Source organism: Homalodisca vitripennis, chromosome 5 (genome assembly GCF_021130785.1).
Source record: "Homalodisca vitripennis isolate AUS2020 chromosome 5, UT_GWSS_2.1, whole genome shotgun sequence".
Classification (NCBI taxonomy): domain Eukaryota; kingdom Metazoa; phylum Arthropoda; class Insecta; order Hemiptera; family Cicadellidae; genus Homalodisca; species Homalodisca vitripennis.
The window spans coordinates 59,650,121-59,938,478 of NC_060211.1; the positions used below are offsets into that span (position 1 = coordinate 59,650,121).

A 288,358-nucleotide genomic window follows, 5' to 3' on the forward strand; every position below is an offset into this window, starting at 1 on the left:
TGAACGTGTCTACGAACGAAAACTTGATGAATTTTCTTGGCTTATCACCTTCGAATTCATATCCATATCCTGAATTTACTGAATAATTTATATATTTTTCATCTGTGTTTTGCGATCAAATCAACATTTCCATATTGTTTAGCCATCTCTTTTATGTACAAATGAGTATCGTAATTTGACATATTATGACAGAAAACTGGGATGTTCTGGGGAAATTTCAAATTCAGATTACAACATGAATGAGCTGCGCCTCGAAACTTGCCGGTTAAATGACAATGATCTCTTACTTTATTATAACTCTTATCTTTCCAACTATCAGGAGTAAAACCATACTGAATTGACCCAACATCATAAGCAGACCATTCGCAAATATGACAAACGTTTGCATTTTGGTATGAAATTTCTTCTTCTTCAGTCAATTTCATAGGTTTTTTGTTCTTAGAATTATATTTTGTAGCTATGTATTTTGATATTTTATTGAGTTCTTCAAACAATTTTGCAGGAACATTTGGCAAATCTTCTTCATTTTTTGCTCGATAACATATCGGCTTGTACATACGATTGGTCACATTCGAAACTAAATATAGAGTAAAACCATAAGGAATATGCTTCTGAACCTTGGTTGTAGTCGATCTTTGTGGATTGTTCTTGCATGTCGGAATTTTTTCTAATATGCTTTCAAAATCCATATAAATAACGTACGGATGGCTAAACTTCTTTTGATAATTAGTAAATTTAGTTGTTTGACCTGGAAATGGCATAATAGGTTTGCATACTTCATGTTGCTTGCAAATTTCTAAATGATCTGCTAAATCTCCAGATTTGTAGAAATGGCTTAAACATCTTCTACATAGCAATTTTTTATGTTCGTGTTTAGATAACTGAGAACTCACTAATCTATTTAAATCTGTTATCAACACATAATGAGATTTGTCTTCTTGTTTAACATACAATAAATCGATTTCTAACTCGGCATTATAAACTTCGGAAATTTGTAATGGAACAATGTTGAGTTTTTCGTCATAAGTATAGATATTTATAGACATTTTTGGATATTTGTACTTGGAATTGGAGCTGCGTTTCTCAAATAATTGTATATCTTTTAAAGACATTGGATACTCAAAGCCCGAAAATATCTCGTCATTTACAAATTTCTCGTATTGCTTTGCTCTGTCAGCATTCTTTTCGGGTTTTTCCCATAGCACATCGGATAGAATAAACAAAACAGAAATCATCTTTATTTTTGATATTTACACAAGCTTTCTTTACTTTGATCTCTTGTGGTAAATCGATATATGATCCTGCGTTCATAAATTCGTGTTTATTAAGGCTCAAAACTAGTTGTTTGCAGCGTTTTAATGTCCATCCGGAACCTTTATTTGGATTATTCGTTTGTTCTCGATGTGTTAATTTATTAAATTGCTTAGTAATAAAGTCGTTCACATCGAAGATTTCATCCGCTTTTATAGTAAAATACATAGGACAAGTTTGTGGTTCACCGTTCACTAAAGTTCGTTCGTATTCGCATTCTAAAGATAAATAACCTTTCATATTTTTAACGGTTTCTTGAAATTTTTCTATTAAACTTTTAATCTCTGGCCTCATAATTGATAGATATTTGTAAATTGACATGAAAATTTTCGTTTAAATTCGTTTAAAATGTATTGTTTGAAAAGACCATGTATAGAGGATAAAACTTCTACATCTATGATATTTTCAGGTTTTTCGTTAAGAGTTTTATCAATTTCTTCGATCATTTCAGACTTAGTTTTATCGTTTGTTTCTATGGACAATTTTTCAGCGATTGATTGAATTTTTTCATCATTAAATAGATTGAGATCTTTTTTATCTTCCTTAAAGTTTTTCTTTAATTCACGCAATTTTTCTATATTGTACATCTTCTCGTGGACCATCGATCTGATTCTCCTTAGCCCATTGTCTTAAATAATTCAATTCTTTATTATAAATTTTCTTTGTTCTTCAAATGATTTTTCGAATTGTAATGTCGAGTATAGTGATGTTCAAAAATGTCTTTTTTGCAGTATGGGCACTCTATCTTTTTCCGCTCCATATTTAAAGAGCAAAAATTTGTAAACTAAAATTTTGAGAAGTGGTGATTTTTGTGACAACTTGACACAAATCAGCACAATTTCTGGTCAAATGTTTTCAGATTGTTCTATTTATTATAGAAAAATCTTTTAACTAAGTTCTCCTGTGTGCCGCGCAGTGCTACCAACATTTCTCGCTCAACGGTAATGCCAACATATTCTAAATTCAACATTCGAGTATTATAAATTCCACAATTTATGTTGTCATACTGACATGAAAAATTGCTTGAATACAGTTTACCATAGTTTATTTAAGTAAATTGTATTGTGAATTGTTTTTACATATTTATGGTGTATTGAACAGTATTTGTATTGATTTTTGGGCTGTCCCAAAAGTGGTCCAGAACCGCCATACTGTTTGATTTTACAGATTCGTTTATTGTCCTTTAAACAGTATTTTCCCTTGATTTTCTGTCTGTCCCAAAAGTGAGCCAGAACCGCCATACTGTTTAATTTTACAGATTCGTTTATTGTCCTTTAAACAGTAGTTTTCCCTTGATTTTCTGTCTGTCCCAAAAGTGAGCCAGAACTGCCATATTCATATCTACTTATATATATATATATATATATATATATATATATAATTTATATTATATCTAGTATTAAATGCAAGTTATTAGGGGCAATACCATGGTTATCAAGATAATGTTATTTACCTGGAAAATTGAATATCCAAATTTTCACTTACACAGTTGATTAATTTCAATCACACTTTACACAACATTTAACAAAGACATAACCGACACACAGTACTCCAGCATATGTTCAAATACGCGTATGCGAAGAAAACTTATTAAGTAAGAATGACTAAATTTGATGTACATAATTTCTAAAAAAAAAAAAAAAATAGAATAGCTGTAACAATTGTAATAACCACATTTATATCATATCAATACACCTCGATCCGTCTGTATGTAGGCTACACGACATGACTGTTGGCCCAATGCACGGAAATTAACCGTTTTTGAAAACTTGTTTGAACTGTACGTAATATTTGTCTACCTCTTCCGATAACCCAACATCGTTTATGGTTATTACACAAATGGATAGGAATGGGTAATAACTGATAACTGATAAGACTAATGAGTTAATTACTTGACCGAGTCTTTTGACTATTCGCCACGGTCAATACCATTGATCTATTCACCCAATTTATTTACTTTTCTTCAACTTTTCAGTTTATCTAAGAACTTAATCAACATAATTTTCGAAATATTTAATAGTGTTATGGGAATGATGTATTGTATTAACTTATAGTAATAATCAGACAATTTTTTTTAATCACTCCAATTTAATAATGTCACTGTTGTATGTATATTATATACCAATGTTCACCATAGAGTAAATTAAATTATAAATACTACGTTTAGGACCTGAAAGATAATTGAATGTAATTATGTATCTCAACTGTAGTAAAATATAGTTATATAGGTTCCCGCTGACAAGTATTGTACTTAGCAGGGCCTCAGAAATGTATAATTTCTTTAATAAATGCAATTCAAATAAAAAAAAATCAATATATATATATAATATATATATATATATATATATATATATATATTAGGTGTGTGAATGTTGTTAAAACATTCAAAAGATACAAACGTAAACTAAAGATTACGGTTACGTTTGGCTTGATGAAGTTTTATAATTATTATACATAGAAATATTATTGTTTGATTTTTTTGAGATTCAACCCTATTCCAGGAATACTCTACAAATTGAAAAAGTCTTTACTAATGTAAACACATTAGCTTATTTAATACATTTAAAATTTAATTGGTGGTTCCAGCTCCATATACTTAGTTCTCCTTAGATAAATAAAAGACGAATTTCCTGGGACACTGTATACTGTATATATTTACAATATAAAAAAGCGTGAAAAATTCTTATACTGTAATCTTGTTTAACATCTTAAAATGATGCACTGCACAAGTGTATATAAAACCATTGAATGTTTTACGTTATTAATTGGACAATGATTGGAAATAGCGTGGGATGGATTTCTTTTTAGTTGAATTATAACTAAAGTTGTTCATATAACAACAAATTACATAAAAAAACACTTATAATATACATTTATGATATTCAAAACGTATCAGTCCTTTTGGATAAGAGTAAAATCATATATAATCACAAGCATTATGTTAAAACACTTCATAGCAGAGAACCCATGACACAAAAGCAGTCTGATCTTGATTAAGCAGTGAAGGACGATATTATCACTATGCGGTTCGACATTGACCGCGCATATCTTTTACACTGTATTATAACGTAACTCTGAAAGTAATTATTTTTAGCTTGACTTTGTTCTCAAATTTTGATACAAATATAAACTACTAGTCTTTTGTAGTTTCTTTATATGTTTAAGAAAGTATTACACATCTGACTCGAGCTTGAATGCTGCTCATAATGCTGTAAATAAATGATTCACCATAGCTGTCACAAACTTCTTTGAAAGTGATTGGAACGAATTTTTATTGAAACATTAGCTTCCATTTAATTGGAAGTCCTAAAGCAGAAGGTACCTTAATTTCTTGCAATAACAAGGCAGAGGTACGCCACACTAAGATATTCAATGAGTGATGGGCTTCAATGGTGCTTGACGAAATTTTGTGGCTTGAAATGCACCATCATATAAACTATTATTGCCTATGTAGAAAATAGTTTCACACAAAAATTTCAAGTCTTTGTATAAGTTCGTTTTAGAAGTATCGTGTTGACAGTCATATAGACATGAAATCTTTCAAGCCTCATGAGAGACAGGCTTTGCCGTAGCTCGGCCAATGTCAAGTTATTATGATAAGTAAAATGATATTATGATATCTGATAAGTAAAACTATACCAATTTATGAGTAAACACCTAGTTTGTGTGTATTAATTATGGCAATTTTGAAGGTTTATTTACGTTTTCAAATAAGATAATGTACATTACTAAATATTTTAAACTTAAAATTAAAATAATAATTTAAATATGTAATAAACTTTATGTTATACTACCTTATGCTCCTGTGTATTATATTTAAATACGTTTTTAAACGTAAATTATGTATTAATTATGAGTATGATATTTTGCTTAATTTCTCTATTATAATTTTAATTTCAAACAATGCCTATATTTAATTTTTATGACAAAATATTGATATTTATCAAACAACCCATTAAAAAATGATAATTAAGCTATATTTAGCTAGATAACTTTACAAGTAATGAGTTTAATAGCAATGTTTTGTCAGTAAATATTAACGGGACCTAAGCTTGTTATAATCTGTACTATTATGACACGTTTAGTGCTGTGAATGTACACCTAATAGTTTATTTACTTTAACTTGGGAATGGGCACTTCTTCATCGACGACACAGACGTCTACAGGAGAAAGTTTGTAGACTGGCCAGGCCAGTAAAGTTTAGCCCCATATAATCAGTTCATGGAAGACTAGACCCTTTGAGAGGTAATAAATTAGTGTTAGACATTCTATACAATTAGTCTGAATCTCAGTTAGAATCTCAATTAGAACTGAATCTCACAGGAAACTGCACCCTTTTAGAAATATTCAGGTTTATTAAATCAATTCAAATGTCAATTATTAACCTTGTATTCCACCAAAACAATGTTTTGAACAATAGGTTAAAATTACTACTTCCTTAGGCAAGGCACTTTCGATTTAATATTGGCTCACTGTCCTCTAAATACGTGAGTATAAAATATAAAAAATAAAATAATAATCTTGAATAAATCTGAATGAAATTAAATTAAATAGGCTTCTTCTCAAAACTAATAAAAATAATAATAATAAACTTCTTTCAAATTAAAATTCTCAAACAAAAACTAAACAGTTTCTCAACAGGAATTTTTCACAAGTTCCTACAGGATATGGTGCAGCACCTGCAGCTCTTAATTTTTACTACAATCCTAAGAATTTCAATTAAATTTTACGTTCGACTTTAATAAATTACTCCTTTACAATTCATATATATATTATAGTCCTCACTCAACAGAATTTGATCGTTAATTTCAAATTTTCAATTCCAATTTTAAATTAATTCACTTCTTAATTTTGCAAATTTCAAATTTAGAAAAATTTTATAATTCAGTCAAAGTACTTAGCTCTTTGGTCGTGAAGGTCTTGGAGTTCGGTATTAATATAATTTATACCGACGGATCCTACGCCCGACACTAGTTTTAAACTCGCACTAAAATGACTTTACTCTCTCGCTTCTCAACTCGGAATGGTAGCAGAGCGTGGGTTTCTCGGCCTGCACCGACTACGCTCCTGTTCCTGCAGGCCTGTTTAAATCTCTCTCAACGCAGGTTCGCCCCCTAACAAAAGATTGAGTCCACTGTAAACTATTGTTTAGCATTCACTGCCATCAAGTCAGGTCTAGACCAGATTCCAAGCACGTTGTGCCTGCCGCTGGATTACAATATAAATTTACCTTTTTATTCCCTATCCATTTACAATTCTAAAATAAGATTTTTTGTCCCTTTTTTGCTAATATTTTTAATTTGAAATTTTATTTATTAAATTTTTATTTTTATTTAAAGTATACCATGTAATTGGTATAGTAGCTATACCAATAATTTGTAAACTGAGAATCATGGATGGCCTAATAATTCAGAATCGAATATAATTCGATTAAAAAATATTATCTTTAAACTTTAAAATGTGACATTTTTATATTTATAGAAGTATATCTGATGTATTTTGATAAACATTGTTATTAAGTATTTACGTTCATGTAACCATTTTATAAACGCTATGATGAGGATCATGTTTTGGGTGTGAACACTTTATTTGTTAAAACTGAAAAAGGCAATAGAAGTTGAAATAATGTTAAAAATTTCTATAGTATATGCTCTCTCTTTGTGTTTATAATACAAAATGTATATCCAGGTGTTGCTTCGGGCTATAAAGAAACTGTATGTTAAACGGACATGCAAAGGAGTAAAACAACTACTCTCGAATCAAATATTATACATACCCAAGCATGAAAATAGATCACAAACGAATCAGTAGTGATACAATAAAGACATTACATTAAAATAAGATTATTAGTTCGTGCACTTAGAAGTGTAAACCAAATAATTTACATTTACATTTTTATAACGATAATAACGATATAGCTACTTATTTTTATTAGATTTAGTGATTTCTAACCAAACTGCAACTAATGAAAATTTATTACCTGAGAAAATTGCAATCAGAGTATTGTTTTAGAACGTATAATTTTTGAAGATTAAACTATTTGTGGAGCTTTAGTGCAACCTAACTTGCTACACTGGAAATATATCTCTTCTCTGCGTCTATTTATGGACAAGACATCTAGAATGTGAAGTGTTCTATAGATTTGTTAATTTAGTAAATCCTGTTAATATACTTTATGAGGTACACTTTGTATGATTGAATTTGATATTAAATTAGCATCTAGACTTTCATTCTGGAGAGGGAGTTCAACAAATTTGGCATTATTCAATTTCTGGATTACAGCCCTTTCATGCGTGTGTAATTTACTGAAGCCTGCACCAGCATGTTTAAAGCGCACACATCGCTATAAGAACATGAAAACAACGCCGTTCTTTGTAGCTCTACTGGTAGGTTTTCTGGTTTACACTTAACTCAGGTTTTAATCATTTTGATCCTAGAGGTAAGATTTTCTTAAGGACCATACAATTGTAATATATTATATAGGAGTTTTATTTTATCAAACCTCTTGAAGAAACTTCACGAAATCGTGATTCAGCAAACATTTGTAATATTAAGTACAGGCAAATAGCATAAAATTATAAAATATTCGTCAAACACATGCTCAAGTTAGAAGATATAAAACTAACATTTGTACATGTCGCGTGTATTATGCTATACAAGGGTAACTCTGTTTTGGATATTTAACATATCACGCTAATTGATTGAGTGCAATACTATTTATACATATTAAAACAATGCTCTTATTAAAACAGCATAGACCTATTCAAAATCATATTATAAATTAATCTTAATACAGCTGGTGTTGTTTTTTCATTGTTTTACTATAACCTGTTTCTAAGAAGGACAATCAGTACCCTGCCTTGACCTGACCGCTGGAGTCGGGACGTGTCCCTTAAAGTCTACTAATCTTTACCGACAACATCATAAATACCTCGGCCGTCTTTTAGAGACGACGGCTTCTCATTATAACAATTCTTAGAATTGTTAACAATGCCGGCAACTAACTTGTCTGTAAAAATGTTTTGTATTGATTCCTTTTCTTGGAATAATATTTATCCTCTAAAAACCTTTGGTTTAACTTTAGAAAGCCCTTGTTTTCGTAAGCAGTAGTATTATATTGAGTGTGACTTAACAACGAAATAAGTACGAGCAACAAATCAAAATGTGTTTCTTTACCTTTAATTTAAAGTTATACAGATACAACGTTTTATAAAAATTTACGTTAAAAAAATTAACTAAGATATTTTATGTTGGTTGTTTACCAACATTTGTAATGTTCCTAATGACTACCAGAACCATCAGTAGAGTCCAATAATTTTCGGACGGATTTCAATAATTACGATAATATCATTGAGTGATTGATTACTGAGACACTTGTAGTAACCCTGAAACCTGGCGGATGAAATGTCAACTAATCGTATCTTTCTAAAATACGTTACACTTCTATCTTTAAGTTATTAAGAGGAAATATTATACAATATTCAAATGTTCAATGTTAGTTGCTCTCAAAGAGAAATTTAAAATAATAATAAACTAATTCTTCTTGATAGAGGAGTACCAATTTAATGTACAGGTTATTTACTTATATTAGCGGTTGAATTGTATTTTATGTAGACTCAGCAATGTTTAAGACCATAATTCTAAAAAAAAATTCAGTTGCATTGTTGCTGCTATTTATTGACTTCTGGTTAACAACATAACAAGAGTTCATATCCATAATTTTACAAAATAACACCACTTGTCAATCATAACATTCATATTTAGACTTCCACAGACGGTGTTTTGAAAAACATATATTTTTCTAGGACACTGCGTGTCAAAATACTACTGAAACAATTTATTAAATTTTGTGAAACATACTTAAGATATCAACGAATGTGATAAGGTTTGGTAAATATGGTAAAATAGATCACAATATGCGGTATTGGTCTGTAGAAAACCTCCTATAGATGCAGGAAGTAAATCACTAGTGATAATGAAGTTTTAAAACCATAATAACAAAATTCTATGACCAATTTTTTGATTAGACATTGAATCGGGAAACAGCTTGAAAATTACATTTCCCACAATCCTCCAAACTTACCAAAACATATTCTTCAAGAAGTAAAGCAAACATGTGTTTTGATGCAAAATAACGCAATCATGTAAGAAAACGCGTAATGAAAGGAAACGCGTGATGAAATATGTTTACTTAAAGATAGATAGGCGGATCAGAGCTGTCGTATTGGCTTGTTAAATTTTCAAATCTCACTGTGTCAGATAATTATTAATGGTTATGACTTAAAGATATTATGAATCCGGTGAGGCCTCCAACGAGAAAAGATATTATGGTAAAAATCATAAATATTATAGTTTTCATCTCTAAGGGCGAAACGATTCTTTATTTGAATTCGGACAAGGTATACGTAATATTCTCACGTTTAAAAAATTTTGGCATTTATTATACATTCTTTCGTACCTTTTTATTGCCAATAACAAAACTTAAAACTCAGAATTTTATTCATGCCATAAGAGAGTATCAAACCATAATTGAACTTTGCTTACTGTACTATGGAACATACTTTGATCATTAGAACATTTATACGTATTTGGAAATATTATAAACGTAAAAAAATGTACTTTATAACTACTGTAACTTTAGAACTAATGCTCATTTACACAATTTGTTATGAAGAATTATGTTTGTATAGGTGTGTCTGTTTGTAGGCTATGTTTAGCGCGCTCATGCCCAAATGATATTTTCTATAATATAAAGATATCCTTAACAAAATTTCTAAATTATATCAAAAGGAATATAAAAATAGTATTTTTTTCTATATTAATTAATGTTTTAATGTTAAAAAAAACGATAGTCTTGTGGCACGCTGGCACATTTGTGTCATGTTTTCCTAAGAGTAACAGGATATCATTTCTGATACAATTGCAAAGGTCAAAATTTGGAGTAGGATTTTAAACAAAAGGAAGAATATTGCTCCAAAAGTATTTCTATTTAGAGTAATAGTATAAGCCGAACCGAATGATATCAGCTTATCAATTTTAAGGAATGGTAAAATAGAAAATATCTTATTTTTCATGTTTTAGGTGCTATTAGGAGAGCAATATAAGATATAAACATAAACTAACGATTATGATTATATTTGGTATAATGAAACTTTAATATAATTATAATTAGACCTATGCTATTACTTGACTTTTTTAGGAATAAAATATTTTCTAGGAATACTCTGTAAATTGAAACAGACATAACTAGTTTTAACTCATAGTGGATAATTATACCATAATATTATCCTTAGATAAATAGTAGGTGGATTGTCTGAAGACACTGTACATTTTTTATATGGTAAAATAGCTTGAAATAATTCTCATAATCTAGAATAACATCTTAGGATGACGCACTGCACAAAGTATAAATAAGTTTAAGAAGCCATTAAAATTTTGTGTTAGTAATTGGTAAAATATTGGACTTAGCGCAGGATGGATTTCTTTTAATTTGAATCATAATTACAGTTCTCATTGTACTTTCAAATATGTCACCGTCAAGTAAAGGACACTACTAGCTAGGTTTCTCCCCATTGGCCCACCATCATCTCGCTCGCTCCCCTCTACACCCTCGCCCGGGTGGACCCCTCGTAATTTCCCCAAGCGTCTCTCATTCTCGTTCCTACAGTTGAACTGTTAAGTCGAAAGTGCGATTTTTACGATGAGCGAAATTCAAGTCGTGGGATACCTCTCTCAGAACGGTTTGAAGTGGAGACGGTAAGTAGATACAATAATTTATACTTTATTAGTTAGTTGGTCAGGATTTTAGTTTTGTGTAGTGCATCTAAAATGTAATGACTTACTATCCGAGAAGAAAAATGTAGGACCTCTTAGGCAACGCTTGGTAAGAGGTTCCATATTACATGAATCTCTTACAATATAAACAGCAATCAGATAATATTTAAAATTAAAATGCAACACAAGGGTCTTGCTATAAATCTACATAATTAAGGTGAGCCTTATTAAGAAGAACAAACTTCATAAATTTAGTCTAATTAATAGATCAACAGCAATTTTTATGTTAAGCCCAATTTACTTATATTTAACTTTCTTACAGATAAAATCTTTTATCTACTGCACTTTTTTTCTTAAAACTTTATTCAATTATTTAGTACTTTAGTTTTACTTCTATTTAACACAATTTTCAAAAACGTGAACAAATAATGGAAATGTTCGTTTGACAATTTTTTTCCTACTGTAGCCTAAACATACACTCAATTTCGTCCTCACTCCAGCAGCGTGTTTTAGCTTTTTATTGTTTTTTATTTTTATTTTGTAACACACATAATTTTATCATAATCATTGGCCCCCACCAAGTCAACATGACCTTATCCTGGTGAGGTCCATAAATGAATCCTAAAAAAAAAAGCAAGATAAAAAATTACAGTTTCATTAATTATTTGTTTTGATCAGTTTTTATATAGTTCCATGCTTTTTTTCCAAGAAAATGTTATATTAGCTTCTTTGTGTGGCTGTGGTGCTTTCTAACTAACTCCAGATTTTTAAATATTGGCATTTTATTAATAGCATTAAGGGGATGAATAACATACATTATTCAGGAGTATAAACTAAGATAATAAAATTATATCACTGGATATGATAAACAAAAATATATAAAATATTGCCGCATCAACAAATAACATTCTATAAATAGTTAAATATAAGCAAAGCAAATACTCTAAACATTCAACACACCAATAACAAAAATATCAATAAATAATCATGAATCATCAAACAAACATAGGAAGGGTATATCAATAACAATAAATATTTAACATTATATACAATCGCTAGTTTTTAACAAAATCCTGGTTGATCACAGAAGTAACGACAATTTACCACACTCATTTCCACTTCATTTGTCCTGTGCATGTGTTGTAGGTGTTTAGGAATGTTAGTGGAATAAAGCTAGATGTAGTTTTTTAGAATGTAGTTCATGCTAAGTAGGTCAGCTCCAATGGTGTGTCGTAGTAATTTATTTCCCATCTCATGCAACTGGCCTCTCTAAAAACCCAGAAGTTTCTCAAGCTTTTCAATTTTCATTCGTGGAAGTAAAGGTTTAAAATAATAATGGGAATATATAAACTCGGGTAACCTTCTCAACCAAACTTTAGTGGCCATATTCTCGTATAGAATATTTTTGTGGAGAGTCGTGTGTTTGAAAATTTCCTTGTTCTCTTTTATTTATTTTTTGTTCATTTTTTATTAAAATATATCCATAATATTTTTCCTTGTATATATATAAAGCTTGAGTTGGGGATTCATTAAAGTTTTAATCATTTCATTGTTTTCCAAATAGTCTTATCAAACCACCTAGATTTTTGCAAATTCTTTATAAATGTTTAAAATGGGAATGTAGCAGCTGCACCGCCAAATACCAATACCATAACTAATGTTTGGATTCCACCAGCGATTGATTATGCAACCATCATTTACCTTAATTATTGGTAACTTTATCACTCCAACGTAACATATAGCAGCAACACAAGTGATTTCAACCTTATTTATGAAGATCATAAATGTGTTTCATTAAATATCCATTTTCCCTGTACTAGAGTCAGGTCCCAAGTGATTTGAAATTTATCCACTAAGCCTTAATATTATGCACAGTCACAATTAAATGTTAATATTAGATTTATGTAGACAGCTCACAACCATGTAACTTTAACAATAATTTCTTCATTGGCTGACATGGTTCGTGGGTGGCAAAAATGCATCATGGCTGTCTTCTGTCCGTTTGATAATAAGTTTTTATTTTAATCTATGTGCCCCATTTATTAAAAATTTTAAAAATCTCTATTTAGTTTCTTTCTCAGTTTGCACTGCCCTAATTGTCTATGTCCCACTTATAATTACTATATCATCCAGCATAGGCTAAAATTGGGGTGTTGCAATCTGTTTATCAAGCTCCAAATAAACCATTTAAATAAATCAAAAACATTAATTGGTCCAAGTAAACTACCTTTGAGGCCACTCCTAATGTTTATAGGTTTTTTAAATCACTATATTCCATTTTCAAGCTTCTTCACAGTAAATTTTCTGTTTTCTTAAATATGATTCCAAGACCAACTTAAAAATATTCCTCTTTAATACGCTATTCCTTCAAGTGATTTTTAACAGTTTTTTTTATGTGGTGTTCAATTGGTAAATCAAATGTCTTACTTAAATTGCGATGAATAAGGCCGAGTGCCTGGCTTCCTACTATTCATAAAAACCATTTACTTTGGTTTTGCCAAATGATTTTTAAACAAGCGTGTTTTCAGTTTCTGATTTTATTTTTTTGGAACCCATACTGGTTTGGGGTTCAAATATGTTGTTTTCTTTTCAAATATTTATATTCAGATTAATATCGAGACATACCCTTTCGAAATATTTTTTCGATGGTTGGCAATATAGCTATAGGTCTATAATTACTAAATTGTTTCTTATCTTTACTCTTATATACTGGGCCTTATTACAGAAATTTTTAGGCTATCAGGGAATACTCCATTTTGTAATGAGGTGTTTATCATTCTAGCTATCACATGTGCAATTTTTCCAGAAACATATGCAACATCTTTAGCTCTAATTTTGTCACTACCTGGGGACTTGTCGATTTTTATAGTATCTATTATATCCCTTAATGGTTCTATAACTGGCAACGGGTATATAAAGATATCCATCTACATCATGATCTCTATGGCTTATCTCGCTATTTGGCCTATAGGGGCATGTATGTGTTAGGTTTACAACTCCATTTAAAAAGTAGTCAGCAAAACCATTCACTATATCATATTTGTTCCTTGTCTTGCTCATAGCATCCATTATGACTTCATCTACATTTTTCTTCTTTTTCCTTCCAAGCAGTTCATTCACATTGGACCATAATTTGTGGTATCCCATTTAACATTTTCAAATTGTCGGTTATAGTAACGATATTTTTGATTTTTAATAGCATTATTAACTTTATTTCTAAAATATCTATATATATATATCCTATTTCTCAGATTAGTAGGGTCACCTTTCCACAACTTAAATAGCCTATCTCTCTCTTGTGTCATTTTAATTAAATGATTATTCATCCAGGTTTTCATTCTTTTAGGTCTAGTGATTTTTAGGTTGACCTCCTTCTTAATTAAACAATCATTATAAACAGAATTAAATTTGTTTGTCAATACTTCAAAGCTATGATTTATGTTTCACAATTGTATCTGCTCCGATCATTGAGAAAAATGCTAGCGTTAATTGACAGTATTGTTTCGATTATTACTCCTAGCAACTAACAGCGATAACAGAAGCAGCTCGTAATAGAAAACATGTAAACCGTAATATAAGGAAAAAATATTCATTATAAAATAGTAAATGCCAAAACAACTGCGCTTGCGCGAGTTGAGACAGCCCTTCAGCCACACTCTCAATTTAAGTTTAACATTTCAATATAGCGATTTACAAACTACAATGTGGTTTTCATAGTCAATCCGTAAACACCATTCATATAACTTACTCTAATACATCTCCAAGCAGTTTCAAGGAAGAAATAACGAATAAAATGTTAATTAATGTGAACTTAATAGAAAAATTCATTCCAAGAAAGAAACTGATACTCATTTTTGGTGAAACATTGATAAACATTGAGGCAAGCAAAAAGAATAAATAGCTTGCGAAGATAAATATTCCTTTTTAATCTAACAATGAAACTGGAATGAATTGACCAATAACAAATATATCTTATTTTGGACTTTTATTTTAATAACACTTTATTATGTAAAATATATCCAACAGTGATATTCGGTTCTGAATTCCCTCTAGTAAGCCATTTAAACGTGATTAATCAATGTGAATTATTTATTGACGGAACTCATTAAAAAGTAAAATGATATTATATAGTATTTTGTAGGAGTAAGTACTCCTAGTTAATTATTAACTTGTTGTAAGCAGTCTATAAATCAATCCTAAAGTGTGTGCCACGGCATAATGAGGCACCTCGAAATCGTGAAAGACCGCCGCGGTTGATCTACAATGATTAAGAAAATATCATATCGTGTGAAAAATTTAAAACATATTTATTATTATTGCCGTCACTCAAACATACGTGTAAATATGACAAGGTCGGAAAACTCTCCGGCAGAGCTAACAGTAGATATCATACTTAGTTTTTGTTTATAGGATTTTTGGGACATTTTAACGGAAACCATTTGGTTCAGTAACCGCTCGTAAGATTCACAGAACGAGGCTTTCATACTTTGGGGCAACGGATAAGTAACTAAATCTTGTAGCCGGTGAGCCTAAATGATTTATTTCTGATTGAGAGAAGATTGTAGTTTAAAACCTATCTTTTTAAATTATCTCAATACAGTAAATATACTTGACAATCGGACATATATGAGCGCTCCTGCGCTACGCGTAAACTAGAGAGTATTGTCTATAATTTGTTAAACTGTTTATTAATTTTAAGGTAAACTAATGAAAAAACCATTACATTACTAATTGACAGTCGGACCTACCTAAGGGCTGGCGTGGCCTATACGAGAACCCTTGCGGATCTCATTAAACATCTTCGTAGTAAACAATTAGGCACATTTGCAAACCAAGCCCAAAAGTGAATTTAAAAAATAAATCCAATTATTTAGCTAGTGCTGGAAAGAAAAGTCTACTCCCTAGATTATTGTCTGCCGTTGTTTCCTTTACTGATTAGGCTAGTATAAAATTTCCGGGTACACTCAAAATAAGATAAAAAAACAGAATATTTACGTTTCTATAATACAATACAAACTACTAATTTTGTTAAAAAGTCCAATACTAAAATATTATAGAGATATAATTTAATGCATATTTTTAGGTGAGTTGGTCCAATTCCACTTAAATTCTATCGTCATTTATGTTTGTTCATATTTCATTTGTTTATTAGGGACCCCCCAAAAGGGCCCCTTTCACGACCCCCGCATTCCATTGATAGAACGGCCAACAGCTGCCTCAGGGGAAGAGGCCCCTCAAATTTCCTTCCCCCAATGGAAGAGAAAGACCACAATTGCTGCCCAGGAGGCCAAGCAGTTTACCGCCCGCGGTGGTTTTTTTTGGTGTTTGTCGGCGCTGAAGTGGGCGGCGCAAAGAAGATACACAAGGAGCTCTCAAAGCTGAAGGTATGTCCTTTAGGTCTGTAGTAGAAAAAACAAATATCTTAAAATATGAATTTTTACATTGGTGTTTTATTAGGTAATGTTTTTTAAATTTTTTTCAATTCACTTTTATATTTAGCAGTTTTCTTTTTTAAGTCAAGACCCATTAAAAAACTACATTAAAGCCGTTTACAATTCAAGAGCCCAGTAATTCAACATGGAAATTATGCAAAAAAAAACTACGGATTTGTGAAACTAATAATAAAGATAAATATTTGGTGTTAATAATGTAAAGTAGGAAGCATATATACCAACGAAAATGTTATCAAAACTATAATTCAAGAGCAGTACGAAAATAATATTGTTTAGTTATGTTGCAGTTTCTCATTAAAAGACAGGTACAAAAATAATAACAATTTAAGAAAAGCTTTCAAAATGGCCAATAAACTATTTTGGAGAACCGGATTCCTGAAATGGCATTAACACTATCACATTCCGGGAGATATTATAATTTAATGGAGAAATTCAATAATATTATTAATACTTATTTCAATAAAAGTGTTTACTTTTTTAAATGTTCTAATACGAAGACACAAGGTAATGGAAGATAAGATATAAAATTATTATTATAATTTACAAGTATTTTTTACTGAATACTAAGATACAAAGTACATACTTGGAAAAATTCTAATGTTAATTTAAATCAGTAGCCAATTTAACTCCTTCATTTTGCAATGATCCTGGCTTAAATAGCAAAGTATGTAAAGTATAATTTGATTTTATTTTACCACCAAAATTTCCTGCCATATGTATGGCAAAATACCGTATTTTAATGAGGGTTACAATAATATTGTACGTATATTAATATATTAAGTAGACTATCAATTGTAAAATTTACAATAGATGTATATAATAATTAATAATTCTATGTTATTATAATACGGCATTTTTTGTTTAAAATATGTTTTGCTTTAGTTAGTTAATGTTTATAATGTTTAATATATGATTACAATATAAAATGTCTGTAAGTTCTAGAAAAACGCCAGTCAGCAAGATTGTTAGGAACAGAGGACAAAGCATCAGACTCCCAGGAAAACAAATGGCTCCAAGGAACGGACCTCTCAGGGAAATTACAAGCTGTCAGGACGTTTCCTGCTACGCACAACGGTAAGAAAAGTGCAGATTTTTATAGCAACTTGAATAGTGCACTAAAGCGATATAATTTGTAAAAACTTTAAAAAAAAACCTCGTTACTTTCCTTCACTTGCAAGATATCCTTTTTAATTGTAACACTCATTAGTAACGTGCAACACTAATATCATCAAATTAGTATTCTTACAGTTACTAACAATGCAATTCGATGTAATTTTTGTTTAAATGATAAGCTTTTTAAATGAAGTGGCTTTACGCTGTAAGAACTTTTATGAAGATGAGTGACTTTCAGACCACTCCGCAATTGGAATTTGTTTCCCTGAACTACAAATATTACAATTATATGCTTGGGCTAATAAGCAATTAATGTTAATTTCGATACTTTTGAGGAATAGAAAATTTTTACAAGAATTATAGATTATTTTATAGATTATGAGTTTGTATTATTCACATCGGATTAAGGTGAGTCCCTTATGAAAATTCGGAACACATTCACTCTCCATTTCCTGGCACTACTCCCATCTTTATTAATACTTGCAATTGCAGTTTTAGCCAAGAGTATGAAGGTCTTTACCACTTAATTTATGGTTTCTTGTAGTTTAGTATGTAAATTAATTAAATGATTGTTCAATCTAGATATGGTAAAGATAAATTAAATCACAGGTTTACGCTTATATTTTAATTTTTAGTACTAAATTTTCTTTCTGTAAATCTCTTTATATATCTTACCGACGGTCTACAATTTATTCCAAAGTTGAATTAGTCCTGACTAGTATTTGTATGGGTAAAAGTTATTTTAAAATTACTGTATATAAATATATGGGCAATGATTGAATATGTTCGGTTTCAGTATGATTTAAATTTTTTAATCATTTTTCTCTGTTACAGAGTTCTCGTCATTGAACTTTATAAAGAGGACTCTTCCAAAAATATATTTATGTAATAAAAGAAAAAATAAATTGAAAACTGTATAAAAAATTCAATCATGAATTAAAAAAATGTAAAAACAAAAAAAATTAAAAAAAAAAAAACAAAAAAAAAAACACATTTTTTAAGGCTGCCATTTGAGGTCCAAAGCCCTCATGAGAAAAGCCTGATGGGAAATGTAAGAAGAAGAAAAATAAAGAAGAAATCAGCAGATTAGAAGAAGCAACGCGGCTAACTTTGGAAATACAACTGCCTCGTTACTGACTCCCTAGTGACATGGATGTAGTGAACCATGTTGGACAAGTGGTTCGTATAATATCAGAATGAACTACTGGGGAAAAAACTATTACAATAATTACAAAAAAAATTATTTTTATCTATAAAACTTTACAACCTCTTCAACCAAATTTAAATGTTCAAGATGTTCTAACGGATTGCATATATATGTTTATAAGTAATCTGATCTTTAACTTCTCCTTTAAGGTTAATTAGTCATTCTTTAATTTCCCAAAAACACTTTTGTGAATCAATAAAGTTAATATAACCTTAAATTTGTGTATAGTGTTTTCAAACGAAAATTCCCTGTCAATCGTTTTTATTTCATCGCCCTCCATTTTTAAAGATATATCCAAGGTACATTAAATTTACCCTATACAATTTTTCTTCCTACTAGTGTAGTAAGAAAGTATTTAAATGTAACAAATGATTGTTTTGAATGAACCTTATCTAAGAATATATCAAAAGCCTATTTATTTAAACATTGAAGAACATTATTTTTTGCTTGACACTTTTCCGGATTAATTTAGACTGTTAATTTATAAATTTAATTTTAAAAAATTAATCCAATACAACTCCCCATTTATTACAAATGGGCATGGTGTTTTAATACAAAAGTTTGCAAGACCTGGTTAGTTTACACCCTAAAAGCAGTCACGCTAAATATTTATTTTTAGAGCAACAGTGATAGAACCCACAGGCTGTCTTTAATACACTCACTACCATTGTAAAATCCGGTGGAAAAACTTTAAAGTATTCCCAGTTAAAAATCGCACGTTTGTTCCTTTATTCTGCTAATATTTTTGTAAAAGACTTATTTATAGCGTTTATTCTTTGCTTCCTTTAAAAATAACACCAGGCAGCAAATATATTATGCGTTAAAAGGCAGAGGTATAAGCCAATACAAAAGGGGTTTAGGAAATATGAAAGGTGTTTTTGGTTACTTAGAATAATAGTTTAACCCAAAGAGGTCCTGGTAATCTTCGAGGTAAGGCCCACAAGGGAGAGTTAATCCAGGTTGGTTTTTTTTGATGGTTTACCCACAGAAAATATTTTTCCAGAGGTGAGGGTAAGAAGTCAGGGGGTATTAAAGAACAGGGGCTTCTATCCTTCAGGGAGAATAGAGGGCAATTAATGTATAAGAATAAATAGAACCCACCGCATGGTGAATTGGTTTAATCAAAAGAGTGTGGGGCCTCCATAGGCAAGTAATCTTTGTCAGCCGAATAAGTGGATCAGTGGGAGGTGTAATTTAACACTGGGGTGATTATGCCAGCAAATCATTGTACAGGAGAGAGTTTATACGCGTTACTAGTCCTGTAAACCAAACGTCAATGGTTATTGCGTAATTCGGTTGAGTGACAATAATGTGTGAATCTATAATTTTTCATAATGGGAAGAAGTGTGGTTTACCATAAATGGCGTTGTCATCGGTAGATTATAACCGTGGCTTTTGAAATATTAGGGCTCTGTGCTTGTTTGATTGTGTCTATTTATAGTTTAGTTCCAAACGGTAGGCATGATTGATTTACATAATGAAAAAAAAAAAAGTTAGGCCTACCTAGGGATACCCCCTTTTCACAAAAGCTCACAAGTATTAAGGAGAATTTGTGTATACATATTTCTAATTTATAAAACAGTTTGGTCATATAATACGATAAAGAAGCTGGCAGGACAAGCATTACAACGGGTTGAAGCAAAAACTCTACAGCACGATATAGAACGGCAAACGAAGCAAGTATTTCGCTTCCTCGGGTAGGAGAAAGAACCGTACTGAATGTGTCAAACATAATAGTCCTTGACACTAATTTATTAGCCGTTTAGCGAGACGCTTAAGTTTCACTGAACTTATTGGCAACCTGTGCTTATTCTCCCAAACATTTCTCCTGGTAGAGGTCTGTGGTTGGAGATGGCGGGAATAACCACCTTCAAGGTTCGAATGGTGACGCTATCTCTTGTTGTTAGGTGTATTACACGAAAGGACAAGTGAGAATTATACAAGAAATAGCAGTAGTGGTTAGAAAGTACTCAACCGAATTATGATACTTGTTTATAGGTCTGAAAAAAATATGAGCAAAAATTGGTTCTTAAAAAGTGCTGTGGTGCGATAGTCGCGAGCAGTTTTAGGATGCTGGATAATGCTTTATCACTTTTCCTTGAGGATGTCCATGGCTAATTAGACAATAATGCAATAGCAGATTTTGTACACAACAGATACTAGGCCCTAGAAGTAAAAGTTGTTGCCAGTAATGATAACAGTAAGCATTTTAGTCTGTGTTTTTGTGCAATTACACGATTGTGTAAGGCTAGCCAAACGTTTGGTGCTTGTCCAGTGGCAACAATACTGGTTATATGCTGGGTGCACGACTACATATTACAAAAAATGCAGGCATAAGAATCACTACTAACTAGTACACAAAGTGTTTTTTTTATTATCTTTTCATTTTAAAGCCTCAGCTTACAGCTATGTAGGCTTCCGTGACCGTGCACATGGTTTATTTTCGAAAGAGCACAGACACTGGTTTCCGTGTCTATACATTGACTGGGCCGCTCCCCCGCGGTAAGAGCATAAAGTTAGGTCTATTAAAAAACGTAACTTAGTATAGTTTTTTAGAATAGTGTACATTTTTACTATTTCGGTTTGGCACAATAATTTTAATGTTAGTGGCTATATTGATTTAGAATAATTATTTTTACATTGGAATGAATGTAATATTTAATTTTATTTAAGGCCGGGTGTATTGTAAAATAATTTCATAGACTATATAAAAATATCTAGTAGCATCTATATATAACAAAAAGCAGAATGTTTAATAAACCCAATAATACTTTTTTTATTAAAAAAATAGATAGCTTAAGTTTTGCTTCATATTGCTTCGTTTGATTCTTGGGTGTTTCAGCATCAGCCCGACCGATGTGCGGTGCGGTGGCGAGGGCGATGGCAGGCGTTCGGCGCATGACCACCTAGAGTAGTAAAACATATCACAACAGAAACACCCCCCTCATCATTATGCGGTCTCTTTCAGTAGACCCACAGACGTAGTGAGCTCAGTGAAAGCCCCGGGAAAATACCGATACGGCGCCAGTATTTTTGATGAGGAGCATGTGAGCAGAGAACAAAAGAGGTGTTCAGTGGAACGTTTCTCGGGACGTGATCGGTCATCACGTCTAGGTCCATAAACAGCACTGTAGAGGCAGTCATTAGACCTGTTTGTACTGACCAATAGTTATAGTTTTCTCTTGAAGGAAGGGAGAGTGAAATTGAAGCCTAATCTCAGCACACGTCACAAAGGGCCCCAGCCTAGATGATTAGTTCAATTCATGTTGGCAATAAAAATGGCTTGTTTTTGGTTAACACTGTCCCTGAATACATATTTTATTTTTTACTCATTGCTACAAACATAAATGTTTAAAATGATAAACAAAACCATACTGTTTTATAAATTTATAACTATAATACATAATTACAATTTTAAAATATCATCATTGCCTGTGTTAACCATAATACCGTGTTATGTTTAGTTAGAAAAATAGAATGATTATCTTACTTTGTGGTGATTTCCCGGCAAAACAGACATCATACACATATATTTGGGGGAGAAGGAAAAATTTAAAATAATTAATTTCAGTTGCAAGTTTCCTTTGATTAGAAAAAAATTTCAGAACCCGTGATATAATAGCCTAGATGTTTTGATATAACCGTGTATTACATTCTGAAAATTAATGTAAGAGGCATTTATTAATAAAGTAAGCCTTTAAAAATCTCAATATCCTTCAAGACAGATTTTGCTGGTCTAGTTACATTTAAAATGTAAGGTACAAGCACAATTTAAATTTACTTTCCAATTATAAATTGTCTTATAGTAATTGTTTTAAATAGTTTTTTTACAATTTAGAATAATCTGGACACTGATGCTTATGCCCCCACCCCCCCCCCCCCCCACCCCCCCCCCCCCCCACCCCCCCCCCCCCCCACCCCCCCCCCCCCCCACCCCCCCCCCCCCCCACCCCCCCCCCCCCCATTATAACTTACTAGCAGGCTGCAGGTGGGAACTTTTCACATATAAGTAATTTGAAATACTGTACTTTAAGATTAATATTTCATTTTGTAAATTTTGCTTGGAAATATATAGGTAGTTTCATAACATTTTTAATCCGCCATTGTTGTTGGGAGACCCTTTATATTGAAAACAACGACATTTACACTCTAAATGTAATCAAAATAATACAAAAGAAATCATCTGAGATTATGAAGTTTCGTTGTTAATATTAGGCCTATCCACACAAGTTGCATATTTAAAATATCAACTGAACCTACCTTACTTATAACTGTGGTGATGATCTCTTCCCCTTTATCAAAATTATCATCCACATTCCAAATTTTAAATTGTTTTGTCATCTCCAATTGTCAACAGATGGGTTCCACTTTGATTGAAGGTGATTCCCTCGTACACAACCATCATGTGCTTGAATATTGTGAACACATGTTCTTTGTGATAAATCCCATAATCTTTACCTGAAAATATGAATCTTTAAATACAATTAATGTATTGTAAAAATGTATTAGGAAATAAACATGATCTAAATTCCTGGCAATGAAATTAACAATTCAATCTTCTAGTAATATTAAGAGTATTTCATTTTCAATTGAACATTCTTACTCCTCCAATTAATTGAAACACAATTTAGGTAAAGTATTAAATATACTTCTTTATTGTTAACTTTCTTTAGTTGTTCTGACTAACACATACATTATCCAAAATAATTAGTTACAAACTTTTAAGACTGAATTAAAAAAATAACGTGAAATTAACAGATACATCGATTAAATACTTTCACAAAACATACAAATCTTATATTGAAAACTTTAACATAAAGCATGACAAATCAAAACTAGATGAAAAATGTCAGCTATTTGTTGATTCCGGCTTGTGCAAGCATACCTTTTATTTAAGTTGTCATGCTTGATTATGCGTTGATGGATTTCATTAAAAAAAAATACCATTGTTTTTTGAATTTTTATAAAAATTTCAAAACATAAATAAATATAAAATGTTTTGTACATTTTTTAAATGATGCAAAACAGCTAATTGCCTTTCAACTGGCAAACTGTTTTGTTGCTCCCGGCTTGTGCAGCAAGCATACCTCTAAAGTGATCAAGGTTGGATCATGGTCACTTATGCGTTGACAGATTTCATTAAGAAAAGTACTGTTGAATTGTTAAAAAAATGCAAAATAGTTTAGTATCTTGTAAATTTATTGGAACTATACAAATATTTTTGTTATTTGACTGTAAAAGTTTTTCAACACGCACCATTTTGTTAATGGCTAACACTGAAACTAAATATAACATTCCTTTTTCATATTTGCTTATGCCTTTAAAACTAGTTTTCAGCCATTCTTTTGTAACGGACGGGGGACAGTTGTACTGTGTTTTTTACCCTAAAGAAAGCTGTATAAGTTAAATAATGGGTATTAAAGTGAAATTTTACAACATAATTGGTTGCTTAAAGAGTTGATGTAAATTAATATGCCAGTTGTTAAAAAATACAATTATTAATTTTAAGAGTTTAAAAGAGTTCATAAACGTGTAACGGATGGGACACAATTAGGAAGTGTAGCAAGTGATGATTCCCTTTATGGGAGTAATTCAGTTCTGTCCATATCTTTAACACAACAGGAAAAATACTACCTATTAATTAGATTGCATAGTTTTTAGTTTTATACTTATCTTTATCATTATAATAAACGTTAACTAGTAATAAATCATGTTCCAATGTAACGGATGGGACACTTGATTTGTAACGGATGGGACGAGTAACCAAACGTTGGTGATTTAGATCATTAACAATGAAATTTTCAATACCATAATGTGTTTTTAATGGTGAAAACTATTTATTAAGTTAATGGAGATTAAAAAAAACAAGGTTTTTTAATAAAAAAAGCAATTTTTTAATTTAAACGCTTTTTTACAACTAAGCTTTTGTTTTATCTACTGCTTAAAAACTATTTAAATTCTTGGAGTTCTTGGATCTGATTAACAGTATTTTCCAACATTCCAAAATGTCTATTGGAGACAGGGTGTGGAGGCACATCAATTTTGCATAAAATGTAATTTGGTTGTAGAGTCTGAATGTCAGCTTCTGTTGGCCAAAAGAACTAAGTGTACCAGTTTTATTGCATAAAATTGACGGAGAGGAAGTTCTCATCTCGTCTCTCGACCAACACGAATTTTTCAACAGTTGGTGTCCCCAGTTTAGGAGACTGTTTTTTTTTCTCTCTCTTTCGAAGTCGCTCCTTTTCTCTGTCTGCTTTCAATAAATTTGGGATTAGAGAGTCTTTCTTCTTCCTTCTTTACATTTCCTTCTGGCTTTGTTTCTTTCTCTGTCCTTTCGTAAATGTTCTTCCCAAGCTCCAGGATCAGACTTTTTCTTTCGCACGACATTTGGCCATCCGATTTTGGTTGATAGGCGCCGTAATCTAAAAGCACACAATTTAATATCAGCTCAAGCATGAATTGAAAAACATTCTTTATATGTGAGGAATATTTGTCCTGTTAATGGCTACTCTGTAATAATATTTGTGTAATCTACCTCAAATTTAGGCCTAAGAAGTGTAGTGTTTTTTAAATTTAAATTTACACATTCTATGTTTTGGCAGATTTAAAAAGTTTATAAAAAACTGATAATATCTTTAATTGGTTTAATATTTTTTGTTCATCTAGGCCACTCTTTACATTCACAGTTATTCATGCTATATACATAACCTCAAAACTATTTGTTATTGATATTTGAGGACCTAAAACAACTAATTTCTTATATTATCAGACATTGTCCCATCCGTTACATGTCCCATCCGTTACACCAAAAACTGCTAAAATGAATTGCTAAAATTGTAAAAAAATATAAATTAAAAAAGGGTTTCACTTGACCTTACTTTCCCAAAGTAGGAATTTTGTGACATTACTGTTACTGCAATAAACTTAACTTTATTAACTTTTTTGTAACGGATGGGACAACTAGAATAGTAATTTTGTATTTTGAATTAGTATAATAATACAACTCACTCACCTTCATAAGTCAACTAGTCCAAATAAATCTTCAAAAGTCAAACTATAACATAGACCATAAACTCCTGGTGTTAACTTGAACCATCTGCAATAACAAAACAAAAACCACAACTGTCAGCTGTTCTGGCCCAACAATCAGCCAGCTGTTTACAAATCCAATAAAAACATAAAATACCAATTTTTGGGCAATAATTTTTAATGGTTCCTTATTATTTGACTCTTTATGCACCTGAATATATAATGAATATTTTCAAATTCTTTGTTTATATTTTTTATACTTTTTTTCCCCCTTTAAAAAAAGAATGGCTGTTTTCCCAAAATTATTAAACAATACAAAAAAATAGCATTGTTTGTGTAATGTGTTCTGTATTTTTTTTAAAAGGTCTTATCTCACCTGAGACAATACATAATATTCAGTTGCCTTTAGGATAATTTTCCTCTTAAAAGTCACATAGAACACTCAATATTATAGTCATTCATAGTTTACTGAATAAAGTCACAGAGTATGCATCATTACATTGACGATATAGAGGTGGGTGGGCTTTTCAATTTAGTTAACCATACATGTAAAATAAGTAAAAGTTTGTTACATACCTCTCCATTGAAATCACCACTTGAAAGCAATGCCAATCTAGTTGGATTGCTTTCTTAAACAACGATATTCCATCTCTATGACCATCCAAGTTTGCCAATAAATGGTTTGGCAAATACTTCTTTCTAGTTTAACAGCATTTAATGCACGAACGTACTCACGAGGAGCTTCGAAGGGATGTAAACTAGGGTCATAATTGCGGGGAGCTAAAAGAAAAAGTAAAACAGTTTCAGTGCAATTGAATAACAAGCAATTTATATTATTTATTTATTTAATATTTTGCAATATAAACTAGGTCAACAAGTTATAAATAGCCACCTGATTTTTTTTTAAAGTCAACAACAATATTACTATTGTTACATCATATATTTTTTATGCAAGAAACATAAAATACACTAATAATAAGAAATACTAAATGGACCCAATAACAAACTTGTTTGCCTGAGACAAATAAAAATCGTAACTGAACGTAAAGATTTCAACTTTCACTTCCCACCAATAATCCATGTTAATTTAAACTTCAGATCTTATATCCATAACTATAACACCAGGAGTTGAAATAATTTAGTTATTGAATTTAATCATCTTAGTAAAACCATGAACAGTCACAAAGTAGTTTCATTAAACTTTTTAAATACATTAATGCCATTGGTTGATAAATATCCTGACTTAATTTTCAGAAAAAAGCTCTATAGATTAATCCTTACTGGTTAATCCTTTTTACACTTTCAATAGTATTTTGAAGTTGGACAATTGCTTCTTGAAAATTATTTTTGTCTTTACTGTTATTAATCTCAAATCTTTATTAGATGCTTTTTATTTCTTATTTCTAATTAGTAGTTTTTTTATATATTTTTATTGTTAGTTAATTTATAAATACTTTATTAATTGTTGGACTTTAGTTCGTTTATTTTCATTAATGACATTGTTTTTAAATGTAATTTATTTGTAATAATTAATTTTAACTAATCGATAGCATAGTTTTAACAACTCTTTTTACATCTCAACACACATCTAATTATACAAATAGTATGATTTTAAAATATAATAATTTATCTGTAATTTTTAGTTATAAGAATAAACTTGACATTGTGCTGAAACACTGACGTTATTAATACTTGTAGTAAAAGTCTTCTAAAAATAAATGTATTTTACTATTATTATAATCATAGTCTATGCTCTCTGTCTTGTTTACCAATACGCATCGTATTTGCACATCTCGTTACTAAATAATTGTGTTCCATTTTTCTGCATTGTACATTTCAAAACAAAGGGTCCTTGTGTTTTATTGTTGCCGTTAGCCACTTTGTATTCAAGTTTGTGTTGTGTTTGTGTGATAGTAAGCTTCTAAAACAACGGATTTACTTTTTAAAAGAGAAAAAAAATTATTGATCTACAGACAAACAATATGTAGTGGGTGCTCTATCAAGTGTTTTGATTGTATTTGAATGATGTTCTACTACATGTAGTTTTTTAGTTCAACATGAAATTTTACATTCATTTTCTTTGTGTGTAACAATTATAATGGCCATTGTCCTCTAGCTGAAGATACACTGTTGTTTCGTTATTTTAGACAAGCTTAATAAGGTAGGTGACTTTGTAATATTTGTGATTCAGTGTGATCCGACTTTTGGAATTTTATATTTTACTGATCGGTACTATCTTGCAAGATGTTTTTTCATTCTGATGGCGAGAGGCATTACTATTATTCCGTTTATCTATTAGTACTATGAGATTAAAAAACTTTTTGAAATGCAATTGTAATCTATTGTTTTTTTAATTTAATATTTAAGCATTTTTCTTTTGAAAAAAAAAAAAAACAACAAATTTTGCAAATTGGCTAAAGTAAATAATTACCTGGTAGTTATTCTAGCAAAAAAAAGAAAACCATTCTCGAGATAGTACCTAAATTCCAGCTCAGATCACTTGAGCGCTCAGTTAGTCCAATGTGATCCAACTAGAAAAGTGGTATACATGGAGGCCATCTGGCCTACACAAGAAACGGTTACATAATTCAAATAAAATGAGAGGAAAAATAACAAATATAACCGAAGAAAAGAAAGAAAAAAATATATAAACCAAAAGAAATTGAGGACGACAATGTAAACAAAGAAAAGAAAACATGCAGTTCCATGTCTAACTATAAATAGTACAAATCTTTTTAATCTAACACAATCAACAAACATTTTGTCAAAAAGTAAAAACTAATACACATATAGAAAATAACTCTAATGTTGTAACCAAAAATAATTACCAATCTATTGTAACCAACTCAAATACAAAATAGCTAATGGCGACGAAAAACACAAAGAAGAACGTCTTTATTATGAAATCTACTACGTAGCAAATCTAACTGATCACGAAACAGGTAAAAAATAATTTAATGACCAGATGTGCAAATACGATGCCTATAGGCAAACAAGTTTGAGAGCACAGAGGAAAAAACGACAATCAAACTGCACCATAGAGGTAGAACCTGTTCTTGGGCCTCTAAAACTTTCTTCTACTTTATTAGCCTGTTGGTGTTGATTATCCCCTCCTCCGCCTTCTGTAGTGCAAAATTGTAACCAGGATACTTTAAAACAAATTTATTTTTCTTTAATACATTCCCATATAAGCTACGGGATCAGTGTATATGAAGCTACTTCAAATAAAAACCTTGAAAAAATTCTTATACTACAAAAAAAATAAATACGGTTAATTCTAAATTTACCATGGCAAGCAACCGTTAAATATTTATTTGCACAATTAAGAATTTTAACTGTTTACAGTCAATACATATACGATACAATAACTTACACAAAATTTAAAAATATACCTAACTATACCACTCATAGATATAATACTAGGAGTGGTATAATTTTTGAAAATCATAAATTAGAGCTGTTTAAAAAGAAAACTGAATACGCCGGTACACGATTTATTCAATACATTCCTATTGACATAAAAAAAATTGAAGGAATCAATCCGTTTAGAAATAAATTAAAAAATTATCTCATATCACGATCATTTTATTCTTTTGAAGAATTTTTTGAGGGCTTGGGCCATTAAACAAAAATAAAAATTGAGTTGATTTTAGTTGTTTAAATTAACAATATTTATGTTAAGTTAACATAAGGTTTTTAGATAGGTTAACCTGTATCTGTGATGATATTAGTCTATCTGTATTTGTGACACTATTCTGACTGTATTTATAATATTACAGGTTTGAATAAAGATCTATGACTATGACTAATTTCTGTAACAGAATTTTCTACATCCAGAAGAGGACATATTGAGGATCGTCTAGGGGATGGGATGGTTGCAAATAGCTCTTTTGATCAAGTGACACCATCACTCACGCCAGCCTGCTAGTTTACCACATAGAAATTTTTGTCTCTAAAAACAAACATACGTGTCCAGCTCTTGAACACAATTTATAATACAAGACACAAAGAAAATCTTGTAGTGGATAGAATATTGTCTGTTGTTAACAAAGTACCTAATCAGTTTTCTTTTTTGGACCTAAATTGTTTTTCGCTACCACATAATTTAAAGGAACTTGACAACTTAAAATCAAAAATCTCTTAAAAAAACACTTAAAAAAGCTACTTGGTTCAAAGTGCTTTCCGGGCCGAGCCTTCGGGAGGACCTTGATGAGCTAAAGACCTAAGGTTGGTGGGTCTGAAGTCCCTTCAGTACAGACAGGCTTTCCTAAATATTTTATAAAGGCTAATATAAGATTAAATGCTGTTTTTTTTATCTATTTATATTTCCACTGCTAGAAAATATGATATTTATTGCTTATTGACCAACTGTATTTTGAGAATTACACAAAAAACTGTACAGAGTTCTATTGTGTCAATAAATAAGTTTGAAGTTTAGCTTGTTATCCCCCACCCAGAAACCCCAATTCCCCTTGGTCCCCTAGGTTACTGAACTATTTGAAATATAACCCAAAAATTTCACAACATATCATTAGTTATTGTGCAATTATGGATCGCGACTGCCTAAAAATTCTTTCTGGGAATCAAAATATACCATTTAAAAAAATTTGATAAAAGTTATTTGATATTGTCATAGCTGACATGGCTAAAGTAAAGTGCAACCAAACAATCGGTAAAAACAATCAAAATAATGGGTGCAGGCCACTTATTAAAGTCTACCAATGCCCAATCAGAAATAATAATTCTTCCTATCCCCTAAAATCAATGACTATTTGCGGTAGCCTATAATCTTAAAATTTCAAATGTGTTTTAATTTGTGTGATATAAAATAGTTTGTGGCCATATGAAAACTTTCTAGAAATAATAATACACTATTTTAGGCAACTATTCAGAGGTTTTAGATCAAATTAGGTAACATAGCTAAATCAAATATTATCCCAAGAAAGTGTTACTATTTGACACTAAGATTAACCAGTAAACACATGGACTTATCCTAGCAACAGAATACAACCATACATATTTTTGTTCTGGAGGATGAGCAAAATACGTTAGAAACATCAAATTCATGATTTGCCGGGTCGACGGTTAACCTCATAGATACCTAACAAAACCAACTAGGCTATGGCCTAGACCTAGATATCAAAGAAACCTTATAGAATTTCTCCCCATGGGTTTACCAAATCCACATGTTTGACGCTACTTAAACAAATCTCCTCACTTGAGAGAAACATCGGGTAGGGTACGATAAGTGGACCCGGTTTTTGTATATCGAAATTGGCAAACGATATTACTTAATCATAACCATAGATATAATCAATCGATACTGATTAATTATTTTTAACCATTAACTTAAATAATCTACATCAACAGCAGTAAACACTCTCAAATAATACTCGTAATGTAATATTTCAATTATTTATAAGTAACATTTTATTATTAAAAATGACAGTCAATTTTAGAAAAACTAAACGACATTGCTTTGAAATATGATAGCCTAAGACATGTTTTTTGTGACTTCAACACGTTGGACTCGTAACAAAAAACCCATTATGTGAAATTTGTGGGAAAGAAACAACTGTAACTGTGAGGAGGAAATATGGTCGTCTTCAGTTTTCCTAATTTTGGTTATAATAATTTGTTTGATCACAATTTAATTAAAGTTCATATTTTAATTTATTGAGGACTATAGATACTTTTATATCGATTGATAGTGTAGGATTTGAGATGCAAATATTAGGGTATCGATGATTACATTCTTCGATATAAAAAAACTTAAATCGTACCCTACCCGAAACATCTCACATATTTTCCTCATTATTCATCACCATTTCCAAAGTCTCAAAGTATTAGTTACTTCTTGCTGTTTTTGTTTACATTAAAATTTACTATAAGTGATAAATTGAAATCATATTCTGTTAAATAAATTGGGTAATTATCATATTAACCGCCGGGGCGGGAAAAATACGAGTTTTGCGTTCTTAACTTATTGGAATCGTCCTATATAAAAAAAAGTATAAGGTTTGATGGGGTGGAAATGAGAAATAACGAAGTTCTAGAAAATAAAAAAATTAAATAACTTTCCAGTAATATCTCCATGTTCTACATCCACGTCTAGCGTCACGTGACCTTTTGTGGCCAATGATTGAACCTCGTGATGACGTCATCGGTTGCGCCGCCATCTTTGCAAACGTAAATGAGAAATTACAGAAATGAGCAGAATTTTGATCAAAATTAATAATGTTTTTCTTAATTTCGAGAAAAAAATTAATTACGAGTGCCTCCGGCCATCAGCGCGGGCTTCGGCAGCACCTTCGGTGCTGCCCCGCGCTGATGTCAATAAAAGAAAAACATCCCTCGAGATAGTACCTATCAGTAAAATATAAAATTCTAGAGGGGCTGATCAAAAATATAAATTGAAATGTAATGCAAAGGCAATTATGTAAAGTTTAAAAACTAAATAAATCATTAAAAACTCAAATATATAGATGGATATTAACAGAGAACACTTACCATTAGTGTGTTGGCGGATATAGCTAAACAGCAGCAACAAAAAAGTGGTCTATCACAACGAAACGACACAGTCTCCCGGTTTAAAAAACACCACTCGACCGCACGACGAACAAATACACTCATTTTTAAAAATGCCCTGTTCTATTAAAAAAGAGATAATTTCGTTTCGGTTAAAACGTAAGCTCTTTACGTGCCCTACGAAACACTCCGACACACACAATTCACTAGGGTTGGTTGAACTAGTGGATGGTTGATTCATCATTGTAAACTCACTCACTCAATCCGACCTACTGAACACGATATCTTGTGTAGAACTGACCTATGCCCCGGACAACTCAGATAACAGGTATGCTATCAGGCTGCTATCAGTCCCGGCCGCAGATAATATTCAAGTAAACAGATTATCCAGACACAGCACACAAACTGAACATTAAAACATTAGAAACTTTACCACTTATCAATATACCCCCTAAAATCATGTTATTTGTCATTTGCACCCCATAGTACTATATATATTTTTTGTTCAGGAGGGTGAGCAGAATACGTTGGTAACGTCAAATTCGTGATTTGCCGCCCCGGCGTTTAATCTTACTGGTACCCATTAGTTTGTTGGACTATTAGTGACTTATAAGTTAAAAACTTTTCACCATAAATAAGTGTGTTACCTTTGAATATATCTGACTTTGTTTCTCTTAAGTAGTGGTCGGGATTTCTTGTCAGGATCTTTACCTTCATGTTGATCTTAAACTGATAAATGTAACCTAAACACTACTTTCACAACTAAAATAAACACTCAACATGGACAAAAACATAAAACAAACGAGATACTAAAAACACGTCAGCTGAAACTATCACTCTATTCTAATTCCAATACAAACAAGCATGGCATGGAACAATCACAGTGTTGCAAAAGTGAACACACGACAACATTTTTTTTTATTTTTTTTCACCAATTGGCAATTACTAGGCAGGCTAAAATATACAACACTAGTGTGCACTTTTTGAATTGTTATTATTAATAGAATTGAATTATTTAGTGTTACAACTATGCATGCAGCTATGCTGTACACTTTTGCTTTATACGTAACTATTCGCTGTTCATATAAGACATGTACACTGAATTAATTAATTTATAATATTTTAAATTAATCTATGGCGTGGTTTCTTATTCTATGTTGCCAGATTTACATATGTTATAACTATGGTTTTTAAGTTGTTAATTAACATTTATGTTTCGTGTTTACACCGTACTGTTCAAAAAGTACAACAAAATGAGTAGAAAGTAAATGTTAAAGTCGGTGACAAAAATTTGATTTCAGCACTTTCTTGCGTTTGCAACGTTCCCTAGCTAACAGGAAGCGGGATGTACTAATTTTAGGTTTCTATCTTTGACACCAATATTAAATGTCGGGTACAGAGAAAGAACTGTTCAAGTTTCATAACAAAGAAATTTTGTATTATTACATGCCCTGATTATATCCCCTTGATCGTCAAGGTTATATCCCACGACCCACTCACCGCCCCACCGAGACCGACCTCCATGCACCATGAGAGTTACGCTCAGGCCGTCACCAACGGCTCTCCATAATGGACTTCCTGCGTGAAATCCTCTTTTGATTCACAGATTAATCTACATACAAAGGCAGATGGTTCTCTTTTTTAGGAGACCACCTGACTTATTCAAAACTACAAGATTCAAAACAAATAAGTAGGCTTTATCAAAAGGCCCAATGAGCTACAAACAAACTTGACGAACTTCAACTGACTTGTGAAGAATTCAAGAGTGATGTTCGTGTCGTTACCGAAAACGGTTTAACAGCACTAACATCGGTCTGTGTAACATTCCAAATTTCAAACTGGTTTCTGCGTTCTGCCGACAAACTTCTAAAGAAGGAGGTGTGGTACTCTGTCTCAAACACAATTTCAACTTTTCCCAATTTTTAGTAAAAAAACCAATTGAAAAAGATGTCGAAGCAACGGAGTCAAAATTTAAACAGACAACTCAAAAATGATCATCATTGGCATCTACAGATCTCCCAGTAGACAACTAAAGACAACTCTTTCAAATTTCGAAATTTTACTGACATACCTGACCATCGTAAATTCGTCTTGATGGGTGAGTTCAACATCAATACCTTGAAGTACAACCACTTATCAACAAAACTTTACATATTTTTAATGTTGTCTGGTCTTCAATTGCTTGCCAAGCCACCAACCCGAGTGACAGACACAACGCAAAAGATCATTGACAATGTCATCTCCAACATTCAAAATATCGCTGTGTCTGTGGTTAACACAGCAATGTGGCCAAGAGGTTATAATAAGTGGAAGTCAGATTCAAAGGGAACCCAAAATTACCAAAATATTAAGAGACGCGAGGTCAGAAAACATCGCTCTCCTCAAGAATTTTTCTTTCAAAAGAAAAGTGGAATTTTCTAAAATAGTCTCGATCAAACTGAGCAGTTTCAAACACTTAACGATTGTTTAAATGATCACATTAACAAATACTGCCCTGAAAAAGCAATGGAAGTTTGTTCCAAGGAAGCATACAACAAATGGACCACCCAAGGAATTTTAATTTTGAGAGAAAAACTTCAAGTTTTACTTCGAAATTTATAAAAACATTAACCATTGAGCAATTTAAAAGATTCTTCTAAATTTACAAGAGAACTTAGAGAAATATGATGTAAGCCGCAAAGGTGTACGGTATGTCTCAAAATCAATTCAAAACTCAAAAGATGTTTCTAAAACTGTTTGGGGCATCATTAACAACAGAAAACACAAACCAATAAAAAATAAATATTGAGGATAGACTCGTGGATTATGCGATCGATGTTCATAATAACTTTAATAGATTCTTTACGTCGTTGCTGATAGGCGGGGCTGTTGGCCGCATCGTCCCCATTGTACTGCACCCATGACAGATTCCACTATCTTCAATGGTTTTGGCACATGACGATGAGAAAGAGCTTGTGCGAATTATTCAGCAGCTCGCAGTAAAAAATCAAAGATCTGAATTTGATGTTCTAGTGGCTAATTCTTGATCTCTAAGCGTATTCTGAAATACAGGACAGCCCTTCTCTTCATAAAGTTTACAAAGTAATCCCAATTTTAAAAAAATGATAATGTTTCTGTTAAAATTTATCAGCCTGTCTCAATCTTGCCAATTTAGCAAAATATTTGAAAAACTGTTTTTGACGAGAACGCTGCAATTTTTTAATAAACACAACCAACTCTCAAATAAACAGTTTGGCTTCAGGAAGGGTACATCTACCGTAGACGCAGTGTTGAGTCTTATATACATAGTTGTAGAGGAATTATAATGTCGAAATTCCACTAAAAGTGTGTTTCTCGTCTTATCAAAAACGTTTAACTGTGTTGACCACAACATACTTCTTGAAAAACTGGAATCACATGGCGTTCGAAGAGTTCCCCACAAATGGCTGAGCACTTTTCTCAGCTAAAGGACGCAAAAAGTTCAAATTTCAAACCAGTTTTTCCAACACTTCAATCAATCTGAGCTATGGAATTTTTCAGGGCTCAATTCTCTGCCCAGTCCTAGTTTTGTTTATTTAGATCAACGACATAGGGCCGTGACTACTGCACGGGCTACTCGTACAGTATCCTGATGATACGACTCTGTTTCAGCTCAAAAACACAATCAAATCTGAAACTCCAATCTTTTGTCAATCTCAACAATTGCGTCCAAAATTTCAACTCCATCAATCTCACAAAAAATGTCTTAATATGACCTGTTTTCAATTTTTACTTGCACCCTACAGACTTACAGTGTGGTCCTGCCGCAATGCTGGCAAACTCCTTCCTGGAAGACGTTAATTTAACAAAATTCGTTAGTATACACCTGGATCAAGGTTTGACATGGAATGATCATATCAATACTGTATGTGCCAAGCAACCTTTTAGGCACTTGTGTTTTGAGATCGTCAGCTAAATACTGCCCGGCTCAGGTGTTGATGCCGGCGTATTATGGCCTCATTTACCCACTCCTCTCTTGAGGAGTAGTGCTTTGGGAAGCGTTTGCTAACACAGGCTTCACGAGGGCATTCCGGCTTCAGAATAAAGCTATTCGAATTATTGCAAATTTAAAACACATAGAGTTGTGCAAAGAAGCTTTCAAAACGCTGCAAACTGTTGACACAACCCAGTCTATATATCTTGGAAACCACATATTGTTTTGTATATCTAAATGCGCCTTGGCAAGAGTTTAAGACCTTGATAGGTATGAGGCGAGGGACAGAGAAAACTGCGAAACTGGAAGACACAGGGCGGTAGTTTTTGAATACTTGCCCTAACATTTCGTTAACAGCTTGCCAGATTCTATTAATAATTTCCCAATGATTAAAGCATTAAAAACGCTGTTTAGCAACTCAGGCATTTTATAATATCGGCGAATTTCTGGCATATAACTGGGAGACCACCCATTTGGCTGACTGAGACCGGAGCAGGGACTGGGATTGGAAATTTGGCGTGTGGTTTTCTATCAAAAATTTGCCTGAAGTAACTTGACTTTATTTTGAAATCATTAGAAACTTTATTGATGAAAGTTTTTTACAACTTGTTGATACTTAGTTCTAAAGAAAATATTTACTCACATATTTGCCTCGATAATAGTGTGATTCAATACTTGTTAGTGACACGACAAAATCCTTTGAATGTCTTTCTTTCTTCGTAAAAGCGAGACTAACTATCACCTATCTTTTTTCAGTAGGCATTGTGCCTTTAGCAACATAGTCTACTCTTGCTCTGGTCACGTTTAATATTTTCAAAAAACGCTTGTTTGCAGATAGGTAAATAGATGCAATCATCAAAGTACCTAATATGAATTTTCAGTTGTAAGGTCCTCGGTGTCCTGCTTGAGTCCTTAGTCTGCCTCCTTTTGATGGGAAATGTAGATATGCAATTTACTAGAAAAGACTTGAAAACTTTAGTGTAGTGCTTACATTTATATAACTCTGACAAGGCTGCAGGAGAGTATTATTTGAATAGACTGTAGCTGTTCGTCCTCCAACACGTTTCGGTGGACCCTTTGACCATACATGCTCTTTAATAACGTTTTGAAATGTATTTCAATGACAAGTTTTTATTTTGTGAACTACGACGACGGCATGCTTAATCTAATCACCATTGTAAGCTTGGGCTACGAATAATGAGAAGTTTCAACATATTATGCCTAAACATACCTCATCTGTTTTGCAACTATATTCTTCCGTTTATCCGGTTGCCGAATTATTTTTCTAGCCTTACTCAACCGACTTTATTTTCCATGATCACTCACATTAAATAGAACAAATATTTCAGAATTTAATATACAACTTAGCTTCTCACTACATAGTGATGGTCAAATTCCAAAGAACTAAAAATTTAAGAACTACTTAATATTTGATTTTGTCTTGGCGAATTTATATTAAATTAAAATAATTCCTTATACGACAGAGTAAAAGTGATTTAATTATTTAAATCTATATTAAAATTATCTGAAGATGTGTATTCTTATGAAAGTTTCCATTTAAAGCTTGCTTAATGCATCGTTTCTGCTGCAGGTCTTCCATTTTTCTTGCCTGTAAAAGTTAAATGCTTTATAAAAACAGCATTATTTGTAGCTTAAGCAATTAAACATTATTGTTTGAAATATATTTTATAATATATGTAAATCATATCATATAGCAACACTGCCACTAATGTTCAATTGCTTAACTCTTTACTTCACAGTATATAATTCATAACAATGAGGTAATTACTATAATAATAAAATAGAATTGATCTATATTTGGCCTCTTCCGACATCCTTTGTGTTTTCCTTTTCAACCCCAGCTGATTTTTTTCCAGACTTGTAGAGGTGATCAGAGACTACCTTTTTCAAGTTTGTTTTCACTGGGACACAGTCTATAGTCAGGAAAATTAGCAGACTCACTCTCTTTACTGTAACATGGTCAGTTAAACTATAGATCATTGCAGTTATATTATGCAATTATTATTGTCTGTGGTACATTAAAATTATTATCTCAATGAATAATTATGACTTATTCAATTAGTTTATTTGGATAACGTCTAAGGCAAATTTACACGTGTTCTTGTAGCAGTGACATTCTTAGAGCCAACCGTATGACGTTGTCTGAAACCAAGACTTTCTTAGTACATGCTTCCTTAAGAAGGATATTTTACTCAAACATTTAATAAAATATCATAAACTTAAACATCTTAAACTTAAGTTACAGGGTATCTTCAAACGATCCCAAATAATGTTCTTTCCTACTTGTTAATTTACTTCATACCAGTTAGTTTGTTCTGTGTACAACGCGTAATATTGAGCAAAAAATAAAGGTTTGTATAAAAAGTACATTGTTATGAGATGTTAAATTGTAACATATTATCACGTGTAGCTTGGAACACAGGAACATTTTAACAGGTTCTACCTATACTAATCATACAGTGTTTAATAGTTTAGTTTATACTCTATGGTATACAGTCTACAATCACAGACTGTCACAAATCCAAATCTATCAGCTGTTTCTAGTATAAACAGACAAGATGAAGTTGATGTTGACAGTTCAAGATCCACTACCATTCCCGCTCTGGTTGTTGAAGTGCTCAGATCGTTGACTTGTAATTTTAGGTTAAACCTCTGTGCATACGTCCAGATCAATTACTCTGGTAGTGGTAACTACTTTGTGTATAACTGTTTGTCTAACATCACACTGACCTCTAACTCAAACTAGAAATATTTAATACTTTATATATTTTGTAAATATCTTAACATATAAGCTATTAACTTTGAGCCTGTTCAGGCTGGACCTGTCATGTCGACAGGTTCAGCCTCGCCCATGGAAGCTCATGTCGAGAGCGACATGGAAATACAAAAGGCAGTAAGTACTATTTTGCCCACAGATCATGACTATTCTAACCTAAATCTAAATAACAGGGGAAACAAAAGGGTACAAGAAAATAATGACACAGATTGTTCAGAACAAATTCAATCTACCAATGATTTTAATCCACCACTTAAAAAGCCTCACATACAACGTCTCTATAAACCTGAAAATTCAGGACCTTTTGAGGTAATCATACAGGATAAAAAAAAGAACAAAATAAACCCATTTACAGTAGGAAAAATACTTAAAAAACATCATATGGGACATTGACCACATTACACGAGCTGGTAAGAATATATCTGTTATTTGTAAAAACTATATAGCAGCCAATAATTTAGTAAATTCACCACATCTGTTAGAATTTAATGTATTTGTACCCTCAATTAGAGTACACACTCTCGGTGTAGTCTATGCAGAGCCCGAGGTAAGTGAATTAGAAATTTTATCTGAGGCATCGTCAATATACCCAATCATTCAGGCTGAAAGGATCAGACGTAGAGTGAATGGTAATGACCAACTCACTAACACTCATTTTGTTAAAATAACCTTCGAGGCTGAAAAATTACCAGATTTTGTGTACCTTAATTATGTTCGTATGAAGGTAGACCCCTACATGATCAGAGTGAAACAATGTTATCGTTGTTTTGCCTATGGACACGTAGCGAACTCACCTTGTAATAAACCTAGAATATGTAGGGACTGTGCTGGACCCTTCCACACAGATCCTTGTCAGGCTCCCCGCAAGTGTGTTCACTGCGGTGATTCACATAGCAGTAACTCTAAATATTGCCCAGAGTATATAAGGCAAAAAAATATTAAAGATCGGATGAGTCTCATGAAAGAAGGTTATCATGTGGCAGCACAGTATTTTCCTATTACTTATAAAAAACAAGGTAAACCATCTCGATTACTAGGCCTATCTTATTCACAGGTCGCCCAATTAGACTTCACTGATGATGAAATCTACCCAACACTACCAAGCTCACAGGCATCAACACCTATCAGTCAATTAAATGTAAGTAATAGGTATACACCACTGCTTGCAGTCTCAGAACCAAGTTCATCCAGCCAGCAACCGTTTTCTTCACAGTTTAAGGTTAGTAGAACTAGCTATCGTAGGCCCATCAGAAATAGTAGTTTATATAAACCTAAAGAAATAAGTAGGCCTATTGTAGATAAAACCAATCCGCCTACCAAACCAGTTCAGGATGATAGACTTAGTGTTCAGGATAAGTCCCACCTCACATCCACTCCTGAAAATAAAAATTGAGGAAATTAGAAATAAATTGAACTCTACAAACATCACCAATCTCAAACAAGTTGATGAAATCTTACTAAGCTATTTAAAGACTGGTACAACAGTTCAACAGAAAATAAATTCACCAAATATCAAAATAAAATCTACTCCTGGAACATCGCCAGGTAACAAACAGTTAGGCCTATCTCAACAAACGAAATTAGTAAATAAGAATGGTAACAAATAAACTTAACATAGTACAGTGGAATGCAAGGTCTCTTAAGCCTAAATGGCCTGAGGTCATGCATTTATTTACAAAAAAGGAGATCCACATAGGTATTATCCAAGAATCTTGGTTACAAAATAATGATAACCTATTAGATAATAATTACATTGTACATAACCTTAACAGACCTGATGGATATGGAGGAACCTCCTTCATTATACATAAGTCAATTTCATATACTGTTGTTACAGAATACAACGATAACTATACACAAATGCAAGCAATACAGGTAAATAATTACAAGAGACCTATTATCATTTATAATATTTACTGCACAAATAATAAGATTAGGAATAGTTTTTGGCACGAACTATTTAACCAAGATGAAGGTTATACTTTGTTATGTGGTGATTTTAATGCCCATCACCCTTATTGGAATTCGAGCAAAGCAAATCACAGAGGTAATATAATTTTCAATGAGTATAATGAATCAAAATTCATACTATTAAATAATAAAAAACCATACAACATTACCAACCCTTTACCACCAAGCATCTACAATAGATCTGACCTTCGCCACACCCAATCTTCATGCCTTAGTAGACGTATGGGAGGTAGGTAATGATTCGTTAGGCAGCAATCACCTGCCTATATTCATGCAATTTAATATTAATTCCCTATCTAATGACTTCAATGTACATACAAGTTATTTTAATACTAATAATAAATGGAACTTTAAAAAGGCAAATTGGTCTCTATATACAGAGACTGTTGAAAAATTGACTAATGAACTGCCAGACATCCCATTGGAAAAACAATGGGATGAAATGTTTAGTATAATTAAATTAGCAGCAGACAAAGCAATACCAAAGTACAATACAGCAATTAATAGGCCTAAATTTACACCAAAACAATGGTGGAATGAAGCTTGCTCTCAAGCTGTTGCCAGCAGAAGGCTTGCATTTAGTAAATTTAAAAACTGTATGACTGCTCTCAATTATCAAAACTATCAAGCTGCACAAATTAAAGCTAGGGAAGTAATTAGAATAGCTAAAAAACAAGGTTGGGAAAATTTATGTCAAAAAATTAATGACAAAAATAACTCCTCATTTGCATGGAAAATAATTAAAAAACTTAAAACTAATAATAAGGCAAATACAATTTCTTCAATCTTTGAAGACAACGATCTTTGTGACAAATTCATGTGCCATATAGTTCCGGATTCAGTTCCCATGGAAAGCGAGATAATTATTCCCAGGTACACCTTCTATGAAAATGCTTCTCCTATAGAAACTAATTTTAGTATTAAAGAACTAAATGTAGCCATAGATTTTAAGAGGAAAGATACAACACCTGGGTTAGAAGGAGTATCTTACAGCATGTTAAGACATCTACCACTCGTTGCTCGATTATATATCCTAAATATATTCAATAATATATGGAATGGAAGTATAGAATTACCAAGTAAGTGGAAACAAAGCAGAATTATAGCCATCTTGAAACCGGAAAAAAATAAACATTTGGAGACTTCATATAGGCCTATATCGTTAATACCCTGCATACTAAAATTATTTAATAGAATTATTAAAAGTAGACTGGAATGGTTTGTTGAAAACTCTAACATTCTACCAAATACCCAATATGGATTTAGGAAAAGAATAGGATGTAATGATTATTTAATTAATTTTGTTTCAGAAATTCAAACTGCACTGACTTACAATGAAACTACTATTGCTGCCTCTTTAGATCTTTCAAATGCTTATGATACAGTACACATACCAGAATTAATAGAAAAAGCTGAAGTGTTATAATATTCCATGTAAATTTATTTCCCATATTAATTCATGGCTAATCAATAGACAATTAATTTTTAATTAGCTCTAAGTCAACTATAACTAGGGTCACGAATAAGGGATTACCGCAAGGTAGTGTTCTAAGTCCCTTGTTGTTCGCACTGTACATAGCACACATTAATGATTATATTCCTAATTATGTAAAATCACTTCAATTTGCAGATGACATTGTGTTATACTCCTCTGGAAAACATATCGAGGCAGTCTACACAAACATGCAACACACCCTCAGTACAGTACAATCAAACTTCAGTCAACTCCATCTAGAATTCAATGCAACCAAAAGTAAGGTAATAATATTCACACGAAAAAAAAACATTAACACCGATAAACTAATTACAATTAATAATCAAATAATACCTGTAGTAAGTTCTATTAAACTATTAGGTATGATTATAGACAATAAGTTAGATTTCAAAATTCATATTAATAAATTGTTTGTAAAATGCCAAAAAGACATTGATATAATAAAGTCTGTAGTTTGTGGCATTAACGGTGCAACACCTGAGTTTGCACTAATTATATATAAAAGCTTAATAAGAGCAAAATTAGATTATGGAGCATTTCTTTATGGACATGCATGTAGAAAAGAATTAAAAAAACTAGATTCAATCCAAAACCAAGCCATAAGAATATCATTAGGCGCTTTTAAAACAACACCAATTATTGCTCTACAAGCAGAAGCCGGTATTCAATCCTTAAGCAACAGAAGAAAGTTTCTGTGTGATAAATTGATTTTATAAAATCATAACTCATGAAAATCATCCAGCATACAGAAGTTTAATGTTTCTTAAAATGTTGACAGACTGTATGCCATACTGGAAGAAAAAAAATCAGCCACTGTACATACAATCTATATCAAAAATTCATTCCTTAGATTTAAATATATTAAAAAAGGAAAGTTACAAAACCTTTTGGGATTTCAACTATCCAATATTAATGATGACCAACAATATTAAATTTAAGCACAACATAGACAATCCACATACTTCAAAAAAGGTAAGCAATAGCACAATTACCAAACAAACCTTTTTGGAACTAATCAATACCAACTATGAACAACATTTGCACTTCTACACTGATGGATCAAAATCCACATTGGGGACAGGTGCAGCTTACTATGTCCCAGAGCTGGACATCATAGGTAAGTTTTCATTAGAAAATCAGGTTTCCAGTTACTCAGCTGAACTACTTGCTATTTTAAAAGCAACACAAACCTTTAATTCAATAGAAACAACAAGATATAGTAATATTTACCGATTCACAAGCAGCTATACAAGCACTCGATAAAGTCTATAACAGCTATAAAGGAGAAGGCATACCAGTAAGTATTATCTATGAAGTTATTAAAAGTGGTAAAAATGTAACATTCCAATGGATCCCGGGACACTCAGGTATTTATTGTAATGAATACGTAGATAGCCTAGCCAAAGACTCTTTCTTTCTTTCTTTCTTTCTTTCTTAGCTACCAAAATGTAGCTGGTTCTGCTACCATATGGGCATGGAACCACAATAGTCTTTATTATTTATTTCACTTTCCACTGTTTTTATCGCACTTTGAATGTTTTGAATAACCCTTACTATTTATTTCACTTTTCACTGTATGTATTGCATTTAACTGATTTGTGGTGAGGGTGTTAATTTTTTTTTTTTTTTTTTTATTTCACTTTCACACTGTTTCTTTTCATGGGAAGGGGAAGTTAATTACAATTCCACATAAATGTTAGTATTTGCCTATAACCTGACTTTGTTATCAATCAATTGTTCCTGTAGTGTTCAGTTATTTACACACAGAGGGGGACAAGCTATAGGAAAGGCTTTTAGGTTACAGGATCAATGGAAATGGTTGGGGCCCACTGATCAGACTTTCTTCACGCCTGAGGTCCTCCAGGCGACTTTCTACTCCGAAAAGGATTCAGACCCTGGAGATAAATACAAATTGTTAGAACCTGGAGTAGGTAACAAATATGACTCCAAGATAGTGTGGAAGAGTTCTATACTTGAATGTTAGTAACACCCAATTGCCTTTATCAAATTGACCTATTTATACTATTTAGGTACCTTACTATTTCTAACAATACGCCTAAGTCAAAACTTACCAACAGCTCTTTGAGATAGAATGGTGGCCTTACTTTCTTTTTCCTTTAAATGTTGTATTAATGGTTCTCTGAAGCTATCATATGTTGGGCATTCAAAGATTAGGTGCTGAAGACTTTCTTTCACATTCAATGTACACTTGAGACATTTTTCAGTAAAGTAGCAGTTTATTCTGAATAAAGTTTCATTTACCTGTGCATGACCCAGTCTTAGCCTAATTATTGTGACTAGTTTACTTCTTCCTATCTTAGCATTCTTAAACCATGGGACCATAGGAAGGTCCCGCTGCACATCCCTATACCATCTTGCTTTATTGCTTTGTTCTACTTCAGCTTTGTATAAGGATGTCATTTCACATTTTAAATGGCTGACAAAGTCACCCATCGGAAGGACCAGATCTTTGATTACTTTTCCTGTCTGAATTGCCTCTTTCGCCAGCTTATCTACTATTTCATTTGGTGTAATACCCACATGACCAGGAACCCACTGAAGTGTTATTTTCTTTTCTGAAGAAAGGACCTCCTCCACGATTTGGGATGTAATGTTATCAATATAATCAAGTTTACAGGCTGTTTTGACTGCATGGATGGCTGCTTTTGAGTCAGAACAAATTAGTACTTTGTTACCTGGTTGAAGATTCGCTATCTCGATTGCTTTCTTTATGGCGTAAAGTTCGGCTGTGTAGCTGGAAGCTATTTTGGGTAAACAGAATTTATAACTAAGATGATTAGGCCTACCTTGTAATAATACAGCTGCTCCAGAACCCTCTGCGTTTCTCGATCCATCTGTGTAAATTTTTATGTAGTCTGAAAATTCCTCATTTATTTGTTCTATAAATAATTTTTTGAGTGTTTCAGGAGGAATTTCGGATTTTGGATTTTCCATCCGATTAATATCTACCCTGCAACATAAGTTTAAATCCAGCATAGTAATTGGCTTCTCCAGACTGTCAATTAGTCTAGTTTCTTTGACACAGGTTTGGATTACTATCCTTTCTACAGTACTTACTGATTTTATATACAGTGGTGTGGTCTTCTTGGCCCAGTATTCGTGATGATTTGCTGCCATACTTAAATACTTTAAATTTACATAAACTGGATGGTTAGGTTCAGACAGTACTTTGAAAACTAGTCTTTCAGTTAACATTTTCCTTCTGGTCTGCAAGTTGGGTACTGCTGCTTCCATTTGAAGAGCTAAAATTGGGGTTGACTTCATAGCACCCAATATGCACCTGAGAGCCTGATTTTGAATAATGTCTAGTTTATTCAAAACACTATTTGGTAAATGCCCAAACAAAAAGCCACCATAATCTAGTTTAGCTCTGATTATACTGCAGTATACCTTTAAAAGGAGCTGAGGGTGTACACCATTCCTTCCACAGGCCAGTGACTTAAGAATGTCTAGGTCCTTAAGAGTTTTACTCACCAAACAGCTTACATGTTGTTTAAAATTCAGTTTTTTGTCAAAAATGATACCCAAAATTTTGAGGCAATCTCCAACTGGGATACTTACATTATTTACAGTCCAATTTGGGTTTGTTGTCTGCCTCTTCCTGCTAAAGATTATTATTTTGCACTTATTTACATTGATTGCCAGGGACAGCAGTTGACAGTACTGGGTAAGACTAGACAGGGCTTCTCGCATCCGAGCATCAACACCGTCAAACCGTGTACCACTACAGACTAATGTGAGATCATCTGCATATAAAAAGGGTTGGATCTCTTTTGGTAACTGAATTCCCACATCAGATATATAAAGTGAGAACAAGATTGGGCTGAGCACACAACCTTGGGGTAGTCCTTTGACAGTAGACCTGGTGAGGGTATGCTGGCTTCCGACAAAAGTCAATTGTCTATAGCTTAACCATTTATGTACATGAGTTATAAATCTGTGGGGAATACCCAGGACAAACAACTTACTCACCAGAGCGGGCAGAGAAACCGTATCATAGGCACTGCTCAGGTCCAGCGAGACAGCAGCTGCAATCCTATTTTGCATTAAATTCACATGAATATCAGCCATGAATGCTAACAGGAAATCATTACAACCTCTCTTTTTTTGGTAGGCAAATTGGTAGTCTGGTATTAGTTTGTTTTTAATGATAAACCATTCCAATCTGTGTTTTACCATTAAATTGAAGATTTTTATCATGCATGACATTAGAGAGATGGGTCTATATGAGCTTTCCTTACCTTTTTCTTTGTTTGGTTTTAGAATGCCTATCACCTTGATGGTTTTCCATTGCATCGGAATCTCGGCTCCGGACCAGATGTTGTTAAAAACATTAAGCAGTAGAGTTTTAGCTGAAAAGGGTAACATTTTTAAGATTAAATAGCTTACCCCGTCCAAACCAGGAGCTGTTAGCTTAGTTCTAGATTTTATCGCCATATCTAATTCCTCTAGACTAAATTTTTCTTCCAATGGAAGTTGGTTTGTAGCCTTTGTAAAGATCGGTTGATTGATTTCAGATTTCATAGGAACATAGTCTGGAGTGGTAAGTTTTAAAAAGCTATAACTTAAGTTTTTATCATTGAGCAAAATCTTGTTATAAGTATCTCTGGTTCCACTTCTAATACCTCTAATTGTGCTCCAAATTTGTGTATTATTTTTATTTTCTATGTTCTCACAGAAACTTACCCAAGCTTGTCTTTTTGCTTTACGGATCACCTCCACGGCCTCATAGTGTGTAGTTCTGTATTGCCTGTATGCTAGGGGAGTCATCTTCATTGTGAAGAGTTTGAAGTTTCTTCTTCTTATAGCGACTGCCTTAGAGCAGTCCGGTGTCCACCAAGATTTTGCGTTAAAAAAACTTGCCATCTCCCTTATTTTGGTGACAGAAGTTGGGGACTGAGTCTTCTATTGCTACCTTTAATATCTTATTGAGATCCTTAATATTTATATCATCAGATTTCTTATTTGAGAGTATACTGGATGCAGTCTTATCAGCTATTTCTGAAAAACTTACCCCAATTGGCTTTTTTAAAGTTTTTATGAGTGAAACTTATTATACCCGACTTTTTTGAGCCCAAAAACAGTTTGTGAGCACAATTTGTTACCATTAATTTCTAAAATAATAGGGTAGTGATCACTACCCATTGAATCACTCATTACCTTCCAAGACGATATTTTATCTTTTAATTGCACAGTGGCAAAAGTAAGATCTAAAGTTGAAGGTCTTCTGCCAGGAGATCCAGTGGTGGTGAAGGACTTATCATTTAAAAGTATGAGTGGAGAGTCACTGTACGCATTGTATATATGACTGCCCCTTGTGTCTTGGCGTAAGTCAGCGGACCAATAGGGATGCTTACCATTAAAGTCGCCACACAGTAGAGAGTAATCTTGTTTATTGGAAAAAATGTTCTTCCATAACTCTGTCCTTACCTTTTTTGGAGAACAATAAATGCTATATATGTGAAGAGGCCTTGAAAGGCCCCGGATCGTGACTCCAGACACCTGAATTGGATCCTGAGCATCCAAACCCAAAACAGCTTCACAGTCAATACCTCTCCACGTGAGCGACTTGTGGATTAAAATTGCAGACCCACCATAACCATCAAACCTATCATTTCTCACAGCAGAGAAATTTTTAAACAATATTGTTTCATTTGGTTTTAGCCATGTTTCTTGTAAGACAATAACCTTAATATTGTACTTACACACAAAAAAGGATAATTCAGCCCATTTTGATTTGATTGACTGAACATTCCATTGCAGTATTTTAATTGGAGCTGCCGGTACTTCCATCAGGGGGCGAGGTGTCTACGGTAGTGCCAATACTTAAGTCTAAAAGTATACTCTTTATATTCCTTAGTACTATGTTGATCATCTCTAGAGGGTCAGGATTGGCTATTGATGCATCCAACATCAATTTTTCAAAATAAGCCTTTGCTTTAAAGTCTTCAAGTGACTGTTTTAGTTTAACACTGTCTACTTGTTTTTTCTGAAGTCATAGAGAGACCTAACCTCTCATTTTTATCAGATTTGTTACTTTTGTTCCTTGTCCAGCGATTTGGTGTGTTGTGTACAATTTTTTGCTTAGTTGTGTTGTTTCCATTAGGCCTATAATTATCTCTTGGCTTCCTGAATATAGAGGACTGCCCTACATTCTCTTCATTTACTTGAGCATAACTTAAGGGGTCAAAATAATTTTCCTACTGGAGTAGGGTGTGGTCTGGCCAACATATGAGGGAATTCTGTTAAACTAGTTACATCTGGTGAGACTTTTGAGGCATAGGTTTTATGGTACCGATTTTGGTGGAAAGGTTGTTTTGGATTTGGGAAGTATTGAGAAGCTGTGAAAAAATCTTCATTATATTCTGACATTCTATTTCTAATTGCTAATTGACGTTTAAACATTGGACAATCTTTCGAGAAACTTACATGGTCACCATCACAGTTTACACATTTAGGGTCTTTGTCACAGTGGTCACCGTGTGCCTTTTTACCACATGTTCCGCACAAGTTCTCGTTTTGACATGGAGAACTGGCTACATGATTGTACGAGTAGCACCTGTAGCACTGTCTGACTGGCAAAGTATATTTTTCAACAGGTACAATAACATGATTTAGTATAATTCTTTCTGGTAATGTATTGCCTTCAAAAATTATTTTAACAAAATGAGTCCTGTATGGACCCTCTTTTGAATTTTTGGTAATGCGATAGGCTTCCAGGATAGGTACTGTACTGCAGGCATGGTTAACAAATTCATTTTGGTCAATATCGGGTTCTGCATAGACAACGCCTGTTATCCGAACTCTGTAAGAGGGGATAAAGATATGGTAGTTTGGAAGTGAGTTATTGGTTATCAGCTTATTTGCGGACTCAGAATTCTTACAATATATATAGCTACATTTCTACCCTTACGATTAATACAATCAATAAGTGACTCATTTTTCTGAAGCAACTTACCCACCGTGAATGGATTAACCTTGGTCCTGTTAGTAGAGCTAACTATAACCTCAAAAGGTCCGGTGGCAGAAGCTTTATATAACCTCTGATCAAATGTCTTTTTGGACATTTTGGTGTGATTTGTTTGATCTTTGTTATTAGGGACTAAATTATCATCTTTACCAGATTCATCAGACTCACTGTCATGTTTACGTTTATTATTTTTCGGATTATTCTGATCATCCTTATTACTATCATTAACCTCCATAATGCTGTGTACAGCAATCTGTAATTCCTGATCAGATTTTCCTCCAACCATTATGGTTGGACCCGTTGAGACGGGCCCCAAACCAGCTATTACTAAAATTGAAAGTTGCTTATATACTAAGTATTGAAAACCACCACCAAAGTAGAGTGAGAAAATCACATAAATAACCACTCACCAAAAAACAGCAAAACATAAATTTACATTTAAAATAATTATTAACACTTAACACAGAAAACGTGCACAGTTCAAGGACAGACAGCATGCAGTCATAACCTCAACAACTAGGGACGAAATAATTCTCTTAACAAGTATAAGGTTAAGAACTTCAACACCAATAATGAGCCAAAGACTCAATAATAAACGGCAACAAGATAACAAATATTTACATTCCACCAGATGATTTCAAAACCTACCAACGGAGAAAGTCTGCAGCAGAAAATGAACAGGAGTACCAACTATCACAAAAAGCGCAATGGTATAAGCAAATTCAGACAACGACTATTCATAATCGATGGTATAGTATTGCAGACTTCAACAGAAGAGAAGTGGTAAATATAATAAGATTAAGGTTTGGACATGCTAAGGTAAACGCTAGACTATATAATATTAAAAAATATTTCACACCATTGTGTCTAAGCTGCACTCAAGCTCAACGAGAAACACTAGACCATGTAATTTTACAATGCCCAGCCTACGAATATGCAAGAGATCGGTGCTTTAAGGTAATTAAAAATGTAACATCAATATCTAATATTAACTTAACGTATTTAATGAAATTAGAAGACTCAAAAGTATATAAAGAAATAAATAACTTTCTCAGGACCATAAACAAATGCATTTAATAACAAAACACAATACATATATGTATCCTGGTTTTGGCCTTTATATCCGTGGTCCATATTTCGGATTAGGAATGCCTGAAGGACCCCTGGCGGGAAGACTCCCCAAATCCAGAATATCCATCTATAGAATCCCATAGTAATCCCGCTATGTATTAACAAACACAAACAGTATAGGTACACAAAACATATATGTCCAATACATTAAACCATAAACTTATAAAAATAACTAATTCTTCCCAATTAAATTACCACAGAGGTTTAACAACACAGTGAACCACGAGGCTGCATGGGAGTATACCCGAGCCTTTATTATAAACAGAATAAAAAAAAAAAAAAAAAAAAAAAAAAAAATCCACTACTTCTTTAGTGTTGTAGTTTGTGTGTTTATTCTTGATGATTGGTGTTTGAAAGAATTGTTGATAATTTGAGTCACGCTTATTGATAAGAAATGATTTTAATGGTTGTTCTAAAAAGCACAAGTTGCCATTTTCCTACGTAGTTTAATTTCCAGAATGTTTTCAAAGTTTATATTCTCTTCAGTTTTTGGAAATACCAGTGCTCCTTTAGACATATCATCAAGCAAGTTAATAAAAATGTGGTTTCTGGCCATAGTGTGTTAGTTAACAAAGAAGTCCTAGGGTTTTAAATTTGTGTACTTGATAACTCTCAAATCCATGGAAGGAAGGTCTGTTCTGTTGGCTACATTGCCATTTGAAATTAAATCCAACCCACGAAATATTTTACTTTCACCATCACTTAAACATTTATTGTTTTGCACAAATCAAACTGAGGTAGTTTTGTATAGTCTTTCAAAACAGTCTGATTATGGTCATGAAGGGGCTCATGCTATTTGGACAAATACATTTAAAGAGGTTGAAAGGTAAGTTTTTAACGCTTTTAAGAGAATTTTTAAAACAATTATTTTGTTTACTGTAAAATATTTTTTAACCCTAGAGCCCTAGAAGTGGCACATACCGCATATGCAGTGCATTAACACTCCAGTGCGTGCTCCTGGCATTTTTTGTTGATTAAACGTAAATGGTGAGGCAATTGGTTTTGAGCACTCATCTAACTTCCACCCTACACCCCCGGCATCAACCATTATAGAGACAACTACCTCTCTATTTTCTATAGATTTATTTCTCGAGTACTGTAGTATTTGGAACTTTCATAAATATGTGTGTTTATAATGTTGAAGTCATGTAAACTGTGCATGAGAAAAAAAAAGTTTATCAGCCTGCAATAAACAAGATTTTCTGCAGAAATTATAAGATTAAAGGTCGACCTGGCAAATCACGAATTTGACGTTATCAACGTATTCTGCTCATCCTCCTGAACAAAAAATATATATGGTTTTAGGGGGTGCAAATGACAAATAACATGATTTTAGAAGGTATATACATAAATAGTTAAGTTCTTAACGTTTTAATGTTCTGTTTGTGTGCTGTGTCTGGGTAAATATTACTGTAAATATTAGTAATTCTGAGTAATTACTTGGTCAACCTCAAACTTTTTCATATTTTACTACGGTCATAAGGATGTTCTCAGAAAGCAAGAAACATATAATTCAAGCCCCGCAAGGCCGTCCTACAGGCTGCCGAGCGATGAGAAGGTTCAAAGTCCATGTGATAACAGTGGCTTGCGGGAGACGCGCAGAAGGCCAGTTGTGACAGTACCGTTATGGCTAGTTGTTCCTCCGATAATCCTTTTTTATGTGACGGGTGTGAGAACACGTTACTTAGTTTCACGGTTTCAAGTGAAGATCAGGGAAAGTTAAAACGTTTTTTTGTACGAACACAGCGTTTTGCAACGCACCAAAGTTTGCCCTCTAGAATTTGATATTTTACTGATAGGTACTATGTCGAGGGATGTTTTTCTTTCATTAACATCAGCGCGGGGCAGCACCGAAGGCTGATGGCCGGAGGCACTCGTCTCAACTCGATAACAACTAATTAATTTGTAGCTCGAAATTTAAGAAAAACATTGTTCATTTGGATCAAAAATTCTGCTCATTCAGTATTATTTTTCATTAGGTTTGCAAAGATGGCACCGCATCCGATGACGTCATCACGAGGTTGAATCATGATCACAAAAAGGTCACGTGATGCCCGATGTGGTTGTAGAACATGGAAATACAACTCCACGCTTGAACAGTTGTTCCATTTTTTATGTTGTAGAACTTCGTTATTTCTCATTTCCACCCCATCAAACCTTGTATTGTTTTTGTTCTGTAGGACGATTCTAATAAGTTAATAACGTGAAACTCGTATTTTGCCGCTCCGGCCGTTAATATTACAATTACCTTTTCTGCTTCGACTTCGATTCGTCTCTTCAGCTAAGGAGTTCGTTCGTAGAAGCAACAGATATTCGCTGCAACACACACACCTTAGGACAGGATGTGGATGGTAAAAAGTAAACAGTAACATTATCTTGCCAAAGTATCGCATTTTGCAAATCAGACTGATGTTTATGACCCTTTTGGGATCCGAAAGCTCGTAGAGCCCGGTCACCCTTTTGGGATCTGACTTTTGTCTTTGATAAATTTCAGAAAGGCCAAAAATATTTAGAACAACTGCATTTATCTATCTATCTACCTTCAGCCATCTCTGGTGGTGTGCCACAATGATGGCGACAAATGAAAAACAAAACATCATTGATATAGTACTGATCAGTAAAATATAAAATAAACCAAAAAAACTGCAATCACTAATGCTTCAGAGCTACAATATATTACAACAGTTATCCACACACACACAAACAACAACAAAATTATCCAACCATATTATTCTACGTTATGGGCAATGGACATTACTATAGGAGTATACTATAAATTAAAATTCCTATTAATAAGAATAAGGAAACAACACTACATATTTTCTATCCGTTTTGACACAATAATAGAATAACACTTAAAAGAGCCCTCATGGCACTAACTTTTACATTGAATATATAGAAAAACATAACTCACAAGAACCACAAAAGGGAAATAACAATGTCTATTTATTTCAATGACTACGCAACCAAACGTAATTAATCAGAAAAAGCAACACCGAGATGCCCATAAAAAGTTGTGCAATGGTAAGCAGGTCCGAAATACAAAGGAAAAATTATTAATAAACTTCACCAAGGAGGAAGAAACTGTGGCAAAAATGATGAAAAACAGATGAAAAGTACTGAAAATCTCTTGAATTACTTTCAAATGCAGTTGGTAGACCTATTCTTCCCTCCCAAATTTTTTAAACTGGTTTAACATTTTTTTAGCTAATGTGGCTTAACTAAACGTTGTCCAATAAATTTTATTAACCAATAACTATGTTAGACTATAAAATAATAATTAAATACAAGTTGCAGTACAAATGTTCTGTAGTTAAAGGCTATTTTTTTGTAATTTTTAACCTTCCCATAAATGATTTTTTAATAGTATATATATATTTTAAAATGTGATGTATTAAAATTTTTTGTATGTAACATTTGATTGTATAAAAAATGGTAAATATGAAATTTAACAGCTGGATTGTCAAAAGATAAGTTTTATGTTTTTTAACCTATTTCAAATCCTGGGGAGGTCCAATCAGACAGGAATAACAGCCAAAGTGACCCAGACAAGCCAGCAATTGTTAATACAGTAATTCTTTACAATTACTGTATCAACAATTTTCAATTTTTGTAAATATTGGAATATATTACAAATTGACAGTTTTGAATTATATTTGAGACCAAACAGGTGTCACAAAAGACAAAATAACCGTAAAATGAAGTAAATAGTTTAATCATATCTCCCTATCTACTATTTTTGTTATAGGATATATTACTTCAAATTTTTTGTAATATTTAAATATGTTACAAGGTGAACATTTTAAATAATATTTCAGATAATTAAAGGCCTTTAAAAAGCAAAATAGGCTAACCTAAAAAACTATTTTAAAATTATCAAATGAACAAAGTAATTCTCTGTTCTTATCTATTACTTGTTATTATAACATACAGGTTGGTAGGTTCGTATGTATTTTGTAGATAGAAAAAAAGTCAAATTTAACCTTTACGAGTGCTTACATGATCTGATCTTGAATTTAGTTACTAATTCGGGGATGAATTTCTTTTTCCACTAGAAGTTTGGACAGGCCATCAAAGCCCGCCATGATGGTCAGGGCCATTCCTGATCGGTACTTTTCCATGCAAGATCGTCCTACATGTACATGATATGAGCTTGTGTAGAGCGATATTTCCTTATTACATGTATGTACATGTTATGTACATGTGCACTGTGTGTCACTTGATCTTGTGGAAATCTTTTTTGGCCATTTCAATCTTTGGGTTTGTAAAATAATAATTATGAATTCAGAGTGCTTGGCTCATAAAAACGGCAGTATTTTTTATTACCACAACCTTCTGAGAGTAGAAAATAACATGGGGCGAACACAAGTGTCTCCTTTGTCCATCTGCACCCTGCTTCTTGCACTGATGGTGACGAATGAAAAACGTCCCTCAAGATAATACGTAGATTAACAGAAGAGAATTCTAGTTGGTCTGATCATAAATGTGTTAGGCCATTACTGTGCGCTGATTAACATAACTTGAGAAACTAATATTGTAAATTAACTTAACCATATGTTTTGACTAGAAATATAGTTCTAATTTAAATATTATGTAAACTGAATTATTTTTCGTTTTCACCCCCTAAAACTTTCATGATATGTATTGTTTTATTTAGGACGACAATTAATTGGCGTTATAAGTTAATAACATAAATCTCAAAAAAACCAACTGGTATGTCTTAGAATTTAAATTTTGCATGAAACTTATAACCTAGATAGACAAGAATAAGTTAAATAATAGTTAAGTAATTCAAGAGATTTTCAGTACTTTTCATCAAATTTGCCACAGTTTCTTCCTCCTTGGTGGTTTATTAATAATTTTTCCTTTGTATTTCGGATCTGCTTACCATTGCACAACTTTTTATGGTCATCTCGCTGTTGCTTTTCCTGATTAATTACGTTTGGTTGCGTAGTCCATTGAAATAAATAGACATTGTTATTTTCCCTTTTGTGGTTCTTGTGAGTTATGTTTTTTCTATATATTCAATGTAAAAGTTAGTGCCATGAGTGCTCTTAAAAGTGTTATTCTATTATTGTGTCAAAACGGATAGAAAATATGTAGTGTTGTTTCCTTATTCTTATTAATAGGAATTTAAATTTATAGTATACTCCTATAGTAGTGTCCATTGCCCATAACGTAGAATAATATGGTTGGATAAGTTTGCTGTTGTTTGTGTGTGTGTGTGTGTGGATCACTGTTGTAATATTTGTAGCTCTGAAGTGATTGCAGTTTTTTGGTATTTTATATTTTACTGATCAGTACCATAGAATTTGGCCTGAGCGTCATTTCAGCTTCACACTCAGTAGTCTGACCAATTTCACTTTTGTCTGCATATGTAAAAATGTCTTTTCTGTTATTTGTCAATCTGTGTGCAAGACATCTCAAGAATAAAATGAGCCATAGATTTGAAATTTTTCAGCAATCTTAGCAAAGCTTGGTAGGTTGGTGTCACGTACTCCTACCTTGTCTTTAAGCCAGATTCAATACTTACACAATAAACATTGGTAAATGACATGATAATGATTGTTGCAACAAATTAATTACCTTGTTTTGACATTGATTAAAAATTATATTATCATTGTTGCATTTTAGCCATGCTTTGGAAAGAACCATGAAATAGGCTGAATGGTAGTCATGTAGTCTGAGTAATAGGATTAGCCAATTTGGTAAGACATTTTCTGGTAAATGGGTTTCTTAGGCTTAAGAATCACATCTTAAATCTACCACCAACATTTGACATTAACAGAATAGTCTAAACATGTTTAAATTGTACTGTATGAATTTAAATATTTCTATAGATTCTATTATGGTTTTAATTTTGAAATATTTATATTCAGTGTTTTGTATTTGCAGTGCATTATTCTCTGATGACGGAAAATGGCTTGCTCTTCTAACGAGATCACAATCTAAGATAATAATTGTCTATAAAATAACTGATCAAAATGTTTTTCAAGAAAAAGAGTTATTCATTGGAGATACAGTTCAATCTTTATACTCAGATGTAAAAATTGAAAATGTTTATGGTAAGTATAGCAATATAGAATAAAATGTAAAAAAGGAATACCCAGGGGTCTATTTTAGGTCCTATATTATTTATATGTTATATAAAGGATATGCCAAACTGCCTTAGTAATCTTGAAAGTTCAAAAAACCAGCTGTGCCTATTTGCAGATGACTCAAATCTCATTATATCTGCAAAAACAGAAGTCGAATTGGAGATATCTGCACATCTGCAACTTTCAAATGTACAAAAATTTTTCATTGACAACAAATTAGTTTTAAATACCGATAAAACTAATTTTATTTCTTTCAATACAAAACAAGACAGAAAACGTTTAAATCCTAACATATTGATAAACGATTCCAGTTTGGATCAAGTTTCCTACACAAAATTTCTCGGTCTAACAATAGACAAAAAATCTTAGCTGGAATCTTCATATTGAACAGATAATTAAGCGGATAAATTCTGGGTTATATGCTGTCAAAAGACTTTCTTATTTATGCAGTTTGTCAGTACTAAAAATGGTTTTTCATGCACATATTCAATCCCACATTGCATATGGGATAGGAGTGTATGGAGGAACCACAAACCAAAACCTAAATAAAATTCTAATTTTGCAAAAAAAAAGCACTACGAATAATGTTGAAAATGAAGAAGGATGAGTCAGTGAAAAATAATTTCACTGAACTAAATATTTTAACAGTGCATAGCCTTTATATTTTAGAATGTGTTATGTATGTTAGGACCTATCAATCTAAATTTAAAACTCATTGTGAAAACCCATACTTACAATACTAGGAACAAGAAGGAATTAGTAATACCACGACACAATTTAGAATTTTATACAAAAAAAACTTCTTATGCAGGAATAAAATTTTTTAAGTCAATTCCAAAAACAATAACAAGAGTTGAAGATATTAAGAAATTTAAATCAATGTTAAAAGATTATTTAATTAGAAAAGCATTTTATTCATTTGAAGAATTTTATTCAACAACATGATCTACTATAATCATCCAATTATGTAACTTAGTTGTAGTGACACTATTTATTGTACCCATGTACATAATTTAAATAAAGATATTTTGACTTTGACTTTGACTTTGATACTTTCTTAATGACTAACAAACATGTCAAAACAGCTGACGTCTATCAACTGAAAAGATGTTTTTGCTTCCGGTTCTGGCTTGTGCAAGCACACCTTTGAAGTGGTTGTGCTCACTTATGTGATGACGGATTTGGTTGAAAAAATACCATTGCAATTGTAATAAAAATTGCAAAAAAAATAGTTTTTATCTTGTAAATTTGTTATAACAATACCATATATTTTCTTATTTGACTTTTAAAACCTTCAACAGTTTTTGCCACTTTTAACCCTTTTAGTGCCAGACAAAAAATCAAAAGTTGGTCTGAGAAATGCCAGTGATTTTTCACATAATACTACTGAAGGATGCCAGGCCTATTCCAGCCGTTTTGCAGTGTTTTACTAAAAAAATTGTAAAAATTACAAATATTGAGATATTTTCCTAATTTTTTTCATTGTTTTGCAGTAAAATAAATTTCCTTATAAAAAACTATAAAGCAAATTATATTTCTAAATGTAATTAACTTAACAAAATTTAAAAAAAGTAGACATTTTACATACAGTTTTTATATTTTCCAGTTTCACATAAAAAATAGTACTTTAAAAAAATTATTTCACTATAACACATACTATCACTTAAAAGAGGAATTAAAAACTGAATACACACTTAAAAAGCTTTGATTAATATTTCAAAAACCAAAAAAATCATGTCAATTTTTATAGAAAGTTACATTTTCACTTTTTTGTGTTAATTTACACTATTTAGCTTCTTTATAAAGCTTATAATATTTTCCGGTACTTTGGGATTATACCGACCTCACCCAGTATGAAGAACACAAAAATGTAAATTTATAGAAACAAACATGATGGAACGAAAAAACAACTCTGTAATTACAAATTTACAAGCATTTCCAGGTATTGTGATCGGTATTGTTGTTGCTGTTATCTTATCTTTCTCGAGAATCCCGATTACGGCAGGCCGCGCGGCATCACATGATTTGCACGGTACATAATTAATTGCCTTTCCATTACAATTCAATTTATATTTCTGAACCAGCCCCTCTAGAATTTGATATTTTACTGATAGGTACTATCTCGAGGGATGTTTTTCTTCCTTTGACATCAGCGCGGGGCAGCCGCCCGAAGCCCGCGCTGATGGCCGGAGGCACTCGCATTTTTGGGTGGCGGAATGTGATCAAGAATAAAAACAAGTTTTGAGTGTTTTTTTTCAATAAAGAGTTTAGTTTTAGTTTGGTAATGATTGTTTTTGTTGAATTTTTTGTATTTGGAGAAATGTAGAGGTAAAACACGGAATTACAACAAAGCGACGCGACTCTGCAATCACGTTATCTACTAGACCCGCTCGACTTTGACCTGAGGATGGGGAGGGGTTTTGCGATAAGACAATTCCTGTTTTATATTGACGAAATATTGTTTTAACGCTAATCTAGTAATCAGTAGAAGCAAAATGTCAAATAACACCAATGTCTGGGTGTGGTCGGTATAATCCCAAAGTACATATTTTCCACTATGAAACCATTAAAAACTGTCTGAAACTACTTTCTACTTAAAAAATAATGTACACTTTGTAAAATAATCAACAACAAAATTTACACACACTTTTGTAAATAGATAGTATTATTAGTTAGGCGGTAACACAAATATGGTGAGGCAAACATAAGGATGCAATCCTTTTTTACAGCGTTTGCACACAAATGTGGTTTTCATTTTAATTGAAAGTTTACTTTTTATGTTAGTAAAACATTGTTAGTAAAACTATTTATCAACAAACAAACACTGTGGAAAGCAGCAACACAAACAACCAAACCAGAAGTTAGACGTGAACTATCAGCTGACACAACTTTGTCTGATGCAACAATTACGGCCATTTCTATCATGGCTAAACACCTGACTAACCTTACCATATTACTATTATTATTTTTTTTGATGTAGATTGGTTTCATTCTGATTGTTTGTATACCAACAAATTTAGAACAAGTTAAAAAATTATTGCGGTATGACTTTTACTCCGAACGTCCGTATATACGGACGTCGGCATTCTTCGGTAGTTATTCAAAACGTCCGTATATACGGACGTTGGCATTTCTCGGTAGTTTTTTAAACGTCCGTATATACGGACGTTGGCACTAAAAGGGTTAAAATTATTTAAGTAGATCACACAATTATTTTCAAAATTGTCCTCTTATTTATCATTATGTATGTGTAAAGTTTGGTATCTGTACCTGTACTAGTTTTAGAGTTGCTAATTTTTTTTATAAACAATACAGAATAGCGGCCAGCAGCTAAACGACACATTTTTGTACCTACATTTTTTGTTTGAAATGATAAGCACTATCAGGCACTGAAATTTGTAACACTCGTGAACTCTGTATACACACACACACACATACAAAGCTCAAGAACGAATAGATTATTTTGGCTGTAAATCTTGTCTTTTGTAAATATTTATTGAAATCCAAGGAAAGTTTTTTGACTACATTATTTTAGCGTAAAGTTACTATATTATTACTCAACTTCCCCATATGGGGCTGTGTCCCCACAAACATGTTGTTATATACATTTTTATTAGAGATTTATATAACTTTTAGTATCAGTTTTGCATGTTTTTCCTTGTATTTTATTTACTGTGCTTGATAAAAGAAAATTATTTTGCGTTAATATTTTTCAGATGCATCAGCGGTTACTTTGGAATCAAGGACTTTGGTTTATCTCAATAAAAACCAAGTAGTTGTATGCAGTTTAGTATTTTTGTGTAGTTATCAATTGACATCTCTCACTGAAGATCTACATAACTACTTTGTCAATCTTCCATCTGATATTAAATGTTTCAACTCAAGTTTACGTCACATCTACTGTCTTAATCATGTTGGCATTATATGTATCCTTTTACCACAGATTAATGTTGTATTAGCTATTGGTAATAAATTAATGGCGTAAATGTATTAATAATAGAGATGAGTTTTTCACACAAAAGAAATGAAAAGGCATAAGTTATATATTTATTAGCTGCATCTTATTTATTAGTTATTAATTTATTCATGCCATCATAGAGTTAATAGTAAATCCTAAACTTAGAATATTATGGTATCGAAGATATCGTTATTCCATTTGCTGTCCATCATTAATATCAATTGTGTTCACTTGTCAAGAGTAAATAATTTATGTTTTGTTCAAGTTAGTCTAGGTCCATGATATTCTGTCCATTTTATTACTTGTTTTAGGTACCCGTTAATAACATAAACAATTCACTTGGCTTACTCTGACCGTAAATCAGAAAGTCATTAGCGTATAAGTGAAACTAATAAAAGTAAAGTAAAGATGTCTTATTTTACCAGGCGAAGTTAGGGCTAAAAAAAAGCCTTCTCTAACACTTAAACACATTAGGCAGTGCAACTGAGAAACTAAATAGAGATTTTAAAATTTTAACTAAATGGGCACATGATAAAAAACTTATTATAAACGGACAGAAGACAGCCATGATGCATTTTTGCCCCCAGAACATGTCAGCCAATGAAGAAATTATTGTTAAGTTACATGGTTGTGACTGTCTACATAAATCTAATATTAACATTAATTGTGACTGTGATAATATAAGGCTAGTGGATAAATTCAAATCCTTGGGACTGACTCTAGACAGGAAAATGATATTTAATGAACACATTTATGATCTTCATAAAAGGTTGAATCCTTGTGTTGCTGCTATATGTATGTTGAGTGATAAAGTTACTAATAATAAGGTAACTTATAAATGGTTACCTTATAATGCAATTGATGGTTGCATATAAATCGCTGGTGGAATCCAACATTAGATATGGTATTGGTAGTATTTGGGGTGCAGCTGCTACATCCCATTTAAACATTATAAAGAATTTGCAAAATAGGTGTTTGATAAGACTATTTAGAAACAATGAAATGGTTATAAAACTTTAATGAATCCCAAACAGTTATATACATACAGAAATATTATGGATAATTTTAATAAAAATGAACACAAAATAAAAAGAACAAGGATTTTCAACACACGACTCTCCACAAATATTCTATACCGAGAATGGCCACAAAGTTTGGTGAGAGGTTACCCGAGTTTTATATTCCATATTATTTTAACTTACTTCCAGATGAAATTGAAAGCTTGAGAAACTTCTGGGTTTTTAGAGAGGCAGTGCAGAGATGGATTACTACAGCACACATTGAGCTGACTACTTAGCATGAACTACATCTAGCTAGACTAACATCTAAACACACACACATGCACAGACAAATGAAGTGAATGAGTGGGTAAATTTTCGTTACTTCTGTGATCAACCAGATTCTATTAAAAACTAGGATGTAAATAATGTTAAATATTTATTGTTATTGTTGTTGTTTGATGGTTCATGTTATTTATTGATATTTTTGTTATTGTTGTTGAATGTTTAGAGATTTGTTGCTTATATTTAACTATTTATAGAATGTTATTTGTTGATGGGCAATATTTTTATATATTTTGTTTATATATCCAGTTATATAATTTATTATCTATTTATACTCCGAATAATGTATGTATTATCCCCTTAATGCTATATAAAATGCCAATATTTAAAAATCTGGAGTTATAGAAGCACCACAGCCACACAAAGAACAATATAACATTTTCTTGAAAAAGCATGAACTATAAACTGATCAAAACAAATAATTAATGAAACTGTAATTTTTGTATCTCGCTTTTTTTTTAAGTTTCATTATGGACCTCACCGATAAGTCATGTTGACTTGGTGGGGCCATGATTATGTAAAATTATGTGTTACAAAATAAAATAAATAAATAAAAAAAACCTGGGGACCAACGGCTTAAAGGTGACTTCCGAACCACCATCAACGGCTGGGCAGGCAGGCTACTTGGAAAGACAGGTTTGCTCAGCGGTCATCCAGGCACGCAGCAGCCATGCTCGACGTTGCTTGAACTGGTTATCTTGCGATAACCATTGTACCCGTTATACTGCGCCATTAGCATTGGTAAAAGTCAATACAGTACTTAGCTTGTTGGCACATAAACAAATAGAAATGGTTCAAGTGTTGATTTTTGTGTTACACAACAAAGAAAAATTTTCCAATAAGATTTCAAACAAAAGTAACTGACTCAAAAATTTCTCAAGTTCTTTAATTTGGCTAATAACAGGGTGGGGTCAGCTGAAAATCAAACACAACCAAATTAGTGTACTGTCTTTCATTTATGGCTAAGTGAATATGATCTGTTATGATATCGCCAGTAGCCAGATTGATACATGTTGAGAATATTATGAGACTGTTGGAATTAACTTGACAGTGCACTATTCTCTCTAGTCTTTTAGGGAGGGCAGGAAGAATGCTTATTGATCTGTAGTCCTGTGGAAGTAAAGAGTGAAGGAAAGTGAAGTGAAGAGGTCTTGTTTAAAGATTGGACAAGGGCTAATTTCTATTTGTAAGGAAAATATCTGACCGACAGATTAAAGATGGTTGTAAGTGTAAGAAGAATACACCGTTTACAAGAATACAAGACCGTTCTGTGATATGGGACTACTAAATTTGCGTAGCGTTTCTTTCGTTTTGTTGATGCTGACTTAAAACATACTCATTCAAAACCATTTAAATGTTAATTGGGGACAAGGATGGCTGCTTACCCCAACTTTTTTCACATTACGCCACAGATAATTTGAAATGGTTTCCTATTAGTAAATAACAGATTAACTAGAGGCCATGTGAGTAGACATGGGTTTTATCAGTTGACTTTATTTTGTTTTAAAAAGTAGAATCATAGAATTGTTATATTTGTAAATAAGCACAAGAGTGAAATTATACCCTGATTTAAGCAATTATAAACCAAGCATGTTTTTTTTGATAAGAGTTTTTAAATTTTATTCTGTTAAATGTGATGAGTAACATTTTAGATAACTTTAATGTCTCAGTGAAATTACTATAATTGTTTTTCTACTAAACTTGAATGATAAGATATAAAAACAATCATTAAATAAACATAACCTTTAAACTTAATAACAAAATAATACTATTGTTTTCCCAAGCCTAAAAATAAAACTCTTCTCTCTAACGATAAAAGTTTTCAGCTCGTTTTGACAATTTTTGGAAGTAGTCTGGTAAATTTAAAACAGGGATTTTCCAATAGAAACGTGTGCAAATTATTTAAAAGACATAGTCTAGGAGCCGAGTGCCACTTGGTACCCTATAAAAAAAGTTTGTTTACCGCAGTTGTGTAATGGTTAGATATAGAAAAGAACTTTAGGTGTGAAAGTTGTTCAGTTTTGTATGACCTTCAATTTGAAATGGTGGACACCCTCCTTAACATTTGAAGTTTTTGGGTTATGGGCATTTGTGTATTTAAAAAATGAAATTTTACAGTGATAGAAAAATTTGAAAAATACGGTCTTGCTTAATATCATATGAAAGTGTCATAAAATATTGAAAAAAAATTTATTTGGTTTAGGTTCATACCACAGAAGTGGCAATAAAAAACAAAAAACAAACACTATTTTATATACTAGTTGGTATTAGTTATGATTCTTCATCAATAAATCTGTATTCATAATCACCCGTAACTAGGATAAGTCTATAGTTTGGTATGAAGTGTGAGAGTTTTGAAAATCTGTCACATGCCCAACTATTGGAGGTGTATAGAAAAATCGTAGAAGCAGAGCATTCTCACAAGATAAACCAATATCAAGAAACATGAATTACAGGCCTTGCAGAATATTCCTACGTTAATGCATACAACATTTTAAATTTTAGAATAGTTTTTTATACAAACAGAAACAACTCAACAATATTTTTTCAATCAAGCATTTCTGTAAATTGAGTAGTGCAAAAGCAAATACCTTGCTATCGGAAATACTCAGCTTTAACCATTGATCCATATACAGCAATAATACTAAAACTTTTGTAATCAAACAGTACTCATCTTGTGTATGAGCTTCATCAGTGAGTAATCCCACATTGATATAAGCAGCCTCAGGGATATGTGTGGTATCCGGCAGGCTAGAGGGAAACTGACTGCAGCACACACATGATAATATAATACTGCATTGTAAAAAAGTTCTGAATTCATTAATATTCAGTTTTCTAAGTATTATTTTAACTAGGAATCTAATCAAAATTTCAATATTTTAAAACTAAATATTGTAAAAAATAAACTCAATAATTTTGAAGCATAATGACTATAATGTTTGTAGTTGCATTCACGGAACAAATAACTAAAGGATTATAAATTATTTACAAAAACCATATTGTAATATATATACTTCTTATGAAAGACTCAGAAATTAGAATATGCACCAAAATAAACAGTAACGAAACTGAATCAGCTCTAGTTGTCTTCTCAATTATCTTTGTCAACTATTAATTGTTGCCGTGTTTTCGTGTTTATTATTTATTTCTTATTTGATGTTAGCTTTTGCTGACATGGTGCTAACTACTACAGCTTTTATTATAGAGCATCATTTTTGCTTGGGATTTGTGGGTGGGCCAAGTTGGTCACAAATTGCATGGTTATGAAGTATTATCAGTGTTTTGAGAAAAATGTTCACAAAAACCAGCCTAGTATGCTGTGATTATTAAGTTGGTCAAAAATTTCAAAGGTCAGGTATTGTTTTAACTCAGAGAAAGGGCTGTTCAGGTCGTCTAACTAATGTCTGTACAAATGAAAACTACAGAAGAAATGTTCAGTAAGTGTTACAGTCACAGAAAAGAAACTTAAACTGAACATCTTTGAATCTAAATATAAGTAATACGTTGTTGAGTAGAATGTTCAAAACATTGGTGGTTTTCCCTAGAAGATATGAACTAAACTGATCGAAACATTGAGAGGCCAGTCCTGTGCTTTAATGTTAGCAAAGTGCTATGGAGATACTGAGTTTCTGAGAAATGTATGGTTTTCATATGAATATCATATGCACCTTAATGGTTTCATAAACAAGCAGACAATACAAATTCTTGTGTTTGAACACCCTGACAATGTTGTATAGAGATTGTAGCACAGTAAATGGGTAACCATTTGGTGTGCTGTATTAGGGAGAGACATAATTATATACAATATATAGTGTTGTCATCTGAATGCTTGTCAATTTGTATTGCAAATGTGAATTAGGTTAAGAGAGACGTATTATCTTTTAAAAGGATAATGTAAACATAATTTGTAATGGAATGTTTAGATACGTTTTATGTTTACTGGATACATTTTTTAATAAACAAAATAATTTCAAAAGCTTATAAAATAAAATAAAATTGATAAGCTATTGATTGCTATTTACTTATATACAAAAACGAGTTATGGAATAGTAATACAATGAAAAGATGAAATTATATTGTGAATTTAGTAATTTCTCAGGGAGGTTTCAAATTTAAGAATTATTAAATAATTAATTAATTAATTATTAATCGTTATTTCATCGGTTTCAATTTCCAATAAAATTGTATTTTTTTCTGTTTGATGAATGAGTAAACAACAGAGTTTTAATTAATTTTAATATCAATATTTAAACATATCTTCTCAGTATAAATTGAGTTATTATAGTATAATTTTGTTACTATTCAACTACTACAATATAAATTAATAAAATAAATTGTTCACAAAAGTGAATAAGCATGATTTGACTTTTATTTTAATGTCAGAATAAGTTATTTTAGTTATACAGTTGACGTCCTCTTAATGACTTCAAATCAACCATTCATCAGCTTAACCACTGCTTTTCAGGAAGTTAGTTACATGTATTTTCAGCTGCATTTATTGCAATAATAATGAACAAGTCAATATTTCTACTGTATTGGCTCTGAGTTATCTCTTGTGTAGTACAATAATTGTTTACTGCATTATTTATAGTTTTTGTGAGTCTACTATATTGTATTTTGACAATTAATTGATACAGTGAGCGAATTGAAATGTAATGAGGTAAATATGATACATACTTTCATATGTTCGCTGCCAAAGTGTACAGTGGTGGTGACACTCGTATTATCAGACATTGAGTTTATGCATGGTATCGTAACTTATAACATTAGACTCATTTTGGGGATCGTATATAATTTATTTTCGTATTAACCATCTTTTTCCTTATCCGACCAAGCTTCAATGCCGTAAGTGGTCGGTTAAGAGGTTGTCAACTGTATTTAAATTGCCAATACTTTTTCCTATAGAAAATAGATATGTATAATATTGAAAATGGCATCCTGGAAGGTGTTTATGACATGTATATGGCAGTACCAAGAAGTGTGAACTTCAGTAAAATGAGTATCAATGTGACAGACAATCAAGTGTGCCTGTTGGGAGATAGCAATGATGTTTACATCATAGATATTTCTGCTGCCATAGCACTGTCTGAATGTGTGTATCAACCGCAGACAAGGTATGTAATTATTAATATCTTTGTATTGAAGTATATTTGCATGACAGGTGAAATTAGGCCCTCTCTGTATTTAACCTGTGTCAATAAATATAAGTACAAAGTTGTTTGTAACTAAATGATAATTTATCCCAAAAACATTTAGATAGATAAAAATTGTTTTTTAAAAACTACAAAATAAAACTAAAAGTATTATAACTTTTTAGAAACATGAAGTTTTGAATTGTTAAAACTCAAACTAACATTAATTAATTTGTAAATATAAAAATTATCGAAAATGTCTTGCATTTGCTTTGTAATGTCAATATCTACTTTCAATACTCCAAGAAAATAACGCAATGTTATAAGAGTTATATAATAAAAAGTTAAAAAATGTGTAAAAACAAAAAATGAAATGGAAAAATAAAGAAAAACCTTAATTATGTACTGTAATTATGTACAGTTAAAAACTATACAAAGAGAAAACTTTTAGTATAGTAAGGAACAAACAAGAATCACCTAATGTTGAATTACCTTGTGTTAACTTTCTACACTCCCACCTTAATCCTAGGAAGCTAGTATATCAGTATTTGTTTTAAATTATTTTGTATACCTTTTTCCGTTACTCCATTTAGTGAAGTTTTTCTGATTTCCTGTTGTTTTCTTAACTTTATTAATTAAAGTTAAAGTATTAATTAAAGTACTTTTTTAAGGCAAAGACTACTTTTATTGAACCGGAAAAGTCAAATGCATGAAAGATAATTAATGTTAAATGTAATAACAACAAATAGCATGTTTTAATTGTATTAACATAGTGTATAATAATTCAGAACAGTTCAACAGTAATTGTAATGTGGATAAGACAATAAGATACTTAAAATTTGGAATGCAGCAACTGACAATAGCTTTTTTAAAACTGTAAAACTCTTATTGTTTTTAAAAGCTGTTTATGAGATTTATAAAGTTTACATTAATACAAGAAATAAATGTGTTTTTTTGAACTAGATATTATCTGTTGAACATGATTTTATTCCTAATTTAAAATTCAACAATAAATCCACCAATGTAATGTTGTGAATAAATTGTATCTTTGATATTGTATATATGGTTACATTTTTGCATATACATTTAAATCATTTTCCCATTTATCAAATATTTTTAAATGTTTGTTCTGTGCAGTGCTCTTGGAAGCAGTGAAAGTGTCTCATCATTCAAGACTTCAGTCAGTAAAATGTCCACCTACTCCAGGTAAACACTCTCAGATAGAGTTGTCTAGAGATTCAAGAATGTTTGGATATAAGCAAATAATTAAATTAAAGTATGGAAAAATAAAACTATTCATAGTAACATTGAAACCAACTCTACTTTTCAAATAGTTGTTTTTATTTAAGCCAATCCACACTGCACATAGCTGGATGTATGATAGCTATGTTTCAAATTATGGAACCATTCACACTGCAGGACTACGGTCATGTGCCATACCTATACTGGCCACTTGTGGCTACCAGTCATTCATTAAGCAATCTTTTGAAAAAGTGACAGACACGTTTCAAGTTGCACATGCGCATAGCGAGTCAGGTGGCCATGTGAAACCCCAACTGCAAGAACCAGTACTTAAAATGCAAATTCAAAGTTAAAATTGTTTTACTGATGAAGACGTTATATGTAACTTATAACTATCATAAGGATTATTTGTTTTGACGCCAAAACGTCCATTTGAAATCTTCACTACCAAAGTTTAACAACAAAAGTCGGAACGCTATCAAAATTCTGTATAAATTAAAAAATTTATTAAACCAGCTTCAATTTTCATGTAACACTTCTGATAACACTAAATTAAAGAAACCATTAAAATTATTTTCAATGTCCTGTTGTGTTTCAATGTGTCCAATGTGTTTCAATGTCCAATTGAGTCCTGTAGGCCCAATTGTGGCAAATCAATAAAAAGATTATATTTTATTTATGGGAAAATTAAAGATTGCGTACATAAATAAATATTGGAATTTCAATATACAGAGAGAAATTTAAACAAATTGGAAATCAAGCAATATTGTCTAGGATATAGGGCAGAATACTACTTAAAACGCATCACCTTATTGAAGAATTTGATGGTCAAATATGATGAAGTCTACTTTAGGACATTGTTACCATCACGACGGTACATTATGATGAACATATTCGAGATGCCAACTAATTACAAAACTTTAGGACAATCCAAACTCGTAAACTTCTTTTGGACACGTGAGGAAAGGAACATGGAGGAAGCAAATTTTTCCTTCACCCACCCTAGAATACCTCAGTATTCATCATTGTTTTTCCATAAATACAATAAAAAGTTTCTGTAAAATCTTCCGCAATAATTGATGTTAAACTACGAAGGTAACTCAAAATAATTCCTTTATTTTCGCACATATTGTCTGAAACTGACATTAAACTATGAGGCTCGATCTAATTACCATCCATCCCCAAATTTACATCCCTGTTCCAATAAACCACCACCTATGAACATCTGTTACCACGGTCATATTACCTCCCAAACTACCAACACAACTACCAAAACCCGCCTAACTGAAGACATTTTTAGGAACGACTACCATATCAAATTTAGAAACTCCAAGTATATCAACACTAACAATACACAGAATTATCCCCATATTTGAATGGGAATTGAAATTAAAACAAATTTATACATAAAAGTACCTTAAATAGTCTGTAACAAAACACAGAATTATCTCCATATTTGAATGGAATTAAAATTAAAAAACAAATTTATACATAAAAGTACCTAAATAATCTGTATATTAGAGGTATAAAATTTAAACTCTATACCTATAGTATCATAACCCACATAATGATCAACACATATACTTACAAATTACACGTAGTTAACAGGCAAGGAAAAAGTGGCAAATCAAAGTTATTATCACAACTTTTTATAATATATTTTCAGCGTGCACATTATGCATTATAATTCAATAAACTACACATAAAATTAAACAGCAAAATATACTGACTAATTTCATATGCTGATATGATTTGTTTTAATTCAATGTCTGATAGCAAAAGTTTGAAGATGACTGTGAAAAAGACTAGTAACGGGTTGTTTGCCACTGGGAAAATGTTTTAAAACGACTAGTACTAGAATTTTACCACTTTTCAGGATTAACTCATTAATTGTGGAATAAATAATAAACAATACTCAATTCAGGTGGCAGTGCACTTTGTCAGCACCTTGAAAAATTAGTATAACTATTTTATTATTCAAGTATTTGATTTTTGAGGATGTGTACAAAAATTAATTTTTTATTGCAAAATACTGTTTTACAAGTAAGAAAGTTTTACTAGACAAATATTTAGATCAAAGTTGAAAATTTACAAACAATTTTTTTGTAAGTACAAGGTTTGTACTTCAAAATATGTCCTAACTCTTTATTCTAACCCTTTGGGAAAAATATGACGTATCCTTTTGCAAATTTTAAAAGGGTAATGAATGCAAGAGCAGAAATTACCATGAGCGGTACAAATTTTAAAACTTTAAAGTCTTGCAAGATATTTTTGTTTACATTGTATAACATATGTCATGGGGGTTATGTGTTTTACATTACTTAATTTCTGTATTTTTTCTTCATTTGATACTCCTTGAAACAAGGATAAATTCAAAGAGCAACAACAAAAAATGAGCACTTGTAAAAGGCATTCTTTGGCTTTTTTTTCGGTCTATCAACTGCTGGCATAACTTTTGATCAATATCATCGATCTTGTACTGTATCTATTCTTTCCCTTATTCTATTTGATAAGATCCTTGCCCAGGCCAGTGAGTCAAGAGACGGGTAGAATAAGGCTCAATTGGGGATCAGGTTCTCCTTTAAAATAAAAAAGTAAAATAAAGTAAATACAGATTGAGGACACCCTCAGACTTTACCCTGTTTGCCAAATCCATGTTAAGTTCCAAAATTCATCCTTGCCTTCCTACCACTCACCTTCCAAACTGCTTGTTATAACTTCAGAAACCTACCTGCAAGTTGGAGTGTGGTTTTAGCATATAAATTTAGATGGCAGCAGTCCAGTTACAGTCTGCCTCTGAACCCACCTGCCAAAGAACCTGTTCTATAGTAGCTGCTAATGACAATATATTGCAATACATTAAGGGCTGCACATGAAGATGCGAGTTTTCAGGAAGTCTGACATTTGATGTTTTCCTGATGTACAGCTACTGCAAGGGGCAGTCTTGTACAAATACATGCCGTGCCACTGATCTCAATGGCAGTTGATGACGAACTCACTGAGTTCCAGGAAGAGAGACCGACCAAGAGCCTGTAATTGATACATTCGATTGCGACTCAAGATGCCTAATCCTCTTGAAACAACAGAAAACCTAATACATGAGATAGTAATTATAATGCCGATATTGATGTCATGTATAAGATACAAAAACAATACTTTTTCGACGTAAATATTTTAAAAAGTTTTAGAATAGTTGTTATTTAAGCACATAGGTGTGCTTAGTATTTCATATTATTTTTATTCTTCTCTCAACCTTTTCACAGCATAAAAATACCCTGTTGAAGAATTGTTAACATTAAAAGAAAATTCTCCATTGGTGTAATTTTGTCAAAAGTTGATGTTGGCATATATTAAGAATTATTGACCCCAAAAACTCACTTTTTGGCCCCATTACACCTATTACATCTTTTATTTTTTTCCATTTTATTGCATTTTAATTATTTCCAATAATATTTTAAAACAGACAAATCCGTTGACGAAATTTTTTCTGTGCTCTAACTTTGAAGTGTTCTAAGGTGCTTTGATGGTTTTGGTATTATTCAATTCAAAAGTCAATGATCTTTAATTTATTACAGAACATTTGTGTTCTTGTTTTAAGAAGTTTAGGAGATATTACCAAAAAAACCTTAAAAAGCATTTCTTACCACATTTAGCCTCTCTCTCCTCCTTTAAGCACAACTGGGATGGTGGCGAAGTAATACTGGGCTATAACTGAAGCCATTACAACAAAAAACCTTGTTTAGAAGTAATTTTTCTCTCATGTCTAATAGTTACCAGCCTAATACTCTGTTTTTATCTTTTTTGTGGCAATAATAATGGGTAATGGATTAAATCAGTTGCTTGTTTGTTACAAGATAAGATTTAAATTTTCTTTAGCAAGTGTCAATAATTTGGTGCTTTAGAAAATTATAGCTTCATATGTATTGGCCAAATATAAAATTTCTCCCTTAGCTACTGAACTTCTGTTCCTAATACCAAGTCAATGTTTTGGAATTACTTTAATGCTTTTAATGGAATTGTTCATACAATTCTATAACACTTATAGAACGTATTAGTGTGCTAAAGATAATATGATTTATGTAATTGATTTATATTTAAAATAATGTAATTTTGTGGTAGGGTAAGGAAGAGAGGGAGAAAAAGAAAGTCAAATGGCCATTTGTGTACAATTGTGTGTTATATTTTTGCAGGGCAGATTCTTTAAGGAGAGAAGGTGTATCAACTAAAAAAATCACTTCCATCGCCAACGCTACTTCAGCCAGCACAAATTGGTTTTCATATTTAGAGAAATTGACTAAGAGAAGAAGAAATGATTCAGGTCTGTAACTTGCACAATCTGTGGTTCTTTTCAAGAAATACAAGTACAAAAGTTGTACTTGTAGTTAATTTTAAGCTTGTCAAAAAGTAATTTAACACACATAGTTTTATATGTCTAGGCACTTACTTATAATAAACCAACAACAATTTATAATCAAGTATATTTTAATGTTGAGCTCAAAATATTTATAGTCATCAACACAAAGTATCTAGTCTGATGGCAATCGCCTCAAACTCAATGTGGGCAAGTGCAATGTGCTTTATCTTGCTCCAAAAAACAAGAAACAAGAAAGGTTGTTTCCTTTCTTGAAGTTGCTGGTCCCTTGCCAATATATATCGTATGGGGGACAAAGGCAGCTATCCATAAATAAATAAATTAAAAATTACAATTATTAAAAAGTACGTAAGAACAAAGTTCTTGAGTCATAAATTAAAAATAATATTAATATTATTAATATTAAAAATAATATTAATAATATTAAGCTAAATCCAAATTACTGAGCCAGTATAGAGACCCATCCTCTAAACCACTCAGACCAGCCAGACCACCAGAAAACAATCGCAAAGGGCAGTCGTTTACAATGTGCTCCATTGTCTGAGAGTTTGCGCCGCAATCACCCGCTGCTTTCGTAGGATCGGATATCAAGAACTTGTTCCGTCCATCGAATGATTCCCAGGATGACGCCCAGTTAGCATTAGGCGTAAAGTTCTCCTCTATCAACTGGGATGCTGTTCGTAGTGATGGCTTGCGTGATTTGAGCCGGCTATCTTGCTGAGGAAGGTCGCGTGTAATGGGCAATTCGGGATTGGACACGATCTTATTGAACTCTCTCAGAAGAGCCTCTTTGCGTCTAATCTCAGGTGGTGCTATATTGCTCAGCACTGGGAGCCAAGGTGTTGGTGTTGCCATGAGAGGTCCAATAATTGTCCTCATGGCCCTATTAAGAACGACATCGACCTCTCGCACATGTGCACTATTAAGCCACACAGGAGCACAATATTCAGCAGCGGAGTACACAAGGGACAAAGAAGTGGTACGCAGTACTTTTGCGTTGGCTCCCCAAGTTGATCCAGCAAGATGCTGTACTATATTAGCCCTTGTTTTCAGCTTTGCTGCTGTCTTTTGAAGGTGACTTTTAAAAAGTGAGAGATCGGTCTAAGGTAACTCCCAGATACTGCGGATGTTCATTATGTTTCAATTTGACACCATCAAGAGTTACATTTAACTTGTAGTTCGCCAGTCTGTTATTTAGGTGGAAACATGATACTTCAGTTTTAGTAGGATTTGGATTTAGCTTCCAGGCTCTAAAATAATCTGTGAGGACTGAAAGATCATCAGTGAGTGCCTGTTCTGTTTCTTTATGTCATTATGTTGGTAGGCTAAGGCAATATCATCCGCATAAATAAACTTCTGGATAACGTTGTTGGGATGTCGGCAGAGTACACGGTTGAACAACAAAGGAGCAAGTACTGAGCCCTGTGGAAGGCCATTTTTAAGTTGCCTGAAAGAACTTTCCTCACGGCCAAGGCATTCTTTTATAAGCCTGTCGCTAATCATTGAATTAAGAAGCCGCAGAAGGAAAGGAGCTTGCCGACTGCTTTTAAATTCGTTACACTTATAATTAACCAGCTTGTCAGATGGGTGGCGAACTGACTTGGACAAAGCAACAATACGCTTTGCTATTGCACAGGGTTTCGGATGTGACAAAGAACTGTTCGTCGAAGGCTTGCCGGTGGAGAGCTTTCTCAAGAGGGACCAAAGCTTTACGGCTACTATGGGTGAAGTTAAGATTTTCCATTGTGTGTTACCCACTTTTCTCTTCTTGCTTTGTCAAAAGATTGTAGTAGCCGATCAGCTGTTTCTGTGTTTCCTGGTGTCATTGAAACTCACTGTAAAAGGTCTCCTCACACTCCTGGACAAAGGACTCCAACTCTGGCACATAGCTCTTTTCGAAAATCCTCGTGGAATGCACAGTTTAGCAGTAGCCAGGACTAGCTTTGTGAACCGGTCATAGTTTCTCTATCGTGGGAGGGATGAACCTGATGCCATCATCAAGCCTGGATGTAAAGGCTTTCCAATCAGCTTTGTTAAAATTCCAGCGAGGCCGAGATAAGGATCTTACAAGAGGAATCTTGATTCCGGCTGAAATAAGCACAGGCCTATGCTTGAGAATGAGGAAAGGCACCAAGAACTTTCCTCCCAACTGCTAAAGGCTTAAGAGAGCGGGCACAAGAGCAAAAACATAGGTCTGGAGTATAACCACGACACCAGCGGGCTGAATAAAAAGGGGTGGGCATCTTTGGCATCATGTATTAATATTAAGTTTGTTATTTTCAGCCCAACTAGTTAAACTCGTACCATTGTCGTCATCCAATGAGTATCCCCACGAGCTGTGATGACTGTTAAAGTTCCCCAATGTAAAGGACGGGGTGTCCAAATATGGGAAGTACTGTGTCAGACCATTGTCTATTAGGTGGTTTGTAGACATTTACTATAGTTGTTTCTGACACTTTCACCACCAGTACAAAAAATATCGTCATCACAGCTCTTGTAAATCGGGGACACATCATCGATGCCCTGCCTAACATAAGTTGCCACTCCGTTATTTTCTGTGGCCAATGGCTTCTACAAAGTGTATATCCAGGGATATTGCCTCTTGCACAGAGGTGTTAGAATTCTCAATGTGAGTCTCCTGGAGTGCTAGGACATCGACGTTGTTCTTTATCATAATTTTGCTTAGGCACTCACATTTAGATCTGCTAAGACCCTCGGCGTTAAATATAACATATATTTAAAAGAGAGCCAATATTTAAAAAATCAGTATTTGTCTGGCCCTGAGAAGGACCGTTTGTTTGGTCTTCTATAGCTGCCATAACTGGGAGATCACAAGAGTGACGGTCTCAGTACCAAAAATTGCTGTTCGTTTAGCGTTTAACTTCACCCCCCCCCTTTGCCAATGAAAACCTTATATAGAATGCAGACCTGCAGTGTGATCCAGAAGGTCCTATTACATGAGAAACCACAGTATCTGTACGAGATGTCTCTTAATATGGGACCAACCATGTCTTACACTTGCCCCACTTTTCAAAAGTGAAACTGGAGTTGGAGAGGAGGAGCTCACTTTTTCAGTCCTAAATTGTTTAAACAGTCTCCCCAACCACATTAAACAACTTCATCATAAGAGTTTTAAATTAGAATTAAGGATTTTATGCATTGTTAGATTTTAGTTGGTACAAAATTAAGTGAATATAAACAAGATTAGTTGGAACCATTATTTGTTGATTTAGTTCATAGTAATTTTTTACGTTATTTTGTGTGTAATTTTAAGTTATATTTTATATTTATTTATTCATATTTATTGACTTGTTGTTTTGAAAAGCAGTATGTAAACTGAACAGTACTTGAAAAGAAAAGCGTTTTAACTATTTATTTTATTTGTACATTTATTAAGAAAAATGTTCAAACTGTAATTTAAAAATAATATATTTTACGATAATAGACTCTCAAATATTTTATAGTATGAGTATTTATAGGACCACTGAACAGAAGAACTTGAAAACCATAGTAAATATAAAAAAGAGCTCTTTGAATTATGGAAGAAATTTAACAAATTTTCTGCCAAAAATAAATGTAAAGATTTAAAAATGTTAACTGTTTATACTCAGCATACCATACTGAGCAGCCATTTATACTCAGCAGCCAGTTTAACACAAATAGCCATAATTCAGTTTAACATTAAAACTTTATGTAACAATCAATAGAGGGGAAGTTTTAATTTTAGTAAACACTTTTAAACCTAAATTATCCAGAATTAGATAATGAGATCCCACAAAAAATTCTAAGTTATTGCTCTGAAGAACTAACTTGGCCACTGACCAGTGTAACAAATAAATCATAAGAATATTAAGTTCAGCTCCAGTTCACCTTCCACTTAGTGCAGCATCTGAAGTCTAACGCTGTGGCAGATTTGACTCCTGCAATCTAGAATCAACATCCATCTGAAGAGATCTAAAATAGTCTGCTACGAAGAAGCTCAAAACAAACTCTCTACATCTTTTTGACGTCAGACACCTGGACTACAAACAAATGTAATCAAGATGAAATGGTGTTCTCATTGTCTCAGGTACACAAGCAAGTGCACTAAGTGGAAGGTGAACTAGAGCTGAACTCAACATTCTTATTAAATCAACCCTTCCCACCATTACTCTACGTTATGTGTAAATAAATCATTCCAAGAAGGTTCGTTTCTGGAAGCATTATTGTATTATATTGTGTGAACAGAATTCCTGTTTCAAACATTTAGAAGTAGTAATGGTAAAGTGTCTACTCTTCTTAGGTAACGTGGAGGAATGTATCCCCTTCATCTGCATCCGAGATCTTCCCAGTGTGTACGACATTCGCAGTCTTCATTTATGCCAGAACAGTCTGGGAATTTGGGCCACCCATTCAGATAAAACGTCTGATGGGTTTTACAGGTCAGTAGCTTTTCCGTGTGTAGGGTTTTGTCAATTTAAAGGCTGATTTTCTTGCTATTGTTAAGGAAATCTGTGATTCGTACATTCTCATGCAATGTACTATAGTCTAGCCCAGGGGTCTCCAATATTTTTGCTCAAGGAACAGATATTTAACCATTTGGGGTGTACAAATACAAGAATAAAATTAGCGTTGTTGTTTTTAAAGTATATACTGAACTTGTTATATTTTATGTCTAACTTAACAATATATACACTACCTTGCCTATTATAATTAGGTTTCTTGTGTTCTGTTCTAACAGTTAAAATATACAGGATGTCCATCTTAACTTTGGCATAATTGATATCTTAAAAACAAATAAATATACAAGAAAGTTAAAATGGGAGTTTTCATCTAGTTTTCAGTGGTTATTAAGTATTAAATATGATATGAATGTAGCTAATGTTCAGACAAGTATAACTGAATTGTTATAATTTTTTTTACTGTCAAAAATAAATCATACAATATTTCTATCTTATTTTTTAATCCCTGTATATTTAAAAATAAAATGTTTATTTGAGAAAATGATTTATTGTTTTTTAAGAATGAAATCAGTTCCTAATTTATAATTTAATTTGGGTAATTATAGGTAGCATGAATGGTAGCTTTTGTGTAACCTTAAAAAAACATCAAGGGAAATATATAAATACAACTCAAGTACTTTTGCATTGATGATAAACCCAATCTGGAGTAACCATTGTCTTGATTATCCATTTGTGCATGAAGTTGACGTATAAGGTATTTGTAGTGACAAAGATCTTGTGAAAAAGGGTAAGGGTTTCCAGTATGTAGATTGAAAGGAAGTGACAGAATACATCTCTGTGAGAGTTTCTATCATGGCCAATGCGCAAGGATGACAGGCAAAAGCGTTCCACATTTTAAAAAGAATTGCTGCTTGCGAGAACATAAAATTTCTGGATCTTACTTTCAATACCTGTTTAACTTGGGTGCCAATCTTAAAAATCTAAGAAGAAATCTTTCAAGCATCTCAACATTCTTAGAGCCCTGTGTAGACAAAAGCTGCATGCTTTGATTCTATAATGCTACCTTTCGTTCCTGTTTAGACCATGGATACTAAACATATGGGCCAGCAAGACGCAGTTCTCTCAAAATGCTGGATACAATCCACAATTCTGCCTTAGGACAGGGCACTGGAGCTTTAGTGCAATTCCTGTGACCAGTTTTCTTGTGGAAACTGGAGACCATCATTCATATATAGATGACAACTATCCCTTAATTATTTTCACTCATTGTCAGCGAAACCAGAAACCCCTGTTTTCCATTTAGTTATAAGCAGTGAACTTCAAGATTCGTTTCTTGTGAGACTGAGACACCTATCACCCTTTGAAGTCAGGTTTGGAACATATGCTGAACATGTAGGCCTAGATAAGTATGATCTTAGGATTATACTATACACTAGTGTGATGTCTCATCTTGGAACGTTTCAGTGCCCTCCATCACTTTCCATCAAACTAGTTTTAAGAAGTTGTCTACTCCAGAAACGGTCTTCCATCAAGAGTTCGATTAAATAATACATAGCCTCGCTCCATGCAATGTAGTTTATAATAATAATACTTATTGTCATTTTACAGGAAGTCATATATACATCAAAGAGACGAAGTCAAATCAATGTTCAAATACCTATCTTTGTTCATATTTTTTAAAATATTAAAATGATAAAACATATTTCAATGTCAAAAGTATTGTTTTAGAAAATAGAAGATTAAAAACAAATATATAAAGTACAAAACCGAACAGTCTAGAAATTTATATATGGAATACTGAAAAATTATGAAAGAACATAAAATGTATTTTTATGCAACCAGTCATACATCATTTTACGTTTCTCTGTGTAGAGTGTATGACACATCCAGTGGACAGTTGGAGTGTGTGGATATATTGGCTCCTGACACACAAGTGGTATCCTTGGTCTCGCAGAGTGTAAGCTTGGATCTCTTCTTGCAAAACTCGAGCCTATTCCTGCCTCTTGGTTCTATCTCAAGAGAGACATTAATCCAGAAGGTAAATAATTTCATGTACTTAATAAAAAGCACTGGAAGATAGAAAATAAAAATGCAATAATTCATTACAAATGACTCATTCATTACATAGTTTATAGATTTAATAAATTCTATTTATTAAATTACTGTAATACTAAAACACAAAATACATTGAGCAAACACGTGAGTGTTGATCATCTCACTACACAACTGAGCCATTGCTATCAGTTTTAACATATCAGTGTCCCAAAATAATAATAATATATCCACTGCTAACATATCGTTGTCCCATAAATAATAATATATCCACTGCTAACTTATCGTTGCCCCATAAATTATATTAATATATTCACTGCTAACAAATCTTTGTTCATAAATAATATTAATATATCCATTGCTAATGTAACATTGTTCTATAAATAGTATTATTATATCCACTACTAATGTATCATTGTCCAAAAATAGTATTAATATATCCAATACTTACGTATTTTTGGTGCCAATTCCTCAACTATCCAAGATAAAGCCAAACATTAAATAGAACAAAATTTTTGTTTTTAAGAAAGCTATTCATAGGTGCAATGAAAGTCATTCTTAGGTATTTTAATTTTTTTAAGGTTTTACAAGTATGAAATAATATCCTAAATTTGAACTATTTAAAATTTATGCTGAAAAGTGACAACTGTAACATATTTCTAGAAAGAGTACTTATTTGGTAACCTTGTATAAAAAAATTGGATTTGCTAAAATTTGTAACGAGGTAACAGAAACAAATCTGTGAGAGCGTATAACTTTGAAATTTTGGACCAACCTTTCTACAAGGAGTGAAATATATTAAAACATTTTCAAAATGATCAGTGAAAAGAGATCTTTAAAATGTAGTACAGCTTACATATCTTTACATTTGAAAATCCATCTCTACCCTTCCAAAAGTGCCATTTTGGGGTATTTGTGGACGTAAAAATTATTTTCCTGAATTCAAGAGTCGAAATGTGGGGTTTTCCATTAAAATGAAGAAGGTACAGTGTGTTTCTTGGTTTAGCCGCTATACATCGCAGACAAGTACTTAGTTGCACCCTGTATAACCCCTGCTTACGTATCGTTGTCCCATTAATAATAATAATAATAATAATATATCCACTGCAAATGTATTGTTGTCCTGTAAATAATATTAATATTGTATACACTGCTAGCATATCGTTGGCCAATAAATAATATTAATGAATATTTATGTTCTGTACGTGCATTTCTTTAGTCTTCTACTCCAAATACAGTTCTTGTTTTTGTATGTTATGAATTTTCAAATGGTTTTAACAAATTGATCTTTTCTGTTAATAAATTTTTAGTTATTACTATAATACAATTTGATTCAAAATCTTTTAAATTGGTAGCAATGGCACAATATAGAGTAATGTTTTTCATGCTTTTTGCATTCCTAATTTTAAAACACATCTTGTCAAGTATTTCAATAAAACTCAAATGTCATTGTAATACTCAATTAAGAAAAAGAAAGAATCGGAAGTTGTTAATTCAATCTAAACAAAAAAGCGATATGACAAAAATTTGATCTCACCGTATGTATGGCCGTTGTGTGAAAGCAGATGTTAACTCCCACAACACTCACAACATAAGCTGTCTACTGAATACTTAGTGATAACCGCTAGCGATAACAGTTTAACCTAACTCTGTTTCAAGTGTTAACCATTGATTGTGTTAAAGCGGAAGACAACTCCTACAACTACAAGCTGTGCATTCAACTATTAATCATACCGGTTTATCTATAACTGTTATTGCAGCTACATCATTGCGTTAATAATTGTTATGTAAATCTGGCTGTTATATTTATCTCTACGCACATGCCACCTCCCACTCAATCAAAGCCAAGAGTTTGAAGGAACTCTTCAAAATCTCAGTTTTTCTCCGACTGATGTGACTCAATGGCCCTGACTAATTTTTAATAGTGTAACTTTTTTTCTTAATGAAAAGCAATAATCTTCAAATTCTCAGTTTTTCTCTGATTTATTTAATCGGTCCTGACTTATTTTTAATAGTGTAACTTTCTTTTATATTTTTGTTCTTAAAGAAAAGCAATAATATGTTTTTAACAAATGGTACAAATTTATTATTAACACATAGTATGATAACAATTCTATTTGATACATATTTTAAAATAAATTGATAAAGTTTAACCCTTTGAACCCCAGGCGACGAAATATCGTCGCCGAGAAGATATGCGAAGATCCCCGCGGCGACGATGTATCGTCGCCAATGAAGTTGCGAGAATCCCCGGGCGACGTAATATCGTCGCCATGGTATATGCGTTTAATACATATTTATTTGAAATCGTAAAATACTTATTTTATGAGTATTAATACATATTTATATGTATTTTATTAAAATACTAATTTTTTTATTTATTTATTTACTAATTTATTTATTTAGGTAATATCAGTGATTTTTGTGTTGTACGCCTAGAGGTTTTTACAAGTCGCATACTTTTATATAAAAATTCAAAAAAAGTTTATTTTTAGAGATATCAATATAATTTTTTTTTGTACATACACAAAACTAAATTTAGAAAAATAAAATGTGGGTGCTCATAATAAAAATATTTCTTATTTTTTTAATTAAAAAAATCTTAAAATCAATATTTTTGCCTAAAAATTTATATACATATATTTTAAAATTATTTTAATGCTGTTAAACATTTTTTTATACTTCAGACTAATCTTTTTCTGTGTATACAATTTCATTCTGGACATTTTGGTGTGTAATACAAGACAATAGCATAAAAAATAGCAAAAGTATTAATTTTTTACAAACAGTATGCAAAACAGCTGTTTCTGCTCTCGGGGATTCTCGGTAGTTCTTAGGTCAAATGATTTTGGTACGTTTTTTCCACCATCAATATTTTGGTCTGGGGTTCAAAGGGTTAATATAACTCTTAGAAACTAAATAAATTAACAACAAATTGAAATTATCTATAAATTCAATATAAGAATTGTGGATTCTGGACTTTTAAGCAGAAGAACCAATATTCAATTTTGAAATAGGAAAGAAATCTAATAATTATACAAATTTTGAATAATCATGAATAATAGTATTAGTAATGGAACAAGCTCACATATACTGATTATATGGGAGAGCTACTTATAGTCGGATGATGATGCATCAGATTCCTGAGACAGTGATATCCAATAGGGTAATATGTGTGACGTCCTTTTGATAGTGTGGAGATACGGTGGGATGATTGAAGGGTCAATTAGGATCCGCTACGATGATGTGAAAGTCTGGTCAATTATAATTTATAGTTCACTTAATATCAGTTTTTGAAAAGGGGACACAAATAAATAAATCTTTATTTGTCATATGGATTTGTACAATAATTGACAATGTCATAATACAGCCACTAGGCGAAGTCAAAAGAAAACAATTTAAACAAAATAATAACTGAATCAACTGTTTAGAATAAAATTTTATGCTGTAAACTAAACTATTAATTTCATGGCTTTCATGAAAATATAAGCAAATAAACTAACTTAGAGGTTAAACTTATGGCACAATCTAGTAACAAGATTAGTCTATAAGGTAAACATTAACTATTAAATTTAGGGTTAATTTAAAAGCTAACCATAAAGAAGCTTAGTGAAAATTTTGTCAGGATAACTTATTTACTAATGGTTCTAAAGAATTGTAGATTTTCAGGTATATCACTGTTTAGCTATTCAAAGTTTTACTGAGATTGTGAAAACAAATTGCAGCATTATTCTTAGTTAATGTATTGTGTAAATGAATTGTTAAATTGTAAAAATTTTGAATTTTTGTGAATATAGATCAGTAAATCATACGTATAATGGTTTAATAATGGTTTGAATTTGTAATAAAATAAAAAAGTGGTTTATAATGTTCCAGTTGATGAGAATTAGCCAGTACTCTAATAACTTTTTTCTGGAGGAATAAAATGTCTTGAATTCCCACACGGAAAAACTCTTTGTGTGTAGTTCTTTTTTAATTTTTTACAATTTTACAATTCCTTCCTCATATCACCCATTCTGGTGCTGGCTGCACTACATTGACAGCAATTTCTTTCCTTCTTGTTAGGAATTTAAAAAAAGAGGGTAATCTTCCAGCGTCGCCTCCACCTTGACTTTCATCATAACTGACATCGGTGATTAGAATGGGGTGTCTCTGTCCTTTTAAACCGAACCATTCAGCTTATAAGCTGTCAACTAAAGTCACTAAGAAGTTTAATCTAGTCATAGGATTGGTGTTATTTTGTTTTTACAAAATATATTAATTCAAATAAAAAATGAAAAGTAATCTTTTTCCAAAATTTTGCTGACCTGCGGTATGTATTGGTGTAATATTTGGTCATGGCCTTTCACACCGCTCATAAGTTATTGTATTTTTTTATTATTTTAGGTTTGGTAGTAATGTATACTTTATTTCATCTTTTCCTTCATTTCTTTTTATTCTCCAGTTTTACATGCAGTTGATAACAATAATACAGGATTTTTTAGAGTTTCTTTGTTTATAACCAAGTAACAATGTTGCATTTTCCTTTTGTATTGCCTTTGCCCAATTGTGTAGATTGTTTTTATTTCTTGAGGCACACCCTTTCTGTTTATTCTAACTGTTCCAGTCAGATGGGTACACCTTGTGTACAAAGCTTTGGCCAATCTAATAGAGGTAAAAAAATTATCCACAAATAAATGAAAACCTTTATACAAACATCCAGCTATATCAAGAAGTTTCATAATGACATTGTAGGCCAGGCCTGTTTCTTTTACTTGTTTTCTATCTGTATTAAAGACTCATTTATAGACAAAAAAGTGCACACAATAATGTGTTCTGCATCACACAGTACCCACAATTTTATACAAAATCTATGGTGTTTTTTAGAGAGATTCTGTATCAAGGGGTTTTGTCATTTAGTTGGTATAATACTCTCATCAATAGATAGACACCTATTGGGACTATAATGGTGTTTATATACCTTATTCAAATCTTCTATTAGGGGTTGCACATGGGTCATAATTTCGTTCCTTAAGTTTTAAAGATTCTGCATATCAACCCTATGAAAGTAAGCCAAAATATCTTGAAATCTGTTTCTGCTCATCATTCTCCCAAACCATTTACAATTCTGACTTTAGGTTTCCACCAGAAACTTGTGAAGGTAGGTTTGCGATTTAGGCTCATACTTATTAAAATATAAATGAAAGCCTGTATTTCTACAGCCTAGTCTGACTATACATGAGGTCTGCCATAGCTATTGTATATTGTATTAGTTAGCTATTTATTAGAGAAACCCATGTATTACTGAGTGGCCGGCCATCCCTACCCTCAGACTTGTGGCAGAATCTATAACATGATGGTACATAGTCTATACTATTGATTTCCTATTGTATTACAACTCAGAAGATACATATATGTCTTAAAAATATCCATAACATTTATAAAACATTAGATATTAACATAAGTTGGCAATATATTCTTCACTGTTATAATGAACTTTAACAAAAATTACTAGATTTGGCTATTTTGTATTATAAAAATAACAATATAAACATGTTTAAATATTGAAAATTTATAATTTTACATGACCTTTATGTACAATACAAATCTTGAATTCAAAGTACTTACATATACAACTGAAATGTAAAATGTCTTGAATGGTTTGTGGTAGTTGGTGGTAAGCGGTGAGGACCAGAGTGTGGTTGATGGCATGATAGGACATGCAGTACTGCCACTGCCCTTGCTACAAGATGGGCTAAAACACCATCAGATGGATATGATCAGATTAGCCCTCAACTTACACACTCAAGGTATGTGGCATGAGTACTCTTCATAGGTTTTTATTTGTTTGGATCAATTTTATGTAAAGGTTAAAATGTATTGTGTATTATTGCAGTGTCTTATATTTATAGTTACAGTTCTCCAACTGCTATTTATTTTCATATAAATTTTGTGAAGTTGAAAGATTTAAAAAATAATCTAAATAATTTAATCTTTAAAATGCCATATTTGCAGTTTGTTATATTTTGCTATAGAAATATACAAATGTGCAACTATACATAAAGATAAACTAGCTACAATTTGTCTATGAATGAATAACGTTATATACCTTTCTGTCTTCAATCCAACATTTTTATTTTTATTAATAGTTTTGAGAGTGCTGTCCCATTGTCAATCCCTTGGTCAAACCATCGAAACTGAACATGTAGTCAGAAATAAATAAATTTACACTTGATATCAATAAGTAAATAAACACTTGCAAAAAAAAAAAAAAAAAAAAACATTCAACACAACAAAGAAATACAAAGTATGATATAACTTAAATTAATAAGATTAATAATATAGACTGAACTATGTGAGACTGCCTTATTGAAGAGAGTGTAAGCTTCTTTTATATTCTTTTTTGTGTGTAAAGATAACCATGTAACTATATTTGTATTTGGTATAAGTTTTTTAAAATAAAATTAAGAATCTTTTTGTCAAATACACAAAATTAAGAGGAAAATACTTTTTATGCACATGTCCCCTGAAACAGTTGCTGTTGATTTCATTCATTATTTTGTGATACAAGATTTTTTGGAGTTATTGGTATTAGAATCAAGTGAAAAGAGCTGTGATATCAAGAATCATTGATATCTCCATACTGCTAAGTAGCAAGGTATTCAGGTGTCATGTATTGGAATCAATCCATTCATAACAAGTTTTTATACAAAGTCAACCCAAATAATCACTTACAATAAATTGTAGTTAAGTTTTTAAATAATATAACCAAGTGTTTTAAGGAACAACATGATAGAAGTTTAAAAAAAATAGGTTGCTTATATTTATTTGTATTTATATATATATATATATATATATATATATATATATATACATATGTATATATATATATATATATATATATATATATATATATATATATATATATTTTGCTGTTGAAAATTTAATTAAAACTATCAAAGCAGTTTTTTCTAGAAATTTATTTTTGAATTTGAAATGTCTTATCAAGTCATTGTACATTTTTTTCAAAGCCTTTAGTAAAATAAATAAAACAATTAAAATACTTGAAGTAACTTTTATTGGGTATTATAAAACAATAAAAATGTCAAATTTGTGCAAAATTAATTTTGTCTTTGTCTTCTTACACAAATACATATGTGTGTGAGTGGACATATGTGAACACCTGCTTCTCTCCACTCATGCACAAAACAAATACACAAACACCATAGCAAAATATCCTGTTAGGATATACAACTTGTGAAAATACATATATAGAGTAGGTATCAGGTACATCTCTACTATCATAACTAATGTATTCTCTTACTTTGCCAGTTTACACCATGTTGAGACACAGTTAAATTCTATAAATACTTTTGTCTCACTGTGGATAGCCATCTTCTGTTAACAAATATTAAACAGTTACATAAATTTTAGGTTTTAGTGATGACATTTAAGTCTAAGAGAAACCTTATAAGAATTAAGAAACTATCATAATTTTAACAGTCCATTAGTGGGTGAGTTCATAAGTCAAAGAATATGGCTATTTGTCACATAAGAACATTAGATTAGTTTACACACTTGTTTGGATAGATTATACTAATTATGGGACTTCAGGTATGGAATTAAAGAAAGAATTTTTCAATGGTTGTATTTGTAGGAATAAATTCATAAAGCTTTAATTTTTTATGTATATAGATTTTAAATCCAAACTGTGTGAGGAGGAGGAACTGGTACACTCTACGAACCAGCTGTTTGGCGTGATATCGGCCGCAGTAGAGAGAGAGGATGGAGACCGGTGGAGTCAGCAGTTGCGAAGACTGGCGTTGACTCATGTCAACACTCTCCTGTCTCTTCTGGTTGACCAGACCAGTCTGCAGACAGAGGTGGTAATATTTTATATTTTTAGTATAACCTACAATACACCCATACAAACAAACATTGTGTAACAGGGAGAACAAACAAATCAATTTCCATTAAGTGTGTATAGTTCTAAGTTTGTTAAAGACAGGCACTACAATTTGTAGAGAATGAAGTTTTATTTCACTATAAAAATGATTTCCAAAAAAGTGATATAGATTGTTTGTCAATTTATTTTATATAATTTAGTTGATATTAATTACATTTTCACAACATTATTTTATTCAGTGCAATTTTAATTAATAATTTATAGTATATATCTACATTGTTTGCATGTATCAAGGCTGAAAAATACACTTTGCAACATTGATTTGAACTGATTTAGTGAACTAAGTCTTACTTACAGCCATAAGTGTATTTAATTTATTCCAGACCTTTGGTGTCGTCCCAGTCTAGTTCTTCACAAATTCGATGTAATAAAATTTTCGCCTTAGAACTACTGCACATACGGTCTGTGCTCGGAACATTTAATTTTAATCAGTAATCTGAGTGAAAAATCCAAAATAAAGAAAAATGAATCTTCTTTTGCTACTTACCTTATTATGAAGACTATATTACAAGTTAATTACAATTTTCTATCTTTCTATGAAACCAACCTTTTTTACCTGTCACAAAACCTTGGTCACGTTTGTTTGTAACTTACTGAAAATTTCATAATGTCTTATGGCTACCCTGAGACAAATGTAAAAATAAAAATAAATCATTTTATATGTGATACATTGATTTCTTAAAAAAATAAAAATGAATTCAACTCAATATAAATAAAACACAGTTTGTATGATAAATAAGCAAAGAGGTTTGTCTAGTGTAGTTTTTTATCAGATGTTTGGGGTTGAGTTTATGCACACAAGAAAAGAGCATTTTTACATCAACTTTTAGCTGAGGTTATTTTATGCAATATAAAACAATGCATTTTAAAAACGGAAACATTTTGGTTTTTTCAGTTATTACAACATGCTGTTCTGCTAAGAAAAGATGATCCCTCTTCTTCTGTGGACCTACCCCTGATTCCCCAGTGGAAGTCTTGGCTACATGTGACTGACGAAGAAGTTATTTTAAACACCACCATCTCGTCTCTGCCTCTGGTTCACTGTTTTCTGGCTTTACATCGTGGATGGTCTGAAGAAGAACTTGATGGCGATAGATTCAGTGACACCATTCGGCGTGTTGTTGTTGGTTTGTTGCAGAAACAGGAATTAGATCAAACAATATTGCTACTAACAAAGTTGGTAAGTGTGTAAATTGTATGTATGCTCTATCTTATTATCCTCAAATTAAGTAAATTCTTTTGAATTACTCCTAATTAGCTTACATAGTGAAGCCATTAGGTAACATAACCCCGCCATCAGATAATAAATAATGGGTCTATTTATTTTTATGACCTACCTCCAAATCATACAGTACATTAATAAAACATTTTTATTCATAATATGTAATCTTTAAATCTGTATCAACACTCATTCTTAATTTTTAAAATTTTGTTTTTATATGAATTATTTAGCCACATGAAGTTTCAAAAAGAAATGATATATGTGTTAACTTATACAAAAATACTTGTGTAGACAAGTTTAGTCACAATAGTTGAAGGTGTAACTCTTCTAAATATTATAGAGGTATTTGTTAGTAACAAGCTACATTACTTTCCTCTAGTGAACCAATCAGAGACTGCTAAAGTTTTGAATCTGTCAAAAGTCCAAATCTGCCTTTTAACAAATTATGTGACAGGGTGAAGAAATAGGGAGTATAAGTGAAGATGTTTGTTAATGCCCCTGTTGAAGCTAGAGTGGATGGAGCTATATGGAAATGTTTGTGTATATTACAATAATTATTAATGCAATAAGTATCTCACCATCATTGAGGTTGTCGTTGATATATTAACCCATATATTTTACTGCTTGAAGTCAGTCACGTGTGGATGTGAATATTACAGAAGCTGGATCCAGACCAGGAGTTGCTGGCTTTATGTTTGGAATGTCATGATCCTGATTTAAGAGATTATTTGGTCGCGAACATGAAAAACAGTCTGAAACCTGAACACTACGAGGCTTGGCAGTTTATTACACTTGTTGAATCTGTCTTGAGAAAATACAAGTAAGTATTAGATTTTGGTATAGTCTTAATAGTTTCTTAACAACATTTCGTGGCATTTTACAGAAAATGTCTACGTTGTTTAGTTCTCAATTCCTGGCTTCGGCTTTCCTGCAGTTAAAAGGAAGGTGAACTGGAGCTAAACTCAAGATTCAAATCGAATCTACCCTTCCTACCATACCTACGTTACGTTTAGGAAACAGGTTTTATGTGCACATTTTCCATTGTTCAGTGATGCAAGAAATCAGTAACACTACATTTTGAGATCTGTTATCTGATCTCTTCCTCAGGTGAATAGGTAACCTGACACATAACTGCAATGTAGTTTAAAATAAACAAGTCATACCAGAGCGTTGTGACACATATAAATCAGGAGTCAGAATAAACTAGTTGTATTGTTAACTCCTTGCACATAATCTCTAAAACATGGACTCTAAAAAATCACACTAATTATTGAAACTGAACTAAAGAATACAGATCACAATAGCTCTGCACTAACCGACCACTCACTGAAAACTGAGTGTTAGGTTAGTTATCCATCTGAGGAAGAGATCAGACTGCAGATATCTAAATGCAGTGTTACTCATTTCTTGTATCACTGAAAAATGGCAAATGTCCAGGAAAATCCTGTTTCCTTCATAATTTTGTTAATTGTGTTAATTATTTTATTTCAAATGTTTTTTCTTAGTGATGCCAAGATATACAAGAACAAAATATGGCATTGATAATATTAATTTGATAACGTCCTATATTTTATAAAATTTAGGATTAAATCTTCACTTAATTAAGCATGGCTGGTATTTTTTTTTTTTATTTTTTTATTTTTATTTTGTAACACATAATTTTACATAATCATGGCCCCACCAAGTCAACATGACTTATCGGTGAAGGTCCATAATGAAACCTAAAAAAAAAGCAAGATACAAAATTACAGTTTCATTAATTATTTGTTTTGATCAGTTTTTAGTTCATGCTTTTTTCAAGAAAATGTTATATTGCTCTTTGTGTGGCTGTGGTGCTTCTATAACTCCAGATTTTTAAATATTGGCATTTTATATAGCATTAAGGGGATAATACATACATTATTCAGAGTATAAATAGATAATAAATTATATAACTGGATATATAAACAAAATATATAAAATATTGCCCATCAACAAATAACATTCTATAAATAGTTAAATATAAGCAACAAATCTCTAAACATTCAACAACAATAACAAAAATCTCAATAAATAACATGAACCATCAAACAACAACAATAACAATAAATATTTAACATTATATACATCCTAGTTTTTAACAAAAATCTGGTTGATCACAGAAGTAACGAAAATTTACCCACTCATTCACTTCATTTGTCTGTGGCATGTGTGTGTGTTTAGATGTTAGTGTAGCTAGATGTAGTTCATGCTAAGTAGTCAGCTCAATGTGTGTCGTAGTAATCCATCTCTGCACTGCCTCTCTAAAAACCCAGAAGTTTCTCAAGCTTTCAATTTCATCTGGAAGTAAGTTAAAATAATATGGAATATAAAACTCGGGTAACCTCTCACCAAACTTTGTGGCCATTCTCGGTATAGAATATTTTGTGGAGAGTCGTGTGTTGAAAATCCTTGTTCTTTTTATTTTGTGTTCATTTTTATTAAAATTATCCATAATATTTCTGTATATATATAACTGTTTGGGATTCATTAAAGTTTTAAAAACCATTTCATTGTTTCCAAATAGTCTTATCAAACACACTATTTTGCAAATTCTTTATAATGTTTTAAATGGGATGTAGCAGCTGCACCCCAAATACCAATACCATATCTAATGTTGGATTCCACCAGCGATTGATATGCAACCATCTTTACCTTATTATTGGTAACTTTATCACTCAACGTACATATAGCAGCAACACAAGGATTCAACCTTTTATGAAGATCATAAATGTGTTCACATTAAATATCATTTCCTGTCTAGAGTCAGTCCCAAGTATTTGAAATTTATCCACTAGCCTTATATTATCACAGTCACAATTAATGTTAATATTAGATTTATGGTAGACAGTCACAACCATGTAACTTAACAATAATTTCTTCATTGGCTGACATGTTCTGGGGGCAAAAAATGCATCATGGCTGTCTTCTGTCCGTTTATAATAAGTTTTTTATCATGTGCCCATTTAGTTAAAATTTTAAAATCTCTATTTATTTTCTCAGTTGCACTGCCTAATTGTCTATGTCCACTTATAATTACTATATCATCAGCATAGGCTAAAATTGTGCAATCTGTTATCAGCTCAAATAAACCATTTAAATAAAATCAAAAACATTATTGGGTCCAAGTAAACTACCTTGAGGCACTCCTAATGTTATGTTTTTAAATCACTATATTCATTTTCAACTTTCACAGTAAATTTTCTGTTTCTTAAATATGATTCAAACCAACTTAAATATATTCCTCTTATACCTATTCCTTCAAGTGATTTTAACAGTTCTTTGTGTTCAATTGTATCAAATGCCTTACTTAAATCGATGATAAGGCGAGTGCATGGCTTCTACTATTCATAAAACCATTTACTTTGTTTGCAAATGATTTTAAAGCGTGTTTCAGTTGATTTATTTTTTTGGAACCCATACTGGTTGGGGTTCAATATGTTGTTTTCTTTCAAATATTTATTCAGATAATTCGAGACATACCTTTCAAATATTTTTTCGATGGTTGGCAATATAGCTATAGGTCTATAATTACTAAATTGTCTTCTTATCTTTACTCTTATATACTGGCCTTATTACAGAAATTTTTAGGCTATCAGGGAATACTCCATTTTGTAATGAGGTGTTTATCATTCTAGCTATCACATGTGCAATTTTTCCAGAAACATATACAACATCTTTAGCTCTAATTTTGTCACTACCTGGGGGACTTGTCGATTTTTATAGTATCTATTATATCCCTTATGGTTCTATAACTGGCAACGGGTATATAAAGATATCCATTTACATCATGATCTCTATGGCTTATCTCGCTATTTGGCCTATAGGGGCATGTATGTGTTAGGTTTACAACTCCATTTAAAAAAGTAGTCAGCAAAACCATTCACTATATCATATTTGTTCCTTGTCTTGCTCATAGCATCCATTATGACTTCATCTACATTTTTCTTTTTTTTTCCTTCCAAGCAGTTCATTCACATTTGGACCATAATTTTGTGGTATCCCATTTAACATTTTCAAATTGTCGGTTATAGTAACGATTTTTTTTGATTTTTAATAGCATTATTAACTTTATTTCTAAAATATCTATATATATTCCTATTTCTCAGATTAGTCGGTCACCTTTCCACAACTTAAATAGCCTATCTCTCTCTTGTGTCATTTTAATTAAATGATTATTCATCCAGGTTTTCATTCTTTTAGGTCTAGTGATTTTTAGGTTGACCTCCTTCTTAATTAAACAATCAATTATAAACAGAATTAAATTTGTTTGTCAATACTTCAAAGCTATGATTTATGTTCACAATTGTATCTGCTCCGATCAGCTCATTCCAATTAATTTTGTTTAATTTAGATTTAACTAGGGCTTCATTGTACTTGTAAATATGCTTTTCAACTCTTTCTTCACATCTTTCCCATTCTAATTTCAATGTGATTGGATAATGGTCTGACATTTTTGACAAGATGATTCCAGTTTGAATTAGGTTTGCGTTGCTTCTTCTCATATATATATGATCCAGACATGTTGCTGTTAAAATTACCCGCTCTCACTTCTTCTCGAGTGTTACAGAATATGCCTCTCTGTAGTCCCAAGGTCGACAAAACAGGTCTCATACTGCAGTGTGCCATACATATTATCATTTATGTCTATGTTGGTATCACCTATAAATATTAAATTGCTATATGATTTTAATCTAGTTAATACTGTTTCAAGTTCATTCAGTGTTGTATTGATGGGTATACCTGTACTGGAAGTTGGTGGTCTGTAAATAGTGTGGATGCAAAATTTATCTGCGGATTGTGTACTTATAAATTCTAATTCCAGTGTTAAGGATTCATAAGAGTTTGTGTGAATATTTATTGGTGTGTATTGTAATTTTTTTGAATTGTAAAAAACCATCAACCCTCCACCCACTTTATTATGTCTTAATTTGTAAATCCAATTTATAATCCAGGTAATCTAAACTGAACAAATTTTATTTCTGATTCCATTACAAAAAATTTCAGATAATATTAAAACATCAAACATTTTTATACCCAAGTTAAATTTCAAATCAACTTGAAGACTATCCCCAATGCTTCCTTAAAGACCTAATATTTACATACATTACAGTGAGATTCTCCTTTCCAGAAGTGCCGTTATCAATTATGTTAAACCACTCACTAAAAACCATCATATCTACCTGTAACCACCCTATCATCCTTAAAGTTGTCTAAATTTGAGTTATTTATGATGCTTCAACAACAACAAAAAACCAAAAATATATACATGCAATAACTTACTTTGCCCCACATTTCTAATGAATAAAAATGTATACACTATAACCTATTGATAATAACATAATCTAGCCTATTTCTAAAAACATATATAAACTAACATGAAAGTAGGCCTAGGTCTGTTATATATATAGAACAAAAATAAACTACGAAGCAAGGCAACGGTAACAAATAAATAATAATACATAAAAATGTGTGCAAAATTGGAAAATACTCAACAACCATTAAACTAAATAAATAAACAACAATAATAACAACGCATAACAAAACAGTTCCAAAATAATCAACGAAAATATATAAGAGAATGAATAACAAATTATAGATAATAAATCTTAAATATAACTTATCGATGTATGCAACAAATACTAAGCTTAACCTATAAATAAAGATCTGTACTAACCTATAATTTTGAGGAGTTTTAGAAGTGCGTAAGCCCAGGTCTTCACGTTGATATAACATCAATTATTAAGTTATTCAAATCAGCCCCTAAGGGCTTAATTTTCTTAGATCTTCCCTGTTTTTAACAACAATGACATTTCTATCACCCTCCCTCTTTCTGACCAAGACTTTGCCACCCTGACACCACACAAAGGCAAACATATGCAACTTAGCTTTTTCCTTAGTGTCTCTAAGTAGGTTACGGTAGAATGGGCACAGGTTTTCATTAAAGTATACTCCTCTTATTTTCTTTATCTTTCCGGCCTTCAACCAAGTGTCTCTGTCTTCCTTTGAGAAAAAACTGTATGAGCAGTGTAGGCGGCTTTCCATCCCTCCTGTGCTGTAGGCGATGAGCACGGTGAATAATACTTTTGTCGTAAGGCACCTCAATTGACTCCGCTAGTTTTACCGGACCGTTTCTGCAACATCTTCATTCCTAGTCTCTCCGTTGCACTCAAGGCCGTGGATCTCCAAATTACACCGACGACCATATTGATCCAATTCGGCGATGTCACTCTCCAGTCTTAGTACATCTTGGTCACGGTCTTGTGCTTTCTTCTTGAGGCATTCAACCTCCTTTTTCAGAAGAGAGTTTTCTTCTCTAAGACCCTTAATTTCATCTAGCAACAAGTCATATTTTGATGACAGAAATGAAATTGACTTTTCTATAGTATCCAAGCTTGACTGAATGTTAGGCAACGTATTAACTTTTTCCAAAATAGCTCTTGATACTCCTAGGCTACCAACCTCAACAGAGTCTTTTGAGGTTATGTTCGACAAGTCTTCCGTAGTCCGGGTTAGAAGCAACAGAATCATTTCTCTTCTAGATTTTCTACACTGTTGACAATTCCAACTTTCTTGCATCACTTTGTTCATGGATTTCCATGTTTGAGACTTGACAGAACAGTCCTCCAAAGTGGAATCCTCTACTGCAGCTTTTGCAGACAGCATGGTCCCCTTCTTTTGGCAATTTTTTTATCACAGTTGCCACAAATATCTGCACCTTCACTTGACATTATATTAAACTGATATCACTTAAGGTTAAAGTACAATAGTTGTAAAAAGCACCTTCAAATAACGTGAAAATAAACTTTTAATTTGGAAAGTTTAGGTTAAACAAGCCTCTGCAGCCACAGCCACCAGAATGTTTTAATTACAGAAACTGAATATCACATAAAAATTCGACTAAAAAATAACTGTGTTTATTATAAATCAAATTACATATTTTAACCAGAAAAAATTAAAGTATAATGGAGTAGTGTACACATAAACTAGTTGTACATGTGGTGGACATGACATTCGTTTCACTGATTAAGCTCTTCATACTTTCTATAATTAAAGAGTGTTTTATGTATAGTAGGAAGAGTTTGCATTATTAACAAATTGATGCCCATTACTTATTTTATGAAGAGTTTGTGTATTACATTGAAATAGGTAGCATTTTAACATGTGCATTACATTGAAATAAATAGCATTTTAACAGTGTTCATAACTGTATTCTGTTAATGATTGACTACATTATTGTTAAATACTGAATTTACATAATGAAAACCAAGTAAAACTGTATTTATATTTCATTAATGTATGTATTATATTTTTTCAGCCAGCAATTCTCTACACTAGTTAAGTCACCCTTGAAGATTTCAGATGTTCTCTCTTTATCTCAAAAGGACAAATCATATTTCATCGCGGACATTTTCTTTTCTGTAGGAGGTGAGTGTTTCACACAGTGTTGTTGATGCTAGTTCATGAACAGTAATGTTCTATATCTGGACAAGTATTCTCCAGTATACTAAATACATTATTACAGAATTTACCTTTGGGTGCCACAAGTCACTTTTATTCTCTTCTGTATGGCAAATGCAGAGATCACACAGTGTTGTTGATGCTAGTTCATGAACAGTAATGTTCTATATCTGGACAAGTATTCTCCAGTATACTAAATACATTATTACAGAATTTACCTTTGGGTGCCACAAGTCACTTTTATTCTCTTCTGTATGGCAAATGCAGAGATCACACAGTGTTGTTGATGCTAGTTCATGAACAGTAATGTTCTATATCTGGACAAGTATTCTCCAGTATACTAAATACATTATTACAGAATTTACCTTTGGGTGCCACAAGTCACTTTTATTCTCTTCTGTATGGCAAATGCAGAGATCACACAGTGTTGTTGATGCTAGTTCATGAACAGTAATGTTCTATATCTGGACAAGTATTCTCCAGTATACTAAATACATTATTACAGAATTTACCTTTGGGTGCCACAAGTCACTTTTATTCTCTTCTGTATGGCAAATGCAGAGATCACACAGTGTTGTTGATGCTAGTTCATGAACATTAGTGTTCTATATCTGGACAAGTATTCTCCAGTATACTAAATACATTATTACAGAATTTACCTTTGGGTGCCACAAGTCACTTTTATTCTCTTCTGTATGGCAAATGCAGAGATCACACAGTGTTGTTGATGCTAGTTCATGAACAGTAGTGTTCTATATCTGGACAAGTATTCTCCAGTATACTAAATACATTATTACAGAATTTACCTTTGGGTGCCACAAGTCACTTTTATTCTCTTCTGTATGGCAAATGCAGAGATCACACAGTGTTGTTGATGCTAGTTCATGAACATTAGTGTTCTATATCTGGACAAGTATTCTCCAGTATACTAAATACATTATTACAGAATTTACCTTTGGGTGCCACAAGTCACTTTTATTCTCTTCTGTATGGCAAATGCAGAGAAAATCAAATTATGTTGTTTAATAAGAGTTGATCACTGAAGTTTCATGGGACTTCCATGGCAAATATTCACTTCATAATGTGCATTGATGTTCATACTGCACCTCAACAATGTAGCGTGGATACAAGTAGTAATTTCAGTGTAAATTATTTGGTATTGCATAATGTTTTACAAAGCTGAATGGAAATTTTTGTTTAATGTGTACATTTGTTTACATTTTCATTCTAAATCTATACAAATAAAACATTTCCCCTGAAAAAAACAAAAAATTAAGTATATAAGAATTATATGCTTACAAGATTTTTATTGTTGTATTTTTAACCTATATCAAAATTTAATCTTGCAGTACTGTACTGTCTCTTTCTCTATGTAATATAACACTGTGCAGTAGTCACTTCAATTGGTCAACTGTTTTATTGTCATGTCTCTAAATATACGTGAGATTGGGCTGTGATGTACAATAATAGTCGGTCACTTCCACCTGCCACTACTGTACAGAAGTCAGTAACTTCCACCTGCCATTACTGTACAGAAGTCAGTCAATTCCACCTGTCACTACTGTAAAAAAGTCAGTCATTTCTACCTGCCACTACTATACAGAAGTCATTCACTTTGAGCTGCCACCACTGTACAATAGTAGTCTCTTCGACCTGCCACCACTCTACAGTAGTCAGTCACTTTGACCTGCTACTACTGTACAGTTATAAGTCATTTCGATCTGCCACTACTTTACAGTAGTCACCACGTTTTTCTCAAATGTGTTTACATTTTTTCCCATTTCCTAGATGTTTTTTTTAGTAAGTTCAAAGAAGTGTAAATGAAATGTTTATCTAGAAATAAGGTTGTATTTCAACCCAAAGAAGTTAGAAAAAAATTGTCAAAGGAATGTAAATTAAAAATTCAAACATTATACATTAATAAAGCACTGAATATCATCCTTACTCTTTCAAGTACAGATGATTATGATGTGTGAATTCACATTTATATTTTTCAAGGAATGCAGAACTTTATTTGTTTTTAAGAAATCTTAATAATGTTTGTTGTAATTGTTTAAGTTTATATTATTTTCTTTGTTTTTGAATTAAAGTATGTAAATTTCGAATTACTCCTTTTTGAAATTATGTTTGTATGTTAAAAGATTTAACATAATAGATGGTGTTCTTGGAGTTAAACGATCTTGGAGAATTTACATTTATAGACCATTAGAAGTTAAACTAATTAGAAGAAAATAAGAAATATAAAATGTAGAATTTAGAGAAAATTTAAACCAAATTTGGTCTAACAACTACTGCAGAACTAGAAGATATTAAAGTGAGTTTACCTAATAGAAGAATACTTTTGTAGAACAGTTTTGTTACTAGTTTTCTTTCAAATCCATAGATCTTACATTAATTTATAACAGTATTTATTCTCAAAATAAGTTTTATTGACTTATTTTCATTATTATCAGCAAAATTTTTATTCATTCTCAAGAGAATTTCATTATTCAAAATATAATTTTTATTCATTTGAGACAAATGTTTTATTTATAATTGTCAAAAGTTTTTACATTGTTAAAAAAATTTACTATGTAGTTTTAACAGTATTTTCATCTTTTAAAATTTTTCATTGGTAATAAAGATTTTCACAATAAAACAGTTTAAGATTTTTCATTAACTTTTTGTAGATATAAGTGTGAAAGAATTTGGACAGTAAAAGAGTATATGATTTTTTGTTCATTTCCATAGATTAATTTATGGAGTTTTTATATTGGATTTCGTGTAACTCTATAAGTGGTCCAGGAGGGCAATATTACAATCTGCTTATACTGTATATACCTGTCAGTAGTTTTGAATGATTTATTATTTCAGATGAAACACTTCTAAGTCACCTGGAAAGAGATGCTACTTGGGATTACTTACTAAGACACAATTACATGGAAGGCATTCTGGCTTGGCTAGTCTCGGAAAGTCCAGATTCAAACCTTATCTTGCCTATGAGACTGTTCTTGCAATGGGGTGTAGACCAGGAAATGATCGACAGAATATCCTCAACCGATTGTACAGATTTTACTAGGCTCACTGTTCTCAACCAACTTGCCAGGTATCCGATGTTGTACAGGCATGATTTTGGGTCTGAGCTACTCAATACTTTTAACTAAAATAATTTCTTTTTTGTGAATTTAGATGATTATTGTATACCAGTGAAGATCAAATCCAGAATTAAAAAAATATTGATATATATATATTTTGATATTAATAAAAATCTTTAAAAAAAACAGCTTCCCAGTTCTTAAGTTTCAAATCATCAAAATTTCATAATTTAAGTTGTGTTTAGCCTAATATTTGAATAAAATCATATCCAAAGTGATTTCTGACATTTAAAAAATGTTCAGAGACTGCTTGATGACTTATTTTAAAGGATTTGACTTAAACCATTTAAGAAGTCAAATTATAAATATTTCTACACGATCCAACTCTGACGAAAACAAAGATATAGAAGTGGTGTCCTTAGCAAGGTTTTTTAGTGTCGTAGTAGACTGCCATATTGACTGGAATACATGTTACTTTCTTGGCAGGTGAACTAAGCTGTGATTGTTGTTGTGGGAGGGAGAGGGAGAGGGTGAGAGAATCATCTTTATTCCATAAAATATATAATACATTAAATGTATATGAATATCATCAATACTAATACTAAAATATGATTTTCTAAACCTAACCTAAAACTAATATTTACATTCTTTAATACTTTGATTGCATTAAAACCATTGCCTCAATTATTTTCTGGCCTCATCTACCAATTCATTAATAGAGTAAAGTGCTTTGTTCGTAAGATACTCCTTAATTTTTATTTCAAATTTGTTATAATTAGTTTCTTTTTTTATTTCCTCAGGTAAATAATTTAGAAATCTTTTCCGCATATAATCAGTTTTCATTTCATAAAATGTCAAATTGTGTTTGTCAGTGATAATTTTGTTACGTGTATTATAGTCATGCCGAGGTGTTGGAGATTGAGCAGAACTTCTTTTCACGAATGTTATTACTTCTGTCACATATAAACAATATATGGTAGGGATTTTAAGCTCACAGAATAAATGTTTTACTGAATCGTGTCTCTGTAGATTTAATATAACTCTAATTGCTTTCTTTTGCTTTTTTAATATTTTATCTAAATTTTGTTTTGATGTTGCACCATATATACTAATCCCATATGCTACATGTGAATGGATTAATGCATAATAAATTTTTTGCAAAGCATTTAAGTCACATAGCTTTGACATACGTTGCAAGGCATAAATTCCAGATGAGATTTTGTTTAAAACATTCTGAACATGATTATTCCAAGATAAGTGTTTATCTATAGTTAGACCTAGAAATTTTGTACTGTTTTCTTGTGTTATAATATCATTACCTGCTATAATTAATGGTTCAATCTTATGTCTATTTTGTTTTGTGGAAAATGTTATAAAGTTTGATTTACTTGAATTCAATAATAAATTATGATTATTTAAGAATTCTTTGATAGCTGCCAAGTCAATATAAGCAGAAATCTCAATGTCGTCTGGAGATTTTCCTGCCACTATCTTGTTAGTGTCATCTGCATATAAACAAATTTTGCTTAGAGTGGCATGTTTTGTAATTCCTTTCAGATAACAAATGAAAAGTAGGGGGCCCAATATTGAGCCTTGTGGGACCCCATACCTTTTTGTTTGAAGACTTGATGCAATTTTTCTTATATAATTACAGCTTAAGTTATTTTCTGTAAATTGTGTTTCCCCATATTGTTTCCTATTACTGAGATAAGAGGTAAACCAACTGAGTTCTTTTTTGTTTATACCTAATTCTTTCAGTTTATCTAATAACAATTTGTGAGACACACTATCAAAAGCTTGTGATAGGTCAAGAAATATCCCTACCACTTTTTTTCCTGCATCGACTGAATTGATTATGTTTTCAATAAACTCAATCCCAGCTGTAATAGTAGATTTGCCCGGCAAAAACCCATGTTGTTCTTTATCTGTTAATCTATTGAACTCTAAATATTTTAGAAGTTGGTTGTAGACAATACATTCAAAGATTTTTGAGAAAGAAGACAGAATCGACAATGAAGGCTGTCCAACAAGCCGTCATTAACAATGAAGGCTAGAAATGTATTCTGACAAATATGAATATAATGATGATTTTGTAAATATAGGTACTCTATAAAACAATTTTAGATATTTTTAGAGACATTTTAATTTAGCTTTCCCTAAGAGGCATAATTTCCTTAATTCAAAATAAACAAATAGTTCACACAAGAAATTATTGATCTTATTAGTAGAAAATAAATCTAAATTTACAATGGAAACAAGGACAAAAACAATGTAGGATTGGATACGAAGCCGTCATTTAACAATTTTGTAACACGCTTGAATAAATGAATAACATGTTGTTCTTTATCTGTTAATCTATTGAACTCTAAATATTTTAGAAGTTGGTTGTAGACAATACGTTCAAAGATTTTTGAGAAAGAAGACAGAATCGACAATGAAGCTGTCCAACAAGCCGCCATTAACAATGAAGGCTAGAAATGTATTCTGACAAATATGAATATAATGATGATTTTGTAAATATAGGGTACTCTATAAAACAATTTTAGATATTTTTAGAGACATTTTAATTTAGCTTTCCCTAAGAGGCATAATTTCCTTAATTCAAAACCGTAAACAAATAGTTGGGTCACACAAGAAATTATTGATCTTATTAGTAGAAAATAAATCTAAATTTACAATGGAAACAAGACAAAAAACAATGTAGGATTGGATACGAAGCTTCTGATTTAATATTTTGTAACACGCTTGAATAAAATTATTTGCCTCATTTATTTCATTTCTATTGTTTACAAATGTTGACAATTGAAATGAAATAAATGAGGCAAATAATGTTATTCAAGCGTGTTATAAAATATTAAATCAGAAGCTTCATAAAGTCTTATGATAAAAACATAAATATACAAGTAGAAAATTCAAGTGAGACTTTGGAGGGAAATTTGAAGGCAGCTTACTTATTAAACAATAATTTCCCCAAAATTTGTATATAAATCCAAACTTGCAAGATCCTTTAAATAGCTACAGATATATATTGAAACCATGTTGGACAGTTTCTCTTCCTGACTCCTGTAGATACAGAAGAAATGCTCTCTGTAATAAAAGAAACAAAAAATAAAATGTCCTCCATCTTGGGTGTGACTCTATGTTTCTAATTACAAGGCTTTCAAAATTAATATTCCCTTATTTAGCCTATATTTTCAATTTCATATTAACAATTGGTGGTTTTCTAAATTTATCGAAGAGTTGGATGTCCACAGGGTTCAGTATTAGGACCTATACTGTTTCTTGTTTATATGGAAGATTCTTCTATCACCTATTTTTTTGAAAATTAATCTTCTTGAATTATGACAAATAACTAATCAACAATATGAGTTATAGTTTGTATAAAAGTGTACATTTATTGTTTTTTTTTATCTAGATTTGGAATGTTTAAATCTGATGAAAAAATACACACGGAAAAGTTGATTTTGAGAATGGCATTAGCTCAGTCATTTCCTGATGTAAATGCTGTACTGGACCAAAAATCTTCAAATTTGACTTATTCTCAATTTTTGGATTTAATACTCAAACATGCAGTGCAACATGATCTGGTGGACCTTGCTGCAAGTTCCAACTTGAGAGATGTTGTTTATGACGAAGACAGGTAAGTACCAGCTTTCTCAGAGAAAGTGAGATAAGAATATTATTGCAATATAATATATGTTTAAGTAATATTGCCAACTTTTGCAGTCACATGGTTAGTTGATGCCAACTGTTGCACACTAAAAACTTAAAACATTGGAGTAGTATACTAAGAGGGCCAAAAGTCCTGCAACACTGGAATATTTCCTCAGAAAATTTAGAAATAATGTGTGAAGTATAAATGATACGGTTTAAAAAATATTAATTTGTGTTGTGGGGTTTTATGCAGTCACTTTTTTCAATTTTTTTTTAATTGTAACCATTATTTTTCATCACAAATTAATGTTTTAAATTAAAACAAAATTATACCTGAAAATATTTTTTAATCCTTGCTGTATATCTTAACAGCAAGGTGAAATATAGAGAATAATCTTTTTTGACGAGTATCAAATTTTCAGTGTGAAAACTCAAATTATAAAAAAAGATTTTTAATATGGAAATATCGTATTATATTCTGTATATTGAAGTACAGGAGGGTTTACACCAGTACATAAACATTAGCCTCTTGAGCTTAACAATTTGATGATATTGTCTGGGACGAATTACTGACGGAATTAATAATTATTCAGCCTTTAAAAACAAAACATAGTCCTTATAGCCCTTAACACTTTCTTTATATTAACCTAAATAAAGGTTAATATAAAGAAAAAAAGGTTAAAGGTTTTCATTTCATTTCAAATACATTACCAAATAAAATATTTCCCAACTTACTCCATTGCATGCTGATGAGCATGCAAGTTGGTAACCTCGCATTGTTGACCCTGAAGTGTTGCTATCACAAATTTTGCTAATGAAATCCTTGATTATGAATGTTGACCACGAAATCCATTACCAAAAACCCACTTAAAACAACTTTAAATTAATTAGCGTCAACACATTAATTAATAAAATTAAAACTGCTTTATCCAGCTTTTTTCGTGATTTTAATGGTGGCGGCTAAATGCAACTAGGTCTACACATAGACTGGTATGCCTATGTAGGTCTTCCATTAATATACTGGGTGTTTATAAATGAATATCGAAGTTTTAACGCTTTCTAGTATTTATTATATAAAACTTAAAATTATAATTAATACATGAAATTAAAGAGCAACTCCAATAGTATACCTACAAGCTTACAATTGTTCAATGTGAGCTCCATTCGTCACACGGTACACATAAAGTCGATAGCTGTGTTCTTCCCAAACTTTGATCAATGTGTCTGGAGAGATTGTTACAACAGCTGCTTCAATACTGTTCCTTAAGTTGGGTAGGTCAGCTGATAGCAGAGGCTCATACTCACAATCCTTTACGAATCCCCAAAGGTAGGAACCACATAGCATCAGGCCAGGTGAACATGGAGGCCATGCGAAACAAGCTCTGTCATTAGGCCCTTTGCAGCCAATCAAGTGGTCGGGTACAGTGATGTTCAACCAATCATGTACTGAGTTATGCCAGTGAGGTGGTGCAAGGTTTTGATACCAAATGAAGTTCTATGGTTCATCTTCTTCCAATTGAGGAAATAACCATTGTTCTAGAGCATCAAGATAAGAAATACCAGTTCCTTCTCTAAAAAAGAAAGGTCCTTAAACTTTCCGCCTAGATTCGGCAGGCAGACAAAACATTCAATTTAGGGGAGGTTCACTGCAATTGTATCATCTAATGAGGGTTTTCTGAGCCCCAGATACGCACATTGTAAGTGTTCACTTGTCCACTGAGGTGAAGTGTTGATTAATCACTGAAAACGACATCATTCAGAAAATCTTCATTGTTGTTCAACGACATTTTGTTTGCAAAATGGGCACGTAATTCATGGCTAGCCTTCGGAACTGATTTCTGTGGGCTACATGTGAAAGTCTCGCTCGCTCAATACTCTCTTCACTATTCGTTGGTCGTCCCCTACTGTTGCCTTTGCAAAGGCAGCCAGTATCTTCAAACTGATGTTACCATTTCTGGATGTTATAATGTCTTGGAGGGTCACAACTGAATTTTATACAGAACGCACGTTGCACAGTTACTACAGATTTGGTCTTTGTAAACTGAATCAGAATCAGAATCAGAAACATCTTTATTCATATTAATACACATGGTGTACATAAGAATGGTGTCAATCCAATATAATAATAACATTATTAACATTAACATCATTGTTAACAATAGTAACAGGTCACAATTCATTATATAATACAATTAGTTTCATACTAAAATTATTAAAATTACAAATGAAAATTTAAAAATTAAAGTTAAAGAAACAAAAATGTAATAAAAACTGTTTTTTATCCATGTTTTCCACTATGGATTTCAAAAAAATTCAGAAAACGAATACAGGGGAAGGTTAGTATTAAATATATTTTTAGTTTAACATTGAATAAATTATTATTTTCCAGTAATTTTATGTAGTTTGGCAACAAGTTGAAGAATTTAGCTCCCATGTATTTTGGTTTTTTTACAAAAAAATTCCAAATTATGTCGGATGACTGCCATATTATTTCTATTTCTTGTATTATATGAGTGGTTTTTACCACATTTTTCAATATCATTTATTCGATTTTTTACTGACAGTATAGTGTCATATATGTATGCACTATAGACAGTCATGATTTCTAATTGAGGAAAGTGGTTTTTTACGGATTCATTCCATTGTAAGCCGAGCATAATACGAATTGCCTTTTTTTGTACAGTTAGGATTGAATTTAAATTTCTAATTGAAGTTGATCCATATAGGGCAATACCAAAAACAATATGTGAATGAATATGAGAAAAGTATACTGACTTCAAAGTATTGTTTGTACATAATTTTGATATTCTTCAAAGAGCATAAAGACCAGAACCCATTTTTGAAAGTACACTGTCTATGTGTTTATTCCATGACAATGAGCTATCCAATGTTAATCCCAGAAATTTTACCTCCTCGACTTTTGCTATAGAAATTTGAATCCATTCGTATACTAGGATTAATTTTGTTTCTACACCGGTTAGTATTAAATTCAATATAGTTTGTTTTGGTTGATTTAGAATTAAATTATTTTTCTTGGAAAAATTGATTTAAATTGGATAGACTAAGAAACGCATCCATTTCAATGTCATACTTAGTTGGTGCGCTTATTCGCAGAGTGGCATCATCAGCATACAAACATAATTTTTCCAATTCAGGAAGACCTTTTAGGTAGCAGAGAAATAGCAGAGGTCCCAATATGGAACCTTGAGGAACCCCAAAAATGGTTTGTTTTAAATTTGATTTGTAGTTGATACTAAAATTATTTTTAGTGTTTTGGTGAGCTATTTCTACAAATTGTTGCCTATTTTGTAAGTATGATTTAAACCAATTGTATTCATTTTCTTTAATACCTAGTAATGCTAATTTAGACAGTAATGTGGTGTGACAAACACTATCAAAAAGCCTTATGTAAGTCCATGAACACTCCTATCACTTTATCTCCTCTATCAATAGAATCAATCACGCCTTCTAGAAACTCAGTGGCAGCTGTGACAACAGATTTCCTTTTTCTGAAGCCGTGTTGTATGTTATCAATTAAATCATTTTCTTCTAGATAAACTGATCAACTGATCAGCCATTGCCCGCTCAAATATTTTTGATATAACTGGTAGCAAAGCAAGTGGCCGATAATTTGCAGCATCCATCTGATCGCCTTTTTTGAAAAGAGGTTTAATTTTTGTTATTTTAAGTTTTTCTGGAAAAATTCCCAGATAATAAGGAAGAATTAACTATATGAAGCAAGGGATCAATTAGAAATTCCATTACACTTTTAATTACAGGTACTGGTATGTCATCATATCCAGTGCTATAACTGTTATTTAAACTGCTAATAATTTTTACCATATCTTTTCTATCAAGTAATCTACATTTGAACTGATTTGTATATTCTTGTATATTAAAGCTTGAAGTGGTTAAATTAATGTTTAAATTTACTTTGTCCCTAATTATGTTAATATAATACTCATTAAAAAACTTCACAAACTTTTTTAGGATGTGTTATTGTAATATTGTTGTGCCTTAGTTGTATGTTTTTTATGTTTAATTTAGGCTGACCAATTTCGGAATTAATAATTTTCCAGGTATCCCTTTGACAATTTTTGGATTTTTTTAATTTTTGTATCATAGTAACTTTGTTTTTCTTGTATAATTTTCTATTTTAAAAAAGGTTGTATTTATGTTTGATGAGCTCAATATTTCTTGTGATTTATTTGTTCTGGCCAGATTACTTTCATGGATTAAATTCCTTTTTTCTATTTTTAAATCTTCAGTAAACCAGGGTTTTTTATCTAAGTGTTTACGAACTTTTACTATTGGAAAAAAAGTATTAAAATATTGTAAAAATATACAAATAAATATGTCATATTTTAAAATTATCATTAGCTGTATATAGTTGTAAACCATTTCTCTAAGCTTAATGCTTGTTTAAAATTTGTCATATTTTCATCAGAGAAAATCCTGGAGTATTTGAATTCATAGTTTTGGTGGCTTTTTTATACTAAAGGTATGATCGTATACCCTAATGAGCTGACCATCGTGATCCGACAACAACGTATTCAAGCACTCGACTTGCATCTGTGATTGTTTAAAATTTGTTTAATACATTGTCAATAGCTGATTGTGTATTTCTGGTGATCCTGGTGGGAAAGTCAACCAAGTATTTCATATCATACTGTTTTAGAATTTGCTCCAATTTTTTCCGAGAATTATTTTTTTCTAAGGTATTGATATTAATGTCTCCAGATATTATTATGTATTTATACTTATTAATTAGGATGCTTAAGAGGTAGTTCAACTTTCCCATAAATATATCTATGTTTTCACTGATTGGAGACCTATAAATTCCCCCCAACAATATTTTTATTTTTCCAAACTGAATTTCAACCAGACACAATTCAAAGATTTGATCATTTAAAAGGGATTTAATAGCCGGAAACATAATTTTTTTTACCTTCATAATGTTTTTTTGCTAAAATAATTACACCTCCTCCCGTCATACTATCTCTAGAATAGTGAGCATAAATGTTATAGTTAAGGACATTAAGTCTGTTAATTTCATCTATTTTCATTTTGTGTTCTGTAATAACTAATATGTCTGGTTTTATTTCGTCAATTGTAATTTCTAATGAATCAATTTTGGGAATTAAAGAATTTATGTTTGGTGAAATATTGTTATACCAATAGGAGTGTTCTCAACATTATTCATTACCCTAGTAACATCCCTAGTATTGAAATTATCATTAAATGAAGCATTGTGCACAATGCTTTCACAGATTTCTACATATGGATCCTCCATACATATGGGTCCACCATTACTAGAACTAATTTTTTAAGCTAACAGTTTTGACATGGTCTTGAAAAGTTAACTTCATTGTTTACATGGCTTAATGGTGTTCCTCTAAAAAAAATTTTGGCTGGAGGGTGAAGGATGTGCTTGAGTCCGTTTGTTTGCATCCACAGCTGGACTTTTCTGATTTTTTGTGGGCTTCAGCATAGCTGTCCTCCCCTGGCATTGTTTTGGCTTGTGTTTGGCCGCAAAGATCACTAGCCGATTTTCTAATGTTCCTCTGATTCCAGAGATGGGTCCTTTTTACTAGATATTAACTCTTTTAGCTTGATGTTGAACTCATCATGACTTAAACCGTTCCTTAATACCCTATAAGATTTTTGAAAGTAGGATGAAATGATTATTTGAGCTCCAGTTTGCTTTCGGAACTCAAGAAGGTTCTTTGCAAAGTGTTCTAGCTGAATCCTGTCCCTCACACATCCTATTGGGGAGCAAATGAGTTTTTTCAAAATTGTTGGCCAAAAAGTATTTTGTCATAAGTCGAAAAGCCTTGTTATAGTTTGGTGACCGTAGGTTTATCGAAGAAGTGGTCCTTTGTAATCAAACTGAAGATTGTAGCTCCATCGTTTTGCTTTCTGCTGAGCGAGATGGTCTTCCACACAATGAACCGTTGCTGGTCTCCCCAAAGTGTCTTCTGAAAACCACCGCTACGCCAGCACTCATCTGTCTAGGGTCTTCAAAATCTGACGAAATGCTGTGCGCAAATCCAAACTCTCTGGTCCTTGTAGTGTTCTTCAATTAGACACTCCATATTTGTTTCCACAACTTCGATTGGAGGGCTCTCAACTGTTCGTTTTGGGCTAGAGTCCTGGTATACTTTAAGTTTACCATGCCAGATACAAATTTTTACGAATGATGAGATGTGCCAACTTCACTTTTCCTTGTTGGTTGAGGTGGAGACCTTGTCTTGTGAAATGGATTTCTCTTGAAGTCATCCAGACATAACAAATGTGCATTCTCTACTCTGTAAGCTAGTTCAGCAATGTAGTTGTTTACTTCTCTCAGTCGAATGTTTACTGGGTGCTTAAGAGGGTAGTCGTATCTGGTTGGGATTGTCGTTATAAAGGCAGGCCTAGATTTACTAAGTTGACTGAGTTTAGACTCCAAATCCTTGTATATCTCGGAACAGTTACCCTGAAGACTGTTATTACTTCCACCAATGATTACAACTGGATATTTTTCTTGAGTCATTGCCGAATCAACCACTTGACCAAGAGTTGTATTAGCTCTTACATAGCCGAAAAACATTAAACTTTACCTCCAGTTATACTTTCAATTTCATTAGCAAGGCCCTTCCCTTGGCTGTCTGAGCAAATAGTTAAATTTGTTTTGGGGTACATTACCACACATTTTCTTGAAAATACTTTTTTTTTTATGATTTTGAGTCTTTGTTATGCAATTTTTACCATTAAATACTTTTTTTGAAGTCCTGGGCTTTTGGAAATTTTTGAAGTTGGCTGTATCTGATTCTTTTTGTGCACTGAGGTTACTTTCAGATTTAGATGGTCTTAGTAAATCGTAACGATTGCTTGTGGGTAACTGAAATTTGGCTGGGCCTCGCTGCTTTTGTCCATAATGCCGTTGAGGATGCCACTTTGAACCATTGACTGTCGCCTCCCTGCCTTCTTTCTCCCCTCTCTAACACATTGGTTGTGTATTGTCCCTCTTCATGACGTTTTCCAGGCTTTTTGATCATTAAATCATATAGTTCTTCTTTTGTAATTTGTAAAAGAGCTGTATAATACATACGCAATTTAATGATCTTTTGGTTATTACTTCTTTTGCACTAATAGTGGCATTTTGCAAAAAGCCAAAGTTCAAAGCTGAATCCATGGTGATGTCTTGAACTAGGGATTCCACATTCCAACATACAAAGACCCCCGCAGTCAAAGCCATTCGACTGCTGAGGGCTCTTAAGTGACACAAACTCGGAGGTTTCCATGTCAAGACCCAAGTGACTTGCTAGTTTCTGTGCTACAAATTTTTGCTGCCGGTAGGTTAAGGTTGTTCACTGAATCCAGGTAGAAAAACTTGTTAGCTGCACGATCGTAAACTAATGTGCTCCAATGCGTCCCATGGCCAACTGTGTACAGATCCTCTGAATCATTTACTGGCATAATAATCACGTTCTTGGATTTCAAGTCGTGATGTTTCCGTTAAGAAGGAAGAATCTGTCAGATTTTTTAAGCCGTGTACAATCAATGGGTTTGAGAATAATACAGGATTTTTTTTTGAAGAAACCTGTTATTCAAAATTTCTAGGTACGGTTGTATTGTAAGATCAGTGAGGTATTTTTTACTTAATAGCTCTTTTGTTACGATCAAGGTTATTTTTCTCCGTTGTAACCACCCCTATCAGTCAGGAGTTCTGTTGTTAGATCACGCGCAGCCTCCTCTGCATCACTTTGGTTTGATTGGGATTCTTGTGGAGTTATGCAGGAATCTGTTACACTTTCAGTTCCATCTAAACTCTCAATTGGAAGTGGTGATTGACGTTTCACTGTTAGGAGGGCTTTGACTTGTAGAGCTTTCAGCAGATGACATGGTGCGACCCTTCTTTTTCGCACCAGCTGAAAAATTTAAAAGCGTTAACATCCAGTTTCAGACCCTTTTTCCTTATATACTTCTCTAGATCACCTTTTGCTGCGTACAGTTTTTTCCTCCTGGTGATATGTACGAGACGTCAATTCTCCCTGCTGTTAACCCAGATGGGCGCTTCTTTTCCACCCGTTCCCAGCCTGGTGGTACATTACATGACAAGCTGTTTGAGGGAGAAGCCATTTACAATTTTTTGTTTTCTTTTTTAATTTCATTAATAACTAAAATCAAAATAAAATATATTTAAAAATAATACAATGAAATTAAAAATACAACTTCACTCAAGACACAAGAAAAAATATTTTGTCAAAAGATGACTAAAAAATGGCTTATATTTAAGGGAAAAAAATATTCTAACTAAGGTTTCAGAGTAAAATTAGTTTACAGTTTTAAGTTTATTAATACTAAGTATCAAATTGTAATATTTTATCAACAGTTTTAAACTATGAAACTATTATTTACAAATTATATTTTTACAGTAATTTTTTATTACATAGTTAAAACAACTTTTTTATTCCAAAAACATTTGATCTAAATCAACCAAATCTTTTTATCTAAAATTTAATTACTATTTACAGTTTTATACGTTTATAATATATGTTTATATTATAAAGTTTTAGAAATAATTAAAAAGCAAATTGAAATATTCTTTAATATAAATATTCTACTTAGTTTATGCCAAGTCAAACATTTAAATTAGTGACAAATTGACTGTGATTTAAATAAATAGAGTACAACTACCAGCTAGTAATCTACAAAGAACAACAATGATTTGGAGAAAAGAGTCTGTCAAAGCTATTAGAGATAAGCTGCAAAACTGGTGAACAATGTTGTAGATAAGAAGCCTGCAGGTGTCTGGAACAGGTTGTCTGTATGATGTCACAAGGCTGATAGTCAGTTTTGAATCCGGCAGTGCCACTGGTTTATAATAAAATATGTTTTAATTTAAGTTTTGAGATTTAAAAAATAGTTTTTAAGTAGCTTTTGTGATCAAAAGACTTTTTTTAATGTAATGTTCTCTGTGTGACTATGTTTTAATGCCAATTAAAGTGAATTAAGCACTTCTCTTCCACATCTTTGTTTAATTTGTTATTCTTTTCTCAGTTGAATAATTGTATTAAAGTAGCTTTACTTATTATTATTTTTATTTATTTATTTATTTTACTAAACTTTGTTTTGCTCTGTTTTATTTAAATTTAAAGGATGAAAAGTAAACAAATAAAGCATTCATGTGGAGTTTGCTTAAAAAATGTTACAAAAAATGTGAAAGCTGTTTTATGCAAAGACAAATGTGCAAAATGGTTTCATCTTAAGTGTACCGAGCTTACAGCTGAGACTATGGGGAAATAAAGAGTTCAAAAGTAAAGTGGAGCTGTGGTGAGTGTAATGAAAGATGAAATTTTGGACATGAACATGAAAGATGTAAATGAATTACTGGAACAACAACTACAACATTCTGACCTCCTTATTAAATCTCTACACGAAGACCTCATTAAAGCCCAAAGAAGGAAATACAGAAATACAAAGATGAAAAAGTTCAGTTGGAACATCTCTTGTTGCTGAAAGTAGAGGAAATAGTTAAACTTGAAAATAAAATTGTGGAATTTGAGAAAAAATCTGAGGAAACATATGCTACAGTTGTAAAAAAAGAAACTTTCATCAAATAGACTTATCCTTCCATCAAACCACATTCTTTCTGCCAGACTAAGTAATTCCCATGAGAAAACTTCAACTAAGACCCTGAGTGAACAGGCATTTTCTAAATGTAAGAAAACAAACCCCCAAGAAAAAATATAAGAAAAAAACAAAGGTCGAAATTACAGAAAAAAATATTTTCTCAAATAATATTTATGATGTTTTACGTCAAGACAATGATGATAATGATGAAGTGGGCTATATAGAAGACCTAGAACCAAAAGGGAAAATATTAATTTGTTCTGATAGCCATGATAAGGATCTTGCATGGCACTTAAATAACAAACACTCTCTAAATTCTGTTGGCTTTGTAAGACCAGTGGCCGAGCTGAACAAATTTTAAACATGGACAATATCAATGGTGAAGTGGTTTTCAAAGAAGATTTTCTAGTTATTATGTGTGGAACAAATGATGTGGCACACGGAACGAAGCGGAGGTTTTAATTAACAACATAACAAATACATTAGAAAGTGTGAAGAAAAAAAGGTAGTTCTCGTTGATCTACCAAATAGGTACGATCTCGCTGAGTGGTCTTGTGTGAATAAAGAAACAAGAAAAACCAATTTAGTGCTAAAAGAACTGAGCAATGGTTTTGGCAATGTGTCTTTGGTGGAAGCAAGTGTTGCTACAAAGGACATGCACACGAAGCACGGTATGCATTTCAATGCCAAAGGTAAGGACTGGCTGGCTGGTAAAATTGATGAGGCCGTGAAAAGTTTACAGCACTCGACCTCCTTCGGCCATGGACCCGAGCAGCGCAGGAGAACCCAGTACGGAAGACATGTTACAACCTACTGTCGAAACCCTTGACGGGAAATGTGCAGCCTCCTCTTCACGGTCATCGAATAGAAGAACAAACAGACAGCACTCATCCAAACTCCCTAACTCTTTTTTCATCTTAACATTCAATCTATAAAAAATAAAGTAGATGTTTTTAGACTTATTTTTAGATAGCTATGGACTGTGATATCCTAACTCTTAATGAACACTGGTTATTTTATGAAGAATCTGATTTGTATATACCAAATGGTTATCAATTAGCAAGTATTTACTGTAGAGAGAACCACTCTGTAGGGGCGGCAGCTCAATCTTTGTAAAGTCCAAAATCCAATATAAAACTGTAGATATTAGTAATTTTTGTGTTGTCTTTGTTTTGGAAGCAACAGCTATATATTTAAAGGAGATTGATGTTGTTTATAGTTACCATCTACCGTACTCCAAAGAGTAATATTTTAGTTTCTTTGACTATTTGGAGTCTTTAATGATATTTTTAAATAAAAATTTTGCAACTGTGATACTAACAGGTGATTTTAATGTAGATATGTAAGAAAAGATTCTTCTGAAAAAATTTACTTTTTTGAATTTATTAAGATCATTTAATATGTATTGTCATAATTTTGATACAACTAGAGAAGATGCTTGTCTTGACAATGTTGTTAGTAATTTAAGCAAAAACAAAGTAAAATGTCCAAGTTATCGAACCAAAATGTATCTGATCATGCTGGTATATACACAGAGTTTTATGAGTTGCATTTTTCAAATACGGTACCAGACAAAAATATTCTTAAAAGAAAAGTGAGAGATCTGTCTTTTGGTGCCATTGAAGGTTTGAAACATAGACGAATCAGACTGACTGGTGGGCAGCTTACTTTTTTTTTTTCAAACTGTTGACGATGCTTTTTGATTTTTTTATACAAATATTAACAAGTTCACTTAAAGAATGCTGTCCTGTTAAAAGATGTCAAAATCAAAAGTAGAAATAGACCAAAGGTTGACTGGTTTACACCTGAACTATATAAACTTAGAAATATAGTAACAGTGTTTTTATGATAGATTCAAGATAAGTAAGGGCACAGAAAATGAAGCTGAACACAAAAAAAATGTATATAGAAATAAAAAAGATGTATAAAAATAAGAATTAAGGAAGAAAAACGATTAGCCACTGACAGATATATTATGAGAGCTCCAAATAAAATGTAAAGCTGCTTGGAGTTATAATAAAAAAGGAAATTCATTGTAAGAAAGAAAGCGTTGAAGAATTAATAAGCCTGATGACTTTAATGATTATTTTATAAATATAGTTAGTACTACACATTTTGAAGCAAAATAATTTTGACACTGCTATTGAGCTTTTGAGTAAATTATTTATCTAGATTTAATAATGCTAGTAAAACATTCCAATTAAATGTAATAACTGAATTTGAAATTATAAAATATGTATCTAAGTTGAGTGGATCAAAAAGCGAAGATTATTTTGGGTTTTCTAATAAAATCATCAAGGATATTATACCCTACATAGTAAAACCATTGACATTCTATTCAACTGGATGTTTATCTGAGGGGATTTTTCCTAAAGCACTGAAATGTTCCAAAGTAGTACCAGTATATAAGAAGGGCAGCAAGGCAGATCCTGCTAGTTACCGTCCCATTTCTTTGGTTTCCCATACTGAGTAAGATTTTTTGAGTGTTGTTTAAAAGACCAATTGTATGATTTCTTTTCTCAAAACAATTTGCTCTGTAAAGAACAATATGGATTTATAATAAAAATCAAACACTGTGAAAGCAATAGGAAAAATTGTGGAAAACATTTTAAATAATTTTGAGAAAAAGATTATATCATCTGCAACATTGATAGATTTAAGTAAAGCGTTTGACTGTATTAATCATGAGTTGTTGTTAAAAAAGTTGTTTTAGTTATGGCATAAAACATAAAGCATTACAATTATTGTCATCTTATTTATCTGACAGGAAACAGATGGTTGTCCAAGGGGAGAACAAGTCCAATTTCAGAACAGTGAAATTGGGAGTTCCGCAAGGCTCTGTTTTGGACCTTTTCTGTTTATTGTTGCAATCAATGATTTTTCATCTAGCCTACCTTGTAATTCTGTTTTGTACGCGGATGATACTACTCTTTTAAACTGTAATAAAGACTCACAAACCTTAAAATCTGATCAAGAACGTTCATTTAAAATTAGCTCTAGAATGGTTTAAAGCAAATGGGTTGGCAGTGAATCATAATAAAACTGAATATTTAACATTATCTCTACACAATAATACTAAATACAGTAATGATTCTGTTAAGTTATTGGGTGTTATCCTAGATAGTAAATTAAGCTGGCAACATCATGTTAATATATTTATGTACTAAACTATCTAGAGTTATATACCTATTATGTAAACTAAGGAATACTGTTACTCAGGAGATGTTGATAACTGCTTATTATGCATTTTTCCACTCACACTTGAGGTATGGTGTGACTCTTTGGGGAAACAGTTCCAGTGCCAAAAAAAATATTTTTAATGGCAAAAAAAAAAGCTATTAGGATTTAAAAAAATTGTTTCTAAACAAGAATCTTGTTCACCTTTTTTTCAAAAGAACTTCAAATTATGACCTTGCCAAGTTTATACATCTACTGCTCATTACTTTGATGTAAAAGAAAATTTGAATAGTTTCATAAATAGACAAGATGTTTCATACAACACTGCACAAGAAAAAATATATTTACTCGATCTACCCCCAGTCAGACTCGAAAAGACCAAAAACAGCCAGATATTTTTCAGTATAAAATTATTTAATAAATTACCAGAGAAAGCATGGAATGTTACACTTAATAATTTTAAAAGTTACCATTGCAAAGTGGCTGAAAAATAAAGCTTTTTACACTGTTGAAGATTACCTAGCCTGTGATATTAGCTCATTAAGTTTTTAATCCATTGTTAATTTAAGATTAGGATTGTTAGCACATATTGTATAGATTTTTAAATTATTTAATTGTAATTTTATTGTTTTTATTCACATTTATATTATTGTTATTTAGTTCTAGCTGGCAATACTGTATTTTGTCCTATAACTGTGCCTAGATTAAAGATTAGATTAAAGTAGGCTATATAATATGTTGACTTTGTCTATTGCATAATATGTATTGTGCTTAATGATAATAAAATATCTTGAATCTTGAATCTTGATTCATCATGTTTTAGAGGCCTTTCCTTTGAGTGAGTAAACTTTAAATAGATAATTCCTAATTAATAACTGTTCAGTCAATGAAATTTACTACTTACATATGTAGTTACATGTTTAGTTTCACTTATTTAAATAACACATCCACTTTGAATACCACTGATTTACAAAGTAAATTTAAGTTTAAAACAGCTTGAAATTGTATCACTGTTTCATGTTAATTCATCATCAGGTCAAAATTTTCTGCAGAACACAAAAAGCATTCTGTTTATGAGTCGCCATTTTTCCTACTAGTGCTTTCTAATGGATGGAGGAGGAAACATTGCATCTGCATGTGCACAGGTGACAACAAACAAAACTGTTTGAGTTGCTCTTTGACTTGATGTATGAATTATAATTTTAAGTTTTATGCAAAAATCCACAAAGTGTTAAAACCCGATATTAATTTATTAACACTATGTGACTAAATAATTCTCTTCAACTCTCACAATGTTATTTATGAGCTTATTTCAAAGATTAAATATATAAAAATTGCTGAAACAAATGCTATTCATCCATTTGAGGCTTTTATATACACTGTCTTGCCTCTGACAGGAGTAAAAATATTTGATATAATTGAGCTATTAATAGTAATAACATTAAATATCTTTGGTGTTTTAATTTGTTACAGCCCTAGTTGGCTTAAGCTGTTGGAGGCACATGCCAAGGCTGGGCAACACTCAGATGTTGCGCTGGCTGTGCAGGAGACTACTCGATACCTGGCTTCTCTCGTGTCAGTTGAACAGAGCTTGTATCTCAAACACCATCCCTTGGTGGCCATAGTGACTGATATTCTTGATAAAAACCAGGTATCCTCATAACACCTATTAGTATCTTATACAGTTTCTATTTGTCTACTTGAATTCGGTTACAGCTATAGATTTAGTTTTATATCCATTGCAAATGAAATTTTAGGTCTAGTAAAATAAATATTTTAGAACATATATTTATTTTTACAAAACAATGTATTATTATTAAAAGAAAAATAAGTGTTTACTGAATGTTTACACATTGTAACTATTGAGAGTATAACAAACACTATGAGTCAACTAAGAACTTATAAAAAACTGGTTTATATAGTAACCTCTCTGTACAACTCATAAATCAAATGTAAAATATAATTTTAAATTTATGTAGTTTTTTAAATTTTTTAATGTTTTTATATATATATATATTATTTGCTGTACTATATTTAAGAGTTATACACCCTAGAAGTTTTTATATGTTACAGCTATCTTTTGAATATTTATGAAATTAAAAAATGTTAAACCTTATAATTTATAAAGTCAAAAATTACCTAAAAACAATGAAATAACTAGATAGTAAAATAGATTTGAATTAATTGGGCTGAAAGCCAGGGATTGTTACTAGTTGATTGGGAGATCAGTAGACTTACCTTGAAAACTACTTCTAGGGTCCACTGATTGAAAGAGCACATAAAAGTAGACATTGAGTAAGACTGCAATCCTTCTCAACCATTAGAGAACATTCTAGTTGTCTATTCACTTTGAGTTGCACTGCAATCAAAAATTTCTAACTATGTGTAAAATATGTGTACTTTTATGTGTTTTTTCAATCAGTGGACCCTAGAAGATAGTTTTCAAGCTAAGTCTGCTGATCTCCTTAGATAGTAAAATACTTTAGAGAATGTAATACAACTTTCATTCAATCTATTACTTAAAGATTTAGAGAAGGGCCAATACCAAAAAGTTGTATTCCAGTTTTGATACTGATTCTTGTGTCATTTTGTAACTAAGAATATACTGTCAGCTCATTCAAAAAAATGGTATCACATTTTTACATGTATTTAAAATTAACCTTTAGTATGCAAAGTAATAAATTTAAAGAACCTACTTTTGTACATAATTTTAATTTTTTCGTACAAATATTGTTTGGTTTATTTTTAAATTGAATACATTGATAAAATAATGTATTAAAACACTTTTCCTGTTTAAAAAGAGCATTATCTTTTACAAGCGAGTTTACCTGCTTCTAGTGTAAAGACATGCATATGCAGGCAGTTAAAGCCAACAATACTAGAATAAAATATATTTTTAGAATAGAATAGAATAGATAATATCTTTAGAATAGAATAGAATATATCTTTACTACTACACATATTCTAGGAGAACAGAGCAAAGGTCATAATTGTTTATGTTACAATTTGTGTATTTGTCATTGTTTGGTAAAAGTTGTGTGTCCTCAATTGAACAAACTCTACAATAGTGTAGGTTAGACACTCCAGCACTTTTCAGTGATCCGTAGTTTGTATACTGCCAATCAGTTGTCATTTGTGAGTAGACACAGACGCATAGCGTTGCATGAACCTAAATATAAAATATATGAAATCCGTGTAAAATATTGTTTTAAGATCTAGTATACAATAACTTTTTAAATCCGGTTAATAACTATTAGTTTTTCATACATAATGTATGACAAATCATGTTTTAAGGATAGACATAACTGTCCCGTAGATGCTGAAGACTTGTGGTGATGCATGAATCTCGAAATATACAAATACAAACTGCAAGTACAGTATCATTTACTAAATTACAATAATTTGTTATTTGAGTTATCATTAAACAATTTCTAATGTGTAAAAACATGTTTTTGCAATTGGTCATCCGCGAATAGGAGTTCTTCATTTTAAGTTAAATAAATTTTTTGAAGGTTCTGTAGATTAGAGATTGAGCTTCAACACATCACTAAAAAGAAGTATTGAATCTACACATTTATCCGAGACAGGAGACAACTAGTCAAAACACCAAAAATATGGTCCTTGACTGAAGTATGAACTTCTTTTAATAATTTTTCTTATTTCTACAGAGTATTAGATGTTTTAAATACTTTATTTACTACAGCGTAAAGCCCCATAGTTAAAATATTGTGACTTTTCAAATATATACTATTTATGTTGATTTTGTTCAATTATGTTTGTAATATATTACTTTGAATTTTTTTTTGTCTGGAATTAAATGAAAATAGCCACAGTATCGAGAATTGTCAATATCTTGATACAGCTAAGTATCAAATTATTTAAGTATTGAATTTCAGAATTGACAATGACAATGGTACTTGTTCTTCGCCGTTCAGCTAGCAATATATCATAAAAGAAAGTTTGTTTTTTATAAAATAGTATTTTCTATTCAATATTGAAAGGTGAATATTTTTTGTAACAGTTTCCATAGTTCCATAGATATCCTTGAAATGTTACAGAATGTCTGTCAGATGTACTCGCACGTATCTCCCCTACTAGCTGCCTCAGTACCGACCAAGCCACCAGGCCAAGATGTGACTCTATACTCGTTGCTAGCCCATACTGTGTCCTTCCACACTGACAACATCTTCCAGCACCAGCTTAACAAGAGAAAGTGAGCACTACTTAGATTTATTTTGGTATTTATTTACTTATGAAACGTGTTTAAACAAATAAATAAGAATTGTATATTTAAACACACCGTCATTGTTAACATATACCAACCTTATAATATGAGATTAATTATAAACTGGTGAAAATATAAAAAATGGTCTTGTTTTGTGTTTAAATTATGTATACAAATACTTAACATTGCATTCATCTGTATAGTTTTATCAATCTTATTATTTTTCTCCATGTTCACAAAGTGTGCATTGTATTTGCAAGCTGACAGGTTAGAAAGAAAGAAATCAGGGGAAATTGCTACAAGAGTACCACTGATTAATCTCATGATCCTATTCAGCTGTACATTGATCATCGATCTCTTTTGTATGGGCACTTCAGCAGCTGGATAAAAAAGAAACAAAGCTGTTGTACACAGAACTTTTGTGTGCTCTCCATGTTCAAACCAGCAAAATGTTGTGTAATATTGGCCCTTGTTTTTTATTTTTACTAATTTTTGAAGGTGACTTTTAAAAATGAGAGATCGATCAAAATTAACTCCCAAATACTGAGGGGTCATTGTGATTTAGTTTAACACCATCAAAAAGATTTTGTGTTTATAATTAGCTATAATTAAGAGAGACCTCTGTCTTCACAGGGTTCAGACTCAACTTCCAGGTTCTGAAATAGTCTTTGAGGACATATAAATCATCTGTGAGTGGTGTAAATCTTTTATGTTGAAAAGCTAAATCAATATCTTCTGCGTAATTAAACTTTCTGGTTTACTGAGAGTATCTGGTTACATTCGTTTCAGGAATGTCTGCAGTATATATTTGAACAGTAGAGAAGGCCTTTAAAAACTTAATAAAGAAGACCATTCCTCCCTACTCTGTCATAAGCTGCAGTAAGATGTGAGATGTCTAAATGATGCTGACATTTTTATTTTATTTTCAAACCATCCTCAATAAAAGTAATGAGAGTCAGCACCTGGACATAAGAATTATGATCAGGCCAAACGCAACTCAATTTTTGGTGCAATGTTGGTATTGAGAACAGTTGAAATTCTGTTATAAGTAAATTTTGATCTTTATTTGGCTTTAACAGCTATAATCTTTGAGTTTTTAAAGGCAGATGGAAGCTCTGTGCAATACACCGAATATTTTCAGAGAGTGCCCAAGTGCCAGGAGTTGTATTTAGAGAGAGTTAAGTAGTTCTATAATGCAATTTTAAATAAAACTGACTGTGTGTATTTTATTATTTCCAGAACTAATCATCTGCCAGATTTTAGCAGTGAAAAGCTAAGCTTACATCATGGAATTCATCATTCTCTTGGGTTTAATGAATTTTTGAAGCAAGGGAGGCCTGCTTCTGCAGTGACGTTTCTCTTGCAAAAGGGGAGACATTCTGTCAGGTGTGTGTGTGTGTGTGTGTGTGTGTGTGTGTGTGTGTGTTTGTTTGTTGTTTGATGTGGCCAAGGATATAAACCAAACACTCCATTTCCAAAGTACTGTATGAACTTAATGAGAAATCACTTTAACCAAAAACATTGTGTTTATATCAAATGGCACACTACCATAACAGAATATTTGTTAATATCTACTGTTTTTACAATTATTTAACAATTTAAAATTGCATGCATTTACCAGTGTTTAATGAAATGTTTTAAACATTGAATAGTATTTTATATAAAAAATACAGACTTAATTAGTTAGAACCACTGAATTAGAACATCCTTATACAATCTGAATGTTGAATTTAGCTCCAGTTCACCTTCTGCTTAGTGCAGCATCTGAAATCTGATGTTGTTTCTTACTTGACTCCTGGAGTCTAGAGCCATGTCCATCTGAAGAGAGTATAAAGATGTGATAAAGAATATCAAAACAAACTCTTTAAATTGTTTCAACATTTGAGAAACCTAGACTACCAAATCAAATTTAATCTAGGTGAAGATGTGTTCTCATTGTCTTATTTGGTGTATAACTGAGTGCACTATACCCCACTGTAGACACAATCCCAAAGCACAGCAGAGCAATTAATGTAGCTATGGTGGGAAGAGTTAGTTCAATGTAAGTTTAGCTCGAGGTCACCTTCAACTTAGTACAATGTGTGGAATCCAACACTGCAACACTGTTTCAGTCTATTTTTGGATGCCAGGAGTAAAAAATCTTACTGGAGCTAAACTAAGTTCTAAAACTTTGCATGATTTGTAATTCTAACTAAATTTAAATTTGTACTTTCTGTTTCCTCAGCTGTTTTTAAGCTGTAATGCTTAGGTACAATGTTACATTTTTACATTGCCATAGTGAAATTTTGTACTTAAAAATAAAATGCATTACGTGATTGGTTGCTTATGAATAGCAATAGTTAAAGTTATCTCATTATACTAATCAATTCACTACTGAATAATGCAGCATGAGAGATGCTCTATTTTGTATATAAAAAAGATTGAGGAAGAAATTACGCATTTATATATTAAAGACGAGAAAGCTAAATTACTTATACTCAGTATTTCTTAACCAAAGCTGAAACATTCATAAAGAGTCCAGTAAAAGTATCTACAAAAGACAAAGCCAATTTGATTTTGCCACAGGAGAAAAGCTGTTGTAAATAGTGCTCATGGTTTGGCTCTGTACAACGCCCTGGACTCGACAGTAACGAATGCATGTGTTGTTTTCGCTGAGCTTCTTGGGCAAGACTCAACCTTGCTTCGAACTCATATAGCCACAGCTATGGCTCTCGGGAAAACCCACACTGAGGATAAACTGAGTGAGTTCAGTTCACTACTTGGTTGTGTTTATCTTTTTAACTAATTTTAGTTGCCATAACAGTTATGATTTACTGATAAAACACTTGATTATATTCCCAGAGAGTCAACTGCTTCAGCTGGTGCAGGGTAAGGAAGAAGGTGCAGCCAAGCTCTTGGCCGAGTTGGAAGATTCTCTGTTTAGTTCTTGGCTGTCTGACCAATCCAGTCAACTGTCCTGTCTCCAGCAGTGTCATCTGGCTGTCCGGCTGTCTACGTGTCACAGCTTGCCACCTCCCGAGGTCCTACTGCGGTACAGTCTAAACACTGATGACTGGACTCTCTTCATTTTGGCCGCTCAACTCTTCCAGTTCCCGCTTCAGATGGTTTGTAGTGTTAATGCCACCTGAGAATTAAACAATGAATGCGCCTTTTGCACCTGTTACCAGTATTATGTTAATGTTGTGTGTATTCCAGGTAAAGAAGATATGTAGATCCTGGTCTCAACACACTATCAGTAAACATTTATTCCAAGCCCTTAGCAGAAACCAAACTGAAGTAAGTTATTCTATTTAAGTATTAAGTTGTAAATTCATGTAAAAGATTAATTAAATTCAAGTTTCAATAAATAAATAGTTTTAACTCTTTTTATTCAAACTTAAGTAACTGTCCTCTCAGTTAGTAAAGCAATTGTGGGTCGCCATTGCTGTTTGTGACAGGTTGGAGGTTTATGACCACATACTGTCCCTCATCTCGCAGGGCCGTTCTTATTGACCTACACTGTTTTTCCGCTTAGGTCTTCAGGCCATGACATGTGGCCCACTGTATTGTACAATTATAAAATTCAGTCTTTATCCAGGCATAAAAGTGCTGCAATCCTTGTGGTAAAATAAGGAACTAAATTATTATTTACAGTACACACCGTAAAGAAAATTCCTTAGAATTTAAAATATGGAAATGAGTTTATATTCTGTTGATATAATACAACAGAGACCTATTTTAGACTAGTATTTTTATTTTGCAAATAAAAAATACTTTTAAATTAGGTAAAACTATAATTAAAATTTTTACTTAAAACAAGTTTTAAGCTGAAAGTTAATAAATTGTGTAAGTGGTAGAGAATTGCTCTGTTACTTAAAAGTACAAAGCTCAAATGCTGCCATTAAAATACGAGTTGAAGTGACTTACATAGTTGGTTATGCAAACACTGAATGGTGACGCAGAGCTCAGGTAGCTATTGGACCAGCCAGGAAATGGTGTTCCCAATACTTTGGGCTAGGCCTTTTGTTTGAGCCTTGTTCAAGCTCTCATCTGGTTTTTCCTTTTTATCCTAGATTAGTTGTTTCGTGATCTAGAGTCACCTTTTTCGCCTGTAGGATTTTCTCTACGTATTTGACCACCATATTCCAGCATTCCTGACCTCGGAGCATAACTCCAATGATAGTCTGCAGTTGAAAATTTTCTTCCTGCAACTGTATCATCAACTTCCTCCTTTCTTCTGTCCATCGTCTGCACCTAAAGAAGGTATGTTCCCATCATCCCGAGATGAATCTCCAAAAACGCAAGTGGGCAACTCCTATTTCCCCATCCTGTGCAGGTACTATCTAAAATAAGCTTGGCCCAACAAGAACTGAGTGAGGAAGAAGCCCAACTCACCGTGCTGTTTCTCCATCCACTCTGTGATGTTAGCGATCAACGTTTTTGTCTAACTTCCACAGGGTTCATCATCCCAGCAAACTTGCCATCTCTACATATTCACAACTTTTGCAACTCGTTCTGCTTCATCAACTCTGTGCTCTACCTTGATGTCAAAACTCATACTTATGTTCTTGCGCTTTTTAATCGATGGGCATTACACTAATTGTAATGTAAAATAAATTACAAGCTGTCTTTTATTAATATTTACATGTTATTCTAATATAATTTATTACCTAATTTTTCATAAGATTGATAATGTTAACTGCTAAACATTCTACTTTCCTAATAAAGTGGATATTATTTTGGCCTTTATCGGCTTGAAAACAGACATTTATTACAAAAATACTATGTTATATGTTCTAATATGTAATTTTCATGTAATACGAGGGTCGTCCAGAAAGTAAAGAACGATTGCGCATCACGGGCGGCGCAGTTCACCTACCACCGCGGTAGATAGCTTGTTCGTTAGCCACACCTTCTGCCTCAGTGTGAGCTGAGTAGCGGTACCGTGAGGTCACGTTTGCGTCTCCTGTGAAAGTTTAAAATGGCGGCGTTAATTGAAAATCCCGCCAAGTGTGAACTGCGTAGTGTGATACGGTTTCTGAATGCACAGAATGTTCGACCTATTGAAATTTATAGGCAAATTAAGGCAGTTTACGGTGACAAAGCTCCAGTCAATGGAATGGCATCACTCGAATTCACCAACAAAAAACAGGAAAGAAAAACCAAATTTGAACACCAGGAAATTGATGGCAACAGTTTTTTGGGACCGAAAAGGCCTAATCCATGTGGAGTTCATGCCGAGAGGCGAAACAATCAACTCAGAGGCCTACATCGAGACCTTGCATCGGCTTCGCCGCGCTATTCAAAACAAACGACGCGGAATGCTGTCGTCGAAAGTGGTGCTGATCCACGACAATGCTCGGCCTCATTGCAGTGCACAAACCAAAGCAGAACTCAATTCTTTCAAATGGCAAATCTTCGGACACCCTCCGTATAGTCCAGATCTGGCTCCGAGTGACTATCACTTGTTTCCAAAGTTGAAAGTGTTTTTAGGCGGAAAAAACTTTTTGGGTGACGAAGACCTCAAAGAAGGAGTAAAAACGTGGCTTCATTCCTTGGCGGCAGAACAGTATAACGTCGGTATAGAAAAACTGGTGCCACGCTACAACAAGTGCCTTGACAGTTCCGGCGATTTTGTAGAAAAATAGAGTAAGTTTATAAGTATTTATAAATAAATTTTCATGCTCTTATCTTTTGTTTTTATTGACTTATAACAAAACGTTCTTTACTTTCTGGACGACCCTCGTATAACTAATAAGCTGTCTTTTATTAATAGTAACATGTTGTTCTAATACACTGCATTAACTAATTTTCCATAAGATTGATAATGGTAACTGCTAATTATTCTACCTTCCTGATACGGTGGATATTTATTTCGTTCTTTATCGGTTTGGAATCAGGCATTTATACACAAAAAAATTATGTAATATTTTCAAATATGTAATAATTAGTAAATTTTAACGTAATAAAAATTACAAGCAATTTTTTAATAATAGTTACATGTTATTCTATAACACATTATGACATAATTTTTCATAGGTTAGATAATGTAGTCTGCTAAACATTCTGCCTCCCTGATACAGTAGCGACATTTTATGCCCTTAAACTGCTTAAAAATGCCCTTTATTACGATTATACTTTGTATTTTAGGCTAAATCGTAACATTTATAAAACATAATACACAATTGTGGGACAGAAAATATTCAAACATAGAGATATAATCAGTTATAGAACAAAATAATATTTAAAAAAATCATAAATTTGATCAAGCTAACTGCTATTCATCATACTTTCCTAATACAGTGGATATTAATTTCGCCCTTTATCGGCTTGAAATCAGACATTAATTACAAAAATACTATGAAATATGTTCACATATGTAAAAATATTTATATTTTAAGGTAATAAAAATTACTAGCTGTCTTTTAATAATAGTTACATGTTATTCTAATATACTGAATTAACTAATTTTTCATAAGATTGATAATAGTAACTGCTAAACATTCAACCTTCCTGATACAGTGGATATTTATTTCGCTCTTTATCGGCTTGAAATCAGACATTTATTACAAAAATACTATGGTATATGTTCAAATATGTAATAATTTGTAATTGTAATGTAATATAAATTACAAGTTGTCTTTTATTAATATTTACATGTTATTCTAATATAATGAATGTATTACCTAATTTTTCATAAGATTGATAATGTTAACTGCTAAACATTCTACCTTCCTGATACGGTGGATATTTAATTCACTCTTTATCGGCTTGAAATCAGACATATTCTATTACCAAAATACTATCAAATATGATTAAATAATATGTAATAATTTTTAAATTGTAATGTAATAAAATTTACAAGCTGTCTTTTATTAATAGTTACATGTTATTCTATAACACTTTATTACGTAATTTTACATAGGTTTGTTAATGTAGACTGCTAAACATTCCACTTTCCTAATACAGTGGATAATAATTTCGCCCTTTATTGGCTTGAAATCAGACATTTATTACAAAAATACTATGTTTTATGTTCATATATGTAATAATTTGTAATTTTAATCTAATATAACTAATAAGTTGTCTTTTATTAATATTTACAAGTATATTCTAATATACTGCTTTAACATTATTCATAAGATTGATAATGGTAACTGCTAATTATTCTACCTTCCTGATACGGTGGATATTTAATTCACTCTTTATCGGCTTGAAATCAGACATATTCTATTACCAAAATACTATCAAATATGATTAAATAATATGTAATAATTTTTAAATTGTAATGTAATAAAAATTACAAGCTATCTTTTATTAATAGTTACATCTTATTCTATAAAACGTTATTACGTAATTTTTCATACGTTTGTTAATGTAGACTTCTAAACATTCTGCCTCCCCGATACAGCAGAGACATTTTTTGCCCTTAAACTGCTTAAAAATCCCCTTTATTACGATTATACTTTGTAATTTAGGCTAAATTATAAAATGTAATAACTTAATACACAATATTTTAAAAGAAAATATTCAAACATAGAGATACATTCAGTTATAGAACAAAATATAGTTAACAAATACCATACAATTGATCAAGCTAACTGCTATACATCATACTTTCCTAATACAGAAGACATTACTTTCGCCCTTTATCGGCTTGAAATCAGACATTTATACACAAAAATATTATGTAATATTTTCAAATATGTAATAATTTGTAATTTAATGTAATATAACTTATAAGCTGTCTTTTATTAATAGTTACATGTTATTCTAATATACTGCATTAACTAATTTTTTTTCATAAGATTGATAATGGTATCTGCTAAACATTCTACCTTCCTGATACAGTGGATATTTATTTCGCGCTTTATCGGCTTTAATTTAGATATTTATTACAAAAGTACCTTGGTATATGTTCAAATATGTAATTATTTGTAATTCTTGTGATGATCTGAAGCACTGGCTCAGAGACTGTCTGATACGAGCTAGCAATCCTCAAAGTGGCTTTTCTCTAAACAGAAGCCATTCTCTTTCGATACTTTCCTTTCCTTAGTGTTGGCTGAAACCTCTCATCCATAGAGTAAGATGGAGTCGGTAATCGACATTAAGTGTCGCCTTTGCCCTGCGGTCGGGCCCTCGATATTTGTCATAAGTCTGCTCAACGCTGCTGTTACCTTCATAGCTTTTACTGTTATGTACTAGATATGCTTCCAAAATGAAAACTTAGTATCCAGGTACACTAAGGTACTTCACTGCAGGCTTTGTACGTATTTCAACTTTTCCAACTTGGAGTTGGATGGCTGAAGGAATACTTTTCTGTGTCAGCAGAACCAGCTCAGTCTTTTCAGTTGCTTGAGTTAACCCATGTTTTCGTTGCCATGAGATCATGCATCACGTTACTATGTTCAGCACCAACATTGTGCATCTTCTGTGCTTCGAGCAATGACTGCAGTGATATCATCTGCATATCCCTAGGAAAGCCTCTGGAGGCATCTGCAAACGCAAAATTCCATTGTAGGAAACGTTCCACAAGTCGGAGCCAAAGATGGAACACTGAGCAGCCTTGCTTGTGGCTTCCACCCTGTCATACATCTGATGTCATAAAGACCAGTTGTTGATTTGTCAGGTAGTTTTGCACCATTCTGAGCTGATACTGAAATGTTAATCTATCTTGCCGAATTAAAAGCGTTCTTGATGTCTAGAACGGCCAATATTACTATCTCCCTGGAGTAAGTGTTTCTTCCGCTTTGCCACCTGAAATGCATTTACCACTTCTTACTTGTGTACTTGGCACCAATGGTTGACTGGTGTTAAGTACACCCTCTGCATCTGCAGAGACACTATCCCAATCCTGTTTGTTAGAGACCATTTTGTGAACGATGGTGGCGTGTGAGCGTTCATGGTAATCTTGAATTGTACATATCCTTTTTCGTTTCCCCACTGTCTGCAAAAGAAAAATGTGTAATTTGCGTCTTCATGTTCTGTGTTCTCATATGGAGTCTTCAGGCTTTCAAACTTGCACATCTTGAACAAATACGTTCAAATGTTGCCATGGCAAGTGAGGAACTGGATCAGATAGATATTTACCTTCCTGTGTTTCCACTCCACCATTCTCTGATCATCCTGGCTGTCCAACGTACTCTCCTGCTGTGTAGCAGCCATTGTTCCTGCCAGTCCATCATAGTGCATACTCGAACCTCAGTGCATGTTATTGCTCTGTTTCCCTTGTATACATGCTTCCTTTCTAAACAAGCAGGTTGATTGAAATGGTCCCTGTCACATGAGGCTGGCCGGTTCAGAGACAGTTTTGTAAGCTAAGCTTTTGCAATCTAGATTCTCCTTTTTTGTGTACCACTGCTCAAAGAAGCAGTAACATATAACCTTAGTGAATGCAGACATTTTAACACTCCAAACCTTATATAACAAAAAAATTAAATTGATATTGAAGTGTGATTGGAATCTTACGCTTATATAAAATTTTGACAAAAAACTTTTGCTTAAAGACATTGCACAGTTCTTAGTAAAAAGACAAGTAGTTTGCTATGATAGTAAAAGTATTACTTGTTATATAATTGTTATGATTTTAGAATGTACCAAAACGAAGTAATGTATAGAAATTAGGCAGTAAATTATATATTGTTTTAAGAGTGGAGCTGTCACAATGTTTGAGCCAGAGACAGACCTGTTTGCTTGTCTGGCCTACCATGGAAATAACAGAGATGTTTTATACAACCTGAGTTCGCAGCTCAACAGCCCAAGTCTTGCTTTATTGGCATCATCCCTACAGGTTAGTCCAAGTTTGCTAATACAGGGTCATCGAAAAATAATAATTTCATAACTGTCATAAAAAAACTATTAAAGGTAATTTAAAGGTTGTAGTCTTAAAATGTGCGGAAAGAAATAAATTTTTTTTTTTCATACCTTAGTATGTTTCAATGTGAGCACCGTTCGTTGCCCTGCAGATATCGTCTGTAGTCAACTTCCTGCCACATGCGTCCAATCATATCTGGCGTAACAGTTAAGATTGCGGAAGAAATTCGCTCTCGAAGATGGTCCAAATCCCAAATCTTTTCTGCGTAAACTATATTTTTTATGTACCCCCAGAAAAAGAAATCCAAAGGGGTAAGATCAGGACTTCTAGGAGGCCATAAAATGGGGGCTGCTCTACCAATCCAACCGTTTGGGAAGCGTGCGTTTAGTGCAGCGCGTACCTCGCGATGGTAGTGAGGTGGAGCCCCATCTTGCATAAAAATGATTCGCTGTCCAGTCTGTTGTTCGATATCGTCTAATTGGGGGAACACAAACAGTTCAAGCATGTCCAGGTAAACTAGGCCTGTAATGGTTTTTTTCTACAAAAAAGAAAGGTCCAATAACTTTGTCATAAAATAACGCACACCACACATTGAGTTTGGGAGAATCACGCACATACTCGTGGATTTCGTTTGGCTGTTGCGATCCCCATACACGGCAATTGTGACGATTTACACATCCATTTATGTGAAACGTAGCTTCATCACTAAACAACACTCTCTGTAGAAAATTTGGATTATCATCAATTTCATTTAACATAAAACTTGCAAATTCAGTTCGTTTAGGGCGGTCGGTAGGTTTTATTTGCTGTTTTATCTGAATTTTATACGCATGAAGTCTTAGCCGTTTGTGCAGTACATTTTGTATTGTTGTTTTTGGAATGTTTAGTTGAAGACTTCGTCGAGCAATGGATTTTTTTGGGCTCCTAACACAAGATTGCCGGATACGCTCAACATTCTCTTCTGATGTTCTTGGTCGGCCTGGTCTAGATTTTTTGCCGACGGTCCCTGTTTCTCTAAACTGGTTAAACCATCGAACGATAGCTTTGTTATCAGGTGCTGTTTGACCCGGATATGTTCTCCGAAAGAGCCGCTGTACACTGACAATTGACTTTGACTCCACGTACCAAATCACGCACTGTGCTTTTTGTTGCACGGTCAATATCGTACTGAGCGGCGGCGCGTCTGTGGCTGGCTGACCTTGACGATTGCGCAGCTTGTCTGCGCATCACAAAGACAGGGAAACACAATCAGACGAACTAAAAACAAAACTTGCGTTCACCAGTTATCGTCCAGTGAAAGAATTACTCATTTAACATGAAAGGTTTTGATGTTATCATTTTATTAAATCTAGGCATTATTTTTCGATGACACTGTATTATATAGTGTCTAACTATAATAAATTATATTTTTCAGATAATTTAATATAAATTACAGTCTGAATTGCATGCCAAAGAAAAGTAAGAACATTTGTTAACATTTGAAATTTTAGGATAAATTTGGAATGTTTTCAAAATATCTGTATGTTTACAAACAGAAATTACATTTTTCAGTATTATTTCTTATTAAAAATACTTGTCAGATATGTTTTTATTTTACATCTCTGTAATGCATTGTCATTAACCCTTTTAAGGCCGGCGGCCGTAATAGACACCTGTGGTCAAAATCGCGTTCAAGGCCGGTGGCCGTAATAGCCCCCCGCGGCCAGAATTGCGCTCGTGGCCGACGGCCGTAATAGGCACCCGTCCCTTTTTCCCGTTTCTGGCTGGTTTCCTTTTCCAAATGCCACAAAACATGATATACTTGTGTAGAGGGATATATGGGCTTCATAAATAACGGCAAACACTGCCACTTTTGTCAATGTTTATATTTTATATTTATGCATTTAGATGGCATAACAGACAGCTGGTTTGACGCTGGCACTCTGTGTTGTCGTAATTGTTTGGACGTCTAGTTTATAGTTATGTTTGTTGTTGTAGATGGAGCTTATATTGGTTACTGTTGACTTAATTACATTAAAACATAAAACCAATATTTAATACTTTTGTGATGTGTCTGAAGAAGATAGCCTTGCTATCGAAAGGCCTCACAAAAAATAAAAGTATTAAATATTGGTTTTATGTTTTAATGTAATTAAGTTATGTTTGTTGTTTATGGCTAAAAACTAAATATATTTTAATCAGTATTATATTATATTGTGAGTTTTAAAGTTAAGATGAGTAAAAGGCGCTGGGAGAGATCACCGATAAGTGAAAATGCTCTGATAAACAGCATAGCCAGTAGTGGTGTTTCTTTACTTTAGACCAAAATTAACATAGGTGAATTTTATTTTATGTTCTACAACTTAATGTCACATCAAGGTAGGCACTTCAAAATTTGTAATTTTACTCATAATTAGCTGTAGTTTGAAAATATATATGTTTAAAAGGATTCTATAATAGTTGAATATTTTTAAAATCTCCTGAAACATAAAAAATAAAAAATCCAAACTACTTTTTTTGTAAGTTTTAATTTTTTTTTTATGTTTGGGGGTAAACGTATTTTTTTCTTAAAAAATGATTTAATTTTAAATAAATATATAAAAAAATATTGGTTTATGATAAAAAATAACGTTTCTATGAATACGTTTCTAAAACTATGCTCATCAGCTGTGAAACACCCTGGCCTTGAACAGACATGTCACTATTAAACAGTTGGCCTTTGACCATGGGTGCCTATTACTGCCACCGGCCTTAAAAGGGTTAATACAGTCAGATAACTTTGTTGTAAACTATTTGTTGTCAAATGGTTTGTAATGTGATTTTATAAACAAATGATATTACTTGGTTTTTCTATTGTCTGTGATTGATAGATGTCAGCATTGCCACTGGAAACAGGTTTGTGCTGATGGCTGATCGCATTGTTGTTGCCACACGATGCTGCTCTGTATCTGAACCCACCCTAGACCCTGGGTGGACTTGTTGGATATTGTTGTCAAACAAGGTTACTTCTAAACTCTAACTCATGGATTCTTTATATTGATTGGCAGATGCAAACATTGCCACTGGAGACAGGTTTGTGCTGATGGCTGATCACATTGTTGTTGCCACACGATGCTGCTCTGTATCTGAACCCACCCTAGACCCTGGGTGGACTTGTTGGATATTGTTGTCAAACAAGGTTACTTCTAAACTCTAACTCATGGATTCTTTATATTGATTGGCAGATGCAAACATTGCCGCTGGAGACAGGTTTGTGCTGGTGGCTGATTGCATCGTTGTCACCAGACGATGCTGCTCTGTGCCCAAACCCACCCTGGACCCCTGATACTGTCACTCACTTGTTGGAGATTGTTGTCAAACAAGGTTACTTCTACACTCTAGCTCACGGCTTCTTTATATTCCATGCGGTAATTTTTTATACACTATTTCTTCTTTTACTCATGCAACATACATTTTATTGGAATTATGTTATTCCCACACAGATTTCTACATTAAATATCCCTTCCAGCTCAGTCTGTAGAAAGGTAGATTTAAAATGAGGCTGTAGCTAAAAATGTCAAACTGAAGATGTTTATTAGTTTAGATGTTTGGTTAGCCAAAACCGAGAGAACAATAACCCTCAATGTTATCATTTAAATATAATCATAAGCCTTTCAAACATTTTGAAAGTCTGTAATCTTGAAAACTTGACAAAAACCTTCCAAACCATATTAATCTTTTTTTTAAATCGTGGCTTTATGGATTATTCATAAATTTTTTAAATTACTGGACTCAATGATACTGGCATGCAATTTTTCATGTCTTTCTCATTACCTTTTTTTGTGTATAGGTATTGTTTTAGAAAGTTTAAGTTTCTTAGGAAATATTCCTGACACTAGAGATGAATTAATCAAATGAACCAAAGCTGTAAGCACTGTCTCTATGAAACACATTTTAGAGACAGAACTTGATTGTTTGGGGGATTGGTTCTCTGTCAATGGGCCCTCTATGAATGTGTCTAAGACCCAAGTAATTGGATTTAAAACAGTGAGTACTAATTTTAACAGTATTTTAAAATGTATGCAGTCTAAAGGAATCGATATATCTCTCCAAGAATAAAAAACATTCCTTGGTATTGAAATTAGCCATTAATTCAACTAACATTTCAAATTTAACAAATCATTTTCTTCCATAATGTTTTTTAAGAATCCTTGAATATACATAATTAAATACTCAACTTGCTGTTAACCATGCTTATTTTTATCACATATGAATTATGGTTTACTAGTATGGGGTGTCATGCTGCTAATGTCTTTATCCTACAAAAGAAGGCTGTGAGAATTCTAACAGGCCTACCTTCACTTGCTAATTGCAAAACCAGTCTCATAAACCTGAATATTTGAACACTACAACCACTACATATTGGAGACAGCAAGCTCAGTAAAGACAAAATTTGACACATTCATGAAGAATCGAACAGTCCACAGTCACATTACGTAAACATGTCATAAAAGCTGGTTAGCATAGACTGACTTTGTTGGAACATCACCATGTACTGACATGGGACTGAAAGTATGTAAGTTATTTATGCCTCTCCAAGACATATTTGCCCAAGTTAATTCAGAAAAATCTATGATAGTGGCTTGATGAAAAGGTGTTCTATTCTTTAACAGAATTTTTAGAATTTCAATAAGAGAATTATCTTATTCTTAATATAATTAATATAAAATGTTTCAGGTCTGTTATATTATATTTATTCTATGTATTTTACATATTTTAATTTATTGCTATATTGTATTGTTTAACCCAACAAGCAAAATTATTGGATGTATGGCCTTTAATATAATTTATAGATTTTAAACGTATCATGTTACAAAAAATTTTGTTTGATTTATTGTTTGATTTTAATCTCTATTTTAAGTACTTTAATGTAGTTTAGTCTTTAAGGTTTACGGCAAATCACCTGTCATAAAATTATGATGTAATGTGATGCTTAAGATTAAATAAATAAATCAATCAGAATTTTCAAAGTTGCAGTTTGGTTGAAAAGCGCCAAAAACCAGTAACCTTTTTTTGTTCTTACTGACATAAAAACTGGAAGTTATTATTTGTAAATAATTTATGTTGTATGTCTAAATGTATAAATAAGCAAGCTATAGTTTAATATAATTCCTGTCATTTTACCTTTAATAGAAGTTACTTTGTGGGTAACATTCAAACTTGGGTATTCTATACTTTTTCATTTGAGAATAGGCTCCTCTTGATCCAAGGAAGAGCTCTATTAATTAGGGTCAAAACGTAAAAGAGCATTCCTCTGCCTTTCTATTCATGTGCATTACCTATTTGTTACATTCTGTTGGGTCTTTCAATACTCCGTTTCGTTCATTAATTTTATTCTTTGTACTGGAGTAGGCTATAAACTGTTTGGGGGAATCTACTGTTGTACTGTACATACTGTAATAATAAAAAATTGGAACAAGAGTTATAAATTGACATTTTATTCAGGAAATATTAGAAGAAAATTACAAAGTTTTTTTAAAGACAATGGGCCAGTAGCCACTTCAATGCTAGAAAACAGAAAACAAATATTATTCAGAAAATATGTTAACCACTCGTGGGAGGTTAAACCCACACACAGGTGGGAACAGGTTTTTAAATCTTAAGACTATTTTTAATCCGTCCCACCGCCAACTCCACTCTTCTTAGATTTTTTATTCTTCTTGGCAGTTGGCTGCTGAACAGGTTGCTGCACTATCGGCTCCCCTATCTCCTGCTGCTCCTCCCATGCATATAATAAGTCACAGACTTGTGTCAGGGGTGGAGGTGGGAACGAGGGGCTTCGGCCCCAGCACGTCAGCACGTCCCATGCATATACTTTGTCCGATATAAAGTAATAACAATGCCTGTCCGGAATCTAGCCGCCTGGATGTGAAACATCCCCAACATGTCTTGACACGAGGATATGGTCTCCACCGCTTCTGTGTATTTGGACTTCATACATTTACCAACCTCGTAGGCCCAATGGTATCGCTTCTTCATCTCCGCCAGTAATGACGGAGAGAACGGCTGCATCGGGCCTATGGTGGTACAGTCTTCTTCGGTGGGCCATAGCGGATGTTGAGCCAATGGTGGAGGTTGGGTCTTCACAGGAGCAGGGGTGACACATGCGACAGAAATACCGCACGCTTCTTCTGAAAACTCAAGCGGCTTCCGGAGAGAAGCAGCCGGACGACGCTGGATCGGAACCGGAAGTGCGGCAGGCGTCCTTGGCGTCGATGCTGGAATCGGTCGCTCCGCCGCAGGAACCAAAAGCGGTGTCCGAGGAATCGAGCCGACAGAGGCATTGCCACTGGAGGGTGGGGTGGGGGTGGGGATATGGGAAGTGTCGGCTTTCTGGGGAGAATCGCTTCTCGGCGGAGATGGTAGCCTCTCTAGGTAGTGGCCCCGATGGGCCGCGCAGCCGCCGTAGCGCTTAGACGCGTGGCCGACGACCTACGCTACCTCAGCGAGGACGGAAATTTTCAAACGCTGCCCCACGAAAGATAGCACTCCCTGTGGTTCTTTAAACAATTGAATTAACTGGTCTCCGCTAGAGACCATCACAGGCCGGTACTCGGTGGTGGTGGGAACCAGGAGAGGGGTTATGGCCCTGGTACGGTTTTGGGAAATAGGGTCAGTGCGGTGGCACCTATCCAGTTAAAGATCCTCAAAGGAAAAGCTGTGAATCGACAAAGCAAGCACTTTGATCTTAGCCAGAAGGCCGAAAAGCGAGTAATTTACAATATTGTTTTATCTGAGGAAATAGTCTAGAACTGCACTTAGTCCCCAAAGGACCTTTGCACCTTCCTTTCTTGTATTTATCCCTCAAATCTGAGATTTCTGCAAAAACCAATTAGGTTTGTGGGCCTCTGTTCTATAATATCCTTTGGGTTCAAGAAGTAAGCCTGTAGGAACCTTTTCCTGGCTTTACAAACAGCAGGACAAGTCAGCAGTGTAGGCTCCATTGATTCTTCTGCTTCTCCACATAGTTTCCATTCATCGGTCTGTCTTGTTAGCATTCCAAGTATGAGTTGTATACCCTCCTTGCTTAGACCAACCTTCATCATAAGGAGATATAAACACCTTTCTCTATGAAGATTTTTGGAGCACTGGAAATATTTAAATTTAATACCACTTGTGAATTACAACACATATTCCAATAAATAATTTATTATTGGACCTTTCTCTATGTCCTGGATCTGATCATCTTTTCCCAGGTATTTACAATAGTTTTACTGTGGTAGAAGCAGCCTTACTGTCTGATAGTATTGAGTATTCTGCACCTTTTTTCCATTCTGAATGAGCCTTCTGACGCATTTTTCAACTGCCATGACTTCTGCTTGGAATACTGAGGCATGTTTTCCTAAGAGCACCACAAGTCTGGCTCGTGGTCTGAATACACCAAACCCTGCCCTAGAGTCGTAAACCATCATTATAAAACTTCAGAAACCGGTTTGCTGGGTAGGCCTCATGTGTAATCCATTTATCTCTACTTTCTGAAGACATTGTATGGTTTATGATAGGAGTATTTATTGACCATGCACTGAGATGTGTTAGTTATTATTTCAACATCATGACATTTCTTTATTATTATTGCCATGTATCCTTCTAAGGAAGTAAGCTTTATCATCTTTCTACTCAAGATCTTCATTGCATTTAATGTGTTGTCTTTTTCACCTCCTATCTCAGAGGAGTTTACAGTCCTATTTCCACAGTTGGACATAGCTTATTGCCCTTGCCTCATTGTGCATGCCAGTCCCTGAAGTCTCTGCAGCCTCTTCAGGATTTCAGGAGAAAGTATAACAAGGAGATTGTACTGATGACCTGGCCGTGGAACCAAAGACCACTTTTGACACCTCCAGAACAATGGAATATATCCCAGGGTCAGACCAACTCTCAACATTTTATTTTCTACTGGAAGAAAGACTTCAATCTCTTTCTGTAACAGATGGACCTCACATCATCTGCATCCGTTGACTTCAGAGAACCAAGCATGTTAATTGTACACTTTATCATATTAAAAGTAATAATGGAGCTGACTGGTTTTCATCAATTTAATTGATTTCTCATCTTTCTTTCCTGATGAGTCAAGCGCAAAACAGTCTGCAATAATGAAATCAGACAAGGTGTGCTTACAAAAAGATCCAATGCCTTTTTAAATTTCCTGAGGCCCCTCAAGCCTCCAAAGGAGAATCTGTCTCTAGCTAAAAGCTTGTAGATCCTAGCCGTATCTAGCATATCCTTAACGTCACTACAAAACTTTCTTTATGATAACTGTTTATCCCTTCTTACAATTAAGGTTTCCCTTTCTTGGAAGCAAACTGGGCTTAGGGAACTCTGTAGTCTTCACAGAGATCATGTGAACCAAGCAGAATCTTTTTCTTCCCAGAATCCTTGGTCAAACCCTCTTCCCCATCTGAATATCAACTCATCTGCAGTATAAAATCAGTTCTTTTTACCTTAACACATCTCCAAAATCTGCAATCACTCTAGTTTGTATTGAGGGCAGCTGTGCAGTGACTGAGTTAATCTGCCTGCCGTTCTCTGATACTGAATTCTTTCAGCATAGACTGCTTCGTCATCTTCAGCTCTGGTGCTGGTGCTATCTCCTGGACATTAATTGTAGAGATGAATATTGAAATGAAGATGAGAAAAGCGAGTAAGAATAGTGAGTAAGGAACTGGGATGACAGATGAATCTATAGTTAGAGAGTAGAGGAAATTAGTTCGAATATTTAGTCAGAGAAAGCCTCATTTAGTTCAGCTCATTCTAACCGGGAAATAATATCAAGTCGAATCTTGGACCAGGGAATTTCCAGGTGGATGCGGACTAAAAATAGCTCTTAAAAGAAAAAGCAGATAGCTGTATGTATTTCTTGAATGTACTGACAAGGTACACTTGATACTGGTACCCAACTGCTGGACTAAACTATTGGTTGAAATTGCTATTAGCTGATGCAGATTACATAGAAAAATAGTGTAAGAGTCTACATATTAAATGCAAATTATAACGTCTAATTTATTAATTTTTTCCAAAACTTGTTTCTATCTGGATGGCTTGTAAATTTATCATACATACACTTATTCAGAATACTACTATATATTGTTTTAACCACATGCTTAGCATATGAAGTTTAACATAGTTCTTCACATTTTTATCAACTTTTCAGATTAATCCTTTCTGTGCACTTGCAAGTTTCTTCATCGAAACTGTGGTTGAGCGAAGATTCAAGGAAAGTGCATTGAACCTAAAGGTGTTTATGGCTGCATTTTTTAATCTTCCAGATGAGGTAAGAAAATTAATCCATCAGATAATTTTTTAATTTACAACTTTTACTTTCTGTTTGTAATTTTAAAAAGAATTACTTCTATAAAGAAAGTATTATTAAAAAATTTTGTTGAGTAACAATTTTTGATCCACACATTTTACTAATTCTCATTCTAGCACGTCAGATTTATAATTAGTGAAGAGTGTTTAATTTTGACAAGTATTTCAATATCCAACTATTATACGTGCATTTGCGCTTGCACTGTTGTTGTTCACATTATGAACATTTCTATGTGATTAAGATACTATTGAATTAACATTATGCTTGTTTTTATTTGCCATTAATAAATACTATGTGACATAAGGAGCCATTTAAGGAGCGTGTCAGGGCGTTGTGAGAATAATGTTCGGTTGCCAGTTTGACTGAGAAATATTCAAGGAAGGATTACATGAAGGGAAAGATCAGAATAGTTTCACTAATCACTTTAGAATTAAAAAAAGATAATGATAATATTACGTTTTACAATCCAAATTTAACTGACACTAAACAGGTGTTGATACTTCTAACCTTTCTTTGATATTTCAGCCAAAGTTCGTCATAGAGACTGAAACATTTGTTTGCATTTTGTGTTGCTTGATCAGTACTATAACAAAGAAAACAAAGACAAAGCAACTGTTCTAAAACCTACCTTAATGAGCAAAGCTGTAAATGTTTGTATATAAGGTATTCAAAACTAATTGGCTTCTTTGACATTATGATATAGCGTTTTTACAGTGGCTTAATGAAAACAAAGGAATGAACACTAACATGTCTCAACAAACCATTCTTTTCCAGACTACAGACAGAAAAACAACAAGACGATTGTTTTGAAATGATGCATGAACTTAGAAAGGATTTTTTCCTTATACCGGGAGTTAATGTAAATATATTTTCTTCATCGGGACTAAAAGGCAAACTCAAGTATGGTACCGTACTGGAAATATCTTGGACTGAAAGAACATTGCAAGAGCAGGAAGTAGAATTCTTTTTTTTGACAGAAGTAGGTTTCTGAGACCTACTTTTGATGTATATTTTCTTGATCGGAACAATAAGGTAAACTTAAATTTGACACCGTAAATACATTAGACTTGAATTGAATTTAAGCAGCCTGAATTATGGCACTGGCAATATTTAGGATATTACAAGGGCTGGAAATAAACGGTTTTTTTTTACCGAAGTAGGTTTCTCAGACCTATGAATATATTTTCGTGTAATAACCTCTCTATATATATTACTTCTTCAGATTTTACTAATGCCAGTATAGTCATATTTGGGTTGGAGAAAATGTCACAAAACAAGACTTAAAACTTAGGCTTTTGCAACTGATATCTAGAGTCTTATTTAAAGTTTTCCAGTTTACACCTGACATTATTTGGTGTGCAATTTATTGACTGAAGACCATGCTCTCATAGACGAGGTTAAAATATCTCAATATTTCCACTGTAGCAATTTTTCACCATCATTATGAAAATGTATACTTTAAAATTCTCACAAAAAATCTCATTTTAATACCTATGTCATGTTATAATAATTAAAGGCTAAAAAAATATTATGATACATTCAATATTGTATTTAATTATTAATTGTGTCAACAATTTTTCAGGATAAGAAGTCTAATTCAACATTCCTAATGTCTAAGAGCTGGATAGCCCTCACAGCGTATCGAATGGCATGCACAGCTCTTGCTTTCTGTTTCACCTCCGGGTACCTCAGACGCTGTTTCCTCAAGGCATTGTGCGATGCTCAGTTCTCGGATATCATGCAATGTGAGTGTTCCATTTTGTACATTGTATCAACCAGCACAACAGATTCAAGATAGTAATGATTGTCATCAGTGGTAAGAGGTTTGCATAATGCACACATATCAGTGCCCACATTATATTTATTTTATAGCCATCTATCTTGTAGAAAGATAGATCATCAATCATCATATATCAATTAAGAAAATTTATCTGTCAAGATGTATAAAGGTATATATATATATATATTTAGACAATAATGTCAATTGAATTAAATTACTAAAAGTAAAAAGATTTCTTTAGGCTGTAAAAATATTTTCTGTATTGAATATTGTAATATATTGATATCTGAAATTGTTTTGTGTATTAGAATTTTTTAATTTAGCAATAGTGAATGATGTGGAGAGAGAGATTTAAATGAATTTCACTAAGTTAAATGATACGGAGGGTAACCACCTAGTTTTAGGACAGTGACAAAATTAATGAACTTATAGCAACTTTTGAATTAAAGTGGTTTGTAGAAAGATAGATTAACTTAATTTAATGTTGGAATCAAATTAAAACGTTGTTTTGTGGCAACTCTGTGGGTACGCTTTGAAGAGAACGTACCGCAATCCACATCGCAAGAGCAGACAATAAATCAAAAGCTTTATTGTAAGTGATAAACAATGAAAGGAAGGCTAGTCACAATAATCATGAACAAGTACACCTAATAAATAATGGAGACACTATATAAGAACCAGTGGAAGTTGAATATTATTTTAACAACTTTTTCGCACCAGTGGTTCAAAGAACACTACAAAATAATCAAATAGACACCCCACCTCTCACTTACTAGAACTTACAACTAATGTAAATACATTCCAGTTTAAACAAGTGACACAGACAGATGTAGAGATGGCTATAGACACCCTGAAGCCAAAAACCTTATCCGGTACAGATGATATCTCAGCCAACTTACAAAATCCTGTAAAAAATAAAATTTTCCTGTCTTTTTATAAATACATGACTACAAAGAATTTCCCCAAACCAGCTAAAAACTGCAAGAGTATATCCAAAATACAAAAGGGTACCAACTGTAACGACCCAACCCAATATTAACAATAATTCAAGAAATTATGCTTTATTTGGTTTTATAAAAATTTCATTCATTTAGTAAAATTTAACTAAAGACATAATAATTGTAAAGTGTACAGCACTGTTGAGGAGGTCAGCAGTAAGACTGCTGACAATGCAGAGTCAGCACCTGCGTGTGCTGGGAAGCTAGTCTAGTTCAGGCCTCAGACTCGTAGACATGTAACTCTCTGTTGCCCTATTTTAAAACTTTCTAAATTCTTTCAATAATGTAATTCAATACTTTATATCATTCAGAAGTGCTCTCCCCTTTTTAACCAATGTAAATTGTGTGATTTCTATAAATTAATCTTTAATAAACAGTGTTTTTAAAATTCAAACGTTGTTGCACAAACTTTATTTCTTTTTCCGGAATCATCCGGTGGTGGCAGCGGATACCAATTAATCCCCCAAATCGGTCGCGTTACAGATTTGGTGGCAGTGCGGTGGGATGATCGCGTAACCTTGGGACAATTTAACTGTACAGTTGATTGTTTTCCCGACGCCGAAGTGGCCACGGTGAACATCAAAATTACTTAAAACAGTGTAATCCAGTGTCAAGTATAGTTTAACAGTTAGGAAAAGTGTTTTCCAAGTTGGATCTTTCAAAATTTTGGAGTAAAAAGTGCAACATGAAGACGATGGGAATTGGATGAAGAAATCTGCACGTGAAGACGCCAAGCCGAGAAAGGACGCCGAGAGAAAGGACGCCATCTTGCCATCTTCATCACGTCACCAGCATAGGAGACGGAAGCGGAGCAACCAACCAACATCGTGGGTGACGCTGACAACAACCAACATCATCTGTCCACAGCCTTAGCAACCATGGCAGTCACAATGGCGGCGATATTTGGTGAGCCTTTGTTCACATTCAGAAACTAAATAAATATAATAAAGAAACATTGGCTATACTTTTAAACTAATTCTTACCAAAATATTCTACGTTAAATAATTATATAATAAAATAAGACATAGATATAAGAGAGAATAAATGGTGCTGTGGTGTAATAGTGAATGCAGCATTGAATGATAGCACAATTTCTTATTAATTTTTGTGATCAATTATTAAGTAACAAGTAAATTAAATTAAATTGCTCTAACATGGAGTAACAATGTGCACTTCAATGTCAGGTCGTCACTTCCAGGGCACCTATTTCTCATTTTAAAAATTTAAGAAAAGAAATAATTATTAAATAATATTTAGTAGGGAATTGCCAATGTTTCCAGATAAAAAAATGAACTATTAATCTTTGTAATGTAGAAGCACTCTTTAAAAACAAGTGTCATAGTTTTGATAAAATTAATATTTTGAGTATAAATAATTGTTGTTATTGAGAAATATTGATGTTTTAAAATTAATTTGAATTTGAAGTTAGACGCTATTCCAGTGCGTTATTCAAAATCTATACGTCCACATTAGTATACTTGTACTGTGTAAATCGATTATTGTTAATTGGTTAGGCATTGCTAATCTACTAATTAGTTTTATATGATGTATATGGATTATTATCACTAACATCAATTGATGATGATTGATTGATAGGATTGGGTATAGATAGGCTATCAATCATTGATTGGTTTATCAGAAAATTTATTTTTATAGAAACTTTTGGGATTTTGAAGAAAAAAATAGTATTATTAGTCATAAATTCAGTCGTATATTTTAAATCGAACTTCGTAAAATTTTGTAGAGTTTCCTTAAATTAAATGTTAGATTATTAAGATCATTATAACAAATCAACAATGAGTTCTACAGTAACGTTTGAAGGAAAAACCATTGAATTTCAAGAGGCTTTTGATGCAATTTCAACCAAAGTCAGGTCTCTTCAAGACTGCATAGACGAAACCATCGCGGGAAATTCTGTGCTGAACAGAACAGGAATGTCACCATCCGCTATGGATATGACAATCGGAAGCAGCAAGCAGGCCATCATTTGAGCTAGTGTCTAGCATTACTCCCTACGATGGAGAGAGGCCGATCTACTCAGGCCATTCTTCGACAGCATTCAAGGCATAGGAGAACTAAGCAATTGGAACGAAACACAAACATTACAAGTATTGAAATTAAAGTTTAATTGGTAGTGCACTACAGTTTTCAAAATCAGATGAAAAAAATGCAAAAACGCCACAACACTTAAAGAAATTAAGTCTGCTCTAACAGAAAGGTTTGGAGATAGCCTACCAGATCACTATTATTTTGAACAGTTAGCTAACATCAGACAAAATAAAGGAGAGACTATCGAACAGTTTTTCTGACAGAGTAAAGAGGGTCAGTGACAAAACACTGAGAACCACCAATAACGAAGAAGTAAATAGAGTATTAAGAGAAGAAGCTGACCGAAGAACAATGGAAGCCTTTGTCAGAGGACTCTACGGAGAAATTGGCAGACAAACAAGGATTAAGTTTCCAAAGAATTTTAGAGAAGCAGTGACTACCGCAATAGCAATAAATAACTTAGAAAAAAGGCCAAAATCCATTTGAAGAAAAACCAAGGAAAGTTTTTGGAAACAATTTAACAAGTAAATGCTACAATTGTGGAAAGATAGGACACGTAGCAAAAGACTGTATAGATGTAGAAGCTCTACAGACAGGCAGATGAAGGAATGTGGATAATTGCCGTAGAAAAGGGCAACAGAGAATCAGAATGTAAATCAAAGGCAAACTCCACACGTCCTCACTGCAGCTTCTGCAAGAAGCAAGGTCATACGGCTTGATAATTGCTGGGCCAGAACAAAGAACACGGGTAACGAAAGAGGTCAACCTTCAGGAAGCGGTTTTATAGTTCAAGAAACGCTCTACCGTTAAACTACAGCGGGGAACCCAGAAGCGCCGCTGGCAACCCCGTGAGGAAGTAAATCTGAACCTACACAAGATAAGGTTTGGACAGGCGAAGAAAAAACCTAAAATTGCATACATCACTGAGCAGGAAAACAACTATGAACTACTAGCTCATGGAACCATTGGGAGTGTCAATGGGCCAGTAATAATTGATACTGGGGCACAAATCTCGATGATAGAGAAAACGGTCACCCAAGGACCTATCTCACCGACTGATGTTCGTGTACATGGCATCACAGGAGCGATAATGCACACCTACGGTCAAGTAAAACAGACTATAAAGCTAGGAGACACAGAAATGATGTGTACGTTCATCATAGTAGCAGACTTGCCTGACGATTATATTGCAGTTATAGGGTATGATGTGCTTAGGTGGAAAAGAGCTGTCATTGATTTAGAACGATATGTCTTAAGTATTGAAGGTTGTGACGCAGTCAACCTATACGAACGAGACAAAGAAACTACAAATGATTGTGTGAGTGGACTTGGTATAGCCACCAAGCGAACTCAAACCTTCCAAGTAGAAAACCCGATCGCTCAATCAACGCGCAAGTGAAGCCTAACGAAAACGAAAACTTGCCTGAAAATCTTCCAGCATACTGCAGAACTAACCTCAACATACCTGCCCGTTCAGAAATGTTAGTACAACTAAAATTGGGGAAAAATGTGAAACAACGAAAGCAAGAAATTGAGAACAAAGTTGTAATTACAGAACCAGCACTCGTAAAAATTCATGGAATTTATGTAGCCAGAAGTCTAACTAAAGTAAGAAATGGAACTTGTTGGACGAAAGTAGTTAATACAAGCCCAGAAGATTTAGTAATGTACAAGAACACTCTGATCTGTAAATTAGAAGAACCTCATTTAAAACCAAAGAATTCGACAGAACCAAAAAGGGTCAACACAGTATCTAAAAAAAAAGCGACGAATTCAGAAGAAAAGTAGAAGAAAAGATAGAGCATTTGAGACCAGAAGAAAAAAGCAAAGATTAGAAACGTACTTCATCGATTTGGAAATTTGTTTAGCCTTGGAGGAATTGAAAATTTAGGATGTACAGCAGCAAAAAGTAAGCCACCAAAATTAACACAGGAAACCACCCTCCCATTAACAAAAGGCCATACAGAGTGCCTCATGCACAGAAACAAGTGATACAAGAGCTGATAGAGGAACAACTGGATAAGGGAATCATAATACCGAGTGTATCACCATGGTCAGCACCAGTGGTCATAGTTTCCAAAGAAACCTGGTCCAGATGGTGTTGTAACTCACAGAATGTGCATCGACTACAGAGATCTGAACTCATGCACAGTACCAGAAGTTTATCCTTTACCAGATATCCACGAAACACTTGACATGCTTGGTGGAAGTAAAATTCTTTACTGCACTAGATATGAATTCGGGATTCTTCCAAATTAAATGCATCCTGACAGCCAAGAGAAAACAGCTTTCAGTACTCCAACAGGACATTATGAATATACCAGAATGCCCATGGGTCTTATAAACTCCCCTGCAGTTTTTTCCAGAGGTTGATTGATACCACTTTATCAGGACTGAAAGGAAAAGTCTTGTTTTACCATACATGGATGACATCTTAGTCTACAGCCCGACAATAGAACAGCATGCACAAGATTTGAGTGACGTGCTAGAGAGGGTTTAAGGAGGTTAAACTTAAGTGTGCAGCTAAAGAAATGCCAAATTGCAAAACCCGAAATTAATTTCTTAGGACATATAATCACGAATCAAGGAGTAAAAGCCTTGTCCGAAAAAGATTGAAGCTGTAAAGGAGTTCCCCTCAGCCAAAGAATGAGAAAGAAATCAGAGGGATTCATTGGATTATGCAGTTACTACAGAAGGCATGTTCCAAACTTTGCGGACATAGCCAAACCATTAACTAAATTGATCAAAAAGAATGAAAAATTTAATTGGACAAACCAGATTGTGAGTCAGCTTTCAAAAAACTAAAAGAAAAACTAACCACTGAACCCTTGTTGATCTACCCAGACTTTTCAAAATCTTTCATTCTTAGCACAGATGCCAGCAACGTAGCGATTGGTGCAGTACTAGGACAGGAAATAAACGGTGTAGAACATCCTATAGCATATGCATCAAGACAGTTGAATTCCGCAGAGAACAGAACTACAGTGTAACCGAAAGAGAGTTATTAGCTGTAGTTTGGGCAGTCAAGTACTTCAGATGTTACCTTTATGGAAGATCTTTTTCTCTTTACACGGATCACAGTGCAATCAAATGGTTTACTATCATTAAAAGATCCTTCAAGTAGATTAACAAGATGGGCTTTGAAATTAGCTGAGTATGACTACAAAGTTTACCACAAACCCGGTGTGAAAAAAACAAAAATGCAGATTGTCTAAGTAGAGTAGTATACAAAAATGAGTGTGAAAAGTTACCTTTATTAGATATAGACGCGATTAAAGCAGCTCAAAAGAAAGATAAAGAATGTCAAAAACTGAAAATGCATGAACATTTCAAAACAAGTCCCCAAGGAGTAGTGTACTTCAAGAAAGAAGATGAAAAATTAATTGTAATACCAAGAGAATTGAGAGAGAAAGTAATTACGACTACATCATGATTTACCAACGAGTGGACATGGAGGAATAAAGAAGACCATATTAAGAATTCAAGATAAATTTCTAACTGGCCAAAAATGAGAGCAGATGTAACAGCATTCGTACGATCATGTGACTCATGCAACAGACGAACAGACTATGGAAAATCAAAAGCACCATTAGGGAAGTTTCAAGAAGTGAGTGAATTTGGTTATAGATTAGCATGTGACATAGTAGGTCCATTACCGTTAACTAGATCAAATAACAAGTACATATTAACTGTTATCGACCATTTCACAAGATTCGGAATATTTATAGCATTACCAGATCCAAACAGCTGAAACCATAGCACGAGCATTTGTTCAGAAAGTTATAACGTCAATCGGAGTACCAAAAGAATTAATTACAGACCAAGGGAAAAATTTCACATCAGAACTGATTCAGAATGTTTGCAAACTACTGAAAATAAAAAAATTACAGACGACTGCTTACCACCCTATGAGTAACAGGACGGACAGAGAGAGTACACCGAACCATCCCTAAAATGCTGAGCCACTTTGTCAACAAAAACCAGTCAGACTGGGACGAACTGTTACCCATGATCAACATGGCATACAACAGCCAAGAACACGAGTGTACAGGGTACACCCCTTTTGAAATGGTGTACGGAAAGAAGATGGAAACACCCTTAGAAGCAGATCTCACTATAACAGAGGACACAGATGTCTACTCAGATTACGTAGAAGATCTACGAACCAGATTAAAAAGAGATTCAAGAAATATCGAAACACTGCCAGGAAAAGGCAAGGAAAGCTCAAAAGAAGCATTACGACAAGAAGTCGAAAGAAAGTGAGTATTATGTCGGACAGTTAGTGTACCTGCATGTACCACACATAAAAAAGGGCAGAGTTAAAAAACTCTCACAGTTATGGAAAGGTCCATACAAAATAGTAGAAATCGTATCTGAGTTAAATGTAGTTTTAAGAATAAGAGGGAAAAACGTCCAAAGTGCACGTGAATAGAATCAAGCCAGTAGTTGAATCGAAAAACAAAGAAGAAGAAAGTGAAGACAACGTAGAAGAAATTCCAGGAAAGTGAAGATGAAGAAGCACTAGAAGTTCCTAGCAAGGAAGCAAGAAGAGGAGTAAGCCTCGAAGAAGAAGCAAGTGATGCAGAAGAGGAGGTTGAAGATCCAACAGTACCAAGCCAAGCAGCAGAGCAAGCTGGACCCGAGTGGATTACAACCTGCCCAAGAAAGAAGCAATGAAAGACCAGTCAGGGAAAAGAGGAAGCCGTCCAGACTGGAAGACTATGAAGTTGAGTTGTAAATAGAAGCATACAAGTTGTACTATAATAATGTAGAAGTAAAGTGTTATATCATGAGAAAAGTAAGAAAAAAGCCGAAGTTGTTGTATATTCTCGAAATTTCATCTTGTAGGATAACAACTCAGTAGCGAATGAAGTGAAAATGATCAGTTTTGACAGAAGTGAAAAATGTGAAACGAATGTTGCTGAATGGGTATGAATGTTGTGTGAGAGAAAAAAAAAGGAGTACTCTGAAAGATCAAAAATTGTCTGAGAATATCCACACAAGCACATGAGATTAATGAGAGTACTAACACAGAAGGCCAGAAGAAAAAAAGTTGTAAGAAGTGGAAGGAATAAATCGAGTTACTTTAAGAAGATTAATTGTGTTATATTATAATAAGGAGAAGTTAGTTAAACAACATTGAATATGCATAACATAAATGATAGGTTACATTATAGATGTCAAGTATAAACCTTTGTTACAGGACTAATGATTATTACGTTGGTCAAAGCAGCTGAAATGAGCCAAGGAGTTGTGTTTTAGGAAGCTAGAAGACTCCGTGATATCCGGAGACGGAATGGAGAATCGTTTTAGACTTTGATCTAGTGGAGATCCTTGATGAACTGATACCATTAAAAGAAAGATGTGTTAGAATTAGAACAGTTTAAAAATATCAGTGTGAACGTCTGGGATGAAGACTTCGAGTTTGAATATATAAGAGTGAAGGAAGGAATCGAGCAGTATGAGAGTGATATAACTGACTTTATTAAAACTTTTGCCACCTGTAGGACATTCTAGAAATAAGCGTGGACTTATAAATGCAGGAGGTTATGCATTAAAGTGGTTATTTGGTGTACCGACTAGTGAAGATTTAGAACATGTAAATACCAAAGTAGACGAACTAAAGTTAGTAAGTGGTACAGTTGTTAGTTCGAGTCATACACAAATAACTTTGATGAAAGATATTAATTCTAGAATTGTAAGTAACACTAAGGCTATTCATGAAATAATGATTAAGTTATCTACAGCCAACGACAGGTTTAATAACATCATTAACAAACTTCAATGAACAGAATATAATGATGCATCAGTCCTTAGCAAAACATATGGCAATTACAACAATGTTAAGACATTTAGGTCAAACTGTTGATGAAGCTAAGCTAAGAGTAGTAGAGTTTAGGCAAGCATTAGAACTTATATATTCTGGTAAGATAAGCAGTAAATTACTAAATCCACATGATTTCACAAAGGTTTTGAATAAAATTGAAAAGAGTATACCATCTCATTTGAAACTAATTGTTCCTGTAAATGATGAAGATATATTTTTGTATTATGATCTTTGTACAGCACAAGCATTAGCTAACCCAGCTAGCATAAGATTGATTGTTACAGTACCATTAAGCTCAATTGATAGACAATTTGAAACCTATAAAATAGAAGTGATACCACTTTATCAACCTAGGTTAAGACATTGGTTAGTTTGGAAAATTGAATACGATTACTTGTTGATAATCTAAAGATAGGCAGTACTATGTACCTCTCACCTCAGATGAATATGTTCAATGTAGGCACAGTTATGTTAAAAATTTTGTCCAAATTCAATAAGTGTACTACACCATACAGTCGATGGTTGCATCTATTCACTGTTTATGGGATTAAGTTCTGTAACTCAAAAGTGTAACAGAGTTCTAACTGAGAATGTAAATTCACCGTTTTGGTGTACAAAATGGTAATGATTGGATTTATAGTGTTGCAGAACCCTACAAAGTAATATTAAATTGTTTTAGAAATAATTGAAGATGATACATCTGTAATTAAAAACAGACATTGTAAAGGATTATTTAGAAGTTTGTTGTTAACAACCTCAGGTATCATTAAACAAATATCAAGGTGTGATATATTTTTGGAAAAAGTGGTAAAATATTTTCGAGAATCAGAGGGAATATAGTTTATAAAAGAAATATTACGCACCTTCATATACCGAAAATAAACATATTTTGCAGGCCGAATGAAACCGCTCTTATATTATTAAACAATAACTTAACACTTTTGAAACGCTAAAAGCTATAAAAAAGAATCTAATTGATGATCATATAGAAATAGGACTAAATTCATTATTGCAAGGATCTAATATAAAACCGACCTGTCGTCATTGATGTAAATAAAAATTATAATTTCATTGTCATATATGTAGTTGTAAGTTTAAATTGTGTACTGCTCGTAGTTTTTTATATGTCATAGGAGAATAAGACGCCTTTGCACGACCAGTCGGCGGCAAAGACAAACTCAGAGCACAAGCGGCCCAGACCAGAGCCAACTGACGGTTGAGGGTGGAGGAAAGGAACTCCATTAGCAGAGATCATCCACGAAGCCTCCTTTGTTCGGATGACCCCCCCCCTCATGATTAAGTAGTGAACATTTTAAAAATCTTTAAAGTGACAAATCAAAAGACTCTGACGCGGGCTTGTGACTCTGAAAAGAAATATTGTATATATTAGTAATAATCCTAAATCTTAATAATATCATGATTATGTAAACTTAGATTAGAAATATGTATTAATAATTTGGGGAACACTTCAAAGAAAAAAAAAACATTTTAAAGTTACAAATAAGTCATTAATATACGAATGTAGATTCAAGATGTGCCATCACTTTAATCCTATGACACATCTTTTCCAGAGGAGAGGGTGATGTAACGACCCGAACCCAATATTAACAATAATTCAAGAAATTAATGCTTTATTTGGTTTTTATAAAAATTTCATTCATTTTAGTAAAATTTAACTAAAGACATAATAATTGTAAAGTGTACAGCACTGTTGAGGAGGTCAGCAGTAAGACTGCTGACAATGCAGAGTCAGCACCTGTGTGTGCTGGGAAGCTAGTCTAGTTCAGGCCTCAGACTCGTAGACATGTAACTCTCTGTTTGCCCTATTTTAAAACTTTTCTAAATTCTTTCAATAATGTAATTCAATACTTTATATCATTCAGAAGTGCTCTCCCCTTTTTAACCAATGTAAATTGTGTGATTTCTATAAATTAATCTTTAATAAACAGTGTTTTTTAAAATTCAAACGTTGTTGCACAAACTTTATTTCTTTTTCCGGAATCATCCGGTGGTGGCAGCGGATACCAATTAATCCCCAAATCGGTCGCGTTACACAACAACCGACACTAACAGTTACAGACCTAACTCACTCATCTCAACCTTCTCCAAAATTATTGAAAAGATTGTCCTAGAAGATCTGCTACATCACCTTGAAAACCACAACCTTCTAAAAGGTCAACAAAATGGATTCTTAAAAGGGAAATCAACAACCACAGCCTTAATACAACTTTTTGAAAAATTCATTGAACTGTTATAGGAGGGATGTACATTAACCAGTCTTTTCTTGGATTTCAGCAAAGATTTTGACTGAAAAGTTACTCACAGACAGTTACTCCAAAAGTTAACACTTAACTGGTTTTGGGAGCTACCTGAGTAACAGAAAGCAACTGGTAGAAATCAAACACACCATATCTAACACTTTACAAAGGGCCCAATCTGAGCTCATAAATGTGCAAAGTGGTGTACCACAATAATCAGTCTTGGGTCCCGTGCTCTTCCTGCCTGATGACCTGTCTGGTTATAAGAACCTTGTCACACAGTAATGTATGCAGATGATACAATCCTTACACTCGCACATAAATCACCAGATCACCTCAATAGAAACACTAGTATAACACTTAACACCAAACAATAATGCTCTTCCGATGATTTAGTTTTTAAACAAGAAAAAACAGTATAGATAAACTTTACCACCAAGCATAAAAATGTAGAGCTTGCACTTTCTAGGCTAGAAGTAAAAAACCATACAAAACATCTTGGCATTATAATTGGTTGAAACTTAAACTAGAAACCTCACATTGATCGACTTTCCCTCAGGAGGGTTCTCAAACACCAGAAGAGAGCCATCAGACGTCTGGTTGGACTAAAACCTCAACAAAGCTGCAGAGAAACAGTTTATAATTCTGATATCTCTTTATATTAACAATATGATTCATCAAGCAATCAACTCGGAACAGATCAAACACAACAATACACACCATAACAATACAAGAAATACCTCAAATTTCATCTTACCAATGCTCTATCTAAGCCTAATCAAAAGGAAACCCACCTATAAAGGAGCTCTGTACTTCAACAAAGTACTAGACAACTTGAAGCATCAACAACAGCATTTGACACACTGCTATAGGCACATTTACAGAAGAGTGCGGAGATAGAGTACAAATAGTTCATACTCAGAGTCACTTGGCATCGAGGGAGAGGATTGTCAATTACACAGAAAAACCACATTTAGCATTTAAAGCGGATCAAGGGGGATCTAGAAATTACCATTATCTTGTAGGCGACTTAGCTTGCATAATTTTAACGGTGAAATGTGCTTGACCCAAAAATGAGTGACACTGATCATATGATCATAGATCAATGATCTATACATTCATGATTCACATTCAAAAATGCCTGGCCGGGGAGAAGCAACGCCATTCGAGCTCACATGATCTATACCATCTAGAAGGTAATGTCTAAATGCATTGGCCAATCAAAGAGCAATAATTTGGTCCAACATAATCCAGAGTTATACATACAAGAGTGTATTATACAAATAGTGAGGTTTAGTCTATTTCTAGTGAAATGGTAATGCATGTCAGCCATAATGCAAATACATCAGATTAAATCCAAGATGGAGGATACTCAAAAACTTTTGTGAAAGTGCACTCTTAATCATTGTTAATAGATAAAACAACAAATACTTACAAATCCATACTTCAACTTGGACCATTAAACTTGTTAGTCACCTACAGTTTATAATAATTAATATGAAACTTACTAGAAAACAATATACCACTTTTCTTATAACATCATAATAAATTACATGTAAGCAAGTTCTCATTTGAAAAAGAATAACTATACTAAATCAGAATCTACTATTGTGTTCTTGTGTTTGGCCGAGTGCATTGCTGATACTTCTCTATAACTTGACTGGCAGAGGTTCTGTCTCCAGCAAGATTTGCCACTGATGTCAGAGTTGCTCAGTCCTATCATAAATCAATATCTGTGTGACAGTGACAGTTACACCTGTGGAAGGCCAGAATCTACCATTGCTCTTGCGTTCGGCTGAGTGTATTGCTGACACTTCTTTACAACTTGACTGGCAGAGGTTGTGCCTCCAGTAAGACTTGTCAGAGGTGTTCAGTGCTATCATAAATCAATATCTGTGTGACATCACTGCAAAAATTATTCAAATCTTTGGTGTTTTTACAGTCACACCTGTGGAAGGCCAGAATCTACCATTGCTCTTGCGTTTGGCCGAGTGCATTGCTGACACTTCTCTACAACTTGACTGGCAGAGGTTGTGCCTCCAGCAAGACTTGTCACAGCTGTCAGAGGTGCTCAGTGCCCTAATCAATCAGCATCTGTTCGACACGGCTGCAAAATTTGCTCAAATTGCCGGTCTATCCTCTGATCAAATACTTGTTACTCAGGTATTTCTCTTATATTGTTAAAAGTTGGGTTAGGTTATACTGAATTTGCTTATAAGTGCTCATTTGTTTATATTTAAAGTGACTGTAATAAGTTTTTTTATTAAATTTAAGTGTAAGGAAAAAATAATGTGTTTTTTGTATAATATGGTTAGAATTTATTAAATCACTGTCGATTGATTAATAAGATTACTAAAAACTGTATTAAAATCCCACAAAGTGCTTTTATATAGCAATGTTAATAAATTGTCATGATGTATTCAGCACTGTCACTATAATACCTACAAGATGGCCCAAACAGATTGGACAGGATTAATACATATCCAGTTGTTCATAGCACTAACAATGATTAACTGTTGCCTGATAAGCTTTAAAAATTAAGTGGTTCAAGTAAAAAATTGGAATTTTTCTATTCATTTTATGTACATAAAATTTCCGTAATAATCCCTACATTGAATCATAAATTTAACTTGTTTACCAATGTAGCTTGTAGCAATGTAGCAATGTTTACCAATCATAAATTTAACTTGTTTAATTAATAAGTAGCTTATAATTTACATTGTCATGCGATCCTTTCTAACACTAATATTTGGTATGAGTTAGTTGATAATGTATTGTTTTATATGAAAATGTAATACATCTTTGAAATGAGTGGAGAAAGGTACCTTTTGAGAACAATATTTTGTTTCAGTGGTCAGTGCTGGCTCAAGCTGATGACATCAAAGAACGAGACTTCTGGCAGCGATGTGACACAGCCTTCCAACAAGCAAACATTGATCCAGAAATAGCTATACACTTTTACCGCTCTCAAGCACTAACTTCTAGCAGTTCACATGAGAAGTAACAATACTGATTCTTTATTTTATTGTTTTTAGGGCAAATGAATATTTTACATGGAGGTACTCCCTGGAATAAAACAATAAATAAATGGTAGCACATAAACTTCACATAAATACTCTTCTTTAGGTTAGGTAGGTTAAGTCTTAAAACCACCACCAATGCAATATTTTAAAAGAAAATGTAACTTTGTAACTTAATGTTCCTTAAGAAAAGTAATTGGAGTGTGAAAACAATGAACTCAACTACACATTATACTTTCTAAAATTGTTCAGAACACCAGAACACTCGAAGTGTGATAGACAATAACCAAATGCAGCTCAGTGTTGCAATGCTGAGGAATGGAATACAAAGAACGGGAAGCACGTGCAGAACACCAGTTACACTTAAGCAACTGTGATACCAGCACGTTTAATCACAGCCCCAGTTATTATAGACTCATTTACATGAGCTTGTTTTGAACTTAGTTAAGTAAAAACCCTAAGTTTGGAAAGTCAAGTCAAACACGGAGGTAAACAAGTTTGAATTTAACATGGTACTTCAAACTCAGAGAACCTAGTTTGTTTTAAGTTAGAGGTATGTTTTAAAATTTGAACTTAAGCAATGTAGTTAATAATGTGCTAGTTAAAGAGACCATCATATTATGACCAACAGTAGTGTGGTATGGCCCAGTGTTTTATGTCACTTCAACAAAGTGTACTATTATGATTATCCTGCAACATAATTTACTCACAGCTTAGTGATGGAATTGACTGCATACAAAATTTTAGAAACCAAGAGTGTTTATTATTCACTACATTACATAGACCTGGCCTCACCAAGTTACGCAAAACTTATGGTGGGGTCAAATTTTCAACATATTATACATTTGAAGTTTTTATATCATTAGAAAACAAGAAAAAATTACTTAATTACATAAATATACAAGATATTAATAGTTTGTGGCCTAAACAATTTTAATTATTCATGTTCTCATATGAATTACAAATACAGTTTAAAACAATAAATAAATATAATCACCTATATTAAGATTGAAAATGTTTACTTGATTAATATTTCATCTTTGTGTTAGATATGTTCTTCTGAAGTTTGGCTTGAGCTGGATGTACAAAACCTCTGCAACAAAGGAAGCAGTAATATCACTTCAACTGGAACTGTACACAACATGTCTCCAGGATCAGTTTAAACCTGAAGTAAGTTTGTTTTGTATTGAGGGTGATGAGGATCAGATAAATACAATTGTTGTGCGTAGTAAATTTTTGAATCAATTTGAATACAAGTCAAAGTTAAAATTCTCTTTATCCATTAAAAGTACAATGTCCATAACATTGTCAAGATAATATTATATTATTTGAATATATTGTACTATGTACCTCATTTATATAGTTATTTCCATTTAAAATATTCATTCGTGGAGTCAATCACTCTGTCAACCGAATACCGTTATAAGTTCTTTTTTAATTTACTTGTGGGATTTTCCCTTTCTTATTTCTGTTGGAAGAATTTGGAAAAAAATTACATCTGCATATGATGTTTTTTTTTATGTATAGAAGGGTGTTTTGTATTGTCTGTGGTGATTGGGTATGATTTCCACCTTTTTCTTGTATTTTATGGATGTGTTAAAAAATTTAATTTTAAATTATTGCTTAAATTCTCATCTTTTTAAATCATAATTGTATACAAAATGTATTGACTATAAATTGTTAATAATATGCAATGATCTGAAATGTTCCCTGGCAGAATCTTCAGAATGGATGTTCTCAATAAGTCTTATTGCAATTTTGTTGTTGTTTGTTTTAATTTTTATATATTATTTTTTAGATTTTTCTCTTTTTGATAATCTATAAGGACTTATTCTAAACAATATATGGGAATGATTATAGGAGTGGTAAATCATTTTGATTGTAGATTCACAATAACATAAACTGGACATTATTCTTAAAGCCTACATGCCGTAGTTAATTTTAAATAAGATTTTATTTACATGTTCATTCTACTTCAGATTAATTACCCAATGACCAAGAAATGTTGTACTGCACACAATTGAATAGGTTAGGAATTTATACAGGTACACAGTCCGTTAAATTTTGTCATCAAGCAGTTAAAACAAATATAATAAATTTATTTCAATATTCAATTGTAGGATTTGAGGATTTTAATATAAAAAAACTGTGCCATTCTATAAAAATATAGTTTTATAGAATTTCATTTTGATATATTGATTCAGCAAAGATTCTGATATATGAATCATCAACATACAGACATAAACTACTTTGCTGGGTGCTTATCAAGCATTGAGAAGTATTACTCAAGTAGTTTACATAAAGCATCAGTCCCAATCCCTGTGGCACTCAAAATTTTAATGGTTTTAATTCTGATGGCCGGTTTAATGTTCTGTTTGTTTTTGTAATATGATTTATTTGAACATATTGATATCTTTTTTCTAAATATGGCATAAACCAATTCAATAAAACTTCAGATATATTAAATGAATTCAATTTTCAAAGAAGTGTTGTACTGTATGATCAATGTTGTCAATTGCCTTACTGAGGTCATAAATATGCTACATGGGAGTCTCTAGCGACTATTGAATCAATTATGAATTCTATGAAATTGATACGTGCTGATTTCACCAATTTTCAATTGCAGAAACTGTGCTGAATGTTATATTTAAAACTACTTTCCTCTAAAAAAAAGCATTAATTGTGTGGTGTACATATCTGAATCCAATATAAATAGTCAGCTATCTAAAATATATTTGTTAAGATAGGAATGTTGATTGTCAATCTGGCCGTTGGCGGTTACATGTATGTGACGTCATATGAGACCATACCTTTTGAAATAAATCCTATTGGCTACTGAGGTCACGCCACTTCTCCCCGCCAACGTTCCTTACCGTTCCAGCAGCGAGTGTTCTCTCAGTCCAGTTTTACCCACGGTCCGTGAAACCCGCGTCCTCCCGACCAAGATGTAGTCCAATAGTTTTCCTTAATTGGTGTAATTTTATTACCCAGTTTTATTACCACCGGCCACGAACATCACAAATTGTTTGTAAACTGTCATATTGTAATTTTAGAGATAGTTAGTAACAACGATAAGGATGATAGTTTGCAGGATATTTTTTCATTGTTTTTCTTTTGTATAGGAATAATTTTAGAATTTTTAAACTTATCTGGATATATATTACTGGCAAAAGATATATTTATTAAGTAATTTAGTACTTAGTGAATCTCATTTTCCTCTTCTTTTAATACAGTAATAGGTATTTCATCATACCCACTATAATACTTTTTTTAAATTACCTGTAATATCCTCTCTTTTATATTAGAATCTCTTAATTTAAATATTAGTTTTATAAATGAACAATTAGGGCCCAGTAAAATACTGTTGTCTTGTACATTATTGTATGATAACGCTTTTAGTGCTGGCCCACGGATATTTCTGTAGAGTGCTGAGAGCCGATGAGCCCGAGTTATTCTGTTACCCACAGGTAACATACCGAGGGGGCATTGTACAGTCTCATTTTATACACAAGAAATCTAAACTTAAATTATCTATCATGATTTGGTATGTTACAGCTGGTGAGAGCTATTTGCTAAATATGAAAGACAACTTTTTTAGGATTTAAGAGTTTCAAAATTCCTAACTCCTAAACTGCAATACCAACAGCTAGACGCTGTCAACCACCAACATTGGATTGTGGAGACATTCAGACTGCCAAAGTATTAGCGTTTTACAGACTCTTACTTTTACCCACAGGTAACAACCGAGGGGGTGTCAGCAACTCCTCTACGCTGTCTGTCCCACGAGTTGCAGGTGACACCGATACCATCACCTCCTAAACTGACCAGTGGGCAATACCACCAGCTAGACGCTGTCAACCACCAACATTGGATTGTGGAGACATTCGGACTGCCAAAGTATTAGCGTTTTACAGACTCTTACTTTTACCCACAGGTAACAACCGAGGGGGTGTCAGCAACTCCTCTACGCTGTCTGTCCCACGAGTTGCAGGTGACACCGATACCATCACCTCCTAAACTGACCAGTGGGCAATACCACCAGCTAGACGCTGTCATCCACCAACATCTGATTGTCGGAGACATACGGACTGCCTTTCTGCTGCAAGCTCTCTTCCACCACACCAATCAGGTTTGATATCTCCCTCTTTGTTTATGACCCATGGATGAACTGTGTTAATATATGAATCATAAATATCTTTATAATAATTTTCTACCATTAAACAATACATTTAAATTATAAATAAGAAAATATTGCTGTGAATACTGCGAAAATTAAAATTAAACATCACCTCACAAGCAACACAAAGAATTTACGTGAAACTTTCTATCTTTATATAATTCATTGACCTGTGTATACTAAAGCACAAGGACTAGTAATCGAGTTTTGGTATATATCTGTTAGAAGAACTATATATATACTAAATCATATTTTTGATAACCTTACACAATATGTGTCGAAATATCCGTACAATTTTATGCTTCTTCTTTTTCTTTAAGGATTTACTTATTGCCATACAAATTAGCCCCAAGGTACATCCCTTTTGCACACCCCAGAAATTTACTGTGACGCCAACCAGTTTACAGTTCCAGAAATTTTATAGACCACCCTAAACAACTGACCAGGTCCTCCTGGAGAAATTCACCATCCTTTTTCAGATTGCCAAAGATGGCATAATGCTCCCTTACTTTTGCAGTCAAAGCGAGGTATTGAGCAATTTCTTTTAACTCATTACATAATTTATAGAGTGGATTCTCCCCCAAAAATATCATTTCTGTAAAGATGCTTCCTTATGCAACCAAATTCTGTAATCAGACCCACAACTTGAGAAGAAAGCAATCTAGTAAAGGAGAGATCAGACGCCATCCTGAGGGAAGGTGACTATAATATCAGCCTACTCATCCTTAGACCCAGATGCTGTTTTCAACTTCTACATGTTCAATGTGAGCCCACTTTGAGAAAGCTCTAAATAATTCTCACGTAGGATTCCACAGACAGTTGAGGCTCTTTCATGTTGGCTGCTGGGCCCAGGTTGACCCAAGGCAGTTTCGTTTCCAAAGATCTCATAACCATGAACCTAACAAACTGTCACTTTATTGATTCTGCCAAGGTAAGTAATGACCTGATAGTAGTCCTTGATAAGTTTAGAGTTGAACACACAAGAGTCCAACGTCTTCACGCTGCTGGGTTATCTGTGAAAAAGCAGATATTCTTGCTCTTGTACCACACACAAAAAAAAAGATTTTCATGAGCACATTCCATAATGGCTGTAACATCTGGCTGAAAAATTAGGGTATAAGGGCCATTGGAACCACCAGCTCCCTGCATGGTCTTACCACTACAATTCTAGCACCTGTACCACTTTCTGTTTAAGAGCCTTAAAACCCGTCCACTTAGTTACTCAATAAACAAATCATTGTCTCAAGGGATCTTCCCTTCAAAGTTGAAGATTTCAAAAGTATTTCCCTTCATAAAAAAGTAACACTCATGAGCTACAAAATTTCAGACCAATATCTCGTATGTGAATATTTTCCAAAGTTTTTGAAAAAGTGAACTTATTGGGCTCCTAAATCACCTCTGAAAAACACAACCTTCTAACTGATATACAGCATATCAGTGGCTAGTTTCTGGCTTGAAAATATACCACTACTGCCTAGCCTGATTTAGTTGAGAATATAATAAATAATACTCATGTAAAAAAAAATACATTACCAGTGCACTTCTGTATCTGAGTAAAGCATTTGACTGGTGTGGTAGTTCACTGGGTATTAAGGAGACAACACTGCTGTGATTCCAGAGCTACCTGAGTTGATGAGAGCAGGTAGTGAATTACAGAAGACAATCAATAGAGTGACCAGAGCCGAACATTTTTAATCACTGACCATGCCTTGAGGTGTGCTCCAAGGCTCTATTCTGGATCCTGTCCTATTCATATTGTTTACCAATGACCCACCGGTTTGCCTTGAAAAGGATCAAATCCATCAGTACTCCTGAAGACTCCAAATAATCTATCATGCATTATTTGAAAGCAGAATTAGGTATGGGATAATACTCTGGAGAGCATCATCAAGTAACAAATTCCAGCAAGTCATGGTCCCACAGAAACAAGTAGTAAGAATGATGGCTGACATGGCACTTTGGTACAGTTATAAAGAAGCCTACAAAAATCTAAATATCCTTACCGTTACAGCTCTTTATATACTTGAAGTCATCATGTGTGCTTTCACTGTCAACTTGACTAGAAACAGTCACCATGGTCGAACAACCAGGTCCAGATGTAACTCCAATCTACTAACTCACAGACTTCTCATTATTCGGGAGCAAGACGCTCTCACAATCAAACTTAAACACATGAATGATTGTAATCTCATGGAAAAATTTATCTACACAATCAATGAGTTCCTGTACTTCACAAATGACGATCAGTGCTTGTAATTTATTTTATTAATGATGGCTCTGTTGAACTCAATGTTCATTAATAAAAGTTTCTGTATTCTGTATTGATAAATGTTGTATATATTTTGGAGTGAGGGGTACTATTTCCTTAAATAAGCATTCCTGCTACTAGATAGTTCTGAAACATAGATGTAGAGTACTTTGTTTTCGTAAGTGATAATGTGCTAAAAAACTTCACATAAAATATGAAGAGGCTTTCCTATTTTTGCAATCAGCATGTTAAATAGTTATGGTTTCTCTGATGTAGGATTGCGAGTTGCTGCTGGCCTGCATGCATCTGGTAGAGAGTGTTGCCTCCGTATCTCAGCTGCCCCCAAGGATCCAGGAATACTTGGCTGATGACACACTGCGCAGACCCAAGATGGCATTCCCTACTCCATTGGCCAGTAAGAAGTTCAGATATTGTGAAATATTTAGTCAATCAAATGCACATAATTAGTTATGTTGACTGGACATTGAAATTGTAGGCCACTTGAAACTATTAAGATCAAACTAAGTGTATTTTCTTGCAATATATTATATGCAATCCATCCCACAAACAAAATCAATTCTTCCAAACTTGAAACCTTCTCAAAAATATTATTTTTGACAATGTTATAAAAATTTTTAATAATTACTAGGCATAACCTTTTTAAATGGCACACCAAACATTTCAGTGATTATTTCAATGAAGGATATTCCAATCTCCTGATCCATTTTAGAATAATTATAGTGCAAGTTGGAAGAGTAGTGTTTTTTGGGGCCCTGAAATCAGAGTGTAAACAGTTCAGTAAACACCAATTATGTTAACATTCCATGATATTTAATTGGACGGCGTAAATGATTTCAATAGCACAGTCTAATTTTGGCAGAGTAAATGAATCTTAAAATCAAAGTCCATAGCTTTTATAATGAGTACTTATGACTCATGATATGCTCTTTTGGAAATAAATTTCCTTTGTAAAAATAAAAAAATATTATAGAAAAAGTATTTCAAACATTTGGTTTGTATAATGTAAATAGTTGTAATAGAGCAGAAAATAATACAACCTGGGGAAGTTGGTGTAATTTTTAATGAAATCTCAAAGGGTTAAAGTGCAAAATTATTGTGAATTCTGAGTATTGCTCAGTTAATTTTAATATCTACAATACTACTTCGTAAACAATAATTTTAGCCTACTTATCAACATGTTTTAACAAATAAGAAATTTTAAAAGTGTCAATTTGTCTGTGGCAAAAAAACTCACAAATTTAATTTGAGATTGTTCTTGTTTTTTTACACTAACATCTGATTACACATTTCATGACGGATGGTATTTTGTGGCACATTTCACAACTTACAAATTACAGTGAACAAAATTGAAATAGCAGAGTTTTGCAAGTTAACACACCTGAATCTGCATTGACTACTGAATTCAAATGTGCTCTGGTCCTGTACAGCAGCTACAATAATGCCTGTAATACTTTCTGAGAAACCTTCATAAGAAAATAATTCTTGTATTTTCTTGTTTTAGGAATGAGGTCTCAAAGTAAATTATTGGAGAGTGACAACCAAAGCATTCTGAATGCACTTTATACACTCCAGGCTCACCAGACTTGCAGTACTGCTCTTTTTGGAAATATTATATGTGGCTTTAAACTCTCTGTGGCTCTTGGCTGTGATTATAAAGTAAGTTATAGTGTTTAAATAATATGTTCATTACTTATAATTATTATTTAAATTAACTTGATCTAGAGTGTCTATCAGTTTAATCATGATAATAATGTAAATATTATATTCAAATAGTATGTGTATGTACAGGATGTGATATTGGACCCTGAACCATTGAATAGACTACACCCGACTCATGACTTTGATGTGGCCACCAACCTGCTCAACCTGGCCAGTCTCTCTCACTACGACTGTACACAGTATGTGTGCTCCCAGATTGTTCATCTCCTCAACACAGGTCCAGGTACTGTACAGGTCTACTTTTAGTGAAACACTAATGAAAGTTTTAAGCATAGCATTATAATGCTCTTATCAATTGAAACAGTACTCATTGACTGTGTGAGTATTGGAGAGTTCTTAGGTTTGGTCATACATTATCACCAATATTTTTACAATATTTTATTCACCTTAAGACGAACTCCTCAATATGATATACTAAATGATTTCTCTTCTTGTGTAAAATTTTTAGGTATTTTTATTGATAAAAATTTAACATGGAATCCTCATATTGAATATATTTCCAAGAGATTATCCCGTGTAATTTTTTTACTAAGACGAATAATGAAATATGTGCCTGAAAGCTATGTAAAATGTGCTTACTATGCATTTTTTCAATCTATAATAAGGTACGGTTTAGTAATATGGGGTAATAGCACTAAAATCAATGAAATTCTTATCTTACAAAAAAAGGCAGTTAGGGTAATAGCACAAGCACAACCACTGGACCATTGCAAACCACTTTTCATAAAACTAGAATTGCAAACTGTTATTAACCTATATATATTTGACTCAGTATTATACATTATGAAATATGTTCAATCTCAAACTTTTAGCAGAGATCTACATAGCCATAATACCAGAAATAAAAATAATATTGTAACGCAACATTGTAGGCTAAGCAAAACCCAACAAAGTCATATTTTAATTTCCCAAAAGATTTACAACAAATTAATAGGTCTAGTTAATAAGTATTCTGTAAATATTTTTAAAACTAAGCTATATAACTGGTTAATACAGAACCCATTTTATGAACTTTCAGAGTTTTTTAGTATTAATGATATATATTTCTAGATTGTCCAATTGCATATTCCAATTTGTTAATCTAGTGGTTTAAAGCTTCCATCTGTATACTGGAATTATGTTTTATTTAACATCAAATCTAAAATATATGTACAGTATTTTTATATATTAGAGTAATATCTCTTTTGACTATGCCACTTAGGTGTATTTATGACTTTGTCAATGCATTTTGTAAAATGACAAACACCAATATTGGTATATTACGAGGCGTGTTCAGAAAGTAAGTATGGTTTAAAAAAAAAGAAAACCGATTTCTTTTCAACACAATTGTATTTCTGCATAAAAGCTCAAACCTTAAACTTTATCATAGTTTCCAACGATGTACATACATTGTCGTAGCGGGTGATCAATTTGTCTATACCCTCTTCGTAGAAGTTCCCACCAACGAATATAGCCACGACTCCTCAGCAGTTTTCATTTCATCATCGGTTTCAAAGCGTTGGCCGCCTAAATCAGGCTGTATGTACAGGAACAAGTGGTAGTCAGACGGTGCCAAGTCCGGGTTGTAGGGCGGGTGATCGAACTGCTCCCAACAAAATTGTCCAACCAATGTTTGAGTGTCACCAGCGGTCTGGGGCTGAGCATTGACATGGAGCTACACAATTCTGTTACTGAGCATTCTTCTCCATTTGTTTTGAATTGCCCGCCTTAGTTTTCTTAAGGTTTCGCAATACCTTGCCGCATTTACTGTTGTTTGGATTCCGGTATGACATGACGGACCCAAGTTTCATCACCTGTCACAATTTTGTTTAAAAAATCCTCACCATCATCACTGTACCTTGTGAGTACAGTCAAAGCACTTTGGAGTCTCTTGGTTTTGTGCACATCAGTGAGCATTTTTGGAACCCTTCGGGAACACAGTTTGCGATAATCTAAGCGGTCCGTAACATTTTTGTACAAAAGAGTGTGTAAAATTTGTTGGAAATCGTCAGATAGCATTGCCATAATAAAACGTCTGTTCTCTTGGGTTTTTAGTCAACTGCTCTTATCAGATCATCGGTGACAAGAGAAGGCCGACAGCTCCGATTCTCATCATGCACATTTGTTTGATCGTCATTGAACATTCTAACGCACTTTCTCACAATTCCTTCTTCACTCATCACGTCTTCCCTGTAAACATCTCAAAGTTGGCAATAAATTTCAGGCGGTTTCACGTTCCTTGTGTTAAAAAATCTTATTACAGAACTAATCTCTTAATGGACAGGATCACTAACTGTCTTAAACATTCAGACAAAACTGAAAACACAACGTAGAACAACTAAAATGGCGTGAGTCGATAGCCAGTGAACAAGGACGACTAGTGCGCATGTGCGGAACACCGATTGCAGCGCTACGGCGGCAGTAGAAACGGTACTTACTTTCTGAACACGCCTTGTAAATAGTAAAGGACAACTGAAAGTAGAATTTTTCAATTCGCCCCTTAGACCAGACTAAATGCATTTTGATCAAAATAGGCTTCTCAGACCTACATATTTATATATTTCAAATTCAAATGTTTGTTTTACAGTTTTTACAAATATTGTCAATGTCAAAATTCAAAGTTCAATTTATAAGCCAAATAAACAGAATGTAATAGGCTAATTTAATAAACAAATACATAAAATTAATAAAACACCAATTAAGTATAAAATAGAACATTTTTAACTAGAATAATTAATAGTTTAAACAAACAAATCAAATTAATCCAATACTTGCTGAGTTTGAACAACATAATGAAGAAAAAGGTAAAGGCAAGGTGCTGTGTATACTTAATGTGATAATAGTTATAAAAGAACTGTGTGAATAACTCAAATTAATAATAGAATACATAAATAACAATATAAATATAATAATAATTGGCCATTTAACAGCCAATAGAACTTAAAATGGAATAAATAAATGTATTATTAAAATAATATAACAGAACTATTACCAATAACAACATCAGTTTTCAAATATAATTCAATTGTATTTACAACATTAAAATTGATGACATGATGTCTTAATACCTAGACAGGAAAGACAATTGAGGATGCAGTCAGTTAAAATGTAAATTTTTTAATGTAGAAAAAATGTTATACAGAATAAAATTGAGTGTGGAGAAGACAATTATATAGTTTTACCTCAAAAACGTTGGCAGCATACAGTTAATTTATTTATTTTCTGGTTTTAAAGTAAAGATAATACTGTGTATTTTATTTTTATTTATTAGAAAACCATTAGCAACAAACTACTTTATCATATCTTCGACTGTGTTTGTTGCTTCCAGTTTGAACTCTACGTGATTACTATTTATATTGATAAAAGTTGTATCCTCTGCATAAAGTAATGTGGTTGCTGAAGAAGAGTGTGGCAGATAATTTATATTGTTCATATTTATATTGTTCATATCTATAGAAAAAGTTATAAAGATAGTTTTCACTGCCAGCAAATGTTAATATAGCACATTTTACTGACGTTCAATAACGAGCAATCGGTGAGAATCCCTGTCAGCTGAACAAAACAACTGATTTGATTTAACAGAAATAATAGTGGCCCAAGCATTGAAGTCTGGGAAACCCCCACATAGTTAGAAATAGCCTCCTTAGACTACAGGCCTTTCAGACAAACTCTCTATCTTGGGCTTTTCAAATAGGAGCGGCAGAACTCAAGAGAGATGTTGCGAAAACCGTAGTGGCTAAATTTATAAAGTAGGTTATCATGATTGACACAGTGAAAAGCACTACTCATATCATGGAATAGAGCCTGGACAGAGCATCTGTCATCAAATGCCGATAAGCACTTCCCTCACTAGTCCATCCATAGCATCAACAGTGGTCTTGCCCCTTCAGAATAAATTGAGTCATATTCAGAAAACCATTATCTTCTGGAACCTTACTAACTCTTACTGAAGGAGGCGAATTTAACTTTGGTACCGCAAATAACTTAGACCAGAAGTAGGTTTTTTTTACTGATGTAGACTTCTCTGACCTATGTATGTGTATATTTTCTTGATCAGCACAAGAGACAAATTCAACTATGGTACTGAAAATACCTTTGACCAGAAGTAGATTGCAAGGGCTGGATTTGGTACTTTTTGATTGAAGCAATCTTCTCACACCAACTTATATTTTTTTCTTATTGAAAAGTCAACTATGGCACTGGAAATACATTTTTTTTAAACAGAAGTGCTAACACATGCAAAACCAGAAATAAATTATTGGAACAGAAATATGGGCCCTATATGTGTGTGGATTGCTTAACTTCTTGAAGCCTGTTTCAGTAAGAATAAGCTACTCTGAGAATAATATACCTAATATATAAAATATTAAAATACAATTTAATTATGTTCTCATTATTTTTATACAGTGTACTATTTTATTACATGTTCCCTTATATTAAGTTAACTTTAGCTGAATGTATGTAAAACTCCCGCCTTTGAGACTGTTGGTTTTTTGAAAAAAAGTTATTTTATTTGTTTTTTAACCGTCTAAGATTAACTATTGAAATAAACTTGTCAACAGAGGATGGAAAATTTGTGTTGTGGAGCTGTGACCTTGAATCAGAGTTCAACTGCATTTTGGATCTGACTGGATGCCCTCTGCTGCTGGGTAATCTTCTCATGGCTTCTGATTTGCCACTGACAGAAACATCTCAACCTATGGCTTACAGACAAGGTACATTTAATAATAAAATAACTTTTAAGGAAATAAGGTTCATGGCTTGAATCAGAATCAGAATCAGAATCAGAATTTTTATTGCCGTTACAAATGTGGTATGCATGGCATCGTCATCTCATACAAAACAAATTGTATTATAAAAAGTAAAATATTCATAACTAGACTATGTTAGCTTCAATATGATCTATAACTTCATCTAAACTGTATGCTGCTAGATTTACTAAGATATTTTTTTAAGCATTTCTTAAACCTAATAAAATCTAGACATTTAATATGATTTGGTAACATGTTATAAATTTTAATACCTATCTCTACAAAACTATTTTTGGTACATTGGTAGGTACAGTAGTTTACTCTAAGATTAGAACAATTTCTAGTAAAGTAATTATGTATGGAGCTATTTACTGTTATTGTCTGCAAGTTATTTTTAACATACAGTAATACATCCAGAACAAATATAGAAGGCACAGTCAACACCTCTAATTGTCCTAAACAAAGGTTTGCAATGGGTTCTATTGTTTACATTACACATTATCCTAATAGCTCTCTTCTGCAATATCAAAAGTCTTTTGGTGTTAGGATCATTGCCCATACAATAACTCCATAGGACAAATGACTCTGGATGTGTTGCATAGTATACTGCAGTTAATGTTTCAATATTTACAATTAATCTCAATCTTAACAACATAAAAATATAAAAATGCCTTTTGCTAATTTTTTACATAAAACCTCTATATGTCTGTTCCATTTCAGATTCTCTTGGAGGTGAACACCTAGAAACTTTACATTATCATGGTTAGGTTTATGTTGCAAACTAAAATTAATCTCCTGAGTATTCTCATGTTTACACAGAGGACCGTTCGCCGCACACCAATCATTCACAATTGAGTTAGCGACTAATAGAGAATCATTTACTACATTAAGATTTTTACCATTCAGTAAGATTGCTAGGTCGTCTGCAAACATGTATGATCTTGTCACATTGTTATTTATGGAGGCTGGCAGGTCATTTACATAAATTATAAATAATACAGGTCCCAAAATGGATCCTTGTGGAACCCCTGCTGTAACTGCATTGTATTGAGAAGAGCTTCCATTAAAAGCAACCATTTGATATCTCTCTTTGAGATATGATTTAAAAAATTGTAAAGACAGATCATCAAAACCATAATACTTAAGTTTATCTAACAAAATTTCATGATTTACCGTGTCGAAGGCTTTAGACATGTCGAAGAACTTGCCTATGACCACTTTTTTATTATCATCTACACCATAAAATACAGTTCTTCATAAATTTTACAATAGCATTTAGTGTTCCTCTCTTAGGCCTAAAACCAAACTGACTATCTGATAACAATAGGTTACTTTCAAAATACTGAATTACTTGCCTATTTATTATTACCACACTCAAACACTTTTTGAAACAATTGGAATTATCGAGACAGGTCTAAAACTCTTATGTTCTTTCCGTGAACCTTTTTTATACAGTGGTATAACCTTTGCCAGCTTAAGGCACCTTGGAAAATGTACCATTATTAATACAAAGATTCAAGAGATAGGCTAGAGCTTCGGCAATAAAAGGTGCAGCAAGTTTCAACAGCTCAGAATTAAAACCATACACATCCAGACATGAACTATTACTTAACAAATTAATAGCATCATACATCTGTTCAACCTTTACTTCAGTAATACTAAATTCACAGTTAGACACATTACAACTTAACTTACTTAAATAGTATGACATAGACTGACTAGAAAAAGGCACATTAGCAATGAGATCATTTACACTATTCACAAAAAAGTTATTGAAATCACAAGCTGTTAGACTACTTCCAAACTTCTGTACTTTTAGACCTATCACTATTACTTATATTTTCATTAATAATAGACCACATAATTTTAGGTTTATTTTTAGCAGATGACACCCTCTCACAATTAAAACGTAGCTTACAACTTCTAACATCGCTTTTATATTTCTTCTTTAATTTCATATAACATTCTTTAAAGTAGGTTATGCCTGTAGACTTATACTGAGCATACATATATAAACAACTTTCCTTAAGTTCTTTGAGGTCTGTATTATACCAAGAGGGAAGTTTACAATAATCCCTAACAGCTGGTACATACTTAATAGGAAAAGCAATATTCACAATGTTCATAAATTTATTTAAAAAATAGTCAAATTTAATCATCTATGCTATTTAACTCATACAGAAGCAACCAGTTAATTTTACTAATTAGAGTGACAAAATACAATGAATTGATATAATCAATTGTTCTGACAATTTTAAAATCTTTTTGCTTAGAACTATTTACATTGGTTAGCCTACTATTTACATGACTGGTAACGTTATCTTTCCTTGGTAACAATTTGCATTTTAGAACAATCGCATGATGGTCTGACATAACCATAGGCTCCACTGCAGCATTCTCAATTCTGTCAAAAATGTACAGTGGTGGCAATGTTGTCAATACATGATCCGCCATCCACAAAATTCGTACTAGGCCTAGTTACATCAGAAATGGTTGTCCAAAGGTTAAAACCTAAAAGTAAATCTAAAAACTTAGCTTTCCTAGAGTCATTGACTAAATATCAATATTAAAATCGCCACAACAGCATAATTGATGCCTTATTCTTATTACTATTCATAAAATTACTCAACAATTCATACATGTGCTCAATAAAATTGTCAAAGTTCTGACCGTCAGGTACTCTATATATTTCGATACAAACTAGGTTAATCTCCTTTATAAATACAGCAGCTACTTCACAGATATATTGACTAGACAGTTCTGTTAAAAAAAGTCACCTCCTCGCCCAGCCATCTGGATCTTAAAAATATTGCAGTGCCCCCTCTTTGGCCCGAAGATCTTACAAAATGCGCTGATCAATTTAAAAATCTTGATTGGCATGTTCAAGGCCAGCTTTAGGTAGAGAATACAATTGTTTTAAGTAATTGTATTCATTTAGTATTATAATTGTTAATTATATTGAAGAATATGAAAAACAAATTTTTGAAATTAATATGTTAAGACATCATCGACATCACAGTTTGGCTGGTGACTGAAATTCAATTACACTCAGTGTTTTCACTGTCAATACTCCCTGAGCTTAGCCTGTAGTGTTACAGACTATGTAGACTACCTTGCAGCACGTGCAGGTCCTCGTGAGGGTTCATATTTATAGAAAACATTATAAAGGTAGTTTTCACTGCCAGCAAATGTTAATATAGCACATTTTACTGACGTTCAATAACGAGCAATCGGTGAGAATCCCTGTCAGCTGAACAAAACAACTGATTTGATTTAACTGACATTTAAGGTAGATATAATAAAAAACCAAACTACTTTGAGAGAACTCATTTATTTTTACCAGTTACTTTTGAATTACTACTAGTTTAAATAAAAATTTGTATTTATTGAAACTTTTAACATATTGTAATAATAAATAGCGAGCATGTGATATAATCAGTCACAGTCATGTGCACTTGCACTGCTTCACCTTGATGTCATTAGACCTAACAATATAATGTCAGTGTGGTATGAACAAGTAAATACATGTAGTTATGTTATTCTGTAGTGGTGGAGGGCCTGATCCTAGCACACAGCTCCTACACCAGAGTGTGCCACATGGAGGGTATCACCTCTGTGCTGAATATCTCGAGGTCTCTGGTCAACCGTCTGTTAGATTGCTGCCAATGGCCTCTTATGGTGTGTACTTGACATTGATAACATTTTTCCTTCAATGTATTTATTTGTAATGTTGATCTTTAAAAAAAAAAACTGCTTTAGAGGGATGTAACACATTTACTGCAGCACAAGACATGTGTTAGGACAGCCAGAATAGTAGTAAGTACAGTCCACCATAGTCACTATGTTTAACTATGATGACATTCTTGCTAGAATATGCTGTTAAACTTTCAAATCAAATCAAATTATTATTTGTTCGTAATTTATACATATAGTATACAGAGGAATGTACTCATAATAGTATTACATAAGGCTTAATAAATGTAAAAAAATGTAAGAGTATAAAATTTTACAATTGTGCTTACATGTTATAAAACCGTTTTTAAAACTCGTTATTGGTTTACATAAAGGCATAAGTTTCTTTAATATTGTAAATAGATAAATCTCATAATATACATTTTATTTTTTTGTATTAAAATACATTTAACGTGTACTGACCTTAATGATTTGGTAACACTATACAACTTTATACTAATCTCACAAAAACTGTTGATAGTGGTTTAAAAACTACACTGATTTACTTGAAGAAAATTATTTTTTCTAGTGAAATGTCTATGGATAGAATTATGTGTAGAAAAAGTATCTCGATTAGTTTTAATATATAATAAGCAGTCAAGTTAATTGTTAATATATAAAGTTTCATGAACAAGGACTTAGAGCAAGTGTGCTATTAATATCAAAACTTTTAATAACACTTGTATAACATTTTATTCTAAACAAAATGGTGTAAATAAAGTACACAGAAAGGGAATAGATGTTTGATTAAATAAATTTTTATTCATAAGTACAATATGCCTTTTACATTTGATTGAGAATAAATCTGATTAAATCAATTACCTATTAAACAGGTTAAATTCCCATTAAGAAATTGTAAATTTCAATTCCTAAGTAAAAAATTATTTAATAAAGTAGATTGATTTTGATTTTAGCAGTACATTCAGGTGCTGCTGACATATCATATGGGTCGATTTAATTCAATTTAAAACATGTGTAAGTTTTCAGCTTCCAACCGACTTTCAATATCATTATTGTCAACCTCTGAGCATCCATCAGTGTTTTTAAACATCCCTAATGACTCCTAAGGCTGTATTCCGTTGTCAGTTTCTCTCTTCACAGGTTCAATCTGGTTCTCTGGCAAGTCACACAGATTAGGCCATAGCTTCTTCCATGACTTTATGATCGTGCTTCTGCCAAGTTGTTCCTATGACTCAAAGACCATGTACAGAACTGTTTGGTATTAAATTATTATAGAATGACCACCTCACCCTGTTCTTTTCCTTCAGTTAGCTGGCCTAACATGTGCTGTCTGTAGACACACTTGATGGTTTCTAAAACACTTTGGTCCATTGGCGGAATCAGCGCAGTTACATTAGGCGGTAAATATTTAATTATGAAACCCCCTTTAACAAGTGATTCAGCAGCCGGGTGAATAGAGGCATTGTCAAATAAATAGAACAGCTCTTGACAGGCAAGCCACACTCCTTTAAATATATTATCATGACACCAGGAACAAAACACTAAAAAATCTCACTAAAAAGTCTTTAAAAATCATGTTGTCTATCCATGCACTCTTTTGAGATTGATACATTACTGGTAATAACTACATTCTTTAGTGCTCTAGGGTTTTTTTATTTTCCTATTAAAAGTAGCAGAAATTAATGGTTGTCTGAGGCATCGCTACAAGCCATTATGGGAATGTGAGCCTTGCCTTTTTTAAGACTTTTGCTGACTCATCAATTTTTATAGCCAATGTTTTGCTTAGTAACATACAAGAAAATAAACCGATCAAATCAGCATTATTAAAAATGATCTGCTGATGAATTCTCTTTCTTAACAAAATCTTCAAACTCTTTCTTGAATTTATTGGCTTCTTCAATATTGCCAGATAGCTTATGCCAGTTACAGTAAGTTGGTGAATACCATGACTTTGTTTCCACCTTTCGAGCCAGACTTGACGAGCAATACAATTTCGATCACCACCTGACAGAAGTTTATTCAAACTAAGAGCCTTTTGCTGTACAGTGGGATGTGGCAATGGTAAACCCTGTTCCCTTTCTACAGAAAATAAAACAAACAATGCTTCATCCAGCAATTCATTTTTACTTTTCTCTACTTTGTATTGATTATCCAAACTTTCTTTATACATAATTTGAAAACAATACTCTTGTATGTTTTTCTCATTTTTGTTCGAGTCTAAGACTGTAGAAGTTCCAACTCCACAATCAGCTGCAATTAATTTTGATGGCTTACTTTTATCAATTCGTCCCAGAGCTTTGAGCGGTTTTTCTATTGTTACAAACTTTTTGCATTTTTTTGTCATTGTTTAAAAACACAGAACTTACCACACAAGAATTGTAAACATAGAACAGAGAAAAGAAAAGCTACTGGCGTTATAATTGGAGTCACACACAAACTGAACTGACGCAATATTTCAGTGAAAAGAATTGGGACACGTACACCGTAGCAAGTGGTGACTTGAACTGAGTAGATAGGCTATTACCCCCTTCATCCTTTGCGTCTGGCTGACTCATCGAGTTCTATGAACAGTCTACGATAAACATGCCCCTCGCTCGGCAGTCTGTGCGGACAACAAAAAGCTAATATTTTCCTGAACTGATCCGGGTTAACTAGAGATTCAACATAAAAAGGGTCCAACTTAACGATTTGCACTGTATAAAGTAAAGATATAATACTGTAAAAAAAAAACCATTGTTTTATACCTTATTTTATTCTACGTTTAAAGCTTACTCATAAAATAAATCACCTGATTTTTACTTGATTTTTTTGTGATATAAAGTGTAAATTTAAAAAATACAACATTTAGTACTTTAACTGAACATTTAAATACAACCAGATAGAGAAATAGCCCCTTTCGGGCTTTTTTATGAGTATACAAATCAATGGTATGCCAGAATGTATCAAATAAAAATTATTTATATAACCTTAAATTCCTAAAATTAAAATTACTGTACATATATACTTTGGTAATGAATATTGGTTGTTGCCAAATCAGACGGACCTAATTCTTTTCATGCCTGCTGTAGGGTTAAGAAAAAACTAAACAATACCAAAATTATATTATTAAAACTTATCATAGTTTTAGTCACCTGTAGTCTTGAAAAACTTGAAGAAAGTGCAATGGAGTATTTTTATTCACATTTGTTTGTTTTAGTCAAAAACATAAATAAATGTAATAAATAAAAAATGCCCTATTTAATATTGAACAAAAGTGTAAAAGTGTGTGTATTGTAAAGTGTTTGGATGATTGGCTCAAAAAAAAAAAAAAATTATACTACACTATTTACATCCATAATGTGAATATTTATTTTAAGTTTCTTGCAATGTAAGAGTCAGTTGCTTTAACACTTATAAAATGTTGCGAAGTACAATTATGCGTATTTATACAAAATGTGTCATAAAAAATTTATTTATGAGAGAAATAACATAAAATTTTGTATGGTTGTTCCTTTCTAAATGTATAATATAATAAAGTAGCTTCCCACAGTAAAATTATTTTTCCTTTTTTAGTTATTTGCATAAATAAAATAAAAAATAAATTTTTTGTATGTAATCTATTAAAACATTTTTTTAAATTTTAAATTATTTAAAACTACATCTATATATTTTGTTGTTGATAGTATATATCTATACGAGTAATTTGGTGCAACTTTTAGGTCATTCTCTAATTTTTATGAAAACTTATAAATTTTAATCTAAGAGACTGCAAAATTGCCAATTTTAGCCTGGCACTTTTGACTAATCACAAGGGGATATGAGATGTCAAAAAATTTACAACATTTCATTTGCTCCTGGCCCTGAAAGGGTTAATGATATATGTGTATGCGTGAACGTGCATGCACATTCACACGCAAGTACGTGTTTGTGTGTGTGATATATAGGGAATTCTTTTTCTTTAATTTGGTATGCTAAACATATCAATTGATGCTTTAATAATGGCACTATAACAATTCTTGCTTCAATGCTAATGCATCATGATCGTGACTCTGATATTTGGCAGCACTGTAACGCGCCACGATCATGATTTTTAGTGCTTGTATAGATGAATTGCATTAAACCTTTGTCTCATAGACAGACAAAATAATCATTTGTTATGCTATTAGATCAATATAGCTATAACTGGATTTTGGATAACAGTTATATCAGCTGGATTTAGAAAAAAATAATATAATGAAAATATTTTGGTAAAATTGTAAAATAAATATTTATGTTCACTACATTTTGATTACAATCCAAGCAATAAAAAACAGTCTTTATTTGCAGTCCCTGTAAAATAAAATTCTAAATAATTTTTTTTCAGGTACGCCTGTTAACTGGAATTGGCCGCTACAATGAGATGAATTATATCTTTCAAATACTAAGAGACAATGACCAGTTTGAGTATTTACTTGGAAAAGGGTTAGATAAGGTAAATTAGATTCAACCTATATAGGCTATATATTTTTTTATATTATTTTATTATTATTGATTATTTATATATATTATTCTATATATATTATTTATGATTAGTGTTATTTATTTGCAAAATTTGTTATATATTTACAATTGTTAATTGTAAGGGTAACTCTTCTTCTCATTAAAGAAGAAGAAGGTGAAAACCAAAATCAGTTACTTTGCTTCTAACTAAAACTACAATGATATCAATAAAATGCTGTAATTTTGGCCATTTTAATTGCCAGCGAGATGTTCTATGGGCTTCAACCAACAGCTAGGTTAATGTGTTATTCACAATATTGCGGCTCAGAGAATTTGTGCCTCATTCAGAATAGACTTAATTTATAAGAAGAAACAAACAGCTCTAGTAATTCTTACTACGAGGGGTATTAGAAAAATAAGGTTCCCATGATTTTTTTAAATAGTCAGCTCTATATTTCTACTTAGTGATATACATAAATTTAAAACTTAAAAGTTAAGCTATTTTTCCACATAATCACTGTTTCTGTCCAAACACTTTTGTAGACGATGCTCCAACTTTTCTATCCCCATGTTGTAGAATTCTGCCGCCAATCGTTTGAAGAATTGAGTAACCTCTTCCTTGACTTCATCATCGGTACTGAAGCGTTGGCCACCCAATTGTTCCTTTAATTTTGGTGATAATCACTTTGGGCTAGGTCTGGGCTGTAGGGGAGATGGGGCACAATAGTCCAGCCAAAATTTGTCAGCAGTTCTTGAGTTTGACGTGAGACATGAGGTCGTGCGTTTTCATGGAGAAGCCTCACACCACTGGACAATCTTCCTCTCCGGCGGTTCTGGATCGCGCATCTCAGTTTTCTTAATGTGTCGCAATATCTGTCAGAGTTTACTGTTGTTCCATGAGGCAAAAAGTCGATAAAAAGCAGGCCCTTCCTGTCCCTAGAAGACAAAACTGAACGCCGTCCACTTCGGTTTTCATCGTGAATTTCCATGCGGCCTTCACTGAATTCTCTATACCATTTCCGAACGTGTTGAACAGATAAGCAGTTTTCCCCATAAACTTCGATTAACTGACGATGAATTTCAATAGGTGAAATCTGTTTTGCATTTAAAAAACGTATCACAGCACGAATTTCGCATCTGGTAGTAATAACGATAGGGAGCTCCATCTTCGAAGGCAGCTAGGCCGGCACTGTTGGACGTAGCGAGGCGCAAGTGGTATGGATAGAGAGAGGGGCAGCTTATGAGTAAGACAGTGTTGCCAGATTTCTCCCAACATATCGCATTCTGTCTCGGCGGCATAGGGAACCTTATTTTTCTAATACCCCTTGTATATATAACTTATTTTTTAGATTGCTATTTAAAATGTTGTAAGGATCTTTGTTATAATTTAGATAGATATGTAATTCTTCTTTTGTGTTTAATTTTTCTCCTTTCCTTTCGATATCCAACATTTCCATGTTCTTTTCAATATTTGTGTAGTTGTGGTCAGTATTTAATAAAGATTCAGTAAAATTTGATTTTATTGACATTTTATTTGTTTTCAAAGCTTTCATATGTTCTTTAAACCTTGTAATAAAATCTCTGCCAGTTTGTCCAATGTAATAGTTTTTACGAGGGGTATCCAAAAAGTAAGTTTCCCTGTTCTGTAAAAAGACGCGTACGTAACACAGCGTGCAGCTGTGGGCGGGGATATGTAGCGCGGTTCGGTTGGCAACAGGTGCGCCGGTCACTGGCCCATTGTCACGCTTCTCAGTCAGTTGCTGCCCAAACATCATGGAGACTCCACTGCGTTCTGCCGCCAGTTGCGAAGTCCGTAGTGTTATTCGTTTCTTGACCGCCAAAAATGAAACTGCCATTGAAATTCATCGTCAGTTGTGTCAAGTGTATGGTGAATATGTTATGTCCGTTCAGATGGTCCGTCGTTGGCGTGCAATGTTTTTGGAAGGAAGAGAAAATGTTCATGACGATGAGCGTAGTGGCCGACCGGCCAATTCTCGGCAACCTGACGTCATTAATGCTGTACGAGCAGTTATTGACAATGATAAGCGAGTGACTCTCGATGAAATTATGGATAAACTGCCGTCAAGTGTTGAAGTTAGCCGGTCATCATCTGTGCACAATATCATGACAGAAGATCTTCAGCTTGCAAAAGTGTGTGCAAGATTGGTGCCTTGCTTATTGAGCAATGCCCATAAACAACAACGAATGGCTGCTGCCCAGTCTTTCTTGCGATTGTTTGACGGTGAAGATGAAAACCTTTTCAGTAGAATAGTCACTGGTGATGAAACATGGATTCACCACTCAACTCCAGAGACCAAACGCCAGAGTATGGTGTGGCAAAAAAAAAGGAGAGGCAGCTCCTCAAAAAGCCAAAGTTTTTGAGTCGGCAGGAAAGGTAATGGCTACAGTTTTTTGGGACTGCCGTGGAGTGTTATTGATTGACTATCTTCCTCGTGGCGAAACCATAAATGCAGAAAGGTATTGTGAAGTTCTCACCAGACTTCGGCAGGCAATACAGAATAAACGGCGCGGACTTTTGTCGCGCACGGTTCTGCTTATTCAAGATAACGCCCGACCACACGCTGCTCGTGAAACAATGGAACTTTTGAGGAAATTTAAGTGGGATGTTTTTGGTCATCCTCCATACTCACCAGATCTTGCGCCTAGCGATTTTCATCTGTTTCCGGAGCTGAAAAGACACCTTGGCGGTCGGCGATTTGCCAACAGCGATGACCTTCAAAATGAGGTGGATACTTGGCTTAAAAATTTGGCGGGTGAATTTTGTGATGCTGGAATAAAAAAACTACTTCCTAGATACCAAGAGTGCTTAGAAAGGAATGGTAACTATGTAGAAAAATAAGGTATGATGTAAAAAGTTGAATAAATGTGTTTCAGTTATTTTTTGAGTCTTTTTAACTTTTTCATAATTAATTGAAACTTACTTTTTGGATACCCCTCGTACAGTCACTGCAGTTAATTTTTTAAACTCCAGATTGTTTGTATAATTATTGTTTGTCATCTTTTTGGTTAACTTTGTTTTCAATAAGTTAAAATGTATTATTTCTTGTTTGGTAACTGATGGAAAATTTTGAATTTCGAATGGTTTTTCGAACAGCTTTGGTTATTTTAGTATTGAAAGGTACACATATATATTTCTGAATTTCATTATTATTAGGATTAGGTCGTATTATGTTGCTTTTATTGATTTTTCTTGTTTTCTTCTTAATCATTTTGTCTGCAATATGGGGTTGGTATCCAATTTGACAGCTAGATATTTTATGATTCTCATTTCTTTAGTTTTATTCTCATCACTGATTGGTATATTTAACATTCTGTTCATCATTGAGAGAAATGTTGCTAATTTGTGTTTCCATTGATGGTTAGAGGATGATGGTATTAGAAGATCTGTTTGGGTTGTTGTTCTATAAATTTCAAATGAGTGATTTATATTAAAATTAGAAATGCTTATATCAAGAAAGTTAATTTTCACTTTTTGGATTTTTTTTGAAAACTTAATTGTTGGTGATATAGAATTGAGGAATGTTAAAAACGGTTCTGCTTGGTTTTCATCTCCGTTGAAAAGACAAGATATCATCAACATATCTAAACCAGTAAATTATTTTATCTTTAAATGGATTAGTATCATTCATGAAGGCCTGAAAGAGGAGATTCCGCCAACCCATCTTCTTGTTTTGTAAAAGTCCTTACTGTGTTGAAAATAATTTTGATTAACAGTTTATTTTCTCAATCATGGGATATCATCAATTTCATTAATTTCAAGTTTACTGTATTTAATTAGATTATCTTTTAGGATTTGAATTGTTTTGGAATGTTTGAGTTATTTTGTTATTTAAAAATGTACATACCTTGTAAGTAGGAGAGTTTCGAAAGTTTACTACTGGTCTAATTTGAATATCTAGTTTATGAGTCTTTGGTTGACGTTATAGTGTAGGAGCTTTTGGATTTGTCATTTTGAGTTGGTATGCTCTGATTTTGTTAAACTTTTGCATTTAGTTATTGTAGCATTTATTAGTTTTGTGTATTCTTGGGTTAGGTCTTTTTTAGATTTTTAAGATTGTTGCTGTCAATGGATGCTTCAACCTTTTCTTGATATGTTTGGCTGTTGATAATTACTACTATATTCCCTTTGTCAGCCTTTTATATTATACAGTTATTATCTTTTAGTTTTCTTGAGATGGATGTTACTAACTTCTTATCATTGTTTGACCTTTTAATTGGTTTGGGATTTTGTACTTTTAAATTATTTTTATTTAGTTTATGGACAAGGTTATATCAGAAAGGTTCTTGGAGTTCTGTGTCTGTTTCCCTTATTAAGTGTTAACCATTCATTATTCCAATATAAAGATAACCCTGTAATGTGGAGTTAATAACATAAAAAAACCTTGTATTGAAAATTTTCTAGAAGACTGATTTTAGTCCAAGTGGTTGTTGGTAGTAGCAACAGAATTCACAATGAATATTTTAGTGAATGTAACATTATGATTACAGCAGCCGCAGCTGATGTCGGCAACATTGGAATTCGTGCGGAGAGACAAAGAGCTGTTCTCATTGGTGGCTCATCACTTCAGCATGTACAGTGAGCTAGGAGCTCTGTACGAGGATGAGGCTAGGGCTGAGCTAGGGAGACTACTATTGGGGGATGTGGTAGGAGGAGTAACAGATTTGATTGTCTGCCCCCACAACACCACCTGCCTGCAGACAGCAATGTCCAAGTACACTGATGCTACAGAACATTACATGCAGGTAATGGTTTCATACCTTGTTTTATTTCATATAAAATGTGGTTTCCAAAATACTCAGTGGACATAAAATATACCATATGTCTATCTATCTTAATTTAATGTCCTTTTTTCAAGAAGTACAGGAATGATCCATATCTAGTAAAGATAAGATTGTTCTTCCTTCCGTATCGAGATTTTCATGTTAAAATAGCATTTTCTTTGTTTCTTCAACAAAATCATTATATGAAAAAGTTTGGACTTTCAATTGGTACAAATATAGAATATTTTGACTGTTCAATTTGTTTTGATGTAATGTGGACGCTCAATGCATTTTGCTTACATATAATGTGTGGTGACAGCCCATCAGTGGCGCTATCTTTTGTGGCCAATTCTTGAATTATTCCGACTAGGTAACTATAAGAGAAATTTGTTGAAAGTTTGTTTTTGACAATGGAAATATTGTAAAGGAAACAGGATTATCTGATCATTTTCAATCCCTCAGTGGTATAGAGAATCAGTAACACTATGTTTCGATATCTGCAATCTGATCTCTTTGTTTGGTGGATAACTATCCTACCATATAACTACAATCTAGACTAAAATAAACAAATCAGTACAATGTTTATAAGTTATTAAAATAATGTGGTTTTCTAGGCGAAGAAAATGAACTGTGCAGTATCAAGTATGCAGCAAGCAGAGTTGATAATGGTCCAGTTATCGATGTTATCTAACACTTCAGCCGCCACCTCAGTTCCTTGTCTCGTCAACTTGACAAAGAGTCAGGCATTAATGCTTGTTAACACTGTTCTCAAGTAAGTGTTGCAATAAAAATCAGATTTTAACATTCCTAAAAAAATTAAAAACATACTGTTGTAGTTTAAAATGAATTAAAATGTTGAAACCTTCCACCTAATTAATCATGAAGATATTTTTCTTAAGAAAATATAGAATGTTTTGATTTAATCTCGTCAATGTTAAGGAAATAATTTTGATAGAATATAGATATGGTGAGTGTTAAAATTCAATTTGGCTAGTAGGTGTATGTAGTAAATATGTTTAGTCTATTTTCACTTTCTTATTAACTTTTTTAATGTCATTCACAAAGACATGTTAGGAAACCAAAATCTTCCCAAAAAAATGGGAGTAATGTTTTTGATAATATTTTCAACATTAGGTAATAAGACATAAGTGCCATGGTAGGGACAAGGCGAATCTTCAAGTGGTAAATATGGTCGGCCTGTGTTCATTAGTTATATTAATTTTGGGTAAAATTACAATTATTTAAACCACAATACAAACCGAATTGGTCTGGACTGGTTGTTCATTTAGGTTTTAATTATGAACATCCCCGCCCAGTTTAAAAACTCAGCAGACCAATTCAACTGACTATGAAATATACTTAGGGCTTTTTACAGATGTCATAATACAGCATATAAAGTAAGAGATCTTTGAGTTGTCCTTGGGTAAACTTTTTTTGCAATAAGAGACAGTGTGTATCAACCAGTTAATAAGTGAAAAGTCTAGCCAGTTTATGGATGGACCAGAATGTTTCTGAGATGCCACTGACACTGAGCCAAATTCAATTGATTTGAGTACCTCTGAGTCATATGACATAACTTCAAAAATATGTTGCATGGGAACTATAACTCCTACATAAAAACACATAGTTGACCATAGTTGCTCCATAAATGGAACTTTTCATTGTTGCATCTTTAAAGTTTCTAAAAAACAATTAACCCGCGATCGCTCGCGTATCGGAATGTTGCGTAGTTGCTCGCGTGGTGAGATTTTTTCTCACTTTGGTTATTGTTTATTAATAGTCACTAAATCTACTTAAATGGTTTTAATAACCCCTAAAAACCTATTAATGTGTTTACGGTATAGTTTTAGAAACCAAATGTCACCAAAAGGCAAATAAAACACTTTTACTTTTTTATATAGCCTTTATTAAGCAGCACACAGTCTGCAGTATGTTTGGTTGTGCTCTGTTGAATATGTAAATTTTGAAGGGTTTTTAACAGTTTTGTGAGTTTTTGTTTGCAGTTAAGTTGGTAATAAGTAATAGTGCATCAATGACAGGTACTGTTTCATTCATATTTTAGTATCAATAGAGAAAAAAAGGAAAACCTAATTTTCAATTCAAGTTATTACAACATTCTCTTAGATATTAATCACGATTGGCACTCTGATATAGGAGCTCACCTTTGCCCTCTCAGATAAGAGCTCACTCAGTCTTCCTTCAAGACTGAACTTTGTACTGTTTTGATTAAGTGTTTTAGTTTGATATCTGTGGACTACTATTGAAAGGAAGATCATATACCCAACCTGATATTATCAGAACTTGATAATCACATCTTGCACTGCTATGGAAAATATTGTTGACTGAAAACAACTATATTGTTTTTACTGTTATATTCAACAACAGTATATCAATTTATATCAGTTTATCAATGTTCAACACACAAATTGTTTTGTTTTATTGAACTAAATATTGCTATTTATTATATTATTTTATTAAGTATATATTGCTTACTGGGGTGAACCGAGTAGCCTCTGTGGCATTGTTGTTGCTTATTTGACCAAATTGGATGAGATGGAAGGTCAGAATAAAAAATGTAAATGTGGTAAAAGTGTACGACAAGGAGGAATTTATTGTACGGGTATCTGTCAAAAATGGATACATCTTAGATGTTTTGGTCTGCCTTACTCCAGTGTAAGGGATATGACAGATGAGCAACTGGAGGTATGGAAGTGCCCAAATTGTGTACAAAATAGCACTCCTGACTCACCGGATGATAGCATTCCTGAATTTTCAATTTCCATTGCCTCGGAATTAGAAAATACTTTTCATCAGGAAAATGAAAGTCTGAAGCAAGAGTTACATGACTTAAAAAATAGGAAATCTGCATATGTGTTTGAGCTAGAAGATAAAGTAAAGTATTTGGAGGAAGAGGTGAAAAATCTAACTAAAATTTACACTGTAAAGGAAACTGAGGTTCAAGAGAAATTAAAATCAGTTGATAAAATGTTATCTCTTGAAAAGAAACTGACTGCTGAAGTAATCTTACAAGCTGAGAATGACAAAGAGTTCTATGATTTAGAGAAAAACAAACTTAAAAATTATGAATGCACTTCCTGCAGTATCTACAAAGATGAATTATCAAAAATGTTAAACTCAATAAAATCGTTGGAAGCTGCATCTGAAATCTTGCAAAAGGAAAATGAAACTTTAACAAATCATATTAAAAGTAAAGATACCATAAACCCGCCCTGCTTTCTCTGCTTCCCACCTAATAATAGCAGCTCAACATGTGCAGTTAATACTAAAAATAATGACCTCTCAACTAACCAGGCTCGCTACACTGGGGAACAGATATTTACTATTAATAAAACAAAACAAAAGAATTCTAGAAATTGTAGCAATTCTCAAATACAGGTTCCTACACCAAACTTTGTAACTCCCAACCCATTTGGCCCTCTAGCGGCTGAAGATGACAGTGAGTCTACTAGTAAAGCTATGGACAAGGAAGTTGTTAGAAAAAAGAATAAGAAGAAACGTACAATGTTTTTGTGCACTGACAGCCATGGTAGAGACCTAGCATGGTACATTAATAAAAAATCATCAGATCTGGAATCGTACAGTTTTATACAACCTGGTGGCCGTGCTCAACAGATTTTGAATGAAATCAATTTAAATGAAGGAAAGTTAGAGGAAAATAGCACCATGGTTATTGCTTGCGGCTCAAATGATGTATCTAGAAATGAGGCCAACACAGCAATTGACATCATCACAAATACTATAAACAGTATGAGTGGAAAACAAATTATCTTGGTTGACCTGCCTCTTAGGTACGATCTACCTGACTGGTCGTGCGTAAATTTAGAAATTAAAAGAACTAACAATGAGCTGCTAAGTATTAGTAATAATGTCAGCAATGTGACTCTGGTAAGGGCTAGTCAGGCAAGTAGAGGATTACATACAAGGCATGGTATGCACCTAAATCAAATAGGAAAGATTTGGCTGGTGCAGGAAATCTGCAAGGCCGCGGAGAGTACCAAGCAACCACTACCGCCTGGGTGTGCTGACTCTACAGAGGAACTGGAATTAATACAACCTTTATTAGCACCTTCGGAAAACTTAACAGTAACCGCCTCAAATCACCATCCATAACATGTACAGGTTATTTAGAAGAACAGCCTAACTTTAATTTGATGTTCTGGAATGTGTGTAGTATACTAAACAAACTCCCTCTCATCGATATTTTAAATAGTCAATATAAGACAGATGTACTGTGTATTGCAGAACACTGGTTGTCCTCAACTGATATAAACAATTTAGTGATACCTGGCTATGTTATCGCTGACTTTTTCGCAAGAGAAAAACATATTCATGGGGGTGTGCTTATCTGTGTTAAGGAAGGAACTGAATTTGTTTTTTATGATAAATTGTCTTGTTTCTCGGAGGAACTTGTTTGTGAATTAGCAGCAATAATGCTGCCAACTTGGAAAACTCTAGTGGTAACTTCTATAGATCTCCAGCAGGTAACTTATCACTATTCTATGATAAGTTATATGACATTCTGTCCTTCCTGCATTATAATAAATGTAATATAGTCTTTGTGGGTGACTTCAATGTCAATTTTCTTAACAAAAATGACTCAGAGGCCAAAGTACTATTCAACCTCATTGACAGTTTTGGACTAAATATTACTGTTGCTGAAGTTACAAGACCTACCCTTGGAGGAGATGCAACAAAGGGTAGTTGTATTGATAATCTGCTGACGACTATTCATCAAGATAAGGGAAAATCTTCAGTCATTCACACTGGTGCTTCAGACCATATGGCCATCCTCTTCAAAGCTACTTTAGACAATGTAATGTCTAGGATTATACCACAAATGTTTATTGTTAGACCCATTTCTACTTTGGGCTCCTCACTTTTTGCGTCTTACCTAGGTCTCACTAATTGGAATGATATTTATGTTATTAAGTCAAATGTTAACCTTAAGTTTAAGTTATTTTTAGAAAAGTTCTTATTGGCTCTGAACTGTGCTATGCCTTTAAAAAATAAGAAATCTAAATCTAAACAAGTAAATGTTGCCTGGTATCATGAAGGTCTAAATAAGACAAAGCAGGAGCTTGATAGACTTTATTATATTATAAAAAACACAAGCAATGAGAAAAATATTGATATTAGAAATAAATATAGAAATCTTAAAAATGTTTACAGAAATGAAATAAAAAAAGCAAAGCTTGACTTTAATAACACTTTACTTGATAAAGCAACAAACAAAAGTAAAGCTGCTTGGAGCATTATTAATAAATCAGTCAGGGCTAATAGTATGTCATCTAACTCATCTCATGTACTGGAACCTGATAGTTTTAATTCATATTTTGTTGGCTCAGTTTTGGAGACTTGCAAAAGTATTCCACCTAGCAATAATGACTATTCTTTCTACCTTGGTAAGCACTGTGCTCAGTGGAACTCTACAGTAAGCTTTTGCCTGAATGAATTTAAAGTGGAAGATGTTCATGCAGCTATACTTAGTTTAAGTAATAGCACATGTCTCGATTGTTATGGTATAAGTGCTCCTATTCTGAAAATGGCTGCCAACTCAATCTGTGAAATTCTAACTTATTTATATAATGAAAGTGTTAGGACAGGTATTTTTCCTGATGTACTAAAGATAAACAAAGTGATTCCAGTACATAAGAGGGGTCCAAAGGACCAAACTTGTAATTATAGGCCTATAACTATTGTTACAGCAGTGTCAAAGGTGTTGGAGCGGCTAGTTCATAAGCAGTTGGTTTGCTATCTCGAAACCAATAATTTACTCAGCACTTGTCAATTTGGGTTTCGAGCTGAGCGGTGTACCGTTGGCGCAGTCCAGTCCTTCATAAATGATTGCTTTGATGGTTTGGAACTAAAAAAATCTGTCAAGTTCAGATCTTATGACTTATCCAGAGCCTTTGATACTGTAAATCATAATATTCTATTAAATAAACTTAGGTCTTATGGTTTTAGTCAACTTGCTGTCAGTTTCTTTAACTCATATCTCTCAAATAGGTGTCAATATGTACATTTAAATGGCTCTATGTCAGAAACTAGGCCTGTTAAGCTAGGTGTTCCTCAGGGATCCATTTTGGGACCTACTTTATTTATTTTGTATATAAATGACTTGCCTTTTAATCTCAATGACAATTATGTTAGTACGTATTTGTTTGCTGATGACTTGGGTCTCAAGGTCTGCGCAAAAACGAGGAACAATTGTAATGAGCTACTTAGTGTTAAGACCGCAATTGTAGATGATTGGTGTGCAGCAAATAAGCTCTGTGTAAATAATAAAAAAATTCAAGATTTACATATTACCTTATCTAATAGGCCTAGTGATAATGAGGACTTAAGTCTTAAGTTTCTTGGCATTTTTATACAACCCAATCTTAAATGGCAAACTCATATTGATTATGTAGCTTCTCGAATCTCCCGAGGTATTTTTCTTATAAGATCCCTTAATGGAACTATTTCTGCTAAACACTTGCTTTTTATGTACTATGCCTATATTCATAGTTTCTTAACATATGGAGTAACTTTGTGGGGCCAATCTCAGATTGCGAATAAACTGTTTGTGTTACAAAAAAGAGCAGTCAGGCTTATATGTAATGTCCAGAGTCGTGAGCACTGTAAACCACTGTTTGTAAAATTAGGTGTATTAACATTGCCGTCTATTTATGTATTAAATGTTTTGTTATATGTCAGAGATAATTTATCATTATTTATTAATCAATGTGATGTTCATAGTTATAGTACTCGTAATAGAAATAATGTAGTTGTACCAAAATGTAACTTTGCTAGCACTCAAGTCAGTTTTAGATATCAGGGAATCAAATATTACAATGCTTTGCCCAATCATATCAAGGTATTTAACAGATCAAACTTTAAAAATGTTGTAAAGAAAATGTTAGTAGATTCATGTTTGTACACTGTTGATGAATTTTTAACTGTGATAAGAAGTAAGGCTATTTAAAGTAAGCTATAGATTATTTATAATATGACGTTGTTATATACATATTTTGTATTCTGACAATAAACCATTTGAATTTGAATTTGAATTTGAATTACAAACTCAAATCTTAATAAAAATTACACACATAGGCTCAATAAAATTCCTCAAATATTGAAAACTTTACAAAAATCATAATATTACCCCAAAATAATAATGAATTGTTTTACAGTTTATTCAGTCACTATCTTTACTTACGTAGCAGTCATTGCAAACAAAGGTAGTTTTTTTAACATGTTCTTTGCACAATAATTTTTTGCAGTTGCAACACCGATTTTTTGAGTATCGGTTCTTTTTTGCGGGACAGAAGTCACATTTTGATTTGGCACCCTCCTGTCGTAGGTTGTGAATATTCCTGTGTCCAGTAATAATTTTTTGCCGTAGCGGGATCGCTAGTGTTGGAATTGAAGCTCTCTTGTCAATGTGAGGTTTGATGAGGCATTTAGCCAATTCTTTTATAAAGTCTTTTCTTGCAACTTTTTTGGAAGTGTTGAAGTTGAACAATAGTGTTGGCTGTTGATAGTAGCAACATTCAAAAGGCCGCAAAAAACAGTAAATGGCCACCTGTTGCTTACTGTGGTGACTGAGTATTCTCCTTTCATGCGGTCTACTACGTCAACACCACCTTTTGTGCTGTTGTAGAACGTTATAATATCAGGTTTGAACTTCAGGTTTGACACCAGTAGACTCATCTATAGTGTCATCACTGTGCATGGTGGATAACATGATTAGGTTTTTTTTAGATGTTTTGTTTGGTACAAAGAGAGTATAGTGCACTTATTAGGGTCTTTTCCAAAAGCAAAAATAGTACTGCATTTAGCACGACCTGTAATGTTTGTTATTTCAGGTGGTAGATCAGGTTTGTTTTTCCTAATAGTTCCTACAACTGTAGTTCTGTAGTTATGATATAAATCATTGGCCAAAGGAACTGAAGTGTAAAAATTGTCCATTGTCAAATTACGTCCACCATTCAGTACTGGTTCAGCAACTCTTTTTACGACAGCAGACACGTCATTATCGATCTTGAATGGACCGTCCGGCTGTTTAGCTGGATATATTTCCATGTTAACTGTAAAAAAAGTCTTCGAGTCAGTAACTGCGTAGATCTTAATGCCGTATTTGGCTGGCTTATTAGCAATGTACTGCCGAAAACGGCAACGACCTCTGAATGGCTCTAACATTTCATCTATTGTTGCAAATGCTCCAACATTATATGAGGCCTGGCATTGCCTCACAAACTCTTCAAATATTTCCCTTATGGGAGCTAAATTATCTCTTGCCTTTCTGTAAGCTCTACTTACTTTGTCATCAAATCTAATTCCCTGAACAAGAGTATGAAATCTCCTTTGAGACATTGTACATGCGAATATGTCTGGAGCAGTACCGTCTGTTGCCCAAAGTTCGTCTGTGCTCAGATGGTTTCCTTTTTTCATGCCAATCAAATATAGCAATCCAAAAAAGGAAAGAATTTCGTCTCTATTAGTAGGAGGACAATCCTTTTCCCCCCGGGAATAATTCCTCCTCATTACATCTAACTTCTGATTTGTGCCTAAAATTATTTTATCAATAATATTGTCTGTAATAAAAACCTTCCAGCAATCTACAATGTTTGATTTCTCTTTATATAGACGTTTTATAGAAGGAAGTTTTTGCACAATATTTTGTGCAGGTGTTCTAGTCTGTTTTGGCTTGTGAGCTTCCCACATTGTACCATTCTTGCCTTTATAAAAAACACCACGTACCTCATTATTTGTTGCTGGTGGATGTTCAGAAAAATCAGCTATGGGCTCACCAGTGTCCGAATCAGCACCACTTTGTTCAGAATTTGAATTGTGATCACTGTGTTCACTTGCACAATCTGAGTCTGACACTATTCCACTAGCATCAAAGTTTTCCTCTTCTAAGAGCCAATTGGCAATGTCTTCTTCTTGAAAACGCACCATTACACTTAGAATTCACAATACTATTATTTACATTTAGTCTAGATACTCATATACTGAAAAAACACAAATAAAAACAATAAAATATTAACAACAAAACATGAACAGCTGGTAAACACACACAAAATTATAAAACAGCTGTAATACAATTCTTGCACTAAACAGGTCCGCCGTTAGTCGCGTGGTGAGAAAAAACTTCCTCTGAGCAGTCACGCGGTCGCTCGCGTGGTGAGATTGAGACCGGAAGGGCGCGGCGCTGTCTTCCCCCCTCTACTGCTCACCCCCCCCCTTCGACAACCGGCTTGTAATGGTGTTTATCTGTTTTCTTATATAACCTATTTAGATTACCTGAATGATGGAAACGAACACTGTGTTATTAAAAACACTATTAACAAAAATGTACTTTGGTGAAGTTTTTTCTCACCACAGGAGCGATCGCGGGTTAAGACATATGGAATTTTTCAAAGTTACTGAATTTTGTTAATGCAATTGGTCAACTGCCACGAATTGTTATTTTTACAGATTATTTTATGCTTTCTTTTACTATATGTAGAAAAATAAACAATTGAAAATTATGTTTTATGTATGAAAATGAAAGTTCAGAATCTTGTCTTGTTATTGGTATATTCCATATTTGGATTTAATGTATTTATGAACATTAAATCATGAGTTAAATGAGAATAGTACTTGATCATCGGATAGTACTTAAACCATCGCCTGCCACCTCACGAACAACAAACAATCGTCGGAAATCCTATAGATGCTATGTATAGGGTTAAAGGTTTATCTTATACATTTAAATTGAATATTTAATCATAAAAGAAACTTGGGCTACATGATGGACATCTAGGTCACATTATTCCTTCCTTCCTGTAATATGTTTGTGTGGAAATAATAATGTGTAATTGTACTGTTTTTTTAAAAACATGTATAAATTCAGTATGTATAAGTAGGTTGCTCAATAGCTCATAATATAACATATGGGTGTTGACAGTTGTGAACAAGCCCATGTGGTGGCGAGTGCCTATGCTGTAGCTTTGGACTGGAGTGCAGCTCTCTACCAACATTGCGTGCTCAAGGGAAACTCTGAGTATCTACAGGACTGGACTCGGCACCACCAGCTCACCAAGACCTTGGTGCTGGACATTGTACACAGGTACATCTGTTAGTTCTAACTAACATAATTATTTATCTTGCTTGATTAGTAATGTGCCAAGGTTTTTGCTGATATACTTTTTTATTGCGTGGGTACAAGAATGATTTTGTTTGGAATATATTACTCTGGTATGGAGGATTAAAATCTGCTCTTAAACTATTATATTTGATTTAGGGTTTAAAATTCAAAGAAGGTGATTTTATTTTTTCTTGAAAACAAAATACAACAAACAACATAGGTATTCTTAAATATTGTCTTCAAAATATTAATTTTATTTGAAGCTTTATACATTTTTCTTTGAAATTATATACAACACTTAATTCCTTAATAATATTGCTACGCATACAGACATTTCAAAACTTACCATTAAAAAAGAAAAATGTTCCACATATGTAGATTTGTTGTTTTATTGCTTTAGCTAGTTTATGGATAAATCCAAATTTAATTCAGCCAAGTTATAACCTAGTTCAAATAGTATCTAACATTTTTTTAAACACTAAATAATAATTACGTGTTTTGGTATAACATTTACTATAAATCATTAAATTTTTACCTGTAATAAATATATTAGCTATAAACATGCAGTGACATAAGAAACTAAATAATTCAACACAAGGTTTCGTTCAATAAACATCATATGTAATTTACCTTCAATCTCATCAATAGTAAACTCGGGATTAGAATCTATAGCCCTATCAAAGTGTAAATCTAATTGCTATCTAGCTATAATCTCTATTTTCCTTTGTTTCACATCCATAATGCTGCTTGTTACCAGACAACAGTCTAATGATAACAGCGGGCATAGAATAGTCCAAAACATATGTGTACCAAGTATTATCTGAATCTTTGAAACATAAGGCAGTTATCATTTTCACAACTATTTGGCAATGTTGGTGTATAATACTCAAAACTCAGTATGGCTGCAATCTGAAAAATAGTACGAGATATAAAAAAAACATATAAGAGCACACATTATTGTAAATTACGAGAGACTTCTTAGACATTTTTTGTTTTGGTCTACAATAATTGGAGATATAATAATTCTTTTTCAGATTTTTAATAGCCAAAATATTTAAACCATAAGAGTTACTGAAAAAAGTGCAAGAATAAAAGTTGTTTTTATTTACCTTATATTAAAAAATATATATTATTTTTTGCCTATATTTGCAGTTAGTAGAGATAAATTAAGGAAATATTCCTTCAGCTGAACGCAACATTCATATCGAATCAATCCTTCCCACCACAGCTACATTACTTAAAAGAATTTTAAATATTTCTTTTTCATCATTTGGTTATCTTTCAGATTTTACCAATTTTCGTAAATTATTTGTATGTTTCCCTTTGAGTGCCAGAGCATCACTGTCAGCGATCCCGCATTATATGCAAGAAATGCCAGAATTGCTGTTAGCGACTTCTGCAGTAACGCTGATATTTTATATAATATTTATCTAAATTGGCTCAATGACTATACATACGCATTCCAAAGGCTTCAACGTAACTTTTGATGTAGGTTTTGTTGCATTCTGTTTAGATTCTGATTTTTACGACGGTTGTAAAGTGAGCGCGTCAGTCGAGTTTAGAATCTACCGCTACGCGGACGAGCCGTCGCGTGTTTTGTTTGCGCTGCTGTTTATTTCACAAATGATATTGAAAGTTTTTAAGTGTAATTAATGGGTTTGTAGTGTTAGTATCTTCAAATTATTTCGTTTGTGTGTGTTGTTCTAGTCTGTGTGTAAGTAGAACAATGCCGCGAGTTACGGCAATCGTAAGCAGCTAGTACTTTACTAAATACATTTGTATAGTTTTTATGTTTGTTCAGTGATATTTATAAACAATGAGTCGTAAAAACATTGCTGACAATGAAGACCTAGTATTGCAGGCATTAGATTTAAGCATTATCAGTGTAGACAATACACAGAGTGTTAAGTTAGGTTAGAAAATTTATAGTTTTGTCAGGGTAGTGGTTCATATTTTCATATTTATTTTCCAAACTTTATTTATAAGTATAAACAAAAAATGTTTATACATCTTTTTGTAAAGAATTAAATGGAGTATAAGATAGAATAACTAAAAGTGAAAAAATAAAATATTTCAATAACACTAAGTTGTGTCAAAATAAAAAAAGTAAATGCTTTTGCTCATAAAGTTTTTGTTAATGATTTATTTTATTTATATAAAAACGTTAAATAAGTGATCAATGTATTATATGTATAAAGAAAATATATTTATCTAAAAAAAAAAAAAAAAAAAAAAAAAAACAAAAACCTAAGACATTATACCAATAAATAAATTTGTTATGAATTTTTAACCAGACCCTTGCAGAATCAGGCATTTTCGCTCGGCATTTTATGCATACCATTTAGCAAAACGCTGCGGCACTCAAAGGGTTAAAATCTTTATTCACATTTTTTGCTAATATTTATATAGATGAAGCCATAAATCTGACTGTATCTATGAATGAAAATTTAATAAATTTTTTAGGTTTATTGCAATCAAATTCATATCCATAACTCAATCAATCAATCATTTTATTGATAGAATACATTTGTTATACATTGCGTGATAAGGTACCTTGGTAACTTATGCTATACACATTGTTATGGCCTAAATATTCTAAAACTTAGTATAGTCTTGATTTATATGGTTATACAAAACCATATAAAAATTGCTTTCATTTAGGTAATTAGAAAAAATATAAGATAAACTGTTTATAGTTATGGAAATATACTGTAAATTTTGGAATTTACATAATAATTATGTAGCTTTTTACATTGTTTGGGATTAGAGCAATATTCCATATTGTTTTGCCAATTCTTTTAAATACAAATGCACATCTTAGTTTGATGTAATGTGTCAAAAAATTGGAATATTTTGAAAAATTTCAGGTTTTGATTATAAACATTATGAGCAGCATCTCTAAATTTTTCAGTTAAATGACAACTCTTACTTTTTTAAATGTGTTATCATATGAAGCATTTGACATATAACCTAATTTTTTTATCTTGATATGAATGTTGTTTACAAATATAACAAAGGTTTAAATTTTGAAATGAAATTTCTTCTGTAGTCAATTTCACATTTTCTTATTTTAGAATTGAATTTTACTTTACATATTTTGATAATTCGTTGAGGTCGTCAAATAAGTTTTTGGGAACATTAGGCAAATCTTCATTTTTAGCTCTATAGCATATATACAATTGAACATTTTATTTGTTGTATTTGATACCAGATCTAATGTACAACCATAAGGAATATGTAGTTTTTTTAGTACTGTATTTATATATTGGAATCTTTTCTAAATTACTTTCAAAATCCATATAAATCACATAACGCTGAGGAAATTTCTTTTGAGATTTAAAACACTTTAGTTGTCTGACCATGAAATGTCATTATTGGTTACAAAATCACAGTTTTTACAAATTTCTTAATGTTCTGCTTAATTACTGTTTTATAATAGTGAGATAAAGTGAGATTATAAGAGTGACATTGTCCTTATATGATTTTTTTCTAGTTAGGAAGTGACCCTTACCCCCAACCTTACCCAACCTGAATAGCCAGGCTATGTGCTATGAAGAGATTTCTCATTTTGTTCTAACATAACGTATTTCATTTAACCCTTTTAGCGCCAAGAGCCTACATATAAGCTCAACCTGTTGTCATAAAACGCCAAGAGCCTTTATTTAGGCTCTAAACATTTTCATACAGAACACAACTATTTATTGATTAATATAATTAAAATTAGTACTGATTAATACATTTTATATAAAATGTAATATAGCAAGTAGCACTGCATAGACATTCATATAATATTCATACAAGATAACAATGTACACTAAAATGTTTTATCTAACGACACATGCGTTTCTATGGTAAAAGTCAGTTTTGTACTTTGTTGTTTTCTAATAAATATATAAATTGTTAATATTATTTTACCACAGGCCTTTCTCAATTAAATATATTGCACTATAATACAGAGGTTTGTTGAGTAAATATTTTTCAGGCATTTATTGAGCTCTTAATTCACATACAAAAAATGGAAAAAGTATGTAACTTTTAAAGGTATACAATTTTAATAGATCAACATTTCATAAATTCCATTACATGTCATTGTTTTCCTATTAATAACAAAAACAATGAGGTCAAAATCATGTTTATCATAAAATTTAGCGAAATGAGAACGATTTATATCTATCTTTGTCATAATTAGTAAAATTGCCCTGGTGTTACTGTGACATACCCCGTGGCTATGCCGCGGCGCCCGACGGGACTACCCGCACCAGTAACTCCGGCGTTATGTGATGTGACCTGCCCAATATGCTTGGCACTAAAAGGGTTAAAAGTAGTCATGGACCGGTTGTAATATGATTAGTAGTAATTGCGAATGAACTCCAAAATATTGAAAAGAAATAATACTAATCACCAACAGAAAACACTGGCATTCTCGGATTCTTAACAACATAAGTTACATCAGCTACTCGCAGAGTAAAGTATCAAAAATTTATTTCAACTTCACAACCAGAAAAAAATTATTTTCTGCATTTTTTAAATATCTAGGTTGAAACAGCTTTGGCAGAGCTTGATAACTGGATTGACTAGGTAAAGTAATAGTTTCATACTGTAATCAAGCCATATTGATGTCAAGTAACCGATAAGGCATGATGTCAGTTGAACGGCAACGTTTAAGTGAAAGTGACAACCAGCATTGTGACCGGAGTGAGTTAAGAGTTAAAACAAGTATTCATACAAAAGTATAATATTATAAATTATGGTGTTTTTTAGTTATAATCAGTTAACTCCAGAAATATGAAATACACCAGAAAAAGTGGCATATAATTTTTTTCTAGACATTAAATGTAGAATTTAAATATTTAAATTCAATACAGCATACCGTTTTTGTTCATCCTGAATGTATTTTGAGTTATGGTCATGGGGGATTTGGTCCATATTATTACTAAACTAAGTTAATTTAGGTTTTACTATGAACAATGTGAAGTTTCTATCTATTGAATATTTATATGCTTTTTCAGGTTTCAGAGTGAAAAAGAAATAAATGCTGTGATGGAGGGCAATATGAAGCTGTTCATTTCATCTGTAAGCCTTCTGGATGTGAAGTATCGTGTGGCAAGCCAGCTGGGGTTTAAAGATATATTACAGAACCTACTGGCCAGCCCCGACATGGCCTACCTCAAGGACACTGTGTGGCAGAGTGGTTTTAAAAAACAAGTATTCTAAGATTTATATTAAATATGTATTATGTTATGAGTAATCTTGAACAACATATGTTGGAAACTCGCCAACAGAGAGGGCTAGAATGATATTTTACCATTTCTGTATACTGCGTAGATATTGAGTGGTCTTCTTAGCTTAAGTTATCTTTAACAACATATTAATTCTAGTTTGGTATATTTACAGTAGTACTTTTATTCTAAGAGTATTGTATAATCTAATTTCTTCAGATAAGTCTAAATTTATAAAAAGTCAAGTTGTTTTATAAACATTTTAATGCTAGTTGTTAGTAAGAGATACAGGCAAATTACTGTATATTTTTGAATTGGCCAGTATATAATAGGCTAAATAATGAGATAGATTATTTATACACGTCCACCCAGCTCCCAATCCAGAAAATTACCGATGGCTAAATTTAGTCACGTTTATCTTAAGACATAATTGTTAATAAAAGTAAGTATCAGTATAATCATAAAAAATCTAAAACATAACTAATAAAAAGCGGGTTTTGATGTCAGTATATAAGTAGTTGATATGAAAACCAACCCTACTACTAAAGCATACATTTTAATATTACATTTTTGACCTCATAAACGTGTTCCAGCTTAAAACTAACTACTGGGTTCAATTTTAATGTATGTCTTTCAAACTTTTGGGAGGGGGATTTCAGCCCCTCCTTATATAGGCCCATGGTCAAATATTAATTCTTTGAGCACCAAAGTCCTATTACAGTATTAGGATATTCAAGCATCCTTTGATGACGTTATTGTCTTATTGATAGGATGTAGATTTAAATGTTTTTATTTTTTTTTTAATAAGATCGTTTTCATTACCTCATAATTATTCAATATAGTTAAAGAAAGAATTTAATTATAATTATTCTATGGTGATTATATTTTAAACATATAACATATGAGGTGGCGCTCCTCTTGGTCAAACACCAAAACTCCAGTGGCACATTGAACAGAGTTTGCATGGCCATTCCATTTGAATGGTTTATCTGTTTGTATATACGAGTATAATCGAGGATAATAGTTTCTTGAAATCATGTACCTCTAGTAGTAGTGCCTTTGTAACAAAAATATTAGAGCCTAATTTTTTGGCTTCTTATTAAGAATGGCTTTACAGTCACTGGGGTAGTCTGTGTTAAATATCATCTCCTAAACATTGTCGGAGTGTAAGTACAATTAACTTCACTTTCAAGTTTGGCATATCGTTGATCTGTATACTTGTTTCCCACTTCATCAATATTGTTGTCCTGGGTCTGGGTATAAAACAATAATCGGATTACTGAAGTCTCCCATACTGTGTTACTCTCTCACTACTGGTGTTGGCACAGTCACAATGTAGTGATTAGATTTACCATTGTTTAGCATTCTGGAATCATGTTATTGAGGAAAATGTTGCTTGAATAGGTACTATGTACAGAGCACATCTATGACAGTAGCAAAACATTCAGACTGTGTTGAAAATTAATTCACTTAAATTGAAACAACGCTGGTTAGTTAATTTACATATCTTAATAATGAAATATGTAGTCAAAGTTTGTCTTGTTCTCTTTGATTTTTCCCTTATGACACCAAATACTGTGTGCTACATGTCCTATATAACTGGTTTATTTTATAGTCTTGAACCTCCAATGAAATCAAACAAGATATGGCTCTGTATATTGTGTCTCATCTCTGTGATGAAAATTAACGATCAGAGGTAAATATAATTTTCAATAAATGATGAAAGACAGTGATATTCTATAGGCTGTGAATATGTTAGTACATAAATAATATAAATTTAATTTATTTTTTGACAATATTTTGAGTAGGAAAATTTGGCTTAGTTAAAAAATAGAAATATATTTATAACCAATTTTTTTATAGGTTGGATAAATAACCTATATACAATATAACGATATAAACTGTATAAAGTAAACAAATCACACCAAAGGACTACTGCAATGCATAGGAGTCAATGAATCGTAAACACATGTTTTGTGAAAAGTGTGTAAATACCTTAATATGAAACATAGATACGCTGAGGCTATTAACCCTTTTAACCCCGACGTCCGTACTATACGGACGTCGTAAAAATGGCGTCAACTCCCGACGTCCGTATAGTGCGGACGTGCACTTTTTATTACTTTACTGGTCACCTATTTCACCAAATGCTTTGAAATTTCACAGACTTGTATACAAAGATATTTTGCATCAAAATATATTAGTTTGTAATGGTTTGACTTCGTATTTTGTCAGTCTGTGACTGAGCAATTGCAGTTCGTCTCGACTGACTGCTCACGCTTGTTGCAGACAGCTGTATATCACGTGGTTGTGAATATTCCATTTTCTTCACAGTTTTAGGTTAAAGCAGTGTAAAGTACGGCAGTTAAAGTTTAGTTTATTATTTGTTTGATTTCAAAATGAGTAAAAGACAACGTTCAAAGTCTCCCGTAAGTGAAAATACACTAATTAGTAACCTAGTTGCAAATGGTGTGGATGTGATTAGTGACGGCGATTTGAGTGATGGATATCTTGAAAATTTACATTTTGTAGTGATGTAAATATTGTTTTAAAACTTTTTTAAAATTTAGATTATGAACAGTTTTAGTTATTTTGTCAGAAATAACTTTGGTTTTATGTTTATTTTAAGTACTGTGAATTTTAAAGGTCTTATTACATTGCCTTACCCAGAAATGGCAAAAAGAAAAATTTACACGGCTTTACAAAAATTTTTGTTACTCCACTTGTAAATAAGGTAGGCCTATAATTTTTGTTTCCTTTTATTAAGGATTAAATATATCATAAAGTAAATGGGTATTTTTGTGTCAAAATTTTTTTATCTATATGGTTTCCATGATCATACTTGAAATTTTTTCATTTTTATTTATTTTTTATATTAATGCATATGTATGTAAAAAAATTACTTTCAAAATAATAATTTTATCTGTATATTTCTGTAAGCTAAATGTATAAAGAAGTAAAACAAAAAAAGAATTACCTAAATATCTTAAAAAATAACTGAGTTATGAATTTTTTACAAAACCCTTACATTTTTTTCTGAAAATGGCTTGGGATTTCTGGCACATCACTTGATTTAATGGCCGGGGTTAAAAGGGTTAAGTAAAAGCACCGAATATGAGTTGAGTAAAGACTGAAAATGCTTGTATAAAAGGAAATAATGATACCTTTAGTGAAAGGCGATTTTCCTGTTAATATTATTTCTTTCAGTGGACGCATTTTGTGATAATTATTTTCTTCCAATTGCAACCATTCTGTGATTGTTGCCTGTAACCATAGTAAAAATGAAAAGATTTTTATATTATACTGCACATATAACAGCTGTTTTTGATACTCAAGTTGTTCCATAAAGTGATTGTTTTTTTTTTACCTTATAACAAAGATCTTGAAAATCAGCTGGCTTACATTTCAAGTATTTTCTTTAATGCGTTAACCTCAAACTTTGTTCTTATTTCAGTAGAAGTAAATGTGCACGACACAGTGGTTTTTAAATACATAAACTCCACATCATAACCATTTTGAGTTATTATGCAATACAAATGTGTAAATTTTCATTCATTTCTGTATGATGAGAACTGTTGTTTACCACACAGAGTAACGGTGTCTTCATAGAATTTCACCCCATTTTTAAAACATGATTACCCACAGAAAACAATCACTTTTGCTCTTAGTGATGAGTACCACTGTTAGAATGGTCAAAACAGGCTGAAATAATCACTAGAACTAAGCCAGCTGAGTGTGGAAGAAAGTTATTACATACACATTTACTGCTTCATACTCGTGCATCAGTTTCATTATTAAACTGAAGGTCTAGATTTACATCTACTGAGTACTCAAAGAATTTCTTACCTTGTTTGTAGTTTTATATACTGCATTAGATTATTTATCTACCATGTGTTTTATGTTATTAAATATTATTAAATTGTTATATGAATAATTTGAGATTTTTATTTAATCAATTCCTTCCTTATTTGTTAACTCATTGTCAGAATCTGGTAATAGACTCAGTGTCTAGAGTTAGTGTGTATTAGAGTGACATATAGAATGTGACTACTCAGCCAATAATTGTTTGTATATAAATAAATGTACTCAGAGAATCTTTTTAAAATTGCACTGACCATGGTTTTATGTGATGTGTAGATAAATATTGAATTAACTGAAGAGTTTTGAGTTATTAAGGGGATCTGAAGTTCATCTGAGAAAAATCAGTTAAAATGTTTACATCAGTTTCTTTCAAAAGTTTTACTTAATGTGTTTTATCACTCATAACAATTGTAGATCATCTTAGTGTAAGAAAACAAAGGGGTGATTATACACTGTGTACAAACCAGTTGGCTGTACACATGCAACGTGCTGACCTCTCCTCAATACAATTCTCCATGTTTTTCACAGCATTGTAATATTTTACACTATTCTTTGTGTGGTACTACAGTTTTAAAATAGTGTTTACTATTTTGTTGTTGTAACTTTATTCAAACATTCAGGTTTTCAAATTGGTGTTCACAGTATGCAAGTAAATAGAACATCAAAGCTATAATAATGCACTTTAAAAACCGAAACCTTAAACAGTCTATTTATTAAGACAAATAAATAGTTCTGTATTTCAACTTCCTTTGTTCTTTTATCTAAACTGTGTAATATTTTATCATCAAATATTAGTTATACTAAAAACTGTTTATTACTACTGAATGTAACATTAAAACGTTTTGGACAAGTCTATGAATAAGTTTTAAAATATCATTGTTATTATTGTTCTTAATAACAATAAAATATATAAACAAAATAAGTTCATTACAAAACAAACCACTCCTGCATTTTATACTTTGCCTCTTATTACAAATCCTAGAGGTGAACTCCAGTGAAACTGCATAGATGTATCGTCTAGAACTCACTGTGACTCCAGGAGGTGATAAGTACCCACTGTGTACATCCGGTCATCACTTGTGTTTCCCCTTCCCCATGAATGACGAAACAGGAAAGTCCAAAAGAAGTTCCATGTCTGTCTGCACAACTAGGAGAGATGGAAAAAGCGGAAGATGAGTGATAACCTGTGGTGTTGCTCTTTTCATTCATCCTTGCTTCCAAGAATTTAACAAAAAAAAAAAAACAAAAACAAAAAAACGCTGAAATTGAAGTTTGTCATTTAATCTCCATGACTTAAGTTTGACAATACAAATAAATGTTTTCAGAGGTTTTTAACTTTTTGAATATTTACTCATTGTAATCTTTGGAGTTGCATTCATTACTCATTTCAGATGTGAAAAAGGAAACTTATTATGTCCATACTTCTGAAAGGATTAAAATTATTTATACATTTTTGTATTTATTATTTGATTTTTTTTTAGGTAGGCTTCATACAAATCAGCTCATTTATTATATGGCCCTAAAAATGGGCAAAGTTTTGGGAGATTTTATAATTTTCTCTGACTGTGACCTCCAAGAACCCAAACTTTAAACAAATCTCAATTAGGTACAGAGAAGGTATTTATAAACAGCATGTATACGTTCAGTAACCAGTCTTAACCAACAGTTGTTTAAATGGTAGCCTTTGCATTTATGATACATTTTAACTGGATTATTTTTAACAAAAACTAAAATTATGTTTTCAAATAAAAACATTAGTTAGTTATAAACAACTTTTACCCTTGTACTTTTTCAATATTTCTTCAGATTCGAAGATTACAGATTTCAAATTTTTGAATGTGATGCTCTTATCTCAATTATTAAGCATTGCAGAGAAAAATAATACAGTGTTTTAAAATTCTGTGGTAATTTAAAATAATGTTTGATATTTTTTATATCTCATAAGGTTGCTAAATAGCAGCCAGAATCTTAGAATTTAGTTTTATACAATATTGCAGAAATAATTGTGAACACACTGCTATAATTTTTATAGATCCAGTCTAATCTTGATACAGAGACAGTGATTACACATAACTTGGATGAGTTCGTTAACCAGTTAAACAATAGAAAATTTGAAGATGATGGCCGTTTGCATCTGTAAACAAATTTTAACTTGGACTACTCAACATAAACCCATAACTACAAATTAAAAAAAAACTTTACACAACTTCTATTGTTTCACTTTATAAAACCTCCTAAAGTTTCAAGATGGTGACCATTGAAATTCTGGAAAAAAATGGTTACATATCAGTTACTATGGGTTACTGGGTTCTGCCTGTTAAATAACTTCTGAACTAATATGCTGATATTTCTGTAACATCCCGGTCTTTTAGTTTTTTTTGAGGGGCAAAAAACTCAAAAAAAAAAAATGCTTTAGTAAAGTCTAGGAAAATTGCATTAGCTGTATCTCCCTTATCTAATTTTTTTATTAGATACCATACTTGCCAGGGTTGTATTAGATTTACCTGTAACAAAACTAACCTGTGTTGATCTTTGCGTAGCAGTATGTGTATTGAGATATGCTAAAAGTCATATCAGAAACAATTTTCTCAATAATTTTGGGTATTACAGGGAGCAAAGAGATTGGCTGGTAGTTACTATCTTTTGCTATTTTAAATTTTGATGGAGAAACACTAAGATTGCTGGCATTACATGTGTGTAACATGTTTATCCCTGGTATTTCTCAACTTAAATAAAAATTATAACACACACACACATAAATATGATACAACTTCTGAAGGTTTTAGATAATCTGAAAACGGTTTATTGATTTTATATTGGCTAAAGAGCATATTTAAGACAAATGAAAATGCTATTTCTGCGCATATTCTGGTTTCATCCATTCTTTAATTATGGAAAATATGTTTCTACTTCTATTTGCATTGTGCTACATACACTTTTCAAACCTTTTTATGGCCGATATTTTGTATCATTACAACATCCTATTGAAATCTACCGGGAATTCATCATGAGAGTGATTATAATGCAGATTTCTATAAAATATACTAGAAAAAGATAGTTTACAAAAAAGTGTTTACTTTTATTTGTTCAGGAGTAATTGTAATTAAGTTTAAAAAGCATTTTGTTAACTTAAAAACATCTTGTAAGTGCTTTTAAAGTTACTTACAAGATTAACTACTTAAAATTACTTACATATAGTTTGCAACATTACACAATACATTTTTAATTTATATTTAAATAACTTTAAAACAGATTAAAATAAAAAAGTATTGTTTAGTTGTGCAGATGAGTGACAGAGTGAATTTGTTTAGAAATTTTAGCAAAAATTATTGTACTATTTTATGTGTCTTAAGAGATGAAGTATATTTTATCTCTTTAGTGTTCCAATGTTGTCAATGTTTGTAGGGCACACTGATACGGATATATTTTAAAATAATCATGGAATGAGGCACCGGTAAAGTAAAGTGGCTGTATAAAGTCAGCTGAGCTGTAGGTCATTAAAAGCTCCAGGTTAATCTTGGGAGCAGTTGGTAGTTCTGATCCCTTGCCTATCTCCACACAATATTGTTCTCCCTCTAAACTGATCTTGCGAGTAGCAGTTCTAGTGAATTTCTGAAATATAGTAAGCCACCCACAATTTTATCTTTAAATAAGAGAGGCTTTTGTCCTTACACCCATTATCTCCATTACATAAGAAATATCTTCTAGGACTGATATAATTTTCTCTTTTTTAAATTAATTCCTTTATTTGACCTGTAGAAAATATTTTACTAAAGTCAGGATGACATTTACAAAGTAGTGCTCTCTAAAGTTTTAATAGCATGATTATGTTATTTGTGCTGCTGAAGCCGATCTCGCCATCAGCTGAACTGAAGAGTATTATTTGAATTCAAAAATCCTCTACATTCTTGACCTTTTTTTCTCCCAAGGTTTATGTAAACACTTTTTGTATTAAGTTTTTGGTTACATTGGATATTATTAATTGTTGACCATTGAAAGATACGATTTCAAGGTTTTAACTCAGCTTAACAATTATAAAGCTCTTTTCCTTCAAGGCAACTTGAGCTTTGAGAACTCTTATAACTGGTTTTCTTTTTAAAGATTCAAAATATATAATTGATTTACAGGTGAATTTCCAGCAAATAAAACATATGTATTTCTGCTTTTCCCAACTTTCAAACAGCAAAGTCAATGGTTTAAGAATGTCAAACAAGAACTAATTAAGTTTATACCAAAAGTCAGCCTCTTCAGTACTCCATATAAGAAGTTGTTTACAAAGTAAATTGCTGAGACCTCTTATTGTTGAACGGATTGATATAATGGAGCAATCTGCTTGGTGCTGTGTAGCTACATTTAATACGTATCTCTTAGTGTCATATTGAATCTCACTTTAGCACTAAACTAAGTGCTCTAAACTAGTGTTCAAAATGGCCACCGCAATCAACTCTCTTATCGACTGTGAATTACTTATCTTCATTAGATTTCTTTTGGTAAACAAATTTCAATCGGCCATCTGGTTACCGATGTTACCTTGCCGAACAAATCAATCATAATGTTAACGAAAATAGAGGGTTCGATTACAAGTCTCTTGTATAAAATTGTGACTGAAAAACTTTGATATTATCAACTTTGTGCTCGATGGCTGTCCAAATTCGAGACTGATGGATCCAAAACAAAGTGAATAGGACCATTCTAAAGTTTCTTATCCAATACCATGGGGAAGATGAAAAAATCTTTTGAACCAAATAGTTACTAGTGATGAAACATGTCACATTCAAACAAATAAGATAGTCAATGAAGAGCGGTCACACCTCGTCACCATGAAAACTGCCACTATCGATTTCATGTATTGGTGGCAGCATTCTATTCAATTGTTATTGAAAAGCTTGTACCTAGATATGATAAGCGTTTAAATGTAAATGTCATAAGTTTAAAATCATTTTAAAGGTTGTAATTTCAGATATATATAATAAATAGCTGTAAAAGGTAAATGTAATGTTTTATTTGCTGAATAGCTTACTTTCCGAATGGCCTTCATACTTGCTTCTTTCAACAGAAGTTCTCAGGGTCATTTATTGCCTTTAAGAAGTGATTTGCTAAGGCTTGTTAACAAAAATTTAGTATTACTGAAATAGTATTAAAACTGGTAGCTATCCATGTTGTGCTTGAAATTCTGTCTGTTTTATTCATATACAATCTTTTTCTGCTTTTTCTAAATTTATTGCTTTTCTTTAAGATTCATATGCATCTTGTACCAGTAATGATGTGTATTAATGGAATAAAGATTCTCTCTCTCTCTCTCTCTTTGCATATTATTTAATTTTTGTTTATTTTTAGGTGATGTATTGTCCACAGTATAAAGATTGTCAATAAATGACAGAAAATGGTTATCACGGCTACCTCACTTACAGCATCAGAAACAGCCAATTTCAGTCTGGTTTATGGGATGTTATGTAATAATATTGGGGTACAAAGATAATAATCTTTTTGCTAAACACGAGTGCTTTCCATATGTGATTTTGGCATTTGAAATATGATTTGTGATTTCTACCACACTATATCATGAATTAAACCTATAAAAATATCCACTCAATGTAGCTTCTAATGGAGTACATCTTTAAATAAGACTTAGTTATAGCATTTAAAATGGCCACTGTATGGACAGTAGTTTTTAGAAATAGTGTGCCATTAAGAAAATAAGCCCTTGTCGACTAAAGATTAGCTTCATTCTTGCAATTAATTATTTGATAATCAAATGTAATCAATAAATACCCAAATCATATTACCTTTTTTGAGCTTTAAACATGTTTTTAGCAGTTTTTTTAGGCATTTAAGTGGCGTTCCACATTCATAACACTTACTAGAGCAGTGCTACAACTTATAAATCTGTGCCGAATCATTTCTTTGGAGCGCCACTCCGGACCGCTCCAGCACTACTCTGGACCTCTCGAGTTCCAGTACACCACCAGTTAAAATATACATCTCTACTATGAGTATAATTCCTATTGGTTCATTGAATTTCACAAATAATAGAAAGATATGTTTGGAAATCAGTAAAACAAGTTTTGCAAATTGGAACATTTACAATTTTATATAAAAAATCTAAATGAATAATTTAGATCTTGTTCCAGTAAGGTTTGTAGTTTACTCATTGTATGTTGGAGCTACAGAAAAAGAATAGCTATAATGTTTTTCATAACAAAAGATGTTGAAACAACAGTGCAGTTCACTACCAGTAAACTTATAAGTCCTTGAGTGTATTAAGTTTTTCTGTTGTCTTCAATTTTTATCTTTGCCTGACCATTAGGTCTTGCCATTGGCCTATGAGCTTCCAATCGTCCGGGGAAACCCGATATGTAGTTAGCATGAGTCTTTCTACCTGGCGCAAGTTATAGATGGAGTTGTACCTTCTCATCTCATCTCATAGGGTTATGTAAAAAGTAAATGATTTTGTGTCCAAATTTTTAGTTTTTTTTTCAACATTTTGTTAACCCATTCATTGTTAACGTCTACGATCAGAGACGCACCAAACTTTCTCCAGGTACTACCTTCTCCGGTTTCTATACTCAATACTCTCTATTGCTTTCTTTATACGCTAAAATATTTTAGCATCCCAAGTGAGTTTCAATATAATTTTTAGCAGTGAAGGCATCAAGTGATTGTATAATGAGATAAAACCTGTTACTAAAATTGAGATGGAAAGATATGGTCCTTTACTAATTTGGATAATGTTACAAATTTCCGTAACAGGATTAAGGCTTTTATTTAGTTTTTATAGAAGTTATAGAATGACTGTTCACTAATAAACAACCAGTTCAGCTTTGATTGCCTCATCTTTGATGTTTACGACATAGATGGTTTATAGCTATGGTTATTACAGAAATAAATGTTGCAGTGCTTAATGTAGTATTATCCATTGTTTCCAGTTTAAAATGATGATTAGTGTTTTTTATCAGTTTCACAAAGTGGTTAGTCTAGTCCTCTGTCATCTCTGTGCAGTGCCAGTCTCACAATGTTCCAGTACGGGCTCTCATTGTTGTTAGTGGTTATAGTTTTAGGAACTTCAGGACAGCATAATGCGGCCTCAGATACCAATCATGTAGTAAATTTTGGGGAAGGAAATGAGCGAATTGCTCAGTTAAAAAGTGAAATGGAATTGTTATCTCAGGAAACAGATAGATTGAATGCCGAAAAGCAACAATTAACGCAAAATATTCAAAATTTAAAAGAAAGTTGTAACATGGAAGTCACAGAACTAACACAGTCACACGATGGCATGATGGTTCAAGCTGAGGAAAACAAAAAGATATTGGTGGATCTACTAAAAAAAATCCAAGATGAGGAGGCCGAGCATATCAGGTTAGAAGAGGAGCTCAAAAAACTGTCAGAAGCCTTGGAGATGTATGAGCACCAATATGAGATAGTGTTGGGAGACTTGAAACTTATGGAGAGGAGACGATCGAATGGAACTACTACCAGGTGTAGTGAAGTTACTAATGCAATAGCTGTAGAAGCTGCAGAAAACTTATCAGCGAGGGCACACATCACATCGAGGTTCACACGTAGAATTCCAAAGATCAGTCAAGTGCAAAGAGAGATTATAACACTTGAAAGCAAACTCAGAATCGCTAAAATAATGAAGGAAAAGGTCGAAGGCATTGTTAGGACATCACAGAGAGAATATGAAAATGAAGACCAACTATGCAAAGATAAAAAGACCAATATCAACAACTTGATCGAAGAGACAAAAATAGCTCTTGAAACCTCGGAACACAGTATTAAATTACTTGATAATGACTTGAAAGCATCCATTGCTTTCTCAGAGGCTGTTCGGTTGGAAATCCAAACAGGAAAGAATTTTCTGTTGACTCTTCGGGAAAAAATTGAAGGCATGAAGAATGCTATGAGAAACTACAGTGAAGATTCTATGTGTTTCAACAAAATTAAAAGTATGGACTAATTTGTATAATACAAGTTCTGTTCTGTACTGAAATAATTGTATTTGAATTTTCAAATTGCCAATGAATAAAACTTCATCTTTGCAATCTTGAAAAGAAATCCTTTCAGTTGTAAGTAAATAAACGATCATTATTTTTATGTTTTTGACTGACTTTTATTTCATTGCATTTTTAACAAATTAAACATTATTTTAAACAGATTGTATTGTCTAGTTAAAATATTTTTTATGTTAAATATCACTTTAGCTTATGCTCTTTTGGTCCTAAACCTCAATTCACAATTTACAGTTATACATATAACAGATTATGCTCAATTTCCCATATAAAATACACAATTCATAACAGTTTAAAGTATAAAATTGTTACCAATCCACTGATTCATAGATCTCTTGTTATTTTCCCCAAATTTCACTTGTAAATTCAAAATTATGGGGTAACACTTATTATGATATTGCATGTTACTTTCAATTCAATTCAATTTGTACTGTTGACAAAGAATATTTTTGGCTAAAACAGTACCACTGTTCTTATTTTCACTTGAATATATAGTTTAAATAAAAAAATCATGTAGTAAATTCCTAGAAATGTGTTTTTCATATAGTTACAATTCCTACAAGGTACAGGTGTGTTAATATCAGTGTTATTATTTACAGTTTACCATTAAAATGTCCAAGTTTTGATTAATTATCCAATTTCCTGGCTGTCTTGTTTTAGTTCAGAGTAATATATTTTCATAACTTTTGAGCTCTAAATGTTCTAAATTTAAAGTGTAATACAATAAGCTCTACCAAGATATTTTACTAAATTTAAATAGTTTTGAAGCTTTTTCATTAAAGAAAATAATAAGAATCTACTTTATAATATGGTTTTCCTAGTTTAAAGTTTCTTTCATAACAAAAAAGCCTAGCAATGTGTATAAAACTCTCTTAAATAATTATTATGTTAGTAGGAGCAGTTATGCAACACTGTTCAGAAACCATTACAAATTAACTGTTAAATTGCTGTTAAAACTGATTGTGTACTTTATGATTTACTTCATTAAAAATTTTAATGTGGTGGATGTTAATGTTACAAATTTATTTTATGCCTTTAATGATAAAACAGACTGAAAATTCAAGGTTTAGTATTAAGAAAGAAGGAGAGGATAAGGAAATGTTGAATTGTGGATAAGAAGTAAAGGTGAAAATTAATGTTGTTAATTTTGGGCAATTAATAATCAGTAGATTATAAACGTTATAAGTGTATATGAATACATTTTGCAGAACCTAGTGTTTGTTACTTACGTATGTACAAGCCGTACAGTATTCTACTGAGAATCCTGAGTTGTAAAATACGAATGTTTCTCGTACTTCCCTAGTGTTGACAATTCTTCATCCCAAATAGAGTACATTATTGGTTCATAAATGTAAAGCATCCATTCATAAAGAGTGGCCATCCTCTATCGTAATTCAGAATCGGAATGCTATTGTAACATATATTTTATGTTGCATTATAATTATTTGTAAGTCTGTTGCACATGTCACATTCACCATAGACCTTGATACAGAAGCACATGGTAATAGAAGCTCAATAACATATTTTATTTGCTAAGATTTTCAGCAAGAAATTGAATGTAGGCATTGGCACTTATGATAAAGTGGATTTCAAAGTATCTTAAAATTAAAAACAACCAAATTGTGACACTTTAAAAGCTTACACATTGCTGAAAACTGAGATTAAAAAATTAAAAGGGAAGTAAAATTACAGCTAATGATAAAAAGGAACAATATTTTAGACGATACAATTATAAATTCTACTAATAAATTAAAATCTACATGGTAAGTTATAAAATCTGAAGTTGACAATGCTATTGACCCTTTCAGGAGTATGGATGTTACATAACATCCCTTTTTGTACATTTGAAATGAATAATATGCAACTTCAAAAATTACCATAAGGAGTAAAAATTTAGAAGAAGTTTAAAATCTCTCAAAACATGTATTATTTACATAAGTCACAGTGATTAAATGTTTTACAAACTTAAATTTCAATATTTTTTCTTGCTGTGGAATTCCTTGAAACAAGGATGAATGTAAAGAGCAACACAGGTTGAGCACTCATACAAGGTGTCCTTCAGTTTTTTCGGTCTCTCCTGAGTGTGCAGACTGACTGACATGGCACTTCTTTGAGCCTTCCTGTTTCGTCCTTCGCTTTGGTGTAGGGGTTGCATAAAGTGAAGACCGGATGTACACATTGGGTACTTATCACCTGTTGAAGTGACTGTCAGTTTTTGGTGTGAGATCTGCGCCCTTTCACTCGAGTGCATCTCTAGGATTCTTCTTATGAGGCAAAGTTTTGTTTCTCTTGGTGATTTCTATAATTTTATATTTATGAACACTTGACAACATGGTTACATGACACCTGTCATACCATTTCACCCCAAACGCGACCCTGGCTTATTATTGGCAACTGCAATAACAAACAGAATCACATGCAAACATGAAACTTAAGAAAGTTGCCATGAAATAGAACTAATATAAAGACACTGCTCATTGGCAAGCTTTATTGACATAATTTTCACGAAAACATAAAAGATAATAATAAAACATTATAGGCTATGATATCTTTACTCTTTAGAGCCACATCTACAGAAGATGTCATTTGAAGTATACTCTTTTTGTAGTGTTTTGATGCACTTCTTAAAGAGTTAAAACAAATTAAAATATACAGGCAAAACTTTATTACATCCAAGTACTGTCTGTAATATCTTTAAGTATTTTTTTTTTGGTACATTCTCTTGTTAATTTAGTAATTCCAAATATCCATCCTAAAAGCTGTAAGAATATGTATGCCCTTTGAGATGCAACATTCAATGAGATTTACTTTTGAAGCTCTTGATAAAGATTATGTATTCAAAGATTTTTTGAATAAGTAGTATATAATAAACTTATGAAGTATTAGGTAAAAAAATCAGTTACTTGATAACAAGCAATACGATTTTCAACCATGTTAGTCCACATTTACATTAAGTGTACATTTTATTAAATCAATAATAGACTCAATTGATAGAAATGAAAGATTTATCAAAATTGTTCTAGACACATGATGGGTTACTTGGTGTGCTTAGTGATTTGAATATAAAGGTCAAGAAATATAAGTAGTTTTGATTATACTTGAAGAATAAAGAGGGAAGTGTGCACGAATGCAATATACTTCAAATTATCCAGGAAGTAAATATAATTACATCAGAACCTTTTTATCACAATTTCAATCAACAAAAAAGGTGTTCCTCAGAGTTCTATCCTGGGTCCTCTTTTATTTTTCTGTTAAGGGTGCTACCTGGGACAATTCCAGTTGGAGACTCAATATGCTATTATGTTGATTATTCAAATATCACTATTTCAGGTAAGAAACAAGAAAATACTCAGCATTTATTATATTTAAATCTTCTAATAGTTATGGATAGAGAAAAGCATGTTGATCATGTGGTAAATAAAATGTTCTCTGTTTAGGCGATAGTAATCTTTAAAATAAAACAGACTTATAAACACAACTGAACTAAGTAATTGTGAAATAAATTAGAACATCCAATAGGCAAAAGCCCGATGGAATGCACATCACTAAAAACTAACAAAGTAGAAGAATAAACTTGGAGAAGGATTGTACCTCTATGTAAATAATGGTATGTTATTAAGAGATCTATAAACATGCAAGTCATGGATGTAGAATAAAATACACTTATTGAAAAAACTAAAGGGCAATAAAAAATAACTAATAAATACACTTTATCTACAGTCAGGGCCACACTCAGCTTTGGCGGGCCCTTTCATGTCTTGCCACCCATTCCTGAACAAGTGTGGCAGGGCCCTGGTAAAATTGTCCGAAAAGTCCGGTCTGAGTACAGGTCTGTCTACATTTCATTCATATAATTTTAGAAAGCACTCAAAATCATTCAAAGAAAATTTAAAAACAACTGGAAACTAATAAATATTTAAAGGTTAAGAGTTCTATTTTAATGGAAATTAGACAATCCTGGAGCTTTAAAAAAATAATGTTTGAAAATAGTTCAATTAAGCTTCGGAACCAGAATGAGCAAATTTCTGAAATTGTATCTAATATTACACGTGAGAGGCAAATTTAAGGTCATTGTAAAAAAATATTTTCAATAACATACTTTGTATACATAAAGATTTTGCAAAGGGAGTATTTTTAAATTTACAGATAGTGGCTAGGAATGATCGGTCTTATTTGATGTAGTAATAATGCGAAGGAAAGATTTTTCTAATGTAATTAGAGGATATAACATGGATATATACGTAACTCCAGCATAAAGCCCATAACTTAGTCTGGAGTCTATTAAAGTGTGGTAAACATCAAGTAACATATTTGTAGGATATACATCCCGCAACAAATAAAAACTCAAATTTCTAGAAAATTTGTTTTTCAATGAATTAACCATAACCCTTCCAAGATAAGTTTGAGTCAATGGTCAGCCCAAGGTATTTATATTCATGCAGTTTTTTCAATCCTTATACAATTGCAAATGTTACACGCAGAGCACATAAAATTATGATAACATACATCATATTAAAATTTACTTGTGCCACATGGATTTAAATATCATGAATTTATTTTTGACGCTTAGAATCATTGCATTTGTACTAAAACATATATCTAAAACTTTTAAATCATCATTAAATTGTCTACAGACAGTTTCTAAATTGTAATCAGAATAATTCAATGCTGTATAATCTGCAAAAACTGTTAATTTAGCATTTAAAGGTCATTTATACAAACAACAAAAGAATGGGTTCTATAACTGAACCTTGAGACATGCAACATTTAACTATTTCCAAATCACAATGTGTATATTATAAGTATATTTACTATATATCACTACAAGTAGGTATATTTTTCCTACTAATACACACTGATTTGTCTTTTAAGTCATTTTCAAACCATTTGTGGGGTAAATCCATCACACTCACCATCCATAACTTTTCTTATAATATTTTATGGTTGACTGTATCAAAGGCCTTTGTTATATATCAATATACGAAAGGTACCCATATTTTGTCATTGTGATTCCAAATTAAACATCCTTAAAGAGAACCAAAAAAGCATCTTCTGCATTTATTTCTCTTCTAAATTCAAACAATTTTGTCCTTAGATAGCCATACTTTAAAAAAATCAATAAGTAGTTTTTATTATTTTCTCTAAAACTTTGGTGAACACTGCTAGCAAGAAATAGGTCCACAAGAATTACCTTTTCTCTATTTCCATATATAAAAAGTAAAAACTACAACAGACACTTTTAAGTAATATGAAAATCCTCCTTCTAATTTACCTCAAATGAATAAATCTGCCAGAACTGGACTATTATTTTTGAAGAATCTCTTTAAAATGTAATTACTAATGATGTTATCATTTCCAGGCAATGTATTGTTTTATAAAGATCCTATTGCTTAGAAAATTTCAGTTTCAGATGCTACAGTAAAAACATTGAATTTGGTACATATTTAATGGAAATAATTTATTTAACATAACTTGATTTAGAGTATTAATAGTTATGTATTTTTGTGCATTATGAAAAATGAATTAATTTCTGATGCAATCTCCATTTTATCAGTAATTATGTGTGAGTTATCCTTTTCTATTTTATTAATTCACATTTATTTTGATCTTCTCCAATTAAATTATTCACTCTTCTCCATTGTTCTCGGAGGCTTCCAGCACAATCCTCAATTATTCATTTCAATGTCATGTGCCCATTCAAACATTTCAAAGGGTGTTTTCAAAGAAGAAGAGATACCTGGGTTACTCTGGATATTCTCAAATCAAGAGAAAGGCTCAAGTTTTATCATTCAATATATGTAGGGACCGAAAATGAACAATTCAAAACCTTTTTTTGACATTTCAAGCAAAACTATCGAAAAGAAATGAGGGCCAAGGCACGAGATGTCGTAACCAAACTGAGGCAATCAGACAATATTTCAAAAAGCTCTTGGGACATTATAAAAAACAGCACAAAACAACAAAGTTTTTCCAAATTTTCAACTCCTACACTTAAAACAACAAATGAAATAATTACCATTTAAAGTGGCAAGTGAATTTAACAAAATTTTCAGCTGTTTAACCAGACAGCTCATTTTTGGACAGCCCTTGCGATGATCCATTGACGAGACCGGTCTCGTCTATGGTTCTTTTTCCTGTGAGTGAGGTGAAGGTCCAAGGAGTGCTTTAAATACCTCTTGACTCCAATCACCCGACTGATCAATCTCTCATTTGCTCAAGGCGTATTCCAGTCGACATTGAAGATTGCCAAAGCCATTCCAATTTACAAAAAGGACGATCCTTGCATTCCAAGCAACTATCGTCCAATTTCTATCCTCCCAGTTTTCAGCAAAATTTTCGAAAAAGCTTTTCTCGTACAATTTGAACAATTTCTTGATCATCACGAGGTTCTATATCCCAAACAATTTGGATTCAGGAAAAACAAGTCTACAAACGATGACGTAACGAATCTCATTTACAACGTTGTCGAGGGCCTAGAGAGGAGAGAGCACGTGCTAAGCATATTCCTCGACCTCTCTAAAGCTTTTGACTGTGTGCATCATGCGACACTGTTGCACCAGCTGCGGTCAAGTGGTTTTCGGGGACTGCCGCATGACTGGATCTCGTCTTATTTGAAAGGTAGAGAGCAGTGAGTGCAGATTGCGAATGTCCTGTCAAGTAAAGTCAAAATGCCCTACGGTATCCAACAGGGATCAATATTAGGGCCAGTCCTTTTAATTTACGTCAACAGATTGAACTCAGATCAAAATCAAAAAACGAATTTGAAGTGGAGTCATTCATTGAATTGAATTCATGCATAGAATATTTCTCCAGAATCAATTTAAAAACAAACATTTCAAAATCAATCGTCATAAAGTTTTGCCTCCGGCAACAACAAGAGCGAGAACTTCGACCTGCGGTGATGGTGGATGATTTCCTTCTGGAAGAAGCAGACTCCATTAAGTTCCTTGGAATGTACCTTGATCGGGGGCTGACATGGGACGATCACATTGAAAAAGTTTGCTCAAGGTTGCTTCGGGAATTGATGTCCTGAGCGATCTTGTAAAATTTTGTTCGGTGGATGTATTAAAAGTAGCCTATTTCTGATACATCCACATTTGACATATGGCTTAATATTGTGAGGAAACTGTTCCAAATACAGATTTGAAAGAGTTTTCAGATCTCAAAAGAAAGCCGTAAGAATTCTTTCAAAATTAAACCCCAGAGAGTCGTGCAAAGATGCCTGTAGGGAGCTTGGATTGCTGACCCTGCCCTGTATTTATATTCTCGAGGTGGCCCTGTACTACCGACTTAAATGTGAGTTGGTACGGGGCAGGGATGCCCACCAATACGGGACTAGAGGCAGGAATAACTTTCGAGTCGAACAGCACAGAACGGCAGCTTTAGAACACTTGCCATCACGAGTTGGAGTCCAACTAATCAATAGGGTCCCTGAGGACATCAAACAAATCAATGAAACAAAAAATTCAACACTCGACTAAAACATTTTCTTATACCAATGGCATTTTACTCGACTGATGAGATCATGGTAGGCCGCTGGGATGAAAATTTTTGAAATTAACAACAACCACGAAACCCCCGGTTCTGATCCACACAATAATGGTATTGCGTTGTATGTATTTTACCTTTACGAACATCATTTATCTGATGTAGTTATGTACTTTATAGTTACTTGCAATATTGTAATTATGTTGCCGCCGACAGCAGTGTCCTTCGCCCTTGTTGGCCGCGTCGCTCTTGTCGTTCAGTTACGATGCCGCCTTACCGTTTTGTCCTGCGAGGATTCCACTATTGATATAAAGGGGTAGTCTAAGCAAAATGGTCGTGACTATGCCGATTTGCAAGTTGAAATTATCCCTAGACGATGGGATCCATAAGACTCTGCCTCAAAAACAGATGCTTCTTCTTTTAACTGATGGAACAAATAAAACTGATGACCGATTTCTTTAGTTTTAATTATTTATATTGAAAATCGTACGATGTATAGTAATATGAAATATTCATAAAATTTATGATGGAGACAACAACGTGTGATTGTCTCATTAAACCAAAACTAATGCATTTGAAGTTGTTGTATCAGCCAACGCCAAACAAACGAATTGCGTGGCTAAACAAAAAGGTAATATTTTGTTTACAAATTCTTTGTAAGGATACCGCAAGAACTTTTGCAGACCAAGTATCACTAGCGATCTAGTGGTGGATACTTTGTTTATTGAATATGTTACACATTAATGCCAAACAAATGCAAAAATAGCTAAACAAACGATTCCGCTAGTTTTTTGCGAATTTTGGTTAATGGCACCCACATTGTAAGGTTGGTTTGTGTAGATTTTGGTTGTGAAATATATATGTATTATGAGCAAGGGCTGTTGTGAGAGGATTTAAATAACAGGTTCGATTGGCAATACAACACCCTCAAATGAACCAACACATATTTTATTTGCAATAGCATCTCATTATATTGATTAAAATTTTAATTAACAATGGATAACGTCAACCGACACATTGAACACAAACTTTAATATTAAATTATTCATTACAATTTATGTTTAATTTATTTAACTATAACTATTAGTATTTTTTGTAGTGTTGCAATAAATATGTGTTATGAACTAACGTAAGAAAACGTTCTTTTAAAATATCTAAACATTTACATAAACTTACATGATTAAAACAAATGAGTGACTTTTCCAAATTAAGAACATTTAAATGAAATATATGAAATAAGAAAATATGAATTTCAATATTAAACTATTCATTTGATTTCTACACATTATAATCTTTTCTTTTCATTACTTTAGGTACAGGTACCTTGGAATTGTAAATGAGACGTATTAAAATGATTAATGAACCCTAATATATAATACTACGTTCCTAAAATTAAATACAATATTATCTTAACTTACATTTGTTTGCACTTGACACTTATTACGCCTAAAAGATTTTCCCCCGCACACGAACACAAGCACTGGTACTCCCGAACGTCGCTTTTCGAATCCCGTCCTCGACTTCCTCCTCTCCTCCTTGTTCCTCATTTTTGATGTTGTTCTCCCGCCAGCTCATGACCACGCCTCTGCCAAATCTCTCCATCATAATTGGTGAGTACCAATTTTTCAAATCATCATGGCTGTCCCTTACATCGTCGCATGATTTTTAGAAATAAGCATTTCCGCTGCTTAAACAAGCATTTCCTGTTTGTTCATAATCGGTGTCTGGGCGGATGTGCGTATCCACTTACATCCGGAGGATGTTTGTATCGAATTGTAATACAAGACTTCCTTTCCAGCAACTAACTATCTGTACATTTATTCTATGCATTTTGTTATACTAATAATTACGTATGTCTTACAACATTAATCCTTGAACATTTCACACATCAATGCCAAAAAGAGATAAAAGTAGCTAAGAACGCAGAACAAACGATTTCACTAGTGTTTAGTGAATTTGGTTAATAGAATAGGTATGTTTAAATGTATTTTTTTCATATAGGTGCCGTAAGCTTCGCACAGCTATGTATGTACACTATGTCTGCACACTCCGAGGCATGAAGCACATGTTATCTGTGTGGCAAGTGAGTTGGAGACAGGCAGCCGACCGCACATCTTTCAGAATGTCTGTAATGGACAAATAACAAGACCAATGGTATAATCATCGTTATGCAAACTGTACACTGCGAGGTAGACGAAGGTCACGCCATCTCTGTGGAGACAGTCAATCGATTGCATGTCTGTCATTATGTCTACACTGCACTTACATCAAGACCGGTCCATCTTGTCTCTGCAGTGTCCTCAAGAGGATGAATAATTTGAGATTTGTGTGGTTTCGAGAGAAGAACAAACTTTTTGTACACTCGCAGTGCGTTTTTTGTCAGGACAGGTCAACTCATGGCCATCTAACTGGCTTGGCATCGGAAATCATGAACTCCCTTTATTCAAAAGAAACAGTTCGCTACCATATTCTTTGACTTGTAATGCGTTTGATACAGCTTTGGAGAGGAGGCATTGTACATACTAAATGTCCTGTGGTGTGGGAGGTCACATGATTACGTTGATAAGCGGATTCCTCTTAAAAAAAAATTGAGGCTAGGTTAGGAGAAATAGTTTCTGATCCTGGTACTCAAGAAAATGGAACCCCACAGGGTAGCTGTTACGTCCTTATTGGACGTAATGTTGCCTTTCATTTGGACATTACTCGGGTAAATAAAAGACAAAGTTACTCTTGTACGTTAAAATCGCCAATCATTTATTGAATTCGTGCCCCTCCACAGTTTGTAAAACATATTGCCAACATTAAAATGTTATGGAACAAAATAACTAAAAGTTAGACACATTACGTTTCCTTCCCCCTGACTTATATCCTGTCAGAAAATACAATACAAGAACATAGTAACACCACAAAATATGGGTTATTATTAGAACATACTATATAGAATAAAACAAGTTTTGCATAATAAGTGATACAGTAACATATGAATTTAAATTAACTAAATTCATATAATAAAATGTTGAAATAAACAGCTTAAAAGAACACTTTTCTCAGAAAAATAGTTAATAACAAGTAGATCTACTGGTTTTCTAAACCTACTTGGATATCGGCTCTGACTAATGCACGTTTAGCTGGCAGTGACGTAATGCCATTGGGCGTACAATGGCGGAAGGAGCGTGGGGAGAAGGACGCTCTATTCTTGGAGTTAACCCAGAGGATCTCGTGGTGAAGGAATAGGGGGCAGGGAAAGAGGTTGCTCCCTATATTATATCAGGTGATCGCTCAAAATACCGTCAGCTGATCGCTCACTTCCTGTTTCACACTGAGGCAACAATAATCTTCGGCGTTTACTTGCCTTTCATTAGGACTTTCAGTTCCAGTTTGAATGCTGTTTAATTGATCACAGTATCACCGTACACTTGTACTAAATTTAATAAGAAACAGGATTTAAGATTTTTAATACTCTCCCTTAAATCCATTTATTTACTAAAGTCTCATACAAGTACGTTTTGTCCTAATGACAACACTCTGACACTACAGTTAAGTTAAAGTAAACCCTCCTGCATAAGTTACTTGTTTATTCTGATTTTTAATTACTCTGATTAGATACAGAAGGTCTAATTAAATCTAGTCCGCTTCGAAACTGTCGACCAAACATAAGTTTAGACGGTTACACTTGCGTTTTATTGTAGATAGCATTTCTATAGGCTAACAAAAACTGGTTTAACACTAGGTTATGTTGTCTTTAGAACCTACAGTATGTTTCAGTGGTTTTTAACAGTTTTCACCGAATTTTCTTCTTGATCATTGATGGCTGGTACATTTGCTTCAAGCATTACACTCATAGGATCAAAAGGGTGAATCATTATCCGACACAGGAATTCCGAACCTTGCAAATAATTGCTTGTTTTGTTGAAGTTGACTCAACTTCCTCTACTTCTAACCATTAGTGTGAGCGTCTACTATTATGAGGCACAGTTTTCAGTTAAGAGACCGTAGAAAATCTACATATAACCGTTGCCACAGTTTTTGTAGATAGTCCCATAAGTCACAGTGGGCAACTACTAGTAATAAATTCAATATCTGTATCAATACCAGGCTACCATAAATATTACTTAGCCAGTGATTTCATTTTCATTACATTCATGTGTCCAGCTTGTTATTCATTTAGAATATTTTTTCTTAAAGGTTTAAGTACAATCACACACTATGCTCTCACATTAAATTGTATTCCTCCACAGTTAGTTCACTGTTTTCATGGTTTACTGGCCAGCCGTGTAAAACAAAGCATTCTTATAAAAAGATTTTAATGTAAAAACTAAAAACGGACGGAAAATGATGCATTTTAAGACATACATGTATAGAGACCTATTGGTTTGTTGTGATCCCAGGAACAACCTTCTGAAGTTGGTCGGTATATTTCAGTTACACCCTGTATATATATCTGGGTGTTAAATTTATTTACTGTAATTCTATGTTGTAAAAGTGCTTAATATTACATTATTATGATAGATTTTTGTTAGATTTTATTTACGAAATGATAAAACAATGTTCAAAAACTCTGATAGACTGATGCACATTGTTAATATTAAATGTTACTCTTGATTATGGATCCTTCTGAGGATACATAATCAAGGGCATTACTAACTGGTAACGCCTACGTCATCAACAGATGTATTAGTCAAATTAATATAATCAAGGACAGCGTTACCATGGGTAACATTCGAGGTAACATCTCTCTACATTTCTTGTTACTATGTTAACAACTCAAGGACGTGACATCAAAAATCTAGAGTTAATTTAAATAAAACATGATTCCTTTCTTTTTCTTCTTTTCCTAATTGTTTTAACAAATCAAAGAAATGTGAACGAAATGTTGATCCAGAAAAAAGTTTTATATACTGCAAGGAAGTATAAGAAAAATAATCTAGAAAATGAGGTATTTGAAAGAAATATAAATGTAATAATGGTTAAGCAATAAATTAAACATTCATACTTTATACATTAATGAAACGTTCAAGAAATTCCTTATTTTTTCACCTACGGAAGATTATGATATTCGAATTCCCATTGCTATTTTACAAGGAATGCTGAACTTTAATTTGTGTTTTAGAAATCTTAATAATATTTATTTTATTTGATTACATTCATATAATCTTCTTTAATATTACTTAATTTTAAAAATATATTCTTAAGCTATTGAAAAATAGTTTAATATATAAATTTATAGTTAAGTAATTGAAATATATTAAATCAAAATTAACATTGTAACTGAAAGTTTTACTGGAACGAAGTTATTAGGGAGAGAATAGCATTTACAATCAATTGATTTTCATTAATTGTTTGTTATAACAAGTTCAATCCTTTTTGACAAATTAAACAGTAACCAAGCCATTTAAACTGTAATTTGAATTATAGTAAAGAATGAATTAAATTATTTTATTTTATCTTGTACAACTCTCATTTCACTTCCCAGTTTTTCATTGTGTGTGAGTAGCTCGATTTAGATTTCAAATTTAGTAAATTCATCTCTACTTATTCTGTGAGCAACTCGTTTACAAGGACGTGCTAACATAATTATGTGGTACCATGATTTTGACTTCTGCCAATACATAATGTGACTGTGTCAAGTTGTAACAAATAGGGGGATGCGCAGTGTTATAGCATTTATAAATAAAAAATATTTGTCACTAATTATTTTATATACGTATGCTACGAATAAATTAAAAAAAGGTAAGCTTGCAAACCACTCAATTTACTTTAGAATAGGTAATGAACTAAGAGTTAGTTGTGTGGTGTAAGTCTTTATAGGTATTTTATACAAAAACATACAGCTTGCCTACTTAATATTTTTACGATAGTTATACAAACATTACAGTACTCAGTCTTCACTTAAGGCTTTGTTATAAAATACTTTCCTAAACTCGTCAAGGGTGATATTTCCATCGCTGTCCCTATCTGTAAGAAGCATAATATTGTTCAAAAGCGATTCATTTGGTACAAGTCCAAGACTTACAAGAGCTTCACGCAGTTCATCTTTGTTAATAAGACCATCACTGTTTTTATCAAAAGTTTCAAATGCGTATTTGATAGCTTCTTCTGTTCTCATCTGTCTTGACCAAGCAATGTAGCCTATGAACTCGTCAAACCCGACCGAACCGTCTTTGTCACTGTCCAGAGTATCCATGGTTTCTTTTAATTCTTCCTCAGTGGCAGTGTAGTTCACAAAGTCCTTCAAACCTTTCCTCAAGTCGTCCTTGGATAAAAATCCATCTTTGTTTGAATCCATCTTATCAAAAAGTTTTTTATAAACACCTATTTCTTTGTGTGACAAGATATCTGAGACGTTAGTAGTTTTCATGAATGCCAAGTTCTGCACAATAGGAAGTCGGTTTAGGTGTGACATTTTGGAAGACGCCCGCACCAGAGTTTTAAGTAAAGGAAACATTTTGAGTACAGTATGAAACTAAGAATTTTAAAACGTGAAATTCCAATTTAACCTGTTTCTTGTGCTAAAAATATTTGACTTGTAATTTAGACCATGATGCCCTCTTGTTTGTTTACTATGTATATGCTGTTTGACATAAGAAGAGTGTATTGTATTGTTGTTGGTACAGCTGTTTTTGCAAAAGACCACATATAATATAAACTAGCGTTGTATTCTGTATTTTGAACAGAATATAAATTATCTGGACCTCTCTTCACACAAAAGCGTAGTTTTTCTAATAGAGAATAAACAAAAAATGATTTTCATGACTGAAGTTCTGTAAAATGTTTGTTTGCATGTCTTCGCTAATACGTAAAGTGCATATAATTGGCTTTTGTCCAGGTCTAAAGTATGTTCCAAATTCCAATGATCTAGACCCTTGCAAAGTGATTTTGTAACGAGTTTATTTTGGGGAGTAAAAAAGGTTTTGTATTTGATAGTATCCGTTATTTTATCACCGAGGGAGGTGAATCCTCCGCTATTATTGGCCTTATCTTACATAGCGGATGATGAAGGTTTCCACGGTGCCTGCCGAAGGTGGCCATCCCTTGACGCGGAGTAAAGAGAAGGAGGGAGAGCACCTAGACTCGAGTATACGCAGCTGACCGCCCTTCGAAACGGTGTAAGGGGATGAAGGGAGAAGAGTGTTGATTCAAGAAAACGCAACTGCGACTCGAGTAAACAATCTTGCTCACCCCTCGACGCGGAGTAGAAGGAGGAAGCGAGAGCAACCTTCACACGACGAGTACACGCTGCTGGCCATCCTTCGACGCGTAGTAGTGGAAGGGAGGGAGAGCAACCTTAACACGAGTACACCTTGCTGGCTAACCCTATACGCGGAGTAGAAGGAGGAAGCGAGAGCAACCTTCACACGACGAGTACACGCTGCTGGCCATCCTTCGACGCGGAGTAGTGGAAGGGAGGGAGAGCAACCTTAACACGAGTACACCCTGCTGGCTAACCCTACACGCGGAGTAGAAGGAGGAAGCGAGAGCAACCTTCACACGACGAGTACACGCTGCTGGCCATCCTTCGACGCGGAGTAGTGGAAGGGAGGGAGAGCAACCTTAACACGAGTACACCTTGCTGGCTAACCCTATACGCGGAGTAGAAGGAGGAAGCGAGAGCAACCTTCACACGACGAGTACACGCTGCTGGCCATCCTTCGACGCGGAGTAGTGGAAGGGAGGGAGAGCAACCTTAACACGAGTACACCCTGCTAGCTAACCCTACACGCGGAGTAGAAGGAGGAAGCGAGAGCAACCTTCACACGACGAGTACACGCTGCTGGCCATCCTTCGACGCGGAGTAGTGGAAGGGAGGGAGAGCAACCTTCACACGGCGAGTACACGACATTTATTTTACTACTTTTATAATTGTACTTAGAATTTTGAGTAAACTACATTGATTTGAAATGGTTTCTATAGTAAATGATTTAAATGATTAATATACATATATTTTTTTCTTTTCCCGTAGACGTACGTTCAGTAGACAGATTGGTGCATGATTGTGCATGCTTGTATCACTTTATAAACGCAATACAGCATTTCATTTTGGTTTAAAAGATATCTAAAAAGTACAGTATAATAAATATACAGTAAATCGAAAAAGCCACAATTGACCGACAGAAAATGAACAGTAAATCACAAACTCTGTTATTTTTTTTTAATTTGTAATAAAATATCTTTACATTGAAATAATATTGAAAAGTATTAAAATAGTATACTGCCTACTGTTAAAAGAACATCATAAAAATTAAAAAAAAAAAACAAGAGAAATATAAATAAGAAAATGTAGATGCCTAACAAAACAAATGTAAAATGTGTAGAGAATTAATTGAAATAATACTTCAAATAATGAAAATATCTCGAAGATGTATTATTTCAAATATTTATAGAGCTTATATATTTCCAAAATTATTAAAAAAAATTCTGGTCTATATTTATTACGTAAGAAATTGTATAAATGTTTTCATACATTTTAAAAATTTGATACTGCATTTTATATTATTCCCAAGATTTTATTATTTCTTTCTTCTTCTAGTTTTATTGTCGCTATGTAAAGATGATATTGTCTTTTCTATTTTTTTAATCAATTTATGAACGTTCAAATTTGGTAATTAAAAATTATTAATCTTGAATGACAACATAAACGTAAAAATTATAAATATGAACGTGTAAATGTAAAACGCGAACGTGAAAACGGAAAATATGAACGTAAAATCTTAATATAAATGTAAATTTACACATAAATAATGTATTGATGAATTTTATGCAAACTCATATTTTTATTATCAACTATCTATAAAAGACTAAAATACGTAAAAGATCTCCTGAGCATCTGGAAGCCTATTAAACTTGCAGGTCTTTGTTCGATACCACATACCGCCATGGTTTCAAGTAAAGCGTGCACAATACCTGGTTGAGTATATCGAAGAAAAGTTTTATTAAATGCCTACTCACAAAGGGTTTTATGTCTTTAATGTGTACCCGAGACCGGATAAGTTTGTTTTGCATTATTTTCTCGAACAGCATAGGGATTTGCTCCATTTTTCTAATAACACGTCATGGTCAAGCGGAGTGAGGTATTTATCCGAATTGGAAAATAACATAATAATAAAATTTGATAGATTCTGAAAAACTCTTAATATTCCCTCAGGGATGAATTAGACTTTGTGTTATTTCAAAACTCTTCAACATTAAAATTGACATAGTTGTAAAAAGGGGAATAAATTAATTCGAACTGGGATCCTGAACAGAGCCGAGATCGTAGTGCTGAGCCCTCCGAGCAGGGCCGTCGAGAGGGATTAGGGACATGCTTGTTTAAGGGCCCCAATCCCAAACATTCGTTATTCACATTAAGATAAAAATAGTTCTAAAATAGGCTCTTCAGTCGTAGTTTTGGAAGTTTACCTATTAAAATTATGAAAACTTATAAAACACATATAACTAAATTGCAATAACATAATGTTAGTATTACTGAATAAGTAGAAATTATAACATTTCTAAAATAATGTTATTTTCTACTAACATTTCAAACGCACTAAACTTATAATCGATGTAATTTTTTTACTTAACAGAAATACAAAAATAGTCTGTTAATATAAACTCTTACACTACCATACATGAAAGCCATACCATTTTCCATCAATAACCCCAGTCAACATTACACTGTAAAAGAACCCTTTAAATCATTATGGATATAATGATTTATATGCAGTGAATATAATAGTATGCAGATTAAGATAAAATGTTCAAGCTATGTATGCAACCCATCAATCCAAATAAATTTACTTCGTCACATGTGATAATGGTTACTGAAAAATGTCATATGATAAACCTTTAAAAGAGTCTGTTTATTAATTGGTTTATTCTGCGTTTTGCTTGTTCACAACATGGATTAAGTAAAATATAAACAAAGTCAATTTCTGGTAGACAAGAATCAAGACTTCCAATGGACTGATATTTACCATATTCAATAGGAATGTAGTGATTGTAGAGGTACATTTTATACCACATTTAAACTCTCTAGGTGAACTCATTCTACACTTATCGTGGGTACAGATAGACATAAATCGGGTTTCTTCCATCAGCAACTTTACTAGCAGGAGAGGGTTAGCTAAACGCCCTGCCATAAATACCTTGGGGAGAACTCTAAATCCAAATCGACTCAGGATATACTATGGTAGTTAAAGCAATTTTTTTCAGTTGATCATTTACTATAATTTATACAGAAAATACCAAAGCGAATGTTTTGTATCAAAGATAACGTTGCTTTGATATAGGCAGGGGTGCAGATTATGTCTATAATTACGTTAATGTTAAGTTTAATTTTTTTAAATTCTTTACTCGAGTGATATAAGTACCACTAAAGAAATATTGAAAAACTACTGTAATATTTCAACACTCTAAGAATTATTAGAATTTTTCACTTTAAGAATTATTGTAAATTGATCTAGTAATTTATTCTACTAAAAATATTAAGAATATTAATTATTTAAGTAATAGGGATATTAACTTACCATTTTCGTAAACCGGGATTAATAAAATTAGTTTTATGACACTTGAATAATCACCGGATATTCATATTGGGAATATACATTTTATAAAGAAAAAATAGAGAAAACTGGATTTATTTATTCTGGTTGTACTAAAGGACCCCAAACTCTTTTAAAGAACGTTATCAGTAGAGTAAGAGGGGTGCTAAGGGGAGGAAGACGGGGAGTGGTGATGGGTATACGGGCGTTGGATATGTGCATTTGTAGATGTATTGCACATCCAGCGGTAGTTTCCAAAATCCAAAATCCGATGCCATATTTTGGAAATTTGGTTTTATAGTCTAATTTGGTATTTTTCTGATATGATCAGTTTTCATGAAGTACTTCATATATAGTTTTAACACCCTAATACCTTTTTATTTGGTTAGAAAAAATAATTCGTGTATCGTTTAATTTAATGGAATTTAAATGAATGTTTCTTTAATCTTTTAAACCCATCAAAATGGGAGTGATTTTTAACCAGCAACAATGCATTGGTATTTACATCTTTAACCTACGTATAAATCGATAAATCCCTATTTTAAACGCTAATCCATAAAAATATAACGAGCCATTGTTTTTGGAACAAAGGAAGACTCTTGTATTACAGAGTAGTTTTTAATGTTCCGGAGATAATTCACTTCGGTCAACAGCGTGAAACACTGAAGAAGCCCTCGGAATCGACTTGTTAGTCTCAGATACATTGCGGCAGACACGGTTATCGAGAGTGTATCCAGATGGCAGTGCGGTTTTTAATAGTATTTCTCTGGTGCAACTTCATGCCATTCGTTTTTTTCCGATGATGGCTTCGAAATAAAAAGAAGCATCGCAGAAATGAACGAGCACGCCAAAATTTTAGAAGAAGAAAATATAGGATTAGCTCAAAAGTTGGTAGCGGTGAAACAAGAATGCCAGGAAGAGCTCAAGCCACTACTCCAAGAACAGGAGGAATTCTTTCGTCGAAACAATATAGCTTCACAAGTACTAGAGGAATTAAACGCTAACTTGACTCGCAAAGAACAAGAGGAGGCATTTTTAGTGAAAGCGTTAAACAGGGAAATCATAATTTTCAATAAGTACTCACTCAAGGTAGAACTTTACAATCACGAGTTGGATCTACTAAGAGAAAGACAGCAGAGGTCAATCTCAGAGAAGTGTCATCTGCTGCAGCCTCTGTTCCAGAAGTATGAGTCTGCCATGACAGTCCGTTCCCTGGGCCTTAGGCAGAAATATAGCCCTAAGGACTACATCATTGTACTACAGAACGAATTGAATCAAGCGAAACTTATAGTGCAAGGACTCCAGAACAAGAACCAAGAACTGAGAACTGAGTTAGTGAATTTCGAAAAGTTGTGCGAAGCAGAAAAACGCAGTATCATTGAACTGACACAGAAATCCGAGGAAGACTTGAAAAAACTTATGGAGGATGTTGATTTAATAAAGATGGAATTGGATCAATACATTGAAATTGTAGAGAAGCTAACGCTTGACCTGCAAGAGTTGAAACAGAAAAGCCATAGTTACAGAGAGGAATCGGTTCGATTAAAAGAAGAAATCGCAAAATTTTCAGCAGATTTGGAGTGCTATGCTCAGATTTCAGTTCTAAAAATAAACTACGAATAAATCTCTTTCTTGATATATTAGACTATGTCTGTCTTTTAATAGTTCATTTTGAAAACCTTACTTACACAAGATGTCGGAAGGAATCACCCTATGCATTGTTAATCTGAACTCAATATGAAGTGGAAAAAAGTTGAAGATCATCCTTGCTGTAGAAACAGACCTTCTCAATTAGTCTCGAAAAACTAAGAAACTGTATTTAACAGATAAATAAAACATTTGGTATGTTCTCCTATTGTTTATTAATATCATTTTAGGTTAACAGTAACATTTAAATACATGTGCTCATCAATTTAAAGTTACTTTCAGCCAAGTCTTACTTAAAGATAGTTAAAAAAGTTAGTGGATCCAAACGTATTTTAAGGTTTCTTATACATTTTTAAGAAAGAATAGTATTCTCTCCGGTATCCATAGTCTTAACACAATTTCCAAGTTTCTCTCTAAAATAAAGAATTGGCGTTCTTACATAATTTTTGTTATCATGATTCTGTGATCGCTTTTCATTCATATGATTCAACAGACAATATATTAATTAATCAATTGGGAAATGAAAAATAAAATAAAATTTGATTTATTAGGTAGTTTTTGGATAAACACTTTTCTAATTTACTGCCACTTTTAAGAATAACTAAAACTCGAAAGATCCATATTTTGGTGGACATTAGTTTTTGTTTTCAGTCGCTAGACAAATTAATTAACATATTATACGTTACATATATTTATTTCGCTGGGAAATAGTGTTACTCTATGTATATACTATAACACATTTTTATCGAGTATAGTTTAGTGGAAGAGCTATTCAAAGGTGGTATTGATTCGTTAGGTACAAACAAATTGTTCTTCGTGCAGTTTTTAATAATGTACAATGTAAAATTGAATGAATTTACTAAACGAGATTAGCAACAATTAAATGATATTAGTTAAAATGACATAAAAGAAGTTATTTAATCTAATTTAATTCTTATTTTCTATTATTGTATTAGCAGTTTGAATCCCTCTAAAAGTTCCATATGAATAGACTACACTAATATAAAACATAAAATACTCATCTGAATATTTTTTTTAATTAATTGTCTGTTACGGTGAAACATACGATGCAGGAATTAACACATTAAAGCAGTAATTTTATTTAACGTGTTTATTTAGCAAAAAAATTTACTAACGAAAAATCCAATAATATAATTGACATCACTTGTGGGACTGGAAAAATGTAAGTTCTGTCTGTATATATATATAGTCTGTAAGTTCTGTCTGTATATGTCTGTAAGTTCTGTCTGTATATATAGTCTGTAAGTTCTGTCTGTATATATAGTCTGTAAGTTCTGTCTGTATATGTCTGTAAGTTCTGTCTGTATATGTCTGTAAGTTCTGTCTGTATATGTCTGTAAGTTCTGTCTGTATATGTCTGTAAGTTCTGTCTGTATATATGTCTGTAAGTTCTGTCTGTATATGTCTGTAAGTTCTGTCTGTATATATAGTCTGTAAGTTCTGTCTGTATATGTCTGTAAGTTCTGTCTGTATATGTCTGTAAGTTCTGTCTGTATATATAGTCTGTAAGTTCTGTCTGTATATGTCTGTAAGTTCTGTCTGTATATATGTCTGTAAGTTCTGTCTGTATATGTCTGTAAGTTCTGTCTGTATATGTCTGTAAGTTCTGTCTGTATATGTCTGTAAGTTCTGTCTGTATATGTCTGTAAGTTCTGTCTGTATATGTCTGTCTGTAAGTTCTGTCTGTATATGTCTGTCTGTCCGCACGATATTATCTCGAAAACGAACTGACCTTTAGATTTGAAATTTTGCATGAAGCTTCATTTTGGTATTAGCACACTGACTTAGACGATAGTGCATGTCATTCCACGGAATATGGCTGAACGTTAGAAAATAGAACGAAGAAATATTTGAATAAATGAATTATAAACAAACTGAGTACAAGCGTATGTAGACTTTAACATTTGGCCTGAAAACTTCATTCTTTCATAGAGAAGAATGAGTTCTATGAGGTGCACGTTCAACCAAGGAATTTAGAGAAATATTTCATTTGTAGACTTTAAATTTGGCCTGAAACTTATTCTTTCATAGAGAAAATGAGTTCTATGAGGTGCACGTTCAAACCAAGGAATTTAGAGAAATATTTCATTTGTAGACTTTAAATTTGGCCTGAAACTTCATTCTTTCATAGAGAAGAATGAGTTCTATGAGGTGCACGTTCAACCAAGGAATTTAGAGAAATATTTCATTTGTAGACTTTAAATTTGGCCTGAAACTTCATTCTTTCATAGAGAAGAATGAGTTCTATGAGGTGCACGTTCAACCAAGGAATTTAGAGAAATATTTCATTTGTAGACTTTAAATTTGGCCTGAAACTTATTCTTTCATAGAGAAGAATGAGTTCTATGAGGTGCACGTTCAACCAAGGAATTTAGAGAAATATTTCATTTGTAGACTTTAAATTTGGCCTGAAACTTCATTCTTTCATAGAGAAGAATGAGTTCTATGAGGTGCACGTTCAACCAAGGAATTTAGAGAAATATTTCATTTGTAGACTTTAAATTTGGCCTGAAACTTCATTCTTTCATAGAGAAGAATGAGTTCTATGAGGTGCACGTTCAACCAAGGAATTTAGAGAAATATTTCATTTGTAGACTTTAAATTTGGCCTGAAACTTCATTCTTTCATAGAGAAGAATGAGTTCTATGAGGTGCACGTTCAACCAAGGAATTTAGAGAAATATTTCATTTGTAGACTTTAAATTTGGCCTGAAACTTCATTCTTTCATAGAGAAGAATGAGTTCTATGAGGTGCATGTTCAACCAAGGAATTTAGAGAAATATTTCATTTGTAGACTTTAAATTTGGCCTGAAACTTCATTCTTTCATAGAGAAGAATGAGTTCTATGAGGTGCACGTTCAACCAAGGAATTTAGAGAAATATTTCATTTGTAGACTTTAAATTTGGCCTGAAACTTCATTCTTTCATAGAGAAGAATGAGTTCTATGAGGTGCACGTTCAACCAAGGAATTTAGAGAAATATTTCATTTGTAGACTTTAAATTTGGCCTGAAACTTCATTCTTTCATAGAGAAGAATGAGTTCTATGAGGTGCACGTTCAACCAAGGAATTTAGAGAAATATTTCATTTGTAGACTTTAAATTTGGCCTGAAACTTCATTCTTTCATAGAGAAGAATGAGTTCTATGAGGTGCACGTTCAACCAAGGAATTTGGCTCAGTATTATTGAAGGCTTACACAATTTCTCTTTTGTTATTTGTGTAGATGTAAAAGTTGTTTTTCTATATTATTCTCAGTTTGTCTTGAAGTACGCAGAACATCTCGAGAATGAAATAAGCTGTAGATTTGAAATTTCGCAAGCAACTTCAACGAAGCCCGTTACGCAACACGTGTTGTGGGTCACGCCTACCTTGACAATAAATAAAACTGTTTATATTATTGGCTAAAAAAGGAAAGAGATAAATGTTAAAACTAATCTTGATCTTGGAATACCGATAAATCTACATAGAACACTTAATATTACTGTAGCAAGGGGAAGTCTGTTATTTTCATAGCAGATCTGAAATGGTAAAAAAAGCACTCTATAAAAGAGAAAGTGTGTTCGTGACTGTTTTGCTAAAGTGACATATTATTGCGTTGTTAAGCAACAAATACTTAACCAGTGTCCGAATATCTGACTAAGAAACATATTATCCATATCATGTATGTGGCCTGAATACTATAAGTTTGTTTTAAATTTTAACAGACTATGTTAACCTACAAAGGTGGCCGTAAATCGCACCTCCTCTCAGAGTACAAAACAGTTTATTATATTAAAATCTGTTATTATTATTTGGTAAATACTTCGAGGTTTGACCTACTACCCATAAATCTATGTTTCTTCTAATTTCAAATTTTGAATTTTTGTACAGGTAGATATTACGTTCCTATTTTTAAACCGATGAATTCAAAAACATATGGTTTTACACTCCACACCCACATGCAGTGGCCAAAGATCACAATTATGCTTTATTATTATTGAATTTATTTAAACTATTCACTGTTTCATAAAAGAAAAATCTAGAATTTTCTATTGGGTACTTCTGATTTAAAATATATTCTTTTATTTACATTAACATGCTAAAATAAACAAAAGATGTTTATCATATTAAAAAAGCATTTTAATTTCAACATTTTCAAACTTTCCGATGTATTTTTATTAGTGTTGCCCAATTCTCATCAAGTCTCTCTGTGCTCTGGTAATTAACAAAATTCAAAATAATATGTTCCTATCTTGTCAGATTTGAATAAATAAGACATTTTTTGATCATCGCATGTAATAAGAAGTAAAGCCTAAGCTTGGTAGTAATTGGGAATTGTAACTAATTAGTTAGTTATCAATGTAAAGCGCATTTGTCACGGCTCACTGGATTTCTCAATTGAAAGCTCAGGATTAAATCACTCTGCATTATACGGCTTACAGCGTTACCGCTATCATCATTAGACAAACAAATTAATCATGTTCTATCTCAAGTCACAATAAGCCTGTATTCAGCATTGAAACTTGAGGTTTGTTGCGCACAACAATTTAATTTTCTCTGAGGGTGTTCTCTTCGAAGTTATGTAAAACAACACTTAATACAGCCTCGCAGCGCTATCATGATTGGACTGGTTCCCAAACGTAGCTAAGCCTCAGTGGTTCTCAAGCCAATAATAATACCTTGTCTTAGTGCTTTAGTTTGTTGGTACTTTATAACAAATTAGGAAACTGCAATGTACGTATGTCGTTGTTCTTTCAAAAATATTTTCCATAATCTCATCTGAACTCTTACTACATTCACATAATAAATTTGAAATGAACTTTAGTGCCAGATTTTAAGAAAATCGGTTAATAAACGTGACATATATTGCGGTATTACATACAGTAAGGTATTGGATTACATGGTGTCTACGAATGTCAGGTCTTTAACAATAATGATCAGCTCTAAAGCTTTGAAGTACGCAACTTTTTATATTATCTGGAATCTGGAAGTTTTCTGACTTTAGGACAATCTGGCTTTTGACAGCCTAGCCTCTGAAAGCTCTTGGCTTCGGAAATCATATCTCTAGGTCTATAACCTACGAAACACCTGGCCTACAGAAGCTTTACCCGTGACAAACCAGAAGGTCTCGATAGCAGTGTGGCTACCTGACTTTAGATATTCTCTAGCATAAACAACTATTTCGCCTCTGGGAATTCTTGGCATTAGAAATCATGCAATCTATAAGTCTTCAATCTACGAAACACCTGACCAACAAAAGCTAGCCCTTGTGACCTATGGTAGGTCCCGATTGCAATGTGTGACTACCTGGCTTCTGATATTCACTAGTCTGTACAACAATTTAACCTCTAGGAGTTCTTGGCTTTAGAACCAATGGAAAGGGTTAAGAAATAAGGTGTGTTGACTGAAAATGGCCCTCCACAGTGAAGCAGAAATATTTTAGAAATTAAATTATGTTCTGAATGTTTCACGCATGGTGCGAAAATGAAAATTATTTTTTTAGAGAGTGGCCGATCTCTTTTTTAGTCTTATTCTAACCACCTTCATGGGCCACTGGCCTGCAGAGGATCTTATCAAACCGAACAGTATGGCTTTAAGAGCCATGTACTGTGCATATGTTCGGCCTCTTCTGGAGTACTCTTCTGCTGTCTGGGCCCCTCATCAAGATTATCTTAGACAAGAGCTTCAGCGTGTCCAGAGAAAGTTTATTAGAATTGTTGGATTTAGGATGGGCTTCAACTATGATGAAATGCCAGTGTCTGATCTGGAGCGTGCCCTTAACCTGAACTCCCTGGAGGAGAGAAGATATGTGCAGGATGCCATGTTCCATTCAAGCTGGTCAGCAGTGCAATTGTTTCTTCAGTGCAATTTCTTCTGGAACGTCTGAGCTTTAGATGTCACGGGCGTACGAGATCCATGGAGTTGTTCGCCAGGAGATATCACAATTCCTTCCTGGAGGCCAATTGCATGATTGAGCGGGTACAACGTCTGAGTAACCGCATCTCTAATCACCTGAAATTTTTTCCTGCTCTCCTAACAAGTTTAAAGCTTCTGTCGAGCGCTTTTTGTTGCATGGCTCCGACTGAATGTTTGTTCGTTGTCAGCATGTGTTATCTCTTTTTGATCATAATATTGTGTTATTGCTTGTTATTTGTTATTGATTTTTTCATTTTGTAATTGATTCTTGTGATTGGTATTGTTATTTTATGCAGGTTGGATTGTTGTTGACATTATTAGTCATTGTTATTTTTGTGCACGTTATTTCTATCGCTGTTGGTATTACGATTCTCTTGTTATTTTTTCTGTTATTTGCTTCATGTATTGTTAACTTTTTATATAGTTTTATTATTTATTCCCTACGTAGTTAGTTTGTTGTTATACATCTATATAAGCCATACTTATCCTTATTGTGGTGGCGTACCCTGATTATTTATTATTGTGTTTATACAGATGTTTATTTTTGTTTATATTTTAAGTCTACCATATTACGTACACGTTGTAAATTGGATGATGTCCGCTTGAAATAAAGAAATAAAAAATAAAGAACAAGTGGCAAAGCAAGTCTAGTACAAGATCGAGAGTACTGATAAAAGTGCAATGGGCACAGAGATGGTATCGAACTGCGTTAACTCTCTCTAACTCAGACTCGATCGCTCGGCAACCGGATCTTTTACTGTGAGTTAGTTCAGAGCGGACATGTTTTATGTGACCTGCTATCAAACTTAACTTTCATATGATTCTTGTGATTTATTGGAAGCGTAAAGACCGCTCGCTACCTAATAGTACAAATGACTTTTTTTTAAACATATTTATTATAGTTTTAAACTGATTTATGACTGTTTGACTGGGACTAAGAAACAGTTTATTGGTGACAACGTTAATATAGCTAGGTCATCTTCGATCAAGTGTAAGACGCTTATCATGGCTTCTTTTTGGTTATGTACCACACTAAATGTGTTTACAAAGAGCCACAATCTATCCCTGACTACGTATATAATGACATACATCGCTCCACCAAATACACAGGATATTATATATCTTACCTTGGATTTAGTTCTAACGCTCTTTCAATATTTGCTGGTTAAAGTTTGAATTATTTGACGTGGCATTTCTTAATAGTAACAGAAACTCCTTAAAACAAAACTCGTCTTCTAAACTTATTGTTGATAACAAGTTATTACGCACAACGTAGCTCTGATGGGTACTAAATGTGAATGTTGAGCTTAGCTTCATTTCACCTTCCTCTGAGTACAGCGTCTGGGATCTGACGTTAGCACACACTTGATTCCTGGAATTTGGAGTAATGTTTGGCTGAAAAATGCACATTCACATTCAATCAACCTTTTCCTACGTTATGTTTTTAAAACAGCGGTTGTTCACTGTGCTTAGAGGTCACGTTTAAAACATCGTAATGCATTAAATTTTCTACCTGATGAGAAATAAGAAAGCCATCTTCATTTATGTTTCAGCATATTTTGTAGTTTAGGTGTCCCTGATGAGGGAAACGATGTACTCGTAAAGAATTAATTCTGAGCTTCTCCGTCGCCTACCTTTTTTTGTTCTCATCTGAATAACATGACTCCAGATTCCACTCAGGTCTGTGATAGCGTCAAATTCCAGACAGTGTAATAAGAGGAAGGTGAACTGGAGGTAAGCTCAACATTCACCCTCTTTAAGCAACTTTTTGGTTTGTTTTGAGCAACCCAGGAACAACCTCCTGAAGTTTGTCCGTGTATTTCAATACACCTTGTATACATATAGATAGACGTGAAATTTGCATCGAACCATATAAAAGTTATGGAATATAATAAAATAGCGGAACTTGAAAAAAGTTGTTTCACGATTTCTCCTAATCTTAAAATAAAAAATAAAACTTAAACTATTATAATTTTATTTAATTACCTGCACAAATATGTAAAATAGAACATCACGTACTGTAAACATTTCCACGAGCTGTGCCGTCATTTTAACTTTTCCAAAATCAAAGGGTATCTTAGTATTCTAGATTCAAGTGGTCGTAAGTCGTACGAGTGAAAATATATTGGCGTCACTCTATACAGTACTCCTGAAATTTTCGGTACATACTCTGATGTTTTTGTTTTGAATAGTGCATCTTTTGAAACATAAACGTTTCCCTCTCGTCGAAGAAACAAATCTGTTGCTCTAGTTTTTGAATTACCACTGGATGATTCCTTGATGAACTAATCTTAAAATAAAAAATAAAACTTAAACTATTATAATTTTATTTAATTACCTGCACAAATATGTAAAATAGAACATCACGTACTGTAAACATTTTACACGACCTGTGCCGTCATTTCAACTTTTCCAAAATCAAAGGGTATCTTAGTATTCTAGATTCAAGTGGTCGTAAGTCGTACGAGTGAAAATATATTGGCGTCACTCTATACAGTACTCCTGAAATTTTCTGTACAGACTCTGATGTTTTTGTTTTGAATAGTGCATCTTTTGAAACATAAACGTTTCCCTCTCGTCGAAGAAACGAATCTGTTGCTCTAGTTTTTGAATTACCACTGGATGATTCCTTGATGAAGTTTGATTTATTTCTACGCTGTATTCTTGATAATGATTCCTTAGTATTTAAACCACTGCGATCTTTATTAGCAAATCTACCTCTATCAGGAATACGAGTTCTGGGAATGGTAAGAGCTGTTGTGGACATTTTTGTGGGCTGATATCTCAGAGATAAATTATTTTTGTTTATTGTATTATTCACTTTCTTGTTGCTTAGAAGTTTTTTATCTTCTGAATAAATCATACTGTATTTTTCTTCTTCTCTACTTTTTCGTTTCTTTTGCAACCGACTACTCTTCCTTAAAGTTTTGCAATCATGATCTCGTCTATTGATATTCTTACTATTTAATCGATGCAATTGATATAATGTTTTGCATTTGTCGAGTCTATTATTTAATTTTAACTCCACCATTTTTACGTATAAATCAAGACAGTTTTCAGTTCTTTTGACATCAGCTGAAGTTGATGAATTGAATGGATTTTGTGATAAAGTTGTTATAGACTTTAAGTCGATATCGGAGCAGACCTCTGTATTTCTATCACCTTCGTTCGCAAATTTTACTGGCTGGACATTTTGGGTGGTATCTTGATTGAATGTTTTTTGTGTATATTCAAAGTAATTTAGACCTTGAAATGGTTTGATTCCTTCATTTGAGTCGGTTTTCTTCCATATTTTGTGAACAGGATGGATGTAAGTTATCCAACAACTAACATCAGGATCCATATACTGGTTGTTGGGTACATAATTGGAACAGTAATAATTTTGCTTAATTTCAGCCATTTTACTAATCACATGTTAATTTGACGTTACTGATAAAAAGGTATTTGCAGTAGTATTTTGTTCTGGTTTCTTAGGAAACACTATGTGGTTGTTATAATATCTTTGAAGATTACAATATTACATTTTTCACGATTGATGGAAAACATTATTTGGTTGATGAAGTATCTAGAATACCAATTCTTTTTGTAATTTTTGATTTTATTAACTAGTCAGTTTTAGCTTTAGATAAGTACAAGACATGTAACTTATTTTATTTTATATGCTTTAAACTAAAGTTACTGGTCTATACTTATAAAATATTGGTATTGTGAATTAAAACATTTTGTATACTGTAGTGTGTTTGGAAAAAGCTTCGTTAATTTTGATCAGCGTTGGATATATGTCTCTAAATTTCTCAGATACGCTCATGTGAGGGAGTAGAAATATTATGTTGAATTATTTGGCTGAGCATTAGCAAATACTCAGGGCTGGTAACATTTTTAGTATGTCTGTCTGTTTGCGCGCAAGATATGTCAAAAATTAATAGATGTAAAGGCTTTAAATTTGGCATAAAGCTTCATTTCTAAATAAGCGAGATTGAATTGTATTATGGTCAATGACTACCCAAGGAGTTTGCCAAGGAGTAAGCTTATCATGCTCGGGGGTGTCTTAAACTCAATGATACATAGTTTTGAATTTTGCAAAGTTTCATTTCTATAAAGATAACATTAAGTTGAATATCGGTGCATGTCATGCTGTAGGATTTGGTAGAAATAGAATTTTTAGATCAACGTGCATATTTATTACCTTCATAGGGGAAACAATAGAAGTGCTGCTACGGCATCTGAAGGATATTTGAACTGCTGTACAGTTTTTACCGAAGTTTTTTCAGAGCTATGTATGTACACATACACGCTATGTACACAGGGCGTATATTAAGTCCTGATACGTCTGGATATATTCCAAACGGATTGAGATATCGATGTAAAATATTCACCATGCCTATTAAAATACTCTTTTGGACTTTTGGAGGGTAATAATATCCCTCACCTTTTTCAAAGGAATTATAAGTGGCATTACAATATATGGTATTATTCGCCCCTAACTTTTGCTACGATCATCGTAGAGATTTGTTGTGCATGTCATTGTATTTCCATGGAATAGACCTTTAAAATGACATGTCACAAGATAGGGGTCGCAATATGAAAATTTTAAGTTAACCCCTCTACCCACTTTTGAAAAGGGGGTGACATTTTTACCCTCGAAAAATCTGAAAAAGTAATTTAATAAGTAAGATGAAGGTTGTAAATTCATATCTCAATCTGTCTGGAATATATCCAGGCGTAGCAGGACTTAATTTACACCCTAAGATGTAAGGGATTGTTTGCCAATAACCTTGCTATCATGTCATTGTGTTTTTTTTATTTTATCTTGTAAATTATATGTCAACAGATAGTGGTAGAAATTTGAAAATTTAAAGTGACCCTCCATTACTCCACTTCGAAAAAGGAGGGGGGAAGTATTTTTATACTTCAACAAGTCCAAACAAATATTTTAATAGGTACCGTGAAGATTTAACATCGATATCTAAATCCCTTTGGAATATATCCTGGCGTATCAGTACTTAATTTACACCCTGTATATTTTCTTGATAAGGCAACAACGCAAACTAGGGCTTAAAAATATCATAGACCGGAACTAAATTGAAATGACTGGAAATGGTCAATTTTTCAAAAGTATACTTTTAAGACCAATCTATCATATATTTTCTTAATTGGGTTAACAATTAAAACGCTCTATGTCACCGGAAGTAGACTACAATGGCCGAAAGTAGACATTTTTTGACGAAAGAAGACTTTTCAGACCTGTGTACGTATAATTTTCTTGATCGGGACTGTGTAAACGCTAATACGACACCGAAAATACCTTAGACCGGTAGTACAGTACTATGGCTGGAAGTAGACTCATTGCGACTGAAGTAGACAGGGAACAATGAAGACGCTGACGCGACACCTGAAGTTTATTTAATTAGCCGGAAGTAGCCTCATTTTTATCGAAGAATAATTTTCAGACCTATGTACATATTTTCTTGATAAGAAACATAATTATGACACTACTACGGCACTGAAAAGTTTTAGACCTGAAGTGGGTTAATATTTTTAGAAGTGGAGTTTTTTGGACTGTGTTAGACTTTTCAGACAAACTTTCTTATTGGTGCAATAATGTGACCTCCAGTATGTCACCTGAATTAGATTCCAATGGCCGGAACTAGACTAGTTTTATCTGAAGTATGTTGACTTTTTAAACAAAAGTACATACATATTATCTTGTTCTTGGGGACAATGGAAATGATATCACGGCACCTGAAGTAAGTGGCCGGAAATATTCACTTTTTTACCGAAGAAAATCTTTTTAGACATTTTTATAGATATATTTTCTTAATATGGGCAACAATGCTAACGCTAATATCTCAAGTTTAACAGATTTTACATCACTTTTGTACAGAAGTATAATTTATTCTAAACAGAATTTCCATTTTTACGAGAGATTTTCATTATTCGAATATTTATTATTCATATGAGGCATGTATTTTGTCTATTTTAACAGCATACCTTTACATTATATATAAGTTCACAATAATTTGTTTTTGTTATTTATACAATAAACGATTTAAAAGTTTTGTTGGTGATTTTGTAAATTTATTTTTGGTACTTAATGCATACATTTTTATTCACTATCACTTCAATTATACTATCTACTTATGCTGGTAACTACTTTCAGATGTATAGAACCTTTTCAACCTAAAACACTAGAGACGAGGAATGATCAAAAAATAAAATCAATGGATCTCTTACATTTTACTGGTCATGATTATTTAACAAACTATTCTACTGGAAAAAACATGGTTAGTAATGAGTACACGATGCCGGTTTACGTTTTGAAAACAACGCGGGTTTCTTATCGGTTTACACACATTAATATTTTACTAGATAGAAAGAATTTCTAGGCATTATTGAAGTGCATGTGGGTCTATTCTGACAATCTATGCAATGAAAAATGTGAATTAATAGCGTACTCCCTTTGAAACAATGAAACTGTTCTCACTTTAATGACTAGTATCTAAACAGCCAGCTCTAAACATAGCCCCAAACACCTATTCACACGTTGAACGGTTTAAACGTAATAGGGCATTGTTTCTCGCAACTGTAAGCCTGTATAGGAGCTGTTTTATGTTCCATAGCTTAACCAGTGCACGTCGTATATGATCGTGACCGACAGTGACAAGAGTCGATCTTAAAGTGTATAGGTATGTGTATAGTTGTATTGTATTGACAATGGTTTGTTATTTAATACTTTTTATTTTGAGTTGTATCGTAACATCGCCAGTTTATTCGAGTACGAAAAATACGATTAGAAGAGATATCCATGAGATGCAACAGAGTGCTAAAGTGCTAGAAGAGGAAAGAATTATATTAACTGAGAAACTGGAGGAAGCAAAAACAGTTTGTGACGAAATGCTCAAACCTCTGCGTAGTAAACAGGCGGAATTCGAGGATTACCAACGAGAGACGATAGAAGTAGTGCAGCGATTGTCTGGGAACATAACGTTGAAACGGCAAGAAGAGGAAGTCTTGATCAAGGCACTTCATCGGGAGTTTCTAACTCACAATAAGTATTCCCTAAAAATTGAACTGTATAGCCAAGAGTTAGAAGTGTTCGAGGACAGGAAGCGAAGAGGCCTCGCATTGGGATGCCACTCTCTTAGGCTCTTGTTCCCAAAAAACGAGTCTTTGATAGCACCTCGTTCCATGGGGGTAGAAGAAAAATATTCTACCAGAGACTCCATAGTAGTTCTTCAAAACGAACTGAATAATGTTAAGCACGATTTACATACGCAAGAATCAATGAACCAAGAAATTACCAGCCAAATCGAGAACACGTATAGATTGTGTGAAGCCCAAAAGCAAGACCTGTTACACCTGTTAGGTGCTACTGAAGCTGACCTCAAAGAGATATTGGCCAACGCTGGCCTACTTCAAGAGGAGTGGGAAAAATATGTAAGTGTTGTCGAAAAGTACACGATGCAGCTAGGTGAGTTAAAACGGAGAAACGAAGAACTAAAAGCCGAGTCTTCTAGACTGAGTGAAGCCGTTACGTCTTTTGAGGAAGACTCTGAGTGCTACATGGAACTATCAACAATGAAAATAAACTACCCGTAAAGTTATCTGATTGAATAATTTATGTTCGTGAGATAAAAATGACAGTTACCTTTACTTTAACTAAAAATGCAATAATAAATAATTACCATAGATATTATTCAAAATTATAATATGTACAAAAGCGTATACTTAAAAATAGATATGGCAATAAACGAAAAGACCTACTACAAGCTTTTTTGGATATTAGCGCTAATGAACTTATAGATGTTGTTACTAAAATAATTGTTTTAACATCGATAATTTTATACTTTTGTAACAAATATAGATATGATATTTTTATACATTCTGTACTATGAATTTGCCTACTCGTTAAGTGTATTTTAGTAATTGTAGATTAAGGTAAAGATAATAAGTAATCTGTAGAAGGAATCAATTTACTGTTGAGAACAATCAATCCATGGAATTGTACAGTTCTAAATGACTGATGTACTTACCCCAAGGGGAGGATTCTCTTAGCACCGAATCCGCCAGGACCGAATAGTGAAATCATCCATCAAAACCGAAAATGACACGTTCCTTTAGCTCCGAATGATTCTAGGTTCACGGACAAGAGTGAAAGTTATTAAGTTTTGTCGGGCATTTGAGGCTATCGGACAATTCAAATTTTTTGTCACTAAAGGAATCCAGGATGTTTTGGATTTGGCGGATTATCTCATTATTCGGTCCTGGCGGACTCAGGTGTTCTTTAGAGTCTAAGATTAAAGATTTCTACAGAGCCGAATAAATTCGGAGTTCGACAATTACCTTTAGTGTTGAAAATCAAATAGTAGAATTTACCGTAGTTATAGGAAAGTTTTAAGTAGAACTGTCCGCGAAAACCGAATTCATACCAGTCCCCTAGGGCCGAATCAGTTCCATTCTGCCAAAGTCGAAAACAGCCCAGTCCATAACTCCGAATCGTGAGGAGTGCGATATGGAGATACAGGTTGCGTTGGCTGCCCGACTCCTACAGTCGTCTGGCTCTACCCTCCTCCCCCAGCAGTTTACCGGTGCTATAACCCCGATTTACGTTAAGTGAAATAAGATGTCTATTGCAAATAAGTCTTATTATATACACAGTAGAACTACCCGCATTATGGAACAAACGCTTAAAGGCCAAATTGTCTGCTTCTAAAGAAAAATGGAATAAAATTAACAGTGAATGGTAAATATTATTATTTTCATATACTATTCCTAAGTGTTATGTTATGAGTGAATGAATAAATACATCTATTCCAATAAAAATAGAGGTAATACAAACTTACAAGAGTGTTTTGTGCAAATAAAGGTTTGTACCTGCAAATCAAATAAATAACTTAAAATTAAAAATGATGTACATAACAAGTTATTAAGTATATATTTCCTAGTCTCAGGAACAGGAAAACATGGGCGAGAGCCTATAACGCCTTACCTGTACGGGTGCTTGTGCGTAAGCCAGAGTTATATCGAAATTTGCCTAACTAATGACCAATTTTATTAAGTTCTATTCTGAAACCCTAGATAAATGTAGTTTAATTTGGAAGTACAAATCAAATTATTAGGTGACTGTGATGCAGCAATTAATTTACAAATGTTAAAATTGTTATGAAAATTAAAGAGAATATTTTTTAGAAACAAAAGAAAAAATATAAAACAGAAAGAAAAGAGAAAAATTAGCTCTTTTGTAGCAATAATAATTTGGACTGTTTGATATCAAGTGAATAGTCTAGATATAGATTAAAAACCCGAGCAAACAATGGCCGTGATGAGGGAGCGGAGCGATTGAAGTCCCGTCCCTGTTACGTTCGTATAAAGTTTGTTGTGATGATAGTCTCGGCTTCCTCTACACCAATGACATGCAAATATTCATTTAGACGACTTTTGAAAATTGTCATTGATGGCAACCTGAAAGAGATTATACTGGTAGTTATAAGTAGGTGGCGAACATTAAATACTTTGGTTTTATTAAAAAGAGCTACTGTTGAAAATCTTCACCTTTTCTGAAACTCTATCTTCAAAATTGATTTTTGAACAACATTTAGAAGCTACAGTAGAGATGAAACGAACCACCCATTCCAAGCTATTACACCAAAGGATAACAGCGTTTGAATGTAGGCGTAGTACGATAATTTAATTTCTTCTTCTTTAAGAATGTATTTCAAATGTCTGAAAGCAAATATATATTGTCGAATTTTGTTTTTTTATAAAATTAATATGATCAACCCATTTCATACGACAATTAAAAATAACGCCCAAATATTTATATGTAAATTACTTTTACAATGTCTTCAAAACTACATTTATAAGATACTTTCCACATGCATGTATCTTTAAGTCTGGTAATAAATAGCCTGAAAAATATCTTAACGATATTGGCATGTATATTTTTCGAAATATTTAATGAAACGATATTTTGGTTTAGCCATTGGTTCGAACACGTTAAATCGCTTAGGGCTTTCGAGCGGACTGCATCTCATGTTCTACCCTTCAAAAGTATCAGTGTATCGTCAGCAAATAGAAACAACTTACCATTCAAAAGTTATTATTTTATGTATTTATTTTTTTAAGCCGATGCCCTTTTAAGCCTTATTCTGCCCGTCCTCATGGGCTACTGGCCTGTGCGAGGATCTTATCAAACAGAATAAGGGGGAGACTCGAGACAGTACAAGGTCAATGGTACTGATAAAAAGTGCAAGGGTCAGATAGGATTCGAACCTGCGCATCTCTAACTCAGACTCAAAGTCCAACGTCTTAGACCACTGGGCCATCGGCATTCCCTAAATTATATTATTATTTAGAAACGTTATTTATACAGATAAAACATAATACCGGGCCTAGGGTGCTGCCCTGAACTACCCCATAGTCCACCGATATGATTGCTGTTCACCTCACAAATCGTTACACTTTGCTGCCCGTGAGACCAAAGTGCTTTTGAACCAGTTAAGTGCGGATCCGCGAACGCCAATGATATATAGTTTATGTAATAGTTTGGATCTATCAATGAAATGAAAAGCTCATTTATTTCCCCAAAATAACAAACTGGATATTACAAACAAATATTATTGCCAGTGCTTAATAATAAATAATACTATTACATAACGTATTTACAATAGCAGTAAATACAAATACAAAAAAAATGTTTTCTACTTATTTTATTTCTAATTTATGTACTTAGAGTAATAAAATATAAAAATCAGATTACATCCTTTTAGGTTTTTCTTTATTTTTTTTAAACTAATAATTAGGCCAATAAATTTATACAATAAGGGAAATTTAGGTACCCCATAAGGCTGTGCCCGTGTTGGGAATACTATATACAAAAAGGGTAAAAAATAAAAATTGCGGAAACGAGCAAGAATGAAATTATGAAAATGAGTTATTGTAGCTTATGTAGTAAATAATGTACTATTAGGTATGTTTCAAAGTTTAAATTTATTATAACTATTGTGCTGTATTAAATAAAAATGATTTATGCATGACTTACAATTAAAATGTTAGGCTTTATACATGTAACATTAAATATTATATTATAAATAATTTTTTTATAATGCTCTACCGTGTCTATTTAAATAGTTTTATGACTTAGCAGATAAGACTAACCATACACTAGTTTATTATCTTAAACATATAATCAATATCATTTTGACCTATCAACCATACTCTAATTTTTTTAGAAAATATATTTATGTTCCTACTATTTTTGACTAATTCTGGCAATAAATTATATATGTCCTCGGAGCTATAAAAGAAAATTTTTTTTGTAAAATGTGTTTTTTTGAGGCTTTGGTACACAAAAATTATTTACATTTCTTAATCTCATTTCTGCTTTATTTACATTTTTCAGAGCATTACCACTTCTCATATAAAACAATTTTAATACTTTATAAATGTACATATAACGAAGGGGGGGTTCGATTTGTTCATGCTTACAAATAAGGGATAAGAATGTTCCCTAAAATTAGCTTTGGTCATTAGTCTTATAAAAATCTTTTGTATTGTTATTAATGTTCCTAAATTTGTGATATACGTTCCGCCCCAGCAGGAGAGAGCGTAATCAAGCCTACTATGAATTAAAGAAAAGTAAACCGTGCGAAGTACGTCTGATGGGCATAATTGTCTAAGAAAATTATAAATACGAAGTTGATTAATCAATTTTCCCTTCAAAATTGCTATATGTCGTTTCCAATTTAGTTCCCTATCTAATACGATTCCCAGATACTTAATAGTATCCACCCCCCTAATTTTGAAACAAAAATCATCACAAAACGTTGGAACCTCTAAGCAGTTTAAACAGTACACTAACGGATTTCGAGTTGTTTTTTCTCCCCTTAGGCTAAAATGTATATAATTTGTTTTCTCTGGACTGAGCACCATCTTATTTACTTGGAACCACCACCTCAACAATATCAGATCGAAATTGATATGCTGCTCTACATCAACACGAATATTTTCAATATAACACAAGGCAGTGTCGTCAGCAAACGATGTAACATATCCTTTGAACTTAGCATTGCTAAGATCATTTATGTAAATCAAAAACAAAATCGGGCCCAAAACCGATCCCTGTGGGACTCCGTGCTCAATTTCCCCAAAATTATTGTGTATTAGCAGTTACACACAATGTTATTTGCTTCAAGGATTAAACCAACTGTTCATTTACTATTTTATCTATTATAGAAACACACTAAGCAGAGAGTTTGGTCTAAAATTATTTTTATTAGTCACGCAATTACCTTTATAAAGTGGAAATACTTCGGCTATCTTAACATTATCGGGAAAAACACAAGACGTGAGACTATGGTTGTTTAAATACAAAAAAGTTTAGAAAAAGCGTAAAAGGTTTCTTTAAGAACTTCAGCTTTGACACCATCACAGCCGGGTGCAGATCTCCGCGCAATACATAAATGTGCCGTACCATGTCATTCTCAGTTACCATACAAAAAAGTCTGTAGCTAGTCGGAAGTCCATGTCATCTACCAATTCACCCTCCCTCTCGAGTTAATTACCTCTACAAGTTTATGTCCAACCGAAGCAAAACAAACCGAAGTATTTAGCAACGTAGTTCATATAATAGATTGCTCTCGAGGGTATCGGTTTTAAATTCGTTGTTTCTTAGCTTTTACAGAATTAATTTTAAATGAACAGTTTGATTTGATTAGTCATTAACTAAGTCAATGTCATTGAAATTTATCTAAATGTAGGTAATTCTTAATTTATAATTTCATTATATAATGGAATCGTTTACCTCATACGCCACTACACGAAAGAAATCTAGGTCTCTTATTCTGACAACACATTATTTTCTATCAACAATAAACCCTTCAATTTGTGGAAGAACTGACCTCACCATACAATAATACATAACAAGAAATCTATAACCTCTTCGCTATAAACGAAAATACCAAATCCAATAATAAAAAAATATAACAGGAATAAGTTGTATGATGTTCTAACATTAATAACGCACTGTGATGTGCGTTTCATTATAATTATTCATTGACAGCTTGATACGGATTGAAAATAGACTGAACTTTTTAATAATCTTTTGTATATTATGTTTTGCAATGTCACTGTCAAATCTATCAAAGTTTTTATCATTTGGGTTAGCCATTTGATTATTAGTTTAATATCAAACTTAAATGAATTGACTGAAAACCCAGATAAAATTACTATTTAAAAGAAATAAATTCCTATTATTAGCAACATTACACAGAAATAAAGCTTACATGTCGGTCTCTAGAGTTACATTGGCACTCTTCTCGTACGGAAAACCCCGTCAATCGCGCCAATATCATGTCTAAAGTGGCGGTCAGTAGTTAAAAAAAATCAGTTTCGGTCGGTAACAGAAAACCAAGACCAATGAATGGAACGAAACTGTTTTCTGACGTAAATTACCAGATTTCTCGTTATATGAGTTTTGCGTAAATGTAACCAAGCGGGATGTCCCGTAATGCGCGTGGTAAATTTTAAGTTTGTAATCCAATATTTAGATATCAGATTTCAACAATGTAGCCAGAAAAAGTTTACAGGGGGGATATCCAGAAAATTGATATTTTTTCCCCAAAGTGGACAGATAGTAAAGCACAATTTTGTTCCTTAAAAAGTTCTTGATTCGTATCTACGAGGGTCATTCAATAATTAAAGAGAAAAACAGGTCTGGTACTTTTGGTACTTTTATAACTTTAAGTTGGCATCACTGGGATAAGCCCTGATTGATCAGCTGATTGATTAACATTGTTGTTTTTATAACTTCAAAAATACATTTAATTATGGCAAGTCCACTTGAAAATACCACTTTAGTTGAACAACGTTATTCGTTTTCTAGTTGCTGAAGTTGAAAACCATTGAATATATACTCTAGAATGACCAAAGTGTACGTTGAAAGTTGTTTGCATTGTGCAAATTTTTACAAGTCGGTAAAACAGTTCACAAATGGCCGAGACTCAGTGACTGACGAACACCGTCCTGGCCGACCAGTTGAAGTTTTAACTCCCTCACTGGAAAGTCGAATTAATGACGTAATTCGTGCTGGTCGCCGAGTCGCCGTAGAAATTATAGTTGAAAAAGTTCATGTGGGTATGGGTACAATTCATAACATTATTAAAAACAAGTTGAAGTATCGCAAAATATGTGGAAGATGGGTCCCAAAGGAGTTGACACGGCTACACAAGGAAACAAGTCCTCAACAAAATTTGAATATTTGATGAAACTTGCGTTCACTATTATGAGTCAGAATCAAAAAGGCAAAGCACGGAGTAGAAGAAAACCAGCTCACAGGTCAGGAAAAAATTCAAAACCCAAGCATTAGCAGAAAAAGTCATGTTGACGGTGTTTTTGGATGCTGAAGGTCCGATTTTTAGTGATTATATTGAAGAGCAGCTTACAAGTAACAGCCAATACTACTCGGATATGCTTTTGAACAAAGTAAAGTCAGACTTGACAGAGGAACATCGTGGATATCAGAGGAGAGGTGTGATTCTCCAACAAGACAATGCACGTCCTCATACTGCTCAACTAATCCAAGAAACCATTACCAAAATGTGCTGGTTAGTACTGCCTCATCCCCCTTAGAGTCCCGATTTAGCACCAAGAGAAATACACTTGTTTGGTCTGCTGTAGGAGGCATTGCGTGAAAAGAGGTTCCAGGATAACGAGGACGTCCGGAAGTTAGTGGGAGATTGGCTCAAACACCAAGATAAAGAGTTCTTTGCAGCTGATATAAAAAAGCTTGTAGTCCGTTGGAACAATTGCATAAATGTTCAAGGGGATTATGTTGAAAAGTAGTAAAAGTGTTGTTTTGTAAAAATAAACTGTTTCCTCTCTGGACCTGTTTGTCTCTTTAATTATTGACTACCCTAGTATGTTGAGAGGGATCTTTCAGCAGTACATGTCAGTAGTACTGAATTATTTAAATAATAATAATCGTTTACGAAAAAATTAATTGAAACAATTAGGTCCGGGCTCCTTGGACCCCTCGCTGGCCACGTCCTTGTTAGATTTATCGAAAATTGAAACTCTAACTCTACAAGACACATAAAAAATAAGTTATGATACACTGTATTCTTTGTTTGGATTAGATAAGATAATGATATATCATCTGATATAACATAATTTTATCATGTATTTTATTTATCGAGACAGGAAGGTATATATAAACACACACACACACACACACACACACACACACACACACACACACACACACACACACACACACACACACACACACACACACACACACACACACACACACACACACACACACACAAGTATGGAAATGGAAATATATTACACCGAAAGTAGGTTAAAGAGTCTGAGGTAGACACTTTTTGTTTGAAGTAAATTTCTGAGACTTACATATCTTTATATTTTTCCTTATCGGAGGAAGTAGGCAAACTTAACTGTGGCATCGCAAATACATTAGGCCGGAACTAGACACTTTCCGACAGATTAGGGTTTCTCCACTAAGTAGGTTTCCGAGATCTACGTCAAAGTAAAAATCCAAACTCAGCTGTAGCGTCGGAAATATAAATCATTCGAACCGGAAATGCTCCTATGTGCGCAAAACTTGAGATCAAAGTCAGCCGTAATTTCCCTTAACCTCTGATCCTCTAAACTACGAACACTGAAATAATATATACTTTATGAATGCTTGTTTACGTTTGGGAAACAATCATGTTAGTCAAAGGGATACATCATGTTACATCTTAAGTGCTTTTCAGGGCCGCACTCAGCTTTAGCGGGCTCTGGAAAAGATACTCGGTCGGGCTCCGTCATGTCACGCCCTCGTCACTCCGTAGACGCGTGGCTGGGATTGGCACGGGCCCCCTGAGGGCCAGGGTCCCGGTAAAATCGTCTGAAAAACAGATTTGAGTACGGGCCTGGTGCTAGACTTCGATTTGGAAACTGCTTGCGAAGATACGGTAAACAAGTAGTTTTTAAATATAATAATATTTATATTAATCTTATTAATGAAATAGTTCAAAAAACTGTGCAAAAACTTAATTTTAGGCAATAATAAAAAAATACAAAATAGGAATTATATGGAATTTGAGGAAATATTGAAAGCAGCAATAATGAAAACCATAAGTTAAAAGTTGCATGATTTTTCGACTTTTTCATCTGATACAACTGTAAGAATATGTTCCAAGTTTCAGTCCCACATAGAATACGAGGTAGTTTATTACTATGTTCTAGTACAGTGAATGATTGGAATAATAAGATTGAAAAGGAATGCTTATTACTTAGTTTTGACGAAATTAAAGTTAATATTTGGATTTCTTATTACGCTGGGGTGGACCAATTTTTTGGCTCCTTTTCAAAGGTCTATGTTGTTATACTAGCTGGAGGAATTAACTTCATCTTGCAAGCTGCATGTCTATTTTAAAATTTGACAAAAAAAAAACTATTACTGGCTATATACCGTACTGTCAGAATTGCAATACTTTATGGAAGTGGAATTATTGTCATGTTTTCCGATTTAAGTGGTTACACGTATTGGAAAGGCTTTTCATTCAGCGCTGAAAATATTATTTCAATAGTCTATTTTACTGGAGCAGCAAAGAATAATATATTTGTTCTGATGTGTGTGTGTGTGTGTGTGTGTGTGTGGGTGCGTGCGTGCGTGCGTGCGCGCGCGCGTGCGTGCGTGTGTGTGTGTGTGTGTGTGTGTGTGTGTGTGTGTAGAAAATCTGTATAAGTGGCAATAGCCTAATTTAATTTCAATAAACATTGAATCACAAAAAGTATATATATATATATATATATATATATATATTGGAAACTTACTAAATCTTCACAAAATTTTCATTTGCACTCCATACTACACATTTAACTGGCACATTTTAAAATAGATTCGTGACAGTTAAATCTAAAAAAATAAATGAATAATTAAAAATAATCATAGGATGAAGGTGTTAGTAGCAAAATAAAAGAATATGAATTTTGATGTTATAAATATATGTTAGTTTTCGTATTCTAATAAAATGAAGATATGTTTCAATGGCAACAAAATATAATAAAACATGGAAAGTATGGTTATAAATAAATGAAGTATGAAAAGATGAGTGTTGTTGAATGTAAAGTAATAATCAACTATTAGTGAAAATAGTTTGTCTTTGAAGGTGGGAAGGGACGATGAACTCGAAACGGAAGCAAGGGAGGAAGTTACGCTACCCTCGGAGTTCTCGCGGCCCTTATCACATTTTGTTGAGGGTCGAAAATGACATGTGATGTGTCAACCTCGCTAGTGAAGGTAGATTTATCTTGACCGATAAAAACAGTAGTTGGGATTTTGTCTATAAGGATTATCTTGCTCAATGTTACATAGTATAGTTTGATCCGTCCTCACTCTTGATATATGAATAAATCATATCTTTATTAAATGGCACTTTCAGGTACATATTATCACTATGGCGTTATAAGAAACAAGTTCTGTGTCAATGAAAATGAGTTTATGTATAAATTAAAAAAAATTTACTTTTGCGATTACATCAAGTTGATTTTGGATTTCTTATAAATAAGTGAGCCTTAATCAGTAATTATTTCATCCTTATTTCTTAACATTCCATGTTTTATTTTAGATTAAGTGTTTTGGGACCTCAAGTTGGTGAGTAAAATATTTATTACATGTACCGTGAAAGTGATTCGAATTCTTTCACAATACACGATTTAATTAACAATTAAATTTATTGTAGGCCAACTTAGAGGAATCCTAAAATCAAAGCTCTTATGCTTTTCAGGTCTATGTCATTTTGAAAAGGAAGTTGATTTTGTGTTGATGGCTCGATAACGAATATATATACGTACATAGCCTACATCTACGGCTATTGTACTTCATTACGGTCTAAGGTATTTCTGGTGCCATAGTTGGAATTTTCTAAAAGGCTTACTTCAGAAAAAAAAAAAACTAAGATATGTTTCATAACAGTCTGTAGCAAAAGTTAAATAGTAACTTTGGCATTGATACCTGCATTACACCAATGATCAAGCACTGCATACTTTGGCTAATATTTGTTAATATTTACAGCTAAAAGTACAATTTTCATAAAAATTATTTTATTATATGGATAACCTCTATGCTTATTAGTGATTATAGAGAAGATTAAAGTAAGAAATGTTGTTACTTTTAAGCTTACTCTATGCTTTCAAAGCTATAAGCGTAAAGAAATTTGAAGACACCATTAAATTATAATAAAATAATATAGATTGAATGAAAACCTTACAACAAAATGTGCCTGTTTGCAAAGTTATTTAGTCCACATACAAAGTGGCATAGTTATGTAAAAAATGTAATGATTATCATTTACAGTAATAGTACTGAATACGTTAAAATTTTAACATTAAAAACAAGTTTTTTGTTTCTCACTTAAAAACTGTTAGAGATAGACTCGTGGTTTAACTGTAAAATACATTTATTTTTTTAAAGACATTGAAAATGAGCTACAACATGATGGAATCATACATTTAGTGTTTTGAGTTATGTACATTCTAAGTGCTTCAACATATTTAATTTTTGGGGATATTGAGTAGATGAAAATGCATTGAGGAAAAAATGAATATTTTTGCTGTCACAAAATCTACGTACTTTTCCCAGTAAGCCGGAAGGAGTATTTAATTTTAAAAGTAACTAATTACAGATCCTTATTTCATATGCATTTTTAATTTATTCATATCTCTTCTTGTACAAAAATACATTATATAACATAAAAATTCATCTATTTGTAATTAATTACACCAGATTCCATAAACCATCAACAACAAGATCATCTTTAACAAGAAAATCACCTATGTAAGGTTTGGTGTAAAGAAGGTAGCAGTAGTGCAACGACCTTGAGTTTTCTCCCAATAAGAACAATGTTAAACCTCATGCACTTTTATGCTCTTATTTTGTATCGTAGCGTTAGGGAAGCTGTTCCGTTGAAACAAGTAGACTGTGGCAGATGCCTTACTGTGAAAAGCACCGTACAGTACAGGAGAGAAACCTGTGCGAGCAACCGTACAGGAGAGTTGTCTCATCCAATACTCGTACAGAGCAGCAGTGAAAGTTTTAACAAAATATTTAATACGCATCCAAACGCTTTCTAAATTTTTTAATATGAAGTGTGTACTGTTCAGTATTTCACGTTGAAGTACAAAAAAATCGTTTTTTTGAATAGTCAATAAAAATATAAAAAACGTAAAAAGCTTTTGGATGTGTATTTATTGTATCTTGAAACTGAGACGTATTATTCTACGAGTAAAGTATCGGACCACAAAAAACTTTTGGAATGCAAGGACACACACTATGTATCAGGTTTACAGATATTCCTGTCTCCATAAAATTAATACTGAGGGTATAAATGGTTTAATATAATTACAGAACAATTTTATCCGGACATGTAATTCAAAAGATCTAGTCGATAAGTGATATATCTGGGCTCCAACGCATTGCTTAGGTCTAGATTGGTGGATTCATATGAGAAGAAATGGCGTTAAATATTTTAAATTATTGGGTATGGGAGATTAATTTATTGGAATATAGGAGTTGAATTGTATTTTTGCTAAATATGAAAAAAACTTTTTTATACTCCCATTCCCCTAACCTAATATACATTAGAAAGGTGCGCATATGAATTGAAATGAATTAATCTCACTTAAATATAATTTTATTCAGGACAATGCGCATCTATTCATTATAATTTATTCAATTAAATCTATAATTATTTAGAAAAAGCTGGTATTATATCTTGATTATCCAGAACTGTTTAAACATAATTATATTTCAATTATTAATTTGTAGTTATGTTAAAATCCTAATTCTAAAAAGGGTTTGATTTCTTAATTGTGAAAATTATACAAAGGGGAGTAACCTTTATGGTATCGAATATAAATTTATTTGCGTTGTGACAAATATAAATCTATTCATAATGATTTAGTAGATTCTGTATACAATCATATAGATGTTTACGTATCAAGCACAGAAATTACATGGTAGAGACAGTATGTATACAAAGATAAATAACTTAACTAGGCTCGTCTCGTATCTATGCAAAATTTAAGTATTATAAATATTTTTTCTGTATTTGGTGATTTTGTCTTTCATTTTCATCGTTTTTGTTAGAATTTAAACTATTATAAATATGCGTTTACGTTTAAAACAAATCGTTTGAAACTAATTGAATATGTTTCATCATAGGAATAAATATTACTCGTTGCATCCAAAATCCTGCGACTCCCTGAATTATTCTTAGTCGAAAATACTAAATTTGTTTATTAATAATAAAACTTAATAATCAAGACGTACTCTGTGACAAGGTAAACAAAAATTTAATGATGAGAGTTAATATTTAAGTCTATACAATGCTACTCTACGTCAACAGTTGAATCGTACGTACGTTATTCGTACAAGTTTGAAAGTACAACGTGGTTTACAGATTTCTATTACCAAGGAGATAGATGTGGTGTAAGGATGACGCAAGAGGAAGTAATCTGCGGTCCAGTTATCGGGTCGGTATATCCAGATCTGAGGTCTGGGTACCACCGTGTTACCAATACTGGTCAAATTTTACACAATTCAATTCATGTATGTTTACAATTTATTTTACTCTAAGTTCTTGTTTATAACTGTACGATCTGAGTAAATCAACCAATTCTGACCCTGTAGTAGTGACATGTCCGTGTTATACATGCCACCGTAAGTATAACATGTATGTTTACAATTTATTTTACTCTAAGTTCTTGTTTATAACTGTACGATCTGAGTAAATCAACCAATTCTGACCCTGTAGTAGTGACATGTCCATGTTATACATGCCACCGTAAGTATAACCTGTATGTTTACAATTTATTTTACTCTAAGTTCTTGTTTATAACTGTACGATCTGAGTAAATCAACCAATTCTGACCCTGTAGTAGTGACATGTCCATGTTATACATGCCACCGTAAGTATAACCTATATTGATTTCTATAGTTGCCTGTAAATATTCCAGGTATTAATTTAAGTTTACATGGTGTTATGTGTTGAAGATGGACCTTGTACTGGATATTCACAACTTAATTTATTCACTACTTTGAGAACACCAACCAATACTAATACATTTTTATTTTTTTGAGGCCTTTCGATAGCAAGGCAAAAGTAAGCAATAAATTGTCAAAATTATATATATATATATATATATATATATATATATATATATATATATATTTCAGACACATCTTCTTCTTTTAAGATGTGTCTTATGAAGATAGCCATGCTACCGAAAGGCCTCACAAAAATAAAAATGTATTAGTATTGGTTGGTGTTCTCAAAGTAGTGAATAAATGTTGATATAGTTAGTGTAACATTAACTGTACGTTAATTACTTATAATTACGTCATCACTTAAATTTATTCAAACAAATGATTTTTAAACTGTAAATTCCATTTCATTTCATTCAATATGTTTACCACTTTTAGTTACGCCGAGTGAAATAATTTATCGATATAACTGACGATTTATATTCACACATTATCTTCGACATCGGTTATTCTTTATTTCTCTCCGCAATTAATAAAATAATAACAGATCAAATGAAAATGTACAATTTCTTAATTATTTGTGAATTTGAGGAAAAAGAGGAGGAACAGCTGCTTCTAAAATCTGGTATAGCTTTCAGAACCATTAATTGTAATATTTATTAAGTTAGAAATAAATATAGATTAGTAATTTTGAAAGTGACTGAGTTGAATATTTTGCTCTACTCCGTCTATGGGGAGGGGGAATAGAACTACCTAAGAGTCCACAAATAATTATGTTTCGATGGTTCCGTAATTAGTGTTTCGAACATTAAAAATTAGAACGATTAACTTTTCCCTTATTTTAAAAGGAACTAGAGTCGTTATTTTGTTAATAAAAGTACCTTATTCTACTTCTTTCGCTACCGGAAGAGAGCTTAATATACTAAACATAACAATTACTGACAGTCAGTCTCGTCTAGTAATCGTCCGCCTCAATTATATCACTATTGTGTTGAGGTAGAACTTTAATATACGTTACCTTTAAACTTCATATTGGGAGGGCATAGACATAATAAGAGTCCATTTAAATCTACAGGGTCCCAAAATTTACATTTTATGTAGCTTTGAAAGTGACTGGACTGTTACACTTGTAAAATGGCGTTAAAGTTTGTTTACTTTCATCACTCAAGGACACTCCTTTTAAGGAGTAAGGACGTGATATGTTAGTCACTGCTTACGCTTAAATTTCAACTAAATACTTGTGTTATTTTTTACCGCAAATCACTGAATGTAAAGTATTTCTAAAATAAATTTCTGGAGGGGTTTATTGGAAATAATTTCAGCTTATGCATACACAATTCACGTTTTTGTTTTTTCCAGCTGTGATTCCAACTGTTTATACATACCGTGATTTGGGATAGTGTTGGCAATTCAAAGGATAGTCTTGTCGGTGTACTACCATAATTGGTTGTTATGTGAACAGTCTATAAGTCTAGGATCTGAGAGCCAATTTGTATGATATAAGCTGTCGAGCTTGAATACGTGATACCGATACAGAAATCCTCCTGAAGTAAGAAATCAATAACCAGCCGCGCTAGTTTTAGCACGTTCCAGATGTGAGATTATTGGACGTGTTAAAAATAGCAATATTATGTATAGCTTTTATTAGATTATATTTGTTAGTTTGGCATATTTAACATCAAATGTCGGGCTCAGTATAATAGTGATTATGTAATCATCACATTTATTGAAACTAGCCACTTAAAGCTAATTAATCGAATGGTTGGCGGAAGTTGATTTCATTTTGTTTACGTTTTTAGATGACAAATCTAACAAGAATATCTATATTGATTTTACGATGAACTAGTTTGTGTGATTGTACAAAACAAATTTGTCACTCAGCTCCAGAATGATGGTCTATTGCCAAATAAATGTACTCCATATTCGAATCATACTTTTAATGGCATAATATCTTGTAATCCATAACAAAAGTCATTATATATCTTTTATACAATTTGGAAATGTATACCACGAGAAATCTCACTCAAACATACAGTTCTCACGAATACGTCCATGCATTTTCCAATAGGAGTAATATACAGCGTTGCCACATCTCTCAGTACCACATTTGGTACTACGCATATGTCAGAAATAAATGTCAGAAAACGAAGCCTGCTATTAAAAGGAAAATGCGGTAATCTTTAAAACATAATAGCAAATTAAAGTTAACCTGTTTAGTTTTCATGTTTGTTGTTTTTAAATTTTAGTAACAATATAAATTACTTGCAACCTATAAAAGGAGTGATAGAAAAGTATGAAAACGCCTTAATACTTTAAAAACTATTGTAGATAGGATCTATAAGCCTTGCTACTTTGTGGTGGATAACTATCAGATGTCTACAATTCTACACTGGAAGGACGGCGAGTCGAGGGTGTCATATAAATCTTAAATATAAGCACGGGTTAGGTATTGCTTTATTTCAATGGCCTCATTAAACAGAGTGCCGCAAACCGCATCTCAAAAGGTTAATCTAACCAGGAATAACAGCGTGTGGAAGAAAATAAACAATATGTGGAAAACATCCGTTATTTAATACAGGGGCAGCTTAGAATGATAAAATATAAAATAGAATTAATAAAATGTAAAACAACAGAAAGTACAAATTGTAGAATTATGAACTACAAAGTGCTGCCCTTCTGTTGTTTGACTATGGTATAATTATTGAACAACGTTTTAATGGTAAATTATTATTATCAGCTCTAGAGGCTAAGATTTAGTTATTAGTGCACTCCCCTCTGTAGTATGATATACGTCTTTAACAAATACCTGCTAGTCGTTAGATTTGCGTTGTTTCAAGTTTGGTTTGTAATCACCTACGTTACTTTAGGTTAGTTTAAATTGTTCACATTATTAAAATGTCCTAACTCCGTGGAAGGGCAAGCTCCAAGTTTTCCCATCTACTACATACACTTGACTTTAAAAGCGTGCCAGTCGTTACTGTTTAGTTAGTATTGTTATTTAAAACGTAAGTTAGGTCGTTTTCTATTTTAAAACTTTTTATTATTTTAAAATTTCGCAGGTCAAACTTGCCCAACTTTACTGTAACCCATCCATCTCTTTACCCTATTTTAAAAATAAAAATTAAGAATTATATCGTTTTAGGAACCTAAAATGTACATTCGACTTTGAATATAATTTCAATGCATAATTGACTGGCAAATATCATACTAATCAGAGTTTTTTATTAGGTGAAACTTTAGCAAATGTTGTCCATCAACATTATTTTTTCATGATCAGGAATTTCATTACTAGATTCCCCAAAAACAAATATCAGATTTTAAAAACTAACATAAATCCCGTCTTTATACTGCAAATTTGATATTGTAAAAAATTAATCCAAACGAAAAAAGCCTCCAAATGCTTTAAATTTTACAAAAATACTCGTTAATATTTATTAAAATCAATTGAAAAATATTATTTTAATTAGCAATTGTTCCTACAATTAATTGTACTCGATTGTCCACTATATTCGGATTCTATATTAATTAAAATGGGTTTATTTAGTCCTAGAAAATAAAATATGAAAGAAAAAGGGATGATAGATCAAAAGTAATTTGACACACACAGCAGTAAAATTGTTCAACTCTCTGCCGGAAGCACTCAGGTGTAGGACTGATGACGGTACAGTTGTAGCGTGGAAAGTTGCTGTCGCGCTAGGGTCTGCATTGCTTTTATGTTTATTTAAGAGACTACGTCATTGGTAAGTTTCTCTTATTGCAAAACGTGTACCTATTATTCCTGCAGTTTTAGACTCTCAAACAATAAAGAATCTTAATAACAATAATAATAAAAATGGCTTTATTTTTAAGCGTTTCTCAATAAATAACTGTTTCTTTTAGAATAACTTAGGTCAAATAGTACATGTGTGATAACTAGCTAAATAACAACATAGCCTACATAACAACATACAAAAACATTACAAAAACAAATAAAACGCCGTGGTTTAAACATTTTTGAAGGCAAGTCATATATAGAAGCATAAACAATATTATGTAAGTAAAATGTGTAAAAGTATTACAACCTTCAAACTAATTTAAACATGCCTACTTAATAAACAATTCCCATAGTGACATCTTAGTTGCTGTTGTATAATTTTTTATTTTATTTTTGAACATACTAACAGCATAAGTCTTTATGGTGTCAGGGAGGTCACCATACAAACATCACATGGTATACATGGTTGAGCCAAAGTGGCTGAAGCTTCTCCCGACCTCAAGCCGCAATTGAGGATAGTGAGGTTTCCGGTCTGAGTGATATCTTCTCGATACGACTTTTCAATTTGATTTTAATTTCTTCTTTGCCTCCATGTTTACACAATGACTTTATTGGGATAGACGTGCGGGGTTTGTACAAAACACAGTACAGCAAACAAATTCACCAATTTCAGGATATTTAGCTTTATGTTTCTTGAGGTTGTGAAAACATTACTGCAGTTACTTCAAGAATTTCCATGAAGTATTTGGAATTCACCTTCCATTTTCAAAATACAATTCATAAATCCTTTTGATGGCTTCAATACAAACCATTAACGTTAAATACTAATTGAAGCCAGCATTTTTCCAGGAAATGGATCATATTTGATTATCCATATAAGGTTATACAAAAGTGGTCCCCTATTAATATTTAGATAACAACAATATGAATCTTGGAGGGTAGAAAGTTGATGGGAATCGCACTTTCTGGTTTATTGAGAAATATGAGGAAGTGCTCTGAGGGAAAGCGGGCTCACTCCTACTAAAAGATTGTATAAGAGATATCAATCTTTGTCACAAATAATATTGAAAAAGGTCCAAAGTAATGAAAGATTTTGTTGTAGTCTTAATATTTATTTACGCTAGATATTGAGTGCATTTGATGCACTTAAACTCTGATTTCGTACCTAAAAATTAAGATAAATTGAGTAAAATATGCTCAATATTACAAAAAATGATGGATAACCATACGAGACATGGTTTCTACCTTTATACCTGTATAGCCTTTATAACAAAGTATATAGTGATGGAGGTCAATACTCTGTTTAATTTAAAAGATATTTGCAATGGATGCTTGTTATATACAACTCATAATTAGCTATTTTACGTATCAATATAACAACTGTAACAAGACCTTATTTGATTAAAACATTAAATATTTATGAAAAACGTTACGACAACATTTGCAGCAAAAAATTTCTCCAAACATGCCTCACAGAATCTAAAACCACAATAATCTGAAAATGTGTGCTTGTGACACTCCCCCCCCCCTCTCTCTCACTCTGTTTCGATGTGTTTGTATTTAGCGTCCGTTCAATTTAATTCATCACTGCGTTTTGATGTAAGATTGAAACAGGGTAGGAGTGGCATTTCAATGTTTGGGGATTTTTAGTTTTAGTTAATGTTGATATCTGTTTCAATTCCTGGTTCATTGGGAAACGTTTCTTTTGGTTCCCGATTGATAGGTCGGTACACTTATCTTTCTGATTTCTGTCTAGGATATTAATTGGTTGTATGTCTCGTGGCTGATCTTTGGAGTGATGTTACCTAGATAACTGCTTGCATTTGGGGCGAGTTACTTCTATAACGATACCTATCATTATTGTAAATACATTCTGTGTCATTCATTATGTGACATAAAATTTCATTTGTTTTCTCGTCTCAGGAACTGTAGGAAAGGAAGTTATTATTATTTATTGATATATTTATTTAATAATCCTTAAAGTTCAGTTCCATGTGCCATTCGCTGAACAAATCCATTCCAATAATAATTACCAAATTATAGGCCTATATCAATAACTGAAAATTCGTTGTTTGTTCATTATTTATAATAGCATGTATCTGGGTTACCCTACATACTGCGAGATTTTTCGCCTACACCTGTTTTGATGTGGTGTTCATAACCGGTAATTCTTCAAACTTTATTACACTATATTTTGTTTTCTCTGAACTATTTTTCGGACATGCAGGTAATATTGATTCCGGCAACAGCAAGAGGATTTATAAATTTTTTTTAATTTTATAGGAATCTTAGGACATTTGTATGTTGAATATATTTTGTTTGTTAGGACACAGGATTAATATCTTCTGAAATTAAGAGTAATGGTTACATTTTCAGAGTGATCTAGGAGGTTTGGCCTATCTGTTCCTAGGGAAAGTTATAAGCACTGGAGAAATATTTTGTGAAGCACAGGGAATTAATTCTTCAAGGTAAAAATCAGTATCTTTAGGCCTCGAAAATCTACAGCGCACAGAAACAAGTGTGGTGCACTGGGCTCACTATTCTCGGCTAGGGTGATGCATACTCGTACTTTAGTTTGTTTTGAAGTCGGATATATCCTATTATCATTAGGATGGTTGTCTCGTGATCTCTTCCGGTTGGATGTTCGGATCATTGTTGTATCGGTTACCGTGCTGATTATCTTCAGATGAGCGATAATAATTGGGGACTGGTTGTTGTTGTTGTTATATACCGATTACAACTGATGATTTTGTTGATCCAGAGCTGGTGGGTTTTGTGGTTGCGTGCGGTGGTTACTCTTGTTGTGGTGGTAGTTGTAGGACTCGGGGAATGTTTGGTCATCTCCGACCTGTGGTTCTCTGGTGCGGTTTACCTTGTGGTCCTGGACCGTTGATGTGCGTCCTTCAGGTCTTCTCGCTGCCGCTCAATCTCGGTCGTGGGAAATATTGGAGTTTTTCACTCTTCTGGCATCTTGGATGATTTCTGCAACATCCTTCGACAGTACTGCGACGATTTCGTACTCGTTACGTGACGGGCTTAGTAACTTCCAAATAAATCACACGTTCGATAATGTACTCGGCTCTTGTAAATGTCCACTTGCGGATGTTGCGGCTTCAGTATTAGACCTCGAATGTTGTTTAAATGTTTTCCAGGTGTGCTTATCATATAAGATCAGTTAGAACCACCAGTTAGGAGGCATGTTGTTCTAAACTGCTCTCGATATAAATGTTCATTGGGATAGAAGTTTGGATTAGTTGATTCGTGCACCTGTCGTAGGATCTTTTTAATTTGGCTAAAATTTCTATGTGATTGTGTGCACGTCAGTAGAATTTTGAGAGGTATCACTCGCTTTTTATGGGACTTCCATGGATATTATGTTGCCAAAAAACCATTTAAATTCAAGAAAATTGTATTTGATTGTTTTATACACACATATATTACGTGGCTTAAGATTATATTGAAAATACCTTACTTTATTATTATTGATAGTGGTGGCGATAAAATGTAAAATTACTTCTTATAGGACAATACTCATCGTTTTAAAGAAGTACTATTTAGCTACAGTGAAATATTTCAGCTACTGAGATAGATGTGAAACGTTTCAGTAAAAATAATCATATACAAAAAATAAAACTAAATTGATCTATGTATCACCGAATTATTCAGCAGCTCCCAGCCAAAAAAATCAAACGACCTCAATATAATGTCTCCATGGCTCATAAAAAAATGCTGCAAGCATTTAGTGAGACCCTTAACCCAATTAGTAAATTTGAATAATTTACATTTAATTCCAAAAAGGAGTGTTTCCCTCCCTCCTGAAAATTGCTAAAGTTATTCCTATTTTGAAGAAAGACGATCCAGCTTCAATTACTAACTATCGGCCTGTTTCAATTTTGCCAGTGATAAGCAAAATTTTTGAAAAGCTTTTTCTTATAAGAATGCTTCACTTTTTGGACAAATACAATCAGCTCTCAAGTGAACAATTTGGTTTCAGAAAGGGCAAATCGACAACAGACGCAGTTGTGAGTCTTGTCGATATGATTGTAGAGGGGATTGAATGTCGAAACCACACAATGAGTGTGTTTTTAGACCTGTCCAAAGCATTCGACTGCGTAGATCACGGTACACTGCTCGACAAACTTGAGTCCCACGGCATTCGAGGCGTGCCTCTTAAATGGCTTAGCTCGTTTCTAAGTCAGAGATCCCAAGTTGTCCAAATATCAAATAAATCATCCGAACCAATAGACGAGATATGGAGTCCCTCAAGGGTCTATCCTCAGTCCTGTGCTTTTCCTGCTTTACGTGAACGATGTAAAATCATCGCTTCTACATGGAAAGTTGGTGCAGTTTGCCGATGATACGACTCTCTTTTTCAATGCAATGTCAAGCGAAGTTTTGGAACAACAGGCTTTTGTTGACATCAACAACTGTATCCAATATTTCCACAGCCTCAATCTAACAACAAAATCTTCAAAAACCAACGTTTTGAATTTTGCCTTGCGCACTTCGGGCAACCAGTGTGAGCCGGCCATTTTGTTAGATGACTCCACACTGAAAGATGTCTGCTCTTCAGAATTCTTAGAAATGCACCTCGATCGAGGGCTGACTTGAAATGAGCACATTGACCATGTTTGCGCAAAAATCTGCTCAGGCAATTTTGTTTTGAGATCTTTAGCCAAATACTGTCCGAGTCAGGTACTGATTACGGCGTATTACGGCTTGATTTACCCCCATCTTGCCTACGAAGTGGTCCTTTGGGGAGCTTGCGCAATCACTCAGTTTCAAAGAGCATTCAGACTCCAAAAAAGAGCAATTCGAGTAATCGCCAAAATCAAATTTTGAGAGTCGTGCAGGGAAGCTTTCAAGAAATTGCAGCTGTTGACTCTGCCGTGCCTCTACATTTTGGAAACAACTTTGTTTTGTATGAGTAAATGTGCCTTAACCAGAGGCCAAGACATACACATGTATGAGACGCGTGGCATATCTAGCTACCGGACTGGGAGACACAGAACGGTGGTTTATGAACCTCGCAAGCGGGTGTGCATTACCTCAACAGACTGCCAATTCAATTAAACTTGCCCCAACGCCTAAGGCGTTAAAGACTCGCCTCAAACGCTTCTTGGTGTCTCAAGCATTCTATAATGCGGGTGAGTTTTTGGCATTCGACTGGGAGACCGCCCAATTAGAAGACTGACTCTGCTGTACTAAGTGGGTTGCATTGGCGAAGAATGAAAGGGGCGTGATTGTAAAATTGTATGTATGAATGTGTATTGTGTGTATGAATGCCTGGAATTTTAGAAACCCCGTATTGACGTTTGCCATACAATGTATATACAATGTCGCTGCAATAAAAAAGATTTTGATTTTTTTGATTTTGTTGTAGTTTATAGAAGGTTAGACAAAATGTTTTGGTAAGTGGAGTTACATGTATTTATTACAATTCTTACGTCGTGGAGATTGATTTGCCTTCACTTCATAAAACACTTACTTTATGAAAAAATTCATCATACTCCGAATAAAAAGTTTATTCAATAAAAAATTATTAATATTATTAAGTTAATGCTTTAGCCGATAATCAATTTATCTCTATTTGAATGATACAAAACTGTATAAAACTTAACGAGTCAGATAAATATTTATTCGTTAATTAATAAAATGGGACTATAAGCGTTGTTAATACTGAAGATAGGCTCAACCTTAAATACAAAGGAAATATTATAATTTTTTTAAATGGGGCTAGAAACGTTCTAAATACTGAAGTTGAGCTCAGCTTTTGTACCAAGAAATATTATAATTTTTTTAAATGGGGCTATAAACGTTGTTAATATTTGAAGTTGAGTTCAGCTTTCCTACCAAGAAATGTTATAATTTAACAAAATGGGGCTATAAACGTTGGTAATACTGAAGCACAGTCTTTTATACCAAGGAACGTTATAACTGTAATTTAATTATTAAGTTTTAAATTGAGTGCTATGTTCTGTACAGGTACCAATTAGAGGAGCATCATTTGTATACGACAGCTACACGAATCCAGAGACACTATGAGCCGAGGCTCGGGTACAGTGCTGAGGCCGAAGCTGAAGAAAGTTACGTACCGCATCCCCACACGCCTCTCTTCTACGTGAAATTCTTGGTGCAGTTCGTCGTCTTAGTGATGGGACTGGTTGGCAACGCATTGACAATTTTCATCTTCGTCCGTCACAGGAAGATCCGATCTGCCACCAACACGTACATCATCAGCATCGCCGTGACCGACCTGTTGGTGACAATCACCTGTCCTCTCGTTATGATAGTAATGGACCTGGCCGGTACTTGGTCTCTGGGTGCCGTAACTTGCAAGTTCTCTCAGGCCACCATGGAGTTCTCTACATGCGCCACTGTACTCACCCTCACGGCCGTTAGTGTCGAGCGGTATTATGCGATCGTCCACCCTATCGAGCGGTACCTTTCCACCCAGAGATTCACAATTGTGGCCAATCTACTTGTATGGATGGTGGCCGTGCTGGTTTCCATCCCGAAGTTCGTCAGTTCTGGCATCCGACAAGAACAGTTGAATGGCACACGAGGTTATACGATTGTGTTGCGATGTGCTTTTGTCAGTGAAAGTCCAGCAGCCCGATACTTTTCTTTGACTCAATTTATAATGTTCTACGTGATTCCTTTCTTCGTGGTGGTTTCGATGTACAGGACTGTGTCCAGGCGTCTCTTGGAGAACTCGAGGCAGATGTTCAGCCGCTTGTCGACAGCTGGTCAGCTCCGCCAGGCGAACTTGAATAGTAAAGTCGTGATGATGGTGAAAGTACTTTCGGCCATATTTTTTGTCAGCTTTCTGCCTTATAATGTTCTCAGGCTGAAGATATATTTTGGTGGAAATGAAAAATTCTGGAACACTGCTGCGTCTTATGCTTACTGTTTCGGGTGTTTACATTTCTGGTTGAACCCGATAGCCATGTATCTACTCTGCGACACTTTCAGGCAATACTATAACCAGTATTTGTTTTGTTGTTTCTTCCGTTGGAAGACAAAAGACGTGGTGACCCCAGAGGAAAAGGACGGGAATGTACCTCCAGATACTACAGTTACCAATCTGCTTAATAGTGATACTATGTTACAAAATAATGATACAGATCATCATTACGAAACTATAGAGATAAGAACAATAAAGTAATTGTATGATAAGTAAACATATTTCTTAATTAATGTTACTATTTATGGCTAAGTTTCTGGTTCAAAACTTTCAAAACTTGGGCAATATGATTAAAACGTTGAAATATTTAACCTTGTTGTGGAGAACTATCAGGTCAAAAAATATGGTTTAAAATCTGTTGACTGATAGCTCTCCTACGTATGACAAATGTTATTACTAACTGTGTTAGTTGTTAAACAACCTGTTTCTGCGTGGTGTGAACAAGACAACTTGGGTGGCAGTCATACCGTTCGCCACGGAAACTGAAGACCCAAGATAGTACTCTATGTGCATTAGTGTTGTTAACCTTGGTTACATACGACAGAACCCAACGTGCGAGTGATTCGTTGTTTCTACAAACAGTTTTACATAGGCATTATAAGAGTCATTGAAATGTTGTGGTACATTTTAAATTGGCGATAGCACAACATTTTTCAACCTTTAAAAAGTAATTAAAATATAGTTGTTACGAGCGTAAAATATACTTGATAAATATATAATTATATACGTACATAAATACATGCAGATATGTACTTGATAAAAAATAACTTCTTAAACCAAAAACTGCTTGCGTAATTTTGTTTACTTCATAGTACATAATAATACTTCAGCTGTCTTCTAGCGTCTAAGATCATGAAATCGATATTTAATTTTGATAGCTTTTAGTATTTAGTAGTATTACACACACACACACACACACACACACACACACACACACACACACACACACACACACACACACACACACACACACACACACACACACACACATATATATTACAGTAGAGTTTATTTAGAAATTATTCATAGCAGTAGTAATTCAAAGAATCAAATAATTTACAAAATACAACTCTCCAGTGATACCAATGCCTAATGCACTTTGGTACACTGTCGGAGCCATCCAAAATTTAAATATAAATAGTATATAAATACCATGAACAGATAAAAACTAATTCATACGAAACATGTACAAGGAATTGATCTAAGAATTGCAACTCATTGGCTGATCGTTAGAATAGCCTATCGTCAGATGATCTGAAATATTCTGTCTGCCTGCATCTTCACGGTATTTCGAGAATGAACTTTCCTATAGACTTGAAATTTTGCATGAATCTTCACTTTGCATATGAGTTACATTAAGGTCGAGTAGGTGCAAGTCGCTCCATTGTATTTTGTATATGAGTTACATTAAGGTCGAGTAGGTGCAAGTCGCTCCATTGTATTTTGTATATAAGTTACATTGAGGTCGAGTAGGTGCAAGTCGCTCCATTGTATTTTGTATATGAGTTACATTGAGGTCGAGTAAGTGCAAGTCGCTCCATTGTATTTTGTATATGAGTTACATTGAAGTCGAGTAGGTGCAAGTCGCTCAAATGTGTTTTGTGTATGAGTTACATTGAGGTCGAGTAGGTGCAATTCGCTCTATTGTGTTTTGTGTATGAGTTACATTAAGGTCGAGTAGGTGCAATTCGCTCCATTGTATTTTGTATATGAGTTACATTGAAGTCGAGTAGGTGCAAGTCGCTCAATTGTATTTTGTATATGACTTACATTGAGTTCGAGTAGGTGCAATTCGCTATTGTGTTTTGTGTATGAGTTACATTAAGGTCGAGTAAGTGCAAGTCGCTCCATTGTATTTTGTATATGAGTTACATTGAAGTCGAGTAGGTGCAAGTCGCTCAATTGTGTTCTGTGTATGAGTTACATTGAGGTCGAGTATGTGCAATTCGCTCTATTGTGTTTTGTGTATGAGTTACATTAAGGTCGAGTAGGTGCAAGTCGCTCTATTGTGTTTTGTATATGAGTTACATTGAGGTCGAGTAGGTGCAAGTCGCTCCATTGTATTTTGTATATGAGTTACATTAAGGTCGAGTAGGTGCAAGTCGCTCCATTGTATTTTGTATATGAGTTACATTAAGGTCGAGTATGTGCAATTCGCTCCATTGTATTTTGTATATGAGTTACATTGAGGTCGAGTAAGTGCAAGTCGCTCCATTGTATTTTGTATATGAGTTACATTGAAGTCGAGTAGGTGCAAGTCGCTCAAATGTGTTTTGTGTATGAGTTACATTGAGGTCGAGTAGGTGCAATTCGCTCTATTGTGTTTTGTGTATGAGTTACATTAAGGTCGAGTAGGTGCAATTCGCTCCATTGTATTTTGTATATGAGTTACATTGAAGTCGAGTAGGTGCAAGTCGCTCAATTGTATTTTGTATATGACTTACATTGAGTTCGAGTAGGTGCAATTCGCTATTGTGTTTTGTGTATGAGTTACATTAAGGTCGAGTAGGTGCAATTCAATTCGCTCCATTGTATTTTGTATATGAGTTACATTGAAGTCGAGTAGGTGCAAGTCGCTCTATTGTGTTTTGTGTATGAGTTACATTGAGGTCGAGTAAGTGCAAGTCGCTCCATTGTATTTTGTATATGAGTTACATTGAAGTCGATTAGGTGCAAGTCGCTCAATTGTGTTCTGTGTATGAGTTACATTGAGGTCGAGTATGTGCAATTCGCTCTATTGTGTTTTGTGTATGAGTTACATTAAGGTCGAGTAGGTGCAATTCGCTCCATTGTATTTTGTATATGAGTTACATTGAAGTCGAGTAGGTGCAAGTCGCTCCATTGTATTTTGTATATGAGTTACATTGAGGTCGAGTAAGTGCAAGTCGCTCCATTGTATTTTGTATATGAGTTACATTGAAGTCGAGTAGGTGCAAGTCGCTCAAATGTGTTTTGTGTATGAGTTACATTGAGGTCGAGTAGGTGCAATTCGCTCTATTGTGTTTTGTGTATGAGTTACATTAAGGTCGAGTAGGTGCAATTCGCTCCATTGTATTTTGTATATGAGTTACATTGAAGTCGAGTAGGTGCAAGTCGCTCAATTGTATTTTGTATATGACTTACATTGAGTTCGAGTAGGTGCAATTCGCTATTGTGTTTTGTGTATGAGTTACATTAAGGTCGAGTAAGTGCAAGTCGCTCCATTGTATTTTGTATATGAGTTACATTGAAGTCGAGTAGGTGCAAGTCGCTCAATTGTGTTCTGTGTATGAGTTACATTGAGGTCGAGCATGTGCAATTCGCTCTATTGTGTTTTGTGTATGAGTTACATTAAGGTCGAGTAGGTGCAAGTCGCTCTATTGTGTTTTGTATATGAGTTACATTGAGGTCGAGTAGGTGCAAGTCGCTCCATTGTATTTTGTATATGAGTTACATTAAGGTCGAGTAGGTGCAAGTCGCTCCATTGTATTTTGTATATGAGTTACATTAAGGTCGAGTATGTGCAATTCGCTCCATTGTATTTTGTATATGAGTTACATTGAGGTCGAGTAAGTGCAAGTCGCTCCATTGTATTTTGTATATGAGTTACATTGAAGTCGAGTAGGTGCAAGTCGCTCTATTGTGTTTTATGTATGAGTTACATTAAGGTCGAGTATGTGCAATTCGCTCCATTGTATTTTGTATATGAGTTACATTGAGGTCGAGTAGGTGCAATTCGCTCCATTGTATTTTGTGTATGAGTTACATTGAGGTCGAGTAGGTTCAATTCGCTCTATTGTGTTTTGTGTATGAGTTACATTAAGGTCGAGTAGGTGCAATTCGCTCCATTGTATTTTGTATATGAGTTACATTGAAGTCGAGTAGGTGCAAGTCGCTCAATTGTGTTTTGTGTATGAGTTACATTGAGGTCGAGTATGTGCAATTCGCTCTATTGTGTTTTGTGTATGAGTTACATTAAGGTCGAGTAGGTGCAATTCGCTCCATTGTATTTTGTATATGAGTTACATTGAAGTCGAGTAGGTGCAAGTCGCTCAATTGTATTTTGTATATGAGTTACATTGAGTTCGAGTAGGTGCAATTCGCTATTGTGTTTTGTGTATGAGTTACATTAAGGTCGAGTAGGTGCAATTAGCTCAATTGTATTTTGTATATGAGTTACATTGAAGTCGAGTAGGTGCAAGTCGCTCAATTGTATTTTGTATATGAGTTACATTTGAGTTCGAGTAGGTGCAATCCGCTCTATTGTGTTTTTGTGTATGAGTTACATTAAGGTCGAGTAGGTGCAAGTCGCTCAATTGTGTTCTGTGTATGAGTTACATTGAGGTCGAGTATGTGCAATTCGCTCTATTGTGTTTTGTGTATGAGTTACATTAAGGTCGAGTAGGTGCAAGTCGCTCTATTGTGTTTTGTATATGAAGTTACATTGAGGTCGAGTAGGTGCAAGTTCGCTCCATTGTATTTTGTATATGAGTTACATTAAGGTCGATAGGTGCAAGTCGCTCCATTGTATTTTGTATATGAGTTACATTAAGGTCGAGTATGTGCAATTCGCTCCATTGTTATTTTGTATATGAGTTACATTGAGGTCGAGTAAGTGCAAGTCGCTCCATTGTATTTTGTATATGATTACATTGAAGTCGAGTAGGGTGCAAGTCGCTCAAATGTGTTTTGTGTATGCGTTACATTGAGGTCGAGTAGGTGCAATTCGCTCTATTGTGTTTTGTGTATGAGTTACATTAAGGTCGAGTAGGTGCAATTCGCTCCATTGTATTTTGTATATTGAGTTACATTGAAGTCGAGTAGGTGCAAGTCGCTCAATTGTATTTTGGTATATGACTTACATTGAGTTCGAGTAGGTGCAATTCGCTATTGTGTTTTGTGTATGAGTTACATTAAGGTCGAGTAGGTGCAATTAAATTCGCTCCATTGTATTTTTGTATATGAGTTACATTGAAGTCGAGTAGGTGCAAGTCGCTCTATTGTGTTTTTGTGTATGAGTTACATTGAGGTCGAGTAAGTGCAAGTCGCCTCCATTGTATTTTGTATATGAGTTACATTGAAGTCGATTAGTTGCAAGTCGCTCAATTGTGTTCTGTGTATGAGTTACATTGAGGTCGAGTATGTGCAATTCGCTCTATTGTGTTTTGTGTATGAGTTACATTAAGGTCGAGTAGGTGCAATTCGCTCCATTGTATTTTGTATATTGAGGTTTACATTGAAGTCGAGTAGGTGCAAGTCGCTCCATTGTATTTTGTATATGAGTTACATTGAGGTCGAGTAAGTGCAAGTCGCTCCATTGTATTTTGTATATGAGTTACATTGAAGTCGAGTAGGTGCAAGTCGCTCAAATGTGGTTTTGTGTATGAGTTACATTGAGGTCGAGTAGGTGCAATTCGCTCTATTGTGTTTTGTGTATGAGTTACATTAAGGTCGAGTAGGTGCAATTCGCTCCATTGTATTTTGTATATGAGTTACATTGAAGTCGAGTAGGTGCAAGTCGCTCAATTGTATTTTGTATATGACTTACATTGAGTTCGAGTAGGTGCAAATTCGCTATTGTGTTTTGTGTATGAGTTACATTAAGGTCGAGTAAGTGCAAGTCGCTCCATTGTATTTTGTATATGAGTTACATTGAAGTCGAGTAGGTTGCAAGTCGCTCAATTGTGTTTCTGTGTATGAGTTACATTGAGGTCGAGCATGTGCAATTCGCTCTATTGTGTTTTGTGTATGAGTTACATTAAGGTCGAGTAGGTGCAAGTCGCTCTATTGTGTTTTGTATATGAGTTTACATTGAGGTCGAGTAGGTGCAAGTCGCTCCATTGTATTTTGTATATGAGTTACATTTAAGGTCGAGTAGGTGCAAGTCGCTCCATTGTATTTTGTATATGAGTTTACATTAAGGTGTCGAGTAATGTGCAATTCGCTCCATTGTATTTTTGTATATGAGTTACAATTGAGTCGAGTAAGTGCAAGTCGCTCCATTGTATTTTGTATATGAGTTACATTGAAGTCGAGTAGGTGCAAGTCGCTCTATTGTGTTTTATGTATGAGTTACATTAAGGTCGAAGTATGTGCAATTCGCTCCATTGTATTTTGTATATGAGTTACATTGAGGTCGAGTAGGTGCAATTCGCTCCATTGTATTTTGTGTATGAGTTACATTGAGGTCGAGTAGGTTCAATTCGCTCTATTGTGTTTTGTGTATGAGTTACATTAAGGTCGAGTAGGTGCAATTCGATCCATTGTATTTTGTATATGAGTTACATTGAAGTCGAGTAGGTGCAAGTCGCTCAATTGTGTTTTGTGTATGAGTTACATTGAGGTCGAGTATGTGCAATTCGCTCTATTGTGTTTTGTGTATGAGTTACATTAAGGTCGAGTAGGTGCAATTCGCTCCATTGTATTTTGTATATGAGTTACATTGAAGTCGAGTAGGTGCAAGTCGCTCAATTGTATTTTGTATATTAGTTACATTGAGTTCGAGTAGGTGCAATTCGCTATTGTGTTTTGTGTATGAGTTACATTAAGGTCGAGTAGGTGCAATTAGCTCAATTGTATTTTGTATATGAGTTACATTGAAGTCGAGTAGGTGCAAGTCGCTCAATTGTATTTTGTATATGAGTTACATTGAGTTCGAGTAGGTGCAATCCGCTCTATTGTGTTTTGTGTATGAGTTACATTAAGGTCGAGTAGGTGCAAGTCGCTCTATTGTGTTTTGTATATGAGTTACACTGAAGTCGAGTAGGTGCAAGTCGCTCAATTGTGTTTTGTGTATGAGTTACATTGAAGTCGAGTAGGTGCAATTCGCTCTATTGTGTTTTGTGTATGAGTTACATTGAGGTCGGGTAAGTGCAAGTCGCTCCATTGTATTTTGTATATGAGTTACATTGAAGTCGAGTAGGTGCAAGTCGCTCAATTGTGTTTTGTGTATGAGTTACATTGAGGTCGAGTAGGTGCAATTCGCTCTGTTGTGTTTTGTGTATGAGTTACATTAAGGTCGAGTAGGTGCAATTCGCTCCATTGTATTTTGTATATGAGTTACATTGAAGTCGAGTAGGTGCAAGTCGCTCAATTGTGTTTTGTGTATGAGTTACATTGAGGTCGAGTAGGTGCAATTCGCTCTATTGTGTTTTGTGTATGAGTTACATTAAGGTCGAGTAGGTGCAATTCGCTCCATTGTATTTTGTATATGAGTTACATTGAAGTCGAGTAGGTGCAAGTCGCTCAATTGTGTTTTGTGTATGAGTTACATTGAGGTCGAGTAATTCCAATTCGCTCTATTGTGTTTTGTGTATGAGTTACATTAAGGTCGAGTAGGTGCAATTCGTTCCATTGTATTTTGTATATGAGTTACATTGAAGTCGAGTAGGTGCAAGTCGCTCAATTGTATTTTGTATATGAGTTACATTGAGGTAGAGTAGGTGCAAGTCGATTCATTGTGTTTTTAGCATTAACAATGCCTAAAACTCAGGGTGATCAATGAGTTACTCTTAAGGTGTAACTGAATTGTAAATGTATAACTCTTAGAAAAAATAACTGTTATACTAAGAGTTAACTGTTAAATAACTTATAATTTTGTTTAGCTATCACTAAGGATACTCACTAAATTCCTCTTGAAATTTATGTCTGTCTTCCTATTTGAATTTGTTTCTGTTTCCGCTGGATATCTCAATAATATCTATGCACTTTATATATTACATATTACGTAATTTCTATATAAACAACGTTGTGTTTGAAAATTGCAAAAAGCCATGCAGGTAAACGTATGGCGTTTGACGTATGACGTGGTGTGGGCTACTGTACCTTGTTGTCAGTGAACGTGGTGAACGAACTGCATGAAAACCCACACTGCACTGCATGAACAGACTTCAGATGTTTGAAGTTTGTTTATGACGACTGAAGTATTGTGGAGGAATCAGTATTCTTCCGGACATTTGTCATAGTTCAGTTATATAAAAAAAATATCATTAACGCTATGTTTTGAGATCTGCAATCTGATCTCTTCTTCAGGTAAATAACTAACCTAACACATCATTAAAACCTAGGTTAAAATAAACAAATCATACCAGAGTGTTGTGACACGCATAAGTCAGGAGTCACAACCACCATGTTGTGTGTCAAGTTCACTAACTGTAAAAGATGTAATTAATACAAACAAAACAAAACAAAACACTAATTATTAAAACTTACTAAAGAATACAAGTCACAATACTTATGCATCAGCTGACCAACCACCTTCGACTACCGGAAAACAATAGTAAATGGCAATAGTCACGGCATAAACAAGATGGCGGTAAAAAGGAGGAAACGGGGGTGGGCCTTTTTCAATATTGTTTCACAGTAGATGAACTTCTTAAATCCATGCTGTGACTTCGTATTGGTTTATTAGAAATATCTAATCTGTTTTACTTTTGGTTTTCTTTTTAATTCGTTTCTCAGAGTGTCGCAACCAAAGCCTAATCTCAAATGATTGTTTTTAACTGCATATTTGCCAGTTATAAAAGTTTCGTTAATCTTTTTTTATACGCTATTGAGTCAAGTAGAACAGTAGCGTTGCCTTTCTCGAATGGTGAGATTTTGACCTTATCGTCTTTCCCAAGGATCGACATGACCTTTTTCTCCTCTATTGTTAATTTGTGCTTTATGATAGGAATTTTCCAGAGCAAAAGACTGCCCTCACAACGAAACTGAGGCAACGCTACTGTCGCACTTGATTCAGTAGCGTGTAAAGAAAAGATTAAGAAAATATTAAACACTGGCAAATATACAGTTTTAAATAAAGACGCAATTGATTCTTTTGCACGTCAAGTAGCAAACACCCTAAGAAAACACAAACCATATTTTTCATAAGTATAAATTTAGATCTAAATTAACTCCTCACCATTCCAAAATCACACATATGTATGGCCTTCCCAAAATACACAAACCTAGCATCTCTGTCCGGCCATTAGTTCTCATGATTCAACTAGCAGGGAATCGTTTAAAGTCCTTTTAAACATTTTAACGCCAATGGTAAGAAAAATTTACTCTTTTATAAAAAATTCCAGGCATTTCGTAGAGAAGTAAAAATCCCTAAAGTTGAGTGAAACTGACAAACTAGTAAGTTTTGACGTTGAAAGTCTATTCACAAATGTACCAGTTCTAGAAACTCTCGAAATCATTGAATCACGTATCAAAGAGATCAAACATTGAAGGAAAGAACTAAACTTCTCGAGCCAATAATTAGGAAACTGTTAGAACTATGCATTCAAAGCAATTATTCTGAGTTGGGGGGGTCTAAATTACCATCAAGATGAGGGGATGGAAATCGGTTCTCCACTATTTGTTACTGATTTTTTGTATCATTGAACGATGGCAAATATTCGGAAAAACAGTTATTGTTATTAGTGGTTTAAGCTGTTTTTATGCAGTTTATGGGAAAATAATCACCCGAATATGAGCAAATCTTCTCTTTTGTCTTCCTGGAACTCTCAAATTTACTGTCCGTTGTTTGTTGTCTGTCTGTCTGTCCGCAGGTCATCTCGAGATGTAAATGAGCTGTCATTGACTTGAAATTTTGCATGCGACTCTAGTGAAGTCTGTAACATGAATCGTACTCTTACCTTATTATTTATTATAGAATGTCCATGCTAACATTTGTAAATGTTTGTTAAGAATTGTAGGCGTAACTGTGGCAGTACACACAAATTCATGTCTTTAAAAATAAAAAAAGGGATTCGATGAAGAGCAAAATACTAACCAAAGCAAACTAAAGTTTCGTATAGTTGTTGGCAAAGTTGGCGCTATCACCATATATAATCGTTTAAATTAATTGACGATCTGAAACGAACAGAATTAATTGCTTACAGTTTGACCGATGAATAAAGCTCAATGGCAAAATCCCGGAAAGTCAGTTTAGTTTTGACTGTGAACAACAGTTTGGACAAAGCATTGTTCAGTGAAGTGAACTAAAGTTTCGACGTTCAATACCCAGTTTCAGTGGGGAAAGTCTTGAGACTCCGCTCAAGTTTTAGACTTCATTAACAAAGGTTCACAAGCAAACTTTTCTTCAAAATTAATTTTCTCTCGTGTTTTATGCATTATAATGTTTATATTAAAATGTACTATTTGTGAGTGAATTGTTGCAGTATGCTCATTTATGGGGTAAAAGACAAAATAAATGTATTCATTTTTATTACATATTTATATTTACATCGTTGTTACGTTTCATATCCGTATAAAATGGTATTGACTCTTATTTATTATCTGAACTTTAATGATATTCCTAACCTATTACTTGTGATTTTGGGGAAAAAATTAACCACAGGTAAGAAGAACGGTATACAACCAGTTTTAAATAGCATTTCGGAAATTTTTAAAATAAGAAGAACAGTAATTATTGAGCAATTTCTGGACATTGTTGAATGTATTTTTTAATAGCCAATGGGCTTGGATAGGCTGGATTTAAGCTGGAAGTCACAACCGGTTTCAAATAAGGTATACGAGATAAAACAAACAGTTGTAAAATTTGATCGTGTTCGGTAGCTTCTGAGATGTCTGCAGATTTACTGACACTTTTAAGACGAAGCGCAACGGATATCGAAACATTTCTTAGAAACCACAAACTGAATTTCTTAATACAACGTGATGATAAACACATTTGCTACAATATGAACTTCTATTGAAAGAAATTGATTTTGGAAACAGTTTACAATAAGTTTGATTTAGAATAACAATTAGCTAACAAATGGTTTGTAGTAGCATACATTATTTTTGATTTATCTATAATAAATAAAAAATTCTGTAGAGAGAATGCTCAAAGTTGGTTAAAATAACTAATGTTTCAAAAATATTAAATCGTGCTATGAATTATATAAATAATGTGTAGAAAATATTACACGATTATTGCATATGTTGCTAACTCAATACAAGATAATTCCGAATATGAATTATAGCAGAAGGACTTTGTATATACAACATAGGATGTCTACAAAACATTTGATAACTTTTTTGTCTCTGAGATCAATTAGAAAAAAAGGTGGCCAAGGATATCAGTTTTGGTTATTATAAAGTATTAACACTTAGCTAATATTGGTAACGAAAGGTCTTGGACAAGCAAATAACTAAATAAATAGGTCAGTGCGTGTGTTGTTTAGTAAGTTATTTTAGTAAGTTGCCAACATAACTATTTAAACTAATAACAACAAACTAATAATTTTAACTATTTTATGTAATATAACATTTTATAGAATTTGTTGGTTTGATGAAAAGTGTACACATTTAAGTTATACCTGCTGTTAATGTCTTCAAAGAGATAAAAAATCAGAATTTACTTCGGCTATTCCAAAATATTTTGTTTAGTAATTATCTTAATTTTCTCAGAAATTAATGGTTAGAAATTAATCACAATTGAATCCATGAAAAACTTTTAGGAAACATTAGCAAAAAAACAGAGAAATCGATAACCATTACCTCAGAAATGCTCAGGTAATTTCCAAGCATTCGTTAATACGAACAAAATGGATCTCGAATCTAGCAGATGGACTTTTCGCGAACATTTAGAGTACAACTCAATTAATAAATTACTCAATTAAAAATTGGATATTAATTTAATATTATGTAACAAAATATCTCAACTTATTGACTAGGTTTGATCAAGAAAGTAACAAATTAAAGATATTAATTGTTTATAGGTTGTTAATTCAACCAAAAAACAATTATCTCTGATAAATTTATTCTATTGTACGCGACGAGTTGTGCGTTTTGAACTGGAAGAGCAAACTTCTCCAAAGACATTGTATCGGTTTGTGTTTCACTCGATGAATAGAGCTTCAGAATTTAAGCGCGTATTGTCACCTGCGCATGCGCACTCGAGTGTACCTCGCCGGGAACAGCTGAACAAAGGGATTAATTTGACCCAAATACTGCGCAGTACATTAATTTATTATGTATTTCACAGAACACGCTTTAGACTATGAATGAAAAATCATAAAAATCCAGGAAAATATTATCTTAATATATAGATAACGCACTTCTTACTACGCATAATAGTATATTGGGTTATTCTTTGAAGAAAGCTCAACACATTTTAAAATATATATATATATATATATATAAATGAATGTTTGTGTGTATGTCCTCTACAGACTCAGAAACTATTTGACCGTTCATTATGAAAATTCGTATGTATATGTATTTTTCCACGGAGAAGGTTTATAAACACTATTTGAAGGTGCTAAGTTTCGATGTATATTTGTCTTTAAAATAAATTTCTGGTTGAACTTAAAGTTTGTGTGTTAAACCATTTTATGATAAGGTACAAGTACGCGTACAATGGCTGTAGACAAGCAATTTTGACAGATTTTCTTGATCGTGGCAACAAGGTAAACTCTCTATCGGCATTGGTAATATGATTTACTTGAACCAGAAGTGCCCACACGGGCAAAGCTTACGAAATGCGTGCGAAGCAAATCAAATCAAATCAAATCAAATTATTTATTTTTCTCAAGAAACATAATGCACATAGCAATATTATGAAAAACAATATTATGTATATCAAGTCAACAATTATCATTTTACAAAATATACTTTTTTCCCAGGCTGACCTATATACTAACTTAACTTTTAAACTTATTATACATTTTTACAAAAAATAAAAATACTACTTTGAGAAAAATATAGGGCCCCTAAGATTATAATTAATCTGATTAGGGGTTCCTTCATTAAAATAAAACCAGAAATAAACTTAAAGTTTTCAGAGCTCAGAGCGAAACAGTTTATTTAAAATAGAAGTAGAAATTTAAAATCATTTAACATCACAATCAATACGTGTGCTTACTGCCTATTATTAAATTTCAGATAATAACAAAATTACTATTTATAAACAAAATAAAACCAGATAATACTACTTTTAGTAAACAACTAATCAACCAACTTTAACGCAGTTTTGAAATATAAATTGAACAATAATTAAATATAACTAACTTACTATTTGTAAAAATGCCTCCGTGTTTTGCTGAATCATTAACCATTCTCTCAATAACCTCAAAAACTTTATACAATTTGTCTCACTTTTTATGTTGCTTGGCAATTTATTAAATAATCTTGGTGCTATAAAATTGAACGTTTTAATATAAAATGTTGAATTAGGTTTTGGAACTTGACATTGATTTGCATTTCTTAATCTTAATGTGTAAATATTCTCCTGAACTAAGAATCTTCCACCAATAAAAAACATTTTTATTACTTTATATAGAAATAGAGATCTTAGTGGCAAATCTTTGCTTGTTGAAAACATGGAAAAGACGAACAAAATTTTTCGTTTTTTAAAATCAATCTCACAAATAATTTTTGCAATGTAACAAGTGGTTTTAAGCTCGTAAAATAAGTTCCTCCCCAGCACATTATCCCATACTCTAAACTACTATTAATCAAAGCGAAATATAATGATCTTAAAACAGCCAATGGACAAATATCTTTCAAAAAATAAAACAAACGCACACTGGTAATTACTTTGTTTTTCAATCTCTCTATATGAGTTTTCCAGTTCAATTCACTATCCAAAATTATTCCCAAGTATTTCGTTTTTGAAGTTTGGTTAATTTTTGAACACTGAGTGCAGGTTTTTGAATTTCGCAAACAATCAATACATTTGAAAAAACAATATTGTTGCAGTTTAACGTTCTTTCGCAATGAAAAATCAATATACATGGTTTTTTTCTGTATTTAATACTAACTTATTGTTTAAAAACCACCAATTTAAGCCGCAAGAAACAGCTAGTAACTTTATAAAATCGTTTTAATTCTATTCGGCAACAGATTATTATATCTTCAAATTTCAGAAATTATTTAAAGAAAAGACTTTCCAAAACTTGCAGCATACTCCAGGGATTCGTATCAAGTAATAAACAGTAAGTAAACGATTTTTTGCTTGTACATATTGGGACAAATCTACTTGTTCAGTAGTTCCCTGTACTCTCGATTTTATAAACAAAATACAAAATTCAAGTTATACGGAGGGTAGGTCAATTTTGCCATACACAATAAATATATGAATTCCACATATAAGTTGAATATGGAGGACTCTCTTATAATTTGCATGTATCAAGAAATTCGTGTAAATACACATACTACTTGACTACGTATTAATCGTTCCATAGCTCTGGGCAAGTTCCAGACTTAATTCACACCCTGTATACATTTAAGTATTGGAATTATTAAAATAATATTTTATGGTGATGTACAAAATATTAAGTATACTGATTAGACAGTGAGGTGTTCCGCATATTTTTTTAGGGACCAAGAGAATATAAAAACAAGATGGTTTACCAATGAATTTTTTTTACCGTATGGAAGTATGCATCTGTTTTTATATAAAAACATACTTTAAAAATCTATTATACTACTATTAATTCAATCTATTAATGAATTTTAACCAAAATTAAGTAACTCTGTACGTAGACAGATTCTATAATCAATAACAAGAGTTTTGTCACATTTGCTCATCCTGGTCACATTTAACTTCACATTATTAGACATAAACCTAAACCTTTAAGCCTAATACGTACACAGTAGCTAGTTATGTAACTAACTCTAAACTCTGAGTGTTGTGTTGAGTCTAATACTGATAGAACAATAAGTACTGCCCAAAATTCTCATTATTAAACATAAAACTAAACGTATAGGCCTACTACGTACATAGTTGCTAGTTACGTAACTAACTCTAAACTCTGAGTGTTGTGTTGGGTCTAATGCTGATAGAACAATAAGAATTGCCCTAACGTCTCATTATTAGACATAAAACTAAACGTGTAGGCCTACTACGTACATAGTTGCTAGTTACGTAACTAACTCTAAACTCTGAGTGTTGTGTTGGGTCTAATGCTGATAGAACAATAAGAATTGCCCTAACGTCACATTATTAGACATAAAACTAAACGTGTAGGCCTACTACGTACATAGTTGCTAGTTACGTAACTAACTCTAAACTCTGAGTGTTGTGTTGGGTATAATGCTGATAGAACAATAAGAATTGCCCTTATTAGACATAAAACTAAACGTGTAGGCCTACTACGTACATAGTTGCTAGTTACGTAACTAACTCTAAACTCTGAGTGTTGTGTTGGGTCTAATGCTGATAGAACAATAAGAACTGCCCTAACGTCACATTATTAGACATAAAACTAAACGTGTAGGCCTACTACGTACATAGTTGCTAGTTACGTAACTAACTCTAAACTCTGAGTGTTGTGTTGGGTATAATGCTGATAGAACAATAAGAATTGCCCTAACGTCACATTATTAGACATAAAACTAAACGTGTAGGCCTACTACGTACATAGTTGCTAGTTACGTAACTAACTCTAAACTCTGAGTGTTGTGTTGGGTCTAATGCTGATAGAACAATAAGAACTGCCCTAACGTCACATTATTAGACATAAAACTAAACGTGTAGGCCTACTACGTACATAGTTGCTAGTTACGTAACTAACTCTAAACTCTGAGTGTTGTGTTGGGTATAATGCTGATAGAACAATAAGAATTGCCCTAACGTCACATTATTAGACATAAAACTAAACGTGTATGCCTACTACGTACATAGTTGCTGGTTACGTAACTAACTCTAAACTCTGAGTGTTGTGTTGGGTCTAATGCTGATAGAACAATAAGAATTGCCCTAACGTCACATTATTAGACATAAAACTAAACGTGTAGGCCTACTACGTACATAGTTGCTAGTTACGTAACTAACTCTAAACTCTGAGTGTTGTGTTGGGTATAATGCTGATAGAACAATAAGAATTGCCCTAACGTCACATTATTAGACATAAAACTAAACGTGTAGGCCTACTACGTACATAGTTGCTAGTTACGTAACTAACTCTAAACTCTGAGTGTTGTGTTGGGTATAATGGTGATAGAACAATAAGAACTGCCCTAACGTCACATTATTAGACATAAAACTAAACGTGTATGCCTACTACGTACATAGTTGCTAGTTACGTAACTAACTCTAAACTCTGAGTGTTGTGTTGGGTATAATGCTGATAGAACAATAAGAATTGCCCTTATTAGACATAAAACTAAACGTGTAGGCCTACTACGTACATAGTTGCTAGTTACGTAACTAACTCTAAACTCTGAGTGTTGTGTTGGGTCTAATGCTGATAGAACAATAAGAATTGCCCTAACGTCACATTATTAGACATAAAACTAAACGTGTAGGCCTACTACGTACATAGTTGCTAGTTACGTAACTAACTCTAAACTCTGAGTGTTGTGTTGGGTATAATGCTGATAGAACAATAAGAATTGCCCTAACGTCACATTATTAGACATAAAACTAAACGTGTAGGCCTACTACGTACATAGTTGCTAGTTACGTAACTAACTCTAAACTCTGAGTGTTGTGTTGGGTCTAATGCTGATAGAACAATAAGAACTGCCCTAACGTCACATTATTAGACATAAAACTAAACGTGTAGGCCTACTACGTACATAGTTGCTAGTTACGTAACTAACTCTAAACTCTGAGTGTTGTGTTGGGTATAATGCTGATAGAACAATAAGAATTGCCCTAACGTCACATTATTAGACATAAAACTAAACGTGTAGGCCTACTACGTACATAGTTGCTAGTTTACGTAACTAACTCTAAACTCTGAGTGTTGTGTTGGGTATAATGCTGATAGAACAATAAGAATTGCCCTTATTAGACATAAAACTAAACGTGTAGGCCTACTACGTACATAGTTGCTAGTTACGTAACTAACTCTAAACTCTGAGTGTTGTGTTGGGTATAATGCTGATAGAACAATAAGAATTGCCCTAACGTCACATTATTAGACATAAAACTAAACGTATAGGCCTACTACGTACATAGTTGCTAGTTACGTAACTAACTCTAAACTCTGAGTGTTGTGTTGGGTATAATGCTGATAGAACAATAAGAATTGCCCTAACGTCACATTATTAGACATAAAACTAAACGTGTATAGGCCTACTACGTACATAGTTGCTAGTTACGTAACTAACTCTAAACTCTGAGTGTTGTGTTGGGTATAATGCTGATAGAACAATAAGAATTGCCCTAACGTCACATTATTAGACATAAAACTAAACGTATAGGCCTACTACGTACATAGTTGCTAGTTACGTAACTAACTCTAAACTCTGAGTGTTGTGTTGGGTCTAATGCTGATAGAACAATAAGAATTGCCCTAACGTCACATTATTAGACATAAAACTAAAACTACGTACATAGTTGCACGTAACTAACTCTAAAATGCTAGAACAATAAGAATTGCCCTAACGTCACATTATTAGACATAAATACTACGTACATAGTTGCTAGTTACGTAACTAACTCTAAACTCTGAGTGTTGTGTTGGGTCTAATGCTGATAGAACAATAAGAACTGCCCTAACGTCACATTATTAGACATAAAACTAAACGTGTAGGCCTACTACGTACATAGTTGCTAGTTACGTAACTAACTCTAAACTCTGAGTGTTGTGTTGGGTATAATGCTGATAGAACAATAAGAATTGCCCTAACGTCACATTATTAGACATAAAACTAAACGTGTAGGCCTATTACGTACATAGTTGCTAGTTACGTAACTAACTCTAAACTCTGAGTGTTGTGTTGGGTATAATGCTGATAGAACAATAAGAACTGCCCAAACTTCAAATTTTTTGACATAGAACTAAATGTAAAAGCCTACTACTTACATAGTAACTAGTTATGTAATTAATTCTGAACTCTAAGTGTTATAATGAGTGCAATGCTGGTAGACCAATAAGAACTGCCAAAAGTTTAACAATATCATTAGCATGCAATTAAATATTGTGTTTTAATTAAATTATTAAATAATTATTGATTCCAACTATAAATATGTAATAAATATAATAATTTACTTTTGCGTTTGGAGTTTAATCTGTTTAATTTGTTTATGTAAATTAATTGATTTAAACCACTTTGCACACATGTAACTGACGTTAATGTGTTTGATAATTAAGGTATTGTATATGTCACCAATTAATTATTTTAAATATAGAGTTGGAATACTCTCAAACGATAATATAGGAGAATCTCGTTTAATTAGCGCTGTGTGTGATATATTACCTAGACTCGAGAGCTGTGTAACAGCTGCTAATTTCTCTTGATAAGTCTGCTCTGCTTTCATCAGTGGTTTAATCTTGCTAGCTGTATTGTATCACATTAATTTAATAATAATTTGTTTTAAAATGTCGTACATTGAAGACGGTTTGTTGGTTATAGGCACAACAAAAACGATATATAAATCACCCTGTATATATATATATATATATATATATATATATATATATATATATATATATATATATATATATATATATATATATATATATATGTGTCTCTTCAGGTGGTTTCGAGAATGGTTTAGATTAACAATTCGGTCCGAGTGTAATTAATTGCTTATTTAATTCACTTTTCATTTATACATTTTTATAGATTTTAGATTGTTTTACAACGGATCCGGCAGACTGCGCTGCGACACGTAATACAATGTGAACTGATACAGCTGTAACACTTTCAGCTGAAGTTCATTAAACTGGCAGAAACATAAGTTTACATTTAAATTTGAGAAAATATTAAATTATTGTAAAGTGCTTGATCAGTAGTGTAAGGCAGATTGCTAAGACTATTATTTAATTTTAAATTTAATTTCAAATATAGTTTTAGGACTATTATTATCTATTTCTAAATTAAAATTTCACCAATAGTTTATAAATCGTCAAATTCAACGGAAACATTATTTAAACACTGTTATAAAAGGTACCTTATTGTAAAAATCTGTGAATGTTTGCACATAAGTTAATCGAATTTGATTAGCTCCCTTGACATTGTGTAGGGTATTTTTACTCTAGTTAAAGAAAAGCAAATGTTAAAGTACTCTTCCCCTTATACCAGAAGCTTATATGCCCTTATACATATTTCTTGATCAGTGAAAATATCAAAATCAATTCAGCACCAGATATTAATCTAAGTTGGATTCCAAAACCAACATATGTAGTCATTTTCTTCAATAATAACAGCATAATTAAATTGAGGAACCGTAAATAAATTAGACCGAGAGTGAATTTAAACGACGAATAGAACAAACTCATATTGACCGCAGAGACGTTTTAATTGTACGATATACTTTCGTTATTGGGGCAAAAATGTAACTATAACACTTGAAATTTCTTAGACCAGAAGTAAATTACAGGTGCTGGTAGTAGATACTTATTGACCCAATTGAGATCTTGAAAACCAACACACGTATATATTTTATAGATCAAGTTAATAAATTAGACCGAAAATAATTTAATCAGACGGACCTGACTATTTTTGACCGCAGTAACGTTTAGGTAGTACCAAGTTATACATGTTCTTTATCGAAAAAAAGATTCAAACTATAACTGTCACTTGAAAAATTTTTGATCGAAAGTAAATTAAAAGAGCCGAAAGAAGACGCTTTATGACTGAAGCTAGTTTCCGTTGGTATATATTTTCTTGATCGGAGCACAAGGCAAACTCTAAAATGGTATTGGAAAGTGAATTTAATTAAGGAGACGGAATTTGATTCTTTACAACAAAATTAGTTTATCGAGACTTATCTATGAAAAGTAAGTGTCCTGAATTATGTATCAACGAAGGAATGACTTTTCTCTACATCAGGGCTGGTGATCAAGTTGTGAAAATTTCCATAAAAAATGCATGGCAGCAAATACATTTTATTTATTAAAATAACTTGTCTTACAGTAATCAACTGTTCTATGTAAAAATTATAATATTACAACACAATTGTATGTTTAATTAATTTAAGTACCTTTTGAAAGGTATTGCTATTTATAGTCTTGAAAGCCATAGAGTAAATATAAAATTAACATGTACACCAACATAGTATACATCTAGGATAAGCTTGATTCCATTCCTAAACTGCACAGAATTCCGTATATCATTATGCACTATATCACCATTACTATGCATTATATCATTAATTGCTATTACCTTCTGTTTAAGGATTTCTCCAAATTGGCCTAAAATATTTTAATTCTTACTCAAATCATCGGAGTAATTTAATAAATTATCATGGAATGTTGGAAGGAAATTCAAATATACACCGTTTTACTCTACGACTTAAGAGTCCAAAAACACAGTTTAAAAAACTTAATCTAAAATGGATCAGGAGATTGGAATAGCTTTGAGTGACTATCAATTATCTTAGGACCGTTTCAACTTAATAGAAAAATCATTCTTGAATATAGGGTATCCTGTTTTCAACAGGAAATTGCGTGCGAAGCCACGGGTAACTGCTAGTATATATATCTCATATATATATATATATATATATATATATATATATATATATATATATATATATATATATATATATATATGTATATATATATATATATATATATATATATATATATATATATATCTCATATATACAGGGTGTCATAAAGTACAGATCAACACACGCACTTAATGAGCAATGGAAAAATAGCTGCTTGTAATGTTTATTTAAATTATTATAAACAATGTTACATTGTTAAAACATATGTTTTAAATAGAAATTATTTTGTTTCTCAAATCAAATATTTTAATAAAACAGCTGTTTTAATTTCAATATTACATTTGTAGAGAGCTTAACAGATTTTGTCTATTTTTCATGCGTTTTGTATGTAATTAAGGATTATTTTTTAAAGTTTGCGTTTGTCTATTATAGACTTATTTTACATCTTTCTCTTCGAAATTAAATTTTCTACAAGTACCGTGAAAAAATATTTTGTGTTTATTGTACATTTAACATAGTAAATCTGCTTCAAACCTAAATGTAACTTGTTTTTTCGGGACCAAGTTTCGCGTATTTCGTCACATATCTTAAAAATTACTGTAGCTACAGGTCTGGAAACGGTTTTATTCAATTTTTCAGTTCATTTGACATAAAGTACGCTAAATTGTACATCTTAATTAACAGCCAACAAATACCCGTAGGGCTTCGTTGCAGCAGGGGAACTGAAATTCAGACGAAATCTTTCACCCTGTATAACTTGGTAACTAAGCATATTCGGACCTATGTTAATTAGACCTTTTTTTTCTTATTTTGATGTGAGGAATCACGCCCTGACTTATGGCCACCTTTTTTCAGAACACCCTGTATATATATAATCTATAATTATATATGTTATATATTACATATTTATTATGTTGTTATACATATTATATGTTATATATTTATTACATATATATATTATATATGTTATGTATAACATATATTTTTTGAAAAGGTACATTAAACATCATGTAATGACATTGCCTAGTATAAACACCGTGTCAGGTAACAAAAACACATTATTTTGATTTAATTTGGCTGACACGCAATATGTTAATATAAACGGCAAAGTTCGTCTGCTGCCTGTATGTAGATTACTATAACGAATTACCGCTGATATATCACCGGAGGGGGCTAATCCATTTGATAGAAGCGATTAGTTGAGAGCTGACTTGGGTATCTTATCCAAAACGGTGTGGATATATTAACTAAACTATTAACCATGATTAATACGTTTGAAAAGCAAAGAAAACGACGATTAACATTACTGTTCGGGGAGCTGTGTTAGAAAATACACTAATAAATTATACAAAGGATTAAATATTGGTTTTAATAGTAGATCCCAAGGTTATACCTCAATTTCAATAAAATATAGGCAAATAAGGAAGATAACTAGGATAGAAGCTGCGAACTAAATGAGTGCTCTATACTTTATCCTTCAAACAAACTTCAATATAAACAAAATAGAAGTCGATGTGAAAACTTTGATTTGAAGCTCAACCGTGGCCAAATTAAATGGCTGATCTAAAATATTATGGTCGAATTCTGCTTTAAAATGTATATAGTCTATAACAAAGTTCGAATGCCATTTTGAATATTTCTCACCGCTACGCCACACAAAAAAAAAAAAAAAAAAAAAAAAAACAGCAAAATCGCGATTTATGCAAAGTGTGGTTCTCGTTATTGGAACTGTGGCCAAACCTGCATTCGCAATCAAAAAGTTATTTTCTATGTACATTAAAATGGGCAATGGAAATTACGATTATATTGATGTTGCATTTATTTAGGATTAGTTATTAATCCTTAAACAGAAACCAGCTGTATTATTGTCAGTTACGCTATTAAAACTCTTAAATACATGTTTGACAAAAAGTACTAAAGAGCAATTCACTAGACCTGAAGCCAAATTGACCTGACGAAAAATATATTATTTTCTAACAATTGAAGCAGCCTTGGTTAGTCTCTAATAATGTTAGTCTTTTCTAATAATTTTTCAAAGTGGAAGGAGATATATCAGACAGTAACACAGTATTATTATTGATAACATCATATTATCTAAACCTTCAAAGATGGTCATTCTGATTGCCCTAATATCACTACCATTTTTCAAGAAAATTATAGAGATCATTTCCCAACAGGAACTAAAAGTATTTCTCCTTCTTAACGATCTTTGATTCATAAAAGAGTATTTGAAAAAGGAAGTCAGATGATAACTGACGTAAAAATTGCCTTCTGAAGCATTCCGGAACAAAACAGTAGATTTAATCCTCTCCTTCTTGGAATTACTTAAGAAGCTGTTACGTTTCTGTCTATTGTTGATCTGGACAACAGTAGGACGAAATCTCTTGGAATTGTGAGAAGGAAACCTGTGTATCTACCGGCTCCTTAATAGTTTTTTTTAAATGTATTGAACATTTCAAGTACATTTTCATCTTTAACTACAGGTGCGCCTTCAAATTACACCTGAAACGAAGCAATTATCCTAACCGATATTTTTATGAACACACCTCTTTAGTAAGCTTCTGGTTTTCTCAACTATTTTTAAACTATTATTTTCAAGCTCAACATCCAGGGCATCAAAATGTTGCCAGAACAATGATTTTATATACAATGTTTTAATTTTTTTTATAACACACCTCTATTTATTTATCTAAACAACCTATCAATAGCACGTTGCATTACCCTTTCTATTTTATTTTCAAAGTTATAAAAAATATTTGCCGGCAGAAAATCTTTACCTGATCTATCCTGCATTCTTGACAATGTGGAAAAAGTT

General features: G+C 33.0%; 5 protein-coding genes across 6 annotated transcripts; 3 read left to right on the forward strand and 2 right to left on the reverse strand.

Annotated features, from left to right (window-relative positions):
- Positions 1-44,128: 44,128 nt before the first annotated feature.
- On the reverse strand, positions 44,129-46,038 carry LOC124362275. 2 transcript variants are annotated; one of them, XM_046816631.1, is made up of 2 exons: positions 45,438-46,038; positions 44,129-44,525 (listed from the first exon to the last, which is right to left on the reverse strand). In XM_046816631.1, exons 1-2 carry the CDS (start codon positions 45,913-45,915, stop codon positions 44,503-44,505), a joined length of 501 nt encoding a protein of 166 aa, XP_046672587.1. In that variant the 5' UTR covers positions 45,916-46,038; the 3' UTR covers positions 44,129-44,502. The 2 variants fall into 2 exon arrangements, with proteins under 2 accessions (XP_046672587.1, XP_046672588.1); XM_046816632.1 differs by lacking the exon at positions 44,129-44,525 and having other exon boundaries at positions 44,747-45,601; positions 45,709-46,038.
- A 5,013-nt stretch (positions 46,039-51,051) lies between these two features.
- Positions 51,052-158,740, forward strand: LOC124362276 (spatacsin-like). Its single transcript, XM_046816633.1, has 29 exons — positions 51,052-51,578; positions 56,648-56,817; positions 60,567-60,776; positions 67,064-67,265; positions 68,421-68,489; positions 72,716-72,843; positions 77,180-77,318; positions 79,212-79,377; positions 85,042-85,180; positions 87,066-87,253; positions 88,232-88,516; positions 89,218-89,378; positions 95,895-96,004; positions 98,891-99,122; positions 102,527-102,751; positions 117,034-117,211; positions 119,619-119,773; positions 121,025-121,171; positions 122,351-122,526; positions 122,627-122,889; positions 122,981-123,061; positions 129,414-129,554; positions 132,782-132,964; positions 138,745-138,864; positions 140,486-140,648; positions 153,758-153,978; positions 154,667-154,815; positions 155,885-156,005; positions 158,572-158,740. The coding sequence occupies exons 1-29, from the start codon at positions 51,373-51,375 to the stop codon at positions 158,737-158,739; spliced, it is 4,896 nt and encodes a 1,631-aa protein (XP_046672589.1). The 5' UTR covers positions 51,052-51,372; the 3' UTR covers position 158,740.
- Positions 158,740-196,526, forward strand: LOC124362277 (spatacsin). The gene is made up of 11 exons (XM_046816634.1): positions 158,740-158,964; positions 161,537-161,675; positions 162,783-162,937; positions 163,070-163,223; positions 167,542-167,694; positions 171,278-171,408; positions 175,766-175,873; positions 180,391-180,645; positions 181,278-181,435; positions 190,619-190,780; positions 195,808-196,526. The coding sequence occupies exons 2-11, from the start codon at positions 161,561-161,563 to the stop codon at positions 196,010-196,012; spliced, it is 1,596 nt and encodes a 531-aa protein (XP_046672590.1). The 5' UTR covers positions 158,740-158,964; positions 161,537-161,560; the 3' UTR covers positions 196,013-196,526.
- Positions 196,527-221,109: 24,583 nt separating this feature from the next.
- Positions 221,110-221,960, reverse strand: LOC124363844 (calmodulin-4-like). The gene has a single exon (XM_046819108.1). It carries the CDS (start codon positions 221,821-221,823, stop codon positions 221,257-221,259), a length of 567 nt encoding a protein of 188 aa, XP_046675064.1. The 5' UTR covers positions 221,824-221,960; the 3' UTR covers positions 221,110-221,256.
- A 32,369-nt stretch (positions 221,961-254,329) lies between these two features.
- On the forward strand, positions 254,330-265,455 carry LOC124363845 (neuropeptide CCHamide-2 receptor-like). Its single transcript, XM_046819109.1, has 2 exons — positions 254,330-254,441; positions 264,257-265,455. Exons 1-2 carry the CDS (start codon positions 254,419-254,421, stop codon positions 265,437-265,439), a joined length of 1,206 nt encoding a protein of 401 aa, XP_046675065.1. The 5' UTR covers positions 254,330-254,418; the 3' UTR covers positions 265,440-265,455.
- The last annotated feature ends 22,903 nt before the right edge of the window (positions 265,456-288,358 follow it).

Coding starts and splice junctions, on each gene's coding strand:
- LOC124362275 (XM_046816631.1), bottom strand. CDS start 45,915: ATGAAGTCAACCCCAATTTTAGCTCTTCAAATGGAAGCAGCAGTACCC. Junction 44,526..45,437: donor AGCAGCTGTATTATTACAAG/GTAGGCCTAATC, acceptor ATTTATCTCCAG/GGTCTGAATCCTTTTCGGAG.
- LOC124362276 (XM_046816633.1), top strand. CDS start 51,373: ATGGAAGGAAGGTCTGTTCTGTTGGCTACATTGCCATTTGAAATTAAA. Junction 89,379..95,894: donor TCTGTCTTGAGAAAATACAA/GTAAGTATTAGA, acceptor ATATTTTTTCAG/CCAGCAATTCTCTACACTAG. Junction 122,890..122,980: donor TCCAGTTCCCGCTTCAGATG/GTTTGTAGTGTT, acceptor TGTGTATTCCAG/GTAAAGAAGATATGTAGATC.
- LOC124363845 (XM_046819109.1), top strand. CDS start 254,419: ATGTCCATGTTATACATGCCACC. Junction 254,442..264,256: donor TCCATGTTATACATGCCACC/GTAAGTATAACC, acceptor TGTTCTGTACAG/GTACCAATTAGAGGAGCATC.
- LOC124363844 (XM_046819108.1), bottom strand. CDS start 221,823: ATGTTTCCTTTACTTAAAACTCTGGTGCGGGCGTCTTCCAAAATGTCA.
- LOC124362277 (XM_046816634.1), top strand. CDS start 161,561: ATGCATCTGGTAGAGAGTGTTGCCTCCGTATCTCAGCTGCCCCCAAGG. Junction 163,224..167,541: donor TCTCCTCAACACAGGTCCAG/GTACTGTACAGG, acceptor ACTTGTCAACAG/AGGATGGAAAATTTGTGTTG. Junction 171,409..175,765: donor GCTGCCAATGGCCTCTTATG/GTGTGTACTTGA, acceptor ATTTTTTTTCAG/GTACGCCTGTTAACTGGAAT.